At 41.1% G+C, this 288,358-nt stretch overlaps 10 protein-coding genes and 1 long non-coding RNA gene across 13 annotated transcripts in view; 1 reads left to right on the plus strand and 10 right to left on the minus strand.

The window, feature by feature from the left end:
• Positions 1-1,391, minus strand: part of LOC131140662 (transforming growth factor-beta receptor-associated protein 1) — an 11,868-nt gene extending 10,477 nt beyond the window's left edge. The window contains exon 1 of the mRNA XM_058091295.2: positions 410-1,391. Within this exon, the coding sequence (XP_057947278.2) occupies positions 410-1,088 (679 nt within the window). The 5' untranslated portion in view covers positions 1,089-1,391. The remainder of the gene's footprint in view (positions 1-409) is intronic.
• Positions 1,392-2,697: 1,306 nt separating this feature from the next.
• On the minus strand, positions 2,698-10,738 carry fhl5 (four and a half LIM domains 5). Its single transcript, XM_058090079.2, has 5 exons — positions 9,708-10,738; positions 7,096-7,270; positions 6,616-6,785; positions 3,186-3,372; positions 2,698-3,096 (listed from the first exon to the last, which is right to left on the minus strand). Exons 1-5 carry the CDS (start codon positions 9,867-9,869, stop codon positions 2,945-2,947), a joined length of 846 nt encoding a protein of 281 aa, XP_057946062.1. The 5' UTR covers positions 9,870-10,738; the 3' UTR covers positions 2,698-2,944.
• A 5,099-nt stretch (positions 10,739-15,837) lies between these two features.
• Positions 15,838-33,522, minus strand: fut9a (fucosyltransferase 9a). Its single transcript, XM_078795987.1, has 3 exons — positions 33,026-33,522; positions 24,835-25,040; positions 15,838-20,386 (listed from the first exon to the last, which is right to left on the minus strand). Exon 3 carries the CDS (start codon positions 20,376-20,378, stop codon positions 19,299-19,301), a length of 1,080 nt encoding a protein of 359 aa, XP_078652113.1. The 5' UTR covers positions 20,379-20,386; positions 24,835-25,040; positions 33,026-33,522; the 3' UTR covers positions 15,838-19,298.
• A 2,469-nt stretch (positions 33,523-35,991) lies between these two features.
• On the minus strand, positions 35,992-41,193 carry manea (mannosidase, endo-alpha). Of its 2 annotated transcripts, none has more exons than XM_058090077.2 (5): positions 41,022-41,193; positions 39,784-40,313; positions 39,596-39,705; positions 36,932-36,978; positions 35,992-36,818 (listed from the first exon to the last, which is right to left on the minus strand). In XM_058090077.2, exons 2-5 carry the CDS (start codon positions 40,253-40,255, stop codon positions 36,185-36,187), a joined length of 1,263 nt encoding a protein of 420 aa, XP_057946060.2. In that variant the 5' UTR covers positions 40,256-40,313; positions 41,022-41,193; the 3' UTR covers positions 35,992-36,184. The 2 variants fall into 2 exon arrangements, with proteins under 2 accessions (XP_057946060.2, XP_057946059.2); XM_058090076.2 differs by having other exon boundaries at positions 36,902-36,978; positions 41,022-41,192.
• Positions 41,194-41,465: 272 nt separating this feature from the next.
• Positions 41,466-57,043, minus strand: LOC131140497 (serine/threonine-protein phosphatase PP1-beta catalytic subunit-like). The gene is made up of 8 exons (XM_058090973.2): positions 56,889-57,043; positions 47,858-47,989; positions 45,107-45,337; positions 44,915-45,019; positions 44,764-44,835; positions 44,204-44,355; positions 43,910-44,044; positions 41,466-42,569 (listed from the first exon to the last, which is right to left on the minus strand). Exons 1-8 carry the CDS (start codon positions 56,986-56,988, stop codon positions 42,465-42,467), a joined length of 1,032 nt encoding a protein of 343 aa, XP_057946956.1. The 5' UTR covers positions 56,989-57,043; the 3' UTR covers positions 41,466-42,464.
• A 755-nt stretch (positions 57,044-57,798) lies between these two features.
• On the minus strand, positions 57,799-85,088 carry LOC131140681 (phospholipase B1, membrane-associated). The gene is made up of 33 exons (XM_078796340.1): positions 85,077-85,088; positions 84,941-85,006; positions 82,875-82,930; positions 82,721-82,790; positions 80,175-80,258; positions 79,106-79,166; positions 78,984-79,042; positions 78,812-78,885; positions 78,697-78,740; positions 77,392-77,500; positions 76,168-76,219; positions 76,015-76,095; positions 75,865-75,930; positions 75,692-75,792; positions 75,528-75,609; positions 74,052-74,156; positions 73,881-73,976; positions 73,743-73,814; positions 73,583-73,660; positions 73,422-73,482; positions 71,905-71,963; positions 71,766-71,833; positions 70,015-70,058; positions 69,832-69,931; positions 69,711-69,762; positions 69,430-69,510; positions 63,334-63,399; positions 62,076-62,170; positions 61,899-61,980; positions 60,537-60,641; positions 60,359-60,454; positions 58,627-58,701; positions 57,799-58,550 (listed from the first exon to the last, which is right to left on the minus strand). Exons 1-33 carry the CDS (start codon positions 85,086-85,088, stop codon positions 58,200-58,202), a joined length of 2,703 nt encoding a protein of 900 aa, XP_078652466.1. The 3' UTR covers positions 57,799-58,199.
• Positions 85,089-85,094: 6 nt separating this feature from the next.
• On the minus strand, positions 85,095-87,221 carry LOC144901697 (uncharacterized). The gene is made up of 5 exons (XR_013629757.1): positions 87,089-87,221; positions 86,942-87,005; positions 86,820-86,854; positions 85,384-85,447; positions 85,095-85,159 (listed from the first exon to the last, which is right to left on the minus strand). It is a non-coding gene; the product is annotated as an uncharacterized LOC144901697 (long non-coding RNA).
• Positions 87,222-91,456: 4,235 nt separating this feature from the next.
• LOC131140482 (protein yippee-like 5) lies at positions 91,457-94,539 on the plus strand. The gene is made up of 3 exons (XM_058090956.2): positions 91,457-91,636; positions 91,919-92,064; positions 92,967-94,539. Exons 2-3 carry the CDS (start codon positions 91,924-91,926, stop codon positions 93,189-93,191), a joined length of 366 nt encoding a protein of 121 aa, XP_057946939.1. The 5' UTR covers positions 91,457-91,636; positions 91,919-91,923; the 3' UTR covers positions 93,192-94,539.
• Positions 94,540-99,235: 4,696 nt separating this feature from the next.
• Positions 99,236-128,747, minus strand: lclat1 (lysocardiolipin acyltransferase 1). 2 transcript variants are annotated; one of them, XM_058090335.2, is made up of 7 exons: positions 128,413-128,747; positions 116,120-116,191; positions 114,911-115,078; positions 113,106-113,304; positions 111,954-112,100; positions 109,858-109,974; positions 99,236-106,225 (listed from the first exon to the last, which is right to left on the minus strand). In XM_058090335.2, exons 3-7 carry the CDS (start codon positions 115,076-115,078, stop codon positions 105,696-105,698), a joined length of 1,161 nt encoding a protein of 386 aa, XP_057946318.2. In that variant the 5' UTR covers positions 116,120-116,191; positions 128,413-128,747; the 3' UTR covers positions 99,236-105,695. The 2 variants fall into 2 exon arrangements, with proteins under 2 accessions (XP_057946318.2, XP_057946316.2); XM_058090333.2 differs by lacking the exon at positions 116,120-116,191.
• A 12,026-nt stretch (positions 128,748-140,773) lies between these two features.
• lbh (LBH regulator of WNT signaling pathway) lies at positions 140,774-156,598 on the minus strand. Its single transcript, XM_058090336.2, has 3 exons — positions 156,352-156,598; positions 148,561-148,663; positions 140,774-141,979 (listed from the first exon to the last, which is right to left on the minus strand). The coding sequence occupies exons 2-3, from the start codon at positions 148,636-148,638 to the stop codon at positions 141,770-141,772; spliced, it is 288 nt and encodes a 95-aa protein (XP_057946319.2). The 5' UTR covers positions 148,639-148,663; positions 156,352-156,598; the 3' UTR covers positions 140,774-141,769.
• Positions 156,599-244,326: 87,728 nt separating this feature from the next.
• bmp4 (bone morphogenetic protein 4) lies at positions 244,327-255,025 on the minus strand. Its single transcript, XM_058091207.2, has 4 exons — positions 254,695-255,025; positions 251,372-251,494; positions 250,658-251,022; positions 244,327-245,691 (listed from the first exon to the last, which is right to left on the minus strand). The coding sequence occupies exons 3-4, from the start codon at positions 251,013-251,015 to the stop codon at positions 244,844-244,846; spliced, it is 1,206 nt and encodes a 401-aa protein (XP_057947190.2). The 5' UTR covers positions 251,016-251,022; positions 251,372-251,494; positions 254,695-255,025; the 3' UTR covers positions 244,327-244,843.
• Positions 255,026-288,358: the final 33,333 nt, after the last annotated feature.

Raw genomic sequence — 288,358 nt, forward strand, 5'->3', positions numbered from 1 at the left:
AAATATAACATCTTTTAAAAAAATATTTCAACTTTATTTTCAACAGTATTTTTCCTCATAATATTATGTTATTCTCTCTTTTTCCTGTTCCAACATTCCAACATTTTTTAAAAATATTTTGACTTTATTCTTTCTGATATACATATACACACAAACACACTTTGAAGCTAACCTTACCAATCTAAATATTGTTTTCTTTCTCCATTTCAGCTCAATATTTTTTCCTGCTTGTGGTTACACATTTATGGTGCTTCTAACGAACTACGGTGTCAAACAGAACAGGATGAGTGCACATTAATCACACGTCAAAAAAAATAAAATAACACAACAGCCCTAATATACAATATATGTATATATATACACACACAAGCAAAGGCAGCCAATATGTGTGTCTGCTTTAACGTCTTACCTAAAGATCCAGGCCCATTCAGGAGAAATTCCCCGCATCCCATCGAGGCGACAATGGCTCCCTGCCGACTGTGATTGTGTGGAAAAAGTTCCTCGGTGCCCCCGGTGGCCACATTGCACAGGAGGTACTTGTCACTTGTGGCTACACACAAACAATCACCATCCACCGCCATGCCCACCACTTCCTGGAAGAGGGGGACCTCCTTGACAACGTCCCACCCGTCCACACCGACTGCCAGGATACGGATGGGCCTCTTACGGCTGGAGGAGGCCGCCACCCGTACACGCGGGGGCTGAGATGTGAGTGAGGAGTCACACACCTCAAACGCAGACACGTGTTGGACCCTCCGCCACGCTTGGACGGGCTCCAAGGAGAACATGTTGAGCGCCGTGATGCTGCCATCCCACAGGATCAGCAGGTGGTTGAGAAGCGGTATGGCCCCCATTTGAACCACGGGGCTGCTGGAGCCCAATTTCCTCACCCTACCTTCTCGAGGTGGCCTTGCGTCGTTACATGCCGGAAGAAGCAGTTGCTGCACCGTAGCATCTCTGGTCCCGATGTACACATTTTGCTCAAAGCATTCCAGGCACTGGATGCTGGATTTTCCTTTTTCCTTGAGGCCCACTTGCCTCTCATACACATGAGTTTGTGTAAAGGCCTTAAAAACCATCTGAAGCATGAGAAATATCAATTTATTGTGATATTTCCGTCAAGTAAGACAACCCTACCTCAGTACTGCTGCTCCCTGCTTTCTCCACGCGCTTAAAGTCATTCCACCTCCTCTATCATGTGACAGGAAGCTTGTGTCAGCGTTTTGTTTTGGGTTTTTTTAACGCCTGGGACATTGCACAACTCTTCCAAGCTGCCGAGTACAAGTTAACTACTTGTGTTATTGGGTTGAGGATGAAACGCCATAACAAAGGTGAACGTGAATTCAACGGTTTTGCATCAATGATTGTCTAAAACGTGACTACGTAGCAACAGTATGCTGATAAAACAACAGCTTTTAACCACAACACTACTTGAGAGGACTACTTTCCCATGCATTCAGTAGGCCTGCCACAAATACATATGGACTGCCACAGATGGATTCTTTTTAAAAAGTCTCCACTTTGGCTGGAATTTTGCCTCATGGACAAGAATGGCAATCTTTTTCCTCACGAGGGTCGCGGGGTTGCTGGAGCCTATCCCAGCTGTCTTTGGGCGAGAGGCGGGGTACACCCTGGACTGGTCGCCGGCCAATCACAGGGCACATATAGACAAACAACCATTCACACTCACATTCATACCTATGGACAATTTGGAGTCGCCAATTAACCTAGCATGTTTTTGGAATGTGGGAGGAAACCGGAGTACCCGGAGAAAACCCACCCATGCACGGGGAGAACATGCAAACTCCACACAGAGATGGCCGAGGGTGGAATTGAACCCTGGTCTCCTAGCTGTGAGGTCTGCACAGAATGCCAATTAGACAATGATAAACTATTATAAGATATTTGGGTGCCAAAGACAAGGTTGCCCAAGCGCCCGCCAACCAATACCCATGCCCCCACAGGTGGTGGATCTGCGAGGAGCGGGGATCCCTTGCGGCTTCTTCGGACTGGGCCAGGTCAGGCCCCACAGGTGAAGGCCCGACTACCAGTCGCTCACCTGTGACCCCCAGTATCCCCCCCCCCACTTTCATCCCACGTCCTTTCATAGGGTCTTCTGAATCACTCTTGGTCTGGCCCTTCACCTGGGACCCATTTGCCGTGGGAGACCCTACCAGGGGCATATAGCCCCAGGAGACACAGCAGTCAAACCCCTCCACCATATTAAGGTGGTTCACGGAGGAACCGCTGCTCCTTCAGATCGAGAGGAGCGGATGCCCAGATGCTTCCCTGGTGAGGTGTTCTGGGCATGCCCAGTTGGTAGAAGGTCCCGGGGAAGACCTAGGACCGACTGGAGGGATAATGTCTCACAGCTGGCCTGGAAACATCTTGGTGTCCTCTCAGTGGAACTGGAACTCTGGACTTCCCTACTGAGACTGCTGCCCCTGTGACCCGGACTGGGATAATCAAAAGGTGCTTGTCCTCTTTAGGGTCATGTGTGAGCTGGAGCCTATCCCAGCTGACTTTGGGTAAGAGATGAGGTACACCCTGGACTGGCCACCAGCCAATCACAGCCCACTTCTAGCCAAACAACCATTCACACTCACATGAACAACAATGGATCATTTTGAGTGGCCTGACATGCACATTTTAGAATATGGGCATGCATGTGAACTCCAAACAGACCCACAAGAAAACAAATTAGCATGATGGATATGCGTTTTGCTTTATTGAAACTATTATGACTATAGAGTCAGCTTTTTTGGTATTTCATATGAAGGAGCAGCTTTGACTTCCTGTTTGAGAGAGCTGACTCATTCAAATAAGCATTGGACTTACACCGTAGTTTACGTATTAGCCATACAAAGTCAATATCTTTATCTGTAGGTGTTTTTGGCATCTGTGTTTTTCTTTTAAGTGCTCTTGTATCAAAGTTGGTGAAAGGTCACTTCTCCCTGCCGCAGTCGGTGCACAGGATGTTGTCACGCTGGGTCAGGAAGCCTCGTCCCACCAGCGAGACAGAGCACTGCACGCAGGTAAAACACTCGCTGTGCCACTGGCGCTCCTCAAAGGAGATGTACTTGGCTCCGGCCAGACCTGAGTAAATAAAAAAAAAAAAATCCTATTATATGCACTTACTGCGTATTTGCATAATGGTGGTGCAAAGTGGAGGCGGGATCACTCACTGGTGATGGGCTTGGTGCAGCCCACGCACTTCTTGGCATAGAGATCACTGAAGCACTCCAGGCAGTAAGGGTAGTCTTCCCTGGAGGTGAAGCGCTGCCCCGACAGTTGCTTTCTGCAGCCGATACACAGGAAGCACTCACGGTGCCATGGCTTCTCCTGGTAGGTCACTCCACCAGTGGTGATGGCCTAGTAGACACAAAGCACTCTTGGTTTTGAGCTGTGTTGTATGTGACTGCTTTGTTAAAATGTGCTTGTCAACAAGGGCAAATAAGGTAGCGTCAAATCTGTGGCGGTCTGAATGTATTTGTGGCTGGTTAGCACATAGAGAATGTATGGGAAACACTGACAAAAAACAGGTTGCTTTTCAGCATTGGAATTAAAGCCAAACAATCAATTCCAGGAGGTTTGTTGACAGTTTTACCCATAAAAAATAACAGAAATAGAAATAATCCACTCTGGTGTCAAACTGACCTCTGTGAAATCTACAAGTAATTTTTGGAGTCACATTTTAACATTCTTAACTGTAACAAGTTTAGAAAATAACCATTGTTGATGGGAGTTAAGACATACTGTCTCACAAGTGTAAAAAGAAAACAAACCAAAATGTACGCACAGGTCAATTTTTGGATGCTAGCTACAGTACTCAGACATTGTGTTCTGAGTTTAAGATTCCGCCGTATAAAGCTATAAACTAGCACCTTTTCTCATATAAGGGCAACCCAGAGGATATTTGTGGCTCGCAGGTATTTTTTTTTTAATTTTTTGGGGCAGTGGCACACTCTAAAAATGCAATTTAACGAGAAAATGAAAACAAAACACTGAGGAAAAAAGAAAAGAAAAAGCAGTGATTTTACGAAAATGTTTTACAACAAAAGTTGTAATATTATGTGGATAAAAAGGATTAAAATTTGAAATTAAATAATAAGTTTATTATTTAAATTACAATTGAAATATTAAAGAAAAAAGATGTTGATTTTCCAACCAAATCAAAGCCAAAAAATTACATTTTTGGAAAATTGGATTGCGAAAAAGTCATGATTTTATTAACTGTGGCAATAAAGTCAAAACAATATGAGAAAAGGAAGATAGAAATATAGAAATATAGAAATATTTGTAAAATTAAAAAAAAAACAAATGGAAAACCGGGGAACTCAGAAGAAAAAAAGCTGCGGTGCAGACTGCTTTTTCTCAGCATATTTATATTTTATACTTTAAACTAAGTGAGTGTGAATGGTTGTTTGTCTATATGTGCCCTGTGATTGGCTGGCCACCAGTCCAGGGTGTACCCCGCCTCTCGCCTGAAGACAGCCGGGATAGGCTCCAGCAACCCCGCGACCCTCATGAGGATAAGCGGTAGAAAATGAATGAATGAATGAATAAATGAGTCAATTTGAAACTAATCCAAGACGTTTCCTGGTAGACTATGGTGTAATATTACTGAAAACATGTTGAAATACAGGTGATATTTTGGACACTATGCGGCAGTAATGAAGTAATAAAGCAAGCATTGAGTCATTACCTTAAATACCATGACCTTAACACTGAACACAAGTCATGAAGTCAGCCATGCCATATCCGACCTAATTGAGTGAAAAAAATTCCCATTCAATGTAGAAGTGGTAAGTTTTTGGTTTCTTATTTTCAGAAGAATAACATTTGAGGCTAGCTGGTTAGCTCGCAAGCTAGCAACCTCCTCAAGTCCCTGCAGTGTAAGAGTAGAGGAATGTGAGGAGTGTAACGGTGATTATAGGGCTGTTATTTAAGGTCTACAGGGTTCTTTATTGCTCTCTGGTTCTACCATATTTTACTTATTGTGTGGAAATATGGGGTAATAACTATAAAAGCAATCTTCACTTGCTAATTGTACTTCCAAAACGTCAGTAAGGTTAATTCATAATGCCGCCTATATACGTAGCTCCTTATTTCTAAAATCACAATTACTTAAACTTGCTGATATAGTTCATCTTCGAACAGCTAAAATAATGCATAAGGCTAAAAACAACCAATTAGCTAAAAATGTCATCCAATACTTCTCTACAAGAGAGGAGAAATATGATCTCAGGGAAGAAGTACATTTGAAACACTTCTATGCTAGGACTACGTTATGCTAGCCATAGCATTTCAGTATGTGGAATCAAACTATGGAATGGATTGAGTAAGGACCTCAAACAATGCACAACGATGAGCCAATTCAAGAAACAATACAAGCAGTTGATGTTTGCTAAATACAAGGATGAAGAGTCTTGAACCAGTCATGATGTGCTATATATATCACTATATTGACACTTACTATGGTACCCATTATGGCATTGGATGCTCATATCACCTCCTACTTCGGTATGAGGTGCATTATTAAAAAAAAAAACCCTTAAACTGTATTATGGAAAGCAGGAAGTGAACAAATGTAACAGTTACTGATTGTAAAAGTACCAGATGGAGGGGTAGGATTTAATAAGCTTTGCTTCTTCCTACTCCTTTTGGACATGTGGAACTGTGAACTGATTATGGGATGCACTCAATTGTAATCTGATGCATGTTCAAATGAAATAAAACCATTACCATTACCATTACCATTACCATTACCATTACCATTACCATTACTAATCATGTTTAAAAAAAAACTTATTTACAAAGTCAAACAGATTTTCTATGCTCTAACTGTTTTCCTTTTAATATCATTGAATCCTTTTAATTGCGTTCGGGTCTGGAACCAATTAACCGGCATAAACAAGGGACGACTCTACTGTATATTTAAAGCTTCATTATAGGTGACAATTCTTTTTGGTCTTTTTCCATGTTTGCTTTTGTAATTTGTTTAAATTTGCAACTATTTCAACATTCTTCTCAGTTTTTCTATGTGACTTTTAATCCCATAATATACTATTATAACTTTTTCCCAAACCAATTTTCCTGAAAACTGCAACTTTATTCTTCGTTTTGCTTAAATCTCATTATGTCATTCATTCATTCATTCATTCATTCATTTTCTACCGCTTATCCTCATGAGGGTCACAGGGGTTGCTGGAGCCTATCCCAGCTGTCTTTGGGCGAGAGGCGGGGTACACCCTGGACTGGTCACCAGCCAATCACAGGGCACATATAGACAAACAACCATTCACACTCACATTCATACCTATGGACAATTTGGAGTCACCACTTAACCTAGCATATTTTTGGAATGTGGGAGGAAACCGGAGTACCCGGAAAAAAGCCATGCATGCATGGGGAGAACATGCAAACTCCACACAGAGATGGCCAAGGGTGGAATCGAACCCTGGTCCTCCTAGCTGTGACCGCCTCATTATTGTAACAAATAAAAAAAACCACACATTTTCTTCACAATGTCAACTTCATACTTCTAAAATTGAAACCAAAAATTATTGAGAATATGCTAAGTAAAACGACTGAAGCGCTGAGCTTTGATCTTACCTTCTTACAGGCGCAGCACTGGTAGGCAAACTGTTTCTCGAAGCAGGCCACACAGAAGAAGCCGTCATCTTTGGGGATGAAGGACTTAGTTCCGATGGGCTGCTGGCAGCGGTTGCACAGGAAGCACGTCTCATGCCAGCTGTTGCCCTTGTATTCCATTTTGCGGGAACCTGGCACGAGTACACAAGAGCAGCTCGCTCAGCCGGCGTTTGCTACCGTACCTTCATAGCAGCTTGAAATAGCCGCTAGGATGAGCTAGTGGAAGTGTTTATCTTGGACGGAGAAGAGTGGAAGGGATTAAGAGCATAGCGGTGGAGTATTATATTGCTGTTATATACGAGTGGTAGACATATTCTCTGTGCACATGACAGCCTAATCTCAACTTTAATCCTCTGGGGAAACGAGTGAAGGGTGTGGAGGACGCTGTTGATTAGTGGTGACATAGTGCATAGACGTCGGTAACGGGAGCCCCCGTGATACCTGGCATGATGGTTTTCTTGCAGGTCGAGCACTTGGACGAGTAGTCATTGGCGTAGCACTCGGTGCAAAGCATCAGGTCATCCTTGGCGGCAAAGGCCTTTTCCACCAGGGAGCGGCTGCACTTGGCGCACTTGAAGCACTCCTCGTGCCAATGGCGGTCCTTATAGGACAGGTCCTGAACACATGTCGCATTTCATACATCTCCACCTCACGTCATCATAGTACCTTCCTCACGGGTATACTGTATGAACTTTATACATAGATATTACAATTAGGCTGTAAAGAGTAATAACATTGGGCTCACTGTTTGGCATGCTATGTATTCATTCAGGTGACTGTTTTGTTTTTTCAGTATTAGTAATAAATAGTATTTCAGTCACTGTTCCTATTTAATGATCTATTTTTGACAGTCAGCTCACTATTTGGAAAGCAGTAGGTCACTTGCAGCTACCAAGAGCCTCCATGGGCTCACTATTTGGTAAGTAGTAGATCATTAATGCAGCATAGTCTCATTATTTGCAAAGTTTTTGTTTTGTTTTTTTTTCTCTTTGGCAAATAGTAGGCTCAAATAAGTCTCACCCGAGCTCTTTTTTTGAAGTCTCTGTAAAGCCGTAGATCCTCTCACTGTTCCTTCTTAATTGCCTTGTACCCTGATTGGGTTATTTTTTCCCCCTATTTGGGAAGTACTCAGTACTTCCGCTGTTCCCATTTACTGACTTAGTCAAACTATTTAGCAAGTTTGAGCTAACTCTACCGGTTCCTAGCTATTGACTGAGATTAAGTTGGGGTAGGCTCAGTATTTAGAAAGTATACCCCCCCCCCCATCCCCCCAATATGACAGCAGCAGGTGCGGTATTTGCTTGTTTTGTTCCAGCCTATTTTTCAATGATAGGTGCTCTTTTTGTTTATACTTAATGGTGGAATCCCGTTGTTTTGTTGTCTTGTTTGCTGCTCCAAATGAATGGTCCAGTCCCACTACAGCACTTTGTTCCCAAACAAAAACATAAACATTATTATGTTAATTAAGTTGAAATATTGAACTTAATTCAATGGTTCATTCATTTTATAGTAAATCCGAGTGAAGATGACGACTAATTTTGACAGATATCATCCTACATATCTTTTATTCCACTCTGATGTGGGCATTCTTCCCTTTTGAATTCATTTAATTGAATGGACTTCATTTAAGCTTGACTATTTTGTCCACTCAAGATGGCTATGGTTTAAGTCTGCATATTCATTTCATAGCAAATTGAAGGGGAAAGTTGAACAATCATGATAAAGCAGTATCTGCAACATTGAGTTCTGTTTGAAGTAGAACTCTGTGTAACATAGTCTTATTGTTGTATGAGTGACAAGTGGTTAGTTTTGTAAATGGGTGGGTTGTGTTTGCTGTGATTTACGAGTGCAGCACTGACAGCAGTTTGCTAGATTTGCTCCTGCTTGTCGAGTATGACGTGTCCATTGTATGACTGGAATCTGTCCATGGTGTCCCAACTCTAAAAGAACCACTATCTCCTTTTTAATAGTATCTGAAATTTTAAAAAATACATAAAACAACATTAAAGCCTCTTTGCACTGTGGAGGGAGTGCAGGGATTAATGGGAATGCTAATATTCATTCATTCATTTTCTACCGCTTTATCTCAGCTGCCTTTGGGCGAGAGGCGGGGTACACCTTGGACTGGTGGCCAGCCAATCACAGGGCACATATAGACAAACAACCATTCACACTCACATTCATACCTATGGACAATTTGGAGTGGCCAATTAACCTAGCATGTTTTTGGAATGTGGGAGGAAACCGGAGTACCCGGAGAAAACCCACGCATGCACGGGGAGAACATGCAAACTCCACAAGGAGATGGCCGAGGGTGGAATTGAACCCTGGTCTCCTAGCTGTGAGGTCTGCGCGCTAACCACTTGACCGCCGTGCCACCTATTTATCATTATTCATTCATTCATTTTCTACCGCGTTTCCTCACGAGGGTCACGGGGGTGCTGGAGCCTATCCCAGCTGTCTTCGGGCGAGAGGCGGGGTACACCCTGGACTGGTGGCCAGCCAATCACAAGGCACATATAGACAAACAACCATTCACACTCACATTCATACCTATGGACAATTTGGAGTCACCAATTAACCTAGCATGTTTTTGGAATGTGGGAGGAAACCGGAGTACCCGGAGAAAACCCACGCATGCACGGGGAGAACATGCAAACTCCACACAGAGATGGCGGAGGGTGGAATCGAACCCTGATCCTCCTAGCTGTGAGGTCGGAATGCCAATATAAATTTATTTACTTATTTGTTGATGATGAACAACTTTCCACGCTGTCTCCTGCTGCAGTCTCCTCGCACTGTGAGGCGTTCAGGCTCACTCATAATTTTGAGGCGCTAATTGTTTTGCAATTTTATTCACGTACCCTACTTTGGGAACCGCTGCATTACAGTATTTAGTAGTTTTGTTTCAGCCTATTTTGCAAATAGTAGTAGTAGTAGTAGTAGTAGTTCATATTTAATGACGAATCAACAGGCAATGTCTAAACTGTGAGCATTAGTACAAAGTGGTATACATTGCATAGTAAGCATACCTTGCAGTCGGCCTCGCTTACCTTACAGTTGCAGCCAATGGGGAGGGAGCAGCTCTGGCAGCAGTTAGCAAAAAGGTTCTCATAGCACTTAGTGCAGTACTGCGTGTCCTCTTTCATAATGTACTTCTTTCCCAGCAGGGAGTCTTTGCAATAATGGCAGTCGAAGCGCTCGTTGGTAGACATTGCTGTTAGCGTCTCTTAGCTATAGTTACTCTAAAAAGCAAGAAAGGGGGGGAAAAAAAACCCCTCCACCGCAACAATGTTGATATGCAGCAGGAATGAGGATGAGCCAGGAGACGCTCCGGATCCAGGCAAAGAATGGGAGGTGGTAGGGGGGGGATGGAAATGGGTGAGGCGTGGATTAGGGGGTATCCACTGGGCAAGGGGGGTTTCTTCTATAAATACTGGCGCTCTTATTAGCTGTAATCTCCAGGGAGGGGCGGACATGCTCCACTGCATCATTCTGCACCTTTTAAGGGAGCTGATAGTGCACACATCGCTAAGCCTTTTCAACTGCTTTAATCGCTCCATCCCAGACGTGCCCGGACACAATTAGAAATACATTTTAGATATAGACAAAAGTACTGGGACAGTGAGGAGTTCCCATCTTCCTGGAGCGCTTCGGAGTGGGAATTATTGAGCTTTAGTTAGGTCGCAGGATGTTGGGCCTTATCATCATCCTGTTCCTCCAGCACAAACTCATCCAAGCGTACCGTTATGGATTTTGCTTCGTGCAGTGGAATCACAAAAAATGTCCTATCTGGCCCAATTCTAAGATAATTAATGAAGACAGACTAATGAAGTGATAACACTAGCATTATGAATCAGGATTTTAGAGTATGGGTGGAAATTAAAGTAAATTCCATCCATTTTCTGTACCTCACGAGGGTCATGGACATGCTGGAGCCTATCCTAGCTGACTTCAGGCGAGAGGCGGCGTAAAAACCTGGACTGGTCGCCAGCCAATCACAGGGCACATATAGACAAACAACCATTCACACTCACATTCATACCTATGGACAATTTGGAGTGGCCAATTAACCTAGCATGTTTTTGGAATGTGGGAGGAAACCGGAGTACCGGGAGAAAACCCACACTGAGAGGTCTGCACACTAACCACTCGACCGCCGTGCCGCCCTAAAAGGTTCTAATAAGGTTCTAATAAGGTTCTAATAAGGTTCTAATAAGGTTCTAATAAGGTTCTAATAAGGTTCTAATAATGTAAAAAAAATCTTAAAATAAGTATTTCCACCTCAATTAATTCATTTATTTATTTTCTATGCCGCTTATCCTCACGAGGGTCATGGGCGTGCTGGAGCCTATCCCAGCTGTCTTCTGGCGAGAGGCGGGGTACACCCTGGACTGGTGGCCAGCCAATCACAGGGCACATATAGACAAACAACCATTCACACTCACATTCATACCTATGGACAATTTGGAGTGGCCAATTAACCTAGCATGTTTTTGGAATGTGGGAGGAAACCGCCGTGCCCGGAGAAAACCCACGCATGCACGAGGAGGGTGGAATTGAACCCTGGTCTCCTAGCTTTGAGGTCTGTGCGCTAACCACTCGACCGCCGTTCCGCCTATTTATCATTATTTTTTTTTAGATTTTTTAAATGATTATTATTATTTTACATTATTAGTATAAGGAATGTTTTGCAGAATATGAGGGAAAATAGGGGATATTCGTGAGCTAGTGTGCTAGCTAGTGAAGCGACGGTGACCCATCAACAATGCAAACAACGCAACAATGAAACAACACAAATCCTCTTTTTGTAGCATTGACGCCGACTGACAGTTGGCAAATTACTTTTGAATCTTAGACTACGTGCTCATATCGTTTTCCCCAAAGGATCAAGGGGTAAACATCTTCATAAAAATAGCCTCGGGAAGACCACCAGCCTGGCCTATGGGCTAATCCCTTGAACACACACACACACACACACACATAGATAGGTCAGTGACATGGATGTTGCTGCAACCCTTCCAAGATGAACTATCTTAACATTCCCTTCTTTTGCATTCAATCTAGACTAGACATCTGTAAGGAATAATGCACAGCTCTATTGGCGAGGGGGTGTCAGGGGTTTGACATCATGTCAAGAGTTCAGGTAGAGGGAACGAATCGACTCTATTTTGTACAGTAAACCTCGGATATATCGGACTCGGATATATCGGAAATTCGCTCACAACGGACAGATAAAAAAGAACCGATTTTTCTGTAATGCATTTTCAATAAAAATTAATTTCATATATCGGATTTTTTATAACGGATTACGCCTATTTCAGACAAAATCTCCAGTCACGTTCTAATTTCCCTCGCATATATCGGATGGCCGCAATCGTGACAGGCCGCTATACGACGTCATTTGCAGCGTTGCCTGCGCGATTTATATTCACGTCGCTAGGAGTGGTTTGGCGGGCACGGGAATCGTCGAAATCGCTACGACCAAGCCACCCAAACGAAAAACTCTTACTTTTCAGCAAAAGTACGATGTTGTAAAGTATGCCGAGGAACATCCAGGGGAGAAGCAAGTGACCATAGCCGCCAAATTCGGTCTGAAATCTTCAACACTGAGGGACATTCTCAAAAATAAGGACACTATAAAGAGTAACATTGACAAGGAAGTGATAAAATCTGATTTACGCATATACCGGATATAAATCCGATATATGTGTAAAACGGACATTTTCCGGTTTACGCATATAACGGATTTCGCTTATATCGGACAAAACCAGTGGGAACAATTGAATCCGATATATCCGAGGTTTACTGTATTTCTAAGAAGATTACTCGAGTTATCTGCTGTTCTGGATTAAAGCGCTGCAGTATTTATTGTGCTTGTGTCCAGATGAGTGGAGGACAAATAAAACAAAATTCATTCATAGACGCAAAGTCACGACAAGCCAAAATTGCATGTCAACAAACATCAGATGACTGTGTGTTTGCCACTTTCTAATCCTACATCATGTGTGCATATTTTTTAAGCTTTCATGTCCACATAGTTGACAGACGACAGGTGCGCTCAGATTATACCCAACACAAAAAAAATCTGCCTATCTTGCATATTCTTTCTGGTGTAATCCTCTGGTTTGGACTGGTGGGCCGCTGCCAGCTGATTCCGTCTGTCTGGACCCAACTAAATAGGCCTTTATTTGACCTGGACTCGGGTTAGCGGCCTTATCTCAATGTATTCAGGCTGTGCAAATCCACGGTTAAGAGGTTGTTTTCCCCCAGCGCTTAAATCGCAAGACCCACAAGTATTTACTCTGGCGGCCCCTTTTAAAGGCGACGACTTGTTGGAGAGCAACGCGTCAACGCGACACAGTTGCGACTCCCCGTCTCTTTCATTCGGTGGGGCGCACAATGGCCTCGGCGCTGCAGATCTGACAGCTGGTTGGCATGGCGATGACAGCCTAAGTGGCATCTATTAGATGAGGGCTGACTGGGGAGGTTAATGAGAGGGCTCTCACAAATGTGGCACTCAGGCACACACGGAGCTCGATTTCCAACAAATAGGACAGCCATGTTTGAAGATGGAGGGGTTTTCAAGGGTTGCTGGTATGGGTGCAGTGGATGGCATACAGCGAACTGGTGGGTAGACACTACAACGCCCGTTGGTTGGACAGGTGGGTAGGTAGGTAAGTAGGTAGATGGAGCTTGTCCCTCTGACATTTCTACAGACTAATAAATAGATGGATATGTTGGTCAGTAGTCGTACGTTTCGGGAGTTTGATCAATGGTTAATCAAGATACAGAAAGAAAAGTAAGCTGTTTGGACGGATGGGCAGGTAGGTGGATGCTAAGAGGTAGTTTGGTCGGTTCTACATATAGGTAGGACAGACGTTCCCACAGACGAATGGACAGATTTGGTTGGACAGGCAAGATGGTAAGTCAGTAAAGCAAAAAGGCAAATTGACTGGTCTGACAGATGGATGGATGGATGGATGGATGGATGGATGGATGGACGGACAGACGGACGGACGGATGGACGGACAGACAGACGGCAGATGGATGGACGGATGAGTACCGGAGTTGGGTTGGCCAATAGATAGCTAGGTACTGTGGTTTGTCCTGTGAATGGCTGGCCAGATAGGGTAGGTAGGTGGATGTGTGAGATGGGATGGGTAGATAAGAAGTCAGGTCGATATATGGTTAAATGGCGGCTCAATGTTTTTGGATGGACTGATGGATGGATTGATGGACAGACACAAGAGATAAAAAAGCCAGTCAATGAACAACACACCTCGGTATCTGTATATACCAGGTTTGTGACACTTTCGGTTTGTGTTCGAGACCCAAAGGCAACCGCCTACTTACTGACACTTCGCTGACTCCTTCAAACTATCGGGACAATCCCTTCCCAAGTCAACTGACCCCTTCCATTAATCCTCAAATGACATCAGTGGATTAATGACATCACTGATCCTGCTATCACACACACTTTGACTCCGGCCAAGGCAAAGACGAGCGTAAAGGAGTGGAAATACTAGAGTGCTTGCGAGGGTTAGGGCGTAACTAACAACAGGTTCGAGGATTGAGGCGTAACCACCACAACACACTCTCCTTGCTATCATCAATCACTTATCTGGGCTTTCTGGACCATCTATTTTTACCCCCACACGCATTATATTGCACTGTGTGTGTGTGTGTGTGGCGTGGAAAGTACATTTGAGATGCACTACATGCTACAGCAGCAGCTTAAGTAGCATCATTTAAAATACTGTGGAAATACTCGTATACAGAGATCTTATCCAAGAGTCATGCCAACACGTCTGCATTATATGCAAACAGAACACATTTTATCACTTCGAAAATCCAGGAATAAACCACAAATGTTCATTCCGATGGTGTTCCGGCTCCTTCTTCTTAATTGATAAAATCACCCGCTTCATTGGCACAATCCAAAACTTTGAACGCTAGGAAGAACGTCAACATCTACACACTAAAGACATCCAGAGTGCGGAAGTTTTGAAAAGGTAAAAGGCGACCTATGATTGTTTTTCCACTTTTCTGACCTATGAATGTAGTTAGAATATTGTATTCTTGTGCTAAATGATGCCAAAGTTATAGATAATGAGGTTTGCACATTTTTGGAAATGATCCCTGGAAGTTATTACCATGAATGTGACTTCCGGTGCCGCATGGAAAGCCAAATAAAAGTATACCACTGCAGTTTTGTCCTTCACTTGTGTTTCATCCGCTTGATTTCACATCATGATGGTGTGATGGTGAACAGTTCTTGCTGTCTTTTATTCCTTTGATTAGCTCGTTTTTACCTTAAAAGTTATCAAAAAGTTCATTCTGTCACAATCTGCACCGTTGCTTGTGTGACAGTTTTTGTGTTTCACGTTGTCTGCCTTAGTTCCTGCTTTTGTGCTCTTATTTTGTAGTTTTTTCCCGTGTTGGTTTGTCCTGTGTTTCGTCACTTTTACACCCTCTTCTACGCGCACCTGTTTCTAATTTGATCGTAGTATTTAGTTCAGCCGGGTGCGTCTGCCGTTTGTTGGTGCATCCATCATTTTTACGTGTAGTATGCCAGTGCTGCAATCGTGTTGTCAAAAAATAAAACCAAGCTTTTACCTGCACCTTCCCTTCATCTCTGCATCTTGGGGTCGCACCGCAACACCGACATGCCGAACCGTGACACATTCACCACATCAAGATGAATTGATTTCTGTAACATTCATTCATTCATTTTCTACCGCTTTTCCTCACGAGGGTTGCGGGGGTGCTGGAGCCTATCCCAGCTGTCTTCGGGCGAGAGGCGGGGTACACCCTGGACTGGTGGCCAGCCAATCACAGGGCACATATAGACAAACAACCATTCACACTCACATTCATACCTATGGACAATTTGGAGTGGCCAATTAACCTAGCATGTTTTTGGAATGTGGGAGGAAACCGGAGTACCCGGAGAAAACCCACGCATGCACGGGGAGAACATGCAAACTCCACACAGAGATGGCCGAGGGTGGAATTGAACCCTGGTCCTCCTAGCTGTGAGGTCTGCGCGCTAACCACTCGACCACTACGCCGCATTTCTGTAACATTTTACTTTAAAATATCAGCAAAAACAAAAAAATAATAAATCTTGTGAGAGCCAGATGCAGGTTCCCGACCCCTGTTCGAAAATAACGTATCCTGTATACTTCACTTCTCTTTTATTTTCCTTTGACACTATTGGACATCTAAGAGTTCAAATACAACATTTGGCAAAATACAGTGATTTTGGCAAAAAAACCAAAAAAAAAAAACAAACCCAAACACTGACTGACTCACTTGATTAAAAAAATGAGGCGAGGTGAGCATTTCTGGTTATTTGTGGTCAGGACATCAGCAACATCAGTGCTCGGCAACTCCACCACATGGATTTGGCAAAATAAGAAATAAGAGACAAACAGTGTTCAGAGTTTCTGAATGGCAGTTTCATCGTTTTGTCAACAATGGGTGACAACATTTCCATCTAAAAAGCAGAACACACACACAAAAAAAAGTGCTAGTCGTCAAAAAAAATGATATTTTAGGTGTAACATTGCTTCCCTTTGCCACGTTACGACACTTCATGAAGAGATTTGAACATTTACAACCCACTTTGAGCTACAGTCACTTCCACACGTAAAGATGATTTTTTAAATATATATACAGGATTCACTATGGCACTCCGTAAGAACACAGAAGCCGAAGAATCGAACGACAATGTCAGCTTGCATAAAAACACTTGATGTGAATTCGCACAGTGCTAAAATGGAACCGTTGTGTGGACGTTTGACTGGAGTCAATCCATCGGCGGTGCACCGCTGGGCTGCAACCAGCAGAGGCGCTGTTGACTTCGCGCAACATGCCGTCAGCTGTGGGAGGTTGAGCTACATGAACTGGCATGGAAACAGGAGTTCAGAACATTTAGCGACAGCTTATAAATAATGAAAAAGCGCAAACGGAGTCAAATGCCCACCCCTGGTCAAAGAGCTGCTGTTTCAGATGCATCGTTCAGTAGATTTAGCAAAAATGTCATATTTATATTTACTGTACATACAGTCAATAAAAACGTCATGTATTATGTGTAAAGGTCTGTAAACAAGAGTGTAAACAAAACCATCCCTTTAAAAAAAATTATGAAAAGACGGAAAGTTGTCACATTCTTCGATATTTGAGTGGACAACATGCATCCAGAACAGCATAGTAAGGAAAAAAGACACCGCCACTCCAATAGATACACCTGAATGACGTTAATGACATGCAATACAATAGCTGTACGAGCGTTATTATCTCCCAAATGGCTCGTTTTGTTCGATTTCAGCTCTTGTATCGAATCAAAGTGTATCTAATGTAATGCTTATGGACTGTACATGTGTATATAAAATATATGCAGGGAGAAATGGCAAAAAGTGCGCAGTAGGACACACGCATGACACTTGAGCTCAGTAGACACTGCATAGGCGACTTGAATGAATCACGAGCACAGATGTTTGTTATTGTGTCATAAATATGTAAGTCCTTTGTTGTTGTTGCGTCAGTCGGACACCGCAAAATGAGCATCAGATAAAAAAAAAGATAGCTTTTTCTGTTGTACAAGTAAACACTCACATTTAAGTACAACAGTGTAGTAGCAGCAAAATGAGGAATGGTAAAGTAAATCATGTACACAATGTAATTTGTAATATAAAGAACAAAAAAAAAAAAAAATCGTCACAGCTTGTTGTCGCCACAAAGTAACCTCTGACCTCAAGGATATTTTATCTCGGTCTGACATCTTTCTCCAGAAACAAAATACAGTAAAACATCCTAAAATTTGTACATTTTGGAATTTGACAAAAAAAAAGATCTCAATTCAATAATGGATGCATTAACTTGTGTATCTTACTTTTTCTTTGTCTTTTTTTGTGCCACTGATTACTGCAAAATAAGGACCAGCCTTAACATTCTTAACAGCAGAATATCCAGCTTTAATTTTCCCAGTGAGTGTTTACTGTAAACTGGACTTTCACTTGCGGCTAATTGGTTCCAGACCCGACCACGTTAAATTATATTGTCTTAATTACAGCATTTATGATTTTATAAATAATTTTAGAGCCCTGTGTACATGAAGTAACACCCCTATGGTCACCTTTACACTCATTATTATTCATTGTTCACACCACATTGCAACCCGTATACTGCAGGGACTCGAAACAGCAAACCACTTCCACACAGGATGGGAGGAGAACCTTTTTTTTTCAAACTATCATGTCTGACATACCATGTTAAGGGAATGTCATGTCCTTCCATTACATTATTGTTTCAATATTCCGTGTCAATACTGCCACCTACTGACCATAATACTACATCCATACATTTTCTATGCTGCGTATCCTCATACGGGGTCGCTGGGTATGCTGGAGCTAATCCCAGCTGTCTTTGGAGTGGTGGCCAGCCAATCACAGGGCACATATGGACAAACAACCATTCACACTCACATTCATACCTATGGACAATTTGGAGTCGCCAATTAACCTAGCATGTTTTTGGGGTACCCGAAGAAAACCCACACAGAGATTCGAACCAAAGTTTTCCCAATCCCCTGACTGTGTGGCCTACATGCTAACCACTCGGTAACACTATATATGACTTGTGTTTCCATATACTTTGACAAATAACAGACCATAGTCTAACCACAGAAAAGCCATCATTTAGTCATTCATTCATTCATTTTCTACCCTGGACTGGTGGCCAGCCAATCACAGGGCACATATAGACAAACAACCATTCACACTAACATTCATACCTATGGACAATTTGGAGTCGCCAATTAACCTAGCATGTTCCAAAAACATGCTAGGTTACGGGGAGAACATGCAAACTCCACAAAGAAATGGCCGCGGGTGGAATTGAACCCCGGTCTCCTAGCTGTGAGTTCTGCACGCTTACCACTAGACCGCCGTGCCGCCCGCCGTCATTTATGAATTAATTAATTTCTGGGACTGTATAGCACTTTTTTTTTACCTTCAAGCCAAGGTAGGTTGAACTTTACCATCGTTACTAACTGCTGAGGCTGCATCATCTTGCCCCTGACGGGAGGAACGAGGAACGAACCGGCAAACCTTCACGTTTGGAGACAACCACTCTACCACCTGAGCCATGCAACTGTGATCTGTAAAAATTTATAAAATTCCCACTCCCAAAAATGTGCTTAAATGTCAACATGATATATTTGAAGAGTCATGTCTGTGGATCTTCTCATCCATCTAGGTCATCAGACTCTCAGGGCAATGAATCGAATGCAACGCGCTGTTCTGTCTAGTCTTGAGCACGAACTAATGACGCTAGCTCGAATGAGAGGCGAAACATCTTGAACAATTTGAACAATCCAGTTGCGATCGATTCAATGCCCTGAGATTCGTTCAAGAGTCGTTTAAAATCAGTCGGGGTCTTGTTCTATGTGGATAGAGATACAAATGTTGCGGTACCGTAGGCAAATGGACCCGCGGACTGAACGGACGTGACTTCGCAGGGAATACAGCAAATGTAAAAGGCAAAAAATAAATCAAATAAGGCTTGGCAAAATTGGCATGAAACGTGAATCTAATGAGCTCAGTGACACCGACTCTGCATAGTCCGGCAAAGCTGTCTCAGCCCCAGAACCACTTGTCCAGGTTCTTGACCGTCTTGTACTCCCTGTGCCTGCGCAGGTAATCACAAGCCAGGCACGTGTGCTCGGCCCAGAATAATGCCTTCTTCACTTTAAAGTGCCGCCGCCACTCAAAGTACCTGAGGTACATCTCCTCGTTTTTGTCCAGGAGCAGCAGGTAGTCGGCCAGCTCCTTGGGCGAAGAGAAGTCGTCTACGTGGATGAAGGCATCCCCTTGCACGAAGTTCTCGTAATTCTGGCGCGACGGCCCCAGCACCACGGGCACCGTCCCCACAGCAAGCGGGTTGTAGAGTTTCTCTGTGATGTAGTCCTTGTGGATTGAGTTCTCGAAAGCCAGGTAGAACTTACAGCTGGCCATGGTGGGGAAGTAGTCCTGGTCGGAGATGTACTCCCCAAAGGCTTGTCCATACGCGTGGACCTCGATGTGTTTGTACAGCTCGTTGTAGTACTTGACCCGCACGTGCTCTTGGTTCCAGTTGCTCACGATCCAGCAGATCAGCTTGTTTTTGCTGGGCGGGACAAAGTCTTCCTCGCCCTCTGCGGCCACGATGGACCCGTAAGGCACTTCGATGTCGGCATCCCGGCGGTAGTTGAGGGTCAGGTTGAACAAATTCTCGATGCCGGAGAGCTGAGAGGAGTGCGACGGAGACTCAAAGTTCATCCAAATCCACTTTTGGAAGGACGGACGCTGCAGTGGTGGGAGGTTGGACAAGTCCGAACAGATGTCCCGGTGGTGGATGAGGACGCCGTCGGACTTGTTGTAGAGGTTCCTGTCGGCCGTGATAAAGCAGCCCTCGATGTTGAAGAGCGAGCCGCACACATTCAGGTCGTAGGTCTGTCCGAAGGGCCACAGCCAGATGAGTACCGTGGTGACATTTTTATCACTCTTGGCGTAGAAGATGCCTTTGACCCGCTCTGTGGACGGCGTTGACTCGACGGGACCGGATAGCCAGCCGGTGGAGGGTTTAAAATACATCAAAAAAAGAGTCACAAAGCATCCCAGGATGAATGTGCCGACAAGAAGGGGTCGTAGGATTCTGTGAGCTGTTGCAGATGACATACTCTGTCCTGGACGGGCACAGGGACATCATCACTGGAAAGTTGTCTCCATCATGTTTCAACATGCGTTCAACATGAGTTACGGCGGCTTAGTGCCTTTCAACTTGTTTCAAGCCAGCAGTTTTGTGTGAAAGCATGGGTCCGCGGGTACTTCTTTCTGGGTCTTGGGATTGTCAAAAGACCGGCGTGTTAGCGTAGGGTACAACTAGGGCGACCGACCCATGGAATATTTTGTAGGCGGGCAACAGAACCTTAAAGTCGCATCTTAAATGGACGGGAGTACATTACATCGGTTTTAAAGTCGCTACATTGGCTCCCCGTTCGCTTCAGGATCGATTTTAAGATTCTCTTACTGGTTTTTAAATGTCTTAGCGGCCTTAATGGCACCTTCTTATTTATCTGCTTTTACCATATCAACCCCCACGGACCCTTCACACTCACATTCATACCTATGGACAATTTGGAGTCACCAATTAACCTAGCATGTTTTTGGAATGTGGGAGGAAACCGGAGTACCCGGAAAAAACCCACGCATGCACGGGGAGAACATGCAAACTCCACACAGAGATGGCCGAAAGGGGATTTGAACCCACGTTTCATAGCTATGTGGCCTGCGCTCTAACCACTCTGACATGCACACAATCCAACATGTCTAAAAAGGACATACCACATCTCAGCAATTACTACTATGTATACTGTATATATACTGTATACTGATGATACTCCAAATTGTCAAATGTGCGCGTGCAGACATCCTGAGGGAGTTCAACCCTTCTCTGACGGGCTTCTCACAGGGAATCGGCAAAGCCGACTCTCCGGACGCCTTCCTGAACCAGGCAGTAGCCGGAGCCAAGAGTGGGTCAGTCATCCTCACTTCCTACTTCCAACTTTGTTGTACTCTCGTTACGAATGAATGCAGCCTTTGTGGGCCTTACTGAACATATCCTATTTTTTGGACTGATGTTTCACTCTGAGCTAAACTTTATTCCACATATCAAAAATATAACAAAAAAAGGTTTTTATCACGTTAAGAACATAGCCAGAGTCCGCCCGTTTCTCTCTCAGGCCAGTACGGAGGTGCTAATGCATGTATTTATTTACTGTCGCTTAGATTACTGTAATACCCTGCTCTCTGGTCTTCCCTAAAAGAGTATTTTAAATCTCCAATTATTACAGAACTCAGCCACATGCGTGCTGACGAGGACCAGAGGGCGGGAGCACATTACGCCGGTTTTAAAGTGGCTACATTGGCTCCCCGTCCGCTTCAGGATGGATTTTAAGATTCTCTTACTGGTTTTTAAATGTCTTAACGGCCTTAATGGCACCTTCTTATTTATCTGATCTGCTTTTACCATATCAACCCCCACGGACCCTGCGGTACTCCGGCACTGGCCTTTTAACAATACCAAAACCCAGAACTAAAGGCAGCATTTAGCCACTATGGCCCCCACCTGTGGAACAGCCTTCCGGAGAGCCTTTTTAATCAGGCTTTTAACTCATATTTTTAAACTTTTCTTACGTTTTTATCTTTTTAGTCCTATTTTATGCTCTTAGTCTTTAGCTTTTAACTACAGTATTTCCTCAGGGGGGGGTCCTCCACACTGGGGGCTGTGTCGGGTCTGCTAAGGGGGTGCCATCCTTGGGTCCCTTCGACCCGGCCGGCTGGGGGTTCCTCCCTTTAATGTGGGGGTCCGCCCGTCTGTCGGAGTCGGGGGGCCCGGGTGCTGCCTGCGGCTCCTCCCAGTGTGGACGGCCCCAAAGGTGGCGTTTCCTTGATCAGTGCCATGCCATGTCTCCCTACTGTGTGTGATTGTGTGTGTGTGTCTAGTATGGAGGGTGGGAGGGAGGGGCTTTCTTTGTAATTGTTTTTCCTTTTAATTGTGGTAATTGTTTTTAATTCTGTAAAGCACTTTGTGTTGCATGTCCTTGCAGGAAAAGTGCTCTACAAATAAAGTTGATTTGATTTGATTTAAATGTGCGTCAGTAGTGGATAAAAAAGCCGTATCTTAGCGTTGTTGCAAAGATGAAAAAATGCAGTTTTGGTAACATTCTTAATGTGCTTTTAAAATGATAGAATCAAATAAAATATCACATCTTGATTTTTCCCGGAGTCACTTTGGGCAATGATGTTTTTATCAAAACTCGGAGTAGTGTCTTTAAACAGGCCACTCTGTTTAGCTGGGCCAATAGTCAACATCTGGGTTTTGCCAGGGTTCATGAGTAAAAAGTTACAGGACATCCAATGTTTGATAAATAATCAATAAATCAATAAGACACACCTTAAGATTAGAGCAGTCCCGTGGGTCAGTTAGCTTTAATGGAATATACAGCTGAGTGTCATCGGCTTAACAGTGAAAGCTAATCTTATGTTTGGAACCATGTCATAAGAGGACCGAGCAATGATCCTTGAGGAACTCCGCAAGTGACACCAGAGTACTCATAGGTCACATTACCATAAACTACATGATGTGTCAGATCCCTGGGAAAGTACCGGACCAGCAACACCAATATGCGTTTTAAGGCGTTCCAGTAGGATAGAGCGATGGACGGTATCGAAGTCAGCACTGAGATCTAGTCATAATAATATTGAGGAGGTGTCAAGATCCATAGATAGAAGAAGATGGTTTGCCACGTTTCCAAGTGCTGATTCAGTAAAGTGGTTCACCCTAAAACCCGACCGAAGAGGTTCAAATAAAATGTGATCATTAAGCTGTTGCGCTACAATCTTAAAAGCTCCAGGCAGAGAGCTGGAAGAAAGCCATAGATTTATAATATTTAAGATTGAAGGACCTAAAATTGGGAACAGTTCTTTAACGAGTTTCCCAGGCAGCGGGTCGAGCAGACATGTTGCCCGTCAAGGGATACTTCCTCTAAATAGGAAAAGCTAGTGGAACGAAGAATAGAAGCGATGCCAACAGTAGTGTTGGCGGCCGATAGCTTTAACCGACCTGGAAAATCCAATTAGCGATGCGACTGTGTCGAATAAGTATTTAGGGTCATTTTTATTGAGGTCGATTCATCTCGAAAAATAATTGGTTTTGCCACGACGAGAGCCTGTTTGTATTTGGTCAGGCCATCCCACCATGCCTGAGGGAAGACCTGAAGTTTAGTCTTGTGGAAGGAGTCTTATATCTTCATGGTGCTACGGTCTTAAGAGCATTACTTAAAAGCTTGTTCAAATCATTTGTAAGTTTGTCAACAGGACCCAACTGGTATGGCAAAAATACAGTACATTTGGAATACAGGAGGTGAACAAATGTATTGCAACTACAGTAAACCTCGGATATATCGGACTCGTATATATCGGAAATTCGCTCACAACGGACAGATAAAAAAGAACCGATTTTTCTGTAATGCATTTCCAATAAAAATTCATTGCATATATCGGATTTTTTATAACGGATTTCGCCTATTTCGGACAAAATCTCCAGTCCCGTTCCAATTTCCCTCGCATATATCGGATGGCCGCATCGTGTCTTTCTCCTGGCTCCAGATTTAGGACAAATATAAAAGTGAGTGACGTCAATAATACTAGCACAGCAGTGAATGAGATCTTAACCTCACTATTGGAAATAACGTAGGCCTGACGGGCGTAACAGGGCCTAGCTTAATTAACAATTTGTTATGCTCAGAGTCCAATAAAGTTCAATTCTCATTACCTTACGTCTCTTTTCATTGCCCAGTCCAGGTACATTGGAAACATAGTCAAGGAAGTGCCTTTTTATAACGGATAAAATCCAATTTACGCATATACCGGATATACGTAAATCCGATATATGCGTAAAACGGACATTTTCCGGTATACGCATATAACGGATTTCGCTTATATCGGACAAAACCAGTGGGAACAATTGAATCCAATATATCCGAGGTTTACTGTAATGTAAAACCCATGCGGGGGGGGGGGGGGGGGGGGGGGGGGGGGGTAGGATTAAATAACTTTGCTTCTTCTTATTCATTTTTGGACATGCGGAACTGTGAATTGTGCTGTCGTGTCCTCCAGTGTAACTTGTATGCATATCAGCTTTGACTTTGGAAAAGTCCGTCAAGTGTCAAGCCTTCAGATAAATCAACGACAAAAATAATTAAATTAAATAAATTATGGAATGGCAAAATGATCAAGTTTTTTTTCCATATATTGTGTGATAACGAGAAATCTTGCAAGATCCCGTAACCCCCCTACTTATTACACAAATACACATCACAAGATATGCTTCGATCCAGTAAGCATTAAAGTCTATGCATTGCAAAAATATGTGTGTCAGAAAATTTCCAGGACTTGTGTCACGAAAGATTTCAAAATCAAACGACAAGTTGTCCCCTTTGAAGTCATCCCCCGGGAGTCGAACGCCCTTTTCCAGACTTGTTCTCTACTCGTCTTTGGAACTTTTCTGACACACCTTGTATAGGCAAAGACCTCCCTCTGACTGACAGACTGGTGACATCATCATACTGACCTGGAAGATTTTGACCTGCAGCCGGAATCCAAGCGAGCCTGCGGAGCGGAGGCGGTGGGTAATGCTTTTGTTTGCTACATGGAGCCGTCCTTGGTATCGGTGCCTTCGGGTGATGAGCGGCCTTTGGCTGTTGCGTCGTATAACAATGACTATACGGGCTGTGTTGTGTCTTGAACTGGTCCAGCAGGTCCTCTTAAGCGGGTCGCCTTTAAAACATTTTTTTTTAAACAAATACATAGATAGAAAAACAATTACTTTAAGGCTATGTCCACATGAAGACGAAATAAAAATGCACAATAATACAATACTGCACTATAGGCACAATACTGTGATGTTTGTTGAGACACACAAGCACCAGACCTGATTGACTGCAGATTTTTCACGGTCGGCTCTAGACCCAATTAACTGTGATAAACGAGGGATTACTGCTACCGCCAACGATAACGGTGTTGGACTAGACCAGGGGTCTCAAACTCAATTTACTTGGGGGCCACTGGAGCTAGGGTCTGAGTGAGACTGGGCCGCATCAGGTTTTCCAAAAAAACAACAACACACATTTATTAAAAAAAGAAAAATGAATAAACTTTGCTTTGGTTTCGATTTTCTACAATAAAAGCTCTGATAAAACATTCCACTGTTCTCAAATATCTTAATTTTTATTTTTCTACACAAAATAAGATGAAAAATAAATAAACAAATCAAGAATAAAGAAAATCAATCAATCCGTAATAAATAAATAAATATAATAATAATAATAAAACGGCAAATAATAAAAACTTAAGAAACCACATATAGTTGGTGGGTAGACAAATGATTTTTTTCAGATTAAAATGAACAAAGCATTATTAGATCCCTGTAGACATGACAAAACACGACTATAGTCACATTTATACTCTTTTTATTTACAACATATTGCGCAACTGCAGGGTCTTGAGACACATGCTAACTCGCAAACTAGAGAGCTAGCGACCTAAACGGTAGCCTTCAAGTTATTTCCTTTAAACTTAAATAGCCAAAAACTTACCACTTCCACACGGATAGGGAGGATAACTATTAACAGTTATTTAACCTTTAACATGAACATGAATCAAACGTAATAATTTTTTCTGGGTACATGATACCATACAGCATCCATATCAAACTTGCGCGGGCCGCACTAACATTAAACTTTTATATCAAGGCGGGGGCCTCAAACTAGTGTCCTGCGGGCCACATTTGGCCCGCGGGCTGCGTGTTTGAGACCCCTGGACTAAACTAAATCGGACCTAAAAAAGACAGCTTTGATGATGTGAGAATTTTCGCATGTGAAGAACATTTGGCTGAGCTGCTTCGCCCACGCATATTGGCATGTGTGGAGTCGTGAACAAAAGTTTTCATAAAGTTTGCTGCTTCTGTGTTTTTTAAATCTTTTTGTCAGATGTTCCTATGTTACTATGTTGTTCCCCAAACCGCTTTTGGAAAAGACATTGTTCCTCACTAAACTGTTCTTGGGTGATTGGGAGAAGTTGCTTTCGGAAGTAGTTTTGGTACCGTTCTTTGCCGGTTTGGGTGCTAAATGTTCATGAAAACTCATTAACATTTACAGATACCTATTGTGTTCCGATTAGCTGTAGGCCATTGTCAGTCAATCACGGCACCAGTTCATGAGCGACCATAGATATGATCACAACATACATATAATCATAATATGTTAATAACTCACTACCAAAGACTTATTTACGACTGTTATGTTATTTGCATGAGAAGCACAAACAGGTGATGATGCAACTCTACAACAGAAGAGATCATGTTGGATGCGGTTTTAAGTCGCAAATGGGTGCACACACATGGTTCAATGTGAAGTGTTCATTCATTCATTCATTTTCTACTGCTTTTCACCATGAGGGTCGCGGGGGTGCTGGAGCCTATCCCAGGACTGGTGGCCAGCCAATCACAGGGCACATATAGACAAACAACCATTCACACTCACATTCATACCTATGGACAATTTGGAGTCACCAATTAACCTAGCATGTTTTTGGAATGTGGGAGGAAACCGGAGTACCCGGAGAAAACACGGGGAGAACATGTAAACTCCACACAGAGATGGCCGAGGATGGAATTGAACCCTGGTCTGCGCATTAACCACTCGACCGCCATGCCGCCCTCAATGTGAAGTGTGAAAACTGTAAATAGTTCATGATGTTATATTTGTGAAAATGTGTTATTTTCATGTAAAACAACCATTCTTTGTGTTGTTTCTGTTGTGGCATCGTTGTTTAGATATTTTGGCGAAATATATATTGCTAAATTTGTGTCAAAATGAAAGCTATGCTTGAAATTTATCATTTCACAAAAGCCCTTTTTTTGTTGGGAACTGAAACTTACCTATGTTCTGCTACTGATTACTAAAGAACAAAAAGGTAGAAACCAACTTTTTTTTCTGATGAAAGTCCTTCTTTTGGTATATACCATGTCTATATAACCCAAGAACACAATATTTTTTATGTCTTGAAAAAGCAGTCAAAATCATAAAAAATGTCTGGTACCCAGAGGGATGGCTTTTGAACGAACAAAAGAAATTTGAACTTTGAGAGTGTTTAACCCTTAGATGCATAAGTGGGTCAAAAATGACCCGGTTAGGTTGTTTTCTTGAAATATCTTTGTAATGAAAATTTTTCATCAATTCATATTCCAGGTATTCCTCAAAAAACATGTTTTTGATATCATGCCATTCATATTTTTAGCTTACCTTTTATACATTTGAAGAAATTTTTGTTTTTGTGTTACTACCCCAACCTTCCATTAGTGGGTCAAAAATGACCCGGTCAGGTTGTTTTCTTGAAATATCTTCATAAAAAACTTTTCATCATTTCATATTCCAGGTATTCCTCAAAAAACATGTTTTTGATATCATGCCATTCACATTTTTAACTTATCTTTTATACATTTTAAGACTTTTTTGTTTTTTTTCTTACTACCCCAACCTTCCATAAGTGGGTCAAAAATGACCCAGTCAGGTTGTTTTCTTGAAATATCTTCGTAATGAAATTTTTTTATCATTTCATATTCCAGGTATTCCTCAAAAAACATGTTTTTAATATCATGCCGTTTACATTTTTAACTTACCTTTTATTCATTTTAAAAAAGTTTTGTTTTTGTGTTACTACCCCAAACTTCCATAAGTGGGTCAAAAATGACCCAGTCAAGGTTGTTTTCTTGAAATATCTTTGTAATGAAAACTTTTCATCATTTCATATTCCAGGTATTCCTCAAAAAACATGTTTTTGATATCATGCCATTCACATTTTTAACTTATTTTTATACATTTTAAGAATTTTTTGTTTTTGTGTTACTACCCCAACCTTCCATAAGTGGGTCAAAAATGACCCGGTCAGGTTGTTTTCTTGAAATATCTTCGTAATGAAAAATAATTTTTATCATTTCATATTCCAGGTATTCCTCAAAAAACATGTTTTTGCTATCATGCCGTTCACATTTTTAACTTATCTTTTAAACATTTTAAGACATTTTTGTTTTTTGTGTTACTACCCCAACCTTCCATAAGTAGGTCAAAAATGACCCGGTCAGGTTGTTTTCTTGAAATATCTTTGTAATGAAAAATTGTTATCATTTCATATTCCAGATATTCCTCAAAAATCATATTTTTGATATCATGCCATTCACATTTTTAACTTACCTTTATGCAACACACAATGGTACCTCACAATTTCTATTGTTGTACGGTGTCATTTTCTTTTTCAAAGATGGAAAAAAGTGAAAAATGAAGATGTTTCTAATATGAAATCATTCTTTTGTGGTCCTAAATATAATACTAAATATCATACAAGTGATTATTCCTAACCAAAATGGCAAAATTGGCATAAAAAGGCATTGATTCTAGTATGGGTGATTTTTGAGCCACTTATGGAAGAGTGTAGGGCCCAGTCACTCATGCATTTAAGGGTTAAATAAGAGAGAAATGTGAGAAAAACGTGCCTGTCTGACGACAGTTCGATGCCCTGCGATAAACGAGGGAACACTGTATTTGTCATTGCACAAATTCTGAAAGTCTCCACCCTGGCTGGAGTTTTCCAAAACCTTAGCTTTTAAATACAGAAAGGTCCAAACAGCAAAGAAAAATCTGTTTGTTTTTTTTTTAGCAGGGGCCGCCCGCGAGTCGTCCTCAAATTGGTATTTAAAAAAAAAAAAAAAATCTGTGTTCACGTGGATGTACAGTACAGGCCAAAAGTTTGGACACACCGTGCGTTTTCTTTATTTTAATAACTATTTACATTGTAGATTGTCACTGAAGGCATCAAAACTATGAATGAACACATGTGGAGTTACAAGGTCAAAATAACTCAAAATATGTTTTATATTCTAGTTTCTTGGCATTCTCTCGATGAGCTTCAAGAGGTATTCCCCTGAAATGGTTTTCCAACAGTCTTGAAGGAGTTCCCAGAGGTTTTTAGCACTTCTTGGCCCCTTTGCCTTCACTCTGCGGTCCAGCTCACCCCAAACCATCTCAAATGGGTTCAGGTCTGGTGACTGTGGAGGTCATCTGCCGCAGCACTCCATAACTCTCCTTCTCGGTCAAAAAGCCCTTCCACGGCCTGGAGGTGTGTTTGGGGGTCATTGTCCTGATGAAAAATAAATGATGGTCCAACTAAACACAAACCGGATGGGATGGCGTGTCACTGCAGGATGCTGTGGTAGCCATGCTGGTTCAGTGTGCCTTCAATTTTGAATAATTCCCCAACGGTGTCACCAGCAAAATACCCCCCCCCCCACCACCCCATACTTCACAGTGGGAACCAGGCATGTGGAATCCATCCGTTCACCTTTTCCGCTTCTCACAAAGACACAGTGGTTGGAAGCAAAGATCTCAAATTTGGACTCATGAGACCAAAGGACAGATTTCCACTGGTCTAATGTCCATCCATTCCTTGTGTTTCTTGGCACAAACAAATCTCTTCTGCTTGTTGCTGCTCCTTAGCAGTGGCTTCCTAGCAGCTACTTGACCATGAAGGCCTTAACAGTTGTTCTCGAGATGTTGTTCTGCTGCTAGAACTCTGTGTGGCATTGATCTGGTCTCTGATCTGAGCTGCTGTTAACTTGCGATTTCTGAGGCTGGTGACTCGGATGAACTTGTCCTCAGAAGCAGAGGTGACTCTTGGTCCTCCTTTCCCGTGTCGGTCCTCATGTGTGCCAGTTCCGTTGTAGCGCTTGAAGGTTTTTTAGCGACTCGGCTTGGGGACAAATTTAAAGTTTCTGCAATTTTCCGGACTGACTGACCTTCATTTCTTCAACCATTCCAGGTGACTTCTTGAAGTTCATCAAGAGAATGCCAGGAGTGTGCAAAGCAGTAATCAAATATGTGGCTATTTTGAAACTAGAATATAAAACATGGTTTCAGTTATTTCACCATTTTCTGTTAAGTCCATAACTCCACATGTGTTCATTTATAGTTTTGATGCCTTCAGTGACAATCTACAGTGTAAATAGTCATGAAAATAAAGAAAACGCATTGAATGAGAAAGCGTGTATACCTGTACTTTATAAATACAAGACAAAACTGCAATGGAGCTTGTTTGCAAGAGGGTCTGTGAAGCGTGCATGGACGGCATGTGATGGGTTTTAAGGGGCTTGTGTGAGCATGGTGCCATCTGAAGGCCGCCTGCGTGTTGCTTCAAGCTGTCACACACACACACACACACACACACACACACAATCACACACATGAAGAAGCTCACATGTTAAAAAAAAAGCTGTAACCAATGTAAAATACGACTAAATACACACGAGAAAACACCTTAGATTCTAACACGCCGAGATGTGTCAAATTTTCTTTCTTGTTTTTTTTTTTTAATATGAAAGATTACACAGGCTGCATGGCGGTCTAGTGGTTAAACGCGCAGACCTCACAGGTAGGAGACCAGGGTTCAATCCCACCCTCGGCCATCTCTGTGTGGAGTTTGCATGTTCTCCTCATGCATGCGTGGGTTTTCTCCGGTTACTCCGGTTTCCTCCCACATTCCAAAAACAAGCTAGGTCACGGGTCTCAAACACACGGCCCGCGGGCCAAATGTGGCCCGCAGGACACGAGTTTGAGGCCCCCGCCTTGATATGAAAGTTTAATGTTAGTTTGATATGGATGCTGTATGGTATCATGTACCCAGAAAAAATTATTACGTTTGATTAATGTTCATGTTAAAGATTAAATAACTGTTAATAGTTATCCTCACGATCCGTGTGGAAGTGGTAAGTTTTTGGCTATTTAAGTTTAAAGGAAATAACTTGAAGGCTACCGTGTAGGTCGCTAGCTCTCTAGTTTGCGAGTTAGCATGTGTCTCAAGACCCTGCAGTTGTGCAATATGTAAATAAAAAGAGTATGTGCTAGGTTAATTGACCACTCCAAATACATATACATATACATATACATATACATATACATATACATATACATATACATATACATATACATATACATATACATATACATATACATATACATATACATGAATGTGAGAACTCCAACGTCAAGCCAGCAGGAGGATTTGGAGGGAGGGTGTGAAAAGCTAACATTTTCATTGGCTTTTTTTTTTTTTTACCAATTGCGAGTGATCTTGGCATGTTACCCCCACGAATTGCTGGGATTTTCTGTGTTTCCGATCTGTCGGTTTGTTTGTCTTTACGCTTTCATAACCCATAAAAAGCACGTGTTGTGTTCTTTTTGATGCTTTATGATGGTTAGCTTCATTTTACACTTAGTACCGTGTAGTTGCCGTGACTGGCTGGGGTGTCCAATAGTCAATAAAATTAACAAATATAATATGATATGGGCGGCACGGTGGGCGAGTGGTTAGTGGACCTCACAGCTAGAAGACCCGGGTTCAATTCCACCCTCGGCCATCTCTGTGTGGAGTTTGCATGTTCTCCCCGTGCATGCGTGGGTTTTCTCCGGGTACTCCGGTTTCCTCCCACATTCCAAAAACATGCTAGGTTAATTAGCGACTCCAAATTGTCCATAGGTATGAATGCGAGTGTGAATGGTTGTTTGTCTATATGTGCCCTGTGATTGGCGGGCGACCTCTCGCCTGAAGACAGCTGGAATAGGCTCCAGCACCCCCGCGACCCTCGTGAGGACAAAGTGGTAGAAAATGAATGAATGAATGATTATACAAGCAGCTTTATGTGATGACATCATGAACTGTTGTGTACCGTTTCTCTATTCGCATTAAGTTCCATTTCCTGTTCTATGGTTATCATCGCTTTTCCCCCCTCTTTGATCACATTGCTACCATTCTCCTCCTGGCGATGCTGACATTGTATGGGAGGCTGCACTAAACCCATCTGGTAGTCTACCTCTACTGGTGTGGTTTAGGACCACTGGACGTCCATTAGCACATCATCATCTGCTGGTTGATGATGATGATGCATTCAAAGCCCACCCCTTGCCCATCCCTTTGCGCGAGCGAAGCAGATCACTGTAACACCTTTTAAAGGCTTAGGGTATCGATACATTTTACATGCGAGCAAATCCTCTTACGCTGGTGGATCAGGCTTTTCTGTCAGCGTCACTCGTGATAAAGTGCGTGGCTGTTCCATGCACACCTTTTGTAAAATAATAACAATATAGTATACTGTGCGGATGTAAAGGCAGGCTGCAAAGTTGACCACCATGACTCATGCGGTGTCTTTTAGTACTGACACGACTGGGGTGATGCTGTTTTGTCGTTTAACGGGAGGTGGGGGGTTGTTGGCAAATGCATTGTGATGTATTTAGGACATGGCAGCTCTGCATGGTTGAGTAGTCCAGGAGAGGCCGTTTGACATGAACGAGAGCAATGCTTATTTTTGTATATATATATATTTTTTTTTTTCATAGCTCCGATTGCCACCATTACAGGCACCGTGGTTCCCTGCATGCAAGGCTGGCACCTACAATGTAGCAGCTGAAGGTCATTTGCAGCCGCTGTGATGCTGCGTTGGCTATAAGCACGCTTGTGCAAAACGGCACGGCACGGCACGGCTCGGCTCGAAAGCGCGAACGAACCGCTGGAATGCGTGCAGTGCCGCGTGAAAGAAAGGCGCGCTGTGTCAGTCACAACGTCAACGCGGGCATCTTGTGCAGGGCAATTAGTAGGGAAGCAAGCAGGTGCCTACGTGGGGTTATTCTGGGATGGAAGCAGCAAAGGATTTCACTCACCATCTCGACAGGCGCGAATCAAAATAGATCCTTCTTGTCATTTCCTCCTGCAGGATGCGTGTGGAATCATCAAAAAAGGGTCCTTCGTGTGAGTCTGAGGACCACATCCGGACCAGCCCGAAACCATCCTTTTTTTTTTCCTCCTTCGCTGCACCTCCTCACTTGTCATGTGCGGCGACGCATAAGGATGCGGTGGAGATATACAAGAGAAAAATAATAAGCGATTAACCCTTCAAGTTACATGTTCATTTGGTGCATTTATCCTGCTGCTGCTGCTGCTGCTACTGTGATGCGATGCACTGGCTGGTCATGCATGCTCACCTGTTCAGCACACCGCCGCTGGGGGCGCCAAAGTGCGTCTTGAAAAATGGCGCACAGGTTGGGCCAGGGTTGTGCGTCCTCGATGCCGTTTGCGGCACATTCTAAAAACATAATTTGGCTTTGCATCAATAAGCTCTGATTCTTCCTACTCCTTTTTGGAGATGTGGAACTGTGAATTGATTATGTGATGCATTCCATTGGAATCGGATGCATGTTCAAATAAAATTATTAACAATTAATTGTATATTGTATTAACAAAATTCATTCATTCATTCATTTTCTACCGCTTTTCCTCACGAGGGTCGCAGGGGGTGCTGGAGCCTATCCCAGCTGTCTTTGGGCGAGAGGCTGGGTACACCCTGGACTGGTGGCCAGCCAATCACAGGGCACATATAGACAAACAACCATTCACACTCACATTCATACCTATGGACAATTTGGAGTCGCTAATTAACCTAGCATGTTTTTGGAATGTGGGAGGAAACCGGAGTACCCGGAGAAAACCCACGCATGCACAGGGAGAACATGCAAACTCCACACAGTGATGGTCGAGGGTGGAATTGAACCCTGGTCTCCTAGCTGTGAGGTCTGCGCGCTAACCACTCGTCCGCCATGCCGCCCCCATTAACAAAATAGCAAGAGAAAAAAGTTTTAATACATCCTGAAATATATGTGAAAGAAAAAGATTTTTTTCTTAAAGGGGAACTGCACTTTTGGGGGTAATTTTGCCCATCATTCACAATCCATATGTGAAACAAGAACACATATTTCTTTCCCTGTTCTCATTATAACATCAGAAACCAAGTTGATATGAGCTAGCTAACTATACACGTAATTGGAATTCATCTATTTTGACTCCGAAGCCCTCTAAAAAAATCGTTTTATATAGTACATACTGCGATCATGCAAGAACAAGTACATGTGTAACGTGTAATACTTAAGAGTATCGTGCCTTATTGTGCTGATTTAAAACACTCACGGAAAACTAACGCTACTTCCTTCCGTCAGGCAGCACAGCGCAAGGTGGCGCAGGGTGGCGCAACCCATGCCGTGGTATAATTTGGTCCAGCGCACCATTGTCAGGGGCGTGGGTGCGCAGTGGTGCGCCAGACTGTGCTGCTCACAGAATTTGCAAAGTGTGCTGGCCACACCCCGTTGCCGTGGCGTAGGCGTGGTGCAAGGCAGGTGCACCGCGCCTGGTTTACAAAATTTAGAGACCTGAGTGTTACATTTCAATACAGGGTGTCTCGTCAAGTAAATTAAATGTTGTCATGAAGTGAAGGATCAACCAGGATACCATCGTTTTATCAGGCTCTCTCTCAAATGCTGACTCCTGAAAGCAAAACATTTTTGGAAAATTATGTTGGGTGAAGACATTTTTGGAGTAAGGACAAAATATTATGAGATTAAAGTCATAATATTAAGAAAAATGAGTAGAAAGTTGAAGTAGTTGGAAAATTAACAGAAAAACAACAACTGTAATTTTACAAGAATAAAGTCCAAATTCTAGCAGAAAAGGTTGTGTTCTAGTCCCAATTTTATGAAAATAACCTATGAGGGCAAAGAACAGCATTTTAATTGCATGAAGTTGAAATACATTTAAGTTTTAATACTACGAGAAACAAAACAATTAATTTTGGGAAAATTACTATGGAGAAAAACTATTGTGGGAATTAAAGTCATAATATTCATTCATTCATTCATTCATTTTCTACTGCTTTTCCTCACGAGGGTCGCGGATGTGCTGGAGCCTATCCCAGCTGTCTTCGGGCGTGAGGCGGGGTACACCCTGGACTGGTCGCCAGCCAATCACAGGGCACATATAGACAAACAACCATTCACACTCACATTCATACCTATGGACAATTTGGAGTCGCTAATTAACCTAGCATGTTTTTGGAATGTGGGAGGAAACCGGAGAAAACCCACGCATGCACGGGGAGAACATGCAAACTCCACACAGAGATGGCCGAGGGTGGAATTGAACCCTGGTCTCCTAGCTGTGAGGTCTGTGTGCTAACCACTAGAAAATCTACAATAAAGATGAATTAGTTGTAAAATGCAGCTGTAATTTTTTGGAAGTACAAATTTTAAGAGAAAAACGTAATTCTAACCAGAAAACAACCTCGCAATTTTATGAAAAGTCATTCTCATGAGAAAAAAAGTCCCACTAAACTCTTCTACCTATAACATTTCAAACATTTTTTACATACATACATACATATATTTTTATTTCCTGCATAACAATATATACATACATACATACATATATACATACATACATACATACATACATACATACATATATACATACATATATACACATACATACATATATATATGTATTATGCAGGAAATAAAAATCTATTCTATAGTCAACAATAAAAAATATATTTTTTTTAAAATTACGAAATATTAGCCATTTTTCTTGGAAAAATGTTTTGTTTGAAGTACAATGCAGCAGCGACATCCAGTGGCCAAATCTGGTTAATATTCAGTACAGTATTTTCTGCTCTATTGTTTCCTATTTACAGGTAGTTGTGTGGATAAATTGGTGTAAAATGGTTATTTGGATAAGTTCTGCATTGTTGCTGCATGTTGACAACAGTAAAGCCAGATTTCATGAGAACAAAACAGTGTGGAAGTGAAGTGGATTAAATATATTTTATTAATCCAGTGAGGGGAACGCAGGAATGATGATTAAACATGCCGACAATGCTGTGGATGTTCCGTTATTTTCGCTATAAACGGCACTGCCAAACACTGAAATTGATCCAAAGCCTAAGGAAAGTGTATAAGTGTGCCATTTATGGTCTCCATCTGCCATGCATGTGAGCGTTATTCCTGCCATCTCCTGCGGTCACCACTAAACAGGGCAGCCCACTTGCGGGTCATTTCCAAATAGAAGGCGGGCCTGTTGGGCAAATAGTCCAGATAAACAGTCTGGCCTGTTTTGGGGACGGCCATCTCGATCTGAGTGCCCTCGTGCCACTCGTTAAATGACGTCACAGAAATGAAATCAGGCTTGGCCTGCAGCGCGGCTCTCAGGGAGGTCTCGTAATATTTGCCATTGATGCGGTTCCTTGTGTTCTTGGCGTTCCATGGCCGCACGCTGACGTCGATGTAGCCCGGCCCCACGCTGGGGATGAAGATCAGGCTGTTGTCCTCGCAGAAGGCCTTGATGGCGTCCCAGTTGCGCTGGGTGGAGCCATAGGAGAAGCCGTTGGTGGCGAAGTAGGTGTAGACGCCGTCGAATCCGGCCGTCAACACCTCCAGTTTGTGCTTCTCCTCCACCAGAAGGGCAATGAAGATGGCATCGTAGGGCGTGTCGCGGATGCTGTCGCTCTCGGTGTGTTTGAGCAGCTTGGCCCACTGATCAGAGTTCACCAGGTACGAGTCGTACACGTAGAAGAGCGGAAGTAGCTTACCTGTGCTGGTGCGATACCTGAAGAAGGCAGGGTGGTCTCCGTACCTGAGGACAGAGAACGTGGATTGCTATTGCTTTCGTTTTTGTATGTTTTTTTCTTTTTTTTTTTGCGATGTGTAACAACTTACTTTTCAAAGATGTATTTGACGTTGCTGTACATCGTGACTTCATCTCTCCCTTTGTAAGGCTCCATGTGAAAAGCCACCTGCGCATGAATAAATATTTAGAGGCGATCCCCCTCTTTTGGGCGGGTGGGGTTACAATTTTTTTAATTTTCTTGTATATTAAAAAAATACAAATATACAGAGCACAGAGTTACACAGAGAGCACAAAGTATTTGATCCCTGCTGATTTTGTTGGTTTGCCCAGTAATAAAGACATGATCCTTCTATACTTTTAATGGGAGATGTATTCTACCATGGGGAGACACAATTTCAAAAAGAAAATCCAGAAAATAACTTTAAAGAATATATTTTAATTTATTGAGGATAATACGTATTTGATCCCACTAGCTAAAAGCACTTAATACACATCGGTCAGACGTTTGTTGTAGTTAACCAAAAGGTTAGCACACATACCAAGGGGAATTCTGGCCCGCTCTTTGCAGATCCTGACTAAATTATTAATGTTGGTGGGCTGTCGCTTGGCAGCCCGGACCTTCAGCTCCCTCCATAGATTTTCGATTGGATTAAGGTCCGGAGACCTGAGGCCAAATCATCTCGTCTGACCACAGAACTTTCTCCCAATCACTTTGCGCATCTTTGAGGAGATCACGGGCATACTTTAGGTGGGCCTCCACATGTTCCTTCTTAAGCAGGGGTACCTTTTAAATCCATTGCAGCACCAAGTGTTGCCAACTGTTTTCCTGGTGACTTCGGTCCCAGCGACCTTGAGTTCTTGCACCAATTCCCCACAGTTGCCATGATCATTCATACATGTGATTAGTAAAAACAGGTGTCTTCAATTCTGTTAACAAGTTGATTGGGCGTGTCTAACTGGTGTCTAATTCCTAATGCACACTAGAGGATCAAATACTTATTTCCCTAAATGAAATACAAATGAATTAAAATACATTCTGGACAGTCTCGATTTCCTTTTTGATATTTTGTCCCTCCATGTTAGAATACATCCAACATTAAAGGTTTATTAGCGGGCAAACCAACACAATCATCAAATACTTTGTATATTTGTTTATATGCATATACATGTTTAGTTGCAGATAGAAATAAGTTTTTATCAATAATAAGTAAGGGAAATCTCTTTGTGGTAAACGATTTGATGTGCAACTACAACAATTTTAAGTATTACAAGCCACCCACAAACTTTCAGCAAATACAAAATGTGAGCAAGTGAGACCTCTCACACTGCCATGTTTTTGTTCATTTGTGTCAGCTCAAAATAAGATTTGTTTATTTATGATGCTGGTTTTAAATTCTAAATGTTTGCGAGTAAAAAAGCCTATTTAGGAACATTCAGAAAGGATTATTATTAAAGATTTGCCTAAACGCATATTTCCTTCATGAAATGTACAAATGGAAATACCTAAAACACAGGACAATAGTCGTTGAACATTTCATCAACATTTTCTCCTAGCTATCCTACTGTAATCGCTAATGCTAGCAAAACATTGGACGTCAGCCACGGTTATCACATTGACAGCCCGTCAATAGCAGCTGTAACTCCAGCTTGTAGAAGCTTGTGTGGAAATATGGGCTAATAACTATAAAAGCAATCTTCACTCGCTAAGTGTACTGCAAAAAAGATCAGTAAGGATAATTCATAATGCCGCCTACAGAGAACATACTAACTCCTTATTTCTAAAATCACTAATGCTTAAACTTGCTGATATAGTTAATTTCCAAACAGCTAAAATAATGCATAAGGCTAAAAACAACCAATTAGCTAAAAATGTCATCCAATACTTCTCTACAAGAGAGGAGAAATATGATCTCAGGGAAGAAGTACATTTGAAACACTTCTATGCTAGGACTACGTTATGCTAGGCATAGCATTTCAGTATGTGGAATCAAACTATGGAATGGATTGAGTAAGGACCTCAAACAATGCACAACGATGAGCCAATTCAAGAAACAATACAAGCAGTTGATGTTTGCTAAATACAAGGATGAAGAGTCTTGAACCAGTCATGATGTGCTATATATATCACTATATTGACACTTACTATGGTACCCATTATGGCATTGGATGCTCATATCACCTCCTACTTCGGTACAAGGTGCATTATTAAAAAAAAAACAAAAAAAAACTTTAACTGTATTATGGAAAGCAGGAAGTGAACAAATGTAACAGTTACTGATTGTAAAAGTACCAGATGGAGGGGTAGGATTTAATAAGCTTTGCTTCTTCCTACTCCTTTTGGACATGTGGAACTGTGAACTGATTATGGGATGCACTCAATTGTAATCGGATGCATGTTCAAATGAAATAAAACCATTACCATTACCATAACTCCAACTTTAGCTGGCAGTTCAATGCAATAATCATCATAGAGATGTAAAAATGTGAAAAACACAGGTTAGTTGGGCCACTCTTATGCCAAGGTAGCAGTCTATATGACAATAAAAATACATACACTGCTACATTTTCTGGCAGGCGATGTAATCCTTGATAAGTCAAACACAGCGACAAATACAAATAACTTTGGTCTTGCTGCAAGAGCCATCTGCCAGGGCTGTGAAGCTAACTTAAGCTAACCACTCAAAATACTCTTTCCTTTCTCAAATTCTGCGCAATATTAGTGGCTGGAACAAATATTGAATACCGTGCTTCAATCATTACGGTGACTACGCTAACACACCCACCTTAATGTGGTACTGATGAGCAACATCCAGCAGCAAAGGCATGATGTCGTCTACTGGCTCTCCGTTGTCGTCCTTCAGGTGAGGAGGATACCAGGAAACGGCGATGACACCTGAGGAAGTTAAAGCAGCAGCTTAAGAAAAATAAAGAAAAAAATGGATGGGTAAAGGTTAAATTGATTTTGTATCACCTATGGCAGCCGTACGTAGCTGCTGCATGTGCGCTTCAATGACAGCCGGGTCCCTTGAGCTGTACGCCCCGAGAGCTGGGTAAAAGTTGGCCCCCAAATCATCAGGTGGGCTGTGTCTGCCTTGCGGATACCTTTCAGCCACCTTGGCATCCCAGTGAGGCAGGTGAGGATGGTTCCAGTGGACGTACTTGCCGTCAAAGCTGGGATTCCCATACCAGATGTAGTAAAAGGCATGGAGGTAGTAGTTGGGGGGAGGGAACTTGCTTAGGTCCTTGGCTGCCCGAGCGGGTTCGCTCATCTTCTTCAACTCAGGTTTGTCCTCTTTGGCGACGGGGTCCATCCTGCCCACTGACGGCTCACTTGTGTCGCCTGTGTCCTCCGGGGTGAGGGACTTGAGGACCACTGTTACAACGAGCACAAGCAGGACCAGAGCCAGCAAGATGAGCCATGATTTACGCCTGAGTCTGGCCATTCTTCAATTTGGGCTGCCGTCCTCACACGGATCATTGTTGGGGAAGCAATTTCGGACGCTGCAAAAAAAAACGGAGAGCGGATACTGTTCAGGCCTGTTCATCCAAACATATTGGCGATGGCGATTTATTTTGAAGAGCAGGAAGCGCTTCCGTTGCTTTCGAGTCTCCTCTACTGTATCATGACTGAAAACACACATGTGTTACAGTATATAATATTTATTTGTTATTTCAACAGTACGCACACAATGATGGCATCAGCTTATTTTTTTTAATTAACTGCTTTGGAAAATTGACCGGAAATTCTGACATGCCGGCCTTCAAAATAAAAGACCTAGCGTAACAGCTTTTAGCTAACGGGCACAGCTTACATGTTAAATAATCGAACTAATGGATAAAAGTACATGTTATGGTTTAGGACAGTCGCCTGAACATCAGCACAGTATTTATTCCAAGTGGTTTTCAAGTGCCGTTGAGTGAAATATAGCAGTTGGCCAAGCTCTAGCATGACGTCCCTCGCTATTGTATAAAAGAGCAATGTAATATGTCAAGTCACTGAACTGACAGTAATAATTTGGGCTCCACTGCACAGTCAATCCAACGACTAATATTTGCCAACTCTGAACTTTGGACTCGTCACGGCACACACTGACAAGCAATACTGCTATTCGTGTGATGGTGTCCGACTAAGATAAACTATAGTGTAGAAATATAACAAGTTAGCGGTGAAGACAACCACAAATACGGCATTATTGATGGACTACCTACCTCATACCAGTCATGTTCCCGTTTCCCTACATTTTACCCTTCCTTCCGAACGTCCCTTGCTTCCTTATTATTTTAACTTTAAAGGGGTCAAAAAAACAGGATAAAAAACATTTCCGATAAAACACCCAGAGGGGCAGCCTGAGCAGCACAGCTTCCGGTCCGCTCGGCCTCGGCAACACTCGGTAAACATCGGCCAACACACGTCATTTAGCGGGTAAAATGTCAGGCCTTCACAATAAACGTATGACGTATTGTCAAGTTTTGTAAGCGCTCTAATTTTTACGCGAATAGTCAAAAATATTGAGAGAAAGAAATCGTATTCTAATGAGTAAAATGAGAATGTGTACGAGAGAAAGTACGTGTCACTTATGTCACCTTCATTCATCCGTTTTCCAGAATGTGCGCGAAACTGTTCACATGCTGTTAAAGGAGAAAACAAATTCATAAACTTTCCATCCACATGTTTTATTCATTTATTGACTTTCAAACTCGTACAAATTGCAAAAAATGCTTTTGGTTAACACCTCACTCGCTTCATGTCATCATTTTAGGAAATAAATTAAAAACTATGTGAATAGAGCAAACAAAAACAAATTAAGCAGAGAAATATCCAAACGAGAACACATCTGCGACAGACTCGAGGCAGCATCATTTGGAACCAGGAGGATCTTTGCACATACGTAGTTGATTTTTATGCCTACTTGGTGCTGCACTACTGTATCTAAACACCAGGTGGCGTCACAATCACGAAGCAATGCTGAACGTGCACCAACACTTACATATTTAAAAAAAAATGAAATATTACAGATTTAAACAATAAAAAGAGAGAGGGGAGGTTGGACAATTTTGCCTCAAAGCCACCAAATGACATTTTGTGCAACAGCAAATATTGTGGTGTTTTATTATGCTGCAAAATAACAAAAACAATTGAAAATACTGACCATGAATTCTTGAAATGCCTGCAAATGGATGCACGTGTCTCACCACAAAACCGAAAGAGGATTATAAATAGAGGAGGATGTCAATACTAGTTGTGGATTATGTTGCTGCTTTATTAAAATATACATAATACACATGTAAGCGTATTTATCATGTTATTCATGTCGGGTTAATTTATGACTGATGGAGGCAAAAACAACATCATATTGACTGTTTTTTTGTCTTTTGCATGAAATTGAAAAAGAAAAAAAAAACTTGCTCTAACTCAAGAGTGAAACCACAGTAACGTGTTAATATCAAAAATATTAACAGGCAAAAAAAAAAACAAAAAAAAGTGATTGGTCACAGCAAATTTATGTACACATTATGAAAAGAGCTGTCAGTGGAGTCGGGAGGAGGGTGGGGGGGCTGGGTGTTCAGATAAGCCTGGGAGGTGGAGGCATGGGGGTGAGGTGACTGTATGCGGTGTGTGGGGGCATGGGGGGGGGGCAGAAGGCCGTACGTTCACCTCTTCTTGGGGGCCTGAGTCGTGCGGGATGGAGTGACAGGCCGACCAGAATTGACCCCCCCATACTGATATTTGGCCTTCTTCTCTGACGGCTTTAAGATCTATAAACAAGAGGAAGCAACATTAGACCACAATAGACATTATCTCACATTACAGCAAGCATTTTTATGACAGTATATCTTTTCAAGGGTTTTGAGATGTTGGATGTACTTCTGAGTAGTCAGTGTACAGCTTGTACAGCAGTAGAGATTTACTATCCGCTGATAATAACGGCAATGCAAGTGAGTTGTTTTGTCTACAATCAAGCATGGTGTTGGAAGCGTAATGCTCTGGGGCCGCATGAGTGTGACATTGTGAAGCAGCAACTGGGCTCCATGGGAGTTTACCGACAAATTAAGGAGCCCAGACACACCTCCAAGATGATGAAGTGTCTTGCGGCAGAAGCTGAAGGTGACGGAGACCAGATTTCATCATGGAGGGATGTACCTCCAGTAAGAACCTTTGCAGCTCTGATGAATGCCCTGTGTGTTGACACATTTCCACGTACAAGCTGTACACAGACTACTCTTAAGTTGAGTTTCTGTAGTTTTGTCCCTTGGGAAGACACACCAGAACAGGGGTGTCAAACATACGACCCGCAGATGGGTTTAATCCAGCCCGCGAGAAAATTTCATAAAGTATAAAAATAAGATATGATCACTGGATGGTGCTATAGTAATTGTGTTAAGCAAGCAAACTGTTTATACCAGCGCAGAGCAAGTAAAGTGCAGGCAGCCACCTTTTGTTTTACCAGTGTCATCTATTACGGCCTCCACATTTAACATTATGTGCTATGGCACCCTCATTACTCCCAATATGCCTGTCAAAAAAGAGACAAATGGTCATCCTATTTATTCACAGAAGTGAATGGGAAAGCTGTAGGTCTGGTGTGTTCGCAGCATGTTGTAGTGCTGAAGGAATATAACCCAAATGGCTTAAGGTTTGTTGCTTTTTATACAAGACTCTGCTGAATAGAAATGTTATATTGTCATATCGTGATGCATCCTAAAACCTTTGTGATATATGGTCCATAAGGTCCATACCGCCCAACACTATTTCATATTATTTATTTGTTTTATACCCATCTGGCCCACTTGGAAGTAGATTTTCCTGCACTAGAATAATAAACTGCCAAGCAGCCCGGTTTCTCAAAAGGTGGGGATGATGCTCTGCTTCACATTGTTGGAAGTCATGTTTTCACTGAATGAACCGCAGTTCCCCCAGTGCCGGCAGCAATCATGCAGCCCGAGAGCATTTCAGTTATCATGCTACATACTTGTGTTGCCAGCAATAACTCTAAAATGTTTTCGAGTTGATTATTGTCAAGCTGATCAAATAAAATGCTTGCTGAGATGAGAGGGCTGTTGTGAGGGTTGTACTCCCTCCATGTGTGGGTGTGTACCTGGAAGGAACACATGAGCGATTCGTCGACGCTCATCATGCCGCCTGCGTTATCAAATTCCCCGCAGTAGTTGGGTGCTGAGAAGAGAGTGACCAGTTGGCGTTTGGCAAAGAACTCATAGCCATCCTCCACAACCTACAAGAGAGAGAAAGAAGACACGTGACATCATTCCACACGCCTACAGCCATCGATCGCCAGCAAGACATCTTCTTGTCGGCGTCCAAAACCGCCCACGCATCAACTGGTGTAAAAACACCCCGCTTGCTGCAAGCTTTTAACACCATGCTGGCTCACCTGGTGGGCTCTGCAGATGAGGTCCAGGTCGTGGCGGTTGAGGAATTTGCTGACCACGTCGGCGCCGAAGGTGAAAGACACACCGCGGTCGTTCTCCCCCCAGCCTTGCACGTCCTTGTCTGGGTCGGACCACAGGAGGTCGCAGAGGAGGCCTGATGGAAAGATGGAAGATGGAAAGATGGGAGGCGAGGAAATGCACATCTCCAATAGATCTTTTACTGCATACTATTTTTTTCCCCCTAATAAATTCTGTTAAACAGTCAAACCCTTGCCAACACTTGCCTCTTGTACACAGTTTTAGTGTCACCTTTTTGTCTTGAACTAAAAATGTAAAATGTGACTTGTGGTATAAAAGTTTGGATCAAGAGAAATATGCGCCTCGAACGTCGCCAAAAAAGAGTTTGGACGACGTGACAAAAGACCTCAGCATGTGGTACCAAATGTCCGCAAATCTCACAAGACATCTGCTAAATCTCACGGGACTTATGTCGCACTGCTTACTAGATGTTTTTACACACCGCCACAAATAGATTGCCGTCCTGTGGGATATACTGCGCTACCTGTGTCAGGCACATCCGTTGGCCTCATAATCCTGCGGATCTGCTCCATTGACTGCAGGTCAGGCGAGAGTCCTGCAACACAAGCTTCATGTAAGTGGATGTGACTACAGTATCAAGCAGATTTCGAGAGAAGCTCGGGGAGGAGTCTTACCTCCATGGCAGCAGAAGATCTTCTCATCAATTATCGCAGCGATGGGCAGGCAGTTGAAACAGTCGGTGAAGGTCTTCCACAGCTTTATGTTGAACCTGCGCTTACCTGGTGGTGCACAAAATGTCACAGATTCACAGATTGATTGAAATGTGTGTGTGTGTGTGGGGGGGGGGGGGGGTTCTATATACACACATTCATCGTAGAAGCCGTAGATGCGGTTGATGGAGGCACACTCATGGTTGCCCCTGAGCAGGAAAAAGTTCTCGGGGTATTTGATCTTGTACGCCAGCAGCAGGCAGATGGTCTCCAGTGACTGCTTGCCTCGGTCCACGTAGTCGCCCAGGAACAGGTAGTTGGCCTCTGGGGGGAAGCCGCCATACTCGAAGAGCCGCAGCAGATCCGTGTACTGCCCATGGATGTCGCCTGGGGACACCATGAGGACATAATGAAGGGAATGAGCGTCATCCTGAACTCTACGCTTCACAAATCTGCTTATTTGGCCTTTTGGTGTGATGTCACCAGAGAAGGGTGCTAGTGACGACAAAGAGGAAAACTACGACAACCATAAAGAGAAAAAGGAATGTATTGCTTGTGTAAGGGTAGTGCTAGTGCAGTGATTGCGCTGCCATAATCCTGTGGGGAAACACTGAACTGTTTTATTTCACATTTTTACACATGGCAACTTTGGAGGGCGGTGACAGACGCCCAACAATGTTTAAAGTTTAATGGCCTTCGTCTCACTTATCAGCAAGGCAGTGATGAGCTGCAGGCACAGGGTCTCTACGGTGGGACCTTAACAAGACCTGCTTTCCTTTTATATCCTACAAGTAAGAGCTGCTGTCATTTAAGTCAAGAGCTCCACACACACACACACACACACAGATTGCAAAAGAGCCTCATGCTAAAGGTCAGCACTATAATAACAGACAGAGTTGTGGCCATGACACAAAAACAACTAATAACAGGCCTGCTTGCGCCAGGATGTCCTTCAGATTCAAACGGCCCAAAACTAATTGTAACTTTTCACGGACATTAAGCTTGATTTCTTATTATTATGCGGCGACCGACAAACAGAAAAATAAATAACGCCACTGGCACGGAAACGTCCTGACTAAGAGGTGGCTTTTTTATTTTTTTACACAAAAACACACTGTTCAAATGAATGAGTCAAGGAAATGTTTGGGCAGTCGCAAATGGACGCCACGATGACAGACAAACGCAAAAACCACGATGCCCGGAAAGACACAGCATCAGGCTTGCTGTCATTATAGCCGGGGCCTTTATTTACCTTGAGCGCAAATTGGAAGCAGGCAATACGTGTAATTGTAGTTTCAAAATGTATCAACAAATTCAGTCTGTACCTATCATAATGACTACATAATAAAAATGAAAAGCAAAACATGGCCTGGGAATGTATGAACTGTCTATTGCACAACACAGCAGCAACAGAAGCAATGTTGTAATAGCGGTGACGAGCAAACTGCTCAACCAGCATTGACTGTTGTGATGAGTTTATTATAAACAACGCAGTATAGCAAGTGGAATTTAAAGCGCATGCAAAGGTAGGTACAGCTGATAGATGCCGACCACTCACAATACTTTTACTTTGTGCAAGTCATGAAAACTATTGTGAGGTTGCCTACAGCCACTGCTGTTTTTTTTGACCCACTACTAATTATATACAGCAGTGGTTATTTGTTGTTATAGACCCAGCAGAAGTTAATTGAATCAAGGCGCACAGAAATACTGCTCCATCGGGCCAATGACATAACATCAAGCCACAGCCACCAGGCTGTTTGAATGACAGCCTCTGCAGCTAGCGAATGATCGTTTTGACCCAAAAACTGCTTGCTTTTGTGCTCCCAGGAGGTGCTCTGAATGATGTAAAGACATCACATGTGTGTATAAGTCCCCTGCGACAAACACGTGTGTGTGTGTGCGTGTGTGTGAGAGCCAAAGAGACCCAGGCGCTGTAATGCAGTCTGGTTATATAAGAAAACTCAGAGCTGCAGCAAAAGAAATAGACTATGGCTCCTGTGTGTGTGTGTGTGTGTGTGTGTGTATCTAGAGTGTGAGTTCACTAGTGCCGCAGCCCCTTTAGACTCACAATGCTGCTTTCTGCATGAGCTGAAATCCAAATCATCTTGACTCTTGTGATTTGTGAAAGGTTTTAGGTGTTTCTAGTGCAAAGACATTTGTGTACACTTATTTTGCAGATAACCTCCATCAAGTACATCCAAACTATGGATGGACACAACAATCACTTAGTCCAAAAGATGGATTGATTGTGGATAAATTGAGTCTTGAAGCAATGGGGGCAAAATAGGGTGCACTACAGCAGAGCCTTGTCGACTAGTGTCTAGTGACAACTAGTCGAACAGTAACTGTGTACAATAATAAAGTAATTACGGTAATCCCTTGCCGTTTTTTCACAAATATATTCATTAATAAATCATTGCCGTTTGACGGTTAACTACAGCCCATTACTTATGTCTTATGACTTTTTTCTCTTATTATGTTTACTACTTAGGGTGTACAGGAGACTATAGGGGTGTTATTTCATGTCTAAAATGCTCTAATAATGTTAAATAGTATTTAGAACATCATAAACAGTTTTTAATGCTTTAACTATGAAAATATTCTATATATAAATAAGGGATCCTATTTTGCAGAAATTAATTTAACACTGTCAGGTCCGGACCCAATTAACTGCAATAAAGAAGGGATTACTGTACTTCATATGGAAAAATTGAAAAACAATATAATGGTTCTCATAATAAATGGATGCTTCTGAATAGGTCCAGCATTAATGCTTTGGTAATTTTATTACTGCCACCTATAGACCTGGCATGGAACCAAGTGCCAACACTTGTATTTTTTCTATTTTATTTTATTTAATCTTATTGTATTTTGTATATGGACTGCTCAAATACAAATACTGACCACAGATCTTAAGCGGGGCCTCCAGCTCCAGCAGGATGGGCTGACTGAGGAAGATCTCCCGGGACTTGATGCAGAGGCCTCGCACTTCCGCCTCGGTCATCTGCACTATCTTCCCCGGGCGACATCCCCTCACTGTAGCAAAGAGAAAGAGCGCAAGTCATACACAACACTTGTTTTACACATGACAGAAACAGCTTCACTTGCTCAGCTGTGTGTGGGTGTCGCCAGTGTATACGGTATCTTAGCACCGCTGAGCCCTCGTCACGCCTAACAAAGTCCGCCGCCACCGCTTCAAAAGATGGCGTGAGAGAGTCCTTGTGGGTTTATTGGGCGTGTATTTGCGCTATGCTTGCTGCAGCCTGCCTGCTGGCACTGCTGGACCACAGCTTTTGCTGTAGATTTATTTCGCAAGGATCCAAAGAGGAGAATTTTCTGCTCTGCTTGGGTCAGCAGCTGGCAAAGTCGAGTGATAATGGACAAAGTCAGATTTTACGACATGAAAAAGTGTACCCACACAACATTAGGATGGGGGGCCTACTGTACGTCAGTCATGTGACATGACCAGTGTGGTTGGACACAATAAATACATTTTCCTTCATTAACATTTTAGTCATTCATTTATTCATTTTCTTCCGCTTTTCCTCATGAGGGTCGCGGCGGTGCTGGAGCCTATCCCAGCTGTCTTCAGGCAAGAGGAAGGGTACACCCTGGACTGGTGGCCAGCCAATCACAGGGCACATATAGACAAACAACCATTCACACTCGCATTCATACCTACGAACAATTTGGAGTCGCCAATTAACCTAGCATGTTTTTGGAATGTGGGAGGAAACCAGAGTACCCGGAGAAAACCTGAACATGCAAATTCCACACAGAGATGGCCGAGGGTAGAATCGAACTTGAGTCTCCCAACTGTGTGGCCTGCGCGCTAATCACTCAACCACATTTTAGTCAGTCATGATTTGATCGTCACCACTAAGGACAGCCATTAAAATTGCTAATTGACACTAGTTTCCTGTCCAAAGAAGCCCAACGGGATGTCCGCTAAGACAAGTTGAGCGAAAACTCATCCGGGTAGTATTATTCTGCTATTCACTGGTGTGGAAACAGGAGATCGGAACAACCAGAAAATGATTCCCTCATCCCATACACAAATAATACAGTGGGACATCCAAACTGTCAATTTTTGGGTGTTCCGCTTTGATGTTGAACCAGAATGTTTTGTTTAGGCTAGGTCACAACCAGATATACAAAATTTTTGTGCTGTGCGATTTTTGGCGTCCCAAAAATTGCTGCCATTTTTTGGAATTTGTGGAGAATGTAGTTGGGTTGACCAGGAAGACCTTGACACATATGGACAATATACACAATATCTGAATGTGGGTTGGCTGCACGAACTACACATGTGAGGTGCACATGTGGGGTACACCACACATAGGAGTTGTTTCAATTTGAACAATTGTGGTTCCAATTCCTAAGGATGGCCACAAAGTTCTACAACTGGGTCTAGAGATATCCTTAAGTGCGTCACTCCAGATACTCGGCTGGAAGAAAATGTGCAATATGAACATTTACAGGTTGTTTATCTATATGTATCTCTTGATATCGCAATCTCTTAATGTTTGTCATGTCCTAGGTATAATATATGGTTAAAAAACATGCTTGGGGGGGGCTTATATTTAAGCAAGTAAGGTGCTGTGTGTCGGGGGTGGAATGATGTCACACAGCAACCTGGGATCCTGTTATCCAGCATTAATGCCACAGAGTCAACTTCCAGGTCACTAATTTAATGAACTAACATTGCCATTTTTGACTGGATTACCTTCCACCCGTGGAGTACTGGGACACATGGATTGGCGCCAGGTGGATTATCAAGTGGATGCGTATGTTCGAGAGGCGGCTTTCACTTCATCTGGTTGAACTATATATTGCATTACCTTATTTGTGTGACTCAATTTTTTATGTTTGATTCCTTTTGTAGGCGGGTTGGAAGTTCGAGGGAGGGTGCATAATTTCAGTTCCCTGGAAGGAATGTTATGTGCGGGATTGATTTATTGTAATTAAACAGCTGCATTGGAGGCAATTAAGCATTTTGGTCCTCCTGCAACCTCAGAGGTTTGCATTGTAGCTTCGACACTTCTAAAAGTGAGTGTGATTGTTACAAACAGCTTGTTTGCAGTAAATTGTTTACTCCCAAACATTTTTTGTCTCACTCCCATTTCTTCTTATGCAATTTTAGATGCAGTGTGCGTATATAGTATATCCCTTTGAAGCTGCCTTTTGACGTCACCAAACATAAATCGTGGAAGAGCATGAATCAAATCAGCGGAATTACATAATAAGTAAATGTTTTGTTTGGGGCTGAAAGCTCAACGCCCACTGAAGACTCCTATAATGCATAATTAAGCCTGGTGAACAAATGTGTGTTAGTCAGAGCTGGCATTTCCTTAAAGCCTCTTCCCCCGGGGCCATTTTGCTTATCTTTAAAAGGGATTAGCAAATGTAGACTTTTCTTAAAATGGATTTGAAAAAGTGCTGTATTAGCAAGGAGGTTGGAAGGTTCGTGTCTAAACATACTGACTCAGACTTCCTTAATTCATGTACAATCCATCCAACTAGCTCAGAGACGAGTAGTATGCCTGAAATTTAATGACCCGTCTTCCCCAGAAGCGAGCTGGCTTAACACGCTGGTAGTAGCACTTCTGCAAGCCCAGGCACTTTTAAGAGAGATTACGTTGTTCAGAACAGAGGGGCAAAGGCTAAAATGAAGCAATGACACGCATTTGCCAGCATCATAAACTAAAGGACTGCTCGATCTCACACATGCAGGGACACTATGTTCTCCATGCTTGTTAAAATAAAATCTTCCTTAATTGACAGGTTTTTAAAAAAATGTTTTGTAGGGAATTAAGCTCTTGAAATGGCAAATGTGACTTTTGTTACAGCTTTTGTGTTGTGTTATGCTTATGGAGAAGAACGCAATAAATACACAATCCTCACCCGCAGTCGCCTAGGGTGACGTATCTGTCCTTTAAGGAATTTGACCTCCATTAAGGAGCTATATTTGTCCCTTATGGGCTTTGCATAAAGCTGTGAGCAGTGTTGAATGGGACCTCACACCCCTATGCACCCTGATAACATCATGCAATGACAATTTGTTATACAATGTATTAATATTGTCCCATGTGGACATCCTCATTTTAAGAATGGGGGCTCATCTTCATCATACTCATCACATGTAACTGATTTATTCAAGTTTGACTTGTGGGTCCACTCATAAAGTATATCATATAGTATGGCATAACTCAAATCTGTTCATAAATTATGATCCACCAATTGGCCTCATTTGGTCAAAGTCAGAAGGAGGAGTTTGTCTGCGACCCAAAACGTCTGGTTCTAACCAAACTTGCTGGGTTCCTGTGCATTTTCCAACATGGGGTATACTGACATTTTGGTCCAACCTGTCACAGCAGATGTCGCCACCAGATGATTTGATGTCAATCCGTGAAACTGGTGGCAAGTTAAAAAAAGGTATATGTAGCAAAAAGTGAATATGGCCCAGTTCCGAGTGAATTTGGCAGGTTTGTGTTTGGGACCATCAAAATACCATATTTGCATACCATAACTATTACCATATTAACGTACCAGTCAATTTTGTTGAGTTGCCGTGCATGTCAATTACCCCAAATGGGCAAGGAAAGACTGCTATGATGTGCTCTTTTACACATTTGAAAATACTATAAGTATGCCGCTTCTATACAATTGGCTTCTTTATTTTATAATGTAAGTTTGTCTGAATCCTTGGTTCCCAAAGCGGGGTACACCAAATGTAATGGAGGTACATGAATAACATTTTTTCTAACACTCACAATTACGACGCAAGGAGAATAGAACACAAATGTCTGAAGGGCTACGCGACCCATTGTTCTACATCAGGGGCTGCACGGCGGTCGAGTGGTTAGCGCACAGATCTCTCAGCTAGGAGACCCAAGTTCAATTCCACCCTCAGCCATCTCTGTGTGGAGTTTGCATGTTCTCCCCGTGCATGCGTGGGTTTTCTCCGGGTACTCCGGTTTCCTCCCACATTCCAAAAACATGCTAGGTTAATTGGCGACTCCAAATTGTCCATAGGTATGAATGTGAGTGTGAATGGTTGTTTGTCTACAGGGCTCGACAATAACGATGTACCGATGGCCCGGGACAAGTTAAAACAAAATTCGGGCAAGTAAATCTAATCAGTGATATTCCCGTCGGGCAAGTACACTTTGCCATACTGCCAAGAGTTTTTTTTAAAGCGGTTCTTGTTGGGTGTTGGTAAAACACGGACTGCGTAATTCCGGTGGTAATTTGCAAAGCAATCCTTGCAATGGACCAATCAGAATCGTTTATTTAGACCGCGGTCCGTAATCCACAGTCCGCGTTTTACCCACACCCGTTGTTTGCGATCAACCAATCAGCGATCGTTTGACTACGAAAACATCCATCATGGCGTCGCTGCCAACATCGTCTAATTCTGAAGGAAACAGCAAAAAGTGATGAACCTCTATCGTTGCATGGTTTTTATTTCCAAGGCAGCATGAAAAACAACTTACTGGCCTGTTGCAGACTTAACTAACTAGCTGGGCGCACGGCAACCGAACTTCTCCTTTTTTCCCTCTCGTTCCTCTTCTTTGGTCCCAAAACGCCCGCTCCAAGACCGCGAGCTGAACATGACTGCCCCCCAGCGTCCATGCATGAAACTACAGCCCGGAATACAACACACACGCAACGCTACAGTATTATTTATTTTATTATTTTATTTATTTGAGATTCTCATGTGATGCCACAAAAAATTACATGATATCATTATGGCAGTCTTTTCATTTCACATGGGGCAAGTTCGGGCAAGTAGTTCTCACCTTAAGGATTCCCTATGGGCAAGTCATTTTGGTTTTTAATGTAGAGCCCTGGTCTATATGTGCCCTGTGATTGGCTGGCCACCAGTCCAGGGTGTAACCCGCCTCTCGCCCAAAAACAGCTGGGATAGGCTCCTCAAATAACTTAATGTTCTAAATCAACTGTTGTCCGAAGTCAGCATTGATCGTATCGTTTGGATACTGGATCAAACTGTTGTGTTAAAAATAAAACAATTACAAAATTAAAGTTAAAAATTTAAAATACATAGAATCAAATAAGGATCGACCGATACATCGGCCGGCTGATATTTGCGTTTTTTCCTTATATAGGTATCGGTCGATACACGCGTGGGTTCGCCGATGTATTTTTCCACCGCATGATTTACAGTCAGGCATCCGTCGGGGCAACACAGAGGACCCCGCAACACACGTAGTCGCGGTACCCCGCCCCCACTGTTGAATCACAACAAGGACGCGTTTTCACAAGTAATAGAGTTAGCTTGCCCTTAACACTTTACTAAGCCCATCACATTTCACTGGGTGATCGCTAGGCATAACAGTTTAAGTCATGGTGTGACGACAACAAGAAAGCCCAAAAACATCACATACCAACGCAACAGACAAATAAAAGCACTCTCACTAGTTGAGCAGAACAAGAATGAACAACTATGCAACTTTACATGCGTGTCGTGTTATGTGTGTGCGCTCTTTCCAAGCACGCGCGCACGCACACACACACACACACACACAGAAGGAATTGGAGCAGCCTTGTCTGCTTATGAGAGGTCTTTATCGTGCACAACACCAACTTTAATGATGAGAGAAATGTTTTATATATCGTACTAAATTGTGTCAGTGTGATGTGTTTGTGTGTGTGGAGGCGCGGGGGGGGGGGCTGCGTCACACTGTGGAGGAGCAGTCATCACATCGATGCTAGATAACTACGACAGAAATGTTTTGCACATGGTTGAATATTTATTCCTTTTAAAGTTGATAATGCCGTTGAAATGTGTGTTTAAGAAAGCTGAATCCTACTGTGTTCAGTGTTTACATTTTAATAAATATTTGTTTAAAACATGAGACCTGTAATATTTGTTATCATGGTCATTTTTTCATGTAAATTGAGGGATCAAAAGCAGTATCGGCCACAAATATCGGCCCAAGCAAAATCGGCCATCAGCTAAGGGTGATGGAAAAAAATCAGTATCGGCCCCAAAAAAAACATATCGGTCGATCCCTAGTATCAAACACAAACACCGCTTTTCCACTGTGACTGACTCTGAGCTTTTTTTGGAGCTAGCTGCTTCTCAGAGCTTTGCTTTTCCATTGTCAAGACTCCACAATTGGTATTTTTGGTTCAACTCTGGCTCCAAAAGCATGCTGGGCCGAGTGAGCAAACTATAAGAATAATGATGTGGGCAGGGTTACCCCCATGTTTATTCCATTGCAACGATGGAAAATGCTATGAAAACTTCAGCAATTAAAGAAGGACTACAGAGACCAAGAGAAAGACCTTCACAAAAGAAAGGTGCTTGAGAAAGTTTTGGGACACAGCCGGGCCAGCTTGCCGGTGCGTATAATACCACAATGCTGTACTCTTCCGAAATCCAGGAGGCTCTCACAAAGGACAACCTAGCTGGACTCCCGCAAGTTATTTGTTTAATTCAAAGTTCACAGCACAGATTTTGGGTGTTTTGCTATTCTCAAACGAATGAAGCCTACATGTACTGTGCGAGTGTGTTGTGGTTTAATTTGTTTTTATCTTTGTCAGAATGGTGATAACATGGATCATCCTCCCCTCGCAACGAGCTCCCCACAAACCCAAAGCTTGAGATGTTGAATCTTTACATTAAAATGCTTTCCACCTTAATTTATGATGTTATTCCATGTCTAGAGGGCTCCTATAATGTTCATTTAGCGGTCATAAAATAATATGGTTGTGTGTGATTGTCATTTCATTCAACTGAAGAGGCTGCCTCCTTTGACAAGCAAACAACCTTTCATATAACAAGACAACAAACAAAACCAACATGATGCATTCACTGTCCTCCGTCATGAACATAATAACAACAATGTAGCCGTCGATGTGACTCCATGGCAGCAGTGACACTTCCACAGTGAAAATAATTGCATGGAATAAAACACATTTTATTTGCTGCTGCTTCAAAGTGTGCCAAGGACACTTTCTGTTGCCAAAGTGGTTTGGTCCACCACTCAGAGACAACCTCTCAGGGGAACAGCAAAGCTTTCAAGCTATCTTATTAGGAAGATAAACTAGTGATGCAAATCATGTTTTTTTTGGTGTGTGGTTGTTTTTACACCCCCGCTTGCTTGCAATCTGGTCCTCCCACCATAACATTTTTAATTAAACAATTGGGTCTCAGAGGTAGCTAACATGTCTATGCTGTTCAACAAAAACATATATATTCTAATGTTAGAACAATAAAATGGCACCTTTTCTATCAATTCATCTGTTACACCGAGGGTGTACACACTTTTGGCCTTGTGTTACACGTGACAAAACAAATTAGCGTAATGTCGACTATAATATCTCTTCTGAATTAATTCATTTTCTTTTTGCAATATACTGACAAATATAAAATGAGCTGCAGGCACAAAATGGCCACCGGGGTACATTTTGTTACATTAAACACATACAGTGGGACCTTGGTTAGCATCATTCATTCTTTCCAGAACGTCTGACTCTCACCGAAACAGATGCTAACCGAATTTAAAAGGAAATAATATACTGCTCATCCAATTAATCTGTTGCATTGAATACCTGATTCTTGATGTGAGTGTTCCCAAAGACACAATGTGGACGCGAGACACCACACAGGCACCGCCTTCCTGTTTTGCCATTAATTATTGATTGAATTCAATAGTCTTTTTCATCTCAATAACCCAAAATGGAGCCAAAGAAAGTTTCATCTACAGTTTGATAAAGAATTGAACTAAATTAAACAAATCAAACAGGAAGTTGGCATCTGTTTTGTGTCTCGCTGCCAAATTGTGTCTCGGTCAACACTCACATGAAGAATTACGTTTTTAATGAAGGTAAAAGTAACCTGACATGTTCATTTATCACTTATATGCATATAGAATTCTATATATTCATACATGTAAAACTATAAAAATGTGTTTTATGTTCACATATTTGAGAGTCAACCGCTGATGACATCAAAGTGCTGGTTGCCATTTTGTTAGCTAACTTCTTTAATAGATGCCAACGATGTTTTGTAATAATACATTTGAGGACACTGTTGGACCTGCACAGTGTATTAATAACAATATTTTGGCATTAATTCTACAATGATAACTGAAAAACATGCTAACCGGGGCGGACGCTAACCAAGGTTCCACTGCAGGTGGAACTTTCCTCATCATGTTTACAAGATGCAAGCATTAATAATTAGTAATGCCTTTGTAAAAACTGCAAAACAGACGCTTCTGTGAAGAAACAACGTTTCATGTAAATGTCACAGCCATTCTTTGATACAGATGACGTTACTGTGAGCTGGCAAATTTGAGAGCTTTGAAATATTTTATAGTTGACAACAGTTTATTGTTCAAACGTTTCTGTTAACAGGTGACATGGCAGACATTGTTCACTGCAAACGTGACACACAGTTTTCTACGAGCTGGTAACGTCAGCTCCGTTCTTTAAAAAGCTGGCCTTTAGACGTTAATAAAAGGGTACGATGAACGTTTCCAGTGAACAAGTCCCGTTAGTAACGTTCCAGAGTCATTTGGACTCTTCCCAACAAACGCACACGTAGCTGCCACTCCTACTCGGTGTAACGCTATTTCCACCCCCTGAATAACAATGTGAAATACGGCTAAACCTTAAACAGAAAGTGGGGGTTAGGCATTCTCAAGTTACTCCAACCGCGGGGCTATTTTTCGGAATGTTTCGATGCAGAAATGTAGGCGTTCACCCTCCGGACTGTGTTTATAAACACGAGCGGCTAGCTCGCTGGCTCTCGGAAACGCCGCTAGCCGTTAGCTAACGCTCGCCAGCCCGCTAGTTTTTGCGACGTAACCGCAGTGAGCAGATACAAGAACCAGAGGATAACGAGTGGAAAACAGGGCGACGCAGCCGGCGTGACACATGACAACGTTAACGGAGTCCTCACCTTCCAAAAGCCGAGAGATGAGGCTGTCCACGTTCAATTCACCCTCCGCCATCTTCACTCTGATGGAGTAAGAGTGTTGGCCGCTTGCGATTCTCCTCATGTACGCTGAGGGGCGCTATTGTAAACCAGGGGAGGTGGCGCACTACCCAGTGACAATTTTGAATGAAGATAATCTTGTAATTTCTCATTCTGTTGCCCTAGTCTAATTTGACTATTTTAATCTACATGTCATTAAATTAACGGTTACTGGATATATTGTATTATCGCTCAAACACGTTGCCTTTTACTACCAAGATAAAATGAAATGTACATTATATTAATATACATTTTTGTAATTATATAACATATATATATATATATATATATATATATCACTATTTTTGCATTACTGTTATAATTCCAATCCACATAGAAGACATAACAGTGGTGTCCAAATTGTGGCGCAGGGGCGATTTGTGCCCCACAGCATATTGAAATAAAAGTTTATTTGGAAAAAAAAGCAGAAAAAATGGGCAAAATACAGGAAAAAGACACAATGTAAATAGAAAAGCTGAAATGTTAATACTAATTACTAATAATGAGAAATAAATAACAATGATAACTAATAAAAAAAAACAATTGGGAAAATAGAGCCCAAGATTCAATTATATAATTATAAAAAATGACTACTTATTTATAGATACATACTCTAAAAATACTAATAAATAATCTGACTTTAAGATGTTTTGAGATCAAATAATTTATTCAAAATGTCCACAAAAATAAAGTGGAACACAATCATTATTATTAGGGGGAAAAAGTTGATACTGTATATCTATTTACACCAAGAGAGCATAATTGCCACATAATTTCAAGTAAATTAAGATAATGTGCAATAAAAATGAAAGTAATATGTGTATTTTATGCAGACAATGTTTTTATTTGATTTGGCCTGATTAAGTAAATCAATTAGTTGTTAGACCAGCTACAACATTCAAATAATTTTAACATAATGGTAAAAAATTTGTACGAATTAATTAGAATTTTTGAGTATACATAATTCAAATAAAAATACTGTAAGTACATAACAGCGAAATTGGGTGATGCGGGATATTGTACAGTACTTGCATTTGATTGTCTTCATGTTACCGTAGTGTAATGTCAATATATTTAACAACAAAAACAACAAAGTACGAAGTCCACCTGCATCTTCATGAGCTCCAGTAGAACTGCTGTATTAAACGTCTGCCTTTACAGACATAATAACGCTCCATTTGAAAGGTCTATCGTCCGTCAAGTGGTGTCTTTTCATTGTGCAGGGGTGCCTAATGACTAAAACAAGGAGCTCTTCATCTCCACTGTTGTCGTATCCATCCTCCTCTTCCTCCTCTTGGCATTGCAGGTGAGCATCAGCCAGGTGAGGCCCCAGCCGATGAGGAGAGCGCTGACAGCCAGCACCGCAGCCAGCCATACCGGGACATTGTCGGCACAATGAGGCGGCGTGACGGGGCGTGCTGTGCTGTGAGTGGATGGTGATGTTGTAGTGGTGGTTGGGGTAGTGATGGTGGTGGTGGTTGGGGTGGTGATGCTGGTGGTGGTTGGGGTAGTGATGGTGGTGGTGGTTGGGGTGGTCGGGTCCACACTGGGCAAGCTGTTGACCTTTGTGAAAATGTAAGGATGCTCCTGCAATATACATTGAAAATAAGTATAGAAGATGAACAAATGACAGTATGTGAGGGATTCATTTATTGTTTCATACCTCTGTGGGACACTTGATTCGATTTCTGCCGTTTGTGAAATGATTATATGTTTGCTTTTTACCCACTGGCTCCAGCTGGGGGAAAAAAAACAACATTTATATTAGAGTGGAATGCTAGAGTCACAAACTCTTTTATGCTTTTTCCTTGGCTTAGTGGTGCCAGTGATGGCAAACAGTGAAACTGTGATAATAGAACAGGAAGTGTTTGCGTAGCCACAAAAACCTACAAATGTCCTCATATCCGCTTTCATGTAACATGCATGAAAAATACCCTGAAATATCACAGTGGTTTACTTCTTCGTACACTTGTAGGACAGTTAAGATGTTGTCTAAAACATTGCCCGTGCTGTTAGTGGCAACAGTTCTACCCTGGAACAGACACATTTCCACAGTTTGTGGTGAGGCTACATCAGGCGGGATGTATCATATTAGAGTTTCAGCTAAAATGAAAGGAAAGCTATACAAAACTGTCTTGATACCAGACATGTTGTTTGGTCTAAAGCAGGGGTCTCAAACACGCGGCCCGCGGGCCAAATGTGGCCCGCAGGACACTAGTTTGAGGCCCTTGCCTTGATATGAAAGTTTAATGTTAGTGCGGCCCGCGCAAGTTTGATATGGATGCTGTATGGTATCATGTACCCAGAAAAAATTATTACGTTTGATTAATGTTCATGTTAAAGGTTAAATAACTGTTAATAGTTATCCTCCCTATCCGTGTGGAAGTGGTAAGTTTTTGGCTATTTAAGTTTAAAGGAAATAACTTGAAGGCTACCGTTTAGGTCGCTAGCTCTCTAGTTTGCGAGTTAGGATGTGTCTCAAGACCCTGCAGTTGCGCAATATGTTGTAAATAAAAAGAGTATAAATGTGACTATAGTCGTGTTTTGTCATGTCTACAGGGCTCTAATAATGCTTTGTTCATTTTAATCTGAAAAAAATCATTTGTCTACCCACCAACTATATGTGATTTCTTAAGTTTTTATTATTTTCCGTTTTATTATTATTTATTATTTATTACTGATTGATTGATTTTCTTTATTCTTGATTTGTTTATTTATTTTTCATCTTATTTTGTGCAGAAAAATAAAAATTAAGATATTTGAGAACAGTGGAATGTTTTATCAGGGATTTTATAGTAGAAAATCGGAACCAAAGCACTGAAAAAGTTTGTATATTTTTCTGTTTTTAATAAATGTGTTTTTTTTTTTGGAAAACCTGATGCGGCCAGCCTTGCCCAGACCCTAGCTCCAGTGGCCCCCAGGTAAATTGAGTTTGAGACCCCTGGTATAAAGCCAGTGCCACTGATGAAAAGACTCAGAAGCAGAACTGGAGGTAGCAGAGATGAGGATGCTGAGGTTCTCATTGGGAGTGACCAGGATGGATAGGATCAGGAAGGAGTACATCAGAGGGACATTGCATGTTAGAGGCCTTGGAGATAAAGTCAGAGAGGCCAGACTGAGATGGTTGGGACATGTCCAGAGGAGAGATAGTGAATATATTGGTAGAAGGATGCTGCCAGGTAGGAGGCGTAAAGGAAGACCAAAGAGGAGGTTTATGGATGTAGTGACGGAGGACATGAGGGTAGTTGGTGTGGGAGAGACAGATGCAGAAGACAGGGTTGGATGGAGGAGATTGATTTGCTGTGGCAACCCCTGAAGGGAAAAGCCCAAAGAGAAAGAAGAAGTGGTGAGGTTCCATCCAAAGGCTTTCACCTCCTGGCCTAGCCAGACCTTACCATGTTATTCCACATGGCCACAGCCATGTCAGCATGCCCCCTCTCAGCGAAGTGGAAACAGTCCTCAGAGAAGTACGTGACATCAGGTCTTCCATCCTGGAGAAGAAAGCAAACATAAAGGCGTAAGCGTGTGAATGGTAAGTCTCAGTGCTAAATAAAAGTGCTAGCGATTGCTTACGGCATTCAAAGGAAGGATGGAGTTTTTAAAAAAGGGCTGCACCACCACGGCAAAGTCTTCCCTGTTGTCATAGCGACTGCTGTGAGCCAAATTCTCTGTCTCCATCTGGAAAAGACTGCTCATTAGCTAAGACTCCACGACTAGCATGCATCAAAGAAATCTGCTTTTGACAGGACAACCCAAACTGTTACAAAGTCAAACCCAGTGGAACGATAACCATAGATCGGAAAATTGAACTTACTGCAATGTTGGGGTGTCCAAAGTGTGTCCCGTGGCTTGTTTTTTTATTGGCCCGCAGCATAGTATAGAAATAACATTTTTAAAAACCAGGAAAAATAGAGCAAAAACAAGACAAAAAGCTGAACTTTTGACACTAATAACTAATAAAAACACCAAGCTCTGTCCTGTAATATATATATTTTTATAAACAATATAGGGAGAAAATTTATTTTACAGTAAATTATGACATTTCACAAATAAGATTTTTTTATTTTAAAAAATGTTTTTAACCAAAACAAAAACCAATGAGATCTTTTTTAAAAACAAACATTATTTGACCAAATTGGATTTTTATACAAAATAAATTACCAAAGAGTTACATTTTTACAAGTTTTTTGCACGGAAAATGGAACTTACTGCAATGTTGGGGTGTCCAAAGTGTGTCCCGTGGCTTGTTTTTTTATTGGCCCGCAGCATAGTGTAGAAATAAAAATTAAAAAAACAAGAAAAATAGAGCAAAAACAAAACAAAAAGCTGTTGACACTAATAACTAATAAAAACACCAAGCTCTGTCCTGTAATATATATATTTTTATAAACAATATAGGGAGAAAATCGATTTTACAGTAAATTATGACATTTTCACAAATAAGATTTCTTTTTATCTAAAAAAAAAATTTAACCAAAAAAAATCTTTTTAAAAACAATTTTTTTTAGCAAAAAGTAACATTATTTGACAAAATTGGATTTTTATACAAAATAAATTACCAAAGAGTTACATTTTTACAGGTTTTTTTCATAACAAATTAAAAATGTAAAAATATCAAAGTGCATCATTTGATTTTTCAGTACAAAGCTTGGACACCCCTGCACAACACGATGCTGCGCTCGAGAGTCTGAAATTGTCCTGGCTGCCCAGTACAATATGGCTACACTGACAATAATAAAAGCAGACCAACAGAATGTACGCCACTAAGACGAAAGAAATAAAACCATGACCATGTACCCCAATTCCAGAGATTGCAGTGGAACCGTTATGGAACCCCCCATAACAAGTTGAAAATGGTACGCTTCCTGCTGTCTTGCGTGACTCCACGCACACGGATGGCCAAAATGACAACAAATACGTATATAGCTTTCTAACCTGCACTTCCCGATTGATCCTCCTGATCTCAGCCAGCTCCAGAGAGTCGTCACTAGGTAGCATGAAGCACGGGCACCCTAACCTGAAGATAAAATGGTTAGCAAAAAAAATTACTATTAACGTCTAATCTTGAATTAGATACAAAGCACCGGATAGAACAATAAAGGATGAACGTACGGTTGTAACACGTTGCACCCGAGGCTATCCCTCTTGATCCTACGCAGGCCTTCAATCTGCAGGATCTCCAGAATGTTCACGATGGTCCTAGGAACCTACAAAGTATGTATGCGTTGCAACAATGTACTAAAGATGTGCGCGTCATGAACGAGTCGTTCAAAACTGCTGGTTACTCGCTTAACTCATGCACTTACTTCCTACTTTTACACAAGCTGCATCACAGGTACCTGACAACGATTCGAGTATCACTGACTCACGAGCCATGGGTACTGCATGAAAACTAGCGTTTCACTGACGCATCGGTACCTGACAAAGACTCAAGTTTTACTGACTCATTAGTACGAGACAGAGACTCAAGTTTAACAGACTCACAGAGTCACTGTTACTCCACGAAGACTTGTGTTGGGTACCTGACAAAGACGAGCATTTCATAGACTCATAGGTACTCCAAGGCACTCGGTGAAGACTTAAGTTTCACAGATTCAAGGGTACTCCATGAAGACCTGAGTTTTACTGACTCACAGGCACTTAAGTTTCACAGATTCAAGGGTACTCCATGAAGACTTGAGTTTTACTGACTCACGGGGACTCGAAGAAGACTTGAGTTTCACTGACTCACAGTTTGTGGACAAAGAGTTGAGTTTTGCTGACTCACGGTTACTGCACGAAGACTCGAGTCTTATTGAGTCATAGGTACTCCACGAAGACTCAAGTTTCACTGACTCACATGCAATCGACAAAGACTTGAGCGTTACAGATTCACAGGTGCTCGATGAAGACTGGAGTTTCACTGAGTCACAAGTAATAAACAAAGGGTTGATGTTTGCTGACTCACGGGTACTTACTGCACGAAGACTCGAGTTTTATTGAGTCATAGGTACTCCACAAAGACTCAAGTTTCACTGACTCACATGCCATCGACAAAGACTTGATTCACAGGTGCTCAATGAAGACTGGTGTTTGCTGACTCACGGGTACTTGCAAAGACTCGAGTGCCACTGAGTCACCGGTACTACGTGGCGACACAAGTTTCACTGACTTATAGATACCTGACAGAGACAAGCGCTTCACTAACTCGAGTCATAGGTACGCGACCAAGAGTCCACTTTGACTAACTCGTGGGTACTTGATGAAGACTCAATTTTCGAGTGAATGGAGTACCTGATTCATTTCAGTGAGTGACTCACTCAAAACAAGAGTCAGTTAAAGGAGTTGAGCTTCCCATCACAAACATGAACTGCCCGGGCAATGAGCTCACCTCTTTGTAGAGCATATCCAAACTTGTTATCATATGGTGGCTGAAGTTCTGAGGTGACAAGGAGGCCTTTAGTTGGGAGAACAAAAAAAACCATCATATTTATTTATTCATCCAGGTCATTGTATTCTCAGGGCGTTGAATCAGTCACAACTGGATTTCTAAGACAACCTGAACAGTCCAGTTGGGATCGAATTCCCAGAGAATCATATTTATACAAAAATTCATTCATTCATTTTCTATCGCCTTTCCTCACAAGGGGGGGTGCTGGAGCCTATCCCAGCTGTCTTCGGACGAGAGGTGGGGTACACCCTGGACTAGTGGCCAGCCAATCACAGGGCACATATAGACAAACAACCATTCACACTCACATTCATACCTATGGACAATTTGGAGTCACCAATTAACCTAGCATGTTTTTGGAATGTGGGAGGAAACCGGAGTACCCGGAGAAAACCCACGCATGCACGGGGAGAACATGCAAACTCCACACAGAGATGGCTGTGTGAGAGGGTGGAATTGAACTCTGGTCTCCTAGCTGTGAGGTCTGAGCGCTAACCATTAGACCGCCGTGCTGCCCTTGAATTTATTCTTGTAAATTTCTATTTTTTCTTCATAATTTTATGATATTTTTGTGGATTTATGACATTTTTCTTGTAATTTTATGAATTTATTCTTGTAATATTGCGATTTTTTTCTTAGAAATTGACCATTTTTTCTAAAAAATTTTATCACTCTATTCTTCTGAATTTAGATTTTCTTTTCTCACAATTTTATGATTTTTTCCTTGTGGATTAATGACTGTTTTCTTTTAAATATATGACTTTATTCTCTTAATATTATGACTTTTTCCGAGAAATGTAAATTTTTTTTCTCAGATATTAATGACTTTATTCTTGTAAATTTCGATTTTTGTCTGAATTTTTTTTTCTCACAATTTTATGAATTTTTCCTTGTAGATTAATGACTGTTTTCTTGTAAATATACGACTTTATTCTCTTAATATTATGACTTTTTCTGAGAAATGTATAATTTTTTTCTCAGAAATTAATGACTTTATTTTTGTAAATTTCTATTTTTTCTTCATAATTTTATGATTTTTTTGTGGATTTATGACATTTTTCTTGTCAATTTATGAATTTATTCTTGTAATATTGTGATTTTTTTCTTAGAAATTGACCATTTTTTCTAAAAATTTTTATCACTCTATTCTTCTGAATTTAGATTTTCTTTTCTCACAATTTTATGATTTTTTCCTTGTGGATTAATGACTGTTTTCTTTTAAATATATGACTTTATTCTCTTAATATTATGACTTTTTCCGAGAAATTTAAATTTTTTTTCTCAGATATTAATGACTTTATTCTTGTAAATTTCGATTTTTGTCTGAATTTTTTTTTCTCACAATTTTATGAATTTTTCCTTGTAGATTAATGACTGTTTTTTTGTAAATATACGACTTTATTCTCTTAATATTATGACTTTTTCTGAGAAATGTATAATTTTTTTCTCAGAAATTAATGACTTTATTCTTGTAAATTTCTATTTTTTCTTCATAATTTTATGATTTTTTGTGGATTTATGACATTTTTCTTGTCAATTTATGAATTTATTCTTGTAATATTGTGATTTTTTTCTTAGAAATTGACCATTTTTTCTCAAAAATTTTATCACTCTATTCTTCTGAATTTAGATTTTTTTTTCTCACAATTTTATGATTTTTTCCTTGTGGATTAATGACTGTTTTCTTGTAAATAGACGACTTTATTCTCTTAATATTATGACTTTTTCTGAGAAATGTATAATTTTTTTCTCAGAAATTAATGACTTTATTCTTGTAAATTTCGATTTTTTCCTCATAATTTTACTTTTTTTTCTCATGGATTTATACAAAAACATTTGGAGTAGTTGTACTTTTCTTTCAAGTCCGACTGCCCCCAACATTGACCGGACAATGAGGTAGTGTCGGATGCACAAGAGTCGCACACAGTTGCGATAGTATCCAACTTCTTTGGGCTTTCTGCAAAAGGCAAAGGTGGATAAATGCCAGATCATCTGCAGTTTTACAGGATCTCTGGCTGCGTTGGGAGTGAATTTTTGATCTACTCGCACAAGTACCATGAGAATGAACGGTAGTGTGTGAAATGTGTAGTCAATTGACGACAGCTTGTCCCAGTCTAAGCCTATCGATGCGAAGTTTGACTATTCTAGCATCTCTGTTTACACATTTTGCCTGGCTCCAGCTAGCTAGCATCAATAGTACATTTGTTTCACACAATTACGTATTAGGTGTCAACAAGGTGTCCCTTATTTATTTGTCCAGAATTTGGCAACCTTATCATTATAATTATTATTTTCAGATTTACATTTTTTTTGCTGACAACCTTGTGCTTGACACTTAAGCCCAGTTTCCAACCCAAATCCTAAAACATCAAAGGGGGCACTATAAATGCTGATATAGTTCATCTTCAAACAGCTAAAATAATGCATAAGGCTAAAAATAACCAATTAGCTAAAAATATCATCCAATACTTCTCTACAAGAGAGGAGAAATATGATCTCAGGGAAGAACATTGTACGGTCATATCTCGTACTTTGGTACGGGACAAAAAATTACAAAATAAAAAAAAATACAAACCCTTAAACTGTATTATGGAAAGCAGGAAGTGAACAAATGTAACAGTTAGTGATTGTAAAAGTACCAGATGGAGGGGTAGGATTTAATAAGCTTTGCTTCTTCCTACTCCTTTTGGACATGTGGAACTGTGAACTGATTATGGGATGCACTCAATTGTAATCTGATGCATGTTCAAATGAAATTAAACCATTACCATTACCATTACCATTACCATTACCATTACCATTACCATTACCATTACCATTACCATTACCATTACCATTACCATTACCATTACCATTACCATAATGCATACGATGGCACCAACGCGGCCTACCAGAAGCCAGGGACGGAGACAGGGTGGATAGAGAAGACATTAGAGTGTTTATCAGTCATACAGTGAAAATGAGAGTGAAGATGTGAAGCCCTGAGGATGGACCCCCATTTCCACATCAGTTCCAATTATACTGAAGAAGAAAAAAAGGCTGCTAAATCCTGTCAACTACGTCCCCCCAGCGTTCACTCACTAATAAAATGAGATGAAAATCTTCCACACGATTATCACTAAAAGTTTAATACACGCAATAAGCGAAGCGTGTAAGAGTAAGTGCGTGTTGTTTACGCAACAAACAAGGTCTATTGCTGTGCAAGAAGAATGAGAGGAGAAGGAGGGGATGAAGAAACGGAGGAGGAGCAGGACAGAACAGAATGCGTCCATTCAAAGGACGCCGTGTCTGCTCACGTCCCACTGTGACACAATAAAAACATTTTACACAAAGCTTCACAAAGCTCCATTCTTCCCTCAGGCTGCTTTGCCCTATTTGGAGACTGATATCATTGGACCACTCTTGAAGAGAAGGCCTTTACACGACAACGAGATCCGCCATATTTCCATCTTTTACACAGAGCATAACGGAAGCAGGTGTTTGTTGCACTTGTTTGCACTTTCATAGGCTTTTTATTAGGACACTGGCCCGGAAAAAAACAGCAGCTGAGCAGGGGTGTCCCAAATATTTTCCAGCAAGGGAATGAAAAATGGCACATCATGAAAAATGAAAGGATGCACTCTAAGGGCCACTTTGATATTTTGGAATATGCTAAGACATTACATACAGTATCTTTCAAGAATAAATGCATCTCAGCTTTGTGATTATAGATGAACTATAGATTAATAGTATGACTAATAAAATGAAATTATGAATAATAGTAGAGTATTTTTTGGTTGATTTTTCAAATATTTTAACTTTATTCTTACATAATTTTTCTATTTTTTTTCCTCAAAATATGATGACTTTATTCCCATAATATTTTCACTTTAATGACATAAAATTTTACATTTTTCCTCAACCTAATTTTCCAAAAATTACAAACTTTATTTTGTTGTTGACAATATTTCTCCTCAATTATATTTCAATTTCATTCTTGTAATTTGTTTAAAACTTTCACCACTTTCGCTCAAAATTTTGTCTTTATCCTCGTAAAATACAGCCATCTTTAAATTTCATTTTTGCTGTTTTTTGTCCACATTTTCAAAATATTGTAACTTTTAGATAATCTTTGTAAGTGTTATTCTTGGAATATTATTAATTAATTCCCATAATATTTCAACTTTATTCTTACATAATTTATGTATTTTTTTTCTCAAAATATAATGACTTTATTTCAATAAAATTTTCACTTTAATGACGTAAAATGTTACATTTTTCCTCAACCTAATTTAAAAAAATTACAAAATGTATTTTGTTGTTGACATTATTTATCCTAAATTATATTTCAATTTCATTCTAGTAATATTTTTTCCTTGTTTAAACTTTCACCACTTTCGCTCAAAATTTTGTCTTTATCCTAGTAAAATACAGCTGTTTTTGTTCACATTTTCCAAATATTGCAACTTTTAGATAATCTTTGTAAGTGTTCTTCTTGTAATATTATTAATTAATTCCCATAATATTTCAACTTTATTCTTACATAATTTTTGATTTTTTTTCTCAAATTATGATGACTTCATTTCCATAATATTTTCACTTTAATGATGTAAAATTGTACATTTTTCCTTGACCTAATTTTCCAAAAATTACAAACTTTATTTTGTTGTTGACATTTTTTCTCCTCAATTTAATTGAATTCTGGATTCTTGATTTAATTTAATTCTTGTAATTTGTTTTTTTTTCCTTGTTTAAACTTTCACCACTTTCGCTCAAAATTTTGTGTTTATCCTCGTAAAATACAGCTGTTTTTTTATTTCATTTTTGCTGTTTTTTGTTCACATTTTGTTCAAAACTTTTAGATAATCTTTGTAAGTGTTCCCTTGTAATATTATTAATTAATTCCCATAATATTTCAACTTTATTCTTACATAATTTTTTTCTCAAAATATGACTTTAGACCAATAATATTTCACTTTATTGACATAAAATTATACATTTTTCCTCAACCTAATTTTCCAAAAATGACAAAATTTTTTTGTTGTTGACATTATTTTTCCTCAATTATATTTCAATTTTATTCTTGTAATTTGTGTTTTTTTTTCCACCTTGTTTGAATACCACTTTCACTCAAACTTTTGTCTTCATCTTGTAAAATTATTAATTTTTGCTGTTTTTTAATTTCATTTTTGCTGTTTTTTAAATAATCTTTGTAAATGTTCTCCTTGTAATATCATTAATTTATTCCCATAATATTTTGACTTTATTCACACTTTATTATTAACTTAATTTTCCTAAACTATATTTAATATTAATATTATCACTTTCTAAATATTTTTATTATATTGTTATATTTATATTTATTCTATTATTATTCTATTATTCTATTATTAGGAGTTTGTTCCTGTAAAATTCTGACTTTTTTTCCATTTCTCTTGATCTTTATGTCTTAATATTTTGACTTTGTTAAAGAAAATTCTAACTATTTCAACTTTTATGTTGTAAATTTTCTTCTTCTAAATATAATATTATTAATAATTAATCATACATAAATAATAAATATGAATCATATAATATTTTGACTTCACAAAATTCCAACTTTATTTGATGTTTTGTTTGTTTCTCATAATATTACAAAAATAACAAATGTCTTTTTTTATATTTGAACGTCATGCTACCAAATGACATTAGTGATCTTCCTCATAATATTATTGTCGTGAAATTCCGCCGTCGGTTTTCTTGTTAAAGAATGTGCAGCCGGCCAATGAAAAAACAGTAATGGGCCCCACTTGGGACACCCCTGATACAGCGTATCGACATGACACGAGCTAGTATCAGAGCCTAAACAGAGGAGGGACGGCTCCTGGGTGTCAGGACATTCTGCAATGTGAAGACAGGCGTTTGACGTATCACACCCCAAACTCGCTTCCCCCCCCCGTTGTGCTGAAAAGGACTTTATATATTTCTGTGTGACAGCACACCATGTCTGCAACCTGAATCCTGAATCTTGCCGTTTCTCAGGCTGTGTGAAAGGAACTGACGTGCACTCCAACTCACCCGGTCGTTGCAGTACTGACACAGGTCATTGCCTCCAATGAAGAGGGTCACCAGCTTCCAGTCCTTCTCAAAATCCACAGTCTGTTTGCATTGGCAAGGTAAAATAAACAAGTCATCATGGAGAGCATCATGGAGGTGTTATATGCCATATAGCATCACTTACACATTAGTGAGTCACGACATATTCATTGAAATTCATTGATATTTTTGTAGCTTACACTACCTAAAGGTAATAAAAACCTTAGAAAATGTGAATTTTTGACGCCACATCCGAAACTCACAGTGTCATTTTTCATTTTGTCAATCAGCCGCCTGACTTGCTCTGGGATTCCCCTGCATAAAACACATTATTTTTATATATTATTATAACTAGACAACACTGAACTGTTACATAAAACTCACGAGGCTTTGGCTCCTCCCTCGGACATGTTGAAGCCTCTCCTCCTTTTTCCTTGACCCTTTGACGCTCCTTTAAGGTTTGGATTAAACTTCCTGAGAATGTCTGGAATAGCAAGCATGTTTTTGGATTTTATTTTAACAGTCAATTCTGCCCTCTAGTGGCATTAATGTGTATTACATGCTTACTGGCTAAGGTGGTGACAGTGTCGAGGGTTTGATCTCCTCCGATGCTGTGAAACAAACACGCAGTTACGACTATTACGAGTATTGGAGCCACATTGAATTTTGACATTGATTTCGAACATAGAGTCGTAAATTTAAGAGAAAAAAAGCCATAAATCCATGAGAAAAAAGTAAAATTATGAGAAAAAAATATTGAAATTTACAAGAATAAAGTCATTAATTTCTGAGAAAAAAATTGTAAATTTCTCAGAAAAAGTCATAATATTAAGAGAATAAAGTCGGATATTTACAAGAAAATAGTCATTAATCCACAAGGAAAAAAATCATAAAATTGTGAGAGAAAAAATAAAAATTCAGAAAAAATCAAAATTTACAAGAATAAAGTCATTAATTTCTGAAAAAAAATGGTAAATTTCTCAGAAAAAGTTATAATATTAAGAGAATAAAGTCGGATATTTACAAGAAAACAGTCATTAATCCACAAGGAAAAAATCATAAACTTGTGAGAGAAAAAATAAAAATTCAGAAAAAATCAAAATTTACAAGAATAAAGTCATTAATTTCTGAGAAAAAATTGTAAATTTCTCAGAAAAAGTTATAATATTAAGAGAATAAAGTCGGATATTTACAAGAAAACAGTCATTAATCCACAAGGAAAACATAATAAAATTGTGAGAGAAAAAGTAAAAATTCAGAAAAAAATCAAAATTTACAAGAATAAAGTCATTAATTTCTGAAAGAAAAATGGTAAATTTCTCAGAAAAAGTCATAATATTAAGAGAATAAAGTCGTATATTTACAAGAAAACAGTCATTAATCTACAAGGAAAAATTCATAAAATTGTGAGAGAAAAAAAAAAATTCAGAAAAAATCAAAATTTACAAGAATGAAGTCATTAATTTCTGAGAGAAAAATGGTAAATTTCTCAGAAAAAGTCATAATATTAAGAGAATAAAGTCAGATATTTACAAGAAAATAGTCATTAATCCACAAGGAAAAATTCATAAAATTGTGAGAAAAAAAATCAAAATTCAGAAAAAAATCAAAATTTACAAGAATAAAGTCATTAATTTCTGAAAGAAAAATGGTAAATTTCTCAGAAAAAGTCATAATATTAAGAGAATAAAGTCGTATATTTACAAGAAAACAGTCATTAATCCACAAGGAAAAAATCATAAAATTGTGAGAAAAAAATATTAAAATTCAGAAAAAAATCTAAATTTACAAGAATAAAGTAATTAATTTCTGAGAATTTTTTTTTTAATTTTTCAGAAAAAGTTATAATATTAAGAAAATAAAGTCGTAAATTTACAATAAAACAGTCATTAATCCACAAGAAAAAATTCATAAAATTGTGAGAAAAAAAAATCAAAATTCAGAAGAATAGAGTGATAAAATCTTTGAGGAAAAAAATGGTAAATTTCTGAGAAAAAAATATTATGAGAATAAAGTCCTAAATTGACAAGAAAACATGTAATAAATCCACAAAAAAATCATAAAATTATGAGAAAAAACAGAAATTTACAAGAATAAATTCACACATTTCAGAGAAAGAAAGTATATTTCTAAGAAAAAAGTCATAATACTATGAGAATAAAATTGTAAATTCATGAAATTAAACTCACAATATTACACATATCACTTAAGTCTTGTAAAGTTGCAACTTTATTCTTGAAAAAAAAAATGTGGCCCTAATACTCCATCATACGTAGTAAACCATAAACAATGAAATGCAATTAATTGTCATAGCTTACCTCCATGATACTCCTCTGTACTCGGTTCTTAGCTGGAGAAGATTCTTTGCCTTAGCGCCAAAACCAGTCTAACACACAAAAAAATATTTTTTTAGTTTTCATCTTGCACAAAATGTTGTTTGTTTTCATGCAAACTTACTGTGACCGAGTCGCCCAAAGCGGCAACCACCTTGATGTCTGCTGGTCGTACCCTGTGAGCTAACACGAGATGCCAGTCATTCATTTTTCCATTCCATTCATTCTTCTGGAACAGTAAGTACAAGGTATTGACCCAGATATGGTCCACCTTTAGAGGTAGTAGCAGAAACATCATCACACTGTCTGAAAAACATTTTACCCTGTTGGTTTTTTCTCTCGTAAAATTACAATTGTATTTTTCGCAAATGTACAACTTTATTCTCAGAAATTTACAACTTTATTCTTGAAATCTTACAATATTTTTTTTCAATATGGCCCTTCCTCGTAATACTTCCTCGGGAAGAAGAAATTAGACTTATTTTTCTCGTAAATTTACAAGTTTATTCTCATAAATTTACGGCTCTATTCTCAAAATCTCAGCTTATTTTTTTCAATATGGCACTTCCTCATAATACTTCCGCAGGAAGAAGAAAAAAAGATTTCTTCTCATAAAGTTACTACGTTATTTTCGTAAGCTTTAATAATTGTTTTTTTCAGAAATTTATGACTTTATTCTCAAAATCTCTGAATATTTTTGCTTTCAATGTGGTCTTAATACTTCTTCATAATACTTCCTCAGGAAGAAGAAAAAAAAATGCTTGTAAATTTACGACCTTATTCTTGTAAGCTTTAAAATTACGACTTGTTTTTCTCGTAAAAGTACAACTTTATTCTCATGAATGGACAACTTTATTCTCAAAATCTCTGAATATTTTTATTCATAATTCTTCATAATACTTCCTCAGGAAGAAGAAAAAACATGCTTAGTCTTGTAAATTTACTACATTATTTTCGTAAGCGTTTTTTCTTGTAAATTATGACTTGTTTTTTCTCGTAACTTTACAACTTTATTCTCTAAAGTTCTCTCAGAAAATTACCTCTTTTACACTAACTATTTTTGGCCTTTTTGTCACTTTTACCTTTTTTTTGGAGCATTGTTTACATTTCCGGGCGGCACAGCGGTCGAGTGGTTAGCGCGCAGACCTCACAGCTAGGAGACCAGGGTTCAATTCCACCCTCGGCCATCTCTGTGTGGAGTTTGCATGTTCTCCTGTTCTCCCCGTGGGTTTTCTCCGGGTACTCCGGTTTCTTCCCACATTCCAAAAACATGCTAGGTTAATTGGCCACTCCAAATTGTCCATAGGTATGAATGTGAGTGTGAATGGTTGTTTGCTTTTTTCCCCAAGTCAAGGCTATGCATCTACATGGAATGGAGGTATGAAGTTGACCTGCCAATTTTCCACCTTTGTAAGTCGCATCAAAAGCCCATTTCACACTCTGAAAAAGACTTTTTTCCATGTGATGGTTTTGTATAAAGCAACACAAAATGGCGCTGACATCATCACGATCATCTAATGATCCGATTGCAGATTGTTGTGCCACACGTGACAATATCTCACTTTGCTGAGTTCTGCATAAAAAGACACGGGCTGGATATTGTAGTAACGGCTCTCATGCGTCAGATTGTCTTAGTTTTACCTGAAGTGGGCACAGAGTCAGACGGGTGCGTGTTAAGACAGGAGAAGTCGCTGCCCCAGTTCTGGAAAACCACAAAATAACATAATTAATGTTAATTAATGTTAAAAAATAATTCAAACAAAGATGAAATTCATCATAAATAGGACACAGAGACAACCTACCGTCACTGGAGGAGGAGTCGGCGGAGGCCCCGGAAAGGTGTAGTTGCTGTTGGCCGCCGTTCTAAAGAACGGAACAGCCTAATGGAGACAGAAAATGGCATTGAGACAAAAACGTTGGTAGATCTGCGTATTTAGTCAATTTAGCCAACAAACATTCCACCTGAGAGGGACACTTTAAATCAAACCCAGCCATGAAGTCTTGAGTGAAGGTTTTATTTCCCACTGGCTCCAACTACAACACCATAAAAGATGAATGATTTATTAGGAAACATGAAACCATACAAGCCAAATTCCCTACCATGTTATTCCACAACGCTCTAGCCATTAGAGTGTGAGCTCTCTGGCTCAAGTGAAAACAGTCGGGGGTAAAGTAGGAGCGATCCGGCCTTCCGTCCTTCAAAGAACCAACAGGGAAGAAAGGAAGCGCATGAGTGTGGGAAAGGACATTAGGAAGTGCGTCTTCTCTTACTTCCAAAGTAGGAAGGAAAACCTCTCTGAAGAAAGGCTGCAGTACTACGGTGAAGTTGTCGTGTGTGTCATAACGGCCCGAGTCGACCAGTTCTCGCATTGCATGCTGGGAAGAAAACAAAAGCAGTCAAAGGGTTCATTCGTTATTTTCAGCATGTAAAGCTATAATTCATTCATTCATTCATTTTCTACCGCTTATCCTCACAAGGGTCGAGGGGGGTGCTGGAGCCTATCCCAGCTGTCTTCGGGCGAGAGGCAAGGCACACCCTGGACTGGTGGCCAGCCAGCCAATCACAGGGCACATATAGACAAACAACCATTCACACTCACATTCATACCTATGGACAATTTGGAGTGGCCAATTAACCTAGCATGTTTTTGGAATGTGGGAGGAAACCGGAGTACCCGGAGAAAACCCACGCATGCACGGGGAGAACATGCAAACTCCACACAGAGATGGCCGAGGGTGGAATTGAACCCTGGTCTCCTAGCTGTGAGGTCTGTGTGCTAACCACTCGTCCGCCGTGCAGCCCTAAAGCTATAATTATTATCAATAAAATGTGTAGTATTATTTTCCATGAGAAAATTTGATTTGGTTAGAGTCTGTTTTGGTTTGAGTTGGGCCTTCTGGAATGGATTAAAGAGGTTAACCAAGGCATCACTGTCCAAGTATTTACAGCTGGGGTCTCAAACATGCGGCCTGTGGGCCAAATGTGGCCTGCAGGACACTAGTTTGAGGCCCCCGCCTTGATATGAAAGTTTAATGTTAGTGCGGCCAGCGCAAGTTTGATATGGATGCTGTATGGTATCATGTACCCAGAAAAAATTATTACGTTTGATTAATGTTCATGTTAAAGGTTAAATAACTGTTAATAGTTATCCTCCCTATCCGTGTGGAAGTGGTAAGTTTTTGGCTATTTAAGTTTAAAGGAAATAACTTGAAGGCTACCGTTTAGGTCGCTAGCTCTCTAGTTTGCGAGTTAGCATGTGTCTCAAGACCCTGCAGTTGCACAATATGTTGTAAATAAAAAGAGTATAAATGTGACTATAGTCGTGTTTTGTCATGTCTACAGGGCTCTAATAATGCTTTGTTCATTTTAATCTGAAAAAAATAATTTGTCTACCCAGCAACTATATGTGGTTTCTTAAGTTTTTATTATTTGCCGTTTTATTATTATTATTATATTTATTTATTACTGATTGATTTTCTTTATTCTTGATTTGTTTATTTATTTTTCATCTTATTTTGTGCAGAAAAATAAAAATGAAGATATTTGAGAACAGTGGAATGTTTTATCAGAGCTTTTCTTGTAGAAAATCGGAACCAAAGCACTGAAAAAGTTTGTATATTTTTCTGTTTTTAATAAATGCGTTTTGTTTTTTTTTGAAAACCTGATGCGGCCCAGCTTTGCCCAGACCCTAGTTCCAGTGACCCCCAAGTAAATTGAGTTTGAGACCCCTGATTTACAGTATGTACCTGATAAGCTCTACTGTATTCGTTGACCTTCCGGAGTTCATCTGAGCCATCCCTTGGCTTCAGTACGCAGGGGCAAACTATTCTGCAACATAAAAACATGAAACCTGACGTTAATTGCAGCGACAAAACGATGTTTAACTCGGATAACGGCAATCATTGCAGACCTGACAAACCAGGTGGGGCAGCCCAGAGTGTTATCTTTATGCAGATCACGCAGAGGTATAATGTTCAACAGCTCTACCAGGTTGACCAACGCACGTGGCACCTTCACGGACGGGAAGCAGAGCTCGTAAACTTAAAGATCACAGGTTTTTGTGCATGTGAAGGGCAATCATACTTCATGGTGGAGTATATCCAGAGCTTGACGGATACGGCCGGCCACGTTCCTGGGTGAGAAGAACACCTGAGGGGAAATAAAACATGTGCTAAGAGTCCACATTCATACCAAAGCTGTGTTTTAATTGTAAAAAAAATAATAAATGCTCACGCTGTCTGTGCAGAAGTCACATATGTCATTGCCACCAATAAACATGGTGATCACTTTCCAGTCCTTGTGGAAATCAATTCTCTGCAATCAACATGACTATTGTTGTTATTATTATCACCGGCATCATTACTTTAGTGGACTTCTTTATATTACCGTGTCATTTTTCATTTTAGCCACTAGGGTGCGCACTTGTTGCACCACGTCACTGTAAAAAAACAGAAAACAGAAAAGACTGTTTTAAATGAAAGCAACATTTAAATCAAATCAAATCAACTTTATTTGTAGAGCACTTTTCCTGCAAAGACATGCAACACAAAGTGCTTTACAGAATTAAAAACAATTACCACAATTAAAAAGAAAAACAATTACAAAGAAAGCCCCTCCCTCCCATCCTCCATACTAGACACACACACACACACAATCACACACACACAATCACACACAGTAGGGAGACATGGCATGGCACTGAGGATCAAGGAAACGCCACCTTTGGGGCCGTCCACACTGGGAGGAGCCGCAGGCAGCACCCGGGCCCCCCGACTCCGACAGACGGGCGGACCCCCACATCAAAGGGAGGAACCCCCAGCCGGCCGGGTCGAGGGGACCCAAGGATGGCACCCCCTTAGCAGACCCGACAGTGTAGAGGACCCCCCTTGAGGAAATACTGTAGTTAAAAGCTAAAGAATAAGAGCATAAAATAGGACTAAAAAGATAAAAACGTAAGAAAAGTTTAAAAATATAAGTTAAAAGCCTGATTAAAAAGGCTCTCCGGAAGGCTGTTCCACAGGTGGGGGCCATAGTGGCTAAATGCTGCCTTTAGTTCTGGGTTTTGGTATTGTTAAAAGGCCAGTGCCGGAGTACCGCAGGGTCCGTGGGGGTTGATATGGTAAAAGCAGATCAGATAAATAAGAAGGTGCCATTAAGGCCGTTAAGACATTTAAAAACCAGTAAGAGAATCTTAAAATCCATCCTGAAGCGGACGGGGAGCCAATGTAGCCACTTTAAAACCGGCGTAATGTGCTCCCGCCCTCTGGTCCTCGTCAGCACGCGTGCGGCTGAGTTCTGTAATAATTGGAGGTTTAAAATACTCTTTTATGGAAGACCAGAGAGCAGGGTATTACAGTAATCTAAGCGACAGTAAATAAATACATGCATTAGCACCTCCGTACTGGCCTGAGAGAGAAACGGGCGGACTCTGGCTATGTTCTTAACGTGATAAAAACCTATTTTTGTTATATTTTTGGTATGTGGAATAAAGTTTAGCTCAGAGTGAAAAATCAGTCCAAAAAATAGGATGTTCAGTAAGGCCCACAAAGGCTGCATTCATTCGTAACGAGAGTACAACAAAGTTGGAAGTAGGAAGTGAGGATGACTGACCCACTCTTGGCTCCGGCTACTGCCTGGTTCAGGAAGGCGTCCGGAGAGTCGGCTTTGCCGATTCCCTGTGAGAAGCCCGTCAGAGAAGGGTTGAACTCCCTCAGGATGTCTGCACGCGCACATTTGACAATTTGGAGTATCATCAGTATACAGTATATATACAGTATACATAGTAGTAATTGCTGAGATGTGGTATGTCCTTTTTAGACATGTTGGATTGTGTGCATGTCAGAGTGGTTAGAGCGCAGGCCACACAGCTATGAAATGTGGGTTCGAATCCCCTTTCGGCCATCTCTGTGTGGAGTTTGCATGTTCTCCCCTGTGATTGGCTGGCCACCAGTCCAGGGTGTACCCTGCCTCTCGCCCGCGACCCTCGGGAGGATCAACGGTTACCATTTTAGAAGTGTCTGCATCGTCCTTGAAGTTTTTTTTTTTTTTACAAACTGTATGAATAAATATATATTTATTATTTTTCATTTGTGTATGTCCATTATTTTGGGCCACAAATATCATCATCCTCTCCCTTCAGTTAGAATTAAATCTTATAAAATAATTTTATTTTAATATTCATAAAATAGAAAATGAATGAATGAATAAATATAATTTCATAATAACATGAAAATAATGTGGTTTCTTCTAATAAATTAATTAAAACAATAATTTTGAATATAAAATATTCATGGAAAAAATATGCATTAGAAATTATTGCATTTCTAATAAAAAAATAAAATATTTTAAAGACAGACTATGTGAATATTATCAAAAATTATTGTATTCATCATAAATATCTGAAAAATTATGATACATATAATACAAAAAATGAAAGAAATACTAGAGGATCAGCGGTTACCATTTTAGAAGTGTCTACATCGTCCTTGAAGACTTTTTTTTAACATACTGTATGAATAAATATATATTTATTATTTTTCATTTGTGTATGTCCATTATTTTAGGCCGCAAATATCATTTTTTGTGGTTTCTTCTAATAAAATAATTAAAATAATAATTTTAAATATAACATATTCATGGAAAAATTATGCATTAGAAATTATTGCATTTCTGATAAAAATAAAGTATTTTTAATATTTTTTATAAATATTTTTAACTTTTATTTGAATATTATCAAAAAATTATTGTATTTATCATAAATATCTGAAAAATGATGACACATATAATACAAAAAATGAAAGAAATACTACAATAAAATATTTGATTATATTAATAGCAATAATAAAAATGTATGATATATATTGTATCATTGTTTTGTTGAGTTCATGAAGCTGAAATAAAAGGATGAATACGTACTTGGAAGAGTGGTGACCGTGGTGATGTTTTCATCTCCGCCGATGCTGAAAATAAACACATAAAAGCCCACATAAGAAAAATATGCAACACAATTGCGAAAAGACACTCATGTCACCTCCATGACAGTCCTCTATACTCATTGATCACCAGCAGAAGGTTGTCCGACTTTGCACCCACGCCGTTGCCTGCCTATGGAGAGAAAACACAACATCCAATCCAGGAGGGAAAGAATCAGCCAGATGTTTGCTGATGTGTCGATGTGAGAGCGTTGAGTCGCAGACACTGACCGTCAGAGAGTCGCCCACTGCCGCCACCACCTTGACATCTGCGGGTCTGAGCTCATGAACTGCACACCAGAGTCGCTGGTGTAAAAGTTGGATTGGGTCATCGTGTTGGGATTTTTGAGTACCTGAGTTTGGTGCTGATGGAGATGGATGGTGGTCTGTGCAGGGTATCTCAGTTCCCATGACCTAAAGAACACTCATATTTATATATTAAGTATTTACACGTGAAGTATACATGAGCTACACATACAACACGGGGGCCACGTATTGGAGGGAAAAATTAGGACATAATTGGTAAAAAAATTAAAACGTAAGAGGATGGGATTTTTTTCCCCATGTGGTCCAAAATCCCCTGTCGATTAGATATTATTTATTTTTGTCATTTTTATTATTGATAACGCTTAATACATAATTTTTTACATTATTTGTTTCACTGTTGTATTTATATTACATTATATTTAAAGTATGTATATTATTACAATATTTAAACAAAATTAATAAGTTTAATTAATCATCATTTCTTCTTCTTCTTCTTCTTCTTCTTCTTCTTATTATTATTATTATTATTATTATTAAATAATTATAATACATAATACAACATAAATACATACAAATATTAAACAAATACATTAAAATCTTTATGTATTGCTATAATGAAAATATTTTATAATAACATTTTATAATAAAAATATTTAATAACCTAATCTAAAATAAATATTATTATAATATGTTCATAATTACGATGCATAAAAATACAATATAAATAAAATACATAATAAAAATGAAAATGCTAAATACTAAAATAAATATTCTGTTTTAATAACTATAATAATTAGCAATACAATATGAATAAAACAGGGAAACACATCTAAAAATAATTATTAGGAATTAAATATAATAATTATAATGCATAATAATACAATATTGTACATAAAAAATGTAAAGAATGCATTATAATAAGTTATCATGATAATACATAAGAATACCATATAAATAAGACAGGGAAATACATAGAAAACCTAAATAAAGTAAATATAATATTTTAACAATGATAATAAATAGCAATACAATATAAAAACAACACATAAATAAATATAATAACATTAATATAAAAAACACAAAACTGTAAAATAACAGTCTTAATACACACCTTTTAAATTTGTACCGAATACCTCATTTAAACTGATTAATCACCTGGTCTGTTTGCAGAGCAGCCCTGTTATTCACTTCCTGTGTGTTGTGGGGTGAATTGACCTGCGTCCTCAGGTAAGGTCGTTCCTGGGATCACAGAGCAAGGACAGTCACCTGACACGTCATATCATTCGACGCTCATAGCAGTTTGGGGATAGGTGATACTAACCTGCGTTGGACAAGTGCTGACCCCTGCTGGACTGGATGATGGCTGAAGCTGGAGACGGGCCAGTGATGACACCAAAGAGCAAAAGTGGACAAAGTCAGAACGCGGCCATCATCCTGTTCATCTTTAAATCTTCTTGATAAATCTAATCTACCTTAAAGAGCAATAAAGTTTCATTGTTACCTTGTTTTACTTTTGCTTTGAGCTCAAAATGACAGAACAAAATAAGTTCCATTTATACTTTGTAGAAACAACAATGGTGTGATTTGCATGTTTATTACACTTAAGTTTCAACTCATCCAGCAAATTTAAATATTAGAATTCATTCATTCATTTTCTACCGCTTTTTCCTCACAAGGGTCGTGGGGGTGCTGGAGCCTATCCCAGCTGTCTTCGGGCGAGAGGCGAGGTACACCCTGGACTGGTAGCCAGCTAATCACAGGGGACATATAGACAAACAACCATTCACACTCACATTCATACCTATGGACAATTTGGAGTGGCCAATTAACCTAGCATGTTTTTGGAATGTGGGAGGAAACCGGAGTACCCGGAGAAAACCCACACATGCACGGGGAGAACATGCAAACTCCACACAGAGATGGCCGAGGGTGGAATTGAACCCTGGTCTCCTCGCTGTGAGGTCTGCGCGCTAACCACTCGAATACCGTGCAGCCCTCACTTTTTAAATGATTTTTCATTATTAAATAAGAAAAAAAATCCAAATCTACATGGCCCTGTGTGAAAAAGTGATTGCCCCCTAAAGCTAATAGCTGGTTGGGCCACCCTTAGCAGCAACAACTGCAATCAAGTGTTTGCAATAGCTTGTAATGAGTCTCTTAGTCTCAATAGTATCCAGGTCAGGCTTTTTTCAGCCGTTCAGCGGCAGACATGCTGGTGTGTTTTGGTTCTTTGTCCTGTTGCAGAACCAAGTTGGTTTCAGTTTGAGGTCACCAACAGATGGCCGGACATTCTCCTTCAGGATTTTTTGGTAGACAGCAGAATTCATGGTTCCATTTATCACAGCAAGTCTTCCACGGTTGTGAAGCAGAAAAACAGCCCAAGACCATCACACTACCACCACCATATTTTACTGTTGATATTTTCTGTTACTTTTACACCAGATATAATGGGACACACACCTTATAAAAAGGTCTCATCAGACCACAGAGTATTTCCCCAAAGGTCTTCAGCCTTCATGTTCCTTTGTTCAGCAGTGGTTTTGGTTTTGGAACTCTCCCATGCAGGCCAATTTTGGTCAGTGTCTTTCTTACTTTCTTATGGTGGAGTCATGAACACTGACCTTAACTGAGGCAAGTGAGGATGCAGTTCTTTGGATGTTGTCATGGGGTCTTTTGTGACCTCTTGGATGAGTCTTGTCTGCACTCTTGGGGTCATTTTGGTTGGGCGGCCACTCCTGGGAAGGTTCACCACTGTGCCATGTTTTTGCCATTTGTAGATAATAGCTCAATCTCAGTTATGTTTTAATGAGGATTCACACAGGCTCATTAGGTTTGGATTTTTTAATAAAAAAATAAAAATTTTGATTTAAAAAATGGGTTCAATTCCACCCTCGGCCATCTCTGTGTGGAGTTTGCATGTTCTCCCCGTGCATGCGTGGGTTTTCTCCGGGTATTCCGGTTTCCTCCCACATTCCAAAAACATGCTAGGTTAATTGGTGACTCCAAATTGTCCATATAGGTATGAATGTGAGTGTGAATGGTTGTTTGTCTATATGTGCCCTGTGATTGGCTGGCGGGCGACCAGTCCAGGGTGTACCCCGCCTCTCGCCTAAAGACAGCTGGGATAGGCTCCAGCACCCTCCGCGACCCTCGTGAGGAAAAAGCAGTAGAAATTGAATGAATGAATGAATTAAAAAATGCATTTTGTTCAGTTGTGTTGTCATTGACTAATGTTTAAATGGGTTTGATGATCTGAAACATTTACGTGTGAAAACATACACAAAAAAGAAATCAGGAAGTGGGCACACACCACTGTATAGTACTGTATATAGTAGTTATAGGAGTAGTTATAGTAGTTATGTACTATAATTATAGCCCACTCTCAACACAGTCTTGCTTACCATGCTTTCCCACAGCTGCACAGCCAGTTTGCTTACGTCAGACAAGGTGTCATCCTAAATAGAAACAAATAAGAACACCTCAGTGGTCCTTATGTCGTATTAGACAGTATTTAGACTCACACCATTATATACTCACTGAGGTGTCCTCCAGGATAAGTGGTAGCGGCTGCAGCAGAGCGGTAAAGTTCCTTCGGTGCCACTTGGAATGTTCCAACACACCGTGCAAGGAATCCTGACAAGAAGACCCGTTGGTGAAAAAGTAGAAAAATCCAAATAACGCAACAAGGAAATGTTCTTTACCTGCATTCTTTGCACAAGAGCGGCTTCACATAGGCGACCATTTGGGTGATTATTAGCGGCTATGCACGTGCTATGAAAGCAAAAAAAATACAGTACAGTCTTGATTGTGCATAGCAGTTGTATTTTATTGTGTTTTTCAGAGCAAAGCACTCACGTGTCCTTGTGTTGATTTGAACTCCACACCACAACATGGACTAATGCATGATGCAACTGTCACAATACAGGAAATAAAAACAAATCATATCATAACAGAGGTGTCCAAATATTTGACATCAAGGGCTGCATATATACAGAAAATGTATTTATCAAATATCTGTTCATAAAACACTTTTCCTTTTAATTGTGGTAATTGTTTTCAATTATGTAAAGCACTTTGTGTTGCATGTCTTTGCAGGAAAAGTGCTCTACAAATAAAGTTGATTTGATTCAAAACCATCCCAATGTAGGTCACGATGTGTAAAAGCAGTTACACAATAGAGGCCTATGCATTTTACTTAATTAGTTTTTCATCTAAAATGTATTTGAATTAATTTTCTTGTCATCTATAATACTGTGTAAATATTATTTTGGCCAATACAGTCAATGTTTTTAGTGATTTTCTTTTGTGTGACAAAGTCAGTTATTTTTTATTCAAAGTAAAGGATTACAAAACTGCGGTGAGATCCGGTGTGGTTTGGTCTGGATGATGCACTCAATTGTAACCTGATGCATGTTCAAATGAAAATGAAATTAAACCATTATCATTCCCATTACCATGAAGATGCTGACATTCTCATTGGGAGTGACCAGGATGGATAGGATCAGGAAGGAGTACATCAGAGGGACATTACATGTTAGAGGCCTTGGTTGGGACATGTCCAGAGGAGAGATACTGAATATATAGGTAGAAGGATGCTGCCAGGTAGGAGGCGTAGAGGAAGACCAAAGAGGAGGTTTATGGATGTCGTGAAGGAGGACATGAGGGTAGTGTATGAGAGGCAGATGCAGAAGACAGGGTTGATTGGAGGATATTGATTTGTTGTGGCAACCCCTGAAGGGAAAAGCCCAAAGAGAAAGAGAAGTACACCACAAATACAGTAAAGTCTCGTTATATCGATATCGGTTATATTGAAGTACTGCTTATTACGATACTATTTTCATTTCCCGGCAAATTTCTAGTCTTTTATGATATAATTAGTTCCGTTAGTACGATACCCGGTTATTATGATAATCCGGTTACTACGATGCCCTTTTCATTTCCCGCCAGCCAATTTGGTCTGCTTATATCGATACAAAAGCAGCTTAAATCAATCTTTGCTTAAGGATTTCAATACCAAAAAAGAACACGGCGAACGGCTGCTTCCAGTCAACTTTATTTTTCACACTTCCACCACCAGAGCGCAGCACACACACCGATTCCCGCACTTCCTGGTTCACAGGTCATGCTCAACCCGCCCCACATAGCTGGCCAAACACATGCCTGCAACAGAAGAACCAACTGACATAACATACACACCTATTCCAACGAAGACACAAGCGTACAAATACATGTATTTAATTGTGTTGTATTCAGATATCTTTTTATCGCTTGCAATAATCACTGTTTTTCATATGTACATGCTGGCGTTCATTGGTTCTTCTGTTGCAGGCATGTGTTTGGCCAGGTATATGGGGCGGGTTGAGCATGACCTGTGAACCAGGAAGTGCGGGAATCGGTGTGTGTGCTGTGCTCTGGTGGTGGAAGTGTGAAAAATAAAGTTGACTGGAAGCAGCCGTTCGCCGTGTTCTTTTTTGGTATTGAAATCCTTAAGCAAAGATTGATTTAAGCTGCTCGACATTGTTCTATACTATAGAACAATGTCGAGTGCATTATTGCCCACTTTTAATGCAGTTCGGCACAGGATCGGACATATGGATAGTCCGGTTATATCGGTATTTTTTCCGACTCCCGAGAATATTGATATAACGAGACTTTACTGTATATAAAAATGCATAAAAAACAATGTGTTCATTATTATAGTTGTACTTTGCAGTGGTGTACAACACTGCATCATACTGAGAGCAGGTCCTCATATTTTGGCAACCCTAATTTGATACACGAGTGAGATAAAATATTCCAAAAAGCCTCGCTGCAAACCATAGCCATAAAAATAAACATAACTAATACCTCCCAAATTATGTTGGAGCATTATTATTTGAAGCGATGTTACTGATATAAAACTGAACAAAAAGGACCAATACCCGTTCTTGTAAGATCCGCAGAGCCTCGTCTACTTCCTGTGCAACAGAGCCGACCTCAGCATCAACCTGCAGCGCAACATAAATAACGCTGATTCAACTTTTATTATATTTGAACATTTTATCGCAGCTGAGGAGCGAGCAAAAGCATCGTACGTGTGGCGAGCATGCACACAGGTGATCGGTGGAGACAAACAGCAGCACTAACTTCCAGTCAGACGTCTGCAAAACACAAACAAGCATTATTAAGCATCCATCTTAAAGAAAAATAATATTCAAAGTATGTATATGGAAAGTATGGATAACAATATGCAAGGGTCTATGTATGATGTATGCATACCTGATGTGACAGAGAAAAAGACAGCTCCTCTACTTCCTGCAGTAAACTCCTGCAACACATTCACTCCAGTCATGATGTCATGGTGTGTGTGTGTGTGTGTGTGTACCTGGGTTGCGGTGATGCTTCCCCATTCCCAGTCATCACTTCAGGGTTAAAAATTGACAGCAGCTCTATAAATGGTAAGTCAAATAACAACAATATACAACAAATAAAAATTATTTTAGTGAGTCATCAGCTTTTTGTGGATCATATGCACTGGCAGAATGAATGGAAACAAAGATACCAATTTGCATTATTGCCAGACACTAAAAAAGGATGGGTTAATAACCAAACTTGAACCCATCCAAAGGGTTAATATAGCACCAGCCCAGCGTCAGTTGGTTATATAGTATTCTACCAATGCTGGGTCAAAATAATTGCAATAAGTTTTTTTTCAAATACATGTATTAGTTATTGACTCTATACATGTTGGGTCAAATTAACAAAGCACGCAGACCTCACAGCTAAGAGACCAGGGTTCAATTCCACCTCGGCCATTTCTGTGTGGAGTCTGCATGTTCTCCCCGTGCATGCGTGGGTTTTCTCCGGGTACTCCGGTTTCCTCCCACATTCCAAAAACATGCTAGGTTAATTGGTGACTCCAAATTGTCCATAGGTATGAATGTGAGTGTGAATGGTTGTTTGTCTGTATGTGCCCTGTGATTGGCTGGCCACCAGTCCAGGGTGTACCCCGCCTCTCTCCCAAAGACAGCTGGGAGGGGCTCCAGCATCCCTGCAACCCTTGTGAGGAAAAAGCGGTAGAAAATGAATGAATGAATGAATGAATGAATAATTACAAAAGTAACACATTACATTTCTTTTTTTTTTAAATCCACCATGTAATTTACCCATATGCAGGTATACATTTGAATTTTTTACATTAAAAACAAAATCACCAATTATATTATTAGAAATTAATTATATATAATTAATATATATTAAATATTAATTCATATTAATTATATATATATAAAAACAATACATTTGAATATATGAATTTCAAAAAACATAATTAATAATTTCATTCATTAATTTATTTTCTACCGCTTATCCTCACGAGCGTTGCGGGGGGTGCTGGAGCCTATCCCAGCTGTCTTCGGGCGAGAGGCGGGGTACACCCTGGACTGGTGGCCAGCCAATCACAGGGCACATATAGACAAACAACCATTCACACTCACATTCATACCTATGGACAATTTGGAGTGGCCAATTAACCTAGCATGTTTTTGGAATGTGGGAGGAAACCGGAGTACCCGGAGAAAACCCACGCATGCACGGGAGAACATGCAAACTCCACACAGAAATGGCTGAGGGTGGGATTGAACTCGGGTCTGCGCGCTAGCCACTCGACCGCCGTGCAGCCTAATTAATAATTTAATAATTAATTAATTAATTTAATAATTTTAATTACACATCCAATGATGAAATGCATTTATAATAATTCATTTTTATAATTTTTGTTTTTTTTTAATTGTCCAACCTACTTTATAGTTTTTCCCTTACCTGCCACTTGACTGACTAGCCTGGCTGTTACATTCCTGTAAGTAATAGATACAGGAAGCTGTTTGTGAGGCGTACAAGTAGACATACAAGTAGTATTCTGTATCCGTGTACCGTTTGTGTACCTGCCAGACAGCGACGTGCTCAAGGAATACAACACTGAGATATCAGCAGGGCGCACAGCGTGAACTAACACAGAAGGAAAATAAAAGATGATAAAAATAAATGATCAAATAAAATGATGGATATTATATGCAGTACCAGCTGTCTACCTGAGGAGGATATTGTAGAGCGTGGAGAAAGTGATGGTGGTGAGCAGAGAAATGGCATGTAGCTTTCTATCTGTAACATATTCTACACATGAAAGACATATACATGACATGACATCATAAATGGCATTTACAGTACCTGCTCATTGTTTTCAATGTCACTGCTGACAGTGTCTATAATGGGAAAAAATGTTAGACAATTTATATTTGAAAAAGAAGACAGCTTGAGTCTGACTAGGAAGGACAGCTCAAGTCATTGAGCCATTTGAAAATATTTATCCTTTACACCAGGGGTCTCAAACTCAATTTACTTGGGGGCCACTGGAGCTGGGGTCTGAGTGAGACTGGGCCGCAAAAAACCCCCCCAAAAAACACATTTATTATTTTTTTTTTTAAAACTTCGCTTTGGTTCCAATTTTCTACAAGAAAATCTCTGATAAAACATTCCACTGTTCTCAAATATCTTATCTTATCTTTTTATTTTTCTACACAAAATAAGATGAAAAATAAATAAATCAAGAATAAAGAAAATCAATCAATCAGTAACAAATAAATATAATAATAATAAAACAGCAAATAATAAAAACTTAAGAAACCACATATAGTTGGTGGGTAGACAAATTATTTTTTTCAGATTAAAATGAACAAAGCATTATTAGAGCCCTGTAGACATGACAAAACACGACTATAGTCACATTTATACTCTTTTTATTTACAACATATTGCGCAACTGCAGGGTCTTGAGACACATGCTAACTCGCAAACTACAGAGCTAGCGACCTAAACGGTAGCCTTCAAGTTATTTCCTTTAAACTTAAATAGCCAAAAACTTACCACTTCCACACGGATAGGGAGGATAACTATTAACAGTTATTTAACCTTTAACATGAACATTAATCAAACGTAATAATTTTTTCTGGGTACATGATACCATACAGCATCCATATCAAACTTGCGCGGGCCGCACTAACATTAAACTTTCATATCAAGGCGGGGGCCTCAAACTAGTAGTGTCCTGCGGGCCACATTTGTTTTGCCGTGTTTGAGACCCCTGCTTTACCCGGAAAAAAACAATGCTGTCCTACCTGGTCTTTGAGCACAAACTGATGAAGCTCTGATGCAAGGCTTACCTGAGAGCACAACACCACCCCCCATGAGAACCGCCACAATCAGGAGAATAGATCCAGTCATGATGGGAGACATGATCACTTTCGGAGGAAATGAGGCTGTTGGTCTGTCTGCGTGGATATCTCAACCCTCGTCTTCACGAGCCCAGCCCACACTTTTCAAAGGTGTGGGGCCGACTTGTAGAGAAGAAGAAGTAACACGATCAACAAGCTCTTCTGTTTTTGCATTTGCATCACACGTAAGAACGACCGGCTATCTTGCAAAGTGACATTTTATGGAGGGTCGTGGTTGTGTCAAGTCACATTTATGACTTTGAAAGTGATATAATTGACGACAGTGTGGATGGTTGTTGGCTTCTACACTGTTATCTGCACACAATCTAAACACATCCAGTTCAAAAAGTGCCAGTGAAGTGTCGAAAACTATTTTAAAATTAGGCGTAGCAGCCAAATCCCAATGCGACATTGTGGAATGCTAAGATGCTAATAGTTGTGCTAAGTGCTAAAGTAGTCTCACAAGGATTATACTGTATATCACACCTTGCAGTCAGATATTATTATAAAATTAAGTGTTAAATGAATTTGTAAGGATTTTGAAAAGAATGGATTGAAAGCTAGCATGCTAACAATTGACATGCTAACCCACTGCATGATAGAAACTGAGGGGTCCAGGATTGCCTTACGCAAATCAAGAGTCACAAATCTTGTAGTAGTCAGATACCATTTCAATACAGAATGGATAACATGCTAAATGCTAACCATAAGTACGCTAGCACATGGTTTTGTTGTTGGAGATTGGTCCAATCCTACAGCACGCTAGCAACTGGGGGTTAAATAATGTTAAATCAGACATTTCAGGACTTTACATGATACCCCCTAAATCAGATATTATGTCAAACTAGATGGATTAAATGCCAACTTGCTAGCCATTAGCATGTTAACATACACCATGATAGCAAATGGGGGTGAAAGTGTACTTAGGTAGCCCTGTTTTACAACATGCCCTGTAGTAGTCTATTTCAAAAGTAAACGAATTAAATGCTAAAGGTTAGTATGCTACGCTACAGCATGATAGCAACTGGGGGTTAAATAATGTTAAATCAGACATTTGAGGACTTTACATCATGCCGTGTAATCAGATATTATGTCAAACTAGATGGATTAAATGCTAACTTGCTAACAATTAGCATGCTAACCTACACCATGATAGCAAATGGGTGTGAAAGTGTACTTAGGTAGCCCTGTTTTACAACATGCCCTGTAGTAGTCTATTTCAAAAGTAAACAAATTAAATGCTAAAAGTTAGTATGCTACGCTACAGCATGATAGCAACTGGGGGTTAAATAATGTTAAATCAGACATTTGAGGACTTTACATCATGCCGTGTAATCAGATATTATGTCAAACTAGATGGATTAAATGCTAACTTGCTAACAATTAGCATGCTAACCTACACCATGATAGCAAATGGGGGTGAAAGTGTACTTAGGTAGCCCTGTTTTACAACATGCCCTGTAGTAGTCTATTTCAAAAGTAAACAAATTAAATGCTAAAAGTTAGTATGCTACGCTACAGCATGATAGCAACTGGGGGTTAAATAATGCTAAGTCAGACTTTAAACCATGACATGTAGTCAGATTTTTTAATCAAAGTAAAATGGATGAAATGCTAATATGCTAACAATTGGCATGCCCATATTTGCCACGATCGGAACTGGGGGTTAAAGAGTGATCATAGCTCAACAATCATTTTACATCAAGCCCTGTAGTAATCTATAAAAAAGAAATAAATGAAAATGCTAACAGTTAGTATGCTACGCTACAGCATGATTGCAACTGAGGGACATATGCCCTGTAGTTACATACTATTTGAATAGAGAATGAATAAAAATGCGAAAGAGTTGATTTGCTACAATTTGATATTGTATATTGTATGAAAATACGTACAGTACATACAAGATATGACACATAACAATGAGGCAAGATACAGCACAAGGGCTAAATAAAGATTTCACAGTTGTTTTTACATGAGCGTGTCCTACAATGTAATCATTTGTGGACACAGTGATAGTAACCAAGAGATTGTTCCGGAGAGCGATACAGTGACATTGCAGACTACTAATAAAAGTCATTTGGGTGGAAATGTACTGGTTGAACTTGCATGATACCCTAATTTCTATGATTTTTTTTTACTGGTTTTAGCACGCTTAAATGCATCAAAATAGAATGTGTGACTAAGTTGTTCTTTAACTTGTGCTTTATTGCAACTTCCGAGTCTTCCCCACACTTCGCCACATTGCGTAATTAACAATCAGCAATTTAGTCAAACGTGGCAGTTCAGTCGAGTTTTTTTTTTTTGGAGATGATGATGATGATAATGACAATGAGATATGTTTTATGAGCTTGTTCTTAAGATTGCCTGAGCTGATAACCTGACCCTTGGAATCATGAGAAGAAGACGGTTAATCTTGATGAGGTTGTAATCAGACTACCATCAACGGCAAAAATATGTAAGATTTTGATGTGGGCCATAAAAATGCTGGTAAACTGACAATACTGTAGGTTTCTAATATGTTGGTGTTCTTATTTTATATCAAAGAGACTAAATATTAGAAACAGCTGAGTTGTGTGAAAGATGCAGATACAGATTCAGGAGCCCACGGCAACAATAATACCACAATATTAAAACAATAATTAAAATAATAGGTACAGTTTTATTTAATGACAGAAATTTCACCATTATTACACTTATAATATTATTTTTATACTGATAAATTACTAGAATAATTTAACAATATAGTCCTCTTTAAATAGCCATCTTTATGTAATACCTAAATGTCATAATAAGTAAGATAATATAGTAGAAATATTTGCAATAAAATACAGCAAAAAACCCAAAACAAATACATGAATGAAATAAGCAACCCTTTAAAGATAAGCAGGTGTCCATATAGATGCCTGATAACAAATGCTGATTTTTAGAGCAGGAATCGCCAGTCTTTCTTGTAATTCTTCATTATAAACTTTAAACTTTATAAACATATTAATATCACACATAGTTGTGTTCGTCTGAATAGTTGAGACTTTAAAAGTTAGAGTTTTACAATTATTTCGTTTTTAAAATGTGAAAGGCCTTCTTGGAACATTTATTCTTACTCAATGCTGCCCTCAAGAGGCTCCTGAGCATAGCGCAGCAACTGAAGCGTTAGCGTTGCGTGCGACGTCATCAACGGATGTGGACGTTTGGTCACGTGATCGTCAGACAGGAACAGCTGAACGGCAACAACAAAACCTATCGGGCTAACAACAAGATGTCCTGTCTATAAACAACAACCTAAATCATCCCTGACATCGCTGCTCGGTGGACTGTAGGCTCTTTACACCTCCCCGGTAAAGGTTGTGAGGAGTCGACGACGCGAAGAAAAGTAATTAAAATCTTTTTTTTTTTTTTACCACCTTTGTGTTGTTGTCCTGCTTATTGTCGCTGTTAGCTTAGCGGCTAATGTGGTATTAGCTTCTTCAGTCTTTGATGACATTTTGAAACGTTTAATGCTGTGAGTTGTTGTTGTGATGCAAGATGTCGTTTCTGTGGTCAACGTTCTCCTGAACTTTAAAGAAATAGAGTAAATTAGTAAATCACATAAAATATACGAAAAATGTCTGTGTATGTGTGATGTTAATGTGACGTGTCCTCTGGGTTTGTGCAGTCAAAATGGGGCGTATCTTCTTGGACCACATCGGCGGAAGGCGTCTGTTCTCCTGTGCCAACTGTGACACCATTCTGACTAATCGCTCCGAGCTCATTTCTACGCGATTCACGGGAGCAACGGGGAGAGCTTTCCTCTTCAACAAGGTACTGCACTCTCAGGACTCATCCTGGGTATATGCCTACCACTACACAGACCAAAGAAATATATCTTTTTTTTAAAAATCAGGCTTCACTACACATCCTAAATTAAAGATATACCCACTATAGGTCAGGTGCACACAAGGACTTTGCCTCACAATTAAAAATAATGCTATTGAAAATAGATAGTAGCATTTTAACATTATTAACTGCCGTACAGGTGGCATGGTGTGCGAGTGGTTGGCGCGCAGACCTCACAGCTAGGAGGACCAGGGTTCGATTCCACCCTGTGCCATCTCTGTGTGGAGTTTGCATGTTCTCCCCGTGCATGCGTGGGTTTTCTCCGGGTATTCCGGTTTCCTCCCACATTCCAAAAACATGCTAGGTTAATTGGCCACTCCAAATTGTCCATAGGTATGAATGTGAGTGTGAATGGTTGTTTGTCTATATGTGCCCTGTGATTGGCTGGCCACCAGTCTAGGGTGTACCCCGCCTCTCGCCCGAAGACAGCTGGGATAGGCTCCAGCACGCCCGCGACCCTCGTGAGAAAAAAGCGGTAGAAAATTAATGAATGAACATATGTGTGCAAACTGTACTTGACATTTTCAAGTGTAACAATAAGTAAAGTATCAGCAAATTGACTACTCAGCAGTAGCTCAGGTGATACTGCCTGAGAGGTGAGTCAGTCTTTATTGTATATTGACGTCGACTGCGGGTATATTGTACTGAAAAGCCGTGTCAGAGGCCACTTTTTGCAAGATTCTATGATTATCGTCACATTTTTCCTCTTTGGCATCACTGGCATTTTTCTACAGGACTGGAAGTGGAACAGTACCAGGAACAATGTTTTATACAGGTACCTATTGAAGTACAATGTGTATACACGGGTACCTTAAATCTGCATCCAGGTGGTCAACCTGCAGTACAGCGAGGTCCAGGACCGCGTGATGCTGACGGGCAGACACATGGTGAGGGACGTCAGCTGCAAGAACTGCAACAGCAAGTTGGGCTGGATCTATGAGTTCGCTACCGAGGACAGCCAGCGCTACAAGGAGGGGCGCGTCATCCTGGAGAGGGCGCTGGTCCGCGAGAGCGAAGGCTTCGAGGAACACGTTCCCTCCGACAACTCCTGAGCTTTCCCCCACGACCACTTCTAAGCATTCTGCACCATCAGCAGACTTAGCGCTCAGTGACGTTTTTGCTTCCTAAATCCCGGTAAGCAGAACCTCCTTCACCCGAGACACAAACAGGTGGAATGTCCTAAATTGTCATGGAGCACTATAGAGGACAATTACTAAATTGGTTTAAGTTATATTTTATTGACCTTAGCCATCATTGGTATCCTTGTGTTGGGGCATCACAAAAAAAGCCAAAGAAAAAGTAACTTGACTTTTGAGCCCCACACCCTAGTAAATTTTAGAAGTTTAAGCTCTCACTAAATGTTCTGAACTCCTGTTTGCATGCATGAGGCGTCTCCAAATCACGGATGTAGCTCAATTACACACAAGACGCACAACTTGATTTTTGAGAGATATTTGAGGCGCTTCCTTGGTATTATTTTTAATCTCTCGCTGAATGTTCTGAACTCCTGTTTCCGCACCAGCATCGCAAAATATAAACATTTCCAGTTCATGGATTTATCTCAGCGTTCCATAGCTGACGTGGTGAAGTAAACAAGTTCAAAGTGAGGCAACAGCACCTCTGCTGATTACAATGAAGTACTGCACTCAAAACATTGCCTCCTTTTGCGCCAGCTAATCAACAGGTATTCCCACAGCTGCCTAGATTTCTGCCCTTGGCTAACAACTTCAGCACCAACGTCATTAGCATTAGTATAATAAACATCGACATTGTCATCCAAACAATGCAAACACAGAAGGAAGGCACTTTGACGTCACCTTCGAGGAGCGATAGCAGCGTAGGACAAAGGTAAGCATGACTGCCAGTGTCGCACTCACACTGCGGTGCAGTTACACGCCATTCTTCTCTCTGTTGGTCACCATGGAGTGCGTGCATACACGTGACCTGTTATTTAAGGAGCCCGAGGCCGACGTGAATCAGGCAAAAATGGAGCACATTCTTAGCCTGACTCTTGGTTTGGAATGATCATTTAGTTTAGCTGTGACTTATAAGCAAAACATTTTTAATAAAGATGGCTTAACTGCTTTATACATGACAAAGCGCACACTTGTGTATTTATTTAGCCCCTTTTTGTGACTCTTCTGAAAAGATGTATACACTTTTTTGAGGGGGGGGGACCGTACATGTTTATGAGAAATGGGTCTATTTTGTGCGGTCTGCCTTTGACTGTATCATTTTATGCAAAATCTTAGCTTTTTTGTTTGTTACTTGCGTGTTAATGGCGTTAATTTGAATTATTTTATTGACATTTAGTGCATTTATTTGACAGGAGGAAAAAAACATGTTGACTTGTGTGGCCTAAAAAGATGCAATTTCAAAATAAAGACAATTTTGCTGTGATTTGTTGTTTTTTTTGTGCACTGAAAGACATCCAGTTTTTAATTTTCTAGTTATCGCTAGTTTTTTTTACACAAAGATCCTTCAAAAAAATTCGATTGGCCTGTGCCTTATGTACAGGTAAGGTGGGAAAATGCCTGGTCGACTTCATTACTCCTGATTATGTACAGTAAAGTCTCGTTATATCGATATTCTTGGGAGTCGGAAAAAATACCGATATAACCGGACTATCCATATATCCGATCCTGGGCAATAATGCACTCGACATTGTTCTATAGTATAGAACAATGCTATGTCAGTTGGTTCTTCTGTTGCAGACATGTGTTTGGCCAGCTATGTGGGGCGGGTTGAGCATGACCTGTGAACCAGGAAGTGCAGGAATCGGTGTGTGTGCTGCGCTCTGGTGGTGGAAGTGTGAAAAATAAAGTTGACTGGAAGCAGCCATTCGCCGTGTTCTTTTTTGGTATTGAAATCCTTAAGCAAAGATTGATTTAAGCTGCTTTTGTATCGATATAAGCAGACCACATTGGCTGGCGGGAGATGAAAAGGGCATCGTAGTAACCGGATTATCATAATAACCGGGTATCGTACTAACGGAACTAATTATATCATAAAAGACTAGAAATTTGCCGGGAAATGAAAATAGTATCGTAATAAGTAGTAATTCGTTATAACCGATATCGATATAACGAGACTTTACTGTATAGGTGTCGTTCATACAGAATAGTTGCACGGATTGGCGGCTTTTAACAGGAAGTGTGAAAGGGATGCAGTCTGTGTGTCAGGGTACACCCAAAACTCATTTCACTTGCCCTGGTCTGTTGAAAAGTGCTGTGTGACAAGTATTTGCTACATCACACCAGATGCTGGCGTTGAAAGGGGTAACAGTTGCATCCAAGCAGGGTAGCTTCTAGATGCCACATAATGCTGCTTCTTGTAGGTGTAGCCTGTAGGTGGCGGTATTGCACTAAGGCACTAAGTCTGTCTGAAGATGTGATCCAGGGAGGCCTGATGTTCCAGTCAGTCTGCTTCTGACGTCAGCGCCTTGCACACAGTGTGTAGTGTGTCACTGCAAAATGCATGTCAGTGATGTTGCTCCCCGGAGCGAGAGAAAAATGAATGACTGAATTATTTGCGGCCTCCTACGTTGCAGAAGGGTGAGCGCAGTCATTTTCTGTTTTGAATCACTGTTCTCTGTCAGTCCAGAGGAGGTCTGATTGGGTTTATAAATAGGCCGTGATGATTCACTCACTAAATCCACCCACTTATATGCTGCGGTAGAGTTATTCATAGCCTCATTGTTGGGTCTGGCCATCGGGGGAATCAACAACAGGAGCGGCCATTGATTACAAATCATGCACACATTCACTAGATGCAGCAGCATGAGTGGCTTAAGATACAAAAAAAAGCGGGGGGGGGGGGGGGGGGGCTCTTTAAATCTTTAAATGCTGGACATGACTGGAGGCTCCATCTTCCAAGAGAGCTCCTCCTGCTTTATAATTCATACTCGTCTTTTGACTTTGTCCCAGTGCAACCTCATGATCGTCTGCTACGTCTCTAAAAGGGAAAGCCATCTGTCCCTGATAAGCACGAGTACACCGGCTTGCTTAATCACGTTAACCGCGCTGACATGGCACACTAATCTGGACCTCTTTTAGGGCTTGGGCATCAGGAATGATTGGGAGGAATTGACAGACTGGTTGCAATGGAGACAAAGTGGTGGACCATCATGATGATGAGCTATCAAATCAGTGGACCCTCCAAGGTCACACATAATGTGTTCTATGATGCTGGTTGACTTCTAAGCAGGGTGGAACTCGCTTAAGTGGACGACATAAGCGACTGTCCAAATCAATTAAGCGGTTAATTGCTTCTGACCATGATAAGTGAATTCCGTGAAGTAGGATACATTCAATATTTTCCAGAACATCTTCTTTCTTCTTGGGCTTTTCCCTTCAGGGGTCGCCACAACAAGTCAATCTTCTCCATCCAAACCTCACACCAACTACCCTCATGTCCTCCTTCAGTACATTCATGAACCTCCTCTTTGGTCTTCATCTACACCTCTGTGAGGGAGCTGCCAATCATCCCTCACTGATCAGGTGTATGCCCCACCTACACACTGTCATCTTTCTATTTGTGTATATAGTTGGCTTTTGTTATTTACATATATATTCTGGTTAGTACTTTAATTATATTTGTTTGTTATTTAAGTTGTTTAAATACCACTTTAGTTAGTCTTTCATATAGAAGTCATTGGTTTTGTTCCTAATTTCTCATCAGTTTCTCTTTCTTTGAGGTGATTGTTCGGGGCACAAGCATGGAGGCGCGCCCACGTGAGTGCAGGCCAGAGGCTGATCACCTTGATTGGACTCTCCCAAGTGTCACCCAGAGGAGGGGGGGTTAACTGGGTAGTTGTTGGGTAATCTAAGTTGTTAAATGTAATCTAGTGTTTAAAATGTATATAGAAAGTGAAACTTCAGTGTGGTACAATTGAAAGGCTTTTGTAACATAAAAGAAAAGTGTTGAAATTGTAAATATGGTACCTTTTAGACATATTGCCTCACCCTGTCATTGGGGAATTATGGTTGGCCCTTAACGGGTAAAAGGGGCTGGGTGAATTGTTGGTGAGGAGGCCTGTTGTGTGTGCTGGGGGGGGAATGCTATTGGACTGTTTGGCAAAATAAACTTGAAGAGCCCTCAAGCCCATGGTCTGGTGTGCATTTCAGATGCTATGGCTATTTTTCCAACTTAAAATCTTACAACCTCCTACCCGGCAGCTCTAAATGCAGCATCCTTCTACCAATATATTCACTATCTCTCCTCTGGACATGTCCCAACCATCTCAGTCTGGCCTAAAGGACGTTATCTCCAAGGCTTCTAACATGTAATGTCCCTCTAATGTACTCCTTCCTGATCCTATCCATCCTGGTCACTCCCAACGAGAACCTCAGCATCCTCATCTCTGCTACCTCCAGTTCTTAGCTAGAGCTTCTAAATACTGTTTTTAATATTATTAGAGACATGAAATAACTCCCCTATAGCCTATCTTTACAATCCCATTCCCTAACATAGTAGATATAGTAACAGACAATAAGAAAAATAAATAAGAAAGCAAATGTGTTCCGGTGCTATGAGGGTCTGAGTCGGGGCTTGAGAGTAGCCTGTGCTTGTTGTGAGATTATGCCATTCCTGTGATCAAGTCTGGTGCTTGACTGTCTCCCCGAATATTACAGTACCAATACTGATACCTAGTGACTATAGTGTAGAATACTAGATATTGAGCCGTTTGTATGCTTGACAATGCTTCATTCATTTAATGAAAAAAGTACAATTAGCTTAAGTACACATATTATTTTTTACTCATAATGGCCCGTATGGATACATTATTGATTTGCTGTGTTAGAAGCCAGGTTAGTACCACCATGCTTTTACAAGAACTGGAGAGGAAGTCACTGTTTTTAAGTTATGCTGCTGTTGTAGTTTTGTGCTTAGCAATAATGATGAAATGATCAATACTAAAACACAATGACCACATACGTATTTAAAGCTTTGTCTTGAAATACAAAGCTTTGTGTTATTATTGTGTTACAGCCATTTGTCATTATGCCTTTTGCTCTTAGGCCACCCCTACTTTTGTGGATCTTAGTTGGGGTCGGGAATTGCGGCGTGGGCTCTATTGTGCAAAGTACAACTCGAGCTTGTTGGCTCAGTATCGTGGGCGAGCGATGGTGGTTGAGGAGAGAGAGACTGGTCAATGCGTTACAATAGTCAGCTGAGCGCTTGTTATTGCTTGTTGGAGAGCCAGTGTACATGGTACCAGTGTACATGGTACCAGTGTACATGGTACCAGTGTACATGGTACCTCTGGATGGGTTTTAGAGACCGGGCTCCTGGCTGGATCTTGCTGGTTGGGTGTCTGGAGGGTGTGTTCAGTTGTCAAAATGTGTGTCTGTCACTCTCTGGGACGGGAGGGCACTGATATGCTACATTTATTTCCAATATTCTCACAAATCGACCGTTTGGTGACTCCTGCTTTAAATTTTGTTTGACGTTAGAGCAGGGGTCTCAAACACATGGCGCGCGGGCCAAATGTGGCCCGCAGGACACTAGTTTGAGGCCCCCGCCTTGATATGAAAGTTTAATGTTAGTGCGGCCCGCGCAAGTTTGATATGGATGCTGTATGGTATCATGTACCCATGTTAAAGGTTAAATAACTTAAAATAGTTATCCTCCCTATCCGTGTGGAAGTGGTAAGTTTTTGGCTTTGTAAGTTTAAAGGAAATAACTTGGAGGCAACCATTTAGGTTGCTAGCTCTCTAGTTTGCGAGTTAGCATGTGTCACAAGACCCTGCAGTTGTGCAATATGTTGTAAATAAAAAGAGTATAAATGTGACTATAGTCGTGTTTTGTCATGTCTACAGGGCTCTAATAATGCTTTGTTCATTTTAATCTGAAAAAAATCATTTGTCTACCCACCAACTATATGTGGTTTCTTAAGTTTTTATTATTTGCCGTTTTATTATTATTATATTTATTTATTTATTACTGATTGATTTTCTTTATTCTTGATTTATTTATTTTTCATCTTATTTTGTGTAGAAAAATAAAAATTAAGATATTTGAGAACAGTGGAATGTTTTATCAGAGCTTTTCTTGTAGAAAATTCGAACCAAAGCAAAGTTTATTCATTTTTCTGTTTTTAATAAATGTTTTTTTTTTTTTTTTTTTGGAAAACCTGATGCGGCCCAGCCTCGCCCAGACCCTAGCTCCAGTGGCCCAGTTTCCCAATCAGTTCCACACAGTGAATTATTCCCAATTATTCCCATTGCTATCATCCATCCTACGTTTAATAGCAGAAGACTTGTGATGACACATGATGCATGAGTAAAATTTGAGGTTATTCCTGAATGCGGAGGATGATGCCAAAAAAAGAGCCAGTAGCAACAATTGGATCCCTAATTGGCACATGAATCATCCCCCTCCCTGTGGATATTTTAGTTTATCATTGACTCCCAGGGATGTCACAACATCACACCCCCCCTTTCCATTCCCTTAGCAGGGCAGAGATGCTCACACACACACAAAGCAGTGACATTCTGTCAGCGGGAGAAAATAGCATGCTTTCCATTGACATCACTCCACATCCCGTTGCTAGGAGACAGGGGAGACAACATTTGTTACTATGGCGACTGCACTTCACCTTCAAAAGCTCCTGACCTTTTTTTGCTCGCCTGCGGTCGGGAGCGCGGCGGCCCCCCCGACGAGGAGGGAGGTAGCGCCGTTAACGACGGTTCCCTCCTCTGCTGTTGTGTAACACCAGCACTTCAGGCCTGACTCGATGCAGCCTGCTGGCGTCTTTCCTAATTTGAATGGGAAGCGACGACGCCCGCCCCCCCATCAAGTCGGAGAGCCGCCGCAATGGAAGGAGAGCGTTAACGCATCTGTGAAATCATCCCACTGGCAGCCGAGGCTTTTTAGAATGGGTGTCACTTGATTTTTTTTTTTTTTAGGCATGATGACACCATTGACTAAAATGAGCAAGTCTTACTCACTGTCCCGCATAAAAAACATTTTTAACCATACAGGTTGACTTTTTACGTAACATTTTTAATTGTCATCCAAGTGTAAAAATAAGTTTGGACCTTTGAGCTTCTTTACGTGTTTCAGCAGTGCAGTTTTGAATTCCCCGTTGGTGCATCCCACTGCCATACAATGGGATGTAAGTATCAACATCCTCCCCCTTTCATTGTAGGAAATTGGACATTTGTTGCAGCAACATCTATTTCATCTGCTTCGTCCTCTGTGAGTGCTGCATTGCTCACTTCATCTCATCAATTGTATTTTTCATTTGCTTTCTCTTCTTTAAAGAGTGGTGGTAAAGCAGCAGTATCATCCAGTAGTACCTTGACATCATCCTGTAGAACCTTAATATAATGGCGCAGTGCTCTATTCCTTCCTCAAGGTTTATGACTTCCTCGTGGATTTTTTTGAGGTTGATGTTCTACGATTCTACATTTCCAGTCTGTGTTCGAAGGCCTCTTCAAACTTTCCTTATTTGTGCTAGTTTCCTTCAGTAGCTCCTGTCATATTCCGCTTGAAATAGCATCGCGTTTCTATTCTCAAAAAGTTTACATAATTCTGTAACTGGTTTTACGTCCAAGGCACCACCCTCATCATCCGGCAGACTGACTTGTCCTGTTTCGGATTTTGGACCCGGATTTCGAGGGCTGGTATGATTTCTTAGTTTGCCGGTTAGCTTGGCTTGCCAGCAGGTCTCAATTTATGGTCTTTAATTTTCATTAAAACTGTTGGTATTTGTATTTTGTTAAATTTTAGAGCGGTGTTTGATTTTTTTTTCCACAACCTTGGCGACACAGAATTTTAACCTCTGAAAATATTGTTATTATTTTTGTTTCTTATCCAAAACATGAAGTATGAAAGCGGCATGCAATTTTAGAAGCAGGCTTTACAATTTATTTTTCTGATTTTGTACAACCTTGTTGGTATTTAATTTTGATATATATATATAAACATAACGAAAAACTCCTTCAGTGCTAGCAAAAATGACATTCCCCATGACGACCAAATTAAACAGCCAAGTTATGTATGACTTTCGAGGCAAGCTTTTAAATTTTCCATGAGTTTATGGCTTTTATTTTTTCTTTAAAAATATCATTTTTAAAACCTAAAAAGTTAAGTGCAATTTTAGAGATGTTTAAAAACAAAAAAAAGTGCAACCTTGACCGGCTTTGATTTTCTTTATCTGAAAAGATTATTTTTCTTTTCATCCAAAAAATGAAATTTTTCATTCATTTCATATAAAACGTGGCCACAGTTGACTCTCTATGCTATAAAATCTGACATTCCGTGTAACAATGTTTCAAGCTACAGACTTGGTTACAATTTTTTTGTCAAGCTATTGACCCCCACCACCTTCAATTTTATACAACCTTGATAGTATTTATTTTAAATATTTTTCAATGTAAATCATGAAAAAACAATCAAATAAAATGTCCCCACGTTTGCCCTTTAGTGCGAGCAAAACTGACATTTCCTGTGTCATTTTTGTGCGATTTCAGAGGCATGTGTTCCGATTTTTTTACCATTTAAAAAAAAAAAAGATTTCGTGGCAATTAATTTTGTTTTCAAAAACTGCAGTTTTCTGCAATTTTAGACGTGTATTCAATTTTGTTGGCCGCGACATTCCACAACCTTGATGGAATTGGACTTTTTTTTAATCTCAAAACATTGTTGTTCTTTTTGTTTTTTATCTGAAACGTGAAGAAAACACATTTTCCAGAAAAAAAACATGCCCACAGTTGACTTTCAGTACTAACAAAACTGACATTCCCGATGACAACTACAAAACTGCATGTGATTTTTTAATGTCCTCTAGTTTCTAACCCACGCTTTTGTGCAACCTTGACGCCAACCCAAATATTTTTCAATGTAAATCATGAAAAAACAATTCAAATAAAATGTCCCCACGTTTGCCCTTCAGTAAGAGCAAAACTGCCATTTCCTGTGTCATTTTTGTGCGATTTCAGAGGCATGCTGTCCAATTAAAAAAATAAAACGATTTCGTAGTAATTTTGTTTTCAAAAACTGCAGTTTTCTGCAATTTTAGACGTGTATTCAATTTTGTTGGCCGCAACATTCTACAGCCTTGATGGAATTGGACTTTTTTTAAATCTCAAAACATTGTTGTTCTTTTTGTTTTTTATCTGAAACGTGAAGAAAACACATTTTCCAGAAAAAAAACATGCCCACAGTTGACTTTCAGTACTAACAAAACTGACATTCCCCATGACAACTACAAAACTACATGTGATTTTTTAAGGTCCTCTAGTTTCTAGCTACCCACGCTTTTGTGCAACCTTGACGCCAACCCAAACATGAAGAAAACTAATCATCGGAGCATTTCCAAGTATAATTACAAGTCTAATTAAGTGGACCAAAAAACCCCACAAAAGAATCATGTACGGAGTCATAGTTCATTTAATCATCTGTATTTTTCTTGTTTTTGTAAACTTAACTTGCACCTCACTCTGTTTACCTGAGCGTTCTCGTGTTAACAGGTCCAGCATCAGCTATTACTGTAGTGATAACCACCAATAATAACAACAGCAAAAATGACACAGATTCAAGCTTGCATGTTTGGTAAATCACAGTGAATGGAGAAAGCACGGAACAGCTACAAATTGGTCATCACCACAGACAAATAGTCTTGCTTCATCGTGCTAAAAGGACTCTAGCCTCGGTGGCACTTTTTGCTACAAGAAGACGCCGTTCACCAATCCAAATGTTCCACATCGTAGCCCCTCCGTCGAGTCATCACAGTCAACAATGCGCTGTGAAATATCTAAGTGTGGCCCTGCCCTTGTTTGGCACAATCCCGTCAGCTGTCATTTGCTAATTGAGTTTAGCAGGCGCATCAATGTCTCTCCACAGAGACGCACAAGAGAAGTGAGCATTAAAGGGCTTTTTTGGATTAGATTGACTTCAGGGGACAGTTTTCCACTCCAAGTGTGGTCCTCTCCGGTGCCGTGCCACGTTGTCCCAACAGGGCTTTCATTCCAAGCCCGGCGACGGCCACACCTTCCCCAACACACACACACACACTCCCAGTAAGGACATTTGCTTTAAACCAGTGATTCTCAACTGGTGGGTCGTGAACCAAAAGTGGTTTTCATCAAATGAGTCTTAATCTTAAAACCAATGATGGTTGTTCATGTTCTACTGGCATTAAGACATTGAATGAGTCTGTCCTGTAAAATGTTTATATTAGACAACTAATATTTGGGGGCGGCACGGCGGTCGTGTGGTTAGCGCGCAGACCTCACAGCTAGGAGACCAGGGTTCAATTCCACCCTCAGCCATCTCTGCGTGGAGTTTGCATGCGTGGGTTTTCTCCGGGTACTCCAGTTTCCTCCCACATTCCAAAAACATGCTAGGTTAATTGGCCACTCCAAATTGTCCATAGGTATGAATGTGAGTGTGAATGGTTGTTTGTCTATATGTGCCCTGTGATTGGCTGGCCACCAGTCCAGGGTGTACCCCGCCTCTCGCCCAAAGACATAGGTTCCAGCACCCCCGCGACCGTCGTGAGGAAAAGCGGTAGAAAATGAATGAATGAATGAACTAATATTTGGAACGTACGTATTAGTTGTCTATTTCATTTAGAGGTGATTGGAATGGTCTTGTAAAATTGCTAATGCTAAACGCTCGGGGGCTTATGGGATTTTCAATATCGATTAGCATCGCGCTAATGCATTTGTTTAAGTGCATTCCGTTTATGTTGAAAGTCAGAGAAATTCACATGCTTTATTTCTGCATGTTCAACCTTGACAATTTGGGAGTTTTGGGATAAAAACATGTTATTCCTGAAATGTTTATTAAACTTGTGCAGTCCCCTCAAATTCAAACGGCACTGCCTTATTGTTTCATTGAATAGAATATATTTGAGAAATTACAGTAGTTGAAATTTCAAGCTAGTTGAGAACCACTGCTTTAAATGCTAAACCTGTAGTTACAAAACAAACAAACAAATAAATCTTCCAATCTTGAGGAGTTGATGTTGGAAAAGTGTTGCTATGGGAACCATCATCAGTGCGTACATTCTCTTAATTTTTTTAACATCCAGGGTAGGCTCAACTTTGGCTTGTTTTTGTGCAAAAAAAAAAAAAAATGTTTTTTTTCCCCCCGGGAAAACGTCCTTCCCAAATATACAAGTAACGTAATTATACCCACTTTAGGTATGTTATAATATAATACGGGTAGCCGGTTACTTAGGTGATAATTCTTCAGGAATTCTAAAATGTCCTTTCCACAGTTCTCTCATTTGTTGCCATGACTGACTGAATGGTACGAATGAGTCCTTGCTTGTGTAAGGTTCTCTGTACTTGTATGGCTTTTACTCCAACGGAGGGACGCACGGGACAAAAACAAGACAGGAAAGACACACAAAATATATCCTAAAACAGAGACAATGCTGTATTTGTAACTGATTTAAAAAAATAAGACCTAACGAGGAGACTGAGAACAGAGAGTGCTGTACTATGGTTCATGGAGGATCATATAAACGGATTATAAATTTTTAATCTTAATCTAGGATGGACCATCGTTGCCTTTTTTCCACAGTAGCCGGGGTACCAAATGCTCATTGTCATTCTAAAGCCCAACCAACCAACGTCTGGAGTTATACTCCATAGTCTCCACTTTGCTGCAGCCCTCAGTCTCCTCTTGGATAACATTTCTTAAAAAGTAAACACAGGTTGTTGTTGTTGCTTGTTAGCGAATCTCATTCCGACGGCTGTTTGGTGGATTCTGTAGTTTCCCGCAGTTTTGAAAAGTGAACCGAGTAGCAGCTACAGTGACTCAATCAGAGGAAGGGGTAAATAAATTCCTGCGTTAAAATTAAATGAGTACCTCCTTGGCTCATGTACCAAGTGGAAATTAGGTTGTGGTTTTGTGTAATACTTAAGAGTATTCCAATCCAGTATTCAGATAAGATATCGGGACAATATCAGCAAAAAGCTATATCTGCCTACATCTAAAATGTATGCCACAATCCACCCCATCAGGTCAGCCGGATACAGCCCACGTTATCACAAAAGCAGTGATAAGTGTCTGGTGGTGGCACAGAACCGGGGAAGTTTAATACGACCAAAACTCACCGCGCATTTGAAGCAGCACCACATGGGACGACAAGATTATCACTAGCTATAACAGAAAAGATGACCAGTCCCGGTCGATGGTGAGTAAATTTGGGTTGAAAAACTTAAACGAGCACCTCGAACCTTGCTATATTATGCCTCCCTTCCGCTACAATGGGGATGAAACCTGATTCCACATGTTTAAAGAAGTTTATGGGTCAGTTTTTCCTCATACCAACTATTGCCCATTATCACCCTCTGTTTGATCATCAATATTGGATTGGAAGTGAAAATCGGGACACCCCTAGCAATAGAGCTAACTTAAAAAAAAACTATCATAAGTAAACCTTGCGTCTTACGCGATTCGATGCTTGGCAGAGCTAATAAAAGGATACACAAAGTGGGTGCCGGGGGATGAAGTCACCACATCCTTGTAAGCTGCCTTGGCTGAGGTCAGGAGGTCTTCCCTTTCTAAATGCTTGAGTGGACCCTGAGGTGTCCTCACTTGGTCTTCCCATCCAGCATCTTCCCCTTCTCATTTGCAGTGGTGGTCCAGACGGTCGTCCAATAGCGATGGCAGGCCATCTCCAGCAGCTCCATCCCGCCAGCCAGCTTCTGTTGAGCAACGAACACCCCCACCATGACCACCAAGTACAGCCTGAAGGGGGCCCAGAGCCACAGACCGGCGAAGCACAGTACGATAAAAGCGCTCCAGTAGATCAAGGAGGCGGCTTTGATCAGAGACACGCGCAGCTCCGACTTGCACGGCGGCACACGAGTAACGCCATCCCGCTCAAATCCCCGTGGCTGGCCCGAGTAAAAGTCCCGCAGGCGGACCTCCTTCTCGGCCCAGCGCTCCCGACACCAGGACTCCAGGTCGGCGGTGGAGGTGGGCAGCGACGCCACAGTATAACGCTGCACGTGGAAGTGGATCTCGCGGGGGAACTGGCCTAGCATGAGGTGGCGTTCCGTCTGAGGGATGTTCTTGGGGTAAGCCACGGTGATGTCGTGGACGGCGTCCAGGTTGTCTCCTGAGGACAGAAGCAACATTTTAAGTGTTTAAATAAACATCTGTGCCTGTCCCACTGGAATGTAGAATTATACGAATAAAACCGAGGCAGACTGTCAAACCACCACCACCATGCCCATCAGGGACACAGAGGGTACAGAATTAAACGAGTGCAATGACATCACACTTTCATAACACCTGCTTGGAGAGTTAGTGTCCAATATAAAGCGAGGTGGGGGCAGTGGGGTCAGAATTAGTATTTAAGAACATTGGGCGGCTGCCAGAGTGATTCGCTCATGGGGAAACATTAGAGGCAGCAGTTGGCTGTCTGGGAATTGGAAAAATACGCAGGTATGCTGTACTGGATGAACTGGGCACTGGGAGTAGCAAGGCAGCAAAGTAGCAAAAGCACCGACACGTTTTACTTGAGATGCATAAAAACAATGGGAACTTGACGTCCTGGTGGACCAGGACTTAGTATGTTAAGTGTAAGCTTGCTTATAAAATGATCATGGGCAGTCAGTCAACTGGCTTCTTCGGGTTGTTCATTGTTTCTCACCCACAAGGCATGCAGGTTAACTTCCTGTTAGGGAAGTTTGCGTGCGGGCCTCCTAGCACGCAACGAGTATACATGTACAGTAATCCCTTGTTTATCGCGGTTAAGACCGCGATAAGTGAATGTCTGCGGAGTGGGATTCATTCATTCATTCATTCATTTTCTTCCGCTTTTTGTCGCGGGGGGTGCTGGAGCCTATCCCCGCTGTCTTCGGGCGAGAGGCGGGGTACACCCTGGACTGGTCGCCAGCCAATCACAGGGCACATATAGACAAACAACCATTCACACTCACATTCATACCTATGGACAATTTGGAGTGGCCAATTAACCTAGCATGTTTTTGGAATGTGGGAGGAAACCGGAGTACCCGGAGAAAACCCACGCATGCACGGGGAGAACATGCAAACTCCACACAAAGATGGCCGAGGGTGGAATTGAACAAGCGGGATTCAATATTAATAAATAAAATATTTGTGGGGTTAGAGCATAGAAAACCTTTTTATGACTTTGTACATTTCTACCATTATTAGAGTTAGACATTAAATCAACAACCCTACACTCATATTACCCAATATAGTAGATATAATCAGAGAAAATAAGCAATTTAAGACAAAAATAAGACTCGTGCTTGTGTGTGTTTCAATAAATGTCTTCCAGACAACGAGGAGCTATTATGCCTTTTCCACTTTTCCGACCTACAAATGTGGTTAGAATGTTGTATTTTCGTGTTAAATAATGCCAAAGTTTCAGATAAAGAGGTTTGTGCATTTGGAAGTGAGCCCTAAAAGAAGTTTGGGATGGCTCTAAACACAGAGTTCTATCCAGATCCAGACTTCCTTTTATGGGCTTCATATTGCCTGTAGTAAATGGGGACCTACGTATCCGGAAGTCTTTGGGAATGCTTGGGAGTGTAACCAATCTTATAGAAGTGTGCGTACCTAGAGGAGGGACAGGTGTGGAGTAAACTGTCTGTAACTGTAAGCTGACAGTGCTGAAAAAGGTGCATAATCTGGAAGATCTAGAAAGCATTCTGTGCGTTGCTGGTCTAAAGGAGTCCACAACTCAGTACAAAAGGACTGAAAATGAGCATAAAAGGTCCCATTTAAACTATATTTGCTTAATTTGGCCAAAGAAAATCCCAAGTATACATCTTTTGACTAATAATAGGCCATATTCAACCACAAAACAAGGATCATTTATGAACTAATTTTTGAAAAAATGCAATAGAATGAGGGAGCGATGTTCAAACCATGATAGAGCGAGGGAGGACTGGAAATAAGTGTGTGTCTATTTTGATGCCTGCATAGTAGATGTGCAGACCTCGAGTCCCTCGACTTGGACTTAAGACAGACTCCAGTCACAAGTTTGATGACTTTGGACTTTGCAATATCATCAAAGACTTGCAACTCGACTTTGACATCAATGACTTGGGACCTGACTCTGGCTTTAGTCTGATGACTTCAAAAATACTCGAGATTTTCAGTGAGTGTGTTGAGTAAAATGTGTCCCCATTCAAATGATTTAACTCATGTGATTGTGATGATGTCATAACATGGTTTCCCTTTGAATCTGCCTCACTGATGCCCCGATTGACGTCCAATCAGTGTGTGGATTACATAAATCCACTTTTTTCTATGACTAAGTCCTGTCACACTGGTCTTGTTTTACTTTAAAAATTTGCAGGTATGCTGGAGCCTATCTCAGCTGTCTTTGGGCGAGAGGCGGGTTACACCCTGGACTGGATGCATTCATTGTATTTGACTAATTTAATAGATTATTACATTGTCTATTTGGGAGACACTAAACAGTGCTTAGGCTGCACGGCAGTCTCGTGGTTAGTGCGCAGACCTCACAGCTAGGAGACCAGGGTTCAATTCCACCCTCGGCCATCTCTGTGTGGAGTTTGCATGCATGTTCTCCCCGTACATGCGTGGGTTTTCTCCGGGTACTCCGGCTTCCTCCCACATTCCAAAAACATGCTAGGTTAATTGGCGACTCCAAATTGTCCATAGGTATGAATGTGAGTGTGAATGGTTGTTTGTCTATATGTGCCCTGTGATTGGCTGGCGACCAGTCCGGGGTGTACCCTGCCTCTCGCCCGAAGACAGCTGGGATAGGCTCCAGCACCCCCGCGACCCTCGTGAGGAAAAGCGGTAGAAAATGAATGAATGAATGAATAAACAGTGCTTAGGACTTGTAAGGACTTGAAAATGAGGAGCCTGATTTGCGATGTGTGAGTAAAGAGAGTAAATGCCAAGCTGTTTAACTGCACATAGAAGAACACCTCCACAAGCACATTGAGGTTTGCCTCTGATTACTTTTCTGTGCAACTCCAGCTGGGTTTGCTACCAACAGACGGCCTAATTATGGAAATAAACACAGATTTGCGTGTTTTCCCACAAATAAAAAATATGTTATTTGATCAAAAATCTGCATGTCGCAAATGCTAACTTGAGATGGGGCGGCACGGCGGTCGTGTGGTTAGCGCGCAGACCTCACAGCTAGGAGACCAGGGTTCAATTCCACCCTCGGCCATCTCTGTGTGGAGTTTGCATGTTCTCCCCGTGAATGCGTGGGTTTTCTCTGGGTACTCCGGTTTCCTCCCACATTCCAAAAACATGCTAGGTTAATTAACTCCAAATTGTCCATAGGTATGAATGTGAGTGTGAATGGTTGTTTGTCTATATGTGCCCTGTGATTGGCTGGCCACCAGTCCAGGGTGTACCCCGCCTCTCGCCTGAAGACAATTGGGATAGGCTCCAGCACCCCTGCAACCCTCGTGAGGAAAAAGCGGTAGAAAATGAATGAATAAATGAAGACGGCGAGATGCCTTTTCACTTCCTGGTTGCTATGGAGCATGTACTGTATTTCAATGGACAAGATGCAGGCCGAGCTCTTATCAAATGCACTTCTGCCACCTTGTAGCCGTTTTCTTCGTCTTAAAACAGTACCGAACGTGCTCTCTTCTACTGTAGAGTTGCATCCTCACCTCTTTGTGCCTCAGGTGCAAAAAAAAATACGTCACTGGTGACAAATGAGTGAAGGAATCCCATTTGATATCCCATATCTAATTCTGTTTGACAGATTAAACTTCTGACCTTTTCGTAACCGGTCCACAATGAAAGTGAACCCGGTGGTGCGTGGATGAAGTACATGTTCGAATTTCGGGAGGTTGTTCTGGGTGGCGAACTTGTCGCTCCTCGCTCTCGTATTTTCTGCAAGAGACACAGGATAAAGTTGTCAGTTACCGTCACAACAACTGCACGGCAGAGATGCAGGTGTATTTGTAATGGGGTGACAATGAAGGGACACTTACGATACTGTAAACAATAGAGGACAACTACTGTAATAAAATAGTACTATTGTATTTAGATTAAACAAGTCGTAACAATAATAATAATAATAGTGGTGTTGGTTACAGGGTGAGTGACTACATTCCAGCAGATACACACAAGCAGCAGAAAGTGGGAGGATATAAACATAGAAAAGATGAGTGTTTATTAACCAAACATTTCCCTGGAACATGTAAACTATATGGTGACTCATTAGTCATATTATGTAACGCAAGAAGCTCCTTCAGGCAGGCATGGAGGACAAAAGGGACGACAGAGAGGCAGTTAATCTGGACGCGGACCCCGGCTTGTGATTCTTATACAAGCTTATGTGTCATTTGCAGAAGATTTAAGTCAAGCTTAAGTGCGCCTTCATCACCTGTTTAGTAAAGGGTGGTACATTTCCTCCATAACTCCATTAAAACTGCATGAACACAATGAACATACGCAGTATCTGGCGCACACACAGACTCCTATCATAACTCCTATCATATTTCCTCCGAAAAAATAACACGGCATCTGTAAAGCTGCACACTTTAAGGTGCTGTTTGAATAGAAAGTTCTGCACCTTGTGACATGACAGAGCCACATATTTCACCAAAAAGAAAAAAATAAGGGTTTGAAAAAACAAGATCTTCACTGACAGAAGAGCACATTCTGCTGCAAGACAAGGGAAAAAATAGGCAATGATTTGGACAGATACCTTTATACTAAAATCAAAGCTAAAACATGGTTTTGTGAAATGCAGCCATGTGGAAGAATGTCCAGTGATGCTCCAACAGAAGAACTGGAAGCGAGGCTAGCTAGTTAGCTTCCAGCAACCTGGGCGTAATGCGCAAAATCTGCCTGAAAATTGACTATGGAGCTCAAGCAGTGCAGCAAAATTCAAAAGGACATATCCAAGAATGTATTCATGCACACTGACTGGGTGTAAGGATGCAAATTGACATGTTATAAGCATTATTTTCATTATGTCTGACGCCGAGATAATCTGTCACTGCTTTTGGCTTGCGACCTGTGCAGGGTTTAACCTGCCTGTCACCCAAAGTCAGCTGGTATAGGCTCCAGCATACCCCCCGCCATCCTTGTGAGGACAAGCAGCACAGAAAAAGTATGGATGGATGATTTGACTGTCCTGTTTTCAACTTTTTCATGCAGCACACCATGTACACTCACAACTGGAGCATGCACCGTTATACACTTTCATCTCCAAAATATTGCACAAACAAACCGTGGCTGTAGCTTATCCCCCCCATCCGCTCACCGGAACTGCCTGTATGTCACATGGTTGAAACCCAGCAATAAATACCTGGTACTCTCTGCAGATTAGCAAATAAACAACCAACATCCAATGGAATATGGTAATAAATGTATTGTGAGGTACGTACTTCACTTCATACGTAGTGTTGGGCAAGCCCCCCATGTCTTGCTCCCAAATAAGCCTGGAGCTTTAAGAGGCTTACATACTGTAGTGCGCATACACATGTCATCCAACATGAAAAGACCCTAAAGCTACTGCTCAATTATGACGTCAACTTCACTCAAATTTTGATGGCATCCTGATATATGCATAGACATTTAGCTTTCCCTAAAAAAAAAACAAAAATGTGGGATTTTGCTTGGCTTAAGAAAAAGGATTTATGCGCTGGTGTCACTTGTCACATCAAGACCATTGTGGGCGAGATGACAGCGTCGAGTCCAAGCATTTGGTTATGTATTATCACTTTCAAATTGTGTCTGCAGAGCGGTATTAGCGCCAAAGGCCGAGGCGGGAAGAGGCCATGCCGGGCAAGAGTGGCTAATGTGAAACGCGGGCAATTTATCACAAAAAAAGTCAGCGGCTACATTTTTTTGCTTCTCACCGGTGAGGTCGGTGCCCTCAGGGAAGAGAAGCAGCTGCAGGGGCTCTCTGATGTCACAGAAGTAGTCTAGCATGTTCTCCAAGTGTTCCTTGTCCTTCTCCCAATGGCGATGGATGAAGATAAAGCAGGCCACCTGCATTGCCCAGCCTGCAATGTTAAGGCGTCAGTTTTATCTGAATTCAGGTTACAATAACAAGGTTCTCAGGGCTCTACATTAAAAACAAAAATGACTTGCCCATGGGGAATCCTTAAGGTGAGAACTGCTTGCCCGAACTTGCCTGAATATGCTGATAATTCATCAGATAATAGTACTGATGCATTGTATTTGGAGGAATGTCTGAAACGTATGCTAACATGGCATGCCGTACTACCTTGTACATTGTACATTGTAGTCGTAGTAAGCAATGATATTTATAAGTTGTGCACCACAATGAAACATTATTGAAGAGACACATTTGTGTACTTGTTAGGTGTTTTTAATCCAGAAAATAATGCTCAATGGTCAAACAATAATTTGTGAAGCAAAGGTGAGAAAAATCCACAGAGCAATGGAAGCGCTAGATTTTGTAGCTTGTGCAAAATCAGCACTTGGTATTGGATCTAATCGGTGGTGTTTCATTGTGACCACTTCAAATTGTCACAGCAATGTGATTCACTCACCTGTGCCATCATTTGATTTGCTGCCGCTAATAAAATACTTGTTTAGGAGGCACTGGTCCATCACTTTTTGCTGTTTTCCTTCACAAGTTGTTGAAGAATTAGACCATGTTGGCAGGGACGCCATGACGGATGTTTTCCTAGTCAAACGATCGCCGATTGGTCGAACAAGAACGGGTGTGGGTAAAACGCGCTCTAAATAAACGATTGTGATTGGTCCATTTCAAGATTTGCAAGGATTGGTTTGCTAATTACCACCGGAATTACGCAGTCCGTGTTTTACCAACACCCAACAAGAACCGCTTTCAAAAAAACTCTTGGCAGTATGGCATGCCAAAGTGCACTTGCCTGACGGGAATATCACTGATTGGATTTACTTGCCCCAATTTGGTTTTAACTTGCCCCGGGCCATCGGTACATCGTTGTTGTCGAGCCCAGGTTCTTATGGCCATGTTGAGATTAAAGCCCCTTTGGTAAAAATCAGAATCCACCTACCGAAGCCCGGCACGGCCTTCAGCGCAACCTTGAGGCAGATCTTCTCCAAGCGGAGGTAGCTGTACCTCAGCAGACAGCACCAGAGGAACATCCAGTCCAGGCGCGTGCGGTGGTTCATGATGATGACACTACGCTCCCCAGGGACGAACGCGTCGCCGGTGATCACTACTTTCACCCCGAAGACCAGTTCCAACAAGGACTGCAGAGGGAAGGAGGATCGGTGAGATGATCTGTACTATATCCTCTACAACTCTTACTAGCAAATAATGGAATATGCAGTGGTCACTGCAAAATGTTAAGCAGCGTTTACACTTGCATGCATTTTGCCTCCGCATTGTCCTTTAATTTGCCATGGCAATGAGTGTCATTTATTTATAGGCCTGAAAAACGTGAAGAGTACTTTGCACACTGTTTGCGTTCTGTTTACAGTGGTCCGCATTGGAACAGAATGACCGTGCCCCCTCAACACTTATTTACACGTTGTCAAGTACTGTTTACGTCCACTCTACGACATCCGTGAAGCAGTCATGGCAAAGATTAGACCAGGGGTCTCAAACTCAATTTACTTGGGGGCCACTGGAGCTAGGGTCTGGGCGAGAGTGGGCCGCATCAGGTTTTCCAAACCCCCCCCCCCCCCAAAAAAAACACATTTATTAAAAACAGAAAAATTAATAAACTTTGCTTTGGTTTCGATTTTCTACAAGAAACGCTCTGATAAAACATTCCACTGTTCTCAAATATCTTACTTTTTATTTTTCTACACAAAATAAGATAATAAACAAATCAAGAATAAAGAAAATCAATCAATCTGTAATAAATAAATAAATATAATAATAACAATAAAACGGCAAATAATAAAAACTTGAGAAACCACATATAGTTGGTGGGTAAACAAATTATTTTTTTCAGATTAAAATGAACAAAGCATTATTACAGCCCTGTAGACATGACAAAACACGACTATAGTCACATTTATACTCTTTTTATTTACAACATATTGCGCAACTGCAGGGTCTTGAGACACATGCTAACTCGCAAACTAGAGAGCTAGCGACCTAAACGGTAGCCTTCAAGTTATTTCCTTTAAACTTAAATAGCCAAAAACTTACCACTTCCACACGGATAGGGAGGATAACTATTAACAGTTATTTAACCTTTAACATGAACATTAATCAAACGTAATAATTTTTTCTAGGTACATGATACCATACAGCATCCATATCAAACTTGCGCGGTCCGCACTAACATTAAACTTTCATATCAAGGCGGGGGCCTCAAACTAGTGTCCTGCGGGCCACATTTGGCATATGAACAATAAAACATCGCATGTCAAGAGCATGTTTAACTCCTCCTTATGTGTTGACGGCTGTGTTGTTTGGATCACTTTTTTGTACAGACTATAGATTGCATCTGGCCACAGTTTGCTCATCATTTCTTACTAAGATACGCAATACAATAAATACAACCTTTCCTGAGTTCAGTGAGGAATGGCAGCAACCAGCACATCATGCGCCGTCATCAAGGAGGACTATCCACAGGTCGAGCATGTGATCTGATTACAGCTCGTCTTTCATCTTCACATTCCACAATTCAATTAGCATTGTCTGTAGATTTCACCACAATCTGTGTCCAAATCAATCATGATTCTATTAATCGAGATCCGCCCTGGAGCGGAAGTGATTGTCTGAGCCACAATTACATACACACATACATCACGGTGCAGCTCGTGAGTGCAAGTTTTTTTTTTCTACTTAATAACCAAACAAGTTGAGAAACACACATAAGTAGACCGAGCAGATACCCACCACTGGCAGGGTGAGCCAGGTAGCGACGATGCGGTCAGTGATCCAGCGGTACCAGGCGGGGGACAGCAGCATGAGGGGCAAGACCGGACCCAGCATAAAGATGCTTCCGAAGAAACTGGCCAAAAACAGGGTCAGTATAAAGTAGAGACCCCGCACTGACACAGCCATCTGTGAGGACAGAAAGGGCAACGGGATCAAATTAGCTTGAGGAAAAAGTCAGAGCTGTACAAAATAAAGTACTTCTTTCTCATGCTTCAGCAAACACATGATGGATTACGGATGCGAAGCCTGCTCTTCCGATGTACTGTATTTTCCCACAAACAGTGGAAAATCCATTGCGAACATTCCTGGAGTGGAATGTAAATAGACGAACTGTTCTGACTGTGGGTAAGTCATTTTGTCTACATGGTCACTCAATCAAGAGTGGCTTCAAATTCCCGGAATGTGTTGGAGCATTACCGTAGCTTCTCTCTGAATTCATGGTGGGCAGATTCAACAATTGCTGTGTGGAACTGATTGTTGATTAATCACGTGTTGCCCCGTTTCTTCAACACGGACCACTCTATATGGCCGGTCTCAGCTAGTTTGCCATCTAAAGAAAAACATAGGCACTGCTAGAGCTGCATTGCCTTGGGCTCACACTGAATCAGTCGTGGAGGAGACCCAAAAAAATAGGTAATGATTAAAAATAATACAAAGGAGCCCCCCCCCCCCCCAGAAGGTTCAGAATTCCTGGTTGCACCCTTGATTGAACCACACAATCACCTTCAGACAAAAACATATTTGAGAGAGCAGTCGGCTGGTGAGCTGGTCCAATGAATTAAATACATTTTCAGTTTATTTGCTTTAGGTTCAGGAGATTGCTGTCCAGCGTTAGCTACTGTGTGACTGATTATCACATCGTCATCTTCAAAGACTCACCATACTCTGTCAACTTTGTTTTTCAAATGCCATATTAAAAGATTTTTAACTTTCTACCGTGGCGAGAGATAATGTTTTGCAAGGTGCAAAATTGATATCATTCTCACAAATCAAAGTTCCACACAGCAGACATGTTTGTTTTGGGTTTGGCACGCCTGCGCAGTGTGAAGTAAAGAAGTGGGCGGGGAATGATTGCTACAGGCTGGGTCTTGGTAAAAATCAATATTTCTCCTGTATGAACTTTTGCTCCGTTTTGATACAATGATCTCACTGCTTCTTTGAACTCGCTAGATGTGTTCAGGTCGTCCTGTCCACGCTATCGCACAGCTGGCTTCTTTTGAACAGCGGGAGTGTCCACTCCTTAAAAGAAGAAAAAAAAAAGTTCCTCACTTCTGTAACTTCCCACACCGATACATGTTTTTGTCTTTGTTCCGGACAGATGGAGCTTTTGGAGACTCTGCCCTCTGATCAGTGGTGACTCAAAGCTTTGATGATAATAATATTGTGGACAATATTCATTGAGAGATAAAACAAGCCATAACAGGTGCTTGCTGCAATAGTACGAGCCAGAGGTGATTGATCGATGTTGAAAGGCTGATATTGATCGTTGGCCGATCGATTGGAGCATCCCTCAAAAAAGCACCTCAGCATTTGAATTAAAAACAACCTTTCATTTTTCTGCATGCGGCCCTTGGTGGAAAAAGTAAATGTAGAAGTAGAAAACTACTTCACTACTTCGAATTTCGCAGCTTCATTCTATCACAGTTTTTCAAAAATATATGAATAACTTTTCATGATTGAATACTGATATTATTAGAACATATGCATGTATAAGCAAGTATTTAAGCATATTTCTTTGCCAAAATAAAGTATTTTCAAGCAAAAAAAATGGCTACATGAACTAAAAGACAAATACAACGCATTCAAATATGTTGTAATGTAATGTAGTACTCTACACTGGTCACTAGGTGTCAGTAATGTTCTTGTAATGTTCGGTGAGGCTCTAGACATGATCGCCGGAACAACAGGCTTTTATGGTAGGTTTCAATGATCTCATAACGGGCACAGTGATCATAAAACTCAACGCTGAACCTCCGACATCACTTCCTGTTCGCCCCCTCACACAGTCTCCCTATCACCGGAGCACACTGACAGTAACAGGAGTTTTATTCATGTCTTGAATGGCTTATTTTCTGTTATTCTGTCTAGTATATTGGATTTGTTTAACCCAGCTATATTATTCCATTATGCAATTAGTAGTACATTCCATTTCATACACGTTGATTAATTTCCCTGTATTTAATCACTAGTGGAAAAATACATTTTAACATTGCAATGGATATAGGTATATATAGGTATATATAGTTTTGGCACATTTATGATCTATCTCCCAATGAAAAGACTGTAGTGGGTTAGCGCCACCCTGTAGGCACTGTACCACTGCCGATGGACGGCTTAAAGTTGAGTTATGTGATCCAGATATGCGTTCTCACATACTAGAGCTCTTCGGGGGCAATCTCTTTGAGGAGTTCAAGTATGAGAGGGCCTTTAATGAGGTCCCAGGCTAGAATGGAACTAAGAATGGATGTTGTGCTATTTGTTAAGTGAGTCGTAGCTGACAGGTTTTATGACCTTGAAGGAAGGAAGAGGATATGAAGAAGGTGAAGAGATAAATTAAACATGTCTGAGCCACAATACAATGATCGCTTTATCAAATTGTTCCGGAAAGGGAGCTTAAAGGATTGCTTTTATTTGCTATTCAACAACACACGTAAAAACCCTACCTGGCTCATACTGTTTGAGTATTGGTATTCGGACCATCAATCTAATTATCAAACAGAACTGTTGCTCTTTGTGAACTCACTACCTACCGACTGACAGTTGCTTCACAGGAGCTGCCACATAGCAGACATAGCAAACTGGCCATTAGATCCCTGAGGGAAGTGAGCCGAGCCTGTGATCCTTCTGAAATTCAAAACCCAGAAACAGGACCGGCAATTGTCTGTTACGTAACGGCTAAGAGGGGGACTCATCTGTACATGTCAATGACGGACAAGCCCTTGGCATTGCCGGCGGTAATATGACACTTGTGAAACATGTTCCCCACCACTCTCACCAAATGTGCTATACCTAACAAAAAACAGTTATCGCCACATGGTTGCTAACAATACCGCATGAATGTCCAATTAGCCAATCCAAAATCAACGGCGAGCAGTGCCACGTATCATGAATGCCTCTATTCATTTCACTGCTGAGTCTCCTAAAGTCATTGTCAAATAGCGTGACGTGACAAGCTAAACACATTGATCTTTAATGACTAAACCATGACGAGGCATGTGCGGGTTTCCATAGACAAGACCAGACTGGACAAAAATGTTAGTGGGTGGTCTGTCAGACATTCAAAGTGCAGTTCAAAATGCACGCAGTGTTTTTAATGGTCATCCCAAATCAAGTGAGCACACATTTTTACATAAAATACATTTCATAGATACAAGTCAATTAATTTTCAAGATAATAAACAGTAGCCTTTTGAGCTGTGACGTCATCCTAGTAAAACATCACAAGACTTTTAAGTATAATTTTGGAAGTTTTTGGGAGAGTACAGTAATGGCACGGCCCATGCTGTGCATCTTTGTAATTGGGCCAAAGACAAAAAGGCCATCGAAGCGTTGTTGTGCTAGCCTGGAGCCTTCAGCTGTGCCAAGAATAAAAGAATCCCTGTGTGACGTGTATAGTGCCCTAGGTGTTCGGATTAACAGAATCGTAGAACTGGCCAATAAGAAATACATTTACAGTTCAACGCAAAACCTCATGGTATTTGACATAATGTGAATGAAACGCTGTCATTGAGAACGGAATGTTCATATTTCCCCAGCAGACCACTCAATCGTGGCAGAATCTTCTCACAAACACTAACCCGCCCCGTCCCAAACTAATCAGTTTGAAAATGCGGGCTAAAACACTGGGGAAAGTTGCTGAAAAAAACTTGAAACTCCCCTTTTAAGGAGCATGAATTGAAGCTAGCTGGGTTAGCTTAGTTTAGCAAAGCATGCTGGTGCGGCTGTGTGTGTTTACACTGTTTACAGCACTTGTTGATGCCAAGAAGCGTTTTGCTATGTCCACTGACATTCTGCAAGTTCTGAGTGAAATAAGGATGAGAGGCTCGTCCCAAACATCAACAGACATTCCCATCAATCACACAACACACTTGAAAATAACAGCACTCTTTGCCACAATTGGAAAAAAAATCCTTAAGGATTTGTGCATTTATATTTTTAATTTATTTTTTCTATTTTGATTTTATTCACTGACCCAAAGGGCAAATACTCTAGTAAAACATGTGTAAAGGTACAGTTCTAAATTCTACAAAATTAAAACAGAAAAAAAAATTTGGGGAAAATTCGGATTCTGAACCAAGTCGAGGTGCTGTTGAAAAGCAAAACAGATCTGGAGTAAGTAAAGCAGTGTAATTTTGTGTTTTGAATTGTAAAATGTTGTTGTTGTAACTTGCAGTTGTGTAATCTGTTACTGTTTTTTGACCAAATAGTCCCTTAAGAAAGTAACTCACATATCGAGTTCATTCATTCATTCATTTTCTACCGCTTTTCCTCACGAGGGTCGCAGGGGTGCTGGAACCTATCCCAGCTGTCTTCGGGTGAGACCCTGGACTGGTCGCCAGCCAATCACAGGGCACATATAGACAAACAACCATTCACACTCACATTCATACAGTGAAGAAAATAAGTATTTGAACACCCTGCTATTTTGCTATTTCTCCCACTTAGAAATCATGGAGGGGTCTGAAATTTTCATCGTAGGTGCATGTCCACTGTGAGAGAGATAAACTAAAAAGAAAAATCCAGAAATCACAATGCATGATTTTTTAACAATTTATTTGTGTGATACAGCTGCAAATAAGTATTTGAACACCTGTGTATCATCTAGAATTCTGACCCTGAAAGACCTGTTAGTCTGCCCATTAGAAGTCCACCTGCACTCCATGTATCATCCTGAATCAGATGCACCTGTTTGAGGTCGTTAGCTGCATAAAGACACCTGTCCACCCCATACAATCAGTAAGACTTTAACTTGTAACATGGCGAAGACCAAAGAGCTGTCCAAAGACACCAGAGACAAAATTGTACACCTCCACAAGGCTGGAAAGGGCTACGGAGCAATTACCAAGCAGCTTGGTGAAAAAAGGTCCACTGTTGGAGCTATCATTAGAAAATGGAAGAAGCTAAACATGACGGTCAATCTCAATCGGAGTGGAGCCCCATGCAAGATATCACCTCGTGGGGTCTCAATGATTCTAAGAAAGGTGAGGAATCAGCCCAGAACTACACGACAGGACTTGGTCAATGACCTGAAAAGAGCTGGGACCACCGTTTCCAAGGTTACTGTAGGTAATACACTAAGACGTCATGATGTGAAATCATGCATGGCACGAAAGGTTCCCCTGCTTAAACCAGCACATGTCAAGGCCCGTCTTAAGTTTGCATATGACCATTTGGATGATACAGAGGAGTCATGGGAGAAAGTTTTATGGTCAGATGAGACCAAAATAGAACTTTTTGGTCATAATTCCAATAAGCGTGTTTGGAGGAAGAAGAATGAAGAGTACAATCCGAAGAACACCATCCCTACTGTGAAGCATGGGGGTGGTAGCATCATGCTTTGGGGGTGTTTTTCTGCACATGGGACAGGACGAGTGCACTGCATTAAAGAGAGGATGACTGGGGCCGTGTATTGTGAGATTTTGGGGAACAACCTCCTTCCCTCTGTCAGAGCATTGAAGATGGGTCGTGGCTGGGTCTTCCAACACGACAACGACCCGAAGCACACAGCCAGGAAAACCAAGGAGTGGCTCCGTAAGAAGCATATCAAGGTTCTAGCATGGCCCAGCCAGTCTCCAGACCTGAACCCAATCGAAAATCTTTGGAGGGAGCTCAAACTCCGTGTTTCTCAGCGACAGCCCAGAAACCTGACTGATCTAGAGAAGATCTGTGTGGAGGAGTGGGCCAAGATCCCTCCTGCAGTGTGTGCAAACCTGGTGAAAAACTACAGGAAACGTTTGACCTCTGTAATAGCAAACAAAGGCTACTGTACCAAATATTAACATTCATTTTCTCAGGTGTTCAAATACTTATTTGCCGCTGTATCACACAAATAAATTGTTAAAAAATCATGCATTGTGATTTCTGGATTTTTCTTTTTAGTTTATCTCTCTCACAGTGGACATGCACCTACGATGAAAATTTCAGACCCCTCCATGATTTCTAAGTGGGAGAAATAGCAAAATAGCAGGGTGTTCAAATACTTATTTTCTTCACTGTACCTATGGACAATTTGGAGTGGCCAATTAACCTAGCATGTTTTTGGAATGTGGGAGGAAACCGGAGTACCCGGAGAAAACCCACGCATGCACGGGGAGAACATGCAAACTCCACACAGAGATGGCCGAGGGTGGAATTGAACCCTGGTCTCCTAGCTGTGAGGTGAGGTCTGCGCGCTAACCACTCGACCGCCGTGCCTCCTCACACATCGAGCATTATTGTTAAAAAAAAATGTTAATCCTTCTTGAACATTGCATTTTTATGAGGATGGCATTTCAATTGCTATGCTAGTGGCATTTTAGAGGAACTATAGTTGATAAAATGCAGATATGGATATTAGTAACCAACCTGTTGAGCCTATACCGTGCTCATTGACAATATTATTGATTGGGAACTAATACAATTATTATTATTATTGTTATTATATGAAGCTTGAACAGCCCTCCTCCTCATATGACGACACCAAGTTGATGAACCATTTTAAAATCCGAACCAGTACCTGGAAAGGAATTGTATCAGACCACATGTGTATGATTTATTTTGGGCACATTTATTTGTAGTGTAGTGTAAACCCCATCTAAAGACAAAGTAAGGGGTCACCAAGCCCTACCATATACTGTGAATGAATAATACATACATACACTACTGTATACTAAATGTTTCAAACAGCCTTACACTGAGCACCGGGGGCCAGTCAATTATTGCCAAGTTTTCCACCACGTAGGTTAAAGGGGGCCTGCAGAGTCTTGAATTGATAAGGCCTTGCTGACGCAGTGAGTGTACAGCAGATGCTACAGGGAATTATTTCATCCAGCAGGTGCGCAATGCAGCTCACACCTTTCCACCTCAATTATCACCATGTGCGCGTACACACACGCACACACACACGCACACACACACACACACACACACACACACACACAAACGCTAGGCTCAGACGGGCTTTCGACTGGGAACAGCAGCATGACGCAGCAAGACTCGATATACGGCAACGGAAGGAGCTGAAGGTTTATTAATAAGAAGAAAAATAAGTGTGCAGGCAGTAAAGGTTATTGATATTAATGATGGAAAATGTGAGGCAAGGGTATTAAAATTTGCTTTATGTCGGAACACACCCAGGGCGGCAATTGGATAGGATAAAACGTATGTAGCGTAAAAAGCATTGATTACACTTATACACGTTCTTCTTGTAATTGTAACCACAAGAGACTTGTCGGGACGCTAGGGAAACTGTTTTCCCCAAAGCATCCACGGAAACCCTTTTGTTTCCAGACTCTGCATACTAGAACCAGTTATTAGTTTGATTTAGTCCAATCCATTGGGATTCCATTTACAGTAATAATAATCCTGCAAAGCACCCCCCCTTAGAAACACAAGGCAGCATGCAATGCGCAGCATTTCCCCGCAGTAAGCGGCGAGAGCGGCCCAAGTCAGAATTCTCTGGCAGCCATTGTGCATTCTTTCGCTGAAGGCCCGACTCCAGACATCCCGACAGATGCACGCTCAACAATAAGTGTTGTCTGCAGCTTTATGACACAAACAAAGAGGGAAGGAATGAAATAAATAGACAGGGCTGTCATGTAAATTACATATGCTCGTCTTATTTTAAGTTCTGGTAAACAGCTTGAGAAAGGGGAAGGCCTGCAGAACTGAACAACAACAAAATCTCAAAAGTAGAATATGCTTAAATGATTACCAGTAGTTTAGCCACAAACTGCACTGGAGTCAACTGCTGACAAGGCGACGCCTTAGAACAGAGGTAGGGAACCTATGGCTCGGGAGCCAGGTAGGGCTCTTTTGATGACTGTATCTGGCTCTCAAGCATTTCTTACCACAATAAAAATGTATTTTTGCTAACATTTTAAAGTAAACATCACAGAAATGACTGTTAAAAATAATATTCAAAATCAACATCTTTCTTATGCATTTTAATTCGTCCATCTATTTTCTACTGCAATACGGCCAACCATATCTATCTTTCCTGATGATATTTTCCAGGTCAAACACCAAAACTTGATTATTACTGGGTAATGCGGTAGTCTACCTCGGTCATTGAGATGTCAACATGTAAATATAAACTTTTCTCCTTTAGTCAAATAGTCACCTAGCTAAAGCTGCAGAACCAAGCCTTCCGGCAAAGATGGCCAAAAGAATGAAATATACTGAGTATGGTGCAAAACTATGCAGCAGCAGAAGTTGCATTAATGGCAGCAAGTATTTGATTTATTGTTGGACACTGCGCTGCTCACGAAAGTGTGCTGGCCACACCCCATTGGCGTGGGGTAGTGTGCCTGGTCTACATAATTAGAGCCCATTATCTAAAACTGTTGGTCTTACATAAAAATGCACACATTTTATTGCATTCAATGTTTAAAAAAATGTATATGGCTCTCACAGATACACATTTTAAAATATCTGGCCTTCATGGCTCTCTTAGCCAAAAAGGTTCCCGACCCCTGCCTTAGAAGCTATATGTAGTGTTACCAGTATGATACTTATAAAGGAGACTCATTATGTTTTTCTACTTTTCTGACCTTTAAATGCAGTTAGAATGTTGTATTCTCGTATTAAACGATGTCAAAGTTTCATATAATGAGGTTTGCGCATTTGCAAGTGAGCCCTGAAAGAAGTTTGGGACGGTTCAAAACTCTCCGTTTCAGAGAGTGTTGTAGAACTAGAGGTTTGTGACGTCACAGATGGGCCATAAAAGAAGCGGGACAACGCCTGTGTATACTTGTACAGCGCTACCGAAATGAAAAGTATTCCGCCCATCTGTACACTTCATTGAGGATGTGATTCTTGACGTGACTGAAAACAGGAAGGCGGTGGTAGTTGATCTTGCGGCCACGTTGTGTCTTTGGGAACAGTTGTGTCTTCATTGAAGGTAAAGGTAACCTTAAATACTCATTTATCCTTTCATTTGTTGTTTACATTCATTCATTCATTCATTTTCTACCGCTTTTTCCTCACGAGGGTCGCAGGGGTGCTGGTGCCTATCCCAGCTGTCTATGGGCGAGAGGCGGGGTACACCCTGGACTGGTGGCCAGCCAATCCCAGGGCACATATAGACAAACAACCATTCACACTCACATTCATACCTATGGACAATTTGGAATCCCCAATTAACCTAGCATGTTTTTGGAATGTGGGAGGAAACCAGAGTACCTGGAGAAAACCCACAGATGCACGGGGAGAACATGCAAACTCCACACAGAGATGGCCGAGGGTGGAATTGAACCCTGGTCTGCTAGCTGTGAGGTCTGCACGCTAACCACTCGACCGCCTTGTTGTTTACATGCATTAGGAATTGTTTCATGTATGTAAAACTGTAACTGTAACAGAGACATCATAGACGGGTGACGTAACGTCCGGTTGTGGTTGCCAGTTTGTTCAGCTAGCTAATAGCACGCCAACAAGGAACACATAATATTATATATTATATGTATCAATAACCCGACGAGACGCGCAGCATATTGCACGCTAACCGAAGCAATATTATGGTGTAACTTTTCGCCGTTAACTGAAAAACAGGCTAACCAGGGCGGACCCTAACTGAGGCTCCACTGTATCAGTTTGACCCTGGACGTGACTATTTCCATTTCCATTATCTTCTAAGGGAGACTTGTTCATCAGAGGTAGAAACAGCCTCCCTTTAAGTTTGTGCAGTACTACAAAACTAAAGTTTCAACCTCAACTTTGCAAAGACAAGCGTACAAGGTCGTGGAGTCTCTCTGTAATTACACGTTTGTTTCCGTGGTCTGTAGATAAATGCGGAGTATCCTTTTGGAAAATTAAAATAGACGGGGTGGGGTGGGGGGAATTTCATCAGATGCATGGAGATCTGAAGGTAGAGAAAGATGAAGGTCAACATCTAATGTGGGTTTTAACAAGCACTCAATCAGTCTGAAGGCATCAATTACAGCCCGAGCTACTGGTGAAGCCGAGCCGGCATCCTAACAAGGTGCAATCAGGCTAAATAACAACTGGTGCCGCTCGAATCAGAGGTGCATTTTTCTGAAGGTTTGCACCTCAAGGCAAGAGTGTCATCGTTGACGTGTTCGGCCTGATACCCTTCAGTACGTACTAGAGAAATTGAGCCTGGATCTTTTTTCAACTTAAAAATAACAGCATAATTGACACTAATTTTAAGACATAATAACACATAGTAGAGCGCAGATCTCTGCCAAGGCAAAATAATGATGCCAGTGGACCCTCAAAGGTCACACAGTTCCAGTCAATTACTGGCAGACACATTCATATTCAATAGCATGGGAAAGCATGTCCAAACCTCCAGACTTGTACTATGTTGCTATGGTAATAGAAATAGACTTGCCACCATGACAGTATTCATCAATATTTTTACATTTTTAACACCTGAAAGCAATAAAATATGATCATGATTGCTAGCCATATTGTACTGAGTAGCCAGGATGTCACACTTTTGCTGGTCGGCCAGTAGTAATTGCGCTTCTATGGTGGTCGTTATATTTCTACTGACTGGTAACTTTCTGTGGTGGCATTGCAATTTGTAAAAAGCCAAATAAAAAGCAAAATGAGGTTGTTAGGAATGGAATATTTTCCACTCCATTATAAACAAGTGCAAGTACTTCATATGCCGATCCATAACATGTTAGAACATATTCCTTTGCTAGCAAGTTAATCGTTTGGAAATTTGGCAAAATTTTAAGGAATGTTTTTGGCATGTCACGCACATCAGCCAAGGCCAAACCGCCTGATCAGGGATTTCATCAACAAAAGTGTGCGTGGAATTCTGACTAATTTTCCAAACCCAAAATGTGCATATGGACAAAAATTGGTGAAATGTCCCGAGTTGTTTATTTTTATGCCTTGCTGGTGTTGTTTTTCTTTATCTATATATCGGAAGAATATATTCATGGCGTTCTCTGTGCGCCAATACATTGTCCGTGCAACACTGTTTTGATTGGGATATCCCCATTGTTTACAATTACCATGTATACAGGAATAACCCTGTTTATTGGTTATTCTGACGGTTTCAGAAACTGGACTATTGACTGCATGTAAAACTAGTGAATGTCATCAGCATGTGTGGAACTTGGCAAAAGCATACATTTTCATTTTGAGTTAGCATGTTTTTAATATTTTACATATTCCAATCCAATATTACAAATTTTGGATTCAAATAAGGTTGGCAAAAGCTTTCATGTAAAGCAATGTGCAAAGAGTCAGCTGTGCACCTTGTGGTGTAGCCTACATCACATTACGGTACACACAGTTCATTGAAGTACAACCAACAGTCACAACATGAATGAAGTCACATCACAATTCACTGCTGTATTTCCAGATGGATAGTTTTCAAATATTTAACACTATGCTGACTTTAACACCATAGCAACAGTAGGAATACTAGTATTGTTAGGAAAATCAGGCTGGGGAAAACGTTATAATAATAAATAATAAAGTTACATTTTTATGGGGATCAAGTCAATACTTGAGATTACAAAAACTTACAAAAGGAAAGTTGATTTAGTTGGAAAATTTAATAAAAACAGAGCAAAAGAAATAATGTCAAAGCATAGAGTTGAAATATTAAAGTTTTTTTTTAAGTAGCATTATTACAAAATACAAAAGAGTGAATACATTTTTGGAAAATTAGGTTGGGAAATATTAAAATTATGATAATAAAGTCATAATACTGCAAGAAGAAGAAAGTTTAAAGTGTTGGAAAATTAAATAAAGCAGAAAAGTTATTTGTTTAAAGTCGTATTATTATCAGAACCAAAACAAAACAGTATAGTGTTGTCAAAAAGTGCAGCTATTATATTATGAGGTAAAAAGTAATGTCATTTCTTTTCCATCAAGCTGAAATATTTAAATAAAAAAAATGTTGTTTTTAAAGTTGTAATATTATGAGTAACAAACAAAACTAGAAAAATTTGGGGCTAAAAGTTCTAATATTATGAGAATAAAATCATAAGAAAATTGACAAGAAGAAGGTTGAAATCAGAGCAAAAAAAATGGGAAAATGTTTTTTATGAGACTATAGTCAACATATTATGAGGAAAAAAAGTAACATCCTAACAAAATAAGTCACATTTGTAAGAGAATAAAGTCATAGTATTATGAGGAAAAATAATGGCATCGTTGCTGCACAGTTCAACATATTCCGAAAACAAATATTTAGCTTATTAGGTCCTACAGTTTGGATAGAGGATATATGATATAATGGGAATAAAGTCAAAATATTTAGACTAAATGCTAAGAAGAAAAATTATGAAGATTATTTAAAAAGTTGAAATATTGGACTCATGTTGGAAATTTGGGGAAAATTAGGTTGGAGAAAAGGTTGTAATATTATGAGAATAAAGTCAAGAAAAAACATTTTTACAACAGTCACACTATTATGAGAAAAAACTTATATGATGATGATAGAAATGTTCATAATATCATGGCTATAACGTCAAAATGTTATGCAAATACAGTTTTAAAATTGTTCCAAGAATATTCATGAAAAATATTTAGTAAATTTTAAAGATATGAAAAAACAATTTTAGCACTGCTTTACAAAAATATTGAAGCCCTTGCATTTTTTTTTTCATTTTTCACGATGTGGTCTTTTTTGGACATCCCTGCATAATAAACTCCATGCTCACTCGAACCCTACTCATAAGAAATATCGATTCAAATTATTCTCAAGCATCAAAGGCTGCCTCATTAATAGACACATCCATATCCATAACAACCAATAACAGTCCGTAACTTTCTGATAACATGCAACACGGGTGAAAAACATTAAGTTTTGTGACTCATCCTGGCTGTGTTCAGGGTGTCAACAACAGCTGTCAATGTTGCTAGGCAACAAAAGTGGTGCTGTGTCAAACAGCTGAACAGTACAGTACATGGAAGGGATCACAAAATGCAAAACCTTTGCAGGGTGGGCTTTGTTTTTGTCTACAACAAGCTTACATGGTTGCATTTTATTGGGCTGTCAATTTGTTGTTGTTGTTTTTTTAACGAATATGACTCACTGCGTTGACACAATTCAGCTGTTAACAAAGCTACATTGTATATTTTGAGGTAAATAGCAACGTCAACATATGCCGTTAGAAAATAAATAGGCTACGTGTGTTGAAGATGACCTAAATGCTACCCAAGCTAGGTGGAGTGAACACACAAATACACAGTTTGTCGTTCAAGGGGACGTCACACTCCGTGGTCAGCAGGTACAATGACTGGTCAACAACTGTCACGTAACACCATACACACCTTGCGTGGGGTCCTCTTGCCTTAAAGTTTGTCACAGTGTGCGAGCTAACTAGCTAGCTCAAACAGGTCCAGCTACTTGACTGCTACATAGCAGTTTGCTAACGGAAGCTCGCTAGCTCAACTCAGCCAGGCTGGCTAACGGCTAACAACTCCTTCCTGGTCCTCGGGTGTTGATTAAAGTCGGAGGAAACGGTCTATTGATAAAAGAAAAACTTGTCGACCTTCTACATGGATCACGTCTAGCTTGTTTTGGCGTTAGCTAAAAGTGTAATGACGTTAACCCGTTGCTAGCACGACCGCCCAACTTGCTACATTTAAGCTGTCATTGTAGCCGGCCGTCGACAGGCGGTGCTGTTTCTTTTCCCTACGGCTGAATAGAGACTGTCCAGTATGTACTGTAGTTAATGGAAACTTCACTGGCATTTATGCTCAAATTAATCCATTGCGTTGCAATCAAAGTTTAACAATTAATCCAAATCAAAATGCACCCCAAATACAACATTGACGCAATGTTGTAAACATGTATACAACATGATATAAAACCAGGGGCTTATTTAGTCATTTGGGAAGTGTCTAACAGTGCCCCTGTTCAATACTCATCATAAATACACTGACAAATGTACAGTTATGCCATGTGATCGGGATCGGCCACTTATCTGAGGTCGGGTCGTGGGGGTAGCAGCCTAAACCAAGACTTCCCTCTTCCTGCCTCCTTTGTCCACCTTCTCCTGACAGATCCGGAGGCATTCTTCTTCGGAGGCATCTCTCAAACATGTCATGGCTCTTCCTCAAGGCCTCCTACTGGTCGGACATGACCGGGACACCTCTCAGGGTGGCATCTGGGAGTAGGTTGTGAGAGCCGCAGCGGTTCTATTACTGCTGGATAACGGTGCTTCTCACCTTATCTCTAAGGGGCAGCCCAGCCAACCTACAAAGAAAACTCATCTTGGGCCCATGATGTTGTCCTTTTGTTCCCTACCCAAAGCTCATGGTAGGAAGGTTGATTGACCGGTAAATTGAGAGCTTTGCCTTTTGGCTCAGCTCCATATTTAACCACAATGGACTAATCTCATGTTTCATCTTACCTGATTTGTGAACAAAACCCAAAGGTACTGAAACTCCTCCACTTGGGGCAGGATCTCTTGCCCAATCCGAAGATGGCAATCCACCCTTTACTGGGAAAGAACCATGAACTTGCTTCATACTCGGCTGCGAACTGATCCAGTGAGAGTTGAAGGTCATGGCTCAATGAAACCAGCAAGACCACATCATCTGCAAAAAGCAGAGACCCAATCCTGAAGCCACCAAACTGGAACCCTCAATGTCTGGCTGCACCTAGTAATCCGGCCCATAAAAGTAATGAACAAAACTCTTGACACCGGTCATACAGGGGATGAACAGCCTGAATTAGGTGCTCTGGTACCCTATGGTCCTGGTACCCAGAATTCATTGAGGAACATGGTCTAATGCAGGGGTCCCTAAACCTTTTCCAGATGCCACATAATTTGGGGGGCCAGGGTCAGTTTTCGTCATAACACCAGTTGTACCACGGCAAAACAGCTTAGAGGAGTGGCGGTGGGGGGATATGCGTATCTCTGGTAACGTATTGTTCAGGGGGCCCGGTCAAATGTCTAATGCCTTCCCCAAGTCCACAAAACACATGGAGACTGGTTGGGAAAACTCCCATGCACACTCAAGGACCCTGCCAAGAAAGTAGAGTTGGTCCACAGTTCCAAAGTATTACGTTTCAAAGTATTCCTTCCACCTGTCCACAACATCTTGAGTCAAGGTCAACGGCACACCATCCCAACCATACACAGTCTTGAATCTCTTCGAAGCTGCCCAGAAGTCGTTCTCCATAACTTCCCTGAACTCTTCCCATGACCATGAGGTAGTTCCTCAACAATCGCCAGAGCCGCAGACCACCTGGCTTGCCAGTACCTGCCCGCTGCTTCCTTGAGTCCTATTAGCCAAAAAGACCTGATAGGACTTCTTCTTCATTCATTCATTCATTTTCTACCGCTTTTTCCTCACAAGGGTCGCAGGGGTGCTGGAGCCTATCCCAGCTGTCTTCGGACTGGTGGCCATCCAATCACAGGGCACATATAGACAAACAACCATTCACACTCACATTCATACCTATGGACAATTTGGAGTGGCCAATTAACCTAGCATGTTTTTGGAATGTGGGAGGAAACCGGAGTACCCGGAGAAAACCCACGCATGCACGGGGAAAACATGCAAACTCCACACAGAGATGGCCGAGGGTGGAATTGAACCCTGGTCTCCTAGCTGTGAGGTCTGCGCGCTAACGACTCGACCACCGCGCCTCACCATTCTTCTTCAGAACTTCTTCAATAATTTTTTCTTCAACATTGTTATTGTTATTTTTCTGATTGTGTCAGTCAAAACACAGCATTATTACTATTGTTATTGTGTTTACTTCATTAGGTAACGACTGAGTCTTTTTTAAAGCAACTGTATTAAAATTCCATTACTCATGTGTGTGGGATTTTTTTTTGTTCCTTCCTCATCCTCAGGTTAATTACATGTCTAAACTGATTCTAATCTCCAGCATGGAACCGGCATAGCCTTTTAAAGTAGAGCGTGTGTCATTTGTTTCTTTTACCCACGCTTACTCCGCTCTACTGTTTCACATGACATCAGTATTTAGTGATGTGTGTGTGTGTGTTGTGAGTGTGTCAAAGACAGACTGACAGACAGGGTAAAAAAAGAAAAAAAAAAGAGTGAGAGAGCGAGTGCACTTAAACTCAAGACTTTTCCATGACCCGCTCCCTGTGGCATGCACTCTATCTAATAGACTGGAGTGAACCATCCACGCTTTATCAGGATAAACCTCTCTGAGGTCAACGCATCACTTCAGAGGAGAACGCTGAACGGAAAATTTTGCATCTCCTTGCCAGCTCACCTTCAAAAGGGAACTAACTAACGTGATTAATGACGGCTGTCTGACATCATTTAGCCAAACATGTTTGATCGCTGGGATCGGGACTGATTACATATGGAAAACGGTGCTGTAACTAGAATGGAACTTGCGCAAATTGGTATTAAAAGTAAAAAAAAAAACAACCTGTAGTATCCTTTTCCTTTTTGTTAACGAGGAGGCTGCTTCCTGCTTCTAGATCAGGGGTCTCAAACTCAATTTACCTGGGGGCCACTGGAGCTAGGGTCTGGGCAAGACTGGGCCGCATCAGGTTTTCCAAAAAAAAAAACAAAAAAAAAACGCATTTATTAAAAACAGAAAAATGAATAAACTTTGCTTTGGTTTCGATTTTCTACAAGAAAAGCTTTGATAAAACATTCCACTGTTCTCAAATATCTTACTGTTTATTTTTCTACACAAAATAAGATGAAAAATAAACAAATCAAGAATAAAGAAAATCAATCAATCAGTAATAAATAAATAAATATAATAATAATAATAAAACGGCAAATAATAAAAACTTAGTAGTGTCCTGCGGGCCACATTTGGCCCCCGGGCCGCGTGTTTGAGACCCCTGTTCTAGATAGAGCGAAGACAAATCACTTAGTACAGTATTTGTTGTATTGCTTGTCTGTCCATCATTTTTTTAGCGAGCAGGCTACTTCCTGGTTCCTGAAGGATGATGTACAACTGGACTTTTTTCATTCATTTTTTATTCTGGGGTAGGGAACGGAAATGTGACGGAAATGGCAAAAGTAGCAAAAGTGGAAAAATCATTTGAAAAAATCATTAAAATCTGTTGTTATATTGGTTTATCATTTTTAGCTAGCAGGCTACTTCCTTGTTAATTTATGATAAGATACTGGACTGCAACATTTTTAATTCTGGGGTGGGGAAAATGGTCCTATTGTGACTGAAATCGCAAAAGTAGAAGTAGTATTTTATAGTAGTATTTGTTGTATTCTTTGTTAATCCTGCATTTCTTTTAGATAGCAGGCTACTTATTGGTCGATGAAGAATGACATGCAACAATTGGACTGTACCATTCAGCAAAACTGGCAAGACTGAAAAAAAAATCATATATCACAGTATTTCTTGTACTATTTGTTTAATAATTTTACTATAAACAAACAATAAAAAATTACAATGAAGTAGGCTACTTCCTTGTTCATGGAGGGTGACTGTTTGCATCCGTTTGTAGTATCTACCAATCTACTTCCTCATTCATGGATAATGATGTAAGACAACCAAACTGTATCATTTCTGGTTGTGGGACGAGTATGGTACAGTATTGATACAGTATTTGATTAAATCAACAGATACGTAAATACAGTGGAGATGACTACATTCACTCATGTTTGACTTGACATCCCTCTTATGTAAGTCGACGTGGGAAAGATGCAGTGACTTTTTTGGGCAATGGACTCTCTCTCTCTCTTTGGAGTCTATTGATAGCACTTGTTATTGGGGGGGAAAGTCAACATTGTTATTTTTAACATTCTTGCCTTTAACAACCTCTTGAAGCTTCAGTTTAAAGCTCCCACACCTGTAATACCCATCATCCTTTAAATGTCTCTCTGCTTTTGTAATCTGTATTCAGTGTATTTTTTATTCTCATACATCTCCATTCAAGGCTAAAGGTAAGGATTACAGTGGACAGTCTATAAGCTGCCTACTTAAATCTTAAATACTTAAATACCTTAAATACCTACTTAAATACTTCGCCTTGGGGGCGCAACATGTAGACTGATGGTAAAGCTGGTTGAACTAACTCGTCTTTAGAAGTGTGTGAATTTTTTCATTTCAAATAGTACTGAAAAAAACATACCACACTGAACGCATCCGTCCGACCAAAATATACTAACTTTTACCCAAGAAGAGACACAGGGCATCTGCAGCAAAGTGCCGACTGTTGAGTGCAATAGTGTAGGGACATTTAAGCTACGTTTAAGCTAACCTTAGTGTTAGCTCCGGTTATTGTACGTCACCCATATGGTCGCAACTCGGCATGCTTGGAACCCCAACTAAGTTTTATCCGAGAGGAGACTAAGGGCAAAAGTTAACTGATGTTATTGTTGATTTTTGTCATTTTTAGCTGTTTGTTGGACCTCACCCATATGGTATCAACTCGGCATGGGTGGAACCCCAGCTAAGTTTTATTCGAGAGGAGACTGAGGGCATCTGCAGCAAAGTGGAACAATAAGCGTCTTGAGCTATGGCACAGCAACAGCAGGGTCACATTGTCAGTGTCACATTGTCAATGTCCACTTGACATGCTTGGAACCCGAAAAAAGTTTTATCTGAGAGGAGACTAAGGGCAAAGCTAACTGATGTTATTGTTGATTTTTGTCATTTTTAGCTGTCTGTTGGACCTCACCCATATGGTATCAACTCGGCATGGGTGGAACCCCAACTAAGTTTTATCCGAGAGGAGACTAAGGGCAAAGTTAACTGATATTATTGTTGATTTTTGTAATTTTTAGCTGTTTGTTGGACCTCACCCATATGGTAGCAACTCTGCATGTTTGGAACCCCAACTTTTATCCGAAAAGGAGACATAGAGCAATGTTAACTGATGTTGTTGATTTTTGTCATTTTCACCTGTTTATTGGTCCTCACCCATATGGTATCAACTCGGCAGGGGTGGAACCCCAACTAAGTTTCATCCGAGAGGAGACTGAGGGCATCTGCAGCAAAGTGGAACAATAAGCGTCTTGAGCTATGGCACAGCAACAGGGTCACATTGTCAGTGTCACATTGTCAATGTCCACTTGACATGCTCGAAACCCGAACAAAGTTTTATCCGAGAGGAGACTAAGGGCAAAGTTATCTGATGTTATTGTTGATTTTTGTCATTTTTAGCTGTTTGTTGGACCTCACCCATATGGTATCAACTCGGCATGGGTGGAACCCCAGCTAAGTTTTATCCGAGAGGAGACTAAGGGCAAAGTTAACTGATGTTATTGTTGATTTTTGTCATTTTTAGCTGTTTGTTGGACCTCACCCATATGGTATCAACTCGGCATGGGTGGAACCCCAGCTAAGTTTAATCCGAGAGGAGACTGAGGGCATCTGCAGCAAAGTGGAACAATAAGCGTCTTGAGCTATGGCACAGCAACAGGGTCACATTGTCAGTGTCACATTGTCAATGTCCACTTGACATGCTCGAAACCCAAACAAAGTTTTATCCGAGAGGAGACTAAGGGCAAAGTTATCTGATGTTATTGTTGATTTTTGTCATTTTTAGCTGTTTGTTGGACCTCACCCATATGGTATCAACTCGGCATGGGTGGAACCCCAGCTAAGTTTTATCCGAGAGGAGACTAAGGGCAAAGTTAACTGATATTATTGTTGATTTTTGTAATTTTTAGCTGTTTGTTGGACCTCACCCATATGGTAGCAACTCTGCATGTTTGGAACCCCAACTTTTATCCGAAAAGGAGACATAGAGCAATGTTAACTGATGTTGTTGATTTTTGTCATTTTCACCTGTTTATTGGTCCTCACCCATATGGTATCAACTCGGCAGGGGTGGAACCCCAACTAAGTTTCATCCGAGAGGAGACTGAGGGCATCTGCAGAAAAGTGGAACAATAAGCGTCTTGAGATATGGCACAGCAACAGGGTCACATTGTCAGTGTCACATTGTCAATGTCCACTTGACATGCTCGAAACCCAAACAAAGTTTTATCCGAGAGGAGACTAAGGGCAATGTTAACTGATGTTGTTGATTTTTGTCATTTTCAGCTGTTTATTGGTCCTCACCCATATGGTATCAACTCGGCAGGGCTGGAACCCCAACTAAGTTTTATCCGAGAGGAGACTGAGGGCATCTGCAGCAAAGTGGAACATTTAAGCGTCTCAAGCTATGGCACAGCAAGAGTGTAATGTGCCTCTGTTTTTGTTATTGTCCAGTAGGTACCATGTGGTTAAAAAGGGGCATTGAAGCTTGAAGCGTCATTCCCCAATTATATTCGGACAACTTTGAGGGACGCGTTTTAGGATGACCCCAAGTTCCATACTGGTATCGGTGAGTCAAGTGTGGAAGAATGTGGGAACCCAAACCTCAACCTCCATCAGACACCTTTGGGATGACTCTATAAGATATAGGTCCGGACAAAAATCCCACAAAGATACTGTGTTACATATCAGGTGGAATTGCATTCCATGACTTTTTCACCTCCTTGTTCCATGTCTATCTCCCCCGTCTCCCTGTTCGTGACAGTGCCAGATATCCACACGAACTGGGCCCGTCTCCAGACAGGTTATAAATAACCACCGCAGTCTTTCTTTTTTTGACTTTTTTTTTTCTTCTTTAGTTTCATGTCCTGAGAGCTCTACTTTCTTCTCACACTTGAGGAAAAACCATGGGAAAAGAATCTTTCTCTTACGCACATGAACACTGAATCATCATGGCGGGAAAAAAAGACGTTCCGCCGCACGGGCACAGGAACACTTTGTGGTTTAGGCTTTTTTAAGATTGTTTACAATGAAATGTTAAGGAGGTAGATGACATAACCTGGTGTGTTGTCTAGTGTGGTGGTGCCTGGTTACGTTTTTACAGCCGTGTACCTATGGAAAACTTCTGTAACTACAATGGCGCTCAGGAAAGGGAAAATTGTTAGCAAAAGTGGAAAAAAATGTAGTATCGGTTTGTATGTCAGGCCAAGGGACTGTACCGTTTTTCTAAGACAAGGGAAGTAGTTCTCTTGTGATTCAAAAGGGCAAAAAAAGGACAAAATAAATTCCGCTTAGCAAGCAGGCTACTTCCCGGTTCATGGAGGACGACATAAGACAACGTGACTGTGCCATTTTGGATTTTTGGAGAACATATTTTCTCTGAAAGTGACAAAAAATTGCACAATGCCAGAGTCATCTTTGTTTATTTGTTCATTCGTAGCAAGCGACTTCCTGGTCTGGGGATGACATAAAATAACAGGTACCATTTTGGAATCCAGCGTGGAGGAAACAATTTCATCAACATGTGACTTCAGCGGTGGTCAAGGCAAACACTTGGGTGTGGGAGGAGTGGAGCATGACTTTGGGTCGGCCTCAAAGAGGTTCTGGCAAACCGTCAGATGCCTCAACGCCCAGTCCACACTGTTTCTGATAAGAGGAAGATAATGGAATGGATATCAGTTTTGGAAATATGGCTCAGTATAAATACAGTAAAGTCTCGTTATATCGATATCGGTTATATCGAAGTACTGCTTATTACGATACTATTTTCATTTCCCGGCAAATTTCTAGTCTTTTATAATTAGTTCCGTTAGTACGATACCCGGTTATTATGATAATCCGGTTACTACGATGCCCTTTTCATCTCCCGGCAGCCAATTTGGTCTGCTTATATCGATACAAAAGCAGCTTAAATCAATCTTTGCTTAAGGATTTCAATACCAAAAAAGAACACGGCGAACGGCTGCTTCCAGTCAACTTTATTTTTCCCACAGAAGAACCAACTGACATAGCATACACACCTATTCCAACGAAGACACAAGCGTACAAATACATGTATTTAATTGTGTTGTATTCAGATATCTTTTTATCGCTTGCAATAATCACTGTTTTTCATATGTACATGCTGGCGTTCGTGGCATGTGTTTGGCCAGCTATGTGGGGCGGGTTGAGCATGACCTGTGAACCAGGAAGTGCGGGAATCGGTGTGTGTGCTGCGCTCTGGTGGTGGAAGTGTGAAAAATAAAGTTGACTGGAAGCAGCCGTTCGCCGTGTTCTTTTTTGGTATTGAAATCCTTAAGCAAAGATTGATTTAAGCAGCTCGACATTGTTCTATACTATAGTGCATTATTGCCCACTTTTAATGCAGTTCGGCGCAGGATCGGATATATCGACAGTCCGGTTATATTGATATTTTTTCCGACTCCCAACGCTTTTGCATGTTTTCCCACTTTGTTTGATGGCCCTTGAACACACTCACACTGCACAGATAGAGTCATATTTTGTCCCAAACACTGATACTATGTGGGAATGCATAAAGATAAGATTTGCTGATGTGCATATTTGTTCGGTGTACAAACTCCAGCCTCGTACCTCGGTACATTGTGGGTGTGTATTCATGCTTTTCATTTGATGTTTTGCCGGTAACTAGCTAGCGGGCTTCACCTTCCAGAACCCTCAATAAACTACAATATATTCAGAACTCCGCTGCCGCCTCCTCACCTCCACCTCCACCCGCTCCCGTGAACACATTACCCCTGTCCTCCAAAACCACTGGCTTCCCGTCCCCCAACGCATTCACTTCTCATAACCTACAAAGCCCTCCACGATCTGACCCCCCAGACCTGCTCCATCCTCACAATCCCCCGCGTCCCCTTCGCTCCTCAGACTCCAACCTCCTGGCACTCCCCTGTAAGACCAAGCTCCGAACCTGGGGAGACAGAGCCTTCTCCATCGCTGCCCTCACCCTCTGGAACTCTTTGCCCCACTCACTCCGTGCTTGCCCTGACCTTCCCAGTTTAAAAAAAAACTCAAAACTCACCTCTTTAAATCTGTTTTTCATATCTAACTTTTTATATCTGACTGCTGTGCCCCGCCCCGCTTTTACTCATGTTTTAACTGTGTATTAACCAATCAATGTTGTATTTTAATGTATCTTTTACTCTGTTTACTTGCTTTTATTCAACTCCATTCTTCTGTAAAGTGGCTTTTCTTTTGAAAAGCGCTATACAAATAAAATGTATTAAATTAAATTAAATTAAATTTTAATTTTAATTTTAATTTTAATTTTAATTTTAATTTTAATTTTAATTTTAATTTTAATTTTAATTTTAATTTTAATTCAAATTCAAATTCAAATGTTATAGCTGATTCTTATCGATCCAGGAAGTTGCTACCGATGCAGCCACATCTCTCTCTTGTCAAACCGGATATCCAGTCGCGTGGGTTTATTGTTCACACACCTCGTAACAAGCGATAATTACTCAACAATTACTGGCCTTTGAAAGTGGCCATACCAACAACAGTAGACAGAAGAGTAAAAAACAAGTAAAAGCAGCCCATTCGGATTAAGTGTTCTTCCTCCCCTATGTTCCATCCAACATGGAACAGCTGTGTGTTTACATGCAGGAGGAAGGACTACAAACCGGCTGGGAGTCAGCGTTTCAGACTTCAGGGGTTGGCAGGTCAGACTCGGCTGACACTCCGGGATCAGCGTTAAGATTGTTTCCATCGGAAAGAATGCAGAGAATGAGCGAGAAGATCTATCAGTGACTTCACTCTGACAACACTGTTAATGGACACGCTCGCGCACACACACGCACACACACACACACACTTTTTAAAAATACACGCCGACTGTCTTTGTGTACACTTTGTACCACATTTACTCATCAGAGCATTACCTCTATCCACAAGAAGTGCTGGGACGTGACATTAACACCCCACACAGTAGCCATTAAGTGCTAAGTCGTATTATTAGCTTGCTGTACTTTGCTGGCTCAGCTAGATACTTGCTAACAATATGAAGTCATGTGAAGTGTTTGCCCCCTTCATGATTTTTTTGGATCATTAAATAAATGTAAACATTAGTTCATGCCAACACAAAATGCAGTTTTTAAATGAAACTTTTTATTATTAAGGGAGAAAAAAAACAAAAAAAAAAATCCAGGGACGGCACGATGGTCGAGTGGTTAGCGCGCAGACCTCACAGCTAGGAGACCAGGGTTCAATTCCACCCTCGGGCCATCTCTGTGTGGAGTTTGCATGTTCTCCCCGTGCATGCGTGGGTTTTCTCCGAGTACTCCGGTTTCCTCCCACATTCCAAAAACATGCTAGGTTAATTGGCCACTCCAAATTGTGCCCTGTGATTAGCTGGCGACCAGTCCAGGATGTACCCCGCCTCTCGGCCAAAGACAGCTGGGATAGGCTCCAGCACCCCCGCGACCCTTGTGAGGAAAAGCGGTAGAAAATGAATGAATGAATATTTGGTTGCCTTGTTCACTTAGCTAGAGTGCGCTGTTCAGAGAGCACTGTTAGCATGTCACAACAAATTTGCATAATCAGTTTGTCTGATTTGTCCGAGTACAAACATGTCGTAATAAACTCAGTGTCGTTCAGTTAGCATTAGTCTGGAGCGACGGGACTGAGTGCTCAGAGCATGTTTAGCGTGTCATGCTAACTATGCTGCCATATGGAGCACAGTGCACCGATATATCTTTAAAGGGGACATAAATGCCTGTGGAAGCAGCTCCTCACGCTCTTCCCATAAACAGCGACCACAATGATACAAGGCTAATAAAAACGCGGTTGCACGGAAAAGCACTAATGGGGGGAAACTGGAGGTTTACAGGAATAAACAACACTTTCTGATCACTGGAAACTTCTCAGGTGATCATGTGACTGTGGGGTGACCACCATGAGGTATCGTCACTTCCTGGTAGCGAAACAATCAACTGACATTCTATTCTGCTTCCTTTTTCCTGGAAAAAATATATATTAATACCCTCCAGCTGATGAAGGGAAGCCGCAGCATTGTCGGCGGAAAATGTCACGAGACGCTGGAAACTTTACAGCAGGCGTCAACTTTATGACTTTAGAGGGCGGCAGAAAGAGCAATATTCTTCACTTTTAATCATAAAAAAAAAGGTCTCACATGGCTCAGAGGCAAACAGGAAGTATGAGAGGGGAAGAAAAGCCTTCAGTGAGCCTTGACTTCTATTTTCAGGTGTCACTTTGCAATTAAAACATATTTTGGACTGCAGGCAGCAATTTAACTGAACGTTGACCTCTACAGCCTGAAAGATTTCAAGACCTTCCCCAGTTACACGCTGAAGGAATTTGGTCATTGCATTAGAATAATCGTAATAATAGTCCAAGTTTAATGCGGAAATAACCAGCATTTATTCATTGACACACAAGCTAGTTATCGTTTTACACCTATTACCGCCTACAAAATATTTACTGTGCCCCTTGCAGATCATACTTGCAAGTAATTAGTATTAGTAAACATTACTTGCAAAGTTAAATATTTCTAAAGGTGGGAAATGTTAATATTTCAGGAACAATTTAAATGAAATTATATTCCGGTTTCCTCCCACATTCCAAAAACATGCTAGGTTAATCGGCGACTCCAAATTGTCCATAGGTATGAATGTGAGTGTGAATGGTTGTTTGTCTATATGTGCCCTGTGATTGGCTGGCCACCAGTCCAGGGTGTACCCCGCCTCTCGCCCCAAGACAGCTGGGATAGGCTCCAGCACCCCCCGCAACCCTCGTGAGGAAAAAGCAGTAGAAAATGAATGAATGAATGAATATTCCAAGATATAAAAAAAAAATGTAAATGCCTCAAATGTAAGGTGTGTGATAATTTGTGACATGCCAACAGCACTCTCGGTCTAGTTAACAAGCTAACGTTAACAGTGCGACTGCGTGTAGAAGAGCAGGAAATCCACATAATCACACAGTTTAGCAAATTCCAAGTTTATTTACAGCCTCTGTTACGGTCAGAGAAAAAAGTGGTCTAAATACAAAAAAAGAAAGATGGCAGCTAATCTCCCTGAGCTTTACAAAAACATGGGACATGAGGGGGGAAAAAAAAAAAAAAAAAGTCCTGTACACAGCCCTAATGCCACACAAATGTAAAAGGAACCCACCCCTTAATATAACCAATAGTCATGCTTGTGGACACAAAGTGAAAGAAATTGTCGGACATGGAGATGGGATGAAAGACGCCATAAAGTCGGGTCAATTAACTTTAACACCTATAGTACACTGTGAAAAAGGCTGCATTGGAAAAACAGGAAGACCAAATGGACCAATCCAATTCAACCAATTAGAATCAACGATGACAACTTCTGGCTTACAGGGACCGAATTATTTACACGTTCTAATTTCTTACATTGCTCGATGCCCAAGAATTTACTTTGAAAAAAAAATGTAAATTCCCCCATACTCTGGGGAAATGGCAAAACCTTGTCTACATGCAGACCCCCATTTTTTTCGCTCTTGCTCACTTCCCTAAACCTTTTTGAATTTCCAAATGCAGGACCGCAAAAAAAGAATTGAATAAAAAACCTCCGAACATTTTACACCCACATCACAAAACATTTGCAAAGAGACAACTCTATGGACAGTGGCAACAATCACAAACACAACACCAATCCAGGAGAGTGAACACGGGTATTGTAGGCAAGTTCGGTTTTCAGGGGCCATCTTTGACTAAAGTACACCCCCTCTCCTCTCCCCCAACCAGTGTAAGAGCTGTCCATAGAGCGACACCCAGTCTTGAGGCGATGCAAGTGTGGGTGAAAAAAGGGTGGCAGTCTCTTGATGTGAAAGTGTGTATTGCTTCTCTTTTGCAGGGTGGCAAGATGGCCGCCATGTTACGTCTGCTGGAGGTTTAAAAAGGTGCGGCGTGACCAGTGCGTGAAAAAGGGAGATATTCATCCGAGAGACCTAGCGCTGGGATGTCGGGGTAGCTTGTCCGTTTTGGATGATGCCGTTTTGTTCTTCGTCATCGTCATCTTCCACGCTAACCAGAAACTCCTCCGGAGGCCAGCGGAGCTCCCCGCTCTCGACCTCGCCCTCAGTGGGCTCCACCACGATAGACGGCAGGCGGTCTTTGAGCTTGCAGCAGCGCTCAAAGTCGGATGGGTCGGGGAATATCTGCAGATGAGAGACGCAAAGGTTATTCTTGAGCCTCAAACTTAAAACCAATTGTCCCGTGACTGACAGTTGACCAAGTCCAGGCGCAGGATCGGAAATTTGGATAGTCCGGTTATATCGGTATTTTTTCCGACTCCCGAGAATATCGATATAACGAGATTTTACTGTAGATGGATTGTATGTTGCTCACACCAAGAACTTTAACAGTGATCTGCAGTTCGTGTGACCCCGGTACTGGATCCATGTGTTTGAGTACATGCCAACAAGGGAAACCAGATATCGAATCAAAGTTAGCAAAGGTCTGATCAAGATCATCCTGTGAAAATTGTAAGTTATTAAATAAAAAATCCTGTTTTGCAAGGTCAATACCAAGGACGCCCACGGCTCTGACTCCAATTGTCACAAGAAGACAAAAACAAAATGGTAGCAACTGGTAGACAAGACCTTGGAAATACCTTAGCACAATAGCGTTGCCAAGAAATTACAACTAGTTACCAGATAAGCTAGCCCCGCTTAGTTAGTCTTGCTATTTATTTTGCTGGCCTTTGAGGCTCTGCAGCCTCTCACAGATCAGTCCAGGTACCAAGTCAGGTCACGGTTGATTGTGCTGTTCATGTCAAAAGACAAAAAGGGCTACAAGAACCTTTTCTTTTTACCAGCATTTACAATCTATGGTCAAAAACAGCAAACAGTCACTGTCTGCTTAAAACCTAAAACTGACCAATGACTATTTTTACTATATCAAGCACCTCCACTGATGACCCGAAGTGAACAAATGCGTTTTCCTGCCCATTTAATGTTCCTTTTAGACTCAAAAGAAGAACCGATGGTTATGCCAACAACCTTTGATAATACACGCAATGTTTGGAGTTCATAAAATTCTGCTCAGCTGTTGCATTGCGGGTGAAAATCTGGTCAGGGCTCGACAATAACGGTGTACCAATGGCCCGGGGCAAGTTAAAACAAAATTGGGGCAAGTAAATCCAATCAGTGATATTCATCGTCGGGCAAGTGCACTTCGGCATGTCATACTGCCAAGATTTTTTTTTAAAAGCGGTTCTTGTTGGGTGTTGGTAAAACACGGTGGGTAATTTGCAAACCAATCCTTGCAAATCTTGAAATGGACCAATCAGAATTGTTTATTTAGACCGCGGTCCGCAGTCTACCGTCCGCGTTTTACCCACACCCGTTCTTGTTGGCGATCAACCAATCAGTGATCGTTTGACTAGGAAAACATCTATCATGGCGTCCCTGCCAACATGGTCTAATTCTTCAACAAATTGTGAAGGAAAACAGCAAAAAGTGATGAACCAGTGCCTCCTAAACAAGTATTTTATTAGCGGCAGCAAATCAAATGATGGCACAGGTGAGTGAATCACATTGCTGTGACAATTTGAAGTGGTCACAATGAAACACCACCGATTAGATCCAATACCAAGTGCTGATTTTGCACAAGCTACAAAATCTAGCGCTTCCATTTCTCTGTGGATTTTTCTCACCTTTGCTTCACAAATTATTGTTTGACCATTTTTTTTCTGGATTAAAAACACTTTACTAGTACACAAATGTGTCTATTCAATAATGTTTCATTGTGGTGCACAACTTATAAAAGGCAAAGTGCCTAGAAGTCTCTTGACAATCCAGATTTCCATGCAATGTCATGATCTATGTAGGAAAACAACCACAAGAAATGATAATCATTTCATCTTTATTTGAGATTCTCATGTGATGCCACAAAAATGAGATGATATTATGGCAGTCTTCATTTTACATGGGGCAAGTAGTTCTCACCTTAAGGATTCCCCATAGGCAAGTACTTTTTGTTTTTAATGTAGAGCCCAGCTGGCGTTTTTAAACGCACACATTCAGAACAGTGAAAAGCAAAAATTGTGACATTTCCCAATCACAGTCGTGGTACGATTTCATTGACAGCTCTGCAGACAAGTCAAAGCAAAAAGCTGGTAATGTAAACGATCACCGCAAACGACACTTTTCTTTCATCATTTCTCTTGATCCTCCCAAGAGTGGTAATTGAACTTATATGGCTAAACTTCGACGTCAACGATGGCTAGCCTGGCCAAAACAGCACATGGATGAGTTACATCAGTGGCTGTACACGGGCAAATTAAACATGTCCAATGAGACTGAACTAAACACTGCATCGTGTTTAATCTAAGTGCTTTTGGGCACAGGGCAACATGCCAAGCGGCTCATAGCTCGTTATGAACTCATCCAGTCAGTACAGCATGGCCCCACGCACACACGCTACTTGGAAGATTATACAAGGGCATAATCACAGCGAATCAATAGTAAGCTGCCTGACTTGGAAAGGTACAAAAAAATAAAAATAAACCAAAAAAAAAGTCTACTGGGATGAAGACTGACAGCAGCAATTGACGCACTGGTTGTCCTCGCTGAGATTTTACATCAACCTTCAACCTTTGTGCGTTCTCAGGAACCGGAGAAGTGACCCAAAAGGGCCTTCCACTCCTGGTCCAAGAACAGCATTTTTTTTCATGGTTGTTTGGATAAAAGTGGCTGATTATTTTTAGACATGCATATTTCACTCTAAGACGGTCGAGGGTGGTGGGTGCTCGAGGAGAGTGGGGGGGTTAGTGTCTGGGCAAAGTGCCGAGTGGAAAGTAAGCATTAGATGAGGCAGGAGAAGCAGAAACAAGAGAGAAAAGAGGGGATGCAGCTGTGTCCAAGCCTCCAGGAATTCCAGCAAACACATGAGAACAGGAGGGGGACAAATATATCTTCAGACTGTGAGAATTCATCAGGTAAGGAAAACATGGTGTGTCCATCATAGTTTGGACTCGCCGGGGCGGAGTAAAGAGATGCGTTGCCAATGCTGGATGTGCGTAAGCACCAATGGGGGGAGTTAGGCAGCGGATGACTTTGCCTTTGGACGCTGAGGACATGGACACACGTCACAACTCGTTTCACTTACAGCGGCAGGAAGCAGTGATGCTGCATCAGATGCTATTTTGGGGGATTAGGATTGTTGTGTTCAAGGACCAAAGCTTTGCTGTGTTGATTTGATAAACCGAAAGAAAAACCATTTACTCTTTCCATTGGTGATTATATTATGTTAATTTTTAAAATGATCTAAAATCATACACACAAAGCAATGATGTTGCAATAGCTACGAGTCACTTGTGGGGAATTATGTTTTCCTGTTGACCAATTTTTGTTTTAAAAGGTTAACTTGGCTCACATTTGAACGACCCAATGAAAAAATAAAAATCTGCACCATGCAGGCCTGTCATCATGGCATGGACAAAAAAAAAAAAAAAAAGTCAGAATTTCATCATGATATCTGATTCAAATGTCAGTAGTGCCTGAGACCTTGAGACAAAAAGGCCAAGGTGAGAAAATGCAACACGAGGGATGCGTACCTGTCATCATGGCATAGACAAACGCTATCCATTTCCAGTTCAAATTGTATTGTTCAGAACCAGGGTTCTCAAACAATGGCATCGCAGACCATAATACAGACAAGCTGGCTCCTCCCCTTCATCGCCCAAAAAAACCACGATGTTCAAGAGTATTTCCTGCCCAGACTCACTCTCCCACTAAAACTAAAAATCAATTAATTTCACACAAAACTTCTGTTTGTGGCGCTTGGGGAAAAAAAAAAGTGAGAATTTCATCATGATTTCTGATTCAAATGTCAGTAGTGCCGGAGACCTTGAGACAAAAAGGCCAAGGTGAGAAAATGCAACACAAGGGATGCGTATCCTCCTATCCGCTCCGGCAGCTGGTGTATAAAGCAGGGAGAGGAAGGCAGCCATCTTCCTTGGGGTCAAGCCACATCCTCAAAACGGCTATAAACATCCATGGTGCCAAGTTTCACAGATACTAGTGGTTGACAGATTATCAGCCCCAACGATATTTGGAATTTTGACATACATGTATATCGGTATTGGTCTTCATTTAAATCCGACGAGCGAAATGAAGAAATCACTTTAAAACTTTAAGGAAGCTAGAGCACACCTTAGTGGCACAGCAAAGAGGAAAGTTTTGTAGAGTGGGGAACATCCTTAGAGCAGCTTCTGTGCACTAACGCAGAAAACTGGAAATTACAATAAAAATCTCAACTACCTCCAACATTACAGTGAGCAGCAGAATAGGGCAAGAGTGGAGTAAACATTAGCACCAGCTCTGCTTGCACAGTTCCTCCCGATATGTCTGAGTGACTTGAAAAATGCTGTTGGTAATGTGAAAACAGTCTGCGATTGTAGAAGCCTGTGTGTGATTGTGTGTGAGACTGAGTGTAAGAAATTCAATTCAGTCTTGTTTTGTTGCTGGGAAGTACACAAAGAAGAAGGCTGGAGGAAAAAAAAAGAAAAAGAAAACTATTCGTTTTTGTTTAACTTTAAAAAAAAAAAAGTTGCTGCTCAGCTTGTTAACTCCCTGTACTTTTTGTTGTGTTTGAACTTAAAACAAATCTTATATATAAATTTTACTAGATATTTTTAGTCTATGCAATTTTTGTATTTGTTTGATTAAATAAACCTGCGGCCCGTGGCCCGCAGGACACAAGTTTGAGGCCCCCGCCTTGATATGAAAGTTTAATGTTAGTTTGATATGGATGCTGTATTGTATCATGTACCCAGAAAAAAATATTACGTTTGATTAATGTTCATGTTAAAGGTTAAATAACTGTTAATAGTTATCCTCCTATCCGTGTGGAAGTGGTAAGTTTTTGGCTATTTAAGTTTAAAGGAAATAACTTTAAGGCTACCGTTTAGGTCGCTAGCTCTCTAGTTTGTGAGTTAGCATGTGTCTCAAGACCCTGCAGTTGCGCAATATGTTGTAAATAAAAACAGTATAAATGTGACTATAGTCGTGTTTTGTCATGTCTACAGGGCTCTAATAATGCTTTGTTCATTTTAATCTGAAAAAAATCATTTGTCTACCCACCAACTATGTGGTTTCTTAAGTTTTTATTATTTGCCGTTTTATTAATTATTATATTTATTTGTTAGAATAAAGACATGTAGACATGACAAAACAACTGATTGATTTTCTTTATTCTTGATTAGTTTATTTTTCATTTTATTTTGTGCAGAAAAATAAAAATTGAGATATTTGAGAACGGTGGAATGTTTTATCAGAGCTTTTATTGTAGAAAATTGGAACCAAAGCCCTGAAAAAGTTTGTATATTTTTCAATTTTTAATAAATGCGTTTTTTTTTTTGGAAAACCTGATGCGGCCCAGCCTTGCCCAGACCCTAGGTCCAGTGGTCCCCAGGTAAATTGAGTTTGAGACCCCTGCTCTAGACAGTTAAACCAAGTCAAGTGTTTGTATTATTCAAAATGTTTACAATTTCACTGCAAATAAATTTAGCTCTCTGCCTCCTGTACTAATAATTGGCCATGAAAAACCCATATGGGTCGATGTCCAACAGACACATCCTTGCCAACAACTGGAGCAATCTCAGCGCTCCTATTCGGCTACATAATGTAATACAGGGACAGAGAAGCAGCTGTGTGTTTTGGGCGAGTTTCTCAGATGACCTTGTTGAGCTGACAGTTGTAACAAAGCTTCTGGAAGGTGCTTGTCAAGGCCACCTGATGGCTGCGCTCACATCTCCCAATTGGCCAGATTTATTGACCTATTTCACAAACAGCTCCCTGTGTATGGAAACCTTTCATTTCCCATTACCTCTACTTGTGGCTAGTCTAGTTACATTCGTATTTTTATACAATTTAAGTCGATAACCATGAAGTCCCTGTCTGTGCTCTTATTACTAAAAGTGCCTAGCTTAAGCACACATCTGCATACACTGTCAATCACTTGTTGAAATTTGAGAACCAAAGCGGTCACTTAAAAACAAAAAAACAAATCGTCCATTTTTTCGCCCCTGGGGAAAGTGTAGTGACATAGCATTAAAACATGCACACACCAACTTCCTGTTAGACTACTAGTCAAAATGTATTGAAATACAAGTGATATGCAGGCTTGGTAATGGTATTGTTTTAAATGATCAAAATGCGGCAAGACAGGTCATACTTACAGTATCAGTAATATACTTATACATGAGCACGGCATGTACATCAAACAGTGTTCGTAGTTGAAAGGCAGGTTCCAATAATGTGCGGTGTTAGCTAGCTAATATCCACTCATTTTATTGGAATGCACAGAAAAGGGAAAGAAATGTGTTCACATGAGGGTCCTCGATAATGGGCAAATTTCCCCCAAAAGTGCAGTTTTCCTTTAACTTTAGCCTTGAATGTATTACTTCTGAATGCTCACTACAAGAATAGAAGTGGAAAGGTGACTACATGGGTGTTATTTAATGTCTACAGGGCTCCAATGTTAAACATTTAAAAAGTCAAACAGGTTTTCCATGCTCAAACATCATCATGATTGGGTCTGAAAAAGGACAACTGTAAGAACACGCACAAAGACAAAATCCTTTCAGTATCGGCCTCTATTCATGTCTGTCAAGAATCATGTACGTAAGTGTGCGAGCAACGGTCAATGCTTAATTTGGAATTTGTCGATGCGGGACAGCCAGTCCAAGGTTGAAACAGGTTCCGCTGTATATGCATTTGTGTATGAAACCTACCTGGAAGGAGAGCCTGTCCTTGGTGGGACTGAGCCTCATGTCGTCCATGGGAGTGCTGTTGATCATCACCTCAGTCATATCTTGGCGGGGCACAAACACTGATCTGCGATGGGGGTGAGGGGAGAAGAGGAATTTGATTGTGACAAGTGTTAAACTGCAGACATTATTAAGGAAGTTTTCTCCTATAAGTTGTGGTTAAAATGGTTTGGAAGATAGCATACATGTAATACAGACTATTTGTTTCCAAGTCCTCTAGGTGCCCCAGCAAAGATGGTTTGCCTTCTCCACCCCAACTAATTCTTCCCAAATTTTACACACGTTTGTTAGTCCTCCAAAAAAAGCAACACACCAAAGCATGCGGTGATTTGGTTAAACACCCTAAAGTGACAGTGGGCGTCTGGTAGAGTTCACAGAACTATGAAATTTCAAGTCAGTCCCACTTTTAGTAGGTCAAACAAAGGGGTTTGTGCCGTCTTTGTCAGAAAAATAACAGACAAGATAGAGGTGCATGTTTTGACTGTCACCATTTTGTTTGCGGTTCAGGAGTACAAGTACATTTCTAACTTTGGCCTGTAGATGTGTGCGCCAGTGCGGCTGTGCGAGAGTACATTGGTAAACCTCACTCCCTGATCCCCAAGAATCACACTGTACATAGCGTTGACAGCTCTGGATTTTGGCTCGATTGCTCTTGGGCTAGACCCTCATTCTGCGGCTGTGGTTCAAGCCCCAGGCGGAATATGGGGCTGGCTCGACCAGGCGGGTGACAAATTGACATTTAACTAAATTTTGTTGATTGGGAGAATGTGGGAGTCTGTGTCTGAACTTTCAGAAGCCTACATTGATGCCAGGGTCATATGGAATGTAAGCTCAACATATGGTATGGATGTAAGCTCAACATACCATAGTGAATAAGGATCGACCGATACATCGGCCGGCCGATATTTGCGTTCTTTACTTGAATCGGTCGATACGCGCGAGGGATTGCAGATATATTTTTCCGCCGCATGATTTACAGACAGGCATCACAGTCATCACGTCAATGCTAGATAAAACTTAAACTACGACAGAAAAGGTTGAATATTTATTCTTTTTAAAGTTGATAATACTGTTTAAATGTGTTTAAGAAAGCTGAATCCTACTGTGTTCAGCGTTTACATTTCAATAAATATTTAAACTTGAGACCTGGAATATTTGTTATTGTCATTTCTTCATATAAATTGAGGAAGCAAAAAGCAGTATTGGCCCAAGCAAAATTGGCCATCGGCTAAGGGTGATGGAAAAAAAAATCGGTATCGGTGAACCTTGTTTTTGTAGTCTGGCTCACAAACCAGTGAGGCTCAACAGTGCCTCCGCTGTTTGTAACCAAGTAGTGCTCTCTATTTTGCCTGAGATGCCACAAAGGTCCCTATGACTAATCGATGATTATACCCATCCCCACTGAATGACTGACTTCTAATGGAACTGTCCCATTTCTAAAGGACTTAAAAGCCAAAAACACAGACAAGGCACAAGAGCAAAGGCTGAACAATATGAAGTTATGTTTAGATGAAACCACAACACAGCCAGCCAAAGCTTTGTTCTCATTGCACACTGCAGAGCTGCACACTGTTGCACTGCCTGGGTCGGTCATTGGGAGAGCGTGCTGGGTGGGGAGATGGTTTGGGGGGTGCGCTGTGGTATTTGACTGGGGAAGGAACTCGGTGCACTCGTTCCGTCTCTTGTTTCAATCAAAACTTTCCATTTTAGAGTGGCACGAAGATGTTTGTGTGTTGGGTTTGTTGGAATTGTAAAGCCCTAAAAACAAAATTTAAAAAACCCAAAAGACTGCTGACATTGTGCACCCCAATGTACTGCTACATCTTGAGACGTCATGCTCCCCCGGCCTTCTCACGCCGTCTATTTAAAGCATGTGGTCGATGGCCACAAGCTTCGACTTTTATATGCTTGCTAGCACTATAGGACAAGAATAGTATGCAACAAGACATTCAAACGATTCAGTATGGGGATTTGCTCAACCTACATTAAATCTCAAACATGTTTATTTTAGAATACGTCGAGGTAGTGATTAACATGCCTTTGAATGGAGTACAATTATGTAAACCTTGTGTTCCGCTCAGTCAGTTCACCACAGTCTTTATTTAATTCGTCTCCAGCTTCTCAAACATGAGGGTGATTTAATTAAATCTAACAATACACCACACATCGATGACATCATAGCGTAGCACAGGTCTGTCTTTTGTCTTCATCTATGATGACCGCAATGAACCGACAATCCTATTTAAAAACAAGAGGCCAGAGGATGTACGCATTTAGTGACAATCGCTTCAAGTGAAGTAAACTATGATGGATGAAGAATAAGACATCACTTCTGGTTCTCCAGTAAGTGTTACACATCTTCAATGGCTTCTTTTCTGTTGTTCTGTCTACTATATTGGTGTTGTTAGTATATTCGTTTAAAATGTGTCTATACGGCTGTTAGAGGGCTCAAAAATGTTTAGACAGTCGGAAACGGGTTCTCCATGTGCAAGCTACAAAGTTTTTCCATTGAAAAGCATAATAGTCTGACCTGGAACCAATTCACTACTATAAACAAGGGATTAATGCACTTGTTCAACATTACAAAAGTAGATGCCAAATATATGACATCACAACTTTCAGTCACATGCTCACAGCAGCATTATTACAGCTCACACATCCATAGGTAGACCTAGACAGGCTCCATTTTAAGATGTGTAGTAAAGCCTGCCATGCTTTTCTTTAAAGCTTGGTGGGGTGCATCTACATGCAGCATGCTCATCTTGTTGGGGCGGATCAGTCAGTATCCTGTACATGAGGAAGGCCGATGTTACTTCATAACTTCAAGAAATCCCAGAATGGAAAAAGAAGACCATTTGAGTGCCTCTTCTCAAAACAGGTTCTGGCGTTTGGTGCTCATGAAGCAGTTCTAGTACCATTAGGATGAAAAGCAGTTTTGGAAAAAATAGTGGACCAAGAAGCACTAAATGTCAAGAACTGTGCACTGAAGTCACACATTGTTGGACAAGAAACATGATTCATCAACAATGTACAGGACACTGACAAGAAAGAATTTCACAATTCCACTTGTCCCCCCCCAAAAAAGAAAAAAGAAAAAAAACATTCCACTGCCGCTCCAATGACTGACATATCTGTGGGATGGTATGGTTGAACTACAAAAGTGTCTCATTGCAGTCACGAGAGCAAATGATTTTTTTTTGTTTGGTGGAGTGGGGGGGGGGTGAAATCACATGACATGAGTCACGCCAGTAAGTGGCAGCTGATTAACCCCTAAGGCAAATTCAACTGGTTTTTAATCACTTTTTCCAACCATGATTACACACATGCAGGCACACAGATTTGTGCTTGCTTATGGAAAAAGTGACATCAAGAGCAGGGTGGCAGCGAAAAAGAGAATCATCTAGTTCAAGCACTGACAATTCATGTTAGTGGCACAGCAGGTCAAAACGGGCCAAAATTCAGACAGGAAACGGCCGCAAAACCTTCACGTATCCCGAGGCCTTGGGTCAGTGAACATCTACTGTATTAGGGTTTCATTCCACACGGGAAACAACCATAGCACCCGAAATGTGACCAGCCAGTCGACAATATTTGGTTGGAAAATTGCTTTCAACTAGACAGGTTATGGGTTTCAAGGTATAACACCGTATGGAAAAAAAAGAACATTGTTTCAAAACCACTACAATTATGCTTCTTCCTACCATTCTTATGATATTAGGGAAAGTGGCGGTCCGACGTGGCCACTACATTGTCACGTCCTGTGTCATTACTTGCAGTCGAAACTGGGCTTCGACATGTTGAAACCGCAGGCTTCCTTGCTCGCTGGTATGGCGACATTTTACCCAGGTTGAGGGTCTCCGAATGTGGAGATGCAATTCAGAGACAGGAGTGGAAAATAAGTCGTATGAACCATTTACTCTCCACCCAATGACAAGCAACAACCAATTGAGCTATTTGATCGCGTTTTGACTTTTAAAAAAATAAAATAAAAGAATATTTAGAAATAATTCTGTTATTTGTTATATTAAATAGTTACGTTCCACTTGTGTTCGTAGTTTAAAAATTACTTCACTTGACGTTTTTTTCCGTTTTCAACAAAAGAAATTTTAAATAACCCATTTTAGAGCCATATTTATACCGTCAAACCGTGATATTTTTGCCCAGTGTTATCACACTGGCCCGTAACCGCTTTCAACACAAGGCAGGAGAAGAGAGCCTCTGGTCCATGCTTGCATGTCCAGCCTGCAGCCTTGTGGTTCTGATACTACACGCAAAATACATCAGCAGCCCTCAATCGTCGGTGTACAGAAAAGCAACAGGTGACAATCACAAGCAAAAAACAAAATAACTTATTTCCACACTTTCATGACTTCTTCTGTAATCCTTTTTCTCTTTCTAGTGTAATTTGTAAAAATGAAGCGGACAACTTCCTTTTACACTTGCATGACTCAAATGTTACCGACATTGCCTGTATAGTTAAATCAAGGTTTTATGATAGTGATAGCTTGATTATCATGAGGCTATACCATACTAATTATAATGTATGCTCGAGAGATGTGTGATGTTTATCGTGTAAAATGTCATTTCATCCTTGACCGGGATGCAGAGGGCGGTGAGGCAGGCACAGAAAAAGCAGCAGAGGAGGGGAAAGAGGAGACTGAGGGATGCTCAGGGAAGTGTGACAGTGAGGACCTGAGGAAAGGGAAGAAAGATAAACACTGGTGCCTTGCCAGTCATATTTCTACTCAGGGATCATATAAACATCCTGCTTGGTTAAGAATAACAGAACATTTGCCTAATAAAACATTGGGGTGGGGGGGGGGGTGCACAATGAGGAGGAAGCTCACAAAAATTGAAACAGTAGGAAACCTTCAAAAAAAAAGTCCCATCTATTATTGCGCCAATTGTCATGTACAGTCCTATAAGTACCCAAGCTGTAAAATGTATTACATGTATCATATAGAACAGCAGCACAGCTCGTCTAAAGGCATCATAAGCGCCCTACACAGCAGTTAACTACTCACACACAATCACGTTGGTAAAATAATTTACCTCTTAACCCAGTTAAGATTAAATACATCCGCTATAGGCCAGCTGGCACGCAAACAGGAAACGAGGTCAAGTAACATGTCAAGGACCAAGGGATATACTTGTCCCATTTTACCCAAGCTCTATCTGTCCACCGATCAGGTGCAATGTAGGGGGACAAACCTGGCCATGCGTTGGACTGTAAAGTTATGCTGTGCAGTTTTGTTTATGCCTGGAATTGTAACGTCCAAGTAGGGATGGGGGTTATGGCCTACAATTCATATTGCAATACTACTTGCAACTATGCATACTGCAGCCTCTGTGATAATGACACATGTGTGGATGTACAGTCTTCTTTGGCATATAAAATGATAGAACCACTTTAGGCCTGGTTACAAATGCCAAAGACTCCTTTGGCTTGATGACGTATGCGGTATTGAATCATTTTTGGTCACTCTATGATTGGTGCTATTATAGTACTGTCTCTAGACTCGTATTAAGCTACGGTTCTGGCCAGACTTCTGTTAAGGTGTCCTAAGCTCTTGTTTTCGTCGCTTTATATTTAAGCTAGCTTAGCTGTTTAGCATGGCTTAGCCATTCCTTGTCTTTTTTTTTTTTTTAATAAAAAGTTATTTGCAGACACGGAAGCGAGGATTAAATAAGCGGTTCCACACTTTAGTGGGCAATATCACATTGACAACTTGGTGCTGGGTGTTCTCAATTTCGCGGAATACGCGACAAGGTTGCGTCAACCTGCAGGATTGCGATAAAGATTTTGATTATATTGTCCTATCGTAAGCCAAATTATCGTTTATACCGTGATAGTGATCATTTTACCTGAAAATCCAAATTCTAATTATCTTTGCATTTCTGTTTGCATTTCCATTTACACATTTTATTAATGACTCACCCACCCCCCCACAATGTTAGTAATAGTTTAAGGTGGCATCGTTGTTTGGACATTTTGGCTAAATCTAAATAAAAAATAGCTGGTTCTTAGAGGGACGACTTTTGAAAATGGCTGAGGTTGAATGGAGACGGGCTGCACGGTGGAGTTTGCATGTTCTCCCCGTGCATGCGTGGGTTTTCTCCGGGTACTCCGGTTTCCTCCCACATTCCAAAAACATGCTAGGTTAATTGGCCACTCCAAATGAATGAGAGTGTGAATGGTTGTTTGTCTATGTGCCCTGTGATTGGCTGGCCACCAGTCCAGGGTGTACCCCGCCTCTCGCCTGAAGACAGCTGGGATAGGCTCCAGCACCCCCGTGACCCTCGTGAGGATAATGAATGAATGGAGACAGCCATCATCAAACCTAAGAGAGCATGTGGGTCTGACTAAGACTTAGCCAAATTAGTCTGTTCAAAATCATACCAAACTGGAGCATGAGTCACAATATTAAATGCATTAAACAAAAAAAAAGACCAGACAAGATTTCAAAGTGCACCAAATAAATTCTCCTTTACTTTACTTGTTTGAGAAGCAGCACCTTAACGGTCCTTTTTCCAACCCGGGTTTTCATGAAGGAACAACCTTCTTCCTAATGCCGCTGACCACCCCAAGCTTGATAAATCTGCCCGTTGTAGACATCCACCACTCCACACACCAAGAGGAGGCTTCGCTACACATCTTAAAATGCAGCCAACTCTCCATCAGGGAGTTGGTGATTTATTTTTCTTCTAGGCTAATGTAGTGCATGGTGCTGCTGCTAAAACGGGAGTGCAATGTAGCTCACACAGTGACTCTATGAGTGGCTCGCACCTTTTGGAAAATAACAATGACCCAATATCTGTGGATGCACCTTGCATTCTTGTCTGTGTCTATTCAATGGCTACACCGCTGCAAACAGTCCCTTTAAATAAGACACGAGTCCTGCCGCCAAATGAGATGAGAAACACTGGTCGACTAAACTAGACAGGCTTGGAAAACACGTCTTTAAGCTGCCAAAATTCCAGCAAAAAGGCTACATTTATGACAATACTATACTTCCAATGGACTATTGTGGGACATTGCAAACTGTTAAAAAATGTCAAAAAGCAGCTTCCTGTTCACATGGCAAGGCCGCCACAGAGATGCAACATGCAGTCCTTGACATTTTGCAATGCCTGTTCACAGTTTTACAAGGTGGAACGTTACGCACCACAAAAGCCTATTTAGCACGACCGACAACAAAAAGTGTGGTTAAAGTATACCAAAACTTCTTGGTAGCAGAACAATACTCACTAACAAAGTTTTTTTTTTTTTTTTTTTTTTTAAAGCAGCTTGCACATCCTCTCTCAGGAAGAAGGTTGACCACAAATACACGAAGTCTCAAAACAAACACCCACTTTCATGTCAAGGTGAATTAAGGCAGTGCAAGTGAACACAGAGAAGTTAATGGGCAAAAATGCCAGTGGTTATAAGGAAGATGGGAGCATCTTCATCCTCCATCCTGACTGCAATGCACCTGCAGCATTACACAACAAGGAGTTTCAAATGTATCCCCAGAGCAAGGGTGCATTTAAAACAATGTGAGCGTTGTAGTATTGCCATCTTTTACACGCACTTCAAACTAAAATGCTGTATTTTGTGCTTCGGCAGCCATTTTGGAGTTAATTAGTAAGAGTATGTGCAGCAATGATAATTTGAATTGATTGAGTCTTACCTGTTGGTTTATTTGACAGTTATCTCACAAAAAAATAACAACAACCACACTTTTGTATACATGTATAACGATAGAAATAACTCACCTGAATTAGTCTGGGGAAATATAGACATGAATCACACCTGCTGCCAGTTCAGCTAATTAGCCAGTAAGAGTTACGGCGTTTGGTTTAAATTTCACTCCCTTTTTCTTCACAAAAGCGGCCAACACTTAACGTTTAGAAAGCCAAATAACAACTAAATAAGCAACAATAAAGCCTCTTCACCTCGCCAGTGTCGTCTGCTCCTCACCGACACTTGTGTGGACTTTTTATCCTGGAGGCGTGTATTTGCTGGGCGAACAGGCCACGCCCTCCCTTCGCGCAAATTTCCTCAATGGCGCACGGTCCCGCCCTCTCACTAAACGCAGCCAATCGGAGCGCGGCACGGCAATGACGTCAACACCAGCCGCCGCCACGCATCATATCTCATTAGTTGTGGTGATTTGGTGGTGAAGATGCTGCAGCAGGATGCTATCGATTTTGTCGTCTCCAAGGGAACACATTCTTTTTTCTAAAAAAAAATACGTCTTCAAATGACAACTTGGTTAACCTTGTTGGCGTCACATTTATTGTAGAAATGTATTCAATAACGAGAAGGGGGCCGATCATAATATTTTTCAAGGGCATGGCATATTTTGAGTCACTTGCATTCATTAAATAAGCCAAATGCAATTGTAATTATGTTTATATAAACATGTGAGTATGTCACCGTTAAAATTAAAATATTACAAGCTTGTATCATAGCGTTGCAAGCTTGACCTTCACGCCCAATAAACTATGTTCTCCTTGCATGCAGCCTTCAATTGGCTTAGATAGACAGGTGCACACACATTTTGGTGGGTGCGTGTGCGGGGACTAAGATAAAATGCAGATCTCTACTGCCACCATCCGGTGGTTTCATGGTCATAGAAGTAACAATTACAGCCGTTTGTACAGACTAAACGTATATTGAATAATTTTAAATATAAAAGAGATTATTTAAAAATATTTGGAGATTTACTCATGTATGTCAATGTACAAACTCTACAATGTATCACATAATAAGCCTCATTCAACATCTTCATCATTGGGAATATACTGGGGAAAAAAAGCTTTGATATGAAATAAATGCTATTTTGCTTTGCGCTCCATTTAATTTAGCAAAATTCCTGCAGAATAAAAATAATTTCACTATCAATAATAATAATATCTAATGCAATGACAGGAGAATATATTAAATACATTCGCATGTACACGAAATGTGTCGTGTGCATGCAATGACTCAACATGTCCACAGCATGTCGCTGCTGTCTTAGTCTGCAAATACGAAAGGCGAGTTAGTCCTCCTTCCATCCGTTTTCTCCACCGCTTTTCCTCAATAGGGTCGCGGGTATGGTATGCTGGAGCCTATTCTAGCTGTCTTTGTGCGACAGGCAGGGTAAACCCTGGACTGGAGTCATTCTATTGTATATATAGTATCAGAGGTTCTCAATTTAACTCAATATATTTAATACTTAAACTACATTTTAATTTTAATATTCAAATGTATCTAATATTTAACTCAACGTGAGACCTTCACCGTCATTTAGTCACACCTCACTTTTATTTAAATAATTTGTATCTTTATTTTATTTTACACTTTTATTGAAGTCATTTTTCTCTGTATTATTATTATTATTTTTTTACAATTTTATTCAAGTAATTTGTATTTCTTTGTTTTATTTAAGTCATTTTTATTATATTTATTTTGATTTTTTTCACACATTTGGGTACTTTTTATGTATTTTTTTACATATATGCTTTACTTTATGTATTTATTTAATTTGCTTACACTTTTATTTATTTATTTTTAAATCTCCAGAGTTATTGTTTGACACATGAATACACATAATTACATGAATTAACAAATAATGCAATAATCATTTTAAATAAAACATAATAACCGCATTACATAAAACCTGAAAAATACATAAATAAAGAAAAATAAATTATAAATAAAATATATAATATATGCCATAGAGTGAAATAAAATAAAATTTAACATGTAAAAAACAAATCATAAAACATTGGTTGTATATTACATATTTTAATGTCATTTCACAGACAGGATCCGCGACCCACTTTTGTGTTCCGACCCAAGTTGAGAGCCTCTACTATTTATATTTTGATGATTTGAAATGTAGTTAACTGATAATGTAGGATGATTTATAAAGGCAAAGGCAATAGGATATAACAGGCTTTTTCCCACTGTAAAGATATTTTAAAAATATATATTATTCTAAAAAAAAGTGCTCCAATCATCCATACAAAGTCATTAATCTCGCTCTATTATGAATATAAATAACTCTACATAATGACCATTCACTGTGTTGGACTTAGAATGGTGGAAGAGCCAGCCATGTAGTATGATTTCTTGACAATGTCGCCCCCTGTGGCTGCATGACGTAACTGCAGTTCCAGCTGCTCCACAGAAACAGCTGCACATCTGGACATGTAGACATGCCTCAAGGGGGGGGGGGCTGAGAGACATTAAATGGACGAGGCTCTGAAAGGGGACAACAAGCACCCGTCCTTTTTGGCTGGCTTTCTAACAACATTTTTTTATGGACTCCTTTTTCCTTTGCAAACTACTTTTATGTCTTTCTTGTTCGCTGCATTGATGCTACAAGCTAGCGCTAATGTCTTTAGCATGCAGGATGTCGTGTCGTGTTGGGCCTTTAATGTTTCCATGCGCACATTGTGTATGTTTATGTCCATATGTGCAAGTCGTCATGTGTTGCGTCTGCTGTGTGTCGCCGCGGCGGGACCTCTGTGCTCTCCGGGCTCGCTGCACGCCACGCTCGCTCGCAGGTGGTCCGTCCGCAGCCAGATTTAATATTTCATAGGAGCGGAGAACACGCCCTCTGGACGCTATCATTGAGGCCACATGTCCGAGCGGAGAGGCGCTCGGTGAAATATGTAGCCTGCCAAAATCCCCCCCCCCCGCCATCTTTGCTGCATCGTGCGGCCCGCTCGACTTTGCTGGGCCTCGTAATTAAAAAGCCAAACCATAGCTGCAGATGTTGCCGGCCATCTTTAACCGATTACAGTACATGCCACTCTTTCCTACTAGCTCACTACAACTATAAAGACACGTCAACCATCAATTATACGAGTAACGAAATACAACTACAATACATTAAAAATAGTCACCCCTTTGAAGATGGCTGACAGACACATAATGGAGAGGGAACAGGAAGCAGTACTGTTACCTAGTGGAAATGATTGGTACTGAACCAGGCTGCTTTGTTGAAAATATGCTATTTATTGTCTTCTCCTAAGTTGACCACTTCTTTCCTCGAAATTGTCATTGTTTTTTGTAGTATTATAACTTTTCCTATTAAAAAATTCTAAACAAAATCCGACTTATTTTCAGATTACAAATTTTGTTGACCATATGCATAATTTTTCTTCATTATTCTTGTAACTTTGTCACTCTTTCATACAAAAGTTTGATAAAAAAATATCAAATTTTCCTTTTTTTTTGGATACATTTTTCTGGAAAGATGTCTTGTAAGAGTACGACTTTTTTTTTCCTGGAAAAAAATCTTATAAAAATACGACTTCTTTTACATCTTCTTTGTGTTTCTTCAAAAACACATTTATTATTCTCACAACTTTATGACTTTTGACATCACAAAAGTCAGTTTCCAGCCCCGCCTCTTAAAGTCACAGATACTACGTATATGACACTTCATATCACACTTTATCACAACATTTGTATACCAAGAATACATACAATTTGGTTAAATAGGCATTCTTTACACTAATAATAGGCCGTATTTAATCACACATTTTTGAAAAAAAAGTAAGGCAGCAATATCGGAACTGTGATGTAGCGAGGGACAAAAGTATTTTTCGACATTTTACGTTTTTGTGTTATCAATATTATATTTGCATTGAAGGATTCAATACACATAAAAAATTCTTTGTGTTTCTTCAAAAACACATTTATTTATTGACTAGTGAGCATTGTATTTTAAACCTGTTTATGCCTTTCTAAACTGTTTTTACCATACTTAGAGCTCTGAATAGATGAAATAGCACCCCTATAGTCACTTTTACACTTGTATTATTTGTATAGTTTACACAACAATCGAAATTAAACTACATGAATGAGGTAGCTCACACGTTAGAACGACCAGTATACGTCCCGAGGTGGCTGTCCTGAAAAAAATCCTATAAAAATACGACATACAACATAGATGAAATAGCACCCCTATAGTCACTTTTACACTTGTATTACTCAGTATAGTTTACACAATAATCGAAATTAAGCTACATAAATAAGGTAGCTCACACATTAGAACGACCAGTATACGTCCCGAGGTGGCTGTCCTAAAAAAAATCCTATGAAAATACGACTTCTTCTTTGTGTTTCTTCAAAAACACATTTATGTATTCTCACAACTTTATGACTTTTCACAAAAATGTTCAATAAATAAAAAATAAAAATAAAAATATCGACTATCGGAGCACCCCTAGTGTAAATACAGTAAACCTCGGATATATCGGACTCGGATATATCGGAAATTCGCTCACAACGGACAGATAAAAAAGGAACCAATTTTTCTGTAATGCATTTCCAATAAAAATTCATTGCATATATCGGATTTTGCCTAATTCGGACAAAATCTCCAGTCCCGTTCCAATTTCCTTCGCATATATCAGATGGTCGCATCGTGTCTTTCTCCTGGCTCCAGATTTAGGACAAATATAAAAGTGAGTGACGTCAATAATACTAGCACAGCAGTGAATGAGATCTTAACCTCACTATTGGAAATAACGTAGGCCTGACGGGCGTAACAGGGCCTAGCTTAATTAACAATTTGTTATGCTCAGAGTCCAATAAAGTTCAATTCTCATTACCTTACGTCTCTTTTCATTGCCCAGTCCAGGTACATTGGAAACATAGTCAAGGAAGTGCCTTTTTATAATGGATATAAATCCGATATATATATTTTCCGGTATACGCATATAATGGATTTCGCTTATATCGGACAAAACCAGTGGGAACAATTGAATCCGATATATCCGAGGTTTACTGTACATACAATACATGCAAAAGAGCCATGTTCTTATCTTCTATTGTCTTAATGGCTTAAAACAGCTTGAAAAGGGACTTCTTTTAGTTTGCCTCACACAGAAAAATGTAAAAGATGTATGAACACATCTTTGGAATCAGACATTTGGGTGTACTTCTTTGAAGAGGTATGTTTTTCTTGTTAAAAAGGTTATTTTATCAGGTTAATGGTGATTTTGACTGGTAAAGCAAAGCCAAAAGAGGGCATGTGGAAGCTGTTAGCAAACTATTCCAGATCCTGAAAAGATCCTGCTTTATAACTCCCTAATTGCACATTTATGTACTGCTTTAGTCCAGCTGCGTTACTCCACTTTTTTCTCTCTCGGTTAACTTTTTTTTTTAAGTTAAGTTCAAAATTTGCAGATTGATGTTTTGCAAAAAGACCAATCTGTTGCAATAACCGGCCCTTATAGTACATATCATGAGAACGGCAGGTGAAAGGAGACTTGTCGCTCGGCAACTGGCTAGTGTATGTTTTTAACGCAAGGGGACCTTTAGGGAGCGAGCGTCAATAATGCTGTCAGCACCTAGTTGGGAGTAGAGGTTCGATGCTGCGACGTGAACATCCAGCATCCATGGGAGAGAAAGCAAAGAAAACACAAAGGAGGCCTCTTCCCTCCGAGGTTTAGCGTATATATACATCACATTTACTAGTCTATTAGACTCGGTATTACATCCAGCTCAGTAGTCGTGGTATGTTGCAAGATGTTTTTATCAAAGTTCTACGTGTACAGACAAAGTCATCATCACATGCCTGCTATTTCTGATATAGTAAGTAAATATATACAGTATGTTTGGAAAGCAATCATCTGGCTTTTGCTTAGACACTATTTACTATGTACTTAGCGATTTTCCAAAATGTAGCGTGGACGCGGCAATCTATTTCCGCACGTCAGTTAAAAATGCTTCAAAGTGAGCCGCGATTGATCATAAATAGCACGGCAGGGCTGAGCCATGATGACTTCAAAGCAAGGGCGGGGATGCTTTTTCCTGTCGTGTGTGTACTAAAACAGTTCCTTGTATTAAACTCAATTCTCTCATATACGGCCCAGAGGTCGTAGGTAGGTTGCTCACCCCCTGTCAAGAGATATTCTTCACTGTTTTATTTAATTCTTGTTTAACCAGCATAAGCACCGGTGCCGTGTGACAACGCAGCCACACAGCAGCTCCGTTTCAATGCATCGAAAAGTGCTGACTTTGTAAAGTCAAAGCGGAATTATGATCATGGCTTTGACACAGCAACTGGGTTTGCTTTGGATGTTCCATTACATCATATTCAGCTAGTTGGTACATTAGTACATTTTAAATGGGCGGCACGGTGGTCGAGTGGTTAGCGCGCAGACCTCACACCTAGGAGACAAGGGTTCAATTCCACCCTCGGCCATCTCTGTGTGGAGTTTTGTGTGGAGTCTCCCCATGCATGCGTGGGTTTTCTCCGGGTACTCCGGTTTCCTCCCACATTCCAAAAACATGCTAGGTTAATTGGCCACTCCAAATTGTCCATAGGTATGAATGTGAGTGTGAATGGTTGTTTGTCTATTGTAGAAATCCTCCCCCTGAGGACTCTAAGTGGGTTTCGATTAGAGGATAATGGAATCTCAAAGAACCAAATCACCTAATACCTAATACAGAAGTCCGGGCTTATCTGCAGTCCCTGTATGCCTACAAGTAAGCGGGTCTTATTACAGCGCAGCTGCAAAAAAAAACACCCTTCCTTTTCCTGCCCGCTCTTTTATACATTTGAGGCTGGAGTCCTGATGCTGGAGTCCTGGACCAATCAGCTTTCGCCACTGCCCTTGCTTGAACCGCTATCATGGTGTTTCTCATTTCGTTTGTTTGCTGTGGCATCAAGGCATCTTTCCTTTGCAGGGGCATCAAGGCTTCACTGGGGCATCAAGGCGCCTGGAACATTCTGCTTTTCCTTTGTTGAAAAAAGCAAGCTCTCATATGCGTACTCGATGTTTCCACCTTCACTGTCAGTTGTCACGTTAGTCTTCTTTTTTTGTGTGTGGGTGCGTGTACCCTTTTTTTTATCCAAAGTATCCTTTGTATTTGTGAGACTATGTGTTTTGCTTTTATCTTTAGCTAACAAAATTGAGCAAATACCTTCACTATATGTGCCCTGTGATTGGCTGGCGACCAGTCCAGGGTGTACCCCGCCCGAAGACAGCTGGGATAGGCTCCAGCACCCCCGCGACCCTCGTGAGGATAAGCGGTACAAAATGAATGAATGAATATAATAAGTTCAGTCACTACTTGCTTCCGCTGTTAATTGCTTCCATTGATAAATGAAGTAGGATTCAACATTCATTTTTAGAGCATAGTGACTAGTGAGCATTGTATTTTAAACCTGTTTATGCCTTTCTAAACTGTTTTTACCATACTTAGAGCTTTGAATAGATGAAACAGCACCCCTATAGTCACTTTTACACTTGTATGACTTGTATAGTTTACACAATAATCGAAATTAAGCTACATAAATAAGGTAGCTCACACATTAAAATGACCAGTATACGTCCCGAGGTGGCTGTCCTGAAAAAAATCCTATAAAAACATACGACATAGATGAAATAGCACCCCTATAGTCACTTTTACACTTGTATTACTCAGTATAGTTTACACAATAATCGAAATTAAGCTACATAAATAAGATAGCTCACACATTAGAACGACCAGTATACGTCCCGAGGTGGCTGTCCTGAAAAAAATCCTATAAAAATACGACATACAACATAGATGAAATAGCACCCCTATAGTCATTTTTACACTTGTATTACTCAGTATAGTTTACACAATAATCAAAATTAAGCTACATAAATAAGATAGCTCACACGTTAGAACGACCAGTATACGTCCCGAGGTGGCTGTCCTGAAAAAAATCCTATAAAAATACGACATACGACATAGATGAAATAGCACCCCTATAGTCACTTTTACACTTGTATTACTCAGTATAGTTTACACAATAATCGAAATTAAGCTACATAAATAAGGTAGCTCACACATTACAACGACCAGTATACGTCCCGAGGTGGCTGTCCTGAAAAAAATCCTATAAAAGTACGACTTCACACCGAAAAATGTAATCGCAATACAAGTGTAAAAGTGACTATAGTTGTCTCATTATGTAACGTTACTGACACCTAGTGACCAGTGTAGAATACTGCCGCTATTTGCGGTTAAAGAGAGACTCACTTCAATCGCTTTAATAACAAGCAGAGCACACATATGCAGTGAACACTCACACAGGAGCTGCTGTCGGCCACTCTCTACACTGCTTACCTGCTGCTAGCACTCATTTAACAGTCAAATATAGTTAGCTGACATCACACAAGTCACTTTCCAGGCCCCGCCTCTTAAAGTCACAGATACTATATTACACTTCATATCACACTTTATCACAATATTTGTATACCAAGAACACATACAATTTGGTTAAATAGGCATTCTTTACACTAATAATAGACCATATTTAATCACACATTTTTGAAAAAAAAAGTAACAAAGCAATATCAGAACTGTGCGAGGGACGAAAGTATTTTTCTACATTTCACGTTTTTGTGTTATCAATTGAAGCATTCAATACACATTTTTACAAGGGTTGATAAACATGCTAAAACCAAAGTGATTTAAGTCAAGTCACATGTGCTGAAAAAATTGCCTACATCGCCGTTTGGTGTTCTACGCAATGGACCAATAAAAAAGAAGCTGCAGACAGCGAACAGCCTCCAGGGCTGCAGTTTGAAGACCCCTGCACTAGACATTCACAGCTGTACAATTACCCCTCAAATATTGCAATAGTGGGGCATTAAAGTAGTTTTAGAGGTCATAGTAAGCCATCTTCAAGGTTTCGCCAGTTGTGAGGCACGAGGGTTCTTTTTTCATGGGGGGGGGTGGCTGCCGTTCTCCCATGTTCACAGGGAAGATGGCCAAACATGTTTGCTCATGCCATGGGACACAATGTTTTCAGAGGCACAGCAGGGGCAACAGAGGGGAGGAGGATGTGAGGAGTCTGGAGGCCACATGTCTCTGAGAGTTAGGATACTGTGGGTGAGGCTTTGGTGCGAAACATGGAGAATGGAAGGAGACACTGTGCAAATACAAGGAGCCACCAGACCAAACTTTCCATCTCATCTTTGTCCCTGAAGGGGGCACACTTTAACCCTGACCTCCAACACTCATTGTGGGGACGAGAAGGAGTGATTTTGACATCATAACTGTCTTTCTACAGGAATGACTGTGTTTTATTTGATTCTACACTGTTATAATATTATATAATCCACTTCTATTGAGACCATGAGGGGCAGTGACCCACCAGCTCCATGAGATGGTGCTACAGTGAAAAGACTACCATGGATTTCGGTGTATAAGCCGCTACGTTTTTCTTAAACTTTGAACCTTGCAGTTTGTACAGTGGTGCGGCTAATCTATGGCTAAATTATAATCTCATGACATCTCCTTTAAGTCGCAACTAGCACTCCAAAAGAAATATAAAAACATGTACTAAAATGAGTTTAAAATAAAAAAAAAACTGTTTTTTTAATAAGGCATTCAAGTCCTGCAATGACGTCAGCTTCCATTTGGGCTTTGTGCACCAGGCTCCTCTGATGGACAGAGGCACCCTTCTATGTTGCTTGTCCTCCAATGAAATACTCTTCTGGCAGCAATCTATTAAAGGGAGATATTAAAATAGCTGATATTTGTTATTTAAGTTGCTGTGTGATGAGTTTAGTGTTGTTTGTAAGATGGCACCGTGAGTTAGAACAAATCTCCTTTTTTCTAGAAACTTAAGTAGGGTTGGCTTATACACCAGTGTGATTTATACGCAAGTTGCTCACATCAAAATTTTAATGGTTCAAACGGTTTACTGCGCTTTGTAGTAGACACGTGTGGTTTGATGGGTACTTCTGGTAGCCAGCGAAGATAAAAAGTACATGTTAAGTGGACATACTACAGTACCATTTTAAATAAGCCTCAGAGTTCCCACGACAGTGTACAGCAGGGGTCTCAAACTCAATTTACCTGGGGGCCACTGGAGCTAGGGTCTGGGCGAGACTGGGCCGCATCAGGTTTTCAAAAAAAAAAAAAAAAAGGCATTTATTAAAATGTTTTGGTTCCAATTTTCTACAATAAAAGCTCTGATAAAACATTCCACTGTTCTCAAATGTCTTAATTTTTATTTTTCTGCACAAAATAAGATGAAAAATAAATAAACAAATCAAGAATAAAGAAAATCAATCAATCAGTAATAAATATAATAATAATAATAATAAAACGGCAAATAATAAAAACTTAAGAAACCACATATAGTTGGTGGGTAGACAAATTATTATTATTTTTTTATTTTTTTTAATTTATTTATTTTTTTAAATTTTAGTATTAAAATGAACAAAGCATTATTAGATCCCTGAAGACATGACAAAACACGACTATAGTCACATTTATACTTTTTTTATTTACAACATATTGCGCAACTGCAGGGTCTTGAGACACATGCTAACTCGCAAACTAGAGAGCTAGCAACCTAAACGGTAACCTCCAAGTTATTTCCTTTAAAACTTAAATAGCCAAAAACTTACCACTTCCACACGGATAGGGAGGATAACTATTAACAGTTATTTAACCTTTAACATGAACATTAATCAAACGTAATAATTTTTTCTGGGTACATGATACCATACAGCATCCATATTAAACTAACATTAAACTTTCATATCAAGGCGGGGGCTTCAAACTAGTGTCCTGCGGGCCACATTTAGCCCGCGAGCCGCGTGTTTGAGACCCCTGGTGTACAGGAACTGTGTTGAACATCTCCCGCATCTGCAACCAACTGACTGATAGTTTTACAGCTTGAAGTTTTATTTCAAGCCGTCTCACAAACGTGGTGCAAACAAATGAGTGAGATGAGGGATATTTTGTTGCTCATAAATGGTCTCTAGGGACACATATTACTGTCAGAACATCATTAAAAAGCCACCGTTGCAAAATCTGCGACCTTTAAGTAGACACACAAGATTTTCAGCAACAAAAATGTAACAGCTGCATCTGTAAAAAAGAAGAGGCGCTTCCACTCCTGTAGTTGCTCTTTTCCTCAGTAGGAATAATTTCCAAATTGCTTAAGAGGCCCAAATTGAAGCGGAAAAACATTCATTCATTCATTTTCTACCGCTTTTCCTCACGAGGAAGCCTATCCCAGCTGTCTTCGGGCGAGAGGAGGGGTACACCCTGGACTGGTGGCCAGCCAATCACAGAGCACATATAGACAAACAACCATTCACACTCACATTCATACCTATGGACAATTTGGAGTGGCTAATTAACCTAGCATGTTTTTGGAATGTGGGAGGAAACCGGAGTACCCGGAGAAAACCCATGCATGCACGGGGAGAACATGCAAACTCCACACAGAGATGGCCGAGGGTGGAATTGAACCCTGGTTCATAGCTGTGAGGTCTGCGCGTGCTCGACCGCCGTGCAGCATGCTGAAAAAATATAAAATATAATATAAAATGCCTATATGTATACCCTATAATTCATTAATTCATTCATTTTCTACCGCTTATCCCCCTATAATATGCCCCTCAAAGTTAACTTGTATTTTCAATACAGTTTTGTACATTAAGAAACCATTACAGGTATACAGTATACAGCAGTGATTTTCAACCACTGTGCTGCGGCACACTAGTGTACCTTGAGAAACCGTCGAAACGTGTGCCGTGAGGAATTATCCAATATCACTTTTTATAATTAACATTTATTAATCATCGTTTGCAAATATTATGTCAATCGCCATTATGTCAATAGTATACTTGGACCCAAATATTCCAATTGCATTTGGTTTATTTGCTCAAACGGAAAGAATTGAACAGGGATGGAATATTCCTTTAACCAATCCGATTGAGGTATCTTGTACCCGCTCAAACGGAAAGTTGTCAGGGTGCGTTCTTCTTCGTGGTGTTTTTCTTCTTCTGTTGTTTATTGGCGGTTGGCAAGCAGCTTTCGTGTGCATTAGCACTATCTGTGAAACAGAATCTAAACCCTTCTATACTTTATTCACAAGTCCAGTTTTATTAAAAAAGAAAAAAATATATCTATATAAAACATGTCCTGAGTTTAATTATAAAATATTAGCAAGATTGAATGTGATCTTTTCCTGTTTCCTGTTGTCAGATATGACGCAACATGCAGATCCAGACAGTTTTAAAAATGGAGGCCAGCAATCGGCATTGGACTGCTAAGCAAAGTTTGTTTTTGATTCAAACTAAATTTCAAGACTGGACAGACGAAAAACTGACAATACAGAGTTATTCCAACAAGTGAAAGAAAAACTCGGGGAAGCCGGTATCACGTGATGTTGATGTTTACGTTTTACTGGGCATGCCCTATTGACTATTCTGGTTGATTTTCACGGCGTGCAGACAAGAGATTGGAATATTCCTTTTTATGGATACCATTGTTTCCCGAAAAGTCATTTGGAAAGAGAAAAACTGGTCATGTAAAAACGTGGCTACTGTGGAGTGTCTGTGGTGTAAAGACTGGCAGAGCAATGTAATATTGGTCCGTGTGGCAACACCTAGCTTGTTCCTCCGATGGACTTATTGATGCACGTGTGAGGTCGTGGTGACATTTTGGAACATTTTTGGTTAGTGGTGTGCCACAAGATTTTTCCAATGTAAAAAAACGTGCCGTGCCATATACAGTATTGTACTTTCGCAGAACAACACATCTTGTCAAAGATCTTCCTGCTGGAAAATGTTGACTTGACTTGTGTGACAGTGCCCTCTGCTGGAGCAACACTCTTTTCCATGCAGATGGCCCCATCAAACCACAGAAAATGCAGGGGAAAGAAATGCGCCAATAAGTTGGGATCTACTGCACATCTACTGTAGAAATGACAAAAAACACATATACGTCGATATTACCGCCCCAAAAACTGCTTAAAAGGAGTTGCTGCTCTTCTTTGAAACACTTTTCCTTTAAGAAACCATTTTTCCAGAAGTCTGCAGAGGCCCCAATTGAAGCAGAAGGAGAGGAGCCACATGAAAGGAGCAGTGCGCCGAGATCTGTCAAGCGATGAAGGGTGATTACTACAGTAGCTGCCGTAGGGAATACGCTGTCAACTTCCTCCCCATTAGAAGGCATGACCCATCACTGCTGGAACATTTGGACTCCATGCATGTTATTCTCCGAAAAACGGGTTTGTTTTCATGTGTGTTTGCAAAATTAGAAACAATGATCAAGATCTTCAACAAGCTTCTGCGAGCAATTAGAGAAAGCATCAAGGCCGTCGCGCCGTCCTTCACCTAAACACACTGGCGATAAAGCTAATGGCAAAGTGCAACCACGGTAGTTAGTGAACTTGTCTGTCTCCTGTCAGATGTGCTGTCACACACACATGCAGCGCACCCCTCTCTTCCACCTCCATACCAACATGTTTGGATTGCTGACGGCCATGTCAGGAGTCAAGTAGAGCCTCTTAAAATGCGGCCCGGGGCCAAGGGTCATCCGCTAATGAGTAAAAGCTTTTTCCCCCCATTTCTTTGTTGGCGAGGAGGGAGTAAGGAAATGTGCTCACTAGGTGGTAGGGAGGCCAGCAGGGGTTTGTAGCGGGGGGGCAATGTGTGAAGGGATGGACAGTGGCAGGGTGAAAGGGCGGCAAAGGGGTGCTCGTGGTGTCAGGAAGTGGAGGGAGGCAAGAGATGAGGTCTCAGGTGATAAACTTGTCTGCTGGAGACGCTGAAGACACGGAGGAGAAACCCTCAAACTGTTCTGCCTACGTAACAATTTGTCACACTTGCACAGGTGGAAGAGAGTCAGCAAGAACAATAAATGAAGTGACTCAACTTGGATCAGCTACACGACATACCACAGGTGTCCACTCAAGTCACAAGACTTTACATTGACTTGACAATATCATCAAAGACTTGCGATCGATTGGGACTCTGAAGTCAATGACTCAGGACTTGACTTGGACTTTAGTGTGATGACTGAAAAAAACTTGTCAGTTCTTATGACTGACAAAAATTCAAACCTATTACTTCGGCATTGACTCGAGGCGTCTTGCCTTGATTTGCAAAACACTGACTTGCTACGACGTCTGCTAAATACCATACAACTCGACTCAAATCAGAAGACTATGGACTTGACAATATGTAAGACTTGCAATCAATCGGGACTATGCAGTCAATGACTCGGGACTTTGACTTGGACTTTAGTGTGATGACTGAAAAAAAACTTGACAGTCCTTATTACTGACGAAAATTCAAACCTATTACTTCGACATTGACTCGAGGCGTCTTGCCTTTAATTGCAAAACACTGACTTGCTACGACGTCTGCTAAATACCATACAACTTGACTCGAATCAAAAGACTTTGGACTTGACTTGACAATATCATCTAAGACTTGTGATCGATCGGGAGTATGAGTCAATGACTCAGGACTTTGACTTGGACTTTAGTCTGATGACTGAAAAAAACTTGACAGTCCTTATTACTGACGAAAATTCAAACCTATTACTTCGGCCTTGACTCGAGGCGTCTTACCTTGAACTGCAAAACACTGACTTGCTACGACGTCTGCTAAATACCATGCAACTCGACTCGAATCAGAAGACTATGGACTTCACTTGACAATATCATGTAAGACTTGCAATCAATCGGGACTATGAAGTCAATGACTCAGGACTTTGACTTAGACTTTAGTCTGATGACTGAAAAAAAACATGACAGTCCTTTTTACTGACGAAAATTCAAACCTATGACTTCTGACTTGACTCGAGGCATCTTGCCTTGAATTGCAAAACACTGACTTGCTACGACATCTGCTAAATACCATACAACTTGAATCGAATCAGAAGACTATGGACTTGACTTGACAATATCATCTAAGACTTGCAATCAATCGGGACTATGAAGTCAATGACTCAAGACTTTGACTTGGACTTTAGTCTGATGACTGAAAAAAACTTGACAGTGCTTACGACTGACAAAAATTCAAACCTATTACTTTGGACTTGACTTGATGTGTCTTGTCTGACTTGCAAAACACTGACTTGTTCCCACCTCTGCTAAATACCATACAACTGCAAAAGAAACACATATAAACAACAACGATCACAAGTGACGAGACACAGGTGAAAGCAGAGAGAAGACCGACCAAGACAGTTGGAATAAGAATGATTTGCAAATGATAGCTTGAGAAGCTGTGAGCAGGGAGTAGATGTCTTATTTGACAGACAAGCGATTCAGTACTTTGACCAAGACACTGCAGAACTGCTTGAGTGGAAGTGATAACCTGAGGAGATACAAATGGGGAAACTCTGTCTGGAACAGTACGGATTAGAACCTTAGTTAACCTTTCAGGACACAGGTGACCAGTGTCATTAAATGGTCAGGTATCAAACTGCCAAACACGTGACTGATTGGACGTATTTGAGCTTTCATGACGGGGTGACAGAAATCACTAAATTCTGTAAGTGGCAGAAGCACGGGGGACATGAGTGACATGATAACAACAGTGACAATAAAGTCAAAATATTATGAGAAATAAGTTGTATTCTAGGCACGGCGGTCTAGTGGTTAGCGCGCAGACGTCACAGCTAGGAGACCAGGGTTCAATTCCACCCTTGGCCATCTCTGTGTGGAGTTTGCATGTTCTCCCCATGCATGCGTGGGTTTTCTCCGGATACTCCGGTTTCCTCCCACATTCCAAAAACATGCTAGGTTAATTGGCCACTCCAAATTGTCCATAGGTATGAATGTGAGTGTGAATGGTTGTTTGTCTATATGTGCCCTGTGATTGGCTGGCTGGCCACCAGTCCAGGGTGTACCCCACCTCTCGCCCGAAGACAGCTGGGATAGGCTCCAGCACCCCCGTGACCCTCGTGAGGAAAAAGCGGTAGAAAATGAATGAATGAAGGTTGTATTCTAGCGAGAAAAAAGATCACAATATTATGAGAATAAACTCATCATATTATGAGGAAAAATAATGTCATTTTAGTAGCATAATGTAGAAATACTGAGTATTTAATAATAAGTGTAAGAATAAGTATAAGAATAAGTGGGCACCAGCTACACTTTTGAGAATAAATTTTAACTATTAAGGGAATAAAATCATAATATTACCAAAAAAAGATAATTTTGGAAGAAAGTTGAAATAGTTGAAAATTTTAAATACAAATCAGAAAAAATTAAAGTAAATGTAACTTCTTAGCATAACCACTTGTTGCTTTACACAATAACAAAGTGGCTCTTGAATCCTTCCATTTTCCAGGATGTGAGCCACTCTGGAAAAGTTTGGACAACCCTGGATGGACAACATGGATGCAGGTGACAATGGGAGATTTTAGGGCAGGAAATATGGTGGAAAAACATCAAAACTGCCTGGCAATAAGGCTTGAATCGGTGTTTTGGATAAGTGGAAGTCTATGACATCATTCCAAAGTCCATTAAAGTTCCTTGTTCTTTAACAGTCCATTTGTCAGATTTATTTCCATTCAGTGAGCACCAAACATATGACGCTCCATCAATCATTTAACTCCATTTTAAGTCTTTTTCCTCAACTCTACGCTCTCTGGGCTTCAGTCCAACACTACCAGAAGTCACGTCATCAAAGACCCCCAACCAAAAAAAAAAAGGAGTAGGGAGGTGGGGGGCTGTTTAGCCTACAAGAACATGCAACATATCCATCTTCTTTTCCTGACAGCTGTTGTCTGGACTTGTTGGAAGGGACCACACAGCCTGACCCTGAAGGACGGACCCAAGACATCCCCTTTAGCTTTGTTTTTTAGAGTCCAGGTGGTCCCACAGGACGCTACACTAGTTGTTTACCGTTATTACAATTACTTTGCTAAATACAGTATAGCTGTCCTTGTAGTGCAGAGATGCTCTTTGTTCCCTTGTCGTTAGTGTAAGTATTTTTGTGTCTCCAGTGGTGGGCCGTTTGAAGCCCCTCTCATGCTTCTTTTTGCCTGTAGATTGGATGAGCTCCTCCAGATGTTCCCCCCATTCCGTTGCATGTTTAGATTAGAAGGAGAAGAGAGTAGGACCGTGTTCCAATTACAGATGGGTAAACTGTTGATGTAAAGGAGACTAAAGCTAACATTTACAGGCCGCGTCTCTCCGACATGGAGCTCTCTGACATGACGAATCGCCTTTAAACTCCACCTTATAGTTCCCAGGGTGCACTCGGGTGCTCTAAACACGTTCTAGCCGATGCTATAAGAGCAAGACCTGCAGCTGACCCCGGGAGTCTGACTGACCTCCCAGCGGACGAGGCAGCGAGGGTTAATATATAGGATTTTTTGGCTTTTATGCGAAGAGCACAGTCCTGCAAAACAGCCATGAAATCGCTCACAAGAGGCCAAGCTGAATGGGCAAAAGGTGAACATTTATGGTACATGCAGGGTCTCAGTGGTATGAGGGTCCGGAAGAAAAACAAAGTTAAAAAGTGTAGAAAACCCCCCCAAAATAGGTGAAAATTGAATTGAATTCAAATGACAACAACTTATACAGTATAGTTACTATAGCGGACATGCTCCATATATGCTCCTTCAAAAACATTGTATTCCGTATGACAAAAACTATTTTAACAAACCCATGAAATAGTCTGTTTTCTAATATTTACGTATATATTACGTATACCATATTTAATATGGACAATTTGGAGTGGCCAATTAACCTAGCATGTTTTTGGAATGTGGGAGGAAACCGGAGTACCCGGAGAAAACCCACGCATGCACGGGGAGAACATGCAAACTCCACACAGAGATGACCGAGGGTGGAATTGAACCCTGGTCTCGTAGCTGTGAGGTCTGCGTGCTAACCACTCGATCACCGTGCAACCAAGAAATGTTATTCATTCATTCATTTTCTACCGCTTTTTCCTCACAAGGGTCACGGGGGATGCTGGAGCCTATCTCAGCTGTCTATGGGCGAGAGGCGGGGGACACCCTGGACTGGTTGCCAGCCAATCACAGGGCACATATAGACAAACAACCATTCACACTCACATTCATACCTATGGACAATTTGGAGTGGCCAATTAACCTAGCATGTTTTTGGAATGTGGGAGGAAACCGGAGTACCCGGAGAAAACCCACGCATGCACGGGGAGAACATGCAAACTCCACACAGAGATGGCCGAGAGTGGAATTGAACCCTGGTCTCCTAGCTGTGAGGTCTGCATGTTAACCGCTCGTCTGCCGTGCAACCAACAAATGTTATTCATTCATGTATTTTCTACCGCTTATCCTCATGAGGGTCGGGGAGGGGGGTGCTGGAGCCTATCCCAGCTGTCTTTGGGCGAGAGGCGGGGTAAACCCTGGACTGGTGGCCAGCCAATCACAGGGCACATATAGACAAACAACCATTCACACTCACATTCATACATTCATAATTTGGAGCCGCCAATTAACCTAGCATGTGTTTTGGAATGTGGGAGGAAACCGGAGTACCCGGAGAAAACCCACGCATGCACGGGGAGAACATGCAAACTCCCCACAGAGATGACCGAGGGTGGAATTGAACCCTGGTCTCCTAGCTGTGACCACTCGTCCACCGTGCCGCCCCTGGATTTTTTTTTTCTCCCTTAATAATAAAAAGTTTCATTTAAAAACTGCATTTTGTTTTCAACTGTGTTGTCATTAACTAATATTTACATTTATTTAATGATCCAAAAACTACTAAACAACTAAATTTGAAAGAGTACATAAAAAAAACTACTTTGTCTAAGCTCATATGTCTTACTGTGACAAAGCTGTGCTTCTCAAATAGTGGGCTGGGTGAAGTGTTTGTGGGTGGGATGGGCACCGGTCATAAATTTTCTTCAAGGTTGGCAGATCTGTTGGTGTCTTTATTCATGCTTGAAGGATGCTGCTGCCAGCAACTCATGCGGTGGATTTTACGGATAAATAAACAGTATCGGGTTCTCAATAACATACGTTTTTGTAAGACTCAGCAAATCTCAAGTCTTTAATCTCAAGTCTTGAGTCAAGTCTCAAGTCAAGTTAAGACAGGTTCTCGGCCTTAAATTTTCCAGTCCCTTACAAGTCACATGCACTGTTTAGTGTCTCGCAAATAATATTCAATTTAAACAATGTAGCAATCTGCAATATGCAGAACAATATGCATTCTGAATTATTTCCAAAAAAAAACTTTGAATGGGGACACATTTTACTCAACACATTCACTGACAATGAAGTATTTTCAAGTCATCAAACTCAAGTCTGAGCCAAGTCCGGAGTCATTGATGTCAAAGTTACAAAATGAGATACAAGTGTTTGATGATATTGTCAAGTGTTGTCCAAATTCATCAAAACTGTGGGTCCGACTTTAGTCCAAATTGCGTGACCTCTGCTCAATAGCATTCCAATTGCCTATATATATATATATATATATATATATATATATATATATATATATATATATATATATATATATATATATATATATATATATATATATATATATATATATATATATATATATATATATATATATATATATATATATATATATATATATATATAATAAATCAATACTTTTTATAACCCCTGTAAGGGGTTATCTCACTTGATCTGGCTAGACGCCCTAAAGCAGGGGTTGTCAACTCAGATTAGGTATAGTTACTGTCTGCTTTTCTCTTCTTCTATCAATCTTCACTCGCTAAATGTACCGCAAAAAAGGTCAGTAAGGATAATTCATAATGCCGCCAACAGAGAACATACTAACTCCTTACTTCTAACATCACAAATACTTCAACTTGCTGATATAGTTCATCTTCAAACAGCTAAAATAAGGCTAAAAATAACCAATTAGCTAAAAATGTCATCCAATACTTCTCTACAAGAGAGGAGAAATATGATCTCAGGGAAGAAGTACATTTGAAACACTTCTATGCTAGGACTACGTTATGCTAGCCATAGCATTTCAGTATGTGGAATCAAACTATGGAATGGATTGAGTAAGGACCTCAAACAATGCACAACGATGAGCCAATTCAAGAAACAATACAAGCAGTTGATGTTTGCTAAATACAAGGATGAAGAGTCTTGAACCAGTCATGATGTGCTATATATATCACTATATTGACACTTACTATGGTACCCATTATGGCATTGGATGCTCATATCACCTCCTACTTCGGTATGTGACAAAAAATAAAAAAATAAAAAAAATTGAAAAAATGTAAAAAAAAAAATGTAAATGTAAAGTTTTGTTTTAATTTTCAATTTTTTTTAATTTTCTCATTTTTTAAAAAAATGTAAAAAATTTAATTTTTAAATTAAAAAAAAATTTAATAAAATTAAAATTATGAAAATAAATTAAAACAAAAAAAACTTAAATTATATTAGGAAAGCAGGAAGTGAACAAATGTAACAGTTACTGACTGTAAAAGTACCAGATGGAGAGGTAGGAGTAGGGGTAGTTATTTTTAATTTTTTAATTTTTTATTTTTAAGGGTAGGATTTAATAAGCTTTGCTTCTTCCTACTCCTTTTGGACATGTGGAACTGTGAACTGATTATGGGATGCACTCAATTGTAATCTGATGCATGTTCGGATCTCTCGCTTGTTTCTATCTTCTTTCCCCATATGTCTAATTTCATTTCACTAATTTAATGTCTCTGTCTCTGACAGCACAAGTAGCACAGTAGGGGGATATTTTTTGAGAAATGTTCACTCTTTAGTGTGCAGCGGTTCAGGAGTAGAAGAGTTAAATTCCACAAACAAACATGCTTAATGTTGCTTTTTGTGTTGTTTGCTGCAAAAATTCCAACCTCTCCGACTTCTGAAGAGCCACACTTGAGCTGTGACCTCATTTGGGCTGGGAGCACCTGCAGAGTGCAAACAATTATCCCATTAGTGCTAAGAGGGGGGCTGCTCCCGCTCACCTAGAACAGAGCCATAGCCCCGCCCACACACAAAGACCTTAGCGTCCTACCAGACAAGCCTTTGGTTTCTGCCCCCATCCCACATCTGAAGCGGGGCAGTGTGGGATCATGTGCTGGTTGACAAAGCTCAGGTGGGGACAAGCAGGGATTGGGGGGCTGGCCCACACACCTGGATGTCCAGGGCAGCTCATAAGAAGGCTTCAAAGCCACTCTGCCACCTGTGCGCCATGCTGGGAAACACACCAAAGAGGTTTTAAATGTTAAGTATCAGCGAGTCAAGTCCTACTTATCTCAAGCGGCTATACGTCCGCATGCACAGACCAAACAAACACACGTATATAACATGTAATCCACGCACACAGGACTCCGTGGTGAGGCTGGGAACCTGGGTGCAAGGCTGCTGTAGAAGCTGTTTGAAGCCAGCTGTCACAACCTGACAGCCTGTTGTTTTAGAGGCCTTTGGTATGGCCGAGGGGGCCGAGGGGAGAAAAACAACACCAGGAATGTGTACAAGTCAGGACCCAACAGTAAATCCGTCGTCCGTTTCCTTTCTCCCGACGCCGAGCAAGAGGAGAACAGGGTCGTCCAAGGGAGAGCGAGAGAGAGAGAGAGCGGAGGGACGTGGGAGCGCTCGCTGACAAGATCATTACGTGATCTTCATCCTTTTTCCATCTTGTATCTTTGAGTAATCAGTCTTTTTTGTCCCGGTCACTCGTCTTTGTGCATGGGAACAAATGGTGGGTCGGATATCGCCCCCTTTTCCACAGCATCGTACCGACTTGACTTGTTGTTGATTTCCGCCACTAAAATCAGATACTATTCCTGTCAAAGTTCTAAGCATGTTTTTTCACACATGTATTCTGCAAACTTTTCGCAGAAGAGTTGCAAGAGCAAAGCCTGAGCGTTTCACACAGATCCCAGTGATAGCGACTTTCACACAGTCTTTAAAGCCCGGGCTTTGTGTTTATTTTCAGTGTTGCTGGTCACCAGGCTTTGGACAACGGTTGTAGAAAAGTTATACCTGTAGCTCTACCATAGCAGTACGGCATTTCACACAGAACAAAGTGACAGTGATTTTCACACTACCTTTAAAGTCGGGAACTTTCATTTCCTGTGTTGCTAATAACCAGGTTTTGGAGGTGGTATCATAGAAGTAACAGAGGTGGGACAGCAGCTGTGTGAAAGGGTATGCACTTCAGAGCTACCGTGGCAATTGAGCATTTCACACAGAGCCTGGCAGTAGCAACAGTTGTGTGAAAGGGTTTTTCCAACAGACCGAAAGTATTAGTACAGCATTTCACACAGAACAAAATGACAGTGATTTTCACATTACCTTTAAAGTCGGGAACTTTCATTACCTGTGTTGCTAATAACCAGGTTTTGGAGGTGGTATCATAGAAGTAACAGAGGTGGGACAGCAGCTGTGTGAAAGGGTATGCACTTCAGAGCTACCGTGGCAATTGAGCATTTCACACAGAGCCTGGCAATAGCAGCTTTTACACTGCCTTCAAAGCTGGGAATTTGAGAGTAAGAAAGCCAAGACAGCAGCTGAGTGAAAGGGTTTTTCCTGCAGAACTACCTTAGCAGTAGAGCATTTCAAACATAACCTAGGAATAGTGACTTTCTAACAAGGTCTTAAAGATGAAATTTGAGCATATTTCCAGTTTCTCTGGTCACCAGACTTTGGAGGTAGTATCAGAGGAGTAATGGAGGCAGGACAACAGTTGTGTGAAAGGGTTTTTCCAACAGACCGAAAGTGTTAGTACAGCATTTCACACAGAACAAAGTGACAGTGATATTCACACTACCTTTAAAGTCGGGAACTTTAATTTCCTGTGTTGCTAATAACCAGGTTTTAGAGGTGGTATCAGAGAAGTAACAGAGGTGGGACAGCAGCTGTGTGAAAGGGTATGCACTTCAGAGCTACCGTGGCAATTGAGCATTTCACACAGAGCCTGGCAATAGCAGCTTTTACACTGCCTTCAAAGCTGGGAATTTGAGAAGTAACAAAACCCAGACAGCAGCTGAGTGAAAGGGTTTTTCTGACAGAACTACCTTAGCAGTAGAGCATTTCAAACATAACCTAGGAATAGTGACTTTCTAACAAGGTCTTAAAGACGGAATTTGAGCATATTTCCAGTTTCTCTGGTCACCAGACTTTGGAGGTAGTATCAAAGGAGTAATGGAGGCAGGACAACAGTTGTGTGAAAGGCTTTTTCCAACAGACAGAAAGTGTCAGTTAAGCATTTCAAACAGAGCGTAGCAATAGCGACTTTCACACTGCGTTTTCCTTTTTCACTGGTCCCAGTTTGTGGAGGTAGTATTAGAGGAGTAACAGAGGTGATACACCGTTTTTTTTTACAGAGCTACTTTAGAAGTTCAGCATTTCACACAAAGCCTACCCATTCTGTTCACATAGAATAGCGACAGGGAAAAAAGCCAGACAATTCCCAGGTTAACAGGCAATAACCCCATTAACAGTTGAAATGTTATGCCTTTGATATAGAATGGCAGGGTTGAGGGTTGGCTGGTTGTATGGCAGGGTATGCTACTACGCCGGCATAGGTTGTGAAATATAACAGCAAATATTACCCAATACTAACTCCCTGTGGCAAAGGTCTCAAACACGCGGCCCGCGGGCCAAAATGTGGCCCACAGGACACTAGTTTGAGGCCCCTGCCTTGATATGAAAGTTTAATGTTAGTGCGGCCCGCAGAAGTTTGATATGGATGCTGTATGGTATCATGTACCCAGAAAAAATTATTACATTTGATTAATGTTCATGTTAAAGGTTAAATAACTGTTAATAGTTATCCTCCCTATCCGTGTGGAAGTGGTAAGTTTTTGGATTTTTTAAGTTTAAAGGAAATAACTTGAAGGCTACCGTTTAGGTCGCTTGCTCTCTAGTTTGCGAGTTAGCATGTGTGTCAAGACCCTGCAGTTGCGCAATATGTTGTAAATAAAAAGAGTATTAATGTGACTATGGGCGGCACGGCGGTCTAGTGGTTAGCGCGCATACCTCACAGAGGGTTCAATTCCACCCTCGGGCATCTATGTGTGGAGTTTGCATGTTCTCCCCGTGCATGCGTGGGTTTTCTCCGGGTACTCCGGTTTCCACCCACATTCCAAAAACATGCTAGGTTAATTGGCCACTCCAAATTGTCCATAGGTATGAATGTGAGTGTAATGGTTGTTTGTCTATATGTGCCCTGTGATTGGCTGGCCACCAGTCCAGGGTGTACCCCGCCTCTCGCCCGAAGACAGCTGGGATAGGCTCCATCACCCCCGCGACCCTCGTGAGGAAAAGCAGTAGAAAATGAATGAATGAATAATGTGACTATAGTCGTGTTTTGTCATGTCTACAGGGCTCTAATAATGCTTTGTTCATTTTAATATGAAAAAAAATAATTTGTCTACCCACCAACTATATGTGGTTTCTTAAGTTTTTATTTGCCGTTTTATTATTATTATATTTATTTATTTATTACTGATTGATTTTCTTTATTCTTGATTTGTTTATTTATTTTTCACCTTATTTTGTGTCGAAAAATAAAAAGTAAGATATTTTAGAATAGTGGAATGTTTTATCAGAGCTTTTCTTGTAGAAAATTGGAACCACAGCAAAGTTTTTTTTTATTTTTTTGTTTTTAATAAATGCGTTTTTTTTGGAAAACCTGATGCGGCCCAGTCTCACCCAGACCCAAGCTGTGGTGTAGACCCCTGCCCTGTGGTGTAGCAATTTTCGCAGTTGGAAAAATATTTATTCACCAATTTTTCTGCATTTGTGTGAGACCGAGGCTAAAAATCTACCAAATTTGGTTTAGTAGAAGCTTTCACACAGAATCCAATCCATTCAGGAAAAAAGTGGAAAATTCCCAGTTTGAACAAACAGTAGACGATTAAATAACAAACTGCTGAACTGATCAATACAGGACACCCTGGTTCTCCTCCATTGTTGTTGGAAATTTCAAAAGATGTGTTCAATTCTGCTTGTTATTTTGAAGCGGAAAACTGAGCGGCAAAAATGAAGACAAAACAGGACTAATAGCGCAAACTAGCCCTCGGTGGGCACACTATAAAGCCATGACCCTGGTGGTCCCGGCTGCTATACATCATCTTTCCAAACACTCCTCAAACTCGTCTCCATGCTTTGAAGTGAATACGGTTCAGCGAACAAGCGCCCGCTTCCCGACTGAGAAAGCCCTGAAAATGGCCGCAGAAGAGAGCGTTGAAACTTTATGGGCTCTCAAAGCAACAACCAGCAGATGTTTGAGGTCTTAGTTTTTGCACCGTTGTCCAGGCAGGTCTCTTCTTCCTTTAGGGCACGCCGTGAGAGTCAAGTCTGACAGAAAAACAGCCTCGTTATTGGGGTTGTTAGCGACGTGCGGTCACATTGTGTAGCTATTTGTGTGCTCCACTTAATGACTAATTAAGTGCCTTGGTAATTACATCATTGTCAAAGGGGAGCGCAGTGGAAGGCCTATGAGGAAAGTCGCTGTTTATACAATTACATATTAGTGATGTGTGGTCAAAGGACATTAGTTTCCTCCCTAAAACTGTGTGTAAATGCAATTTTATAAATACAAGTTATGCTGTGTGATAACACAACAAGAACACAGTGACTGTGGTGTGGCAGAGAACTGTACCAGACCACTGGACCGCAGTCCAGTAACTTTAAATGCATGAATAACAAGCAATGAAAGACATGAATGAAAGATTCCGACTTGCAGAGCGTAGTTCGTAGATTCACAAGAAGTGTTTGCCACTTCCTGATTTCTTATTTCACATGTTTGTTTGTTTCAGATCATCAAAGAACTTTAAATATCAGTCAATGACAACACCACTGAACAGAAAATGCAATTTTTAAATTAACCTTTTTATTATTAAGGGGGAAAAAATGTGATCTCCCCCCTGGAAAAGGTGTGGAAAAGGTTATAAAGCCACTCCAGTGAACCAGAGACATTATCCATAAATGATAAAAACAGTGGTGAACCTTCCCACTTGTGGCCCACCAACTAAAATTACCCCAAGAGCGCAGCGGCAACTCATCCGAGAGGTCACAAAAGACGCCACACAACAACATCCAAAGAACTGCAGTCCTCACTTTTCCAAGACAAAAATCACTATAGAACAAAAAGATAATAATAATAATAATAACAATAACGCTCATGTAAATTTTGTTAGTGAAAATCCTGATGATTCCCAATACCTTTAGGTACCGCTTATCCTCACAAGGGTCACGGATGGTGCTGGAGCCTATCCCAGCTGTCTCCAGGCGGGGTACACCCTGGACTGGTGGCCAGCCAATCACAGGGCACATATAGACAAACAACCATTCACACTCACATTCATACCTATGGACAATTTAACCTAGCATGTTTTTGGAATGTGGGAGGAAACCGGAGTCCCCAGATGAAACCCACGCATGCATGGACAGAACATGCAAACTCCACACAGAGATGGCCGAGGGTGGAATTGAACTCAGGTCTCCTAGCTGTGAGGTCTGCGCGCTAACCACTCGACCGCCATGGAGCCCGAAATAAATCAATCATATCAACAGTAAAATATGATGGTGGTAGTGTGATGGCCTGGGGCTGTTTTGCTGTTTCAGGACCTGGAAGACTTGCTGTGATAAATGGAACCATGAATTCTGCTGTCTACCAAAAACTCCTAAAGGAGAATGTCCGGCCATCTGTTGGTGACTTCAGGCTGAAACCAACTTGGGTTCTGTAGCAGGACAATGATCCAAAACACACCAGGACGTCCACTTCTGAACGGCTGAAGAAAAACCAAATGAAGACTTTGGAGTGGCCTAGTCCAAGTCCTGCACTGAATCCTATTGAGAAAAAAAACGCTTTTTCACACCAGTGTATCCAAAAGTTTGCCCACCCCTGATCTGGACAATTCAGGTGGTTGCCACCACAATGTGAGTAATTGTCTCACCTTGGCCACCATGATGAAAAATGTCTGCCCTATTAGAACTTTATTTATTCTTGTAGAAGTACGTCTTTATCTTCATCGCCTTTATCAAATCGCAGCTTTTTCCTCCTAATATTTCAACCACAACGTTATTCCTCTTCTGAAGGAACATCAATAATAAACATGTACTTCAAATAGTAAATCAAACATGGAGCTCTCCCCAAGTTTCCAATCCCATGTACATACAAGCTTGACCCTAAATTTGAACCCCTTTCCCAGACTGCTACATCGGGCTCTGCCCTGAGGGACATCCCCCACCAACCAACCCCTGGCCCCCCGAGGGCGGCCCCCCCTGGCTGCGGGTCCACCCGGCCTCAATGTTGCCTTCTTCACAGGCTGGGGTCCTCGGGGAGCCATGTTAACTAACGCCCGCCTGGACTGCGGCTCTCTCAGCACCAGGAAGCGGGGGCCTTCTCCCCGCACGTCTCGACTGCAACATTTGACAGCTAATATTTTTCCCCAGAATCCGTGTCTGTAATCCGCACTTCCATGTAGGGATCCCGTTACGACCTGTCTTGAGTGGGCCAGCTGTTCAAACAAGGTGATTAATTTAAGGAATTCTGTTTGTAAAACAATCCCTGACCCCTCTCTCTCTCTCTCTCTCTCTCTATCGTGCTTTCTCCACCATCTCACGCTCTACCGTCATCATCCTCACCTCATTCTCCATCCTTGGACAATCAATCCAACACGACCACAATGAGAGGATCATCTCGAGGATCATCTCCTTGAATTAGGTCCGATGAACATCAGCAAGTATCTGTCAACAGCAACGGAATCCACTGGAACTGACTAAACTTACAGTTGACTATTAAGTCTGCTTTTCACCACGTTAGTCCATTGTGGTAGGCTCCAGCATCTCCGTGACCATCAACAATATAAACATTAAATCATTACCAATCAGAGACATTGATAAGATGACTGACATGTTAGAGTGCCCAGTGATTTATTGATTTGCATCCGCCCCAGTGAGCTTGTTTTTCGGTTAACGTAAAAAAAAGAAAAGCCTCTTTTTGCGTGCATTTTACGTTTAACGTACAATATGGTGAGTGTCTTGTCTTGTTGTTAATACGTAGCACAAGTCCATCTGTGTTCTTAATGTACTTTTATAATAGGTTTGGGTGATGTGGACCTGGCGTATATCACAATATTTTTGGGATGTCTTATAATAGTCATTCATTCATTCATTCATTTTCTACTGCTTTTTCCTCACAAGGGTCGCGGGGGTGCTGGAGCCTATCCCAGCTGTCTTTGGGCGAGAGGCGGGGTACACCCTGGACTGGTGGCCAACCAATCACAGGGCACATATAGACAAACAACCATTCACACTCACATTCATACCTATGGACAATTTGGAGTGGCCAATTAACCTAGCATGTTTTTGGAATGTGGGAGGAAACCGGAGTACCCGGAGAAAACCCACGCATGCACGGGGAGAACATGCAAACTCCACACAGAGATGGCCGAGGGTGGAATTGAACCCTGGTCTCCTAGCTGTGAGGATGTCGTCACTCATGCAATTCCATTTGCATGTGTAGATTTTTTTTTCTATAAAACTCTTGTTTACACAGTTAGATGGCAAATAGTGCTTTTATTTTGAAGGCCGGTAGGGTGTCCTCTGTGAGTTGATAATGTCTGTACGAAGAGTTGGGTACAAGAATAAATGTGCTTTCCGTCTTCACTCAGAATGATATACTCATCTAGCCTGTCACACTAGCATGCTAAACTAAGTTAGCCCCACTAGCGCCCGCTTACGTGGCGAGGTTCCGCCAACGTTTGCTGGTGTTTATCGCCGTTTCAACATGTTTAGTGTTTATAGTGGTTTTGTACCACGATTGAGCGTTAGCCTAGTAAATATTTACCCATACCAATCACAGAGCGCAACTCACATTTATCATTAATACCGCTAGAAGTCATTTTCTTATCATTAGAAAACTCTTTACCGGTTTAATTAAAATACCGCCAAATCACAAAACGCCGTTCCTTGTTAGTATTCTACCATCCTCGCTAGCTAAACAAAATGGCAATTAGAACCGGAAGTTACATCATCCATTTGTGATGTTAGCAGCGGTTGACTCTCAAAAATGTTAGCATGAAAATAAATTCATATATTTCTTATTGCTTTGCATGCATGAAACAATTCTAGATGCATATGGTAATGGTAATGGTAATGGTAATGGTAATGGTAATGGTAATGGTAATGGTAATGGTAATGGTTTTATTTCATTTGAACATGCATCAGATTACAATTGAGTGCATCCCATAATCAGTTCACAGTTCCACATGTCCAAAAGGAGTAGGAAGAAGCAAAGCTTATTAAATCCTACCCCTCCATCTGGTACTTTTACAATCAGTAACTGTTACATTTGTTCACTTCCTGCTTTCCATAATACAGTTTAAGGTTTTTTTGTTTTTTTTTTGTACCTCGTACCAAAGTAGGAGGTGATATGAGCATCCAATGCCATAATGGGTACCATAGTAAGTGTCAATATAGTGATATATATAGCACATCATGACTGGTTCAAGACTCTTCATCCTTGTATTTAGCAAACATCAACTGCTTGTATTGTTTCTTGAATTGGCTCATCGTTGTGCATTGTTTGAGGTCCTTACTCAATCCATTCCATAGTTTGATTCCACATACTGAAATGCTATGGCTAGCATAACGTAGTCCTAGCATAGAAGTGTTTCAAATGTACTTCTTCCCTGAGATCATATTTCTCCTCTCTTGTAGAGAAGTATTGGATGACATTTTTAGCTAATTGGTTGTTTTTAGCCTTATGCATTATTTTAGCTGTTTGAAGATGAACTATATCAGCAAGTTGAAGTATTTGTGATTTTAGAAATAAGGAGTTAGTATGTTATCTGTAGGCGGCATTATGAATTATCCTTACTGACCTTTTTTGCAGTACATTTAGCGAGTGAAGATTGCTTTTATAGTTATTAGCCCATATTTCCATGTCTCATTCTCATTCATTTGTGTCATTCTAGTCAGCTCTCCTCAAATGTTACAATCTACTCCAGTAACCAGCAATCAGTAACTGTTACGTTTGTTCACTTCCTGCTTTCCATAATACAGTTTAAGTTTTTTTTTTTAAAATAATGCACCTTGTACCGAAGTAGGAGGTGATATGAGCATCCAATGCCATAATGGGTACCATAGTAAGTGTCAATATAGTGATATATATAGCACATCATGACTGGTTCAAGACTCTTCATCCTTGTATTTAGCAAACATCAACTGCTTGTATTGTTTCTTGAATTGGCTCATCGTTGTGCATTGTTTGAGGTCCTTACTCAATCCATTCTATAGTTTGATTCCACATACTGAAATGCTATGGCTAGCATACCGTAGTCCTAGCATAGAAGTGTTTCAAATGTAGTTCTCTTGTAGAGAAGTATTGGATGACATTTTTAGCTAATTGGTTGTTTTTAGCCTTATGCATTATTTTAGCTGTTTGAAGATGAACTATATCAGCAAGTTGAAGTATTTGTGATTTTAGAAATAAGGAGTTAGTATGTTCTCTGTAGGCGGCATTATCAATTATCCTTACTGACCTTTTTACAATCAGTAACTGTTACATTTGTTCACGTCCTGCTTTCCATAATACAGTTTAAGTTTTTTTTTTTTTTTTAATAATATACCTTGTACCAAAGTACGAGTATGACGAATGAAAGGGACAAATGACCATGGAACGTTATTGAAGACTTCTGTTTCCAAACACTGACACCAATTGCCTGAATTATTTCTTGAATTCAATAGTATTTTTCACCTTCTTTGTCGAAATACTGGCACTTGCAACATTCTTTGGCTCCCTTTTGGGTGAGAAACACTATGAATTCAACAAAAATCCCATGGCAAAACAGGAAGGTGGTGGTGGTTGATGTTACTGGCATGTCGTCTGTTTGGGGGCTGTATGGTGCATATGGTAATGGTAATGGTTTAATTTCATTTGAACATGCATCAGATTACAATTGAGTGCATCCCATAATCAGTTCACAGTTCCACATGTCCAAAAGGAGTAGGAAGAAGCAACGCTTATTAAATCCTACCCCTCCATCTGGTATTTTTACAATCAGTAACTGTTACATTTGTTCACTTCCTGCTTTCCATAATACAGTTTAAGTTTTTTTTTTTTTTTTAATAATGCACCTTGTACCGAAGTACGAGTATGACGAATGAAAGGGGCAAATGACCATGGAATGTTATTGAAGACTTCTGTTTCCAAACACGGACACCAATTGCCTGAATTATTTCTTGAATTCAATAGTATTTTTCACCTTCTTTGTCGAAATACTGGCACTCCATTTTGAGTGAGAAACACTATGAATTCAACAAAACAAGAAGGTGGTGGTGGTTGATTTGGGGACAGTCATCAGGAATCACGTCTTCCATGAATGTAAAATTTAAATTTTTATTTATCCTTTTCATTCATCATTTATGTGCATTTGGAATTGTTTACTGCCTATAAAACTATAATGTAACAACTATAAAAACATGTTTTCTGTTAACATTTTTGGCTTTCCCTGAACGGAATAAGCTGCAGAAAGTGAATGAAAGGTAACAAGAGGCCACGACATCTCCTGGAATTAGGTCTCCCCGAGATGCTGCACATTAGTAAGACAAACATCTCGTGTAAAGGGAGGACAGACGGCTGGGATAGCTGATACTGAAGGGAGGGATGGAACTCATTGGATGTTTCCAGAGAGAGGATGTGTTTTTTATTGCTCTTTGCCTTTTGTAGCAGGTGAGTTCTCTTGCTGCCAATTTCACAGACATTCTCTACGCTTTCCGTGAGATGTGCAGGTGCTCGCTATTCATCAACAGATGCCTCAACTCCCATCAGGACCACGCCACACGTTGTTGTCTGTGTCTGTGAGCGGCAACGTTCCCGGAGTGATTAAAGCGCACGGAAAAACCAGAGGAAAAACCTGCAAACAAAAGCTCTCTTCAAGATGTAAACAGCTTGAGCCACACCTCGCACACAGGAGACAAGCGTGCACCCGCTGCTCTCCGTTGCAAGTCTTGCAGATGTTTCATCACAGGACACAAAAGAGGCCGTAAAAGCAATTGGAGCGAAACCCCATTGCACACACACACACGACCTTACATACGCCTTGGAAAGCACTCTCTCTCTAAAAGGCCAACAGGGAGTTTTCCGAAGTATTTCTATTAGGAGTCTGGGTTTTGTCCACCTAACAGCTCGGATTGTGTGAAAGGACTTGGTGAAAGAATTAAGGCTTGGCCCTGGTCAAGAGGCCTCGCTACTAGGGTTACTGAATGATTCCGCTTATGAGCTTGCGGTCTACGCCTCCTGGTTCGTTGGGGTCTAAGGTCGCGGTAACACATGATGTCCCGCCAGAGTACATCCATGCGCCGAGTGCATTTCAGCATCGTTTTTCCTACCGCAAAGTACTACTGATGTGGAGTGTGCGAATGTTCAAATGTGTGTAGTTAACACCTTTGAAGGAGGCCCTGGAGAAAGAAATGCAGTATCTCTCATTTGAGCAAACATTTTTATTACGGTATGTCTTCTCGAGGGACAATACAATCAAAACGGAACTTGGATATACTTTAGTGTAGTGCAGGGGTCTCAAATTCAATTTACTTGGGGGGCCACTGGTGCTCGGGTCTGGGTGAGACTGGGTTTTCCCAAAAAAACAAAAAACGCATTTATTAAAAACAAAAACTTCGCTTTGGTTCCAATTTTCTACAAGAAAAGGTCTGATAAAACATTTCACTGTTCTCAAATATCTTACTTTTTATTTTTCTACACAAAATAAGATGAAAAATAAATAAACAAATCAAGAATAAAGAAAATCAATCAATCAGAAATAAATAAATAAATATAATAATAATAAAACGGCAAATAATAAAAACTTAAGAAACCACATATAGTTGGTGGGTAGACAAATTATTTTTTCAGATTAAAATGAACAAAGCATTATTAGAGCCCTGTAGACATGACAAAACACGACTATAGTCACATTTATACTCTTTTTATTTACAACATATTGCGCAACTGCAGGGTCTTGAGACACATGCTAACTCGCAAACTAGAGAGCTAGCGACCTAAACGGTAGCTTTCAAGTTATTTCCTTTAAACTTAAATAGCCAAAAACTTACCACTTCCACACGGATAGGGAGGATAACTATTAACAGTTATTTAACCTTTAACATGAACATTAATCAAACGTAATAATTTTTTCTGGGTACATGATACCATACAGCATCCATATCAAACTTGCGCGGGCCGCACTAACATTAAACTTTCATATCAAGGCGGGGGCCTCAAACTAGTGTCCTGCGGGCCACATTTGGTAAAAATTATTGTCTGAACAGATGCCAGCACCAGTGATTACCAGTACATAATTGTGTCTTGCAGATGTAACCTGCCTGGTTTAGCCAGCCCCACGTCCGGAACGTTTATGTCCTGCTGATTAAGAGTCGAGGGCGCTAACATCTCAACGGCCTCCTTAAGGTGTCAGGGAGAGAGGTTTACTAGCGTACAGCCCCACAGAGATCTATAGTCAGTAGGGTGCATCAAAAAACACAATTATTGAATTTTGATATGGCTGGGTACTAAAAGTGTTCCAATATATGTAGAAACAACGCATACAAAATATTTTTCCAATACATGATTATTTAGTGGTGCCACCATACATCTGTTTTTGTGGAATAAAGTGGTGAACGGTTCAATGATCGCCATGGAGATTTGAGGTCAGCAAAGACTGCAGCTCAAGAACTCAAGATCACAAGGTTATCTTTGTTTTCGTTGGTATTTATACTCCTATTACATATTACTAGCAAATTTGTGGTTTTGTCTTTGTAATTTGAATGATTTGTAGTCATATTTATAGGTATATAGTGCTCATTGCCTCTACTGCAGGGGCCTCAAACACGCGGCCCGCGGGCCAAATGTGACCCGCAGGACACTAGTTTGAGGCCCCCGCCTTGATATGAAAGTTTAATGTTAGTGCGGCCCGCGCAAGTTTGATATGGATGCTGTATGGTATCATGTACCCAGAAAAAATTATTACGTTTGATTAATGTTCATGTTAAAGGTTAAATAACTGTTAATAGTTATCCTCCCTATCCGTGTGGAAGTGGTAAGTTTTTGGCTATTTAAGTTTAAAGGAAATAACTTTAGGTCGCTAGCTCTCTAGTTTGCAAATTAGCATGTGTCCCAAGACCCTGCAGTTGCGCAATATGTTGTAAATAAAAAGAGTATAAATGTGACTATAGTCGTGTTTTGTCATGTCTACAGGGCTCTAATAATGCTTTGTTCATTTTAATCTGAAAAAAATCATTTGTCTACCCACCAACTATATGTGGTTTCTTAAGTTTTTATTATTTGCCCTTTTATTATTCTTATTATATTTATTTATTACTGATTGATTGATTTTCTTTATTCTTGATTTGTTTATTTATTTCTCATCTTATTTTGTGCAGAAAAATAAAAATTAAGATATTTGAGAACAGTGGAATGTTTTATCAGAGCATTTATTGTAGAAAATTGGAACCAAAGCACTGAAAAAGTTGTATATTTTTCTGTTTTTAATAAATGCGTTTTTTTTTTGGAAAACCTGATGCAGCCCAGCCTCGCCCAGACCCTAGCTCCAGTGGCCCCCAGGTAAATTGAGTTTGAGAACCCTGCTCTACTGTAGCTAACATTAGCTAGCTACAGTTTGCTAATGACAGTTAGCTAATAGCTGAGCAAGCATAACATCAACAACAGTAATATAGAGTAGACAGTATTACTGATGCCTCATATTTATTGAGAGTGGTACTGTAGTACTACATAATCTGATATACACTTGTCCATTTATTATTTTAAGCACTGTGCAGCACAACCCACCAGCTCTCCTAAGATGCTGCCCTCAACAACTAGTTCCTTTCAGACTAGCAGTCGCAGCTTGGTCTTTGGTCTGGGCCCCCTTTAATAACCCTATAGAAAATGATGCTGTATATTTCATTGTACTCAATGAACTGACTTTCCAGGTCAACATTTTGGCAATTAGACTAGAAATTGCACATTATACAAAATTTTACAGGGCTACAGGGATTTTTTTAGGGTGAGGAGCTCAGTCATCCGGGAGGGGCTCAGAGTAGAACCGCTTCTCCTTCACATCGAGAGGAGTCAGTTGAGGTGGCTCGGGCATCTAGTCCGGATGCCTCCCGGACGCCTCCCTGGTGAGGTGTTCCGGGCATGCCCAGCCGGGAAAAGGCCCCGGGGCAGACCTAGGACACGCTGGAGGGATTATGTCTCACAGCTGGCCTGGGAACGCCTTGGTGTCCTCCCGGTGGAGCTGGAGGAGGTGGCCGGGGACCGGGAAGTCTGGGCTTCCCTACTAAGACTGCTGCCCCCGCGACCCGGACCCGGATAAGCGGAGGAAAATGGATGGATGGATGGACGAAATTTTACAAAAGTTTATGTGTGAGGTGGCACCCTTAAATCTCAATGGATTTCCTCAAAAGACATTTTTATGTTCATTAGAAAAAAATGGAATGCCAGACAAATTGATATTATGAATTTAAAATTTCCCAATCAAATTTAATGCACACTAATAGTCAGGCATGGTGGTAACGTCATGGACTACGTGAGTGCTGCAGACGCTTGAGAGAAACATGGATACCGACAAGTTCTGGGACCCTGTGAAGCAGAAACTGGGCCGAACTGTTTTTTTTCCACCATAATAAGGAGCCCAAACACACCTCCAACATGATCGAGTGCCTTGCTGAAGAAGCTGAAGGCAATGGAATGACAAGGTACAGTATGTCTCCTGCTGTGCTGAACCCAAAGTTCACTTTTGTGAGATGCAGAAAGAACAAAACATGGAAAAACTATGAATCTTTCTTGAAATAAGGTGACGAGAGACCACAATAACGATCATTGTGGAATTGACTGCAGGGACATTCCTCACAGAAACACAGTGAACAAGAAACATGAAATGTGCGGTAGATGTTGCAAAGACGCAAATCTCTCCTAAATTTGATTTGATATTGGCTAATGTTCAATAGAAGCAGAACCAGATGCCCCTGCCACATTCAGGACCACATGAAAGGGATTTACAGGCATAGTTTTGAGGCCATATTAAGTTCCAATGGCATGCAGAGGGTTTCATCAAAAAGGGAAAGAGTCTATCCTTGTGTCACCGGGGTAGGACCCTCAAAGGTATTGGATTTATACCCTTGACACTGCTTGAGAATATATTGTAATTCTACCTTTCTGGCCTTGGACAAGGTACAGTTACCTTGGGAGTCCAATTATTAGAATTATGGAGTAAATTACGGTTAACTGCACCTTGGCTCCTAAGAACATCCGCTTCCTAATGTACAACCTTGGACGGAATGGTCCTAATCACTTTCGCACTGGTAAAAGCAGACAGGTTGAGGTAGAGCAGGTCATCCAGAAACTGCAGACCCAGCTTTCCATGGGTAAACTATGGTTTGGTTGTTTGGTGGGGGTCGGTGAGGACATTTGTGTCAATTGGCAGCCATATTTTCAGATGCTATGCAGTGGTCCTCTCATTTGATCAACAAATCCTGATCAACAAATGTCCCCAATGCTACAAATGAGACACGGTTCAAAACGTAAACATAAAAAACCCTTGTTGGTTTCTGGGTAGAAGATTTCCGGATGTAAAGGTTTAATATGGATGGTGAAAGAAGAATTTCATGACTGCCTCATGACTCAGGCACTTTTACAAATCTGAATTCCAACCCTCTTAGGTTTTAGTTGACTCAAACGGAAATCCTTTTCTCTGAAACTGCTGGGGTTTGTTTTCAAGTTGGGTGGCATTGTGACGCTTGGCCGTCCTTCCTTTGTGCCTTCCTCTCTTCCAGATGCCCATGATGGGAATGGTTAGCGCTGCCTTCATACCCAGCTGGCATTATGTGGACACGTTCCAGCTTCACTTCTCCACCGAAGAGCTTCAACAAGAAAAGATTGCAAACAGGCCCGCAGTCACTCTTTTGGCAAATTAGTGATCTCACACCTTTTGCTTTGCTGGCTGCATGACTGTTCTGAGGAGTGGCCAAGAGTGGCCAAGTATGAGAGCGAGAACTCGGGTTGGGTTCTTGGCTGCGTGGGGGTTACTTCGAGGGGGGACACAATCCTAACCTTTGCATGGAGTCCTGACTTGACACAAACAAGACAGAGAAGATGTTGGGCAAAAAAAAAAAAAAAAAAAGCACGATTATTATTATGAAGGATTATCAGCGGGAAAATGAAAACATGAAGCGAGTGAGAAGGAGCCGGTGGAAGGGAGAAGGAAAACAGAGGGGGAAAAACATCTTGGAAGCGTTCCTTTATCCTGGCCAATCTTAGCTGCACCTGTGATGACAACCCCTTGTGTGCACTGCAGTGATTGTGTAACCTGGAATGAGAGGATGATGGGTGGAGGGTGCATGGAAGGGGCTGCAGAGAGAGGGGTGGGTGGGTGGATTTGGGGGTGGGGGTGATGTAAAACTTCCCTCAACTTATAAATCCATGACAGGACCCAGAAAGTCACCCTGAGACCCCCACCCGGTGTCCTTCTGCAGGGCATGGAGGTGCCGGGGAACGAATCCAACACCCCCCCCCCCCCCCTTTTCTTCCAACCTCATTCAGTGTGTTGTTTCAAATCATAATAGTAACCAGACTGTAATCACATTATTGCACACATGGTGATTTTGACAAGTGGTGGGAGTCATGTGCTGAGGCTTTGGCAGGGTTAGCACACCACTCTCCCAGCTGTGAGCTCAGAAACCACCCGGCCACTCACCCACCCACCCCCCCATCCTACACACACACACACACACACACACACACACACACACACATAGGCAACATGTTTCTTTGTTCCACTGTAACCTGCATGCATCTGTGCAGACCCTAATTCAGATCAGACCTGTGCACATGTGTCTCATATAAGAGGAACAACGCTGTTTTGTTCAGGCATTTAGTGGTCCGTGTTTACATTTCTCCTGACAAGCGACCCCCCCACCCCCCCAGCCCCCCGTAATGGTCATTTCTGTCACATGTGCCACAAAAGTCACTGTGCCCCATGACATGTTAAAGGCAAGCTGTTGTTTGTTACCAAGTGACTTTAAAAAGATACGATACAATAAACAAGCTAACAGGGTGGTCAAACATCTTTTTTTTTTTTGTACATGTCATGTAAATATCCATCATAGTTTCCGCACCTACTTCATAGTTCAACAACGAAATTATGGATGATTAGTGATTTTACAGATGGGCCGCCAGTCAAGACCACTTAAATGAAGTCCAACTTTGAGCGAGGCTGAGACGAAAGAATTTGGGCAGTCAGTCACCTCACCTCGTGTCATATGTTCCTGTACTACGGCTGAACCTTGGATCTTTCACTTCTCAGCCGCCCCTCCCTCGCTGCCCAAAAACTAAAAGCTAATCGCCACTATATAAATCAGAGCTAGCTTGTCGCGGAACTCTTGCTAACCAAACACACAATCCAAACTCCCAGCTGACCTCCCAAACAATATTTCTGATATGGGATAGGAGTTTTTGGGAGACAGCAGAATTCATGGTTCCATTTATCACAGCAAGTCTTCATCAAATCCTGAAACAGCAAAACAGCCCCAGACCATCACACTACCACCACCATATTTTACTGTTGATATGAAGTTCTTTTCGGGCTGCATGGCGCTCGAGTGGTTAGCGCGCAGACCTCACAAGCTAGGAGACCAGGATTCAATTCCACCCTCGGCCATCTCTGTGTGGAGTTTGCATGTTCTCCCCGTGCATGTGTGGGTTTTCTCCGGGTACTCCGGTTTCCTCCCACATTCCAAAAACATGCTAGGTTAATTGGCCACTCCAAATTGTCCATAGGTATGAATGTGAGTGTGAATGGTTGTTTGTCTATATGTGCCCTGTGATTGGCTGGCCACCAGTCCAGGGTGTACCCCGCCTCTTGCCTGAAGACAGCTGGGATAGGCTCCAGCACCCCTGTGACCCTTGTGAGGAAAACCGGTAGAAAATGAATGAATGAATAAAACAAAACGAACGTCTTCATCATCACAATCTCATCAAAAAGATGCCATACCCTGTGTTGCCAAATTGGCGATTTTCTCGCTAAATATGGGGACTTTCCACACCCTCTTGGTAACATATGCAGCAAGCAGAATATGTAAGGACTTTTCTTGACATTGCTGGGAGACTTTTCGGTATTTGGAGACTTAAAAGTGAAAGTATTGTTCTGCAGTTGCTGCCGAGAGGTCCACCCCGCATCACAGCAGCCCCCATGGAAAGGTAACTTACTCCAAACTCCCTCACCCCTTTTCTCTTAAGTGACATTCACTGTACACATCACCTTATTTCACCTTCCCTTGCTCATCCAATCAGCAGTCAGAACGCAGTCAAGCTGTAACCTACCCCAGTACAAGCTCAACGTCACAGCTTGAGGCCATCAGGACTGCATAGTCTACACATGGAAGACAAAACGCGGCCTTGGCGGAGACCAATGTTCACCGAGCTTTAGGGCTTTACTGCTGGCAATGCGAAATTGTGCAATCATCTGTCCATACATATACAACATACTATGCAGGGAGTCAAGGGATGAGTGGGCAATGAAGGAGGGGGAAGACTAGGAGAGGGGAGGGGAAAAAAACAACAATTCCAAACTAACCTAGGAGCACAGTATGGGACTGTTAAAAAAAAATGGTCATATAATTTGGCATACAAGTAAAACACATTGTTCACACACATAGACACAAGACCAGCACCATGAAGTTCCCAATGCGGCCTGCAGTCAGTCACAGTTCGGCTCTGCTCCAGTTGTACATGGTAGCCATGGCACATACGTAGTAGCATGCCAAGTAGCAGCCCCCACAGAACACTGCGAGGGACACAGTCGAATGCCTTTTCCAAGTCCACAAACACATGTAGCCTGGTTGGGAAAACCAGATCCACACCCTTGCCTTTCCAGTGTTCCACCACCAGAGGAAAAACCACATTGCACCCCCTGCAACTGAGGTAACGGTAACCTTTTCTCCAGCACTCTGGAATAGACGTTCCCAGGGAGGCTGAGGAGTATGATCCCCCTGTAGTTGGAACACCCACCCTCAGTCACCCTTCTTGAAAAGGAGGGTGACCACCCCGGTCTGCCAATCCTGAGGTAATGTTCTCGACCATCAACATCCAAAGCTTTGAGGAATTCAGGGCGAAACTTGTTCACCCCAAGAGCTTTGCAACTGAGGATTCTTTTTGACTACCTCAGATACCTCAGCCAAGGCGATGGAACTGTCCGCGGTCATGTCCTCAGACTTCTTCCTCGATGGAAGTTATGTCAGCGGGATTGGGGCCTCAAAGCATTCCTTCCGCTGCCAGACTACATCCTTTCTGAGGCATCGATTGGATTGCCATGACCTTCTCCAGGCCAAAGGAAAATCGGGTTCCAAAAAAATCGAGGGGACGGCAACCTTTACCATCAAAAGAGCCATTTTGTCTCCTCTTCCACTGGACTCTGTCAGCCTTTATAAGTGGTCCAATTAAAACAAAATGGGATAGGAGTTTTTGGGAGACAGCAGAATTCATGGTTTCTTTTATCACAGCAAGTCTTCCAGGTCCTGAAGCAGCAAAACAGCCCCAGACCATCACACTACCACCACTATATTTTACTGTTGATATGAAGTTCTTTTCGGGCTGCATGGCGGTCGAGTGGTTAGCACGCAGACCTCACAGCTAGGAGACCAGGATTCAATTCCACCCTCGGCCATCTCTGTGTGGAGTTTGCATGTTCTCCCCGTGCATGCGTGGGTTTTCTCCGGGTACTCCGGTTTCCTCCCACATTTTTTGCTTCAACCACTGACAAAACCATGTGGCCCTTGGTCTACCTGTATCTGTCAGCTGCTCCAGGAGCCCAACAAGCCCCCACTGATGGCAGCATTCATGCAGCCTCAGATCACTGCCACCATACTTGACTGAAGGCAAGACATAATTATCTTGCTATTCACTTGTGTTGCCAGCTATCTAGATATAAAAAAAATAATAGATATTTTCAGTGCATAGTAAACAGATGTTGCTATGCAAGCTGTCCACTTCTAAAATACATACAAGTTTACTTTCTGTAGTATTGTCCTTGGGGAATATGTACTGTAATCTGTATGTCGTTGTAACATAAATGTGTTTGATATGACTCATAACAATCCCCTCCACTACAAGTGTGATATAATTAAACCCACATTGCTGCAACATTTCAATGGAGGCTTGTAATTGTACTTTATGGTAGCTGGAATGTAACCCAATCAGATAAAGTGTTATAACCTACGTTGTTAGATCTTCATTCATCATTGTGTATGGCACACACGTCATTGAAAACAGGAAGAATTAAGCAAGCGCTAAGGGAGAAAGAAAGAAAGAAAGAGAGTGTAATGGGATTATATTTGCCACAATTATGTCATCAACGGGTTGAGTCAAGTATAGACTATTTCTCTACACTCTGACGAGAAAGTCATTTTAACTGATGATGTTAAGAAGAGACTAAAACTAAATATTTGCGCAAATCCATCCTCCTTTTTTTTCGAAATTTGCAGCTTATCACCTTTTGGCACTCATGCACGGTGGTCCTAGCATCAGATAAATTCTTCAGGAATCCACAGAAGGGTTTTTTGTTTCAACATTCCCTCCAGAGGTGAAATGTACTTGTGACAAATCCTTGGAAATACGCATGATGCCACTTATTTGATATGAAGAGCACATAGCGAAAACAACATCACTCCATCACAGGTTAAGAGGCGAAACGAGATAGCAACACATCTGCGGTGGAGCGTTGCAGAGTGTGCGGCGCTGACGCCGTTATCTGCGCTCCGACGTGCTGGATGTGTGCAAGATGAGGGCAAAAACAAGTTGGTAGGAATATCCACAAATCAGGGTATTTTTTCCATAGTTCATCTTACAATAAACAATAATAATGCATTTCCCTATAAAAGTATTAAAAAAATACCCTAATAAACATACAAGTATGTCCCCTAGAGCAGTGATTTTCAACCTTTTTTGAGCCACGGCACGTTTTTTACATTGGAAAAATCTTGTGGCACACCACTAACTAAAAATGTTACAAAAGGTCACCACGACCTCACACGTGCATCAATAAGTCCATCGGAGGAACAAGGTAGGTGTTGCCACACGGACCAATATTACATTGCTCTGCCAGTCTTTACACCACAGACACTCCACAGTAGCCACGTTTTTACATGACCAGTTTTTCTCTTTCCGAATGACTTTTCGGGAAACAATGGTATCCATGGAAAGGAATATTCCAATCTCTTGTCTACATGCACCGTGAAAATCAACCAGAATAGTCAATGGGTAATGTGCAGTAAAACCTAAACATCAACATCACGTGATACCGGCTTCCCCAAGTTTTTCTTTCACTTGTTGGAATAACTCCGTATTGCCAGTTTTTTGTCTGTCCAGTCTTGAAATTTAGTTGGAATCAAAAACAAACTTTGCTTAGTCCAATGCCGATTGCTGGCCTCCATTTTTAAAAGTGAAGAACGTCTGGAGCTGCGTCATAAATAATAATAATAATAAAAACAAAACATTTGATGTGCAGGCAGACTTTCAGATAGAACTGCTTGCTTGTAGACACACTGTATGTTCTGATAAACTACAGATTTTGCCTCATTTTGCAAACATTTCCCATTTTGACCGAATACTGCATCTTTGTAACTATAGCCAATCTGACTTCCTTTTTCTTTATTAGTGACCTAAACCAAGAAAAATGTCACAACTTTTGGACCAGTGTTATTTTCTGTTATGCATCCTTAGGGGACAGAAATTTTTTAACGCCGCCTTGATTTAGAAACGGATAATATCTATTTATTTATCTGTACTGTAAAGACTGGACTCGGAACTGAGGTGATATGAGCATCCAATGCCATAATGGGTACCATAGTAAGTGTCAATATAGTGATATATATAGCACATCATGACTGGTTCAAGACTCTTCATCCTTGTATTTAGCAAACATCAACTGCTTGTATTGTTTCTTGAATTGGCTCATCGTTGTGCATTGTTTGAGGTCCTTACTCAATCCATTCCATAGTTTGATTCCACATACTGAAATGCTATGGCTTTTTAATGTGGGTATCGAAATAAATAAATACACATTAATATACATGCAAAACAATACTATTTCAAACTAATGTATAACCAGCAAGGTATGCTGGGTAACTTCCTGTGTGCGTGTGGGTTTTCCACACATGCTTTGCAGGTTATTTTTTGCATATATACAGTATATTAGCGTCTATGCATGTATTTAAATATTGTTCTTTTTGGTTGCACCGTGAGCAAGGAAGACGTGTGAGCAAGGGTGCTTCACCAATGTAGGGCAATGTAGGGTTTTCTACTAATCAATGTCAAATGATAATGTTTTGATTTAAAAAATGTAAATTCTGCAGAGTTTGGGGATCCATTATATTACAATTACATGAATAATTACTTTTTGGAATGGTGTTGCTGATTACATATTTGGTCATGTACCTACAGTATACAATATATTTCCTCTTGAGGCGCCCACTTTTTGTTACAATTCAATTGCCTCAGTCGATATGCATTCTTCTGCTGCACAGTGACTTGCGATTCTGTTTACATTTAAGGAAATGACTATACTATAAGGATTGCAAAACACACCTTATTACGCATAATATAGTCAAATGTCTGTACCTCGCCCTTAATGCAGAGTTAAAACTGCCTTTGGTGACCATCACCGCAACCTCCTGTCCAATAAAATCCCACACACCCCAAAAAAAGTGATGAGTAACGGTCATTACGGAGTGTTCCTCAGCCTTAATCTTCCCAGAGTGGCCGCATTCATCTAATAAATGTCACGGAAGTAGCGTAACCTTTGGGAAAAACCTGTCTTCACTTCAAGACACCTTACATCTTAGCGGTAGCTTCCCCCTGGGTCGAGAAGAGTTCCCCCGTTTGGGTCAATTAACACACGTGACTCAAGTTTGACATTTTTGCTGGTGAGTCACCCAAACCAGGTTGTGTGTTTCCCGTAACACAAAAGAGACGTTCTCGTTACTGTTTGCCGAGCAGAGTCGTTCCCTTAATTGACCTGCCTTTGATGGTCCCTGTTAAGGTTTTAGTCTGTGGACTGTCACACAGCAGGGAACGTGAACTCGCCGCAACCTTCAGAATGCTGCTGTGAGGGGAGGGGGAGGTGGCTATGATATTATGGGACCCTTTTCATAATCATCACAGGAAGGCCACAGATTCATGACATGAGCATGATGGCGGCTCATTAGACACAGATAGTAAGACCAGAGCCAAGGTCACGGAAAGGTGAATAACTTTGAACTGGAGTTGTTTTTCTATGAGTTGTACCACAACAACCTATTAAAATTCCTAATGTCTGATGCATACTGTACACCACCATACGGTACACCTGCATGCAATACAAAAGCTGTATCAAAAGACCGACTTAAGGTAATAAGGCTAAGTTATTAACTCTTATGAGTCTTTGACCCCGTGGACACGGAAAATGCAGGTGCGGCATGATGGGCCCGACACATGGGAGACGATGTCGCCTCTCGTCTATTCATTTTCAATGGCCCTGCAAGACAGGACCATTAACGTAAGTCTTCATCCTGCATGTTCAATTCTGTGGTTGGAGAGTCCACATATGAAGTTGCACTGGAAAAAGGAAACCCACCCAGACAAGATGATGAACACAGTTGGTAAAAAGGGCAAAATATCCTTATTCACAGTACTGACATGTAAACCTTCAACTGAATGGTCTTCTTCTTCTTTCTCCTTTAAGGAGTCGCCACAGCAAAATCATCTCCTCCGTCCAACCCTGTCTTCTGCATCTGTCTCTCTCACACCAACTACCCTCATGTCCTCCTTCACTACATCCATAAACCTCCTCTTTGGTCTTCCTCTACGCCGACTACGTGGCAGCTCAAAACGCTCTCCTCTGGACATCTTCGAACCATCTCAGTCTGGCCTCTCTGACTTTATCTCCAAGGCCTTTAACATGTAATGTTCCTCTGATGGATTTTTTTCCTGATCCTATCCATCCTGGTCACTCCCAATGAGAACCTCAACATCATCATGTCTGCTACCTCCAGTCCTGCTTCCTGTCTTTTCTTGTTGAATGGTATTCAGTGTTAATCCAAACTTTTTTGGTCAATTTTTCAGTTTTATGGTACAGTAAACCTCGGATATATCGGACTCGGATATATCGGAAATTCGCTCACAACAGACAGATAAAAAAGAACCGATTTTTCTGTAATGCATTTCCAATAAAAATTCATTGCATATATCGGATTTTTTATAACGGATTTCGCCTATTTCGGACAAAATCTCCAGTCCCGTTCCAATTTCCCTCGCATATATCGGATGGCCGCATCGTGGCGCTCCGATCGCCGATCGCCCAATCATGACAGGCCGCTATACAACGTAATTTGCAGCGTTGCCTGCGAGATTTATATTCACGTTTTTTATTCAGATTTAGGACAAATATAAAAGTGAGTGACGTCAATAATACTAGCACAGCAGTGAATGAGATCTTAACCTCACTATTGGAAATAACGTAGGCCTGACGGGCGTAACAGTGCCTAGCTTAATTAACAATTTGTTATGCTCAGAGTCCAATAAAGTTCAATTCTCATTACCTTACGTCTCTTTTCATTGCCCAGTCCAGGTACATTGGAAACATAGTCAAGGAAGTGCCTTTTTATAACGGATAAAATCCGATATATGCGTAAAACGGGCATTTTCCGGTATACGCATATAACGGATTTCGCTTATATCGAACAAAACCAGTGGGAACAATTGAATGCAATATATCCGAGGTTTACTGTATATTTCAGTCTGTGCTCTTCCACATTTGACACATTTGAGTCCAGGGCTCGACAATAACGATGTACCGATGGCCCGGGGCAAGTTAAAACAAAATTGGGGCAAGTAAATCCAATCAGTGATATTCCCGTCGGGCAAGTGCACTTTGGCATGCCATACTGCCAAGAGTTTTTTTAAAGCGGTTCTTGTTGTTGTGTTGGGAAAACACGGACTGCGTAATTCCGGTGGTACTTTGCAAACCAATCCTTGCAAATCTTGAAATGGACCAATCAGAATCGTTTATTTAGACCGCGGTCCGCGTTTTATTCACACCCGTTCTTGTTTGCGATCAACCAATCAGCGATGGTTTGACTAGGAAAACATCCATCATGGCGTCCCTGCCAACATGGTCTAATTCTTCAACAACTTGTGAAGGAAAACAGCAAAAAGTGATGAACCAGTGCCTCCTAAACAAGTATTTTATTAGCGGCAGCAAATCAAATGATGGCACAGGTGAGTGAATCACATTGCTGTGACAATTTGAAGTGGTCACAATGAAACACCAGCGATTAGATCCAATACCAAGTGCTGATTTTGCACAAGCTACAAAATCTAGCGCTTCCATTTCTCTGTGGATTTTTCTCACCTTTGCTTCACAAATTATTGTTTGACCATTGAGCATTTTTTTCTGGATTAAAAACACTTTACTAGTACACAAATGTGTCTATTCAATAATGTTTCATTGTGGTGCACAACTTATAAATATCACTGCTTACTACGACTACGATGTGTAAGGTAGTATGGCATGCCATGTTAATATATATCTCCACAATTTTTCAGACATTCCTCCAAATTAAATGCGTCAGAACTATTATCTGATGAATTATCAGCATATATTGATATATGATGTCATTATGGCAGTCTTTTCATTTTACATGGGGCAAGTTCGGGCAAGTAGTTCTCACCTTAAGGATTCCCCATGGCCAAGTCATTTTTGTTTTTAATGTAGAGCCCTGGAGTACCCAATTTTGCACCTTTTTCTACAGGATTTAGCTTTTGATTTAGTAGACAGGAACAGGAGCGTCCCAATCTGCACAAGCAGAACGAAGGGCGAGGGAGGGTGTGCTCTTTGCGTTTTATGCTATTCAACCTAAATAACAGAGTGGCATTAAGTTCAGAAGGCTTCTAGTTGGACGCATGTGTCGCTGACATGATGAAAAAGTCAACACGAGGGATAATAAACAGACGCAAAATCACGACCACCTGTGCAATGTGATGCAATGCACCACAATGGTCCCCTTTGTGAAGCTCTCGAATGTTGATACCGTCTCCGTAGTAACCTCAGAAGTGAACTGCACTCTGCCTCTTACTGTAATTTAGTCCATAAATTGATTGGAACTGCAAAGTGGTTGGAGTAACCTTTGCAACGATCCTGTATGTTCTCACAGGAGACACTCTCATATATTTTGAAATAACAACACATGCATCATCAAAGCGAGCAGAAATTATAGCCTGCATGCTAACTGGGGTCTGGCATACTTGCTTTGGCTTTGCCTTCATCTGAAATAAATACACCCGCAAATGCAAAGCAGGCAAATTGGAAACCCAAGAAACATATGTTGCACTGTCGCAGTCAAACGCTATTGTCTTTCATTTTTATAGCGCTAGGTGCGGCTTTGTGTGTTTTTGTGTCCTTACTGTTATCACAGTTAAACAATTGCACTGATGTTACGGCACGTTACTCTCAATATCTAGTATAGTATATACATAAGGTCTACCTAGCAACAAGAGTTACTTTGTTATCTGTGATGATTGACATTTAAACTGCCCAATGACTGCTTGGACAGTGACTGAAAACCCACCCAATAATGTTATTGGTTAAGGGGACTTAGATGTATGCCAACTAATTGGATGTCAAGTTGATAGGTTATTGCTGTTGACTCTGTTTGAGACTCGGGCAGAACCCCAGGGCTGCTTGAAACGGGTTACACTTGAACAGAAACACTGGTCGCCATCCAATCACAGTGCACGTATAGACAAACAACCATTCACACTCACATTCATACCTATGGACCATTTGGAGTGGCCAATTAAACTAGCATGTTTTTGGAATGTGGGAGGAAACCGGAGTACCCGGAGAAAACCCACGCATGCACGGGGAGAACATGCAAACTCCACACAGAGATGGCCTATCAACAGTAAAATATGGTGGTGGTAGTGTGATGGTCTGGGGCTGTTTTGCTGCTTCAGGACCTGGAAGACTTGTTGTGATGAATAAAACCATGAATTCTGCTGTCTCCCAAAAACTCCTACAGGAGAATGTCCGGCCATCTGTTGGTGACCTCAGGCTGAAACCAACTTGGGTACTGCAGCAGGACCGGAGTACCCGGAGAACATGCAAGCGCCACACAGAGATGTCAGAGCAGGGAATTGAACCCGGGTCTCCTAGCTGTGTAGCCTGCGCGCTAACCACTTGGGACCGTGAAGCCCCACCCAATGATGTAACAGACCAAAAAAAAAACCAGTGAGTGAAAATCCACCCAATGATTGTGTCCTATTATGGGTTTTATCTACACTGTTTGGTCTTTGTGGATTTTTAAAATTCCCATCTAATACAATGAAGTAAAACCGAGAATTGAAGGTTGGAAAACCCAAATAGCGTTCCTCCGTGGCCCTCGGAGGGTTTTTGACCCTCAGTGATGACTGACACAAGGGCCACATCAACTGGGATGACCATTTTAATGACCAAAAACCGGGACGCGCTGTCCGGTAATAAGGCAAAAAAGGCAAAAATCCCAAAGGATTAAAAAAAATGTCACAAAAAATAGAACAGCACAGGAACCTGAGATTAAATGCTTGTTAAGTCAATATTTGTGGGGAAAATGGTGCCCTCTTAAGCCACCAAAACTTGGGAATTTGAACCGCCGTTGTTCAGTACAGCCCAAAAAGAACATCATATCAAAGCCCCACCCAATGATGTAACAGACCAAAAAAAAACAGTGACTGAAAATCCACCCAATGATTGTGTCCTATTATGGGTTTTATCTACACTGTTTGGTCTTTGTGGATTTTTAAAATTCCCATCTAATACAATGAAGTAAAACCAAGAATTGAAGGTTGGAAAACCCAAATAGCGTTCCTCCGTGGCCCTCGGAATAACACCCACCTCCCTCCCCCGGTATCTCCAATCTGAGCAGGCTTTGCAACATTGGGCGCCATGTCAGATCCTGCATGGCTTGGACAAATCCAACCCTCCTTGGCCCACATGCGAACATATCTGTCGAGGACGAGTCCAGATAGCGGCTTCCGAGCTGTGAAACCCCACGCTTGGCAGCATGCAGGCCTGCAGCGATAAGTCGCGTGTGTACTGATAGACGGGGGAGACTGTGTCCCAAAACAGATGAAAGGCTGCCTGATTGCGACGCATAGTTCTCGCAAAATATCTAAACAAGTCAGATGAAAGAGGGCATTGGTTCTTTTTCTCTATCTAGGTGTTTTTTTTTTAAATTTCGCAGGGTTCATTCATGTTGGATTTTGGAAGCTCTAAACAGACAGAATAATCAAGGCCTCCAAAGAAGGCCCATTGTGACATAAAGTCCAAAAGCGGACACGATATGAAGCCCATCACTAATCCACCATGGAAGAAGAGCCTGATTTCGATCTCCCCTAACGTTGTCACGTAGCAGTCTTTACAGTCTGTTGGAAAATATGTCATTTTTATCACACTGCTAGATAGATTCCAGGTGTCGTGATAAGGCGTTCCGCCGACACCATCGACTTCGGGTTGTCACACGATAGATTTTGTCTGCTTAAAGTTGTATTCTGGGATTTTGTCTCCTCAAATGATCTGCAAACTGTCAACACTCATCAGAGGCAGCATCTTGAATACCTCTGGTTCCTTACCATACCTTGGACACAATCTAAAATGGTAATGTAAGAAGGTAAGATTTTTATTGCTATTGTCATTTTTAGCTGTTTATCATTTGTCAGCTATACGATATTGACTCAGCATGCTTGGAACCCATGCTGAGATTAGACTAAGGGAAAGGTTAGCTCATGTTAAAGTTGATTTTTGTCATTTTTAGCTGTTTATTGGACGTCACCCATATGGTATCGTATTGGCACGATTGGAACCCCAGTTCCAGTAATTTATTTCTGAGAGGAGAATGAGGGCATCTGTAGCAAAATGGAGACTATACAGCCTTATCGTGAAGGCACTGTAACAAGATAAGCTAAAGGTAGTGTTGCCTTTTTGTCATTTTTAACTGTTTGTTACACGTCACCCATATAGTATCGACTCAGTATGCTTGGAACACCTGCTAAGTTTTATCCAAGAGGAGACGAAGGGCAACGCTAGATAATGTTAGTGTTGATTTTTGTCATTTTTTGATGTTTATTGCACGTCACCCATATGGTAGCAACTCTGCATGCTTGGAACCCCAACTAAGTTTTATCCAAGAGGAGACTAAGGGCAAAGTTAACTGATGTTATTGTTGATTTTTGTCATTTTTAGCTGTTTGTTGGACGTCACCCATATGGTAGCAACTCTGCATGCTTGGAACCCCAACTTTTATCCGAAAAGGAGACTAAGGGCAATGTTAACTGATGTTGTTGATTTTTGTCATTTTCAGCTGTTTATTGGTCCTCACCCATATGGTATCAACTCGGCAGGGCTGGAACTCCAACTAAGTTTTATCCAAGAGGAGATGAAGGGCAACGTTAGATAATGTTAGTGTTGATTTTTGTCATTTTTTGCTGTTTATTGCACGTCACGCATATGGTCGCAACTCAGCATGCTTGGAACCCCAACTAAGTTTTATCCGAGAGGAGACTAAGGGCAAAGTTAACTGATGTTATTGTCGATTTTTATCATTTTTAGCTGTTTGTTGGACGTCACCCATATGGTATCGTATTGGCACGATTGGAACCCCAGTTCCAGTAATTTATTTCTGAGAGGAGACTGAGGGCATCTGTAGCAAAATGGAGACTATACAGCCTTATCATGAAGGCACTGTAACAAGATAAGCTAAAGGTAGTGTTGTCTTTTTGTCATTTTTAACTGTTTGTTACACGTCACCCATATAGTATCGACTCAGTATGCTTGGAACACCTGCTAAGTTTTATCCAAGAGGAGACGAAGGGCAACGCTAGATAATGTTAGTGTTGATTTTTGTCATTTTTTGATGTTTATTGCACGTCACCCATATGGTAGCAACTCTGCATGCTTGGAACCACAACTAAGTTTTATCCGAGAGGAGACTAAGGGCAAAGTTAACTGATGTTATTGTTGATTTTTGTCATTTTTAGCTGTTTGTTGGACGTCACCCATATGGTAGCAACTCTGCATGCTTGGAACCCCAACTTTTATCCGAAAAGGAGACTAAGGGCAATGTTAACTGATGTTGTTGATTTTTGTCATTTTCAGCTGTTTATTGGTCCTCACCCATATGGTATCAACTCGGCAGGGCTGGAACTCCAACTAAGTTTTATCCAAGAGGAGATGAAGGGCAACGTTAGATAATGTTAGTGTTGATTTTTGTCATTTTTTGCTGTTTATTGCACGTCACGCATATGGTCGCAACTCAGCATGCTTGGAACCCCAACTAAGTTTTATCCGAGAGGAGACTAAGGGCAAAGTTAACTGATGTTATTGTCGATTTTTATCATTTTTAGCTGTTTGTTGGACGTCACCCATATGGTATCGTATTGGCACGATTGGAACCCCAGTTACAGTAATTTATTTCTGAGAGGAGAATGAGGGCATCTGTAGCAAAATGGAGACTATACAGCCTTATCGTGAAGGCACTGTAACAAGATAAGCTAAAGGTAGTGTTGTCTTTTTGTCATTTTTAACTGTTTGTTACACGTCACCCATATAGTATCGACTCAGTATGCTTGGAACACCTGCTAAGTTTTATCCAAGTGGAGACAAAGGGCAACGTTAGGTAATGTTAGTGTTGATTTTTGTCATTTTTTTCCGTTTATTGTACGTCACCCATATGGTAGCAACTCTGCATGCTTGGAACCCCAACTAAGTTTTATCCGAGAGGAGACTAAGGGCAAAGTTAACTGATGTTATTGTCGATTTTTGTCATTTTTTTCTGTTTATTGTACGTCACCCATATGGTAGCAACTCTGCATGCTTGGAACCCCAACTAAGTTTTATCCGAGAGGAGACTAAGGGCAATGTTAACTGATGTTGTTGATTTTTGTCATTTTCAGCTGTTTATTGGTCCTCACCCATATGGTATGGTAATGGTAATGGTAATGGTAATGGTAATGGTTTAATTTCATTTGAACATGCATCAGATTACAATTGAGTGCATCACATAATCAGTTCACAGTTCCACATGTCCAAAAGGAGTAGGAAGAAGCAAAGCTTATTAAATCCTACCCCTCCATCTGGTACTTTTACAATCAGTAATTGTTACATTTGTTCACTTCCTGCTTTCCAAAATACAGTTCAAGCTTTTTGTTTGTTTGTTTGTTTGTTTTTAATAATGTACCTCGTACAGAAGTCTTCATAGATCTGCATAGATTTTGGATTTGTCCAATATCTTCATAGAAATTGTTAAAAGATACCAAGAAGTATCATACTCTGTTTCAAGACCGGTTTATGGACTAAATCAAGAACAAAGGATGATTCTGCATCGCTGAGATTCACTGAATTATCTTAAAATTACCATTGTAAAGCCTCTTCTGGTGTTTGCTAACAACATTTGGGACACTTCAGCATCTTTCCAGTTCAATGGCATTTTTCCCAGTGACAAGAAAAGCTCACTGTACTTGTTTGGTTGTTGCATCTATACCTGTAAACCCCGAATATAAGATGACCCAATTTTTTTCAGGCTAATTTGTAGGTTGAAAATATGTAATATTCGGGTCAATACAGTTGGGACCGCACGGTGAGGTAGCGGTGAGTATGTTGGCTGTGCAGTTAGGAGATCAAGGGTTAGAATCTCCATTTCAATGGGTGTTTATTTATTTGTGCCTCGTGTCTGGCCACCTGTCTAGGGTGTACCCTGCCGTTCGCCCAAAGGCAGCTGGGATCAGATCCAGCTTACCCCTGACACTAGTGGGGACAAACGGTATAGGACATGTATGGATGGGTCAATATTTTATTATTATGGCAAGTAAATCACCTTAAATGCGTCTTCAACATCCTGGAAAAGTCATGTGTTCAGGACGCCACGGCACCCGAAACACACCCCCAGAGTCTTAATGTAACAGCAGGAATTTCTCAATTTTGGTTTCAAAGTGTCATCAACTGAGATGACCATTTTAATGACCAAAAACCAGGATGCTGTGTCCGGTAATGAGGCAAAAAAAGGCAAAAATCCCAAAGGATAAAAAAAAAAATGTCACAAAAAATAAAACAGCACAGGAACCTGAGATGAAATGCTTGTTAAGCCAATATTTTTGGGGAAAATGTGCCCTCTTAAGCCACCAAAACTTCCCCAATGACCTCCCCAATTTTGTGACACTTCAACTCGGTGAGCATCGTAAAATTAACTGTGCACGTTTTGCTTCTTTTAGCTTTGTGACCCATATGGGATTACGTCACATGCAGCAGAGGGCCCTAATGCTGGCCCATTGAAAACCAGTGAAAACCAGAACATTTTCATACATCCTTTTTCTGTTCCATTTGTCCTTAGTAGGGTTGCGGGTATGTTGGAGCCAGTTTAAAAAAACATATAATAATGAAAACAGAAAAGCCATGAAAACAGGTCCTGGTAAAACACTATTTATTGATAGTGTTTTCTTCAATTTTTTTATTTAGCTCACTGAAACTGACTTTCTGGAAAACATTCATTCATTCATTCATTTTCTACCGCTTATCCTCATATGTGCTGGAGCCTGTCCCAGCTGTCTTCGGGCGACACCCTGGACTGGTCGCCAGCCAATCACAGGGCACATATAGACAAACAACCATTCACACTCACATTCATACCTATGGACAATTTGGAGTGGCCAATTAACCTAGCATGTTTTTGGAATATGGGAGGAAACCGGAGTACCTGGAGAAAACCCACGCATACACGGGGAGAACATGCAAACTCCACACAGAGATGGCCAAGGGTGGAATTGAACCCTGGTCTCCTAGCTGTGAGGTCTGCGCGCTAACCACTCGATCGCCGTGCCGCCCTTTCTGGAAAACAGCAAGTTTGAAATCTTCACAAAATTGTTTCTCCCCCCCTTAGTTATGACACCTTTAAGTCCTAATTAAATCTTAATCTACTGCAATAATAGGCAACTATGACTTCAACCCTAAATGCTATGACGCAGGCTGTGAAAATTCCCTGAAGTACAGTATAACTGTTGAAGGCGGGACTCTCTCTGGGGTAGGCCCCTAATTAGTAGTATGACATAATATATTAATCATTTTGTTATTTATTCCTCAGTTAGATTGAAGGCGACGGCAGTTTGTAAATCAAACGCAAAGCGACATCTGCGAGTGGCCCCGTCGCCCTCTTCAAAGATGCACCACGCCAATTACAGCTTGAGATCATCCTTCCAGTTAGGCAGCATGTCAGCTACACCCTTGTCGCAACTTTTATGCTATTGAACACAACGATGTGGGGTGACATCACCACCAACTGGTGTTGACCAGCTACATTTTTAGGGTGATTGCAGATGGGATAGTAATCTTCATGGGGGTAGCCACCAGTGGTTCTAACCACTGGTGGAGCACTGAGACTTTGTGAACAACTCGACTGTTGACCACACTCTGTTATGTGACTATGGTCTTCGTCTAATTTGCATTGATTCACTATTGCGTTTCACCAGGACACCAGGCTGTGGGGCGGACAGCAAGAATCCATGATGGATTACAGTCACCTCCGCACTCCGGCGTTTTTTCAATTATTAATGAATTAACGAGTACTGTTTTGTGGATGCATGTGGTCTATTCTAAAAAAAAAAATCAATATTTACGCTCTTTTACATCAGCTAGCTAGCACTAGCAGTGGGTTAGTCATGTAGAGAGTGGCAGACAGCAGCTCCTGTGTGAGTCATTGTGAGTTCTTAACCACAACCAGCAACATTAATACACTGGTCCCAGTAATGTTACATTCATAAGGCAATAACCACCAGGACGTACGCTGTCAGTGCTAATGTATGAATCAATTTTGTATCTATTTCTGTCTAATATGGTTTATTTTCCATTATTATGTGTGCTGTATTGGGTAATACAAGTATAATTTAATAATATTGAATTCTACTTCACAAAAATTCACTTCTCACAGTCACGTCAGGAACCAATTAATCACAATAAACGAGGGATGACTGTATGTTGAAAGTCTCCTATTGGAGATGAATAAAATCTAGCATTGATGTTGGAATTTAGACGGTTTAAAATTCCTTTTAGTGGGTCTTACTGGGAACACACAGTTTTGTGTGTCTGTAGCTTTAATGTTAATTAGGTTTGTCCACGCCTGACTAAGTGTGTATCTGCTCTAGTAGCTGTTACATATACACTGTAACTCTGGGTTAGTCTATTCATATTCAATAGGCTTTATTTTAGGATGTGGCTGCACAGTGACCGAGTGGTTAGCGCGCGGGCCACACAGCTAGGAGACCTGAATTCAATTCCACCCTTGAGAATCTCTGTGTGGAGTTTGCATGCGTGGGTTTTCCCGGGTACTCCGGTTTCCTCCCACATTCCAAAAACATGCTAGGTTAATTGGCCACTCCAAATTGTCCATAGGTATGAATGTGAGTGTGAATGGTTGTTTGTCTATATGTGCCCTGTGATTGGCTGGCCACCAGTCCAGGGTGTACCGCTTATCCTCACCAGGGTCGCGGCATGCTGGAGTCTATTCCAGCTGTCTTCGGGCGAGAGGCGGGGTACACCCTGGACTGGTGGCCAGCCAATCACAGGGCACATATAGACAAACAACCATTCACACTCACATTCATACCTATGGACAATTTGGAGTGGCCAATTAACCTAGCATGTTTTTGGAATGTGGGAGGAAACCGGAGTACCCGGAGAAAACCCACGCATGCACGGGGAGAACATGCAAACTCCACACAGAGATGGCCGAGGGTGGAATCGAACCCTAGCTGTGAGATCTGTGCGCTAACCACTCGACCGCCGTGCCGCCCCTTTTGTGTTGAATTCAGAGGCTTAATCCTACTTCAAATTTTGGTTGTACTCTGAATTGTGGGCGGCTACTCTGTATTTGATTGTTACGACTTACCCCAGAACAAGACCACGCACAAATAAACAAACATCTCCAATTAGTAGAAGGAATGACGAGAACTAGCTAAGTGGCCCGCGTGCGACCAGACTCTTGTAGCATCTTAGAGTGTTTATAGTACCGCAGTCATTACGTGAGGACTTTTGAATACAATCCTCCCGATAGCAACGATTCCGGGTCCACCCGAGTCTTCTCGTGTTGGTTGTCCGGGTGAGAGAGGAAGATGAGCAAGTGGGAGGTAGGAGAGGAGATAAAATCAGATCGAAATGGCGAAAGAGAAAGAAGGAGGGTTTGGCTCTCGACTATATGCCTCGGCTGCAGATGTGGTCGTAAAGAAGGGAGGGGAGAAAAAAAAATCTCCATAAAGTTATAATTATCCACATGAATGCAGAGGAAATTCTGGAAAACTGCACTCATGGACACACACACACACACACAGGAGCATATAGGTTACTCCATAACACAGCAGAGAGAGTGACCCTTTTACCTCTTTTTAAGTGCACTTATTTGAATCGGAGTTGATGAAGTCAACTAAATAGCAGATCATAAAACATAAAACCAGGAGATCTCCTTAAAGTTCAAGCCCTAAGTTTTCCATCCGTTTTGTCCAACACAGGCAAGCGTTCCATGCGGTTGGGTCACAATGTGTTTACTATTGTATGCCTACAACTGGTTTGTATCAGCTAAGTTTACCTAACAGTATATTTCCCCTCAGGACATGTGGACAGATAACCAAATAAACTGTTCAAGGCAAGGAATGTTCCCCAGGTGCACTCTGGGTGTTTTCTTGAGTACTGTAATGGGGAACAGGAGCTATATTTGGTATCAAAAAAAGACACAAAAAAAAGAGGGCTGGGATGGAGCTTTCAAAGTTGGGCGAAGACTGGTCACTGCGTCACTCGCCTAGAATTCAAGTATCGCCTCTCAAGATGTTGCTTCGGTTTAATTGCGGGAATTCTTTCATGTTGCGAGTGCTTTTTTTTTTTTTGATGGATCAGGGCGGCCCAGGAGAGTGGTTGCTCTGCAGTGGGAGTCGTTGCGTGATTAAATGGGAGGGCGAGGAGCAAGAGGAGTCGTCACCGGCCTCTCCCGTCATCACTTTGTTGTCCCAGCTGCAGACTACAAACCACAGTGCGGTGCATCCCTTCTTAAAAAAAAAAAAAAGTCAACATGATAAGAGTTCCTGCACGGCCCGGGTTTCCTTAACACGTGGCACCCATGGTTGGACTACCCACTTCCTTCCCCCGGGTGTCCTTCGACTCAGACTGTGATGTCAGAAAGTGACACACAGGAAAGGGGAAGAAGGCCGTCTGGAGTGGGCAAACAGTCATCTTGAGCCTGAAGCATCTTATTAGTGTGGCATATACTATACATGATGTGTCATACTGATGCCAGTCGGGTGAGCGACGCATAAAGCAGAAAAGACGCTTTCATTTGGGCGGCAAGGTGATTAGCACTGATCCAAGGACTTCTCTTAATGCATTTCCTTTGTCAGGTTCTCCCAATGCTTGTTTGGGTACAGATCATTTCAGATCTACTGACACAAGATCCGGATTCAGTCCCATGGTGCCACCTGGTTGCTTTCCACTACTACTCAGGGATGGCTAAAATGCGGACAACAGGATGGATGGATGGATGGGTGGATGGGTGGATGGGTGGATGGGTGGATGGGTGGATGGGTGGATGGGTGGATGGGTGGATGGAAGGATGGATGGAAGGATGGATGGAAGGATGGATGGAAGGATGGATGGCTAGATGGATGGAGGGAGGGAGGGAGGGAGGGAGGGATGGACTTTCTTTATTGTCATTGCACAATAACAGGTTGGATGGATGGGTAGATGGGTGGATGGGTGGATGGGTGGATGGATGGATGGATGGATGGAAGGATGGATGGATGGATGGATGGAGGAGGAAGGGAGGGATGGACTTTCGTTATTGTCATTGCACAATAACAGGTTGGACGGATGGGTGGATGGGTGGATGGATGGATGGATGGATGGATGGAGGAGGGAGGGAGGGAGGGATGGACCTTCGTTATTGTCATTGCACAATAACAGGATGGATGGGTGGATGGGTGCATGGGTGCATGGGTGCATGGGTGGATGGATGGATGGATGGATGGATGGATGGAAGGATGGATGGATGGATGGATGGAGGGAGGGAGGGAGGGATGGACTTTCTTTATTGTCATTGCACAATAACAGGATGGATGGATGGATGGATGGAAGGATGGATGGATGGATGGAAGGATGGATGGATGGATGGAGGAGGGAGGGAGGGAGGGAGGGATGGACTTTCGTTATTGTCATTGCACAATAACAGGATGGATGGATGGGTGGATGGGTGCATGGGTGCATGGGTGGATGGATGGATGGATGGAAGGATGGATGGATGGATGGATGGAGGGAGGGAAGGATGGACTTTATTGTCATTGCACAATAACAGGATGGATGGATGGATGGATGGATGGATGGGTGGGTGGACGGACGGATGGATGGAAGGATGGACGGATGGATGGAGGGAGGGAGGGATGGACTTTCTTTATTGCCATTGCACAATAACACAGCAGTGAAATTCCCAATCAAATGTCGTTTGGATGGATGGATGGATGGTTGTTCTACAGCGGATGCTGCAGAGCCTTCTCCCAGACGCCAGGCGAGAAAACAGTCCATGCTGGGGGTCTGTGGGGTCAGAGTAGATCTGACAGGCTCTTGATACGCAGCGGGTGTTTGCTATGTCCTTAATGTTGGAGAGCGGGGTCCCAATGATCTTCTCCGCTGTCCTCACCACTCTCTGCAGTAACATCCAGTCCAAGGCCTTGCAGCCTTCCCAGACCAGATGGAGCTGCAACTGGTCAGCAGGCTCTCGATGGTCCCTCTGTAGAAAGTGGTCAGGATAGGAGGGGAGAGGGAGGCTCTTCTCATCCGCCGCAGGAAGTAGAGTCGCTGCTGTGCCTTCTTTGCCATGTGCACCCCCAAGTACTTGGTTGCGTTCACAACTTCTACGACTGTGTCTTTGAATGCAGAGTGGAGTGTGGCTGGGTCTGGATCTCCTGAAGTCGACGATGATCTCTTTTGTTTTGTCAACATTCAGGACCAGGTTGTTCACCTGGCAACAATCCACAAGGTGTTTTACTTCCTTCCTGTAAGCCAGTTCGTTGTTGTCCTGAATGAGGCCCACAACTGTTGTGTCATCTGCGTACCACCTTTACCACAGAAGTAAGACATGTGAACCCTAAACTGTCAGTGCTCGAATATCACTGTAATGGGGTGGTTGTGGTGACTCGGCTCCTGCTGTAGTTTGAAAGGCCAAAAGTCCGACACCCAGCACTCCCCCAAACGTATCACTTTTGTTTTGTTTTGTTGGGATTTTGCTTTTACTGGTATTGGTTTGCTGTGTGTTGTTGTTTTTTTTTTATTTCCATCCTCCCTTCCCAGTTAGGGCCAAGTGGTGTTTAGTGTTTTAATGTGTCTAGCCTTTTTATCTTTAGTAGCTAATAAAATCACTGTATTTTAAATTTCTTGTTTGTAAAATAAAAGTGTATTGTACTTGCCAACTGGTCGTTTGTATTCATTTGCAAGATTTTCCGGCGTACTGTGTAATAGGACACCCTCAGTGGGGCTCGCAGACCAGTGGGACTTTAGCCCCGCCCTCGCTGGCCGCTCCGTTACACCACATTATTCTCTAATCCATAAATCCACAACCAATCCTTGATGCTGGGTATAATGATTCACACCTAGACCGCTAAACGACTGCAAGGAAAGTGACTGAAGAGCTGGCCAATGCTCTTCAGACTGGGAAGACTGCGAAAAGGGAGGAATGATTGCCAATTCCATGGATGATTTTAAAACTTTGGAATTGCTGTTAGCTGTCAAAGGTGCCAAGGTAGTTAAAGGGGACCTATTGTGCTCATTTTTCAGCCCTTTGTATTGAGTTCTGGACTCTTATAGAGCAGCTAAACACAATAACCAGCACAGAACACTTTCTAGAGCTACTAGAATCTGCACCTATTCCAGATGTATTTCTTTGGATTTCACAAGTGCTCAGAAGTTTATAGGAGGTGGTAAATGTCAACATACAGCCAAATGTGTTGGATTTCTTTCATTATTTGAAAATTTGGTATCGTTCTAACTACATTTGTTGGTGGAAAAAGCATAATAGGTCCCCTTTAAACCAACTTAGTCTTTGGGTTTATTCATGGAATATACTCCAGAAATGAGCTTTGTTGAACTTTTAGATGATGTTCTTCTGCTTAGTTCGACATATAGCATATGTCCTTAAGTGTCAACCTTTTCCCCCAGTAGTGGGTCGGTTTTATAAGGTTAAAAATGCTTTTTGTCAGTCCATCCAAAATAAAATGGTTGACTTATTTCTTTGCCAATTAGCAACATACATTAAACAAATTTCCAGAAATGTTTATGGAGGGTTCGGTCAGAGTCAAACAAAGGACCTATTGAATTCTGGTGGGTTTCCACAAGTGGCAAACTATGAAGTTTATTCATTCATTTTCTACCACTTATCCTCACGAGGGTCGCGGGGGTGCTGGAGCCTATCCCAGCTGTACACTCTGGACTGGTCCAGTGCACCTATAGACAAACAACCATTCACACTCACATTCATACCTATGGACAATTTGGAGTGGCCAATTAACCTAGCATGTTTTTGGAATGTGGGAGGAAACCGGAGTACCCGGAGAAAACCCATGCACACATGCACGGGGAGAACATGCAAACTCCACACAGAGATGGACGAGGGTGGGATTGAACTCAGGTCACTATGAAGTTTCGGTACAAAATTTGATTTACTCTAGTGGTGATTGTAGAACTACAGTACATCATACAGAGAGGGTAATGTTTCAGTTTTGCCATATAAGGGGGGTTCAAATATTAGAAAACACGCTGCAGTGCAATTCAACACCATTGCAAACTACTGACACACCATAGATTGTGCAGGTGTACGTAATGTTGTGTAGTTTTGTGTACCTGTGGTCAATGCTAACATGTGGTAAGGTGATCTAAGGGTGAACTTATGTATGATTTTGGTGTGCCAATTGTTTTGTGCCCTTCTGCTTTTCCTCCCTTGTTTCTGTCTTGCTTGTGAAGCATCTCCTGCTGAGCGCAGGTGCACTGGCACACAGAGAATGCTTTCAATATAAAAAAAAAACGCCAACTTCCAGAAAGTCTGTTCTCATGATTGATCTCCCAACAAAGTCATTTGTTGAACATGTGAGGAAAACGGCATGCATGTGGGTTGTTTTTTATTATGAGTTTTTTTTTTTTTTTCGAGTTCGTGGCGCAGACGAGCAGTGTGTTGTTGTGTGTTTTCTTGGCAGGCCATGTGCAAGACGCTTGGCCCGCTGGAACGCATCTGTTGCCAACTACCCATAAGCAATAAATCAAAACAGGTGTTTCAATATGGCGGCTGGTTGTAACTTGCCAGGCAATTCCTTTCCTCTTCGGCTGCTAAATCAAACAGTGGGATCAAGTCAAGATGTCAAGGCTTTTAGTATTCCATTGCTAGAAAGATGATCGTTTTTACGAATTTAGACACAGTGATTCAGCGAAATTACCTCAGGGTATTCAGACAAGAGGGCAAGCAACTGAACTATTGGAATCCTGTTGATAAATTGTTTTGACTCTTGAAACTCAATGAGCAACAAAATGTGTTTGCACTTTGTGGTTCAGCGACGATGACTCACAACAATTTTTACCATGCAAAGACCAATGAATAAAAGACAAAACTTATTGTAGAGATACTTGTGCCTCCACAGCTGTCCAAAAAATTACCAAGCTGGGAAGCATTTCAAAAATCATTTGAAGTATGCATTTGGGAATTTTGCAAGAGTACCATCTTGATTGTAGTTCATCCCGAAAGTGTTGGGACACAAAAGTGTCCAACTGGTGCAGCTGTGTGAAAGATGACCTAAAGAGGAACCTGAATTGTGGTAGACATCAACTTGACAGTCCGGGCTTTTAGCGGAGTGGCTAGCACTCTTGACTCTCATTCTGCAGACACCGGCTCAAGCCAGGGGCTGGCTTTGCATAAGTTCAGTGCTCAGGGCGAACTGATCCAAGCACACCTTTAAGGATCGGAGGCACAGTCCAGAAAACCCAAACCTCAGGGTTTAACTCGGGGTGTACTCACCCAAGGCCAATCATACCAATCGTGCTTGGACCCACTCCACACCTAATGTTTGGCATTTTCGGCTCATGTGAGTTCTCTGATCTGCACTCAGGTATGATACACATCCCCTCCTGTGGCATGATTGGAGTGAGCATTATTCCAGGCAGACTCTCATCCATCCATCCATTTTCCTCTGCTTATCCGGGTCGCGGAGCAGCACTTACTAGGGAAGCCCAGACTTCCCGGTCCCCAGCCACCTCCTCTAGCTCTACCGGGAGGACACCAAGGCGTTCCCAGGCCAGCTGTGAGACATAATCCCTCCAGCGGGTCCTAGGTCTGCCCCGGGGCCTTTTCCCGGCTGGGCATGCCCGGAACACCTCACCAGGTAGGCATCCGGGAGGCATCCGGACTAGATGCCCGAGCCACCTCAACTGACTCCTCTTGATGTGAAGGACAAGCGCTCTACTCTGAGCCCCTCCCGGATGACTGAGCTCCTCACCCTATCTCTATAGGGTGAGTCCAGCTACCCTACGGACGAAACTCATTTCAGCCGCCTGTATCCGCCATCTCATTCTTTTGGTCATGACCCAAAGCTCATGACCATAGGTGAGTGTGGGAACATCGATCGACCGCTAAATTGAGAGCTTTGCCCTCTGGCTCAGCTCTCTTTTCACCACGACGGTCTGGTACAGCGACCGCATTACTGCCGAGGCTGCACCGATCCATCTGTCGACCTCACGCTCCCACTTTCCCTCACTCGTGAACAAGACCCCAAGATACTTAAACTCCTTCACCTGGGGCAGGACCTAATTCCCAACCCGGAAGGAGCACTCCACCCTTTTCCGACTGAGAACCATGGCCTCTGATTTGGAGGTACTGAGTCTCATCCCAGACGCTTCCCACTCAGATGCACACTGTCCCAGTAAACGCTGAAGGTCACAGCCCGAAGAGGCCACATCATCTGCAAATAGCAGAGATGAGATCCTAAGGCCCCCGAACCGGACTCCCTCAACACCCTGGCTGCGCCTAGAAATTCTGTCCATGAAAATTGTGAACAGAATCGGTGACAAAGGGCAGCCTTGGCGGAGGCCAACGTTTACCAGAAACAGGCTCGACTTATTACTGGCAATGACAACCAGACTCCTGCCCCGTTTGTACAAGGACCGGATAGCACATAGTAGCGCGCCACCAATCCCGTACTACCGGAGCACCCCCCAAAGGACGCCACGAGGGACATGGTCGAATGCCTTTTCCAGATCCACAAAGCACATGTAGACTGGTTGGGCAACTCCCATGCACCCTCAAGCACCCTTGTGAGGGTGTAGAGCTGGTCCAGTGTTCCACGACCAGGACGAAAACCGCATTGGACCTCTTGTAACAGAGGTTCGACCTACATCTCATTTGCTCACCCTGCTTGTGAGGCAGCTTTCTCAATATCAGGAGTGGTAATCACCATATGGTGGCACGTGACCTTGAGGACCTCTACACTCCCAACCTTCTACATGCATCGTATGCCCCAAGGACTGCCAAACGAAACATGGAAAATCTGGTTTGTGGTAATGAAGATACAAATCACATATGGTGAACTTTGTTTGTTAGTCTGCATGCATACTTCTGGTGCTCCTGCAAACCTCTGGTGCCAAGCCCACCCAGGCTCTACTAGCTCAGTGTTGGACATGATTGGCAGATGATTGTATCTGATGGCGTATTAAAGGCAGAAGAACATGTGTGCCGCATGATGGATCGATGGTATCCTTCCAATTGGACAGCTTCGCAAGCCAACATTTCCTTACTCTTAGACTTTTCATCCCTCCGCTCTGATGTGATAACAGGCTGTGCTTGTAAGGCTTACTGTACCCAGCCCATAATGCACTCCAGAAGGCCTGACTACCTAATGACTAGTTGTGCTCCAAGCCTTTCCGGGTACGACTGTGGCCACCAACCTCTCACACACACACACTGTATATATACACACATACACCACGTGTTGACTAGTGCTGCTTTTTATTTTCAGCGCCTGTACTATACTATCACATCATAAAGCAAAATCAGCCAAAAATATTACGGTATTACACAACAGCTAATTAATGTAAAGGTAACATGCTTCCGTCCATTGCTCCACCAGTCTATTCATCTGTTTAGCCATCTGTTTGTCTGCTATCTAGCTAGATGTCAATCTATGTATGTCTTTCAGTTGGGCCAGTTGGTCCATCCATAACAAAAGCAGAAGAAAAAAAAATGGTCACATGTACAATGTAAAGTTGAAGGTCACAGCCCGAAGAGGCCATAAGAACCACATCATCTGCAAATAGCACATATGAGATTCTAAGGCCCCCGAACCGGACTCCCTCAACACCTTGGCTGCGCTTAGAAATTCTGTCCATGAAAATTGTGAACAGAATCAGTGACAAAGGGCAGCCTTGGCGGAGGCCAACGTTTACCGGAACGGTAACTGGGACGGTTTGCATCTGAGTTAAGTGTCTGGGATGAGACTCAGTACCTCCAAATCAGAAGCCATGGTTCTCAGTCAGAAAAGGGTGGAGTGCTCCCTCCAGGTTGGGAATGAGGTCCTGCCCCAGGTGGAGGAGTTTAAGTATCTCTGGGTCTTGTTCACGAGTGGTAAGTGGTAGCGTGAGGGCGACAGAAGGATCGGTGCAGCTGGCCTGGGAATGCCTTGGTGTCCTCCCGGTGGAGCTGGAGAAGGTGGCTGGGGACTGGGAAGTCGGGGCTTCCCTACTAAGACTGCTGCCCCGATGACCCGGATCCGGATAAGCGGAGGAAAATGGATGGATGGATGGACAATGTAGAGCTGCCATCATGTGGCACCCAATGACCAGATTTGGTCAGTGAAGCATCCGTGTCTGGGTGACCTTGAGCGCAAGGTGAGTGAAGTGTCTTGCCCAAGGACACAAAAGCAGTGACTGTGGTGGAGGAAACAGGATTCAGACTGGCAAACCTCCAGTTACCGGACGACCCCTCCTGAGCCACACTTCCCCTAGAACTGATCCGTTTGTTCAACCATCCACCAAGCTGTCTGTCGATATGTTGTAACAATCGCGCCCTCCTATAGAGGTAACGAGGCTACAACGCAAACAAGAAGGTTGCAGGGGGGAGCGGATATCAGCTGTAAGAAAAAGGAAACACTGTCGAAAATGCTTGTTTGCCTCCACAACGGCATTTTAATGACTCTAAACCAAACCCGCATATCGTCCCCTCCCAACCTAACTAACTAACTAAACCTCCCACCCGCCAACAAATACAACTATGAAACACCAACTTAATCCCAAACGTTTACCCCATAAACTGAAAGTGTCCCAAAGTTCCCCTAAGAGTCAAAGTTAGTCCTCAAGACAGAGGTGAAAGCCGCAGTTCCACTCACGGACGCGTATCCACCTGTCAATCTACCTGGCATTAATCCCTGGGTCCGGAACCTTGCGCAAAAGTCCAAAAAGCTCAAGCATGAGACAAGGAAAAGGAAATCCCATCCGATGGTCGCTTGACAGATTTGGTCCTTGTGGCTCAAACGCCGGCTCTCAGGTTCCCGTCGGCGTGTGACGTCACTACCTTTTTTTGTTCCAACCCCCCGGCACGCCGGATGAGCCTTCTTAAATATGCACCCTCTGCAGGCTTGCCTTCTCACCGCAGTAGCCCTTTGCTGATGATGAGGATGAATGACAACAACATATGGCATGCGACAACTCCTGTAATTGTTCCCCTGTACCTAGACCATGACAGCAGTTTTCCTACAGCTGAGTCTTGTAATATAGTGACGGGCTTACGGACCCCACTACCTCTGCTGATGGACTTCTGTGGCCATTCTGTGTCCATTAAACATTTGCCCCATTGCAGATGCTAGCCAATGTGGCTGCACAAGTTGGTAAAAAATCCCTCCCTCGGCTTTAGGAGCTGCACTGAATGTTGGTTTGACAGTTCAGACTTTCACTTGTAGCGCTTTTCTACCTTTACACTGTTACAACATTTACCTAGTGATGACACAGCATCTGGAGCAACTGGGGTTCAAAATCTTGCCCAAGGATATGTCGACATGACAGAGGATCACACCTGCAACCTTCGAGATGGGAGACGACTACTCTACCAGCCATGCCGCCCCTGGAAAGGTGGCTTGCATTTGTCAATACTATACGTCTGTTGGGGTAACCATCCATTTGTCCGTCCATCAGCCCTCTGGTCTACTTTATTTGTTGGCGCATAAGTTGGTCCATCTATCTCGTCATGGATACATTTGTCCGTGTGCCCATATGTTTGATCATCTGTCCATTGGGGGCGTCGTGAATGTGGGCATGTCCTTCGAGCCTACGCAATGGAGTTTTAAGGTGGAGTACAGTGTGCGCAGTCCTGGCCCCACCCTTTACACTTCGGGTTCATCTGTCATGGCCTAGCTAGCTGGGACGGTGACAGCGAGGTCCGCGAGTCGTAGGTCTTACATCAGACTGACCTTGTCCTAGATGAATGGCCTGTCAGGTTTCATCTACCCTGGTTCGGCTTTGCTGGATGGCCGCACTTGGCTCACCTGAGCCAGCGCCCTTGTAGATGGATCTTGCTTTTTGTTCCATCAGGGTGTCCAGCCACCCTCAACACCAATCACCAGAAGGGGATAGGGGGGAGACGGTTTAGTCGCCGTCAATTAGCTGTCTGTCTATCCACCTGTCTGTTCGTTCGTCTACATTTAGGTCTTTCTGTCTGTTTGGGCATGGAGTTTGCATGTTCTTCCATGGGTTCTCTCCAGGTACTCCGGTTTCCTCCCACATTCCAAAAACATGCTAGGTTAATTGGCGACTCCAAATTGTCCATAGGTATGAATGTGAATGGTTGTCTAGTATATGCGCCCTGTGATTGGCTGGTGACCAGAAAATGGATGGATGGATCTGTCTGTTTGTCTGTCCACCCAGACACCTCTTTATCTGTCTGTCTTATGGTCCATTTGTCGATCTATCCATTTGCCCAACTGCCCATATGTCAGATCGCCATACATATATACTGCTGTACCTCTGACTGTCCATCAACTATCTGTCCATCCATCAGTACCTGTCAGTGTATCTGTCTCTACAATTGTGTTTTGTTTTCAATAGAGACTATTTGTGATTTGAGTTCCCATAAAAGTTCAACAAGTTTAAAAAACTTGTCCGTCATCATTGAGGTACATCTAATCATCTGAGCAACCCCCATTATCTGCAGCCATTCCTCATGACAAGTGCAATTTAGCTTTGATTTGTTTGTTTGTCTCTGTTTAAATCACTAAGCTCTGCTGCATGTACTTAGTGAGCATGTTTCTCCCACATGTTGCCGTGCACTAAAAGTATATGATCGGTATTGACTTACACAGCCGGCCTGGGCAGTCCCTGCAGGCTCATGGCTGCGGGTCTTAACTACAACCCGACCACCACATGTTCATGATCTCACTCAATGCAATGCCCCAAGCGTCCGTGGCTAAATTGGCTAAATGTATGCAGTTGTGTATGGTCATGCCAAGAGCAACAAACAGCCTTCTTGACAATCACTCACTATAAGGAGGTTGATTCAAGCTTAAAGAACTAAATCGGGACCAAATGAAGTGGAATATGTTTCTCTTTACACTTGCATGACAGGAGTTGGAATATTGTTGACTCCAGTGGCGATTTTGCATTGGGGGCAAATGAATCAGGACCTTGGGACATCCAGCACATGGTGCTTGGTTGAAAAAGTTGGTTATTTCTGAAAGAGCACAATTAATAAGGAATGCATACCCTCATAATACCTGTACTGCCGACTCTCCCTGTCCTTTCTTTTCTTTTTGTTTACCCAAGTGCCTTTGCCCGAAATTGAGTAAACACGGCTAGTGTATGCAGTGGCAGGGCAAGGGTCCTTGGGGGCTCAAAGCAAGAAATTCACACACCACCCGTGTTTTTTGTTTTCATGTTTTTTTGGCACACAATTTCTGAGACAATCGATATGACTTACCACTGTATTTCTTTTTTCCTTTTTTTTCTTCCTCTGCTTTTTCTTTTCTGCCCCACTGGGATAACTGCTCTTCATTGTGTCTCTCTCAAGTGCCAATAAATAAATGAACCTTGCGGCTCACGCTGATTGAAGCAGACAGCCCTGAAGGCAGATATGGCTCTGTGGGGCCCCCCAAGGGGGTTTGCTATGTCGTTGTTTCATAATTACATCGTAAATGCTCATCGTTTCTGTGTTTCAGTACATGTATTAGCATTTCCTAAATGCCTGTTGGCCACGCCTCTGGGTGTATGCAAACATTTTAACTAAACTTAAGGGGCACAATCGATTGGGCCCCACAAATTCTGCCTAGCAACAAGCCCTAAACCGCATAGAGCTAAAATGACACTCAGTAGCCACTTCCTGGTTCGTGGAGGATGATGTCATGACAAAATAAACTCCTTTATACATATCTTTATCCTATTATTATCTATTCTCACCACAACTATATAGTCCTTTGCACCACCCATTTTCAATATGTGGTGTATTTTTAATCATAATTTTTAACTATATCTTTCACACTGTACTGAAATGACTGCCTTGAAAACAAACAGCTGAAGATGAGAGGAGTAGAAGATGAATTAAACACAGCAAGTAAGGAATATGAAATTACTTTTATCCAGCGAGTCGATGCGTCTGTGGCATTGGTGCAGTTTTATTTTCACATCTTGTTTATGTTTGCTCCACTTCCTGTCTCATCTCATGTCCTGAAGAGGACTATGACTTGGTACTAAACATTCTTTGCTTTCCAAAATGACTTTCCAAAATGTCCAGAAGAGGACTATCACTTGGTACTAAACATTCTTTGCTTTCCAAAATGACTTTAATTTGTATATTGATAAGAGATAGTTACGATATTATCGTCAGTTGCTATGCTGGTGTTAGCTGCTAGCTGGCAAGGAGGCTAGCGAGCTCGCGTCATGTCGCTTGTTACAAAACGGTAAAGGGTTTTATTGTTGTTTTACATTGATATCGGTGACATTTAGTTCAAAATAAGACACTTTTTTTTTCAAAAACACTTTATTAATCCCCAAGGGGCAATTGAAAGGACACAGAGAGCAGCATATGGAATAAAAATGTAAGAAGCAGACAAGGACAAGTAAAAGAGCAGACACTACTGAACACACACATACCTAAAAAAATAAATAGTAATTAAATATATATTTTTTAATATAGCAAGCTAGATGGAGGTTGTGTGAAATCTGGATAGGGAGGGGTCCAAGTTCAGAAGCTGGACTGCTGTAGAGACAAAGGTCCACAGGCCCTCCTCCTTTGTGTTCTACATCATGGGCATCTTAGTATAACCCAAGTAAAATTGTTAACATAATTTATTTATATATACTTGTATATATTTATTTAATACCCTTTCATATAATTATAGGTGCATATATATATATATAAAGTATAAACAGAATGTTTGATATACAACACCCAGCAACCAGGTGATTTAAATCATGAGGGTTGACTCTTGTGATTCTGTGCACCCAATCAGGATATCACATCTTGATCACATGACACACATTAACCAATAAATAGCCAACAGGAAGGACACTCACCAAAAACACATGGGGAAACACTTGCTGCACAGGCACCAACTACCACTGCTACTGTAGATTGAACGGAGCTGGCTAGTTTGGTACAGGAAATTGATGGCGAGCTAAGCAAAGGAGGCCTAGAGCCAGGACCGGCTTGGACTCCAAGTGGATGAACTGACGACCCACCTGCTCCTTCAGGGCTGGTATGAGGTTGATTGCGCTGCAGCCAATCTGAACTGTTCCCCCAATTTTTCCCCCTTTTTTTTGGTCACTACCTCTCACAACCTCTCCATTATTGGGTCACCAAGACTCGATGGACTAACTATCAGCTGAATATCAGCGGAACCATTGTGAATCTCACACATTGCATACTTGTATATCCGCGTAAATAGCACCCACTTAATGGGCATTCAATCAGGTACCACCTTGAGCACTTAAACTTCGAACCGTAATTGTCACTGTATGACTTGTATTTTCTTTTTTGTTGTTGTTATATTTTGGGGTTTATGCTTGTAAATATCAATAATACACTGCCTAAAGCAAACTCAGATTTGTGTATCCGGGTCATTTTTCTTACCTACCTTCTGATCATAGTCAGATATTTTCCCCAACAGTCAACTACAGTAAAGTCTCGTTATATCGATATCGGTTATAACGAATTACTGCTTATGACGATACTATTTTCATTTCCCGGCAAATTTCTAGTCTTTTATGATATAATTAGTTCTGTTAGTACGATACCCGGTTATTATGATAATCCGGTTATTACGATGCCCTTTTCATCTCCCGCCAGCCAATTTGGTCTGCTTATATCGATACAAACTGACATAGCATACACACCTATTCCAACGAAGACACAAGCGTACAAATACATGTATTTAATTGTGTTGTATTCAGATATCTTTTTATCGCTTGCAATAGTCACTGTTTTTCATATGTACATGCTGGCGTTCGTGGTTTCTCTCGTGTGTATAGAATCTATACACGCAGTTGGTTCTTCTGTTGCAGGCATGTGTTTGGCCAGCTATGTGGGGCGGGTTGAGCATGACCTGTGAACCAGGAAGTGCGGGAATCGGTGTGTGTGCTGTGCTCTGGTGGTGGAAGTGTGAAAAATAAAGTTGACTGGAAGCAGCCGTTCGCCGTGTTCTTTTTTGGTATTGAAATCCTTAAGCAAAGATTGATTTAAGCTGCTCGACATTGTTCTATACTATAGAACAATGTCGAGTGCATTATTGCCCACTTTTAATGCAGTTCGGCGCAGGATTGGATATATCGACAGTCCGGGTATATCGATATTTTTTCCGACTCCCGACAATATCGATATAATGAGACTTTACTGTAATTACAACTAATTAAACACATTAGTCTCCGACCTGATCGAAGCCACTCAAAAACGGTGTAGCGCGTGGGAGGGGTCCTGTAGGGTCCTATGTGCAGTCCGGGTTATTTGCTGATCGCAGTGTAGAGAAAGAGCTCTCACAGGATGGCCAATGATTTTGGAGCAAACTCTTGAAATACTAAATAAGCGAGTCCGGTTCTGGAGATGCAGTGAATAAAACCATGAAATGAATGAAAAGGTCAAAATGTTCTCAATAAAAGCATAGTAGAAGGTGAGGAATTTTTTTTTGTTCACTCCAAAGGAACTCAGCTTCCTCAACATGTACTGCCTCTGATGGCACTGCTTGAGGATCTCCTCTGTGTTGGATGAAAACCTCAGAAGGCTGTCAAATATAGTGCCCAGATACCTATACTCCTCAAGCAACTCCACCGGTTCCCCCCGATGGTGGTAGTGATGGCCTCTGTAAGTTGTCTCTGCTTGCTGCTGTATGTCACAATCACCTCTTTGGTCTTGGTTTGTTGGTCTTTGGTCACCAGGTTTAAGTCCTGAAGAACGGAACTATGGTGTAGATTTGGTGCAGAAAGCAGAGAAAGTAGAACTGTGTCATCATTCACCGTTAATGTACATAAAGTGGAACTCATTACTATGCTTGTATCGTCATTTGCATACTTTTCTTCAACTCCAGGTAACCACACTAAAGTCCACGCGGAGTCTCTCCACTGAATGAAGCAAAACACCTGTCAGTAATCATACGTCATGTCTACTGTGTTGCTTCATTGTTCATTCGAGTCTCACCTGCAGAAATCCAATCTTTGTCAGGTTCCCAGGCAACAGTGGTGTAACAGTGCATCCGGCCACCAGAGGGTGCAGACAATATGCCCCCATCAACGTCCCACCGCCCTTGTGTGGAACCAAAGAAGCCTCCGGATGTTGCATGGACACAATGATGAGGCAAGCAGACAAACAAAAGCCATATGTGTCCCCAATCTTTAAAGATGTAACCACACGCTTGTAGATGAAAGATAGGCACCTTTTCAAAGTTAGTCTTTGATGCACACAAAAACCCCATGCACTCACCGACCAACTGTATTTTTTGTGCAATGGAACCCAGACACCTGGAAAATGAGTTAGCCACTGTGGACTGAAGCGGAGGTCAGCAGGTCAAATATATTAGACACAGACATAGGTATGAATTATTCATACCTGCATAGAAATGTGGAAACTTTATCATGGCAGTGAATGAGCTCAGGCTCACTTTTATGAACAAATGAATACATTCTTCTTTTACAGTATGTGAACACAATGGCGCCAGTGGTTAGCGCGCAGACCTCACAGCTAGGAGACCAGGGTTCAATTCCACCCTCGGCCATCTCTGTGTGGAGTTTGCATGTTCTCCCCGTGCATGCGTGGGTTTTCTCCGGGTACTCCGGTTTTCTCCCACATTCCAAAAACATGCTCGGTTAATTAGCGACTCCAAATTGTCCATAGGTATGAATGTGAGTGTGAATGGTTGTTTGTCCATATGTGGCCTGTGATTGGCTGGCCACCAGTCCAGGGTGTATCCCGCCTCTCGCCCCAAGACAGCTGGGATAGGCTCCAGCACTATCCTTGTGAGGATAAGTGGTAGAAAATGAATGAATGAATGAGTTCCCCTCCTATTTTGTGTGGAAGTGGTAACTTTTTGGCTTCTTATTTTGTCTTTCGCCACCCTCAGCCATCTCTGTGTGGAGTTTGCATGTTCTCCCCGTGCATGCGTGGGTTTTCTCCGGGTACTCCGGTTTCCTCCCACATTCCAAAAACATGCTAGGTTAATTGGCGACTCCAAATTGTCCATAGGTATGAATGTGAGTGTGAATGGTTGTTTGTCTATATGTGCCCTGTGATTGGCTGGCGACCAGTTCAGGGTGTACCCCGCCAGTCCAGGGTGTACCCCGCCTCTCGCCCGAAGACAGCTGGGATAGGCTCCAGCAGCCCCCGCGACCCTTGTAAGGAAAAGTGGTAGAAAATGAATGAATGAATAGTCCAACCTTGTCTGGTCATTTGATTATAAGGGTCAATCTAAGTCAGCCAATAATGCAGGAAAGTTAGCTTTAAATACTATGAAAGGAAAATGAAATTATATGTGTATTGTATAAATATACAGTGGTACCTAGGGTAAAGTTCACCCTTGTTTTTTCCTACCTACAGCAGCACTGTAAGGTACATACAGCACATGTAATGCAATGAAGGGGCCAAAAAATAGACCCTTGCGTTGATGACCTGTGAGTGCAACAAACTCAAAATAAGCTAAAGAATGTTCCGAGTGACAGCAAGATTCCAAAGAGAGCAAATTGGATTCAAGAAAGAAGAATAACTTCAAGGATGGTGTCAGATGTTGCGGCTCTCTACAGGATGTACTGGAAGCCTTCATCAGCAATAAGTACCACCATGAAGAATAACAACATAATCAAGTAAGCTAATGTTGCGAAAGAAGTAACAGGGCTAACAAAACAGAGACCACACACCATGGAAGGTGCTCAGAAGCTATTGATCATCCCGAACTAACCCGTTGTCAGCTGTTGGATCTAACACAGAAAACGTCTGCAACGGAGAGGCTGCATTCCGTCCGTCCATGTTCTATGCTGGTTATTCTCACAAGGGTCGTGGGCCCAGCTGACTTTGGGCGAGAGGTGGTACACCCTGGACTGGTTGCCAGACAATCCCACGGCACATATAGACAAACAATTCCGAGTTGCCAGTTAACCGAGCCTGCATGAAGGGATTGCCTTCCCAGCATCAGCTCCTCTCATCCCTTCCCTTTTTGTAAATCTAGGGAAAAATTATATTCAATGTTTTGTTGTGTATTAGTGATTTGTAATTTTTGTTGATAAAATGTGTTTTGTTTTTAAATGTTTGGGTGTCTGGAATGGATGAAAGGGATTTACATTGTTCTGTTTCAAGTTTCTTGGTTAGAGTCCATTTTGGTTTGAGTCAGTCTTCTACAAAGGATTAATGACACTAACCAAGGCACCACTCTAAATGTAACAATAATTATATTGAAAATTATATACTACATGGGAGGTTGGTCAAATATTTTGGGAACTATGTATGGATCATTTACAAATAATATTTCTGCACCATTTTCTAGACCAATGGTACAGTCACATATCCCTTCAGACATTTGACCTGAAGCCACGTACCCCCTACTTCCGCACACTTGTTATGGTTTAATTTCATTTGAACATGCATCGGATTACAATTGAGTGCATCCCATAATCAGTTCTCAGTTCCACATGTCCAAAAGGAGTAGGAAGAAGCAAAGCTTATTAAATCCTACCCCTCCATCTGGTACTTTTACAATCAGTAACTGTTACATTTGTTCACTTCCTGCTTTCATAATACAGTTTAAGGTTTTTTTGTTTTTTTTTAATAATGCACCTCGTTACGAAGTAGGAGGTGATATGAGCATCCAATGCCATAATGGGTACCATAGTAAGTGTCAATATAGTGATATATATAGCACATCATGACTGGTTCAAGACTCTTCATCCTTGTATTTAGCAAACATCAACTGCTTGTATTGTTTCTTGAATTGGCTCATCGTTGTGCATTGTTTGAGGTCCTTACTCAATCCATTCCATAGTTTGATTCCACATACTGAAATGCTATGGCTAGCATAACGTAGTCCTAGCATAGAAGTGTTTCAAATGTAGTTCTTCCCTGAGATCATATTTCTCCTCTCTTGTAGAGAAGTATTGGATGACATTTTTAGCTAATTGGTTGTTTTTAGCCTTATGCATTATTTTAGCTTTTTGGAAATTAACTATATCAGCAAGTTTAAGTATTTGTGATTTTAGAAATAAGGAGTTAGTATGTTCTCTGTAGGCGGCATTATGAACTATCCTTACTGACCTTTTTTGCAGTACATTTATCGAGTGAAAATTGCTTTTATAGTTATTAGCCCATATTTCCACACAATAAGTAAGATATGCCAGAGAGCAATAAATAGTGTGGAGTGATTTCCGATTGAGAACAAATTATGCTTTGTTCAATACTGAAATATTTCTGGCCGCCTTATGTTGTATATTTGTAATATGAGGTTTCCAGCTCATATTTTCATCTATTGTGATCCCTATGTTATTCTCCCCATGTTCCATTATGTTAATTAAGTTGAAATATTGAACATAATTCACTGGTTCATTCATTTTATAGTGATTTCAGGTCAAAAATGTGTATTTTGCATGAGTGCTGCCTTCACTGGGCAGCTGCGGTTCAATCAGAGCATGATCACCTCAAACCTTCCTTGTTAAGGTTTGGAGGTGGAGTTTCAGACCTTGTTGTTGAAGGTGGTCTGTGTGTGTTACTTTTGCAATGATTATTTACTGGAAGCGGCCTTTTAAGTGACTGACTAAGGAAGTATAACCACACACAACAACACGACCCTTTCCAGTGACCGTCATTGCATCTGATAACTTTTTGGACCTCAAATGATCTCAAAAGCCTTTACAATCCACACACCAAGTGGAGCAGCCCCGGTCCTCTAACTGTGGCTGACACATCAAAGAGACTTGTCCAGGAGGGAAGTCCGGAGGGTCTGGGGAATCACGGGAGACAAAGGAAGCGATTAAGAGATAAGGATCAGTCAAAGATATGACATTTCATCCTGGCCAGATCCGGTAGACACGCTCCATTCAGGAGAGGAGGACAAGAAGGAGGGACTTCATTGCATCTCATCCACATGTTGCAAAAGCAAATGCGGCATTCAGTCTCGCTTGTAGACAAATGACACGGCGCAACCAGGAAGGGCAACTCCCTCGGCTTTAATTCGCTACTTTCTTTCCTCCAAATGTCCTTATTTATTTACTGTTAAATCGTATTTAGCAACACAATGGGCTGAATTTGAGTTTAAAAAAAAACACAAAAAACGCTCCGCTTTGTGGGCCTAATTGCCTCGGCGTCGCCTTACGTCTCCGGTTTCACGTTGTTGCATTCAGACTGTATAGCTGGTGGCCAACCAGGGGCCCCCGATCCCCACCTGAGATCCGTATACAAAGTCAACATATGAACACAGAGGGAGTTTGTTAGCAAATAAACTTTGTTGCATTCAGCAAATGCCGGCACGCCCCCTTGTCAATCAAAACTGAGCATTATTAGTTTTTGGATACAGTTCTTTTATTGAATAACAGTAGATGGCAGTATTTCTCTTACATTCATTATATTTATATATACAATACATCATACTGTTTTGTGGAGTAGTCACAGCTATAAGATGTATAGTAATGTATAGTAATATAGTAATGTTACGTATGTTAGTCATGTTGGGTGAGACACACGACCACCAGACTTGGAACCAACAGGCTTTTATTGCAGGTTTGAATTATCACAGGTACAATAATGCCTAAAAAAAACCCTCCCGAATAAAGACTCAGGCTACTGCTGTAATCATAACCCACAGCAAACTAAACTCAACTCTGAACCCCGAGCGAGACACACGACCACCAGACTTGGCGCCAACAGGCTTTTATTGCAGGTTTGAATTATCACAGGTACAATAATGCCTAAAAAAATCCCAAATAAAGACTCAGGCTACTGCTGTAATCATAACCCACAGCAAACTAAACTCAACTCTGAACCCCGGATCACTTCCTGTCCGCCTGCCACTCCGCTATGCAAGGGATCACATTTATGGCAACACAGTCTTATTTATGCCTTAAATGGCTTATTTTTTCTCATATTATCTACTATTTTGGGTAATGTGAGTGTAAAGATGACTATAGGGGTGTCAATGTTAAAACAATGTTAAAAAAACATTTAAAAGGTTGTAAGCAGGTTTTCTATGCTTTTTTTTCTTTTTTTGCTATGATGAGACATTTTTTTTATTTAAAGAAAAAACAACCTGTATCTCAGCTTTGTGTTATTGTAAACAAATGGTATTATTAGTATGAATGAACCTTTTGGACTTACCTTACACTTTTGTCCTACTTTTTTATATTTAAACTAAGCAATTTTTCCTCTTTTTTTGTATTTTCTATGCTAACTACAAAAATATCCATCCATCCATTTTCAATGCTGGTTATCCTCATTAGGGTCGCAGGGTATGCTGGAGCCTTTGGGCGAGAGGTGGCGTACACCCTGGACTGGCCGCCAGCCAATCGCATACTACTTTTTTTTAAATTTATGAATAAGGAATCCTCACGAGGGTCGCGGGGGTGCTGGAGCCTATCCCAGCTGTCTTTGGGCAAAAGGCGGGGTACACCCTGGACTGGTGGCCAGCCAATCACAGGGCACATATAGACAAACAACCATTCACACTCACATTCATACCTATGGACAATTTGGAGTGGCCAATTAACCTAGCATGTTTTTGGAATGTGGGAGGAAACCGGAGTACCCGGAGAAAACTCACGCATGCACGGGGAGAACATGCAAACTCCACACAAGGATGCCAGAGCAGGGAATCGAACCTGGGTTTCCTAGCTGTGTAGCCTGCGCGCTAACCACTCGGGACCGTGCAGCCCCACCCAATGATGTAACAGACCAAAAAAAAAAACCTATGGACAATTCGGAGTCGCCAATTAACCTAGCATGTTTTTGGAATGTGGGAGGAAACAGGAGTACCTGGAGAAAACCCACTTGAACACCGTGCGGCCCAGATTTGGATCAAAATAAAACATAATAGTTATCACTTCACACCAAAGTTAGGATAAGTGTTTTGTATAGTTTACAGTGGTTAACTTCATTTTAAACTTGTGAGATAAATACGAATGTATAGATGCATACATACAGTGTTCCACTTTACTGTAACTAACTTCAATGACTTTTAATAGAAAAAAAAATACAGTACCGTACTTCCACTGCCTTATAAATCAAAGTTGGCTTGTGTTTTGGGTGCTATACTAAGTCCAGCAAGGCACACCTGTTGGTGAGCAGAAGAGGGCCAGCGTTCTAACAACAGGCCAACACAGCCATCTTTTCATGAGCCGTAACTAATGAAACCGCAAAGGGACCGAGGCAGAAAAAAGACAGAAAAGACCCACTGCGGTGGACACCCTGCCCTTGCCCGAAATTACACCAGAGACTCGCCTTCACAAAAGAAGCAAATTCCGTCCACGCAGAGACAGAAACACTTGACACCAAATTTTAATACCTCCCCCCGCATTGTGGAAATTTCCACCCCTCGTCAGTGGAGGATCGCTGTTACTCACGTTGTGTCTAACCCCCATAGACACCCGCTCCCTTCTTGCACTTTAAAATAATATTTATATTTGGAAAATATTAAAGTTGTACTTTATCTGTCAAGAAATAAACAAGAAATATCTTAACACATCATGTGATTGAATATCTTATGAATTACGCTTTTTGACTCTTATGTATACTCTGACCACATTCCAACAGTCCCTTTCCCTGATATTTTTTCGTTCCCCGTGCTCATCACTTATTTCTCCACAATTCAATGAAAATAATTCTTGATGGAAAAACTGCGGTCAAGGGCTTTGTAGGACTACTATACTCCTACTACTACTTGCACTACTAAAACACACACCTCACTGTTATGTACAATAAGCTTCAAATTATGCAATACTGGACTTATGTGCAATATGATTCATTCATTCAAGTGCAATATGTGCAATACTACATCTTGTTTACTGCAATTCCACATTTTGGTTACTGCAATTCTAAATTTTGTTACTGCATAATGGTAATAGTAATGGTTTTATTTCATTTGAACATGCATCAGATTACAATTGAGTGCATCCCATAATCAGTTCACAGTTCCACATGTCCAAAAGGAGTAGGAAGAAGCAAAGCTTACTAAATCCTACCCCTCCATCTGGTACTTTTACAATCAGTAACTGTTACATTTGTTCACTTCCTGCTTTCCATAATACAGTTTAAGGTTTTTTTTGTTTTTTAATAAAACCGCAAAGGTTATTGTTTTTGATGTACATATATTTACACTTATCTTGAACAGCACCTGCCACTTTTATATTTATATTGTTATTCCTTGTTATTCCTTTTCCTTATTCTTATTTTTACTTTCTACAAAATGCACCGTGGAGTTGCAGTCAAATTTCATTGTATGCAATACAATGACAATAAAGGCCATTCTGATTCTTCTGATTCTGACTTCAGGAGGTTTGCCACCAGCTGCTTATAATTATCTGTAGTGTCCAAGAAGCTCTGATTCAAAAGTCAATTTCTGCTACCATCCATGACATTTCTCGACATGCATGCCTTTTGTCCACTTCCAAGAGAGCGATTTCTACAAATAAAAACAAACCATTTGATGTGCAGGCAGACTTTCAGATAGAACTGCTTGCTTGTAGACACACTGTATGTTCTGATAAACTACAGATTTTGCCTCATTTTGCAACCAAGAAAAATGTCACTACTTTTGTTCTGGAAGCATTTTGCTTGTGGACCAGTCCCATTTTCTGGGACAGAAATGTTTTAATGCTGCCTTGATTTAGAAACTATCTAATATAAAATAAAATATCTATTTATTTATCTGTACTGTAAAGACTGGACTCGAAACTGAAACAAGGAAAATGCAACAAAAAGGAGAGCTTCTCCAGAGTCAAATTGCACGTCGAGGACAATACATTTGTGCATGTTGGCAGGTATGCAGTAACTGAAATTTGAAAGTACTTCCTGCCTTTCACGTACCCCCTGATAGTTTGAGGAACACCGCGTTAAAGCGATTGCACACGCTGTAGAAAGTCATGGTGTATAATAAATGTTTCATCAAATATATTGGTTGACATGCAAAACTGCTACCCAACTCAATGCCCTGACGGAAGTGGGCTGGGACCCTCGACTCAGCTCTTGTACTAACACCAAGAGGAGAAACTCGTTGCAGACTTAGCTCGCGTTTTGTTCTTTGCATTTGTTCAGGAAATTCAGCTAATGTGAAAACACAGCAATTTTTACTCTACATTTTTTTTTAGATCTTAAGATCTTAATAACAGAGTTCAATGGACAAATATCCGCTTATCTGAGGTTGGGAACAGGGAAGCTCTCCCTGACTTCTTGGCGGATCCCGAGGCGTGCCCAGGCTAGTTGAGAGATGTAGTCTCTCCAACGTGTCCTGAGTCTTCCCTGAGGCCTCCTACCCATCAGACTTGCATCCCACCCAGATGTTTGAGCCACCTCATCTCTCAATGCAGAGGAGCAGCATTTCTGGTCCCAGTTTCTCCCAGATGATAGTGCTTGTCACTTTATCTCCAAGGGAAAGACCAGCCAACCTATAGGCAAAACTCATTTCGGTCACTCGTACCTGGGATCGCTTCCTTTCGGTCACTACAAAAGCTCATGACCATAAGTGAGAGTAGGAACGGATCTCCATGCGTAAATTGAGGGCTTTTCCTTTCAGTTCAGCCAAGTCTTTTCCGTTAACGAACCAATGCAATGGACAAATATTCATTTTTATTTTATACTGTAGTTATTCATTTTTTTGCTTGTCCTGATGCCTGCTTGTCCTGACATCAGGTCACTTCATCTTTCTTTTGCATTGTATGAAAGGCACCAACAGGGTCCTAACATTACCTATGAAAGCATTATTTTTTCCGTCTTTTGTCCGTGCCTTTTACAAAGAGCTCTGGGCTCTCGTTGTGTGAAAACAGTCGTAGCAATGTCTCACTTTTCTGAGTTCTGTGTAAAAGGCACCAGTTGATCATTTCCAGTTAAATAAAAGATGTGAGGCGGCACGGCGGTTGAGTGGTTAGCGCGCAGACCTCACAACTAGGTCTTTATTTTCTTACAGTGGATCCTTTCATATTCGCAATTCAGTGATACAATTATTTTATTTCACACAAAAATTGGTAATTTTCAGAATTTTTTATTTAAAAAATATGATAAAAAATTAATAAAATAAAAATAAATTAAATTATAATATATTTAAATAAAATAAAATTACAATACATTAAAAATAATTATTTAAATTATTATTTCAGAGAGGGCTGTACGGTGGTCGAGTGGTTAGCGCGCAGACCTCACAGCTAGAAGACCAGGGTTTAATTCCACCCTCGGCCATCTCTGTGTGGAGTTTGCATGTTCTCCCCGTGCATGCGTGGGTTTTCTCCGGGTACTCCGGTTTCCTCCAGTGTCCAGCTGGGATAGGCTCCAGCACCCCCGCGACCCTTGTGAGGAAAAGCAGTAGAAAATGAATGAATGAATGACAGATGTGATGCAGCGGTTTTGTGTTGGGCCAGAAATCTTTCGATTCATGCATTTATACATTTTTTTAAACCAACTGCTCACTCCAAAACATGTATTTATACATTTTTTTTACATTTTTGTGGAGCTAGAGGCAAAAACAGGTGATGATGGAACTCCACAATAGAAGAGAACATTGCGGTGAGTTTTAGGCATTATTAAAAAGGCCCCAAGGGGGGGCAGAAGTGCTGCCTGCAACTTTCCCATAGAAATACACACTGCGCAGCAACCAAGTAGTGAAAATGCACAGTCTTGTAGTGTTGACGAAATTACGCATTGAGGGGAAATAGAATGCATTCACACGTGGACACACACAGTTCAGTTCCAAATGTGAAAACTATAAAAAGTTCATGGTGTTATATTTGTAAATAAATGGCCATTTTTTTATTCACACATTTTTGTGTTGTGTTTATATATTATATGTATATATGGCCCCCCCTCGGCCATCTCTGTGTGGAGTTTGCATGTTCTCCCCGTGCATGCGTGGGTTTTCTCCGGGTACTCCGGTTTCCTCCCACATTCCAAAAACATGCTAGGTTAATTGGCCACTCCAAATTGTCCATAGGTATGAATGTGAGTGTGAATGGTTGTTTGTCTATATGTGCCCTGTGATTGGCTGGCCACCAGTCCAGGGTGTACCCCGCCTCTCGCCCAAAGACAGCTGGGATAGGCTCCAGCACCCCTGCGACCCTCGTGAGGAAAAGCGGTAGAAAATGAATGAATGTATCTTTTCAGAAAAAGCAGTTTTTCTCCCATTCTTTGTTGAGAACTGATATTTTGAGAACTTACCTATGTTCCACTGCTGATGAGGTAGAAACAAACTTTTTTTCTAATCTTTCTTGTGGTATATACCGTGTCTATATAGCCCTAGAATACAATATTCTGATTTTTTTTTTCTTCAAAAATCAGTAAAAGTCATCAAAAGTGTCAGGGACAGCTTTTGAAAAATGGCTGGTATTGAATTAATTTTCCATTAAAGAGACTGTTATAAAAATGTGCAAAACCGTGCAAAAAAAACAGCTGCTTGAGTTATTGATTTTTATTCAAATTTACACCAAACTTTCCTTATAACTTCACAAATTGCTTCTACTACTACTATATATTGATATTGAAGTATAGCATGCCACATTACTGTACTGTAGTTATTCTATGGTATTGAACCCGAGGTCAAACGGTTGTGACAGCCCTTTCTAGATAAAAGCCCCCCCTTCCTGCCATGTCTTGATGCAAAGGTGTGTGTGATGACAGTTTGGGAGGGGGAGTGGGATTGTCACAGTCAAAGGTGTCACCCAGATAACCCCTACAGACGGACAACGAGACGAGTGTAAGGTTTCAGACCTGTGCGTGAAAATGATATCCCCTGTAAAAAAAAAAAAAAAAAGTGGATTAGCGTGAACAGGTGACACGCAGCCATAGGTCGTCGTGTTCACGTTCTCAAATGATCACATCGCTTGCCTGAGAAATTTTCCGTAACGTGAATGCAAATGTCAGGGGTAATTTGCAGCATTGTGTGGCGGGTTGTACCAATGACGGATGATCACAGGGCCGCATACATATACTCCAACACCTCCAGCTTTATTTCTAATAGTTCTTCGACATTCAAGACATCATCGTGCGCCAAATCGGGACAGTCACATTAGGATTGTGCAGCCGTTTTTGGAGTGCCTGTGAGGAGGTTTACTGTCTAATAAACACTGGGGCTTTTTACGGTGGAACGTCCAAATAAAAAGCTTTTTGAAGACTGCGCCCCGGTCAATTAGTCGGGCAGTGTCAATAGACCCGGCCGTGTAATGACTCACCTGTAATGGCGTGCGAACGAGCACCTACAGGAGACTGAGTGGCACGTCACAAAGGAATGACAAAGCCCTCGATCTCTTTTTTAAGGACTCCCTCTGCAATTCACCCACAGCCCTTAACTCTATTCACACACACACACACACACACTCACACACACACTCACAGTCTATTTCCTGAAGTTATTCACAATCACATGTCTGATGACACTTTGGGAATGATTCCATAATGTGTGTTAAAGGCTTGATGTCCGACAAAAGTAATGTAAAGTCATTGAAGTCACTTGTGGGCAAAATAAAACAACATATATTTTCTATAAATTACTTAGTTACTACTTTTTATTTATTTTATGTTGAGTAATGTAAATACAATTGTAGGAATACACTAATCCCTTGTCTATTGCGGCTAATTGGTTCAAGACACAAATGTGAAAAGTGAATTTCCACAAAGTGGGATTCCTTCTTTATGAAATTGAATATTTTCATACTTATAGAATAACTACAGTCACCTTTACACGAGTATTACACAGTATAGTAAAACTTAATAAGATAAAATAAGTAGGGATGTATGATCATTATTGTATATATTTAAAAAATTTTGTATACCAATAATTATCGGTACCGATATTTCCTGATATTAAAAAAACGCTAAAACCAAGATTTAAAAAATGCTGTATACCAATAATTATTGGTACCAATATAAACCGTTGATATCGGATTTTAAAACAGAGTTTTACAAATGCTGTATACCAATAATTATTGGTACCAGAAAATTCCTGATATGAAAAACTGCTAAATCTTGTATTTAAAAAATGCTGTATACCAATAATTATTGGTACTGATATCGGTTGATATTGGATTTTAAAACTGAGTTTTAAAAAATGCTGTATACCAATCATTATTGGTACCAGAAAATTCCTGATATAAAAAAACTGCTAAATCCGATTTTTAAAAATGCTGTATACCAATAATTATTGGTACCGATATAAACCGTTGATATCGGATTTTAAAACTGAGTTTTAAAAATGCTGTTTACCAATAATTATTGGTACAATAATTCCAGATATAAAAAACTGCAAAATCCGATATTTAAAAAATGCTGTATACCAATAATTATTGGTACTGATATAAACCGTTGATATGGGATTTTAAAACTGAGTTTTAAAAATGCTGTTTACCAATAATTCCTGATATAAAAAACTGCTAAATCCAATATTTAAAAAATGTTGTATAGCAATAATTATCGGTACCGATATTTCCTGATATTAAAAAACTGCTAAAACCAATATTTAAAAAATGCTGTATACCAATAATTATGGGTACAACACAAACAGTTGATATCGGATTTTAAAGCTGAGTTTTAAAAATGCTGTTTACCAATAATTATTGGTACCAATAATTCCTGACGGCCAAATCCAATATTTAAAAAAATGCTGTATACCAATAATTATTGGTACTGATATTGGTTGATATCGGATTTTAAAACTGAGTTTTAAGAATGCTGTTTACCAATAATTCCTGATATAAAAAAACTGCTAAATCCGATATTTAAAAATTTTTGTATACCAATAATTATCGGTACTGATATCGGTTGATATCAGATTTTAAAACTGAGTTTTAAAAATGCTGTATACCAATAATTATTGGTACTGATATCGGTTGATATCGGATTTTAAAACTGAGTTTTAAAAATGCTGTTTACCAATAATTATTGGTACTGATATCGGATTTTAAAACTGAGTTTTAAAAATGCTGTTTACCAATAATTATTGGTACTGATATCGTATTTTAAAACTGAGTTTTAAAAATGCTGTTTACCAATAATTATCGGTACCAACAATTCCTGATATAAAAAAACTGCTAAATCCGATATTTAAAAAATGTTGTATACCAATAATTATTGGTACTTATATCGGTTGATATCGGATTTTAAAACTGAGTCTTAAAAATGCTGTATACCAATAATTATTGGTACCAATAATTCCTGATATAAAAAAAACTGCTGAATCAGATATTTAAAAAAATGCTGTATACCAATAATTATCGGTACCGATATCAACCGCTGATATTGGTATCAGATTTTTTTCCTGAAATAAAAAAATGGTAAAACCGACATTAAAAATGTTGTATACAACAACATTCCACCACAGGATATATGTCATTTTACACATATCGGAATCGGTATCCGCTGATAACTGTATCGGAAATTGAGAGTTGGACAAAAAAACTCAAAATTCCTGCAGCTAAGGAACTGTTTTTATGTATGTTGGTTAATTATGAAATGACTTCCTGGTTTCTTTATGTGTATTTTGATTGTAAAGAGAAGGTTTATATAGTATATTCATTATCCTCAGATTGTAAAGACAATAAAAATCCTACACATCAGCAACAACAACCCACAGCAAGCCATCGAAACAACAATACATCAGAGTTTTGCGTTTAGATGAGGCCAAAAAGCTACTGAAACAAACCAGAAGGTCATTATGCATTTCGAGTATATGTTTTTGTGTAGTTTGATGCACTGAAACAAAATGGCCGATCTCACATAAACGTCCCTCTTTGGGCCTTTAAATGACCACGCATGTCGTCTTTGTGTGGAGTCGCAAGATAATGAACAGGCAGACAATTACCATAACTAGCTGATGTTATCTCCACTTTGGGGCGGGGGCGGAGGGGCGGGGGGGCAGCTGAAATGTTGTAATTGCGCTGTCAAACCGCCACCACCTCCCGCTAGCTTATTCCCGGGCGCACACATCCACGCGCCCTTCAACCGCTTCAAAATGAAATTCTTCTTTTTCAACCTCTTTTTTTCTTTCTTTCTGTCTTTTTGACACTGATATGCAGGGCATCAAAGAGATGCCCAGTGGCCATTAGAGGGCCCGCGGGGACGGGGGGAGGGCGGCATGCACATAGCATGGAGCAAGAAAGCTAACAAACCTGTATTGAACTTTCTAGTTATGTGGCAGGCTAGAAAAGCAGTTTTAAATTAGCTTTTCAAACAAAACAGACATTTATTACAACAAAGTAACTTGAACATCTTCCTTTGAAAAGTGCATATTCGTACAAAAAAACTAACATTTTTGGGTTCAAACATTCAATGTTCAAACATTTTGTATCTCCAAATTTTTTCATTCATTTAACCCTACTCTTGTGTTAGGGTCGGCACCGACCCGTTTTACATTTTAATGCATAAAAAGAATCACATAACATTTGTTTATTGCATCAAGGCTTTTTGACTTAGTCAGGAAACTCTATTTCAACAAAATAAAACCAAAAAATAATTTTTACTTAAAAATAATTTTTACTTAATTTTAAAATGGTCTGGTCGAAAGTATGACCACTGTATTGTTAGGGTCGGTTTCGACCCAGTTATAATAATAACTATAATAAACTATTATAAACTATAATAATAACTATAATAATGACTATAAAGCAATATTTTGAGCCAAAACTGAAATCATAAGAGTACAATTAGCCAACACAATGACAGTCAGCTCCTCTTCTCATCATGTATACTTCAGGGGATTCTCATTTTGACCGCTTTTCCAGTATACCAGTATATCCAGTATAAAAATGTCCAGACATGTGAGGTGAATTCCCTCATTTGATTGGCTGATTTCACATTTACAATTTGGATCATGGAAAGAATGGCAACAAGTATAGTGAACCAAGATTTTTGATTTCAGTTCATACTAAAGTTCTGTTGCTGAAAACAATAACTTTTTTTTCTTACCTTTTCTTGACATTCATATATATGGGTCAAAATTCACCCGAACACAATAGATGTTTCTTTAGTGATTAATACTAAAATTAGAAAATAAATAATTGATTTAAGAGATATGTTCTATAGCCAGGATTAGCCAGGTAACAAAAGAACCTTCAATTTATTAATATGATTCTTTTGAGGTTCATTTTACCATTTTTGGAAATTGAAATGGAGGGGTATATTAGCAAAAAAGGCCCACACCAAAAGTATTAAAACCAATATTTTCATGGATGAGGAAGCCTAAGAAGGAAACCAAGACATGAGAAGCAAATTTGATGGTAACTTATTGTTTTTAGTGTATTTTATAGCTGATTTAATACATGGGTCAAAACCGACCTGGTAACATAAGAGATGATACCAGAAAGCTAACACAAGAGGAAGGTTAATTTTGAGCACCCCGAAAATGAAAAAAAAAACTTTTTGTTGTGATAAACTGTATCATTTTTGATGAAATGCTTTCCGTTGAATAACAATGAATAAAATTTATTGTATTTTCTGACATTTTTTAATTCAATTTTAATTTCTGTGTATTTTTATCACTATTTCTGTGTCATATGAACCATACAGCATCCTCATACATTCTTTACATTAATGCTTTTCTAAGTACTTTTTATTCAAAATAGACTGTAAAAAATGGCACACTTCAAAGAGTAGAATAAAAAGTCATGTAACAACAACCAGGAGCTGAATTTCCATCGTATCGACTAAATTGGTATTCTTATCCCAACAAAGTGAAGGGGTTCCTCATGGCACGATGTACGGGGTACTCTGCAAAACAATGCAGAGCAGCAGTTCAAAGGAGCCGCTCTCTCCAAACATTATCATATAATTTGGGCCAGCCGTCAGCTTGTAAATAAGTGATGTCGAGGCCCATTGTGTGGCGGGGGCACAGGTTGGAGACAGGCGTCTTTTGCTGTGCCGGCATGAGACAAAAGCAGGAGACAGAGCGTCTAACCTTTGATTCTTCTGAGGATTCCGCCGCCTCGCGTCGGCCTGGGACACATCGCCCGCAAAATCATGGCCCCCGACGTGGGGAACGGTTGGGGGGGGGAGACAATGGGCTCGCCTTCGCCCCCAGCCGGGCGGCAATTGGATTAGCGAGTGTAGGAGCGCATGTTAGCCTAATTGACATTAAAGTGAAATGCGAGAACAATAGGTGCCTAGCTAAAGACCTACTACTGTCTTTGAAATGGAATCAAACGTCCTTAACAGCGAGCGAATCACTGGAAAAACTGCAAAGAAATCATAAAAAAACATTCTTTTATTGGGGGGAAAAATGGCACTATGTCGTTTCTTTTTCATGAAAAAAAAAACAGTTTCAGCAACAATCTTCAATGCTATTTTTGTGCATACTTTACATGAAATGATTAGCTTTCTGTGGGGGGGTTGCTTAAATTAATCACTTTAATATCAAAGCAAAGAGGTTAAATAAGGTCCAATGTACATTGGCGATGATTTCAAACGGAACAAATTCACACAGTGCTCTAATTCATGAAAAAAATCTGTTTTGTTCTTCTATTGTCATAAATTGCAATAAATACTACCAGTAAATAAACTTTTCCGGGTCTTAAGATTGCTTTTTGTGTACTATTTTATCAATAAAAACGTATACAATCTATACATTATGACATAAGTTGTACAGCTTTTTTCATTTATTTTCAATATGTAGATATAAATATATATATTTTGTCAAAATATATGATCATATTGTCAAAGAAACAGGAAAAAAAAGTGAGACAAAAATACACCTCAACATAAAAGTTATAAATAAGGGTCCGTTTTCTTGATGTTTGAGTTTGAGTCCTGGTTTTCTTAGCGGCAGCCGCAGCCCTCCACGACCATTTCCTGGTAGTTTTTTAGCACCACTTTATCGTGTTCGTCCAGGTAGAGCATGGAAATGGCGCTGAGCTCCGTGGGCACACAGCACGCCTTCGGAATGTTGTTGTTGACGGAGTTGACCAGTGTCTGGACAATGGCGTGGTTGGTTGAGTTCAGGTGATCGGCCAGCGGGAAAGGGCATTCCCCGTGGCAGTAATAAGCCTGGTAACCAGGGGGCGCCACTATCCAGTCATTCCACCCCACGTCACTGAAGTCGACGTATAGCGCGTGACGCCGGCAGTTGCGGTTGCGCTTGCGGCCCCGCTGCTTGGGGCTGCGCTTGCTCCGCTTGGTTAACGGGTGGCCCTTTCCGTCGTGGCCGAAGGTCACCAAGAGAGGGCGTATCTGCTCCCAGTCCTCGTCGGGCTCCTGGTGAAGCGAGCGGCTGACGCGCACGTGTTTGCCCTGGTGGCGGGGCGTCTTGTTGAGGTGGAGAACTTCCACCGCCAACCCGTGATTGGGGAGGCGTTCGCGAGTCCAACGCAGCACGGCGGGGCTGACGTCAAAGCTCTCCCATTGCGACGTGTTGTGGCGCACCAGTCGCGTGTCCAGAAGTTGCGTGATGAGCTGGCCGGGCCGCGGGGCCTTCAGCACCTCGTACACATTTATCCGATGAAGGCCGTCTGAGAGGATGTCGCCGCCCGCATCGTCGATCTGATGCCGGTAGAGGCGCAGCTCAGCGGAGGAGAGCAGCTCGTCCTCGGGAATGCTGCTGACGTTGAAGAGGAAACGGAGGGGTGTGGCCTCACCGTCGTCCATCTTGTGGACTTTTTCCATGTGCTCTGAAAGTCAAGGAGCCGTTGTTAGAAATCATCTAGTATGACAACATTAAGCTGAACCGTTAGGGGTTGCGAGTCCAAGCACAGCAAGTGAATTTCTGTATATTCGCTACCAAAGACGTATTTTTATAACTTTTTTTTCATTCATTCATTCATTTTCTACCGCTTTTTCCTCACGAGGGTTGCGGGGGGTGCTGGAGCCTATCCCAGCTGTCTTCGGGCGAGAGGCGGGGTACACCCTGGACTGGTCGCCAGCCAATCACAGGGCAACTTTTTTTTAATAATTATAATTTTATATTTATAATATTTTTTTATTTTACAATAGAGTTTTAAGCCGGAAAAACAACTGCAAGAAGTGAATTTTAGAAGCTACATTTGTGTCAAAGTGAAAAGTGTGAAATGTTCCTTTTCACAAAAAGCTCCCTATTTTAGTTGAGAACAAATATTTTGCTGAAACTCGCCAATGTTCTACTGGTGATTACTAAAGAACAGGAAACGGGAGAAACAAATTTGTTTTTCTGATGAAAGGTGAGAGTTTAGATGAGTTTAGACTCAAAATCAACAAAAATGGCCACTACCGAGAGGGACAGGTTTTGAAACATGGCTGGAATTTAATATGCTACCGTAATTTCCGGACTATAGAGCACACCTGATTATAAGCCTCACCCACTACATTTTTAGAGGAAAACCGATTTTGTACATACATAAGCCACATATGCCCATATTAAAACATGTAAACATATTTACAAAGAAAGATGGTTTTAATAATATAACTTTATTACCTCTGAAAGCTTTTTTTCGTCTTTTTACATTGCTCCACTTCTTCCCGCTGCCGTTTCCAGCATCTCACCATCGATTCGTTTATGCCAAGTTTACGTGCAGCAGCTGTTTCCTTCTTTATCGGACAGCTCGATTGCTTTTAGCTTGAAAGCTGCGTCATATGCCTTTCTTTTTGCATTTTCCATGACGAGGGTATGTTCACGCTAATTTCATTTATGCACAAGACAAGAATTTGCAGTCTTCCTCGACGCATATATTCCATCGGTCTTAATCTTACCTTTTCTACTCAAGAGCCCCGTTAGAAAAATTACATAAATTACTTTTTTTTGGGCGGAAAAAAGTAGCGGGTTATAGTCCGGAATTTACGGTAATCACTTTCAGAGTTTTCCGTGGTTTTTAAACATGGCATAACCTCCTTTTTTTAGAACTAAAAATGATTTCTCATAAAGGCATTTGATTAACATTTCAAATATCCGCTGTACCCGATGAAAGGCCGAATGAAAATTGGCCCAATTGACTCAAAATCCTTATTTCCGCCTTGTTTTAGCCCTTAACCCTTGGTTTTGTGTGTTCATGTCGAGGAAGCGATGTCTCCATGACTACCTTGAAACAAAGTATGGTCCGGGACTTCACGTGTCTAAATTTTGAGGTTAAACTCCTTCCTGAAGTTTCTATCTACCCCAGGGGTCTCAAACTCAATTTACTTGGGGGCCACTGGAGCTAGGGTCTGGGCGAGACTGGGCCGCATCAGGTTTTCCAAAAATAAAAAAAACCCATTTATTAAAAACAAAAAAATTTAAAAAACTTCGTTTTGGTTCCAATTTTCTACAAGAAAAGCTCTGATAAAACATTCCACTGTTCTCAAATATCTTACTTTTTATTTTTCTACACAAAATAAGATGAAAAATAAATAAACAATTCAAGAATAAAGAAAATTAATCAATCAGTAATAAATAAATCTAATAATAATAATAATAAAACAGCAAATAATAAAAACTCAAGAAACCACATATAGTTGGTGGGTAGACAAATTATTTTTTTCAGATTAAAATGAACAAAGCATTATTAGAGCCCTGTAGACATGACAAAACACGACTATAGTCACATTTATACTCTTTTTATTTACAACATATTGCGCAACTGCAGGGTCTTGAGACACATGCTAACTCGCAAACTAGAGAGCTAGCGACCTAAACGGTAGCCTTCAAGTTATTTCCTTTAAACTTAAATAGCCAAAAACTTACCACTTCCACACGGATAGGGAGGATAACTATTAACAGTTATTTAACCTTTAACATGAACATTAATCAAACGTAATATTTTTTTCTGGGTACATGATACCATACAGCATCCATATCAAACTTGCGCGGGCCGCACTAACATTAAACTTTCATATCAAGGCGGGGGCCTCAAACTAGTGTCCTTCGGGCCGCGTGTTTGAGACCCCTGATCTACCCTCCTAGGGCTCGTTTTTGGACTTCAAACTAATTGTTTATACCTTTTTCTGGACCAAAACCAGAAGGTATGTTTTGACAAGGGTACCACCACGGGGACAAGGGACAAGACCTTCTGGTCCTTTTCCGAAGTTGTACCCGTCGCTTGTGGACTCAATGCCTTTTCCCGAGCTCTTTGCTGCAACACGCATCACGAGGAGGGTGGTGATTAACGTACCACAGCTACAGTATAAACACAGTGGAGGCTCCCTGTTCCACGCTCGCTCTGCAGATTTCTGGCAAGATCGCCATTGTTGGAATGGGGTGAGGAGGGGGGGGGGGGGGAAGGAGAGGAATGTTGTGTCTACTATTTTCCTGCTCAATCCACCCCTGTTATTTCACACCCAGACCCTAATCTTGCCCAGGTGGTTCTCATTATTAAAACCCTGCTGTGCTTCTGATTAGCGCCGCAGTTTGTTCGCTTAAGATATTTGTCGTTTTCATCGGGCGGTGGACGCAAGGCTTTGCGGAGGTGGATGAATGAAAATCTTGGAAAATATCAAATGAATCGCACAATACTGTAGACCTGAAAGACAGAACTCCCACTCAAAGGAGCTCAAAGCATATTATTAACATAGCTTAGCCTTAAAAAAAACATGCAAGGGTAAATTATTGTCCAGGGAAGTAGACTAAACACACATGTTGCATCACATGACCAGCTTCTTCCTTCTTCCTTCTTCATGTATTTCAAATCTAAGTCATTTATAATTGACTTTCTATGACCAGACAATGCACAGTCAGTACTTATCCTTTACGGTTGCATATACTTGGCCTATACTAGTGTTTCTCAGATCTCGAACTCGAACTGTCAAGGCTTTTATTTCAATGCAGACCTACCAACATGTACTAATCTATAGTACTCAACATGCAATATGACTTTTGAATACGCTTTTATGTTTTTCCTTTTTGTTGCATTTTTCTGGTTTCAGTTTCAAGGTCTGTACAGTACAAATAAATGAATACATATGATCTGTTTCTATAGCATTTCAAATTGGGGGGGGGCAAAAAATTTGCAAACAGAAAATAAGTGAGAAGCATTGGTGTATACTGACATAAGCAATATTGGCATACTTTCTTAGGGAGATTTACATACATTTGATAGAGTAACCTAAAGCAAATAAACAAATTTTACTTGTATTTTGCGGGGAAATACAAGCATAAAGGTTAAATATCCAATGAAAAAATGTGTTTCTGGTCTTAAAAACCGCAAAGAGGACTTGAAATGTTTGGATGCAAAGACAAAACTGTATATTTTATGGCTTTGCAATGAAAATCTTGGATCTCCAGTTTTTCTTGTATGTGAAAAACAATAAGTGTGACTTGCATGTGTTTATTGGATATGCAGAAAATGTATTGTGAGATGTGAAATTGCGAAAATGGCTCAAATATATGATCATTAACCACTGGAAAGCATGTATTGGCAATGTTTTTGCCAGTATCTGAAAAACAACCATATAAAAAAAAACAGTCAAATTTGTCATGCAATGTGGATTTTTTTGCTGTTTGATGGTTGTTTGTTTGTGTTCAAAATAAATTGAAAAGCTCTGAATGGATTTGGATTTTCAGAAATTGTTGGAAATGGGATACGGAAGAAATGATTTTTTTAAAGGATTCTTTAACATTGCAAGATAGGACCATTATCGGCCATTTGTGCATGTAGTAACTCCAAAAATATAGTATATTGAAAAAAAAAAAATTCTTTAGGTTCTACAAAATAGGACTGATCCAGATAATTACTAGATAATTCCGGATAGTATGATCCAGAATATGTGAAAAAGAAATAGAGGACCTTTGGAATTTTCATGATTGGAAGACAAGAAATGAAGCTACTGTATAAATATGCAACACAAAATATTATAAATACTATGGAATTTGGAGTGTGCCAATGGATTTGTTGTATCTTCAGAACCTATGGCGCTAGATCCAGAAGACTTGACCGAGACTTGACTACTGGGATTCCCCAATTTTTCCAACTATAGGAATGGTATTTGGGATTTGGGATTCATACAACATATATTTGGCTGTGCAGTTGAGTTAGCCTGATAAAGTACAGTAAACAATAAAACAATAAAGATTCCCAAGTTCATTGCACAAGGTTTTCCGACCTCAATTTACCTCCAGCGGATCAATCCACCGCACGTTTCTCCAACATTAATCAAAACCCCCACCTCGGTCGCCACAACGACGTCCCGCCCCCCGCGTCGCACCCGGCCCCTATGAGACTGTTTTTTTCCATCCCTCCCGAGAGCTCCAACGTCTGCTCTCAGCACCCACATTGTTAGCCGTTTAGGCGTCTTTATTTAGAATGCGGCAGAGTAGCAGTAAAGATAATTGCACGTTGAGGAAGGTCCTTTTCGAAAGAAAGACCATCTGCATATAAACCGGACTGTATGAGAGGCAATCCAGGTTTTTTTTTTTTTTTTTCAAGCTGCTCGCTGCAGGGTGTGGTTAGAAGTCCGTAATATGAAGGTATGCTTCTCCTTAAGCTGCTAACCAAACACTTTAGTCCAACGAGGCTCTTGAGAGTTTTTCTAGCAGATTTTCACAGCTCATCAGGCAGCGTTTGGTGACCACATCCTTAAAAATCTTTGGTTATAGTAATATGGGTGGAGCTGTCTTCTAATCTTATTTCAAGTTTTAATACTTTGCAGACCTCGCCAACTCTGATGAAATCACAACTCTTACGCTACACTTACCCTCATGGTGGAAGCCTCTCACGGTGTTGGCTCGGCTGGCCGACCTTTCCGGGTACTCAAAAGCGATATCGGCAGCGCCCGTCTCCTCTGCCTCCCCGGACTGCATTCGATAGAGGTCAAGCAGGTATCGAGGCACGGCGGCCGAGCGGCTGGGCCTCGGCCGCCTTTTGAGGCCGAACATGTGCAGCAGGGTGGCCTCAAAGTCCCGCAGCAGTTCATGGCTCTGAGCGTCCGAACGACCCTGCAGGCCCGGCACTTTCTTTTTCCCTTCTTCAGGTATTAGACTAGCATGGTTGCTCTCTCCCAGCAGGACTTGGCATATGAAAAGGACCATCAGCATTCGATTACCAGGAATCATGATGTCTCTGACGGGAGCAGCAGATGGCACGGGTTACGCAATAGCAGAAAGCAACATGCCACCTCCCGTTAATTGATTTTAAACATGAAATCTGCCTTGTTTACAGGAAGCAAGACCCTTTTTGTATGCGGTCTTTAGTGAATACTTCAAAGGTAAGACTGAATCTCACCCGTCCTTCATCCTTCCCTCCACTTTCATTAACCAAATAAAGGGCCAACCACAGGGTCATGGTCACTTTTAAGCTGATAAGGAGCTTAGATTTAACAGAACAAAGTTACTAAGCGCCTCCTGTTTATAAACGCATCCCCATAAACCAAAAAAAAAAAAAAAAAAAATTGTACAACACACTTACTCACCGACAGAAAATAAAGCATGGGAAAACAGTCCATGTTTGTTGGGAGAGGGCGGCGGACACGTTCTTCCAGGAAATGTTAGGTGGTGTTGGGTGGCTGCAAGAGAACGTAGCAGCGAGCCTGTTCCTGGAAGAAACACACACAAAGAATTTAGAAACTTAATTACCGACTTAAGTACGCTTGAGGGTTGCAGCAATTGTACCATTTCTGGGAGAAGAAAATAAGAGAGGCATCAGATTAAAAGTGCTGCTCGCCGGTTCGGCTCGATTTTATAATAGCAATGCAAAAAAAAAAAAAAAAAAAAAAGCAGACTGACTGGTTTGGAAAACAATCAATGGAGTCTAAGCACTGAAAATGGTTGTTAGGTGTAGGAATTTGCAACAATGGCGGAACATTACTACAATACACACAATTGTTACAGCAGTAACATTTGTTTCCCTTTGACATGGACCTTTCATCGTCCAAATTTATCAATGGTATCGTACCTTTTTTCTTCACTCTTTCACTGGGGTACCAGCACAGTAGTCCATCGATCAGTCCTATTGTATTGTATTGCACTTTTGCGATACCGCATTACATTTAAAGCTAAAAAGAACCAAGGCTGTGCGATATGATTCCAAATCGAGCCACTGTTCTAAAAGTGGCTTACCTTCCAAGAAGTAATAACCCATGCTTTCTACTATTTAACAGTACTATTAGTTTCGGTGTAAAATGTGTATCTATGTGTATATCTATGTGTATCCAAGCTGAGGCCTCCATCCAAAAGAAACACTGCAAAAAAAATAAAAATCTGCTTTGACTTAACAGCATTAATAGTCTTGTCAAGTGAAGCAACATGTGTGAAACTCCATGCCATGAAAACTGCCTCGTAAGGTTTTTTTTTTTTTTTTTTTTTGATTTATGATGTACGCTTTTTGAACCGGTGTGGCACAGTGGGAGAAAAGTAGTGGTATGTGTGTGTACGGGGGTAGTGGTGGGATGGGGGGGAGGGGCTGTATTTGGAATTGTACCACAGCGTTGAATCACGACCGTAAAAATGTTTAGTAACGACATTTTCAGCTCAGAGTGTGACGCTGGAGTTTTGGTCATCATTTGCTTCATAGAGAAAGAGAGATTTTTCCTTGATCAACAATGGGGGGAATAATAATAATAATAATAATAATAATAATAATAATAATAATAATAATAATAATAATAATAATAATAATAATAATAATAATAATAATAATTACCCCTAAATTACATTATTTTTATGAATTTTGGATTAAATGTATTAATTTCTAAATTATTTTAGCATAGCTAATGTCATGTTTTTCCTTCTTGTTGAGGTTGACTCAATGGTGCCTCTGCTGGTTACACCCAAGCATTGCACTTCCTTTTTGGCTCCATTGGCTCCATTGCTTCAATGGACATTCAATCTACAATCAACCCACCGGAGTTCTTAGCCTAAATTAATGGCTATCGCCACTTCACATGTACTCTCGGATATTTTCCCCTCATTAGACTGTGACCTCAGATTGACCTCTGCTCTCTCGGTCATGACACTAGATTCACACATTCAAGCAATCGGCGGCCATTGCATGTTCGTGAGAACCGTTGCAGAGTGATATGAGAGAGAGTTAGAGGACAGTTCAGAACATGATCAGCTCCATTACCCATGGGGTGGGAGATGTGTGTATGTGTTGGCGGTGGGGGTGGGGGGGGGGGGTAGTTGTAACGTACGTTTGTGTGCGTGTGCATCAGTGACAACAAACGTTCTTTGTACAGCGAGTGGGCCTCTCCCATGATTACAGGGATTCATAGCACTCCAAAACACTGACCTATACTACACATCTTGCGACTGTAACCAGCCCGCTTTGGACTAAACTGAAGGCCAAAAAAACAAGATGATGCTCTCTCAAAAGTGACCGTAATTATGGAACATGGATTCATTTGTGATAAAAGTGATAAAACCCAAAACACATCATTGATTATGGATTTGTTGATACATCACAACACATTACCAAGCAAGTAACAACAAACAACCTGCAATTAGCTCTCCCATGGCTCTAAGCTACAGATAATGTGTTTCTTCAAGAATGGGGGGAGGGGGGGTTGCCACGGGAACAGACCAATCCCCCGACTCTCTTTGATTTTTATCGTTTTCGGATGTTCGTAAGTAGTTTACAGTCAACGGGAGCAGCGGTTTGAAACATGCTGCAAACTCGTCTGATGTCGCTTTGTATTTATATCAATAGCCACGCCACACCAATAGGCCTGGGGTCTGCAAGCTGCGGCCCGGGGCCTGTTTGGGGTCAAATATCGTGACATGTAAATAAAATACAATATCACACTATTTTTTTTTTACTTTTTCCACTGCGTCTTTAAATATACAGAATTCAAAAGTAGGCAAATAATTGTAATTACTGTAAACTAGGGAACTTTTATTCATCCAAGGCAACAAAAATCCAGCAGATTTTTATGGATTAATTTATTATTCATAAAACTACTAATTATGGCATTTAAATAAACGAAACAAAGAAAGAATGTATTTGCTTAGGTGGCTGCTTGTTGACAAGTGCATTGCAATAAAGGAAATACACACAAAAATTAAGTCAAAATAACTTGTAATAAATCAAGATTGTTGCAATGTTTAAAAATAACATTAGAATAAATAAGATAATATTTATAAAATATAATATAAATTAAAAATATTTATAAAAAAACGGCCTTTGTTATTTCGAATGCTCCAACCTTGTTGTACCCACAGATGGGCTATAATGTATGTACATATAATGTGTTTAATTCAATTCATTAAAAGAAATCAGTGTAACTAATGTAAACATTTGGTGTTATTGCAACTTCATTTACACGTCAGCTTGCTTGCGTGTGCGTGAGTGTAAGTGAGTGTGTGTGTGTGTGTGTGTGAGTGTGTGTGTGTGTGGAAGGCAGCCTTTGTCCTGCACAATTGAGACATTTTACACAAAAACATCAACACGACGTGACATAACAGTTAACGAATTGGCGGTGTCCATTTCCAATCTTAGCTCCTCTGGCAAGGAATTGCACAAGATGTTGCACAACAGCAAAAAAAAGTCCAAAACAAGATGTGAGCTATTAGGAATCGGAACGACACTGTGCGTAAAAATGCACTTGGTTGTCGTGACGCACACAAAAAAAACGGATGCTCCTACGCATAAATTGAAATATAACATAAAGTGCGTTTTACTTTGGAACCAAATCCATCGCATACACTCACGCACCCCCCCCCCCCCCTCCCAACTATTCTTTTAATTCAACAGGTTGGCTCCGCGAACGCCTCGTGTCAGAACACTTCAGGGACTCACCATCAGTAGAGGTCCAGGTCCAAATCGAGTAAGATTGAGGTGAGAGACAGTCCAGTCCTGGAGTTATTATTAATATTTTTTATTTAGAAAAAAAAAGCCGTCTCAATGAGCCTTAAAGTAGAAGTCTCGCGTCTTTTGGGGCTCATTAATCCCTGAAAAAGATGCCTCCGGACCAGGCCGAGCCGCCTCCAATGTGGATCAACCGGTACCGCTCCTCGGTTTAGAGGGAGAGGAATGGATGGATGGAAGGAGGGAATGAGGAGAGGAAGGGAGTAAGGGAGGGAGGTAGCGTGGGGGCCAGCCAGGCGTTTCGCAGAGGAGGAGGGACGTGTCCAAAATGATCCAGCATCCGAGACTCCGCGCACTTTTTATGTGTCCGCCCAATTTCAGCCTCCCTGCCCTCCCCTCTCTCCCCACCTTTCCCCTCCACAGTGGCCCCCACCTCCTCCCTCATCCGTCTCAAACACCTTGGATAACCCCCCCCCCCCCCCCCACACACACACACACACACCCCTACCCCCTCCTTCGCCATGCAAGGCTTATTACGCGCACTATTTTTTGGCTCTCATAATACCGAAGTCCAATGATGCAATGCTGTACATATTAAGCATATGTTACTTTTAATGATTTTAATGATATTAACTCATTTCTATGCTAAAAATTACATTGGAAATACATCGTTTGAATAGAATAATAAAAAAAAAAACACAAGTTCATTCATTCATTTTCTACTGCTTATCCTCACGAAGGTCGCGGGGGTGCTGGAGCCTATCCCAGCTGTCTTCGGGCGAGAGGCGGGATTCACCCTGGACTAGTCGCCAGCCAATCACAGGGCACATATAGACAAACAACCATTCACACTCACATTCATACATATGGACAATTTGGAGTGGCCAATTAACCTAGCATGTTTTTGGAATGTGGGAGGAAACCGGAGTACCCGGAGAAAACCCACACATGAACGGGGAGAACATGCAAACTCCACACAGAGATGGCCGAGGGTGGAATTGAACCCTGGTCTCCGAGCTGTGAGGTTGGCGCGCTTAATTTTATTAATTAATTAATTTAATTTTTGGCATGTGAATCTGGTTCCTGTTGTAATTGTTTTGCTGTTTTATTTCTAAATCCATGGAACACTACATGGCGGACAAAGAGGAAGGAACTGGTGATAAGGATGCTAAAGGTCAAATTATCTGAGATTGGAGTAAAAATGGAGGAACCTGTGGAAGCACAGAGAGATGAGAGATGCAGTAACAGATAGAACAACATCAACTTCATTACGGGTTTGTGGAATGCTGGATAAGCCAGACGTAACATTGGATGTAGGAATTGCAGCTTGGAGAACCTGCGGATGGACTGGGAGTGAAAAGAAAGCAAGAAAGAGCAGATAACTGTCAGCATCAATATCAACACCTGATTGTAGCATCTGGGATCAGGTTGGACTGGGAGAGGGAAAATGGTGAAACATGCAGACAATTAATCGCTGATTAATCGATAGAAAGCAGACATATTGTTTTTAGCTGTGTTTGAGGAAAAACAAGATATTCACACACACATCACCTTTGCTTCGGAAAACGGTGATGGACATTTTTTTGCTTTCTCCTGATATGTTGCGAATCAAACTACTACAGTTGTCCTGATCCGATGTTGATATCAGTCCGATATCAGCCGAAAACCCAATATCGGATCATACTGGCCTGCATCTAAAATCTCCCATATTGGCACTCCGATATAAGTGCATTCCGGCAGCATCTGAAAAAGCATCTTCGTGCAAGACTTGTATGTATGTATGATCAGATCGATATCAGATCGATATCGGTATTGTCCGATATTCATGGCTCAGACGTGAAAGAGTTGTAGCAGCACTCCTCTACAAACCACTAACTCTTTGTGTTTGGTTGATATTGTTTTGGTCTGCCGAGGGCAGAACCAATTACTCGATTAATCGAAACAACAATTTTACAAGATTAATTGACTAAAAAAATAATAGTTAGCTGAAGTCATAATACAGTTATGGCGACAACTCGAGCAATAGCATTGTCAACTATTAATCCATCTGTCTATTCCTCCGTCCATTCGTCCAACATTTTGCCCATTGACTCCATCTTTCTGTCTGCTTGTATGTCCATGTATCCCACAATCAGTCCATTCATTCATTCATTCATTCATTCATTTATTCATTCATTGATTCATTCATTCATTGATTCATTCATCCATCCAACCATCCATCCATCTATCCATCCATCCATCCATCCATCCATCCATCCATCCATCCATCCATCCATTCATTCATTCATTTAACAAATTGCCATCTACCTTGGTCTGTCCGTCCATTCTCCCACAAACCCATTCATCTGTCCATCTGACAATCTGTCCGTCCATCCATCCGTCCATCCATCCATCCATCCATCCATCCATCCGTCCATCCGTCCATCCGTCCATCCGTCCATTCATTCATTCATTCATTCATTCATTCATTCATTCATTCATTCATTCATTCATTCATTCATTCATTCATTCATTCATTCATTCATTCATTCATTTAACAAATTGCCATCTACCTATTGGTCTGTCCGTCCATTCTCCCACAAACCCATTCATCTGTCTATCTGATAATCTGCCCTTCCATCCATCCACCCATCCATCCATTCATTCATTCATTTAACATATTGCCATCTACCTATTGGTCTGTCCGTCCATTCTCCCACAAACCCATTCATCTGTCCATCTGACAATCTGTCCCTCCATCCATCCAACCATCCATCCATCCATCCATCCATCCATCCATCCATCCATCCATCCATTCATTCATTTAACAAATTGCCATCTACCTATTGGTCTGTCCGTCCATTCTCCCACAAACCCATTAATCTGTCCATCTGACAATCTGTCCGTCCAGCCATCCATCCATCCATCCATCCATTCATTCATTCATTCATTCATTCATTTAACAAATTGCCATCTACCTATTAGTCTGTCCGTCCATTCTCCCACAAACCCATTAATCTGTCCATCTGACAATCTGTCCGTCCATCCATCTATCCATCCATCCCTCCATCCATCCATTCATTCATTCATTTAACAAATTGCCATCTACCTATTGGTCTGTCCGTCCATTCTCCCACAAACCCATTCATCTGTCCATCTGACAATCTGTCCGTCCAGCCATCCATCCATCCATCCATCCATTCATTCATTCATTCATTCATTTAACAAATTGCCATCTACCTATTGGTCTGTCCGTCCATTCTCCCACAAACCCATTAATCTGTCCATCTGACAATCTGTCCGTCCATCCATCCATCTATCCATCCATCCATCCATCCCTCCATCCATCCATTCATTCATTCATTTAACAAATTGCCATCTACCTATTGGTCTGTCCGTCCATTCTCCCACAAACCCATTCATCTGTCCATCTGACAATCTGTCCGTCCAGCCATCCATCCATCCATCCATCCATTCATTCATTCATTCATTCATTCATTCATTCATTCATTCATTCATTCATTCATTCATTCATTCATTCATTCATTCATTCATTCATTCATTCATTCATTCATTTAACATATTGCCATCTACCTATTGGTCTGTCCATCCATTCTCCCACAAACCCATTCATCTGTCCATCTGACAATCTGTCCGTCCAACAATCTGCCCATCCACCCATCATCTACGTTCACCCATTTCCACGATCACACATATCTTAACATGTAATAATCTATGCATTTGCATATCTTTGTCCATCGATCAGTCCATCCACTTTACTCAACCTAAATCCATCGGATTTGCCGAGTCATCCATCCATCTGCGAGTCTATCCGTGTGCATTTTAACCCCCCATACAGCCGTCCGTCCTTTCATCCATCAAACAATCTGTCCTGCCTCATTGTAGTCTTTACTAAAGTTTCACCCATGAAGAATGAAAAACTTCATGCACGATACACCCCAGTCCTTAAGACGAACAACAAACACATCCTAAACCAGACATTGCTTGAAAAAAAAAAATGAAATTCCAGTTCCTAATGTGAAGCAAAAGTGTGCCAGAGTATCACAACAGAAGGATGATGTGTGTGAAAGTCTCCGATTATTTACAGCTGTTGGCTCCACTCGTTGACTTTGAATAAGCACTGCTGAGTAGGACCATGTTGACTGAGCGGCCATTAGGCTTGGAAGCACTGGAGATACAAATGATAGGAATAATGATGGATAATGATGATATCTGGCCTGCTTCGATCTAATTAGTCATTTTGGTCATCATTTCACATCTTTCTCACACTGACAGCCTGGCTTTAAGTCACATTTAGCTTTGTTCTCCTGTTTTGAGCCCCCGGGCTAAATCCCCATGCTAAAAGTTATAGAAAAGCTGCATGGTATGTGTGTGTACTTATCTCTGCATGTGTGGCTTCAGGGATGTTCTTTTGTGACTCAGGCCACCTCACTTTAGAGCACATACCTTCTGCATGATGCTCCACTTGTCTCATTTTTACGTAGTTACTGAAACCATTTGGGCTTTTTTTTACTCCCTTTGATGGCCACTTTATTTTTTTGTCAAAGCCCGCCTCCTTCCGTGCAGGGTCCACACCTCGTTTTTCACTTTCAAGTTGCGATGACGAATGAAGAAAAGACCAAAAACACACTCCTTTCCCCTATTTTGTCTTCCGTCTCCCTGCACTATTTCATATTTAGAATAGAAATTAAAAACAGATGCAAATTTGAAGGAAATAATAAAATGGGCTCTGGCGGATGTCAGAAATGAGAGCGTGTTATAAATGTTTTCAAAGCGATGTTATGACTGAAAGGGAGGTGATTTAACACATTGCCGACATGTACGAGCAAACACAATCAAATCTTGTTGTTGTAACACAAAACAGGTCTGAGACTTTGCGGGAAAGCGCAGGATAAATCAGATGTGACGTCAGCCGTGATGTCGCTGAATGGTAGACAACCATCACAGCAGCAGATGTCAATGTTCCGATAAGACTCGGTAAAATAAAATATAAAATCACACACAATTGATGAAGTGGTTTATTATGAACCTGATAAGTAAAATGATGGCATGTTGGTGAGAGTAGCGTGGCTTGCTTGGGTTTTCTCCGGGTACTCCGGTTTCCTCCCACATTCCAAAAACATGCTAGGTTAATTGGTGACTCCAAATTGTCCATAGGTATGAATGTGAGTGTGAATGGTTGTTTGTCTATATGTGCCCTGTGATTGGCTGGCGACCAGTCCAGGGTGTACCCCTTCTCTCGCCTGAAGACAGCTGGGATAGGCTCCAGCACGCCCGCAACCCTCGTGAGGATAAGCGGTACAGAAAATGGATGGATTATATAGCTATGGAAGGTCACAGTAGCATAGAACAGATCAACTGTAGAGATTTGCTTGAAATAGATTAATGAATTGTGATTGGAATTAATTGATCTAATTAATCTGTATTTTAATCTCATCTAAAAATGCTGAGAAAAAGACTCTGAGGCTTTAGACTTTCAGTTTGAGGTATTTTCACAGAAATTCATGACATAATTGTGGCTCCCCAAGTACTACCTGCAACTTATACACCAGGAAGGAATATTGCTGTGTTTTTGTCAATATCCAAAAAATCAAAGAAAACGTCAAGTCCATACAAAACACAGAAGTGAAGACATTAAAAAACCCAGTAAGAACAATTTTCTTGGCAATACAAGTAATGAACACCGAACCAGCTTGGTTTATTTCTATGATTTCCAATGAGGGAAACATTTTGCTCATTGCTCTGTATTAAGTATAACATGTTTTAAATGTTCAACCCTTTTTGAAACAGAGATCCAGCAAATTAGCCACATTAGCGCCGCAACAGATCTACCGTTTATTCACCTGTGCCTTGAAATGGGACATATTATACCGTATTTTCCGTACTATAAGTCACACTTTATTTTTCCTAGGTTGGCTGTTCCTGCGACTTATACTCCAGAGCAACTTATTAATGAAGAAACTATTTATGTTACATAAACACTGGACACTTTTTCTGTTCATGTTTATTTTTTGTGTAGCTGAATAAGCATTGTGTTAGCATATCTTATTATCTATTCAGCCTGTTCTTTATTCTTTTATTGTTAGAACTTGCCTTCCAAGAGGATGTAATGTCGGTTTTGGTCAAGTAGTTTTGTAAAATAAATTACCTGCAAAAAATGCGACTTGTTTTCTACATAATTATGCATTTTTGGCCTTGTGCGAATAATACTCCAGAGCGACTTCATTCATTCACGCTTTTCCTCATGAGGGTCGCGGGGGTGCTGGAGTCTATCCCAGCTGTCTTCGGGCGAGAGGCGGGGTACACCCTGGACTGGTCACCAGCCAATCACAGGGCACATATAGACAAACAACCATTCACAACCATTGACAAAAACACAACAATATTCCTTCCTGGTGTATAAGTTGCAGGTAGCCACAATTATGTCATGAATTTCCGTGAAAATACCTCAAACTGAAAGTCTAAAGCCTCAGAGTCTTTTTCTCAGCATTTTAGATGAGATTAAAATACAGATTAATTAGATCAATTAATTCCAATCACAATTCATTAATCTCTTTCAAGGTAATCTTTACAGTTGATCTGTTTTATGCTACTGTGACCTTCCATAGTTATACAAACCATCTATTTTCTGTACTGCTTATCTTCACTAGGGTCGTGGGCGTGCTGGAGCCTATCCCAGCAGTCTTCGGGCGAGAGGAAGGGTACACCCTGGACTGGTGGCCAGCCAATCACAGGGCACATATAGACAAACAACCATTCACACTCACATTCATACCTATGGACAATTTGGAGTGGCCAATTAACCTAGCATGTTTTTGGAATGTGGGAGGAAACCGGAGTACCCGGAGAAAACCCACGCATGCACGGGGAGAACATGCAAACTCCACGCAGAGATGGCCGAGGGTGTGGAATTGAACCCTGGTCTCCTAGCTGTGAGGTCTGTGCGCTAACCACCCGGAGCGACTTATAGTCCAGAAAATACGGTAATTAGATGAGTGACTTTGCCAGCTTCTGGTGTGACAATCGAGGGCGGGACAATCGAGTGTCATGTGCCTGTCATTGGGGAATAGCCTTCTCCACAGAATGTTACGGCTCTGTAACTATTTTTGATTGGAGGAATATTGCCGGTTCGACGTGTTATATAGAAGGACAGTAAATTAGACGTATCGATGCCAGTTCTTTGAGGTAAAAACTGAAGATCCAGTCGCACAACTCTTTTGAAGTTGCCCTTCAGCCATGTGTGAGAGGTTTCCCGGGATAAGAGTCGGGTGACTTCACCTCCATGCAAGTGTCACTAAACCCCGCTTGGAGGCGCTCACCTGTTAACACCGCCTCTTAATCAGCAGCGGCTCATGCCGTGTCACAACACACCTTCCTTTTTCTCTTTCTTCTGCGGCAAAGTGCTCAGCAGTGCAGACACGTGCCGCGGCCATTGATCAAACCCCAGCTTTCACTTAACACTCGGGCCGACTGGAACATTCTTCAGCTCCGGCTCGTGTTTCTCCAGGGTCGTCCCGTAATCCCCTCACCCGGGCCCTGTGAGTGGGGTGAGGATGGGAGAGGGAAAAAGGACAAGAGAAGCGGCGTTTGCGGATGGATTGGACAAACTATTTTAATCCCTGTAATGGAATTGGCATGTAAACTCATGAGGCTGGAAGTAAATACAGGGAAAATGGAGAGGGGTGGATGTTGAACTGCTCTCTGCCTTTCTGGGGGAAAGCTGTGTTGAAACTCAGTTACCCCCCCCCCCCTTCCCCGCCTCCTCACTCACTCCCACAGCGAGTCCACCACAAGATACTTTAAAACCTTTTCCGGACCATCTCTTGTAGCGCATTTCCCTGTTTGGATAAACACTGCAAACCGTCTCTCCGCAAAGAATATTTATGTTCCAAGTTGAGGTTTGTTCTTAAAGCAACAGTAAGTAATAATAACACAGCTCCCATGTGCCCCCTCCTGGTATGAATCGTAATTTCGTTTCAAAGGTCCCATATTATGCAAAACAGATTTTTCTGTGTCCTGTTATGAACACAATGGGTACGAAAAATCTTGTTTGTGCCACTTTTCAGAGAAGAGGTTCTCAAATGCTAAAAGGTCCGGGTTTTATGATGTCATAAAGGAAAAAAAGTCCTTCCTCGTGGACATGAGCTACACACCTTAAAGTAAAGCTCTGCATATTATCCATCCGTCAAGTTTGTCTTCAGCGAATAGGCTAAACTTAGCACTGTAGCTCACATAGCTAAAGGGGACCTATTATGCTCATTTTCCAACCCTTTGTATTGAGTTGTGGACTCCTATAGAGCAGCTACACATAATAACCTGCACAGAAAATGTTTACCATTTGTTGTACGATTTGATCTGTTCCAGCTTTTTATTTTCTTTGATTTAGGCTTCCTGCCAAAATGGTCTGTTCCAATTTATTCCATTCACAGCCCACCTCTGGGCATTTCCACACCACTGGGATTGGTTCTTAACTATGAACTAACTATATATGAGGAAGTCCGCCCCTCTGTGACATCACAAAGGAACGGTTTTACCGGTTTTGCCTTTGGAAACAGAGCCATCCCAAATTTCTCTCAGGACTCATTTCCAAATGTGCAAACCTCGTTCATTCATTCATTCATTTTCTACCTTACGAGGGTCGCGGGGGTGCTGGAGCCTATCCCAGCTGTCTTTGGGCGAGAGGCGGGCTACACCCTGGACTGGTCGCCAGCCAATCACAGGGCACATATAGACAAACAACCATTCACACTCACATTCATACCTATGGACAATTTGGAGTGGCCAATTAACCTAGCATGTTTTTGGAATGTGGGAGGAAACCGGAGTACCCGGAGAAAACCCACGCATGCACGGGGAGAACATGCAAACTCCACACAGAGATGGCCGAGGAATTGAACCCTGGTCTCTTAGCTGTGAGGTCTGCGCGCTAACCACTCGACCGCCGTGCCGCCCATGTGCAAACCTCATTATCTGAAACTAATGACATTTATAGGTCAGAAAAGTGGAAAAAATAGCTACTGTTTGCGTCCTTAATATTACGTTTTTGTAACTGATATGTGATTTTATGCTGGAAATATGTAAGAAGTGGATGGAGTGCACAACAGCGCTTCTTGGAGAAACATTGCTGGGCTGCAACGAACAATTACTTTCCTCATTGATGAATCTGAAGGTTGTTGGTTTGATTAACCGGTCAGTCTTAGACGGACCAAATCCGCAACATGTCCAAATGTCCATCACTGTCATAGCTGAAGGACACTGTCACAAAGTCACAAAGTCATAGCTGATGTGTGTGAAAAGTTACTTCTTCCTAAAACATATACGATAATATGATACTGTTTTGTAGGGCAATAGGATAATAGGGCAGTATGTGGAATGGATTGAGTAAGGACCTCAAACAATGCACAACGATGAGCCAATTCAAGAAACAATACAAGCAGTTGATGTTTGCTAAATACAAGGATGAAGAGTCTTGAACCAGTCATGATGTGCTATATATATCACTATATTGACACTTACTATGGTACCCATTATGGCATTGGATGCTCATATCACCTCCTACTTTGGTACGTGACAAAAAATAAAAACATTAAAAAAACCTTAAACCATATTAGGAAAGCAGGAAGTGAACAAATGTAACAGTTACTGATTGTAAAAGTACCAGGTGGAGGGGTAGGATTTAATAAGCTTTGCTTCTTCCTACTCCTTTTGGACATGTGGAACTGTGAACTGATTATGGGATGCACTCAATTGTAATCTGATGCATGTTCAAATGAAATAAAACCATTACCATTACCATTACCATTACCATTACCATTACCATTACCATTACCATTACCATTACCATTACGTTTTCATGGCTCACTAAGGTCATTTTAAAGTATTCACAGTTGAGAGGCTGAAGACAGCGGATATTCACATTACAATACATAGCATGCTAAAATAGTTAGATTAATTTGATAATTGATTAATCATTAATTCATCATTGCAGCTTGAAAACGCACACTGTTGAAGATAAGCGTGAAAACACAACTCATTAGCATTAAAGCTATAGGCACACACAGAGTGGCTTGTTTCTAGTAAGACTTACTAGGAAGCACAAACTGTATCACAAATTCCAGTACTCATTATTATGGGACCTCTGATAGATATTCATTCATGTTGTGGGCATGCTGGAGCCTATCCCAGCTGTCTTCAGGCGAGAGGCGGGGTACACCCTGGACTGGTCGCCAGCCAATCACAAGGCACATATAGACAAACAACCATTCACACTCACATTCATACCTATGGACAATTTGGAGTGGCCAATTAACCTAGCATGTTTTTGGAACGTGGGAGGAAACCGGAGTACCCCTCAGCTGTAGACCGTGGACTGGTTGCCAGCCAACCACAGCCTCAGAGAAATACCGTATATAAAGTTGTTGAGATGTATATCGAATCCTGCTCATGTGGTCCAGTGGGCAAGTGTGTCAAGCCTAGATTTTTTTGTTGCCTAACATGAATAGGAAAGCCATTATGAAAATGAATTTCTTCAGTTTGATTTTTGCCAGGGATCTTCGCTTCCAACACTCAAACATGAAGTTGCTTATACCGACTTTGCCAGGTTATTCTGACCGCTGCTTAAGACGCTGAGCGTTCCAGCAAAAGGCAATTACACGCTGCTTGCCCTCAGGTTCTCCCTTCAAAGTGCGTAACCATTCCCTCCATTTTTAATGATGCGGTTCAGGGTGGAACCTGGAGGCGACTTGCCCCCTCTTCCTTAAAGTTTACGCCATTTTCCACACGTAAAACAGGCAGGCTCCCAACAAGGTTGATTGGACTGATCAATTAACCTTGATGACAACATTCCTGGTTGTGACCTAATTGGGGGTTTGTTGCCAAATCCATCCAAAAAATTTGATGCATGCTCTGGAGAGTTAAATCCCAATGTAATCCATGAAATATCACATCAAGAGAGTTAGTCATTACTTTTACTTACAGGCACAGGAAAATGAGCAGTAGCGCTAAACGTAGCAAAAAGACCAAAAGGATGAGCATCGGTTGGAATAAACACGCACAATCATCAATTTCAGCTTGTCGCCGCCCTTTAAAATGAACCGAGCATTTTGTCTTTCCAAACACACTCCTCTCGTCACTCCTGGTTCGCCCACACAGGGATGTTAGCATATTCCGACTGCTTGGAATTCCTCCCCCGTCGTCCTGGGAGCACACACTGCATTTTAAAACTTGTTGGGCCCTTTCAAGTTTTATTTGAAAGTATGTAATTACATTCTTGGAGGAATAACAGGTCCCCCGAGTGATTTACTCGCCGTATTAAATGTCACGGTTCAAAAATACAGTACCGTGTTGACACCCGGGATGTTTAAGAGCTCGTTGATAGCCCCCAACAATGCCAAAGCAGCCTTCGGGGCGATATAGGGATACAGGGAAAAGCCAGAAAGAGGTAGTATGTTTGGAGTTATGATCAAGGCGCCGCTGACGGTTGTGTTGATGTCTCACTTTGCTGATTTATGGAGACTGACACATTCAAAGGCTGATAAAGTTGAATCCCTTTTCGTCCTTTTTGATACCTGACTTTATTTAAAATAAACAATCAGGGATTTTCGGTACAATTGATTCCAATAGTATCATGAGCCAATTCAAGAAACAATACAAGCAGTTGATGTTTGCTAAATACAAGGATGAAGAGTCTTGAACCAGTCATGATGTGCTATATATATCACTATATTGACACTTACTATGGTACCCATTATGGCATTGGATGCTCATATCACCTCCTACTTTGGTACGAGGTACATTTTAAAAAAAAAACTTAAACTGTATTATAGAAAGCAGGAAGTGAACAAATGTAACAGTTACTCATTGTAAAAGTACCAGATGGAGGGGTAGGATTTAATAAGCTTTGCTTCTTCCTACTCCTTTTGGACATGTGGAACTGTGAACTGATTATGTGATGCATTCAATTGTAATCTGATGCATGTTCAAATGAAATAAAACCATTACCATTACCATTACCATTACCATTACCATTACCATTACCATTACCATTACCATTACCATTACCATTACCATTACCATTACCATTACCATTACCATTACCATTACCATAGTAGTCATCTGAAAAAAGTTGTATTTCATTCCAGTTATCCAAGCCCAAGCTGTTTTCCGCTTTAATATCACAATCCAACATTTGCAAAGGATCTTTATTCATATTTATTCTTTCAAATATAATATCGTGAACTATTTACAGTTTTCACATTTGTAACTGAACACGTGTCCATGCATCATTTCCCCATAGTGAGATGCCTTTTCACTTTCTGGTTGCTGGCTTCAAACTGCATCAAACATTCATTCATTCATTTTCTACCGCTTTTTCCTCACGATGGTCGCGGGGGTGCTGGGGCCTATCCCAGCTGTCTTCGGGTGACAGGCGGGGTACACCCTGGACTGGTGGCCAGCCAATCACAGGGCACATATAGACAAACAACCATTCACACTCACATTCATACCTATGGACAATTTGGAGTGGCCAATTAACCTAGCATGTTTTTGGAATGTGGGTGGAAACCGGAGTACCGGGAGAAAACATGCCGGAGAGAACATGCAAATTCCACACAGAGATGGCCGAGGGTGGACTCGAATTCTGGTCTCCTAGCTGTGAGGTCTGCGCGCTAACCACTCGATCGCCGTGCCGCCTGCATCAACCATGCTCTCTTCTATTGTAGAGTCGCTTGCAAAAAAAAACGAAACGTAAAAGACGTATAAATATGTCTTTGGGAGCGAGCGGTCGGATTGAGAAAAAATGCCTTTGGTAGCAAATGAGTTAAGGGCGGCAGCGATGGCAGTGTGGTCAGCCCACCCCATCACCACCCTCCCCACTCAGATTAACGCATTATCTTCAAGTGCCAACCCAAATAGTGATAAAAAAAGCTTTTTAATCCATTGAGAAAGTTTCCCCGTGGGTAACCACCCCCACCCCCACCCTCACCGCCACCAGCTCCCTCAGGGTCTTGGCCTCCGGCGGTGGCCCACTCAGGCTGCGTCTGGACAGTGTTGAAACCTGAGGAAGACCTAAAAAAGAACCCCACTCCTCGACTCCCCCACTTGACCAGTGCCTGTTGATAACATCTGGCATGGGGGGGGGGGGGGGGGGGTTTAGACATTAAAGTAGCGTCACCCTCTTGGAAAGTGGATGCAACCTCGTACCAGTGGAGTGCAACTGACGGTTGCTCCTTTATGATAGGTCCTAAGATCACCCCCCCCCCCTCCAGCCAGGGTGTCGCATGAGATGACAGCTTGACATGGTTGCTCTGTATTATCTATAAGTGAAATGACCCATACTTAATGGACCTTTGTGTGCTTATATCTTAGGGACTCCCAAACAAAACTAATGCCTACACAAACCTTACAGTTAAAACTGGGAATTTTGTCTTTAGCTTTTAACTACAGTATTTCCTCGGGGGGGGGGGGGGGGGGGGGGGGGGTCCTCCACACTGGGGGCTGTGTCGGGTCTGCTGAGGGGGTGCCATCCTTGGGTCCCCTCGACCCGGCCGGCTAGGGGTTCCTCCCTTTGATGTGAGGGTCCGCCCGTCTGTCGGAGTCGGGGGGCCCAGGTGCTGGTCCCCCGATGGCACGGCCTGCGGCTCCTCCCAGTGTGGACGGGCCCCAAAGGTGGCGTTTCCTTGATTCTCAGTGCCATGCCATGTCTCCCTACTGTGTGTGATTGTGTGTGATTGTGTGTGTGTGTGTGTCTAGTATGGAGGATGGGAGGGAGGGGCTTTCTTTGTAATTGTTTTTCTTTTTAATTGTGGTAATTGTTTTTAATTCTGTAAAGCACTTTGTGTTGCATGTCTTTGCAGGAAAAGTGCTCTACAAATAAAGTTGATTTGATTTGGACCTCACAGCTAGGAGACCAGGGTTCAATTCCACCCTCGGCCATCTGTGTGTGGAGTTTGCATGTTCTCCCCGTGCATGCGTGGGTTTTTTCCGGGTACTCCGGTTTCCTCCCACATTCCAAAAACATGCTAGGTTAATTGGCCACTCCAAATTGTCCATAGGTATGAATGTGAGTGTGAATGTTTGTTTGTCTATATGTGCCCTGTGATTGGCTGGCCACCAGTCCAGGGTGTACCCCGCCTCTCACCCGAAGACAGCTGGGATAGGCTCCAGCACCCCTGCGACCCTCGTGAGGAAAAAGCGGTAGAAAATGAATGAATGAATGAATGATTTGATTTGAATTTTCATAATTTATCATCCCGTCCAGCTAGTATACAGGGTTTGATTGTGTTGACGATGAAACAAATCCCCAAGGGAGACTGTGAGGGCCAGTATTGTTTAAAAAATTATAATAGTATTATATATTACGGGTCGCATGGTAGACTAGTGGTTAGCATGTTGGCCTCACAGTCGGGAGTGTGTTCATATCTCCATTGGAACATCTCTGGTGTGGTGTTTGGATGTTCTCCCTGTGGGTCTGCGTAGTCTGGTTTCCTCCCACATTACAAAAATATGCATGGTGTGAATGTGAGTGTGAATGGTTGTTTGTCTATATGTGTCTTGGCGACCAGTTTAGGGTGTACCGCCACTCTTGGCTGAAGACAGTTGGGAAGGACACGCAGTATAGAAAATGGATCAATGGAGCCTTTAATGGGTATTGACCTTGGGCCGAACGTCAGCGTCTTTACCCATCCAGTCGCTTATTAAAAAAAAATTGAACTTTAAGACAATCTTTATGTGAGACATGAACACACGTCTTTCTTTTTCTGTCCATTCTAAAAATATAAAAACACCCAAAACCTCCAACAAGGTTTTATGGTTTTATATACAACTGTGACCATGTAGTAAAAGGTACATTTATGATAACATGGAATACTTTCAGTATTTTGTTATTTTTTTGGTCCTTTTAAGCATTACCACAACTTTTCCTGGGTGCATTGATTTCACAAAGCAACATAGAAACAAATACCTACAGATGTGAATATGCTAGTAATGTAGTTCATTGGCAAAACAATGTTAATAATAATAACAATATTATTATTGTAGCTTAGTAAATATGCATGTCAAGAAAATGGAGCATTGTTACATTCAGTAATGAGATGTCTCTTTTTATTCATTCTTTCATTCATTCATTTTCTACCGCTTATCCTCACGAGGGTCAAAGGGGTGCTGGAGCCTATCCCAGCTGTCTTTGGGCGAGAGGCGGGGTACACCCTGGACTGGTGGCCAGCCAATCACAGGGCACATATAGACAAACAACCATTCACACTCACATTCATACCTATGGACAATTTGGAGTCGACAATTAACCTAGCATGTTTTTGGAATGTGGGAGGAAACCGGAATACCCGGAGAAAATCCACTCGACACAGAGATGTCCGAGGGTGGAATTGAACGCCGGTCTCCTAGCTGTGAGGTCTGTGCCCAAACCACACGACCGCCAGTTAGCATGTCTCTTTTTATCTGTTTTTATATCTTTACAATGCACGGAAAAGACATGTGTTAATGTATCACATAAAGATTGTGGATGATATGTAGGTACTGATATTAGCTATCTAGTTAATTACAATTGGATTGAATTTTGCTCATGTTTACATATAGACAAACAACCATTCACACTCACATTCATACCTATGGACAATTTGGAGTGGCCAATTAACCTAGCATGTTTTTGGAATGTGGGAGGAAACCGGAGTACCCGGAGAAAACCCACGCATGCACGGGGAGAACATGCAAACTCCACACAGAGATGGCCGAGGGTGGAATTGAACCCTGGTCTCCTAGCTATGACGTCTGCGCGCTAACCATCTTTATCATTATTACCATTATTATTGTTATTTTTATCACCATTATTATAATCATCATGAATATGACCATTTTCATCATTATAGTTTTTTTTTTGTTCTATGCACAAATGCCGAAAACGGTCCGATCTCATGATGTTAAACAAGCCTTTAAAAAATGTCTAGATCCAGACGGTGATTCGGATCACCTCCAAAATTGTATAATTTCTTCCATATCCCATTTCCAACAATTTCTGAAAATATAATCCAAATCCGTTCTTAACTTTCCAAGTTATGTTGAACACAAACCGACAAAAGCCATCTTAATTCTACGTATCTTAACATGGTGGATTACGTGCACAGATGTCTTCCGACTAGTTGACTTCCTGGGGGGCCCGTACAAGTGCTGAGTCATGTCACATTTCCAACTCTGTCCGTGCAAAGCGGTGAGACCAGCTCAGTTCGCTGGTGTCATCTCAACAAACAAACAAACGCTGTTGTACTTTTTCGCTGAATGGAAACGGGCCAATCGGACTAACTCGATCCACATTTCGGCCAGGCTGCGCTGCCCCGTCGATGCCCTCGGGGCTGGTTTGACATGACACAAATTTTCCGCTGACAGTAAATGAATCAATAAATAAACGAAAGAGTGTTTTTTTTTAAGCTGATTGTGTGTTTTCCTGCATCCGAACCAAACGGCACGAATAACAATAGAGCTTTACTTTCCATCATGGAATATAATCCATAGTGACTGTCGGTGTGTTTATTTAGTATTCAATGTCACTTTATCATCCAGGAAGAAAAATAGTCAATTCCCGTGTTAACACGATAGTGTTGCGGCCCCGTCCCATGTCAAAATGCTTATTTTTCCAAACAAACACATGCCAATCATTGTGATATCACTTATTGTTGTATTTGGTGTTTTTGCTCACTTTTAATTGTTTTTGAGATTTCATTTGGTTTATTTATACATGAAGGGATAACCCGGTTAAAAAAACTTTTTTTTTTCATTTCTCAGCATTCTGCCTCCATCCTTTTTGTAAGCTCTCCTCAGGAGATGATGGAGTTGCAGGAGGCCTGATCCGTGCTCGCCATGGCAACCACTTAAACACGCCGGTGGTTGGAGTTGGCTGGTTTGCTGCCAAATGTGTTGCCTTCGCTCGCCTGTTTCCCCTCAAGTACCTCACGCCCCACCCGTGGGGAGTCTTTGGCTCAGCAGGCAGAGAGGAGGTGGGAATGGGAGCAAGGGGAAAAAAAAAACTACGACAACCAAGTGGTTACTCTCATTTCCATTTTTTTTCTGACTGGAAACATAATCTATTCATAAATGACACTCAACAAACAATATTGTTAGAGTTTTCGTTCGTTTTCGAACTTCCTTCCACTTCAGTTCTCAACATAATGTAATGATATTCCCTGATACTATCTATTATACTAACTATTTTAACGTTTCAGCCATTCATCCACAGAGAAAAGCCGTTCTGGGTACCCTAAAACTGTATGTTTTCCAGAGTGGAAACATCTGGCAACGTGGCTGTGCGGCTTCTGTGTACACAAAGCAAACCATTACTTTCTGAAAGCGATGACATCACTGCTAACTGTGTCACGTGACCAGAAGTGAGCATTGCCGACAAGCTAAAAATAATATCGGAATATTTTGACTGACGTGACTCACCCCAGTCCTGATATTTTGATGTTTTGTATTTCAAAATGATTCGTAGAAATCATTTCACTTTGTCGAAAAGTCAAACAATCCGGCCAAGCACGGTCTTTTGTTGAGCATGCACGTTCTTCTTCTTCTGTAGTTTTAGTGTCACATGGTTCTGTCTCTGTGTGTTTACCTTATAAACGACATCGTTTTTACAGTTCCTGTATGGGACGCGATTTTTTTTCCAACCTGCCATAAAGAGTTGACTTTGACCTCTCATATAGAAAAAAGCTTTTATTGTCATTATTAAGATTTCAGATTTTCTCCACAATCAAGGGCCCTCTATTAACGTTAGCACAGTAGTTCACGTAGCTATGCTAGTGTTGCTACAGTGTCCTGCTGTCCCACTGCTTTTTGTTATTTTGGTATATGTGATACCGTATACAGTGCATCCGGAAAGTATTCACAGCGCTTCACTTTTTCTACATTTTGTCATGTTACAGCCTCATTCCAAACTGAATTAAATTAATCTCTTACCTCAAAATTCTACACAAAATGCTCCATTATGACAATGTGAAAAAGTTTTTTTTTACTTTTTTTGAATTTATTAAAAATAGAAAACAAAAAAATCACATTTACATAAGTATTCACAGCCTTTGCCATGAAGCTCAAAATGGAGCTCAGGTGCATCTTTTTTCCACTGATCATCCTTGAGATCTTTCTACAGCTTAATTGGAGTCCACCTGCAGTAAATTCAGTTGATTGGACATGATTTGGAAATATAATAACTGTCTATATAAGGTCCCACAGTTGACTGTGCATGTCAGAGCACAAACACCAAGCATGAAGTCAAAAGAACTGTCTGTAGACCTGCGAGACAGGATTGTCTTGAGGCACAAATCTGGGGAAGGATACAGAAACATTTCTGCTGCTTTGAAGGTCCCAATGTTCATGCTTGGTGTTTGTGCTCTGACATGCACAGTCAACTGTGGGACCTTATATAGACAGTTATTATATTTCCAAATCATGTCCAATCAACTGAATTTACTGCAGGTGGACTCCAATTAAGCTGTAGAAAGATCTCAAGGATGATCAGTGGAAAAAAGATGCACCTGAGCTCAATTTTGAGCTTCATGGCAAAGGCTGTGAATACTTATGTAAATGTGATTTTTTTGTTTTCTATTTTTAATAAATTCAAAACATGTCAAAAAAACCTTTTTTCACATTGTCATAATGGAGTATTTTGTGTAGAATTTTGAGGTAAGAGATTAATTTAATACACTTTGGAATGAGGCTGTAACATGACAAAATGTAGAAAAAGTGAAGCGCTGTGAATACTTTCCGGATGCACTGTATGGCATCCATTCCACTGGACAAAATCCTATACAGTAGTCCCTCATTTAGCATTGTTAAGTGGTTCCAGGCCTGACCGCAATAAGTGAATATCCACAAAGTTGGAGTTCTTATTTATAAATGGAATATATTAACAATATTTAACATTTAAAATAACATTCATACCTATGGACAATTTGGAGTGGTCAATTAACCTAGCATGTTTTTGGAATGTGGGAGGAAACTGGAGTACCCGGAGAAAACCCACGCATGCACGGGGAGAACATACAAACTCCACACAGAGATGGCCGAGGGTGGAATTGAACCCTGGTTTCCTAGCTGTGAGGTCTGCGCACTAACCACTCGTCCACCGTGCAGCCCTCTATTTAATCAATGTCTTTGAATGTGTCTTCTGTCAGCATTGTGCATATTTTTATAATATAATATAATATAATATAATATAATATAATATAATATAATATAATATAATATAATATAATATAATATAATATAATATAATATAATATAATATAATATAATATAATATAATATAATATAATACAATATAATATAATATAATATAATATAATATAATATAATAGTGGTTAGCACACAGACCTCACAGCTAGGAGACCAGGGTTCAATTCCACCCTCGGCCATCTCTGTGTGGAGTTTGCATGTTCTCCCCGTGCATGCGTGGGTTTTCTCCGGGTACTCCGGTTTCCTCCCACATTCCAAAAACATGCTAGGTTAATTGGTGACTCCAAATTGTCCATAGGTATGAATGTGAGTGTGAATGGTTGTTTGACCCTCGTGAGGAAAAGCGGTAGAAAATGAAAGAATATATAATATAATATATTATTATATTTTTGAAAAAATGTGAGTGAAACCGTGATATTCATAGTGCGACGTTCCCATGGACGACTATAACCCTTATTAAATTGTCGTGTTAACAGTCTAAGCTTGTCAACGCAGTTTGACAGAACGCTCCTCACGTATGGAGGGTTGACAAAAGCGCAACAAACAGAAGCTGTTATAGCTTCACGACAAAACAAGCATGACATCAGCAGACAGTCACTCCCTGTTTACATGCTTCATGTCTCGGCTTCATTAGGCGTAGTGTTTTAGAGCGCCAATGGTGCTGCAGCAGTTGTTAATATTGGCTGTATCTGCTGAAAACCAAATAATAGCGGGTGGTCACCTTTCATCGTGGAATGAGGGGCAGTGTTTGGAGTGGGGTTGCTGTTGTAAGGTGAAACCGTACAATGTATGCACGCTTGTGACATCATGGCCCGAGTTTTGGTTCTTGTAGTGAGTGGAACCATCTGGAAGAAGCAACAAGTGCTAATGCGACGGCGTGGAATGTTAAATAAAGTCGGGCAAGTGCACAAACATGATGATACCTCCACTCTTCGTTTTAGTCGATGCTATTTCTGCACTGCTTTCCAGTCCGCACTATTTCAGTCTGGAGACCACATAGAGACCATAGAGTGTTGAAGCCCGGTCTGGAAAGGCGAGGTAGCAAAGCTTGAGGGGAGGTTTGATCTTGCAGTGCTATCTCGCAGCTGTTACACCCGGGACAGTGAGGTCTCCCCGCATAAATTTCCCTCATATCACCTCCATCAGAGACCCATAAAGCTGATTTATTATAAATAGAGCTCTCTGGTGTGTTTACTGCACGCATTCTTGAGCCTGCAACATCTTTCAAAGTGATCACTTGCAGGTGCTCCTGGCTCGGCCTCCATGGGGTGGGGTGGGGGGGGGGGTGCAAGAGGAGAGGGGGATAACCGACAAAAGTGGCAAACCTGGGAAAAACATGGCAGCTATTACACGATTACAGTTTCACAGAACTTAAAGTTATTTACTAGGTTGATAAAAGTAGGTATTCACTAGGCACTCCCTTATAATAAATGTGCAGGTGAGATTCCAGCGAGAGAGAAGATGCAACATCTCCCCGATATTTTGGTGGTTAGCACCAGAGTCTTTAATGTCAAGTGTCAAAGAAAGATGTTGCAAGTCCAAGTCAAAGCACTGTTTGGTGTCTCCCAAATAAAATGTCATATTTGATCTCTGGGCGGCACGGCGGAGTGGTTAGCGCACAGACCTCACAGCTAGGAGGACCAGGGTTCAATTCCACCCTCGGCCATCTCTGTGTGGAGTTTGCATGTTCTCCCCATGCGTGGGTTTTCTCCGGGTACTCCGGTTTCCTCCCACATTCCAAAAACATGCTAGGTTAATTGGCCACTCCAAATTGTCCATAGGTATGAATGTGAGTGTGAATGGTTGTTTGTCTATATGTGCCCTGTGATTGGCTGGCCACCGGTCCAGGGTGTACCCCGCCTCTCGCCCGAAGACAGTTGGGATAGGCTCCAGCACCCCCCGTGACCCTCATGAGGATATTATTTTTTTAAATAATGTGCATTTTGTTCTGCATCATTGTGGTGTATTAGAGTGATATTTGTGTGTTATTTTATTTACTACTGCTGCCAGTAGATGGTGTTGTATACTTATGTGAGATTGAAGACGTGTCCAGACTAGAATTGACCACCGATCGGTAACCGGCGATATCAGTGAAAAAAAGCACAGTATCGATATCGGCCGATACTTCCTTTAGCTCCAACTCCGCTGCAGCATTCAAAACAAGCATGTCTGCCGTGTGTGGGACTTCCTGCTTTTGTGAGAGTGATATAAGTTTTGCACCCTCCAAAACGTGACCAAAAAAAAATCTCACCGGGGTGGCGCTTTGAAAAGCTTTCGGTACGTCATATGGTTTGAGGCATGATTATTTGTTGTATTAAATTTTGAAAAACCACGATATACTGAGAGAGTGATAATCAAACCCAGATATAGTCACTTTTACATTTGTATTACCCAATATAGTCAATATAATTGGATACAATAAGACACATTTGATATAAATGAGATAATAAAGACTCACACTTTAGCAGTTCATTGGTATGTACTTCCTGTCATCATTGTTTTATAATGGTGGCATGAAATGACTTAACACTCATATGACAAATATAGTAAACACAGTAAGATTAAATAAGCAATTTACTTCCTCACTAAAACTCCTGTTCATGTGTGTTACAATAAATGTGTTCCCAAGCAGATCTTAGCAGTGGGCAGACAAATGTGTGGAGGACAGGAAGCGACTTTAGAGATTCAGAGTTGAGTTTTAGCTTGTCGTGGATTATGGCCCCAACAGTAGCCTGTGTTATTATTATGATTATGTTAGCATTATTATTCATGTAAACTTTTCTGGCGATCATGTCTAGCCCTAATAATAAAGTACTACATTCACAATTAGAATGCTTTTTCTGCTTTTTATACGTATTTTAGCTCATTGAATTAGTTCAGTTTGACATTTTTATGCTTAAAAATGGTTAATTTAGGCCCAAAATAAGTAGAATTTAGCTAAATATTAAGCATGAATCATTTATTCATTCATTCATTTTCTACCGCTTTTTCCTCATGAGGGTCGCGGAGGGTACTGGAGCCTATCCCAGCTGTCTTCGGGTGAGAGGTGGGGTACACCCTAGACTGGTGGCCAGCCAATCACAGGGCACATATAGACAAACAACCATTCACACTCACATTCATACCTATGGACAATTTGGAGTGGCCAATTAACCTAGCATGTTTTTGGAATGTGGGAGGAAACCGGGGTAACCGGAGAAAAGCCGCGGAGAACATGCAAACTCCCCACAGAGATGGTGGAATTGAACTCAGGTCTCCTAGCTGTGAGGTCTGCGCACTAACCACTCGACCACCGTGCAGCCATGAATCATTTAGCCATCATCATCATTAATGAATTATGTCATGAAAAACCATGATAGAGTGAGTAGTACTATCATGTGAAAAAATTAGGACCTACCAGGAATTTATGAAAAATTGTCAAAAATGCACCCCTACTTGTTGCATGTGCTATTATTTTTCTGCCAAATACACTACAGTGTGTAAACACCAAAGTTTGGCCCAATAAAAACTTGACTTTAAAGTTCTCACTCAATGTGCTCTACAAACCAGCCACTGTAACTTTCGGTTTTTAGCCAAATCACCACCAAAGATGGTACACAGTTTTATGGGGCTGACATGTAAATCTGTCTGTCAAATTGGACTTGGATTGGTTGAAAAACATGGCCACTATCAAACAAAACATCTTTGCAGTGACGGGACTAAGGCTATGTTCACAATGCCTTTTTAATTTAAATAAGATTTTTTTATGCGGCCCTTCACATTACCAAAAAAATGCAACTTTTTAATGTGAACACAAATATGTGTGTGTGCTCTACCACTGCTTTCATACATACTGTATTTCAGATGGTTGCATAAAGAATCAGTACATCATAGTAATTTATTGAACACTGAATGTATGTGAATGGTATCCTGACTTTGGTGTGAAGTGATGACTATTATGTTGTTTTATTTCCATCCAAATCTGGGCCTGCACGGTGTTCGAGTGGGTTTTCTCCAGGTACTCCGGTTTCCTCCCACATTCCAAAAACATGCTAGGTTAATTGGCCACTCCAAATTGTATGAAGGTGAGTGTGAATGGTTGTTTGTCTATATGTGCCCTGTGATTGGCTGGTGACCAGTCCAGGGTGTACCCTGCCTCTCGCCCAAAGTCAGCTGGGATAGGCTCTAGCATACCCCCCACGACTCTAATGAGGATAAGCGGCATAGAAAATTAATGGATGACCACAGAATTATATGGTATTGAGGTAACTGGATGATTTACAATGTAGCCAAGCCAATGTACAACTTTTTTAAAAAACGAAGGACACAGTCATGTATCTGAGGTGTCGGTACTTTGATTTGAGAACTGACTTTAGAACATGATGACCTTTTAACAGAAGTATCAATATTTCAGTATCGATCCATACATCACAAGCATCCGGTCCTTCATGCGTTTGTGGGAATTTAGCAGAGAAGAAGAACTTTGTCCAGGTATTACATGATAAACCATGCCTTTTGATGAGGTATATGTGGGATATATGCGACCTGACGGTTCAGACTGCAGTAGTATTGGATACATATTGAATTTATATCTACATACGTACGAGGTCTGATGTGACAAAATCAGTTACAGGTCACAGATGAGCAAAAAAAAATCAATTGACCTGCAGTGTAAATATACCCTTATTGTCCAAAAGTCTTTGACCTTTTATGTAATGAGTATAAAACATATCTCATACGTAAGACCTTGGTAGACCTAGAAGTATCACAATGAAATTGTATTTTCTCTGTGTGGTTGTCCTTTCAGTTTATTTATTCAACCATTTTGGACTTTTTGCGGCTTTTTGCTGATTCAAGTGTTATCATAAGCAACATGACTACCACACATTTTCCTTTTAGGATCACCGTTTCCTGTAAAGTACCTCGATAAATCTGTTCTCGCACCATGACGCCATAATGATTTACACTGACTGTTATTAAAAAAAAAAAGAAAGCTCAGATGGGGAACTCATTTTCAACTGCAGACTGTTCCAGAAGCACCTGTTATGACATGCAGCATGGCAAGGCTTGGTATTTATTTACAAGGGAACACACACACACACACACACACACAAGAACATCATGTAAACAAATACCCACAATCATCCCCACAATCTGGCTTGTGTTTGCTTTCTGGCTTTTTTTTTTAAACAGGGTGGAAATATTTAGCCCTGATGAAACTTGCATCTGGACGACCACAAGCCCTCTCAAATCAAATAAACCAGGGAGCTTGATTCTTCTTCTTTTTTCCCAATCCATAAAAGCCATCAAGAGGAATGTTGGTAATCCTTGTCAACTCCTCCATCATGCCTCTCATTAACATCCATGTTGTTCCCATTATGCCCCAACATCCTCAGCTCCTATCAAGGGATGGAACAAAATGTACATCATAGCTTTTCACTGGGCCGGGGGGGTACCTTAAAAAAAAGTAGTAAATACACTTGGGAACTTGTTTGTACCTTTACCTTTTAAATTCTGGAACGGATTCAAATCAAAATCCAAAGGGATGAGGTGTAGATCAGGGGTCTCAAACACACGGCCCACGGGCCAAATGTGGCCCGCAGGACACTAGTTTGAGGCCCCCGCCTTGATATGAAAATTTAATGTTAGTGCGGCCCGCGCAAGTTTGATATGGATGCTGTATGGTATCATGTACCCAGAAAAAATTATTACGTTTGATTAATGTTCATGTTAAAGGTTAAATAACTGTTAATAGTTATCCTCCCTATCCGTGTGGAAGTGGTAAGTTTTTGGCTATTTAAGTTTAAAGGAAATAACTTGAAGGCTACCGTTTAGGTCGCTAGCTCTCTAGTTTGCGAGTTAGCATGTGTCTCAAGACCCTGCAGTTGCACAATATGTTGTAAATAAAAAGAGTATAAATGTGACTATAGTCGTGTTTTGTCATGTCTACAGGGCTCTAATAATGCTTTGTTCATTTTAATCTGAAAAAAATCATTTGTCTACCTTTTTATTATTTGCCGTTTTATTATTATTATATTTATTTATTTATTACTGATTGATTGATTTTATTTATTCTTGATTTGTTTATTTATTTTTCATCTTATTTTGTGTAGAAAAATAAAAAGTAAGATATTTGAGAACATTGGAATGTTTTATCAGAGCTTTTCTTGTAGAAAATCGAAACCAAAGCAAAGTTTATTCATTTTTCTGTTTTTAATAAATGCGTTTTTTTTTGTTTTTGTGTTTTTTGAAAACCTGATGCGGCCCAGTCTCACTCAGACCCTAGCTCCAGTGGCCTCCAAGTAAATTGAGTTTGAGACCCCTGGTGTAGATGGACACCACCTGAAACTTTATTTCTTAAACGGGACCTATTATGCTCATTTTTGGCTCCTTTGTATTGAGTTGTGGACTCCTATAGAGCAGCTACACACAATAACATTTCAAGATCTTCCAGAATTTGCACTTATTCCAGCTGTATTTCCTTGGATTTCTTAGAGATGGTCACTCCGCTGTGATTGGTCTCACTTGTCTTGCACAGCTATCAGCTTGTAACGAAGGTATCGGCTGGATGGAGGCAGTGATCTCTCAGTAGGCTCACTGTGATGTCACAGTAAGTCGGTGTTAGAAAAAGCTCTTTGAAACGGAGCATTCGGAGCCATCACAAACTTCTTTCAGGGCTCACTTCCAAATGTGGCAACTTCAGTACCTGAAACTTTTACATTGTTACTTACATTAGGATAATAATACAACATTCAAACAACATTTATTGGTCAGTATGAGGGAGCTGCCAATCCTCCTTCACTGATCAGGTGTATGCCCCACCTACACACTGTCATCTTTCTATTTGTGTATATAGCTGGATTTTTTATTTACACATATATTCTGGTTAGTACTTATATTTGTTTGCTATTTAAGTTGTTTAATTGCCACTTTAGTTTAGTTTTTTCATTCAGAAGGTTTTGTTCCGGGTGGCATGGCGGTCTAGTGGTTAGTGCGCAGACCTCACAGCTAGGAGACCAGGGTTCAATTCCACCCTCGGCCATCTCTGTGTGGAGTTTGCATTTTCTCCCCGTGCATGCGTGGGTTTTCTCCGGTTTCCTCCCACATTCCAAAAACATGCTAGGTTAATTGGCCACTCCAAATTGTCCATAGGTATGAATGTGAGTGTGAATGGTTGTTTGTCTATATGTGCCCTGTGATTGGCTGGCCACCAGTCCAGGGTGTACCTCGCCTCTCACCCAAAGACAGCTGGGATAGGCTACAGCACCCCCGCGACCCTCGTGAAGAAAAAAATGAATGAATGAATGAATGTTTTTGTTCCTAATTTCTCATCAGTTTCTCCTTTCTTTGAGGTGATTGGTCGGGGCACAAGCATGGAGGCGCGCCCACGTGAGTGCAGGCCAGAGGCTGATCACGTTGATTGGACTCTCCCAAGTGTCACCCGGAGGGGGGGGGGGTTAACGTTGGGTAATCTAAGTTGTTAAATGTAATCTAGTGTTTAAAATGTATATAGAAAGTGAAACTTCAGTGTGGTACAATTGAAAGGCTTTTGTAACATAAAACAAAAGTGCTGAAATTGTAAATATGGTACCTTTTAGACATATTGCCTCACCCTCTCATTGGGGAATTATGGTTGACCCTTCACGGATAAAAGGGGCTGGGTGAATTGTTGGTGAGGAGGGCCTTCTCCATCGCTGCCCCCACCCTTGGAACTCTTTGCCCCATTTACTCCGTGCTTGCCCCGGCCTTCCCTCCTTCAAAAAACCACTCAAAACCCAGCTGTTTAAATCCGTTTTTTAATGTCGAACTTTTCATACCTGACTGCTGCGCCCCGCCCCGCTTTTAGCCTTGTTTTAGCTCGGAATGAATGTTTGGATATTGTATTTTAATTTTACTCAACTATATTTTTGTTTCTTTTTCTCTACTGTAAAGCATCTTTGAGTACTCGGAAAAGTGCTTTACAAATAAAATATATTATTATTATTATTATTTACTTACTTGTTTTTACCTTTTTGGATGTCCAAGAGGTCTGAATTGTGAAATGGACACCTATTTACAGCTTCTGTTTAGGAATTGTGTAGCCCACACAGTATATTGTAGTTGCACACTGAACACTTGACTTTACAGCTTTGGAACAAACCTCTAACTTTTCGTTCTCAAAAAAATCCAAATCAGAGTCTAGTAAGTTTTTACCAAATTATTACCATGGGGTACATCAGTGTTGATTTATACTTTGACTAGCAATAATGTATCCCTATGTATGCCTGTTTTGGTTTTTGTCAGGTGGTACCCACTAATGGAATGCACTGGTACCCCTTACACTTGACTTACTTTGGGAACGTTGCCCCCATCTTCCTTATTGACTGCACTGAACCAATTTGCTGAATGTTTGTGGGTTGGTGGTTTCCTTTCATTCCTCTTTGAAACATTTTCCAGCAACTTTACCTCTCTGCTTTTTAACTATATTCAACATACATGGTCATTTACAAAGACATTCCAAAAGAATGCCATCAACATTGTACGTGACATATTACCATAATACGGAGCATGGCCAATGTGCTATACAGGCTTAAAATAAGATATGACAGCTTCCACATCAGAGGGAGTATCTGGGGGATTTTCCCAAACCACAATATGAAACTCTCTATTGTTCAAAGTTTTGATGCAAAGAGTTTGATGGAGTGAAGTGGTGGCTATGTCGGGTCTGCATGCAACATGGCTAATGTTCACCCAGCAGCAAAGTTCATATCCGGTACAACCCTGTAATTATATCTTGAGATTTGGTGGCAAAGATGGTGATGGTAATGGTTTTATTTCATTTGAACATGCATCAGATTACAATTGAATGCATCACATAATCAGTTCACAGTTCCACATGTCCAAAAGGAGTAGGAAGAAGCAAAGCTTATTAAATCCTACCCCTCCATCTGGTACTTTTACAATCAGTAACTGTTACATTTGTTCACTTCCTGCTTTCCATAATACAGTTTAAGGGTTTTTTGGGGTTGTTTTTTTTAATAATGCACCTCGTACCGAAGTACAAGGTGATATGAGCATCCAATGCCATAATGGGTACCATAGTAAGTGTCAATATAGTGATATATATAGCACATCATGACTGGTTCAAGACTCTTCATCCTTGTATTTAGCAAACATCAACTGCTTGTATTGTTTCTTGAATTGGCTCATCGTTGTGCATTGTTTGAGGTCCTTACTCAATCCATTCCATAGTTTGATTCCACATACTGAAATGCTATGGCCAAAAAGTATTAAAACCAAAGGCTAAGAAGGTAACCAAGACATGAGAAGCAAATTTGATGGTAACTTATTGTTTTTAGTGTATTTTATAGCTGATTTAATACATGGGTCAAAACCGACCTGTTAACATAAGAGATGATACCAGAAAGCTAACACAAGAGGAAGGTTAAGGTCATGCCACAGCATCTCAATATGATTCAGGACTTTGACAATAGGCCACTCCAAAGTCGACATTTAGTTTTTCTTCAGCCGTTCAAAGGTGGACTTGCTGGTGTGTTTTGGATCTTTGTCCTGCTGCACAACCTAAGTTGGTTTCCGCTTGAGGTCACCAACAGATTTCCGGACATTCTCCTTTAGGATTTTTGTGTAGAATGCAGAATTCATGGTTCCATTTATCACTTTCAGGACCTGAAACACCAAAACAGCCCCAGACCATCACACCACCACCACAATATTTTACTGTTGATATGAGGTACTTTTTCTTGAATGCAGTGTTATCTTTACACCAGATATAATGGGACACACACCTTCCAAAAAGTTTTTGTCTCAAGGTTTTGGGGATCATCAAGATGTTTCTGGTAAAATTGAGATGAGCCTTAATGTTATTTAGTTAGTATGTTCTCTGTAGGCGGCATTTTGAATTATCCTTACTGACCTTTTTTGCAGTACATTTAGCGAGTGAAGATTGCTTTTATAGTTATTACCCCAATCAAATCTAAGAAATTCAATGTACAAATACTTTTCACTTTACGGTGGATGTAGCACATTTTTACATTCTTTATTGTCCTGAGGTTTAGAAAACGTTGGGGAAAACTGGATAGTTTCAATTTTTTGTTGTTTTTCGCCAACAAGTTGTTCTGCTTGGATTTGACTTGATACCGTGCCGTTTTAAACACTTAAGCTATATAATATATTTCTCCTCTGTGTAAATGGTCCATAACTTGCCATGGTATTTGCAGCCGTATCTTGGTTTTCATTATCAGTTAATTCAAAAAGGAGATAAGAATACCGAAATACACATTTTTTAAATTATTTTTTCATAAGAAATAATGTCAACACAATAAATCTTTTCCAGACCAAAAATATTAACAAAAAATCAATTTAATGGAGAATATACTCATTAGTTTGTTATGTGCAATATTGTACACAAATTGAGATAGTGTACAAAAGCTGAGGCAAAATTTGTGGGAAAAATTACAAAACTTATGTACAAAAATTGAATGTTTGACTGTACTGTATATGTAACTAAAAGGCAACATGGTTCCATGCTGCATGTTGCTTAATAAGCGACACAAACAGTAATCGGTCAGCGACCCCGTACCCCAATGAAAGCCTGCTGGAAAGTTGGATGAAGACAATGAAATGAACCGAACCTAGCTAAGTCAAGCTACTGGGCCTTCTTATGCCTAATAAGATCATCTAAGAAATCATTGGTCAGATTAGAACCACATCCCTTCCGAATTGAGAGGAGCCAGATGAGGTGGCCCTGGCATCTGGTCACGAAGCTTCCTGGACGCCACCATGGGGAGGTGTACCAGTAGGAGGCGTTGGGGAAGACCCATGATACGTTGGCGAGACTATGTCTCAAGGCCCACTGGAGAGGGTGGAAGGAAGTCTGGGCTACTCTGTTTCGGCTGCTGCCCCCCGCGACCCAACATTGGATAAGCGGAAGAAGACGAATGGATGAAATTTAATGGTAGCAAAGATGGATGAAGATAGCTAAATCTTACATTTAGTGGTCTTGTCCTAAGAAGAATACATTGGTGAAAGGAGCAAACGGAATAGTATCCAACATCTGGACCGGCATGGTAAATGAAGCTCTTAAGCTTGTGAGTAAGTGTGGTTTCTGTCTCTCTTTTTTTTAAAGTTACCGCATGTCTCTTCTAATGGAAAAGCATGACTTGATCTGGTGTTAGTGGTGAACACAGAAGGGTATTTTTTTTATCTTATTTGACTCATTATTTTAGTCAACTGGAACAGTAGAAAATGGATGGATGGATTTTTTTTTTTGGTTACATTTTTTTTTTTGATGGATGGATTTTTAAGTGGTGTCCTACCAGTTGCCGTTTTTGTGTTATTTCCTGAAGTGACATTCTCCAGTTTTCATTCATTCATTCATTCATTTTCTATCGCTTTTCCTCACGAGGGTCGCAGGGGGTGCTGGAGCCTATCCCAGCTGTCTTCGGGCGAGAGGCGGGGTACACCCTGGACTGGTGGCCAGCCAATCACAGGGCACATATAGACAAACAACCATTCACACTCACATTCATACCTATGGACAATTTGGAGTGGCCAATTAACCTAGCATGTTTTTGGAATGTGGGAGGAAACCGGGGTACCCGGAGAAAACCCACGCATGCACAGGGAGAACATGCAAACTCCACACAGAGATGCCCGAGGGTGGAATTGAACCCTGGTCTATTAGCTGTGAGGTCTGCGCGCTAACCACTAGACCGCCGTGCCGCCTGGATTGATTTTTTTTTAATTAATTTATTTATTTTTTTTGATGGATGGATGGATTTTTAGGTGGTGTCCTACCAGTTCGTTGCTGTTTTTGTGTTTTTTCCTGAAGTGAAGTTCTCCAGTTTTCATATTGGAAGCAAATTGCCGAAGCTTTTTTTGTAGCGATCTTAATAAAACAGCGCTGTTGTGTAGTGGGAAGATTGAGTGGCTCGCAGGAGGGTAAGGGTAGAAGAGGCAGAAGACAATTAGGTTTAGTGTGTGAACAAGTGCTTGTTTATTGACTTTTGGGTGTGTGTGTGTGTTTTGGGGGAGGGAGGGGGGGTACACTTTATTAACCTGCCCAAGCCATGAATGGCAGACACCTGCTGTTGGCACTTAGGCTGTCATTACTGCTCTGGAGAGCTGCAGGGAGGGCCCTCGCCATGCCCGCCGCTGCCTGCTGTTCCATTGTCCGCCACCCGTCATCCAACAATCGAGTGCCACAACGTTTACAATGAGATTGCTTCTTGTTGGCTATGGTTGCTAAGCTGACCGACCGCCCTCCCTTTTTTCCCCTCACTTGTCTGCAATCAAATTATAACCTGACTCCGGTTTAGTGCCTTTTGTCCGTCAATATAAACAGGGGCGCTGCCCTTGATTGACTTTTTTTGAGCTAGGGTTGCCACCGGCGCAAGTAGGCGATGGCTAAAGAATTAAACTCCCCGGCACAATGCTGACAAAGAAGCGGCGCTCCGGATGCATAAGGAGCACAGATGGGAGTCATTGTCAGCTTTAAGTGAGTCGGGTCGGACGCCGCAGATAAGAGCGGCTCTCCTGATTTCACTCACTTCCCTGTCAACGAGGAATTCGCACTTGCTTTACTTCCTGTCAGTTGCAGATGCTTGGCTGTGGGAAGCTTAAGGATTATCCCAATTACCTGCAATTTTAGTTGCTATTTTAAAGAATGCCACAGATACTCACAGCTTACATAAGAAGTAAGACCTTGTAATTGTCAAGTCCGGTAACAGAAACGAGCCTTAGAGCTTTAGAGTCAAATGTGCAAAAATAGTTTAAGGAGATTTTCAGGGCTGTAAAAAGTGTTTGCGCCCTTCCTGATTTCTTTTTTTTTGTGCTTTTTTTGACATCAACAAATACAAATGTTAGTCAGTGACAACCCAACTGAACACAAAATGCCATTTTTAAAGGACACTTTTATTATTAAAGGAGAAAAAAAAATCCAAATCTACATGGCCCTGTGTGAAAAAGTGATTGCCCCCTAAAGCTAATAACTGGTTGGGCTGTGGAAGAATTTGTGGATGAATTTTGTCCTAGAGGCCTCACAGCTAGGAGACCAGGGTTCAATTCCACCCTCGGCCATCTCTGTGTAGAGTTTGCATGTTCTCCCCGTGCATGCGTGGGTTTTCTCCGTGTACTCCGGTTTCCTCCCACATTCCAAAAACATGCTAGGTTAATTAGCGACTCCAAATTGTCCATAGGTATGAATGTGAGTGTGAATGGTTGTTTGTCTATATGTGCCCTGTGATTGGCTGGCCACCAGTCCAGGGTGTACCCCGCCTCTCGCCCAAAGACAGCTGGGATAGGCTCCAGCACGCCCGCGACCCTCGTGAGGAAAAAGCGGTAGAAAATGAATGAATGAATGAATTTTGTCCTACTCCTCTTTGCAGAATTGTTGTCATTCAGCCACATTGGAGGCTTTTCCAGCATGAAGCACCTTTTTAACCCTCCTCTTGTGTTTTACATTTTAATGCATAAAAAGAATCACATAACATTTGTTTATTGCATCAAGGATTTTTGACTTTGTCAGGAAACTCTATTTCAACAAAATAAAACCAAAAAATTTTTTTTACTACATTTTAAAATGGTCTGGTTGAAATTATGACCAGTGTATTCTTAGGGTCGTTTTCGACACGGTCATAATAATATGACAAAAAAAAAAAGCAATATTTTGAGCCAAAACTGAAATCATAAGAGTACAATTAGCAACCAGCTCCTCTTCTCATCATGTAAGCTTCAGGGGATTCTCATTTTGTTGCTGATAACAATAACATTTTCTACCTTTTCTTGACATTAATATATATGGGTCAAAATTGACCTCAACACCATAGATATTTCTTCAGTGATTAATACTAAAATTAGAAAATAAATAATTGATTTAAGAGATATGTTCTATAGCCAGGATTAGCCAGGTAACAAAAGAACCTTCAATTTATGAATATGATTCTTTTGAGGTTCATTTTACCATTTTTGGAAAATGAAATGGAGGGGTATAGTGACAAAAAAGGCCTACACCAAAAGTATTAAAAGCAATATTTTCATGTATGAGGAAGCCTAAGAAGGTAACCAAGACATGAGAAGCAAATTTGAAGGTAACTTATTGTTTTTAGTGTATTTTATAGCTGATTTAATACATGGGTCAAAACCGACCTGTTAACATAAGAGATGATACCAGAAAGCTAACACAAGAGGAAGGTTAAGGTCATGCCACAGCATCTCAATAGGATTCAGGACTTGGACTAGGCCACTCCAAAGTCGACATTTAGTTTTTCTTCAGCCGTTCAGCAGCAGACATGCTGGTGTGTTTTGGATCTTTGTCCTGCTGCACAACCCAAGTTGGTTTCAGCCTGAGGTCACCAACAGATTTCCGGACATTCTCCTTTAGGATTTTTGCGTAGAAGTCAGAATTCATGGTTCCATTTATCACTTTCAGGACCTGAAACAC

Source organism: Doryrhamphus excisus, linkage group LG14 (genome assembly GCF_037039965.1).
Source record: "Doryrhamphus excisus strain RoL-2023G ecotype Guam linkage group LG14, RoL_Dexc_Guam_v1.1, whole genome shotgun sequence".
Classification (NCBI taxonomy): Eukaryota; Metazoa; Chordata; class Actinopteri; order Syngnathiformes; family Syngnathidae; genus Doryrhamphus; species Doryrhamphus excisus.

Coding starts and splice junctions, on each gene's coding strand:
- fhl5 (XM_058090079.2), bottom strand. CDS start 9,869: ATGTCTACCAACGAGCGCTTCGACTGCCATTATTGCAAAGACTCCCTG. Junction 6,786..7,095: donor CAAGAAAACCATCATGCCAG/GTATCACGGGGG, acceptor TACTCGTGCCAG/GTTCCCGCAAAATGGAATAC. Junction 3,373..6,615: donor AGTGCTGCGCCTGTAAGAAG/GTAAGATCAAAG, acceptor TGTGTCTACTAG/GCCATCACCACTGGTGGAGT.
- fut9a (XM_078795987.1), bottom strand. CDS start 20,378: ATGTCATCTGCAACAGCTCACAGAATCCTACGACCCCTTCTTGTCGGC.
- manea (XM_058090076.2), bottom strand. CDS start 40,255: ATGGCCAGACTCAGGCGTAAATCATGGCTCATCTTGCTGGCTCTGGTC. Junction 39,706..39,783: donor GCTACGTACGGCTGCCATAG/GTGATACAAAAT, acceptor TAACTTCCTCAG/GTGTCATCGCCGTTTCCTGG. Junction 36,979..39,595: donor CTCATCAGTACCACATTAAG/GTGGGTGTGTTA, acceptor ATTCATGCGCAG/GTGGCTTTTCACATGGAGCC.
- LOC131140497 (XM_058090973.2), bottom strand. CDS start 56,988: ATGAGGAGAATCGCAAGCGGCCAACACTCTTACTCCATCAGAGTGAAG. Junction 45,020..45,106: donor CTACGGCTTCTACGATGAAT/GTGTGTATATAG, acceptor GTGCACCACCAG/GTAAGCGCAGGTTCAACATA. Junction 42,570..43,909: donor CGCTCATGTGTTCCTTCCAG/GTACACACCCAC, acceptor TCTTGTTTATAG/ATCTTAAAGCCGTCAGAGAA.
- LOC131140681 (XM_078796340.1), bottom strand. Junction 79,043..79,105: donor TCCATCAGCACCAAACTCAG/GTACTCAAAAAT, acceptor TCTGGTGTGCAG/TTCATGAGCTCAGACCCGCA. Junction 61,981..62,075: donor GGGTGCAACGTGTTACAACC/GTACGTTCATCC, acceptor TTTTATCTTCAG/GTTAGGGTGCCCGTGCTTCA.
- LOC131140482 (XM_058090956.2), top strand. CDS start 91,924: ATGGGGCGTATCTTCTTGGACCACATCGGCGGAAGGCGTCTGTTCTCC. Junction 92,065..92,966: donor GAGCTTTCCTCTTCAACAAG/GTACTGCACTCT, acceptor ATCTGCATCCAG/GTGGTCAACCTGCAGTACAG.
- lclat1 (XM_058090333.2), bottom strand. CDS start 115,078: ATGGCTGTGTCAGTGCGGGGTCTCTACTTTATACTGACCCTGTTTTTG. Junction 113,305..114,910: donor CCTGGCTCACCCTGCCAGTG/GTGGGTATCTGC, acceptor TTCCCTCTGCAG/TCCTTGTTGGAACTGGTCTT. Junction 106,226..109,857: donor TGTGGACCGGTTACGAAAAG/GTCAGAAGTTTA, acceptor TTCTGTCCTCAG/GAGACAACCTGGACGCCGTC.
- lbh (XM_058090336.2), bottom strand. CDS start 148,638: ATGACTGAGGTGATGATCAACAGCACTCCCATGGACGACATGAGGCTC. Junction 141,980..148,560: donor AGGACAGGCTCTCCTTCCAG/GTAGGTTTCATA, acceptor TCTCATCTGCAG/ATATTCCCCGACCCATCCGA.
- bmp4 (XM_058091207.2), bottom strand. CDS start 251,015: ATGATTCCTGGTAATCGAATGCTGATGGTCCTTTTCATATGCCAAGTC. Junction 245,692..250,657: donor GAGAGGCTTCCACCATGAGG/GTAAGTGTAGCG, acceptor CTTGACTTTCAG/AGCACATGGAAAAAGTCCAC.